Raw genomic sequence first — 288,358 nt, 5'->3', positions numbered from 1 at the left:
TCATATTATATAATGTGTCACATATAAACTACACTGTACTGATCGCGATACAACACACTATATTACAAAACAATTAGGCTATTACACAACAGTTACAGTTTTTGTAGGCCTATAATATAATTATTATACAATACTATCTGTAATGTTGGGATCCTAAAGTGGTTGTGAGTCCCTCAGGCTGTGGCAGGCAGATCCATATTTAGCTGCCAGTAGAGCTGCTGTCCCCTCTCCTAGGAGAACCTCCAGCTTATTTTCTGGTGTTAACTTTGGGAAGGGTTATTTTTTTGGGGCTATTTTTCCAAGGTGTAAATCTCTTAGTGAAGATAGTTTTTCCCAGTGGAGGAAGGAAGGTCATCTCTGTCTGACCCAGCTGGTGGTCACTGAGCCTGTCTCTCTCTCGCCGACCTGTCTGTCTGACCCAGTTGGTGGTCACTGAGCCCGTCTCTCTGACCTGTCTGTCTGACCCTGTTGGTGGTCACTGAGCCTGTATTTAGTCAGGATCCGTCTCTTCTTCGTGTCTCTGACAGCGTGCAGATACTCTGTCAAATAACAATTTAGTCTACTTTGTTTGCTTTCTCCAATGTTCCAAATATTGGTCTTTTGAATGATTCATAATTAGTTTTGTTCTGTTGTGTGGTTATGAACCAGTGCTGATGGGAGCCTGGTTAGTTAGCTTCACCATCGGCTGACTGAGGGGACTGTTTTGTGGGGAAAAGTAAGCTTGAGGCAGCAGCAAGTATGGCCATCCCCACCTTCTATGAAGGTGCCTCTGCCATGCTTTCTGTTATGGAGAAGTTGTGGCTTCAGAGCACAGTTGTGACGGTCGATTCGATGAGAGAAACTAAGATGCTCAGGATCTCGAAAGCTGAGGCCTTCACAACTGCCAGTGTAAAACATAGGCGCAAGAGTCTGAGCACAGCTAAAATACATATGGTGCTGGAATGGACAATTAGACTTTAGAACACTGTGACATCTACTGTTGGTCTTGTTCTATGTCCATACAACTGTCTAGTCGGCAACTTTGTACATGATACGCCAATGTTAATTTGTTAATTTGTTGCCAATGTTGAGTTACTGCAGTTGTAGGCCTTATATCCCTGCCATGTTATTAAATAATCAGTTTTAATGAGCTTGATATATTCTACATTATTATTACTAAAGGCCTGAGCATTTATTCTGTTTTTGAGCAATTTTCTTTTCCAATAGAAATGTATTAAATTCCCCTATTTAAATCTTGTAATGCCGTTTTCTCAAAATGAGTTTTTTTGTCATTCTCCAGTATAAACATCTCAGCCTATGTAGCACCTATGTACACCAAACTTTCCAGTTATACACTTAGCAGTATTCTGAAGATATCTTCAGAGGGATTTGTTAATAAATCATTCCTGGCCTGATTTATGTGACATTTTAATCAAAAAATATCCTAGGTAATGAAAGCAGATATCCTGAAATCCCTCTGAAATTTTGTTTTCATCTTGTGTGTAAACAAAATGAAAAAATAATTTTGCACCTGGCTTTATCATATGTTCAGATCTATCTGCCAAAAATATATGCAAAATTGCGCATATTTAAGGACATAATACCTCATTTGCATAATCAAACATTTCAAAAACTTGTAATACATTTTTTTATATATTTGTGTAAGTAATCAACTGAGGAAGTTTCATGGTTATATCTATTATTTTAAAATGTTACCCTATTCACCTGTAGTGTCTCGCTAGCCTGGTTGACACTAGTGATGCACCGAAATGAAAATTCTTGGCCGAAACCGAAAACCGAAAAAAGAGGAAACCAAGACCGGAAACCGAAACCCCGAAAGAAATTAAGCCAATTATTAGTACCATTGCATTTATGGCTATGACTGTGTACTAACTTTACTAAAATCAAGGCATTGCAATTGTATAAATTAATATTAAAGTTTAATAAAAAAAAATATCTAGCAGAAATATGGCTACAATCTGATAGTCACATACAGTATATAGTAGCCTAAGAACAGAATAGATTACTTATTGTTATTATTATTATTATTATTTGAGGCACTTTCTTGCAGGATTTCCCTGAACATATCAGACAGCGAGGGTGCATGCCCCTCATCTGGTGCAGAGAGACAAGTCTTTTTTTCTGCGCTCTGATCTCCTCCTGCGCTGGGCGCTGCTCCGTCTCCACGCGGGTTCTCCGCATCCATCGCGGCCTGGATCATTTCTCGTGCGCCCTGCTTTATTTCCGCATCCACGTAATGGTCTTTATAACGCGGATCAAGTACAGTCGCGATGAAGTGCAGAGGATCTGAATAGATCTCAGTGAAATGTGTGCTGACAGACTCTAAGAGCACTTTTCATTGTTTTCACTCCGTGGTCCGTCTCAACCTCTTTGCTTAGGAGACGCTTTGCAGGTGGAACGGATCGGGTACTGACACACGTGCAGGTCGCGGTTTCTGTTTGCGTCATCACAACATTTTCGGCCGTATTGTTTCGGTGATAAAAGTTTTTCGGCCGAAAACCGAAAATGCCCTTTTGGGCCATTTTCGGCCGAAAATTGTCGGTGGCCGAATATTCGGTGCATCCCTAGTTGACACCAGACCCTTCTCAGTTGTAACTGAGAGTGGGTCTGGGCAAGCTTCATCCACAGCCCATTTCCAAAGGGGCGTCACCAACGGACGCCGCTCAAATGCCTCTGGGGCGCAATTGGATAGTCCTTCAACCAATCAGACCAACGATCCGGGTGACGTAGCAGCGACAGCAGCAGTCATGTTGAATGTAAACAAAAAGCTGCTCGCCGTCGCTGCGCTATCGTCGTCGTGTAAAGCCCGCCTCAACGGCTGGGAGTGGTGAATGGGCTCTTGGCCAGACTGACTTGCAGAGCAAATCTCAAATTTGCCGGAAGTCTGTCAGGGTTTTCCCAGACTAGTGTCTCGCCTTAAATCAAGTCACAGGTTCATGTTTCTCTTTTCTATACATTGTTCATACGTTTCTGAAGGATGACTTCTTATTCATATTTAATTTACAGGGCCGTCCACACCAAAAGTGTTTGCTGGTGGTAACAGTGTTGTTACCAACAGAAAAGTCATAGGTGCAACAGGAAACCACCTCAACATGGGGATTGAAATAGAGAGACATCCAGGAAGCGGTCCTACTGGTAAGCATGAGTATTCCATGCAGTGGGAAGTCATCAAATGAAAAGGTTGTGAAATAGGCTACATGACTATAACTCCAATTATGTTTGGGCCTTTGTAAAATATGTTTTATTACAAGAGGCAACATTTAAATTGATCTTTTCTTCTTTCAGGAAATGCTGTTGGAGAAGTTCCCCGAGGAGATTACATCGCAACTAATGGAAGTGTGATTTGTAATGATGTAATATCTCATGCCAATATTAACGGTGATCTCAATTTCAATTTGACCATAAAACAATCACAAGTACCTGCAGGTAATTTGACAACCTTCTGTTCCATATTTATTCTGCATTACAGTATATATATTCAGCAAATCCTAACACGGCTTTCCTCTCTCAGGGAGAATAGACAAGACACCGCCATCCTCTCAGGTACACACACACACACACACACACACACACACACACACACACACACACACACACACACACACACACACACACACACACACACACACACACACACTAAAAGAATACTTTAACACGTTGCTTCTGGCCAAGAAGCAGCTATTTTTCATTTTTACACTAAAAATGTTCTAACATCTTAGTAAATTTAATAGATGATTTTAGGTGGACTTTGTTACCTTTAGACAGAGCCAGACCAGCTGTTTACTCCTGTTTCCAGATGTTATGCTAAGCTAAACTAACCTCAGCAAACTGCCTTAGGGCTCTAGTTTCATAATCAACAGACCAATATTGAAAAGTTTATGGTCAAAATCTGGTTCAAAGATGAGCTGCTGAGCTTTGAGTTAGAACATCTGACGAGAACTCCAATGCTTTGTTTAACTGCTTTTGAAAAAGAAAAAAAAGCTGCTACTGATCCAGTAAACATCTGCTAAGTGAGCGGAGCTGGACCAAACCTACGATTCTTCCATCAGATCTGCTGTTCAGGGAAGTTTAGGCCAGCATGCAAGGGCAGAAAGGGGAGTACATACTGGACAGGTCACCAGCAATAGGGCAAAGAAAAACACATTCACACTCTTAAGGCACACATTGACTAATCAAAATAACAGGCAATCCCCACATGCACGCCTACAAACCACATGCTGAAACAGAAAAATGGCAGCTAACTTTATCCCACAGTTGAAAAAAGTATAGTTTCCCAAAAGCAAATGACCCATTTCATAAAACCTCATTCATTCACGATTAATAAGCAACACCTCCTGTCTTTTGCAGGGCCCTGCTGTGGAAATAATCATTCATCACAAGGTGGAACTTGTTGAGTGCCTGATGGCAGATCGCTCCTTCATTCTGCAGCATGTTCACGCCAAACGTATTGTCACAGACAGACAATATCAGAGATTGAAGCATATCTCACAGCCAGAAGAACGTGTTACTGAGCTGATGGATCAAGTGATCGATGGAGGTCAAGAATCCTGCTCTCGTTTTCTTAAAGTTCTCAAAGAGCCCGACATTCTCCAGACCTATCCACAGCTCAAAAACATGGTGCTAGTTTGAAAGAAATAAGAACTCAGGTCTGTGGGAGGGCTGGGAGGGGGTTGAATAGACTGATGGGAACGGGTTATAGTTAGAATCATACAGGATTTAAATGGCGGTTGGAAAATAATAATGAACTGCGATCAAAATATTAGTTGAAAGTTTTGGCCCGGGCATAGCACACCAATCAGGCTGTTCTAATCAACCATTTTTACAGATAGCTACGTAAAGTAAAGCACTGTAATTTGTATGTATTCCTTGCTGTATGCACCACATCGACTGCTGGTGCATAAGAGCGCAGGGCTTTTAACCTGAGGGCAGAGTTTGTCTCCTGGGAATAACACAAGACTTTCACCGATGGAAACACATGTTTGTGTCCTGGGAGTGTTAACCCAAACCAGGATCTTTTTATTAATCTTAACTAGTCGGCACCGCAGGACAATAACCTTTTGTCGGCTAAACTCAACTGCCACGGCCCCTGAGAGGACAGACAGCTCCAGGTGCTCTGTACCCGGCTGACCGTAACCTTTTACGGCTGAATGTAACTGTAAAGTGTTGTGGTTTTGGACTTTCTGTTGCCTGTTATTGTTATTTTTTGCAGGTTTCCTGTTTTTATTGTATCCTGTGGCCTGTGTATATTTTGTTGTGTATTGTCTGTATATATTCTGTTGTGTATTTTTCTGTTCCCTGTGGTGCATTCCCCCGTTTACGTTCTGGTTCCCGTTTTATTTTGATTCTTTGAGTCTGCGTTTCTGTCTTGTCCAGTTTTACTTCCTGTGTTTTCCCGCCTTTGTTGATTACCCTGTCTCTCCTAATGTGTTTCACCTGCTGTATCACCTGTCCCTCGTTTGTTCATTACCTCATGTATTTAACCTCTGTGTTCCCTTTGTCTCTTGTCAGATCGTTTTGGGTCCTGTCCCTGTTAGCCTGCGTCAGTTGTTTCCTTGCCAGCTCAGTTTGTTTTTCCTCGTGCCTGTCTTCAGTTCGTGCCCCCCTGGATTCCCTGTTCTGGTTTTTTCCCTACCTTGGACGTTTGTTGCCTGCTGCATCAGGACTCCTTTTGTTGCTATGGTTTTTGTACCCTATTATAATAATAATAATAATAATAATAAACCCTACTCAATCTTCCCCTGCCTGCCTGCCTGATCTCTGCATTTGGGTCCACTCTTTCCTGAACACATGACCGTAAAGACTGCTAACCTTAACCCTTGTGTTGTCTTCGCGTCAACCTTGAAAAAAACGACACCTTTTTTTCACAGTTTTTTTTTTTGCTTTTTCCAACATTTTAAATTGTTAAATTTTTCTTCTATACATTTTCAGCGCTTATTCTTACGTCTCATATTTTCTGATATAAAACAAAAATTGAAAACGGGCCAATGTGACCCAAAGTCAACACAAGGGTTAAGGCCTTTTTATGCTTCTGCGTAGAATCGCCGGCATACCCCCGCAGACCCCTCTGCGTCTACGCCGGACCCTACGCCGTAGCCTGACGTGCATCTCTCAAAAAATTAAACTACACGTCGCAGCGACACACGTCGCTCGGCCGTGGCTTGGTAGCGTTGCATTCCCCCCCTCCCGACTCATTTCCTGGTTCTCCTTCTCCATAAACATGAAATCAAGGAGAGGGTTAACTTCTACTGCTCCAGATTTCCCACCGTGGTCAGAAAACACAGGGGAGACACAAGGGGTCTGGGTGTCCTGCGCCAAAATAATGTTTCTATTTGAATCCCATTTCCTTCCATTTCTACATAATTTTAGGGACTAAGATGATACAAAATCCAGGAAATAATTAAGTTGATCATAATGATAAATTCTTCCAGAAAGAATAGTACTAATCCATGTAAAAGAACAAGATGTCTTACTGTGTTTATTGTTTAAAATAGGGGCAGATCACTGAGATAAATAAAATAATTTCAAACTATTTTGAAAGTTGGGGGGTGGGACACAAACTGGATTTTAAAAAGTGGAGAGGACATGTCCCCCCCGTCTCCAGTGGAAATTACGCCCTAGTGTGTATGTATGTCAATACAATATTTCCGTTAGTTGATTTTCATATGTAATGTCTCCTCCATAATGAATGCACAGGAGTAGAAAAGTAAACCCATAAAAATTTGGTCTCAAAAAATGGTGCTAAGTTTTAAGCACTAAGCCATTAATGGTAATGCATTTCAAATGGCGCGGCTGTGGCTCAGAGCGGGTCATCCTTTAACCACAGGGTTGGCGGTTCGATCCCCGGCTCCTCCTGTCCTGTCGAAGTTTCCTTGAGCAAGACGCTGAACCAAGAATTGTAGCAAATTGTAAAGCTATTTGTCTGGTGAAGTAGAAAGGTGATTTATAAATGCAGTCCTGTTGAATGAGAGTATGTGAAAATCCAAAAAAACAATCAAAAACTATACTCCTGCTTGTTGAAATATATTTGCTTTTTGAAATGTATTTGTATTAATTCAAAAAACAGCCAAACCTACACTTCTGCTTTTGACATGTTCTAGCTCAAGAACAGTTGAGACTGTATTTCTGCTTGTGACATGAGTTTAACCCAAAAACAGCTAAATATATATTTCTGCTTGTGAAACTATAATACTGCTTTTGATTTTGGTTTGTGAGTGTTAATGTGCCTTTAAATTATATGATTGCTTATGTTGGGGACCAAGAAGCTGGTTAAACAGTGATTTGGCTCAGAGTGAGTTGACTGCACAGACAAAGGATCTTGGCCTACATGTGAATCCCAAAGCCAGTTTCACCAAACTCCTACAGGCTGCTACTTGGAAGCAGAGTCCCTAAGATGGAGATTCTACATTCAACACGTGGAGGGCACGGCAGACTGGTGGTGAGACAAAGAACTGCTTCACACCTGTGAGATGGTTGCGCTTTCCCATTGGCTGTCGGACCTTTGAATGCACCACCCCGCCACTAGGAGGTGGAGATAGGATAAAAGCCGTCGGGGCGTGTGTTTCTTCGCTTTTCATGGTGACCCCGGGTTACTGACAGGAAGCACTAGTCCGGACTAGCTAGCCAGCATCACCTCGCTGGTCGAGTTGAGCTGGGACAAATTTATATCGGTCTGATATACAAAGGGGATCCGAGGAAATACTGGCCGGGTATTCCCTCATCTGCAACGGGTTTAATCAGCCTAGATTCAAGAAAAGGACAGCGTTCTGTTTCTTGCTTGTCGACCTGGATCACGTATCGTCCCCTGTTTTGGACGAAACAGATCGTTAAACTCTGGCAGGAGATTAACTGACAAACAACGCACAGTAAGGCTTTACACAGTTCTGGGCAGATATTAGAACTAGTGCGTTTTGGTTTGTTATTAATGAGCAAAGGGTTCGCTACCGCTTGTGCCATTAATGTGATCTGATTGTAATCATGTATTGGCCATATCTGGTTATTAATCTGTTGCTGTGAATGTATAATGATCATTATACCGTTTGATTCTGTTGTGCTAAGTAGCTGGGTTAAAACCGTAAACGCTACCTGCTAAACCACTCCTTTGAAGGAGTTTAGTTACTGTCCGCGAGATAATCGCGGTGAATCAGCTGTTAGCCACTAGAGTGGTTATAGTGGCCGTTTCCCTCGGTAAATCAAAAGTCTCAGTCTGTCCTAACTACACGTGGGGTCCAGACCTGGGTGGCTGAGGGAGCTGGCCATTATCGATAACTAAGATCAGAGTGTTTCTTTTCTTTTCCTCCTTTATTCTGTTCCTTTTACTAACCCACACACGGACATATAAGCTAACCACGTAGCTCCCGAGCTAACGCTGCTAACTTAACCACGTGGGGTTTGTATAGAGCTAATAGGTGATTTAGCATATGGTATAAACGTGCGCGTTGCCTAGCAACCCCCACCTCGGCTTCTTCAGCCCTCTCCGGGCAGCGATAATACGAATCCCACTATGGCCACGCCAAGACCCGCCCTTCAATAGCATTCACACACTACTATTGGCCAGGCGTCCATGCTAACACGTACAGGTCCTATCCCCTGACCAATCCCCTAACCCTAACCTTAACCACTCGAGGTGAAATGCCTAACCCTAACCAATCAAGCTGCTTCGTAGGGCAGCACCACTACCGCCCTCTTGAGGCTGAATAGTTATGTGCAGCTCACAGGAGTAGCCATTTTTGGAGTTGTTTTTGTATTAGAACTACATCTCGACACCGCCCCTCCTCTTTAACTCACTCACTCTCACACGCACGCACGCACGCACGCACACACACACACACACACACACACACACACACACACACACACACACACACACACACAGACACAGACGTGTCCACAAGACATGCTGCTTTTGTTTTTGCTTTGTTTGGTTGTGATATTGTAAAATGTATATATTTTTTTTATTATTGAAGGATTATTGATTGGCTACTGATAATTGTGACGTTAATAAATTCGATTATACTTAATTAGCAGTTGCTGGTGATTATTGGTGTATTTGTTGTGATAACTGCTGGTCGAACGGGTCGCGCTCGAAATCACCCCTTCCTTTAATTCCTTTTAAAGGATTTTTACAGAAATTAGACTGTTCCACAGTTTGATTATTGGTCCCTGACAAGCAGGTTGGTGCCCCGTTTTGATTGTTTGTCGATTTGATAAAGTTATTAATAACCATATTCATAACTTTATTAATATTGATAAAATATCTTTGATAATTTGCCAATGATCAAATCTGTACCCTACGTGAATCCTACACTTAAAAATATAATCATGCTAAGCGTTGTTACTGATATTGATATACATATGCTTAGAGACATTTTAGTGTGAATTACTGTGTAAAGCTGCCTGTGTGACCCCGCAGTTGTGTAGAGGAAGTGTTTGCCAGAGGCCTCAGACGCATGAATTGCTTTGCGTAACTGTCTGTCTAAACCTGCACAGCTGGAAAGAGGAAGTGCTGTTGGGCCTTGTATACATGCACTTGGGGGTTAGGCTCTGGATGCACAAAGGGGAGAAAGAGGTTACTGCATTGACCTACATTTGTTAAATCAAAGGTAAACAAAAGATGCGCTATACTTAACAATCTAATTGGAATTAAAACGACTGCAACGATAGAACAAAATAGGAAAATTAGTTCTTTCAAAATTAACTCTGTCTTCTAAAGCATTATTGGTAAACGAGTTGATATCAGATAATAACATTGATTTATTTTGTCTTACTGAAACCTGGCTGGGCCATGAAGACTATGTTAGTCTAAATGAAGCCACTCCTCCCAGTCATATTAATACTCAAATTCCTAGAGGCTCAGGCCGAGGAGGGGGAGTTGCAGCAATCTTTGATGAAAGCCTGTTAATTACTCCTAAACCTAAATTAAATTATAACTCCTTTTGAAAGTCTTGTTCTTAATCTTCAACATCCAAAATGGAAAACATTACAGCCAATTATATTCGCTGTTATTTACAGGGCTCCAGGTCGGTATTCTGAATTTTTATCTGAATTCTCAGAGTTTTTATCATGTTTAGTCCTTAAATCAGACAAAGTACTTATTGTAGGTGATTTTAATATCCATGTGGACGTTGACAATGATAGCCTTAGTACAGCTTTCAACTCATTACTGGATTAAATCGGTTTCAGTCAGTGTGCACAAGGCGTCGCACTGTTTTAACCACACCCTCGACCTTGTGCTGGTATATGGTATTGAAATTGAGGATTTAATAATATTTCCGCAGAATTCGGTATTATCAGATCATTCTTTAATCACTTTCGAATTCTTACTACCTGACTATATTAAATTAGATAAAAGCTTCTACAACAGATGCCTATCTGAAAGTGCTATAGCTAAATTTAAAGACAATATTCCAACAGCATTCGACTCTATGTCATGCCTTAACATAACAGAGGACCTGTGTGTTAACCTCAGTCCCTCTCAAATTGATGCATTTGTAGACGGTGTTACGACATGCCTACGGACGACCTTAGACTCCGTTGCTCCCCTGAAAAAGAAGATGATGAAGCAAAGGAAATTAGCACCTTGGTATAACTCCCAAACTCGCAAATTAAAACAAATCTCGCAAAACCTTGAATGTAGGTGGCGTTCCACAAAAGTGGAAGAATCTCGTTTGGATTGGAAAGAAAGTCTCAAAACCTATAGAAGGCCCTAAGAAAGGCCAGATCAGACTATTACTCATCACTAATAGAAGACAATAAGAACAACCCAAGGTTTCTTTTCAGCATTGTAGCCAGGCTGACAGATAGCCACAGCTCTACTGAAGGCCCGTTCACATTGTACGCGCAAACGGCAGCGCTGCGCTATGAAACCCATTATTGCTTGCGTGCGCAAAAACTGGTCTGCCGCTGCGCTGAGCAAAGCGCAGCGCAAGCGGCATCTTGCGGCTGTCCACTCTTGCGCGTGCCGCGGTCAAAGTTCAACATGGTTCAACTTTGACCGCGGCACGCAAAGCGGCCGCAATGCGCGCTGTGACGCGATGCATTCAGGTGTCGAAAAACAGAAAAAAGCACGAATACACGCTGGATCCACAAACGGAACATGGACGAGAGGTTGATTTGGGCCGTCAGCGATCTCCCAGAGCTGTTACACACGGTTCGAGTCGTGCATAGACCTCGGGCGCACGAAATACTGTGTGTGCATATTTCCACAATAAAAGGCATGCCAGATGAGTAGCTTATTGTAGCCTCCTAATTTAAATCATTCAGGTTTGTTTTAGCTATGTGAAATCAACATGGACATGTCTTCACTAAAAACAGTGAGTGCATTTCTTAAAACAATTGGTGTTAATGGCACCGCATAGTGACTGACCTGCAAAAGCGTGTATTTAGATTGAAATCTTTTGTGTCCAAAGCAAGTATTTATACCCATGACCCAATCAAACTGACCAGTCCTTACGCCATCGTTTATACCAATATAGTGAAACTGCTTTGTGTTGTTGTCCATATTTAACAGTTCACTCTGTAAGAATAGTGTAATGAACAATGCACATGAAAGGGAGCACTATTCCCTATGTGACACATTATTGTCATCTCCGATCTGAGAAATGTGCCAAAGCAACTGAGAAGAAGTGTACTGTTTTGAGCTGCGAAAACCAAATACCAAGTTGATATACAGCTCCAAACAGGTATTTGTAGGATATATTTGTATTTGTATGTTTATATGAAGTAAAATATGTTTGGACTGATTGACACAAGTCATGTTCGTTTTCATTGTAGTTCACATATAGGTATTTAGGTATATGGCCGTTACACAGAATAACTACCCATTTACAAGTGTGTAAGCTCCAGTTTTGGAGGAATTAATTGCACATATGCATTAAAGTGTTTTCCAGAGTATGAATGAATGATGATGAATGTATGAATTCAGGCTCATGGCTTAGCTTTATTATACCCAACTGCAATAACTGCAGACATCTCGTATGTAAACATGCAATGACACACAGTGTTGACATGCAACATTTTATTTAGAAATGAAAACCCATTCATAACCCATCCGCGAAATCGTAGGCCCGACTCTCGTCAGCAGACTGTCTGCTCCCTGTTGAGCCAAAACTACCCCTGGAACCGGTCACAGCGAAAGCGGAGCTCCTGCAGTCGGAATTCCCCCAAGTGCTCTCTGGACCTGAGGGTCAGGTCCACAGTGTTGACATGCAACATTTTATTTAGAAATTAAAACCCATTCATAACCCATCCGCGAAATCGTAGGCCCGACTCTCGTCAGCAGACTGTCTGCTCCCTGTTGAGCCAAAACTACCCCTGGAACCGGTCACAGCGAAAGCGGAGCTCCTGCAGTCGGAATTCCCCCAAGTGCTCTCTGGACCTGAGGGTCTCGTGCCCCCACACCTTTCTTGCTGCTGCTGCTGCTGCTGCTGCTGCTGCGGGTGCCTTCCTCTGTCTTCTCCTCACACCCAGGGCAAGTGCCAAGGCTTTCTTTTGGTTCAAAGACACAAATCTCTACTGTGTATCCTACATAATGTTGCGTACTGCTCGTCTGATGTAAACACCGGACGCAGATGTGACGTGCATTCAAATATTGGCGCATGTATGACGTAAATTTGCGCTGCGCCCGGCGGCAAGCACAATAAATATATTTGGGAATAGGACAACCTAGCGGCGAGCGCAGCGCATGCCGCGTACAATGTGAACGGGCCCTGAGCCATCTATTCCTCTAGCTCTGACTAGTGATGACTTCATGAGCTTCTTTAATGATAAAATTACAACAATTCGAGATAAAATCCGTCACCTTTTGCCGTCAACTTCTAACGGTTCACCTTTAAGCGCAGAGTCGCTAGAAATAACGACTAGTCTCGACATATACTTAGACTGCTTTTATCCTATAGACCTTCAACAATTAATGTTAAAGATATCCTCAGCTAAGCCATCTACCTGTCTCTTAGACCCCATCCCAACGAGATTACTCAAAGAAGCGTTACCCGTGGTAAACACTTCATTACTAGATATGATCAATATGTCCTTATTAACAGGTTATGTACCGCAGTCATTTAAAATAGCTGTGATAAAACCTCTTCTGAAAAAACCCACCCTTGATCCTGAGGTCTTAGCAAACTATAGACCTATATCAAACCTTCCCTTTCTATATCCAAGTGCCTTGAGAAGGTGGTTGCTAATCAGTTATGTGATTTTCTACATAGCAATAGTTTATTTGAGGATTTTCAATCAGGATTTAGAAAGCATCATAGCACAGAGACGGCACTGGTGAAAATTACTAACGACCTTTTAACTGCTGCAGACAAAGGACTTGTCTCCATTCTTGTTTTACTAGATCTTAGTGCTGCATTTGACACTATTGACCATTCAATCCTGTTACAGAGATTGGAACACTTAGTTGGCATTAAAGGAGTTGCTCTGAGCTGGTTTAAGTCCTATTTCTCTGATCGATCTCAATTTGTTAATGTTAATGATAAATCCTCCAAGTACGCTAAAGTTAGCCATGGCGTTCCTCAAGGCTCAGTGCTTGGACCAATTCTATTCTCCTTATATATGCTTCCTCTAGGCAATATTATTAGGAAACACTCAATTAACTTTCACTGTTATGCGGATGACACCCAATTATACTTGTCAATCAAACCAGACGAAACTAGTCAGCTAGCTAAATTTCAAGCGTGCATTAAAGATATAAAATCCTGGATGATCTATAATTTTCTGATGTTAAACCCTAACAAAACTGAAGTTATTGTACTGGGACCTAAACACCTCAGAACCTCTATCTAAAGACATAGCTACTCTGGATGGTATTGCCCTGGCCTCCAGCACTCAGAAAATTTAGGAGTTATTTTTGATCAGGATATATCCTTTAATGCCAATCTAAAACAAACCTCAAGAACAGCCTTTTTTCATCTTCGTAACATTGCCAAAAGGAATATCCTGTCTCAAAACGACGCTGAAAAACTAGTCCATGCATTTGTTACGTCCAGGCTGGACTATTGTAATTCCCTACTGTCAGCTTGCTCAAATAAGTCCCTTAAGACTCTCCAGCTGATCCAGAACGCTGCAGCGCGTGTTCTCACAAGAACTAAGAGAAGAGAACATATTTCACCTGTATTAGCTTCTCTGCACTGGCTTCCTGTTGAATCCAGGATTGAGTTTAAAATCCTTCTCTTGACCTACAAAGCTCTAAATGGTCTAGCACCATCATATCTAGAAGAGCTCCTAATACCTTATTGTCCCACTAGAGCACTGCGCTCCCAGAATGCAGAGTTACTGGTGGTACCTAGAGTCTCTAAAAGTAGAATGGGAGCCAGAGCCTTCAGTTATCAGGCTCCTCTCCTATGGAACCAGCTCCTGATCTGGGTTCGGGGGGCAGAAACTGTAATCGCTTTCAAGAATGAACTTAAAACTCTTCTATTGATAAAGCTTATAGGTAGGGAGTGAGGAGTTGCAGTGCTCACCTAGCTGGCCCACCTGCTTCTCTTCAAAATTGTTAGATTAATAATACATAACAAAGTAGAGGGAGGCAGGCCAGCCAAGCCCGATCCGGCAGGGGGAGAGTTCTAAGCCCGAAAAAGCTACCACTCCTTATAACCTGTCTCTCTTAGTTACGCTGTTATAGTTACGCTGTTATAGTTCTAGACTGCCGGGGGACTTCCTTCCTTTGACACACTGAGCTGCTCTCTCCTCTCCCTTTCTATTACTATTTCTATTACTATTTGTGTTTATCCCGTCCCAGAAATGCTTGTTACTAATCCTAGCTTCTGGGGAGTTTACTCCCCAGAGTCCTTATGTTTTTTCCCCCAGCGTATTTCCTTGGAGAACGTTGGCACCAAGATCCTGGTTCCAGCTGTCGCCGTGGTCCTGCAGCACTCCCTGCTGAGCTCAGCGGTGCCCTGCAATGTCATGCTGCGTCCTGCTGAACCCTGCTGCTTCCGGCGGAACCCTGCAGCTTCCCGCTACATCCTGTAACGCCCTGCAGTGCCCTGATATGACATGAACTACCACGACTACCATCTGAAGTCACTGTTCCATTATTAATGTGACTATTATCGCCACTGTTCATCACACCCCCAACCGGCTCGTCAGACACTGCCTACCAAGAGCCTGGGTCTGTCCAAGGTTTCTTCCCAAAACAGAGTTTTTCCTCGCCACTGTCGCACTGCTTGCTCTTGAGGGACTTATTGTAATTGTTGGGGCTTTGTAAATTATAGAGTGTGGTCTAGACCTACTCTATCTGTAAAGTGTCTCGAGATAACCTATGTTATGATTTGATACTATAAATAAAATTGAATTGAATTAATGTACCGATCCGTTAGATTGTATGTTAGATAGCAAAATGCATATGCATATAGGAAATATCGTCATATGAGATGTTTTACGTTTATCCAACCTGATGCTTGCTTTAAGACTGTATTACCATGTAAGGTGAAAACAAAGGTGGAAAAACACACCTCGCTGTGATGGGGGGTTGAACCCCAAGAAATGTACATATAAAAATGGGTGCTTTGCCAAAAAGCAGCTCCCTTGGGCTCGTTTTCTGCTCTCTTGACAGATACCCTTGCTGTAGGGACCTCCTGTGTCTTAGAGCATTTTTTCAGTGATTGAACTCTGTTCATTTTTTCATTTATTTTGTTTGCTTGTTAACTTTTTTCTTTAAAAAAAAATAAATAATAAAACCACCTGTGTTCGTCTTGAGCAAGGTGACCCAAAAAACCTTGAGTCTTTTTTTTGCTCTTTTAGAAGACTTTTTCCCCCCTTTTTTCCTTTTTCTTCTTTTTTGCCGCTTACCCGTGTGAGCGGGGACACCCCGAAAGGGGAAGTGGTGGCCTCCTCTTTAACCGTGCGGTTTGCAGCAACCCTGGGGACTGACCTGAAAAGCAGACCTTTGATCCTCCAGCTGATCGGAAGCTTCTGTGACCAAGGCAGAAGTGGCTGTCTGAGTGTGAGTAATCAATTGTAATTGTTTGGTTGTAAAGATCTTCTGTGTGCTGTGTATTTCACATACGGGGGACATCTAGGTTGTCAATCAAAAGCCTCTTCCCTCGTCATCGGGTTTCCACTGTAGCGAGAACCCGCGAATGCGGGGGTGTGTTTGTCTCTCTAAAAATAATCTAAACCATAGGGAAGTATTTCAATTAATTCCTTTGAACCTATTAATAGTTATAATACAATATTTATAGTAGTTGAACTTATGTTTCAATACCTACAGTATTAACAATAGGGAAGTATCTGAAACAACTCCTTTAATATAGGCTTAACCATCCGCCCCGCTGACAGTATCTGTAAAGGCTGTACGGCTGAAAAGGGCTTAGAGGGCGAGGGTTATCAGGGGGAAGAAAGGGGGTTGGCTTTAAAAGAAAAAGGCGATACTATGCCCTTATAACTATCACATCATTCCACAGTCCATATGAAAAAGACATCTGTGGGCTAAATTTGGAAAACTTTGCTGTGAACATCTGGTGAATAAAATAAGTGAGTTAAATGTTATTATCTTTTCTGTGTACTATTTTTGTACTTTGGTCATATTATCTTATGAGAACAATGAATCTGATTTGAGCAGCTCAGTTAAATTCTAGATTCTGTACTTTATATTGTGTGCGAGCGCATGTCTCTCTCTGTCTGTGTGTGTGTGTGGTTTTGGGCATTCATTTTTATATGTTGAAAAATGTGTAAAACAAACAATGATTTTTTACTTAACATGCTTTTGAATTCTAAGTCTAATGGGGGACAGACAATCTTTCTCCAGCAGTGAAGTATCCAATGTCACTTAGCAAATAAATGATCTTAACCTTAAATTGATCCCAGACTGGGGTGTGTAGGTTTTATCCAACCAGAGCATCCAGACCTACTCAGTTCATTTTAATCCGTATGAGAGGACATTTGTTGCTGGGTCACATCCAACTGCTACTGCTCTATAAATACTGACAGGTGAAGATGAATATTGAGTTAATAACTTAGTTGACACCCCTGCCTCTCTGTCCTGGATAGAGGCCCTGGGTATCTGGCTTTGGACCAAGGAGCTCTGGGTATGTGGAGTAAGAGATAAGACCAAGGAGCTCTGGGTATGTGGATTAAGAGATAAGAGGAAGATAAAGTACCTGGAGGAAAACAGTGTTTTTTCCCGGATTGCGTTATTTACGTAACCTACACTACCCCTGGCACACAGTGAAGGCAAAGGAAGCAGTAAGCTTTTGGTTTCGGATAGCCGAAAACCATTTTCCTTTTTCACATAAGTCCCACCAAACAAAGGTAGGTTATATGCGCTATTTAATGTGTCATAAAGATGTTGGTCTAGTTTTGGTAAAGTAGCCTACAGTAGTTCTCTAGTAGTACCTTACTTGCATATCCATGAAGAAACATTTTGGTTCTATAAAAGGCACTGTTCAACATTTAGTCACTTAAAGATTAGTATAGATAAGTATTTTCTATTTGGACTATTACATGGAGAAAACACGCAGAAAACACTGTACAAAGTATTTTAAAGTAGCAAGAAAGACTGCAGTATTATCTGATGTTATATGAAAGGGTTCCCGACAGCACAGTTTTCATGGTTTAAGGCGCAGAGGAAAGAGTTAACAGAACTGTCATATTGGCACGCAGATTACATAAGGGCGTAACCTGTAGACAAGAAGAGGAAGGAAGCAGTGAGCTGTGGTCTCTCGGTTAGTAACAGACACCTTTTTAATCTACAGCAGGCTTAAGATAAGTCACACCAAATACAGGTAGGTTTTGTGCGTTATTTGTTGTTGGAGAACTTTGGAGAGCCTGAATTAGGAGATTTGAAGAAGTTTCAGGAGAGTTTGATGACTTAGGTTGAATCTCGTTTGAGGAGAGTTAAGATGAAGTAGTTCTTGTCTTCCTTAAGGTGTATTTAAACTCATGCTGGCCATACCATAGAAATGAAGCAGCTGTGTGTGTGTGTGTGTGTGTGTGTGTGTGTGTGTGTGTGTGTGTGTGTGTGTGTGTGTGTGTGTGTGTGTGTGTGTGTGTGTGTGAGTGAGAGAGTGTCTTGAGCTGTCTCATCATACAGCGGTTAGGTCTCCCATCATGTATGGAGACTACAGGCAGTGTTGGAGTGTAACTAAGTCCATTTACTCAAGTATTGTACTTAAGTACACATTTGAGGTACTTTTCCTTTACTTTTTCATGCCACTTTCTAGCCTACTTCTACTCCGCTACATTTTTGAGAAAGAAATATTGTGCTTTTTAGGTCCGTGTACTTGGCGGCCAAGGGATTTTCGTTTTGAAAGGAAAAAAACAAACGAAAAACGGCCAGTTTCCCAATTACCATTAGTAAATAGGAAAACAAAAAACAGAAAACAACCCATTATTCGTTTTTTGTTTTGATATTAAAAAACGGAAAACAAAAAACTATCTCGTTATCCGATTGTCTTTGATGTGTTTGTAGATGGAACTCGGAAATTAAAATGTGTGTATAAATCTTATGCTGCGTTCATGCCACCTCGGAATAACAGGCACCGCCCCCCTGGTTACGTTGTTTTTCCGACAGGCAGCGTTCAAATGGTCGGGATGCGTGTTCTTCTTCTTCTGTTATGTTGGAGTTTGGCATAACAACTTGTTGCAGGACTGCCACCAACGGTTGGCCATAGCCTAGAGCATCAGGTGTGTGAAAACATGGAGGCCACAATAACAAAAGATTTGCTGCGGTTTTCTTATGCAGGCATCCAAATAGCACATCGCCAGGTGTTTGTTGTTTAAAATATCTTGGTTGTGTTATGTTTCTTGGCAGAGGCATTTGTCCACAATAAACAGGTTATTGTCATTGAAATATGTTCAGTGAACCAAAGTCGCCTACATCAAACGTCAAACACGTCACCAACTGGGAAACTCGATTATCAAAATCCAGCCCCAGTGTCCCACCTCCGATTCCCACAGGACGTTACGTGAATGGTGACGTTTTCACTCGGAAAAACGTTTTTCCGATGTCCATGAACGCACGGTTATTCCTCATAAATTTTTTTCGTTACCGGGAAGCGATCGTAAGTAGTAAGCGGATGCATACCCGGAAGTCATTTGGACATCAATGAGACCATAGACAGAATGATAGATATATCATGCCCCATGTTCTTTTGTTCGTTTATGTATACATCTTCTAAGATATGCTCAGTAAGTTTGTAGTAAGATTTTATACTGTACCTGCTTGGGTTGTTACGGTGGCCGGGAAGTGCAATGCAACATACAAAAAAAACTAAGAAACAAAATAAATTAACAACATAAAATAACAAAAAACAAATTTAATTTACAAAAAAACAAACAAAAAACATAAACAAAAAAACAAAATAACAAAACAAATTTACATTTAAACAAATTAAGGAAACAAAAAACATTTAAAACAAATTTACAAACAAATTAACAAATGCAAACACTTACCATCCAACAAATTTAAAAACAATTCTCACGGAAAATTACCACAACAATATGTATACATTCCCTATACGCAGTTATGACGAACTCAATAGCCGCCATCTTGGAACGGGAGGCACTGCCTTATATACTCTATGGGTCCTTAATGCATGCTCAATGTAGGAAGTCTAGAAATAAAATCACTATAATCGTCAAAATCTCATGCGATGTTCTAGTTTTTTAAACAAAAACAAAGAGACTAAAATGTTAATACAAAAATATATATAATCAGTTCACAAAAGTACAACGAAACTTCACCCTTCTGAACTAAGGGTTCTGCTTCAAAGTGAAGTTTAAACAGACTGAAATGTCAGGCTCACTCCCCACTAATGATTCATTTATTTCTGCATGTATTTATTTATTACGAGACTTTAAGTGTTTGTGTCCACAGTCGAGTCCGCCAGACTCCCTTTAGGAAAACCTGTGATTTAAACTTCAAGCTGTGACAGTGCTCTTCAGTCCTGATCTATTCTCCGGCTCCTCCCTCAGGGCAGCAACCTGGGCTCCAGCTGCGTGGTGTTTTGGCTCCCAGAATGCAGTGCTCAGTCCTGAGCTGCGCTCCGCCCTGCTTAGCGCGCGCTGGGTCCCTGTTTCCTCAGTCCGTTAAAAACTCCAAACACCACCACAGTAAGTCACCATAAACTCATCCTTACTCCTCACAACAACACATTCCGGCTCACCAACAACACCTCACACTTCCGGTATTGGTACATTCCCCTCAAACGTTTTTACTAAGCATTTCTAAATTTTTTTTTTTTTCAAATTATCTATTATTCAAATTCTATTTCAATGTATCTAAAATTAAAATGTTATTTCAATAAATTTTCAAATTTCAAAATTTTTCAAAATTTTTCCAAATTAAGTAAAATTAACAAAATGTAAAAGATTGTAATTGCATCACTCCGGCACCGTAGGTTGTACTTGTTCTGTTAATTAAAATAAATTAAAAAAACAGAATGATACGGATGTAAAAATGTTTTTAGACGAATATGCTAGTTTTATATTAGAAAACCGAAAGAATGGGATGTCTTGTGGGGATATAGCAGCTATATAATTATCAAATTAGGATTTTGCAAACAAAACTACAAAATACAGTGTTTGATTTAAATTAAGTAGGCTACAATATAAACAGCCTACAAGTCCAGCTGAAATGACTTGACCATTAAATACAACTGTTAGGATCCTTTACACTTTCTAAAATGGGAGGGTTATCCTTCTTTGAGTACTTTTACTTTTATTACTTTAAGTACGTTTTCCTGATGATACTTACATACTTTTACTTAGTGTAAGATTTCCAATGCAGGACATGTAATTGTAAGAGTATTTTTTACAGTGTGGTATTTGTCATTTCACTTAAAGCTCCATTGTGTAATTTTTTGAGTTGAATCTTAACATAAACCTCTTTGTTCTTTCACAAATGTGCTCATTCACATGCAATTACTTCCATCAACTAATCAAAGTATTCTCATACGCATAGAATCTGCCATTTCAGAATCATAAAAAAAACCAAAAAAATTTTTTTAAAATCACACTGCATTATTAGTTTTAAATAAATGACTTTTGAAAAATCTATTTATGGTAGGCCTAACATAATTATATTCAGAAGATGATCCTCATATCAATCACTGTGGTTACAGCTTGTAGCCATCCTAACCTTTGTAGCCTTTACTGAGAGACTACCTTTTCAAAATTAAGAAGGGACTAGTTTTAGGAAACATTTTCAGGAAATTAAAAAGATAATCAGATCGTTGCCGAGGTTTTTGTTCACAGAGTAAGATGTATATAGCTTTGTATGGGTATGTGTACATATACAACATGTGTTTTGGCATTTTTGACACTTCTACCTCAGCCTATATACTGCACACAGACAAAACTCACATCTCATTCAACCATTTCACGAGCTGAGGAGTTGGTCGTGACATGGGTCAGAGGGTATCAGAGGTCATAAATGATGAACCAATCCATCGGCTCTGATCCTAGTAGGCACCTTGGTGTTCATATGGACAACATTTGAACTTGGCTGGAATGCCCGTGTTCAAAGTGTGTGTTATCATTTAGAGCAGACACTCACGGTGAAACAGATGGTTTATGTTATACAAGGCCGCATTACAGAGCATATTAATATGACTGTCATGAAGGTTGTGGAGAGGAATAGAAACCAGTCTCTCCAGGCAAGCACAGAGAATATGGTCTGATCTATCTTTATTCTCCATGCCAAGTATGAGCTCTTATCCTATTTGGCGAAGGGAGAAGCGACCAAGAAGCTTTTTGTTTACATTCAACATAGCGGCCACCAAAGCGCAGCAACCCGTTGATGCTGCCGTCGCTGCTACGTCACCCGGATCGTTGGTCTGATTGGTTGAAGTTGGTCTGATTGGTTGAAGGACTATCCAATTGCGTACAGAGTCATTTGAACTATGCCCGTTGATCATGTCTCTTGTGCAGTAGAAAATACAGAGCAGACTCCCCAGACTAATGTTCAGTCTTAAAAGATTGAGCTTGGTCTGGTGATAGCCAGACTAATTAACTAACATACTGCTCAGAGAAATATATCAAAAACACAAACCTCCATTGCTTCTCTCCTACGCTGTAAACATTTAGCCTCGTGAGACTGTCCTGATCTCGCGAGCTCCAGTTTTCCACTCGCAGATCAGTCTGGCATCTTGAGATAGAGAAATTTGGAGCCGTTCGCCAAACGGCCGACCAATCAGCGTTGGTTTTGAGGCTGGTTTACGTGTGACGCAACAAGAAACGACTTTTAGTCTAAACAACATGGCAGCTTCCACGGATGAGATGAGCGTAGCTAACGCGCAAGTTTTATCCGAATTATAAAGTATTCCTTCATTGAAAGAAGAGCAAAAAATGGCGCTGGAGGCTTTTCTCGGCAGAAAATATGTTTTTGCTCTTCTCCCGAGCAAAGAGTTTGAGCTGATTGGTTGATTTGGCCCGTCTATCACCAACATAGGTGGTGATAGACAGATGGTTTATCCAATCAGCTAACCAGTATTTTCGCCCCTTCCCAAAAGTTCTCCAACGGAAAGTTCCCAGATGGATATGCCGAGCAAATGCGAAGGAGTCAGGTTAGTAAACATTGCCTTACACTATTAACCTCATACAATATACAGAATAACAATAGCACTGATACTTTATTAACATTAGCTTGCATATGTTTGGCAACCTGATAGCTGATGTTAGTAAAGAAATGGTACCAAAATAACGTAAAACTATTATTACACTGGAAGGAACACTCACGGTCAAAGTCATACTTCTTGGAATAATAGGGTCACCATAGGAGTTATAACGCGCTCGGAATGGGAGGGGCTTGAAGGTAATATTCAGTTAGTTGTCATATACAATTTCAACGCTAGATGGGAGAAATTCTTACACAATGGAGCTTTAAGTAAAGGATCTGAATACTATTTCCACCACTGCTGACCTGAAAGAGACCTGGTTACCACTGTATCAACTTACACAGCATGAGTTTGTACTAGAGATGTTCCGATATCGACCAGTATCGGCTCCGATACTGCCCAAAACGCTGGTATCGGGAAGTACTGGAGTTTATGCACCAATCTGATACCATGTAATAAAGCCCTAAAGAAAATCTATGTTAAAGTAGTTTTATTTTTAGTTCTTTTTCCGTTATAACTGACTGTCAAACTGGATAATAAAAGAAAGTTCTGTGGCATTCACTGTTTGTGTTTGTTCATGTTTCACAAAGAGTTTAACCTGAGCCAGACCGACAACAAAGATAGAAATAATATCACATCCATACAAGGATAGTAGTATACAGTTATTAAAACATAATAAAATATATGACACACTGGTATCGGATCGGTACTCGGTATCGGATGATACGCAAATTCAGGTATCGGAATCGGTATCGGGAAGCAAAAAATGATATCGGGCCATCTCTAGTTTGTACTGTAAGCAGGAAATTCTACCGCAGTTGTGAGACTCTCCAGACATATTTAGTCACGTAAAGATACATTTCAGTGAAGGTTTTTATGCCAGCAGTAGCCTGGGAAAACCCTGACGAACTTCCGGCAAATTTGAGATTTGCTCTGTAAGTCAGTCTGGCCAAGAGCCCATTCAAGCCCATTTCCAATTTTTCCAAATCGAGGCACCAATCACAACCGCTGAGGCGTGCTTTACACGATAACGGCAAGCAGCTTCTCGTCTACATTCAACATGACGGCCACCGAAGCGCAGCAACCCGTTGATGCCGCTGTCGCTGCTACGTCACCCGGGTCTTTGGTCTGATTGGTTGAAGGAGTATCCAATTGCGCCCAGAGGCATTTGAGCGGCGTCCGTTGGTGACGCCCCTTTGGAAATGGGCTGTGGATGAAGCTTGCTCAGACCCACTCTCAGTTACAACTGAGAAGGGTCTGGTTTCAACCAGGCTATGCAAGCAGTGGATAATCAGAGAAATGTGTTGATTGTTTTCCTATATATACTAATACTAATACTTGGAGAAACCACACAGAAAACACTCTACAGAGTATTTTATAGTGGCAAGGAAACTGCAGTCTGATGTTCTATGACATGTTTTCAGACAGCACAGGGGTCAGTTCTTCTAGCTTTGGGTGCAGAGGGTTTACAGAATCTTAACCAGTTAACAGGATGTGTTCAGGTGATTGTGGTCGTCTTTATTTGACTTGGTCTACCTTTTTGTGTTTTCCTGTCCTCTAACTTGACAGAATTTCCCTAAGTGGCACACAAGTTTTGTATTTTATTGTGTAATTATATAAAACATTTTCACTTTGGATTCTTGGTGAATGATTTGAAGTTAATTATTTTACAGGAGGGAGCCAACAAATACGCTTTAAGCATGTGTCAAACTGCTTTTATATTAAGTACCTGGTGCAATATTTTCTGTTTTATTGCAGATCATGGGAATGGTGTGGTCAGTGTTGGACTGGATGTGGCCAGTCGTGGAGAGACTCATGGATTTATATTCAGGTGACCCCAGTAGCAGAGTGGCAATCAGGAGAGTTGGGACTTTTCCCGGTGGGCCGGTAGTGTTTCGAGGCCGCGAGGGCCGGTCTGATAATAGTTATACATTGCAAGTTCTTAGCAACTATAAAGATACATTTCTCTGTTTGTTCATCTCACTTCAATTTAATGCTGCAAAATGGAATTGTCAGGCAGACAAACTGACCAACACATATATAATAATAGATCGATACTTGGCATCTGTGTATCGATACAGTATTTCCACGGAAAATATCGCGATACGATGCTGTATTGATTCCCCCCCCCACCCCTAATGTCTAGGATTTTCAGAAATATAGGGGGATCAGTGAGCAGACCCTCCCCAAATGGCATAGCCCCGGTCGGCCTATGACGTAAAGCCATCGAACACCTCTTTTTTTTCCTCGTCACGTTTGGAAGTCTATCGGTAATGTTAACAGACAGTGTGTGAGTCTAATGATGGAAAGCTGAAAAAGAAAAGGGAAAGGTGTCGCTGAGAAGGTCAGACTCAAAAGGAAAAAAAATGATGGAGGAGGAGGCAGCGAAATGTTCCGGGCATCAACGAGTAAAGATACTACAGATGAAATAAGCTAACTTTGCAAAGCACCTAATGTCACAGCTAGGCACAGATGGGAATTCCCACCAGCTACCAGCCAGCCAAAAAGGTTTTCTGTGACGTTAGTATATTTTTTATATACGTGGCTAAGATGCTGCCTAGCAGGTAAAACACGTTATTAAAATATAATGTATAGGTAGCTAGAAATGATACCACATGTCTACCACTGTGAAACTGCTGTTTTCGTACTCTATTCAAAATTGTAGAAGTGGAAGCAGGACTTAGGTTGTTTGTTTTGGTCAAATCTGTAGCTGTGTGGTGCCTACTGTCTTGAGCAACCAAAGCTAGTAGTATACAGCTGCTGTCTGCACCGTAGATACTGGAAGTGGACCTCAACATGCATCTGCTTTAAATCAAGCCACAGGTTCAAGTTTCTCTTTTCTATACATTGTTCATACGTTTCTGAAGGATGACTGTTATTCATATTTACAGGCCCACGGACACGATCAGTCGCCGATAGCAACAGTGTTGTTACCGACAGAAATATCAAAAATGTAAAAGGAAAAAACCTCAAAATGGCGGTTGAAACAGTGAGTGATGCAGGAAGCGGCCCGAGTGGTAAGCAGTAATATTCCTCAACACGTTTCAATACAAGAAGGCAATATTTGAATTGAGCTCATATTTTCTTTAATTCTTCTTTTAGGAAAAGCTGGTGGAGAAGTAGTGCAGGCAGATTGCTCTGCACGTGGCGGCAGTGTGATTTGTACTGATCATATATCTGATGTTCATGTTGATGGGGATATCGATTTCTCAGTGAAAGTGAAACCAAAGGTACGTTCGGGTAACATTTGGCCAACTTCTGTTCCATATTGACCGGTATTCTGCATATATATTCCGTCTGGACATTTCAGCAAATCCTAACACTGCTTTCCTCTCTCAGGCACAGTAGACGAGACACTGCCGGACTCTCAGGTACACACACACACACACACACACACACACACACACACACACACACACACACACACACACACACACACACACACACACACACACCAGAAAACAAAATACTCATTGATAGTGTGTTTTGTGGGGAGTTTTACTGATTATCCAGAGTGGAACAAATTCAAGGATGTCTTTTTGTACACCTCTATAGTTTAGAACAGAGAGCCAGATAGTGGAAAGAGAAATTAACCTCCTCCAAATCAGATGAATACTTTGCTCTTGTTAGCCTCTCTTCACTGAACAGGCCAAGAAACATGGTGGCCACCCCATTCACCTCCAGTCTCCATTACATCCAGGGCCCAGGGTTCCTCCAACTCTACTCATCACAAGACCCGCTCCACATTCCATCATCATCCATTACCAGATCTTCAGCCAGCTCTCTTCCCCATCACTAGTGTCTACTCAGGCTGTTTGCTTGCTCATATTAAGAGGAAGACACTCAATAGCGGGTCCCTATAAGCACCGTCATCCATGTAGGCCGGCTGGGGTTAGGGACACCCAATTGAGTGTCTTCCTTTTTAAAATACAGTATTTTTTGCATGTACTGTTTTTTTTTCTGGGGATGTTAAGTGTTGCTTCACGCTATTAAATCTGTTACTAAACTATGTTTACCATGTATGTGTTTGTGTATACAGTGGTGCTCATAAGTTTATGAACCCATGCTAAAGTTGAATAAAAAGAGGAATAAAAATGTTTCCGACCTTTAAGGACACCAATTTTCTTTGTGAATGAATAATGTATCGTAAATAAATAAATGTTCTTCTTAAAATACAGGGGGCATAAGTAAGTACACCCCTATGTTAAATTACCATAGAGGCAGGCCCTTCACCATACCTAGAGATTGGCATGGGGTACTTTCCATAACATCATCTCTCAATGCAAATCAAACCAGCTATTAGGTTAACAAATAAAACCATGCCAATCTCTAGGTATGGTGAAGAGTATGTGATGATGTGGGGGGGGGGGGTTATTTTAATTCCAACGGCCAAGGGAACTGTATCAGGATGCATAGTATCCTGGATCCATGAAATAACTGGCCTTTAAAAATAAACATCTGCCTGCCTCTATGGGAATTTAACATAAGGGTGTGTATACTTATGCCCCCTGTATTTTAAAGAACATTTATTTATTTAAGATACATTATTCATTAACAAAAGAAAATTGGTGTTTTTAAAGGTTGGATTTTTCCTAATTGTTTTTAATTAAGGCATTAAGATCAATTTCCAAAAGATGATTTTTTTTAAATCCTCTTTTTAGTCAACTTTAACATAGTTTCATAAACTTATAAGCACCACTATATGTTCATATATTTATTTGTGTGTGTTATTTACAGGTTTGCTTGCTTATATTGGTCTTTTTTTCTCCATGCAATATTTTTTATTTTTATTTTTTTATGACTCCTGTGATCTCATCATCAAATATTGCAATAAAAGGAACAATAATTAATCATGGGGGCCTCATCTATTAATTCAATAAGCTTTATTGGGATGAAAAAAAACATGTTGCCAAAGCAGTTTACAGTCATTGGCAGATATTTGTACATGTTGATACATTTTGTCTGAATTCGACATTGCATCAACATTATGTAGTTACATGCAGACTGCTGCACGTCATCTACCAAGCCACTAGAGGTCACCAGTGTAAAGGGTTTGTTTTTGAATATTTAGGATTCCCATGTCAATCAATTTGGCAATCAATTTAACACAGTATAATTTGATTTTATGATTGTATACAATATACAATGGGATGACAATTTCAATAAACTTAACATTCATTTTTCAAGATATTGTACTTAAGACTTTAATTCTCAGTCCATCTATGGGGACAGAAACATATGCATAATACATACACTAAGTATCTAAGCAACTGTGTTTCTCACACACACACACACACACACACACACACACACACACACACACACACACACACACAATTAATGTATGCTGTTACACAAGTGAGTCGATTAGTTTGATATGATCCTGCCATCAGCTCTTAAATCTACGCACCATTTGTGTCTTTCTCCAGCGGTAACATATCAAATATGAGGAGAAATGGGCATATTTGATTTGGTTCTATTTGATAATTCATTGGGAAATAAGTTGGTTCAGCCTTTAATTGATACCTGATCGGAGTGTGTAGAGTTTATCTAATCAGAGCATCCAGATTTCCTGCATTGAGTACGTTGACTTGTAGTAACTTGTAACTTTCTTACTAGTTACTTTACAAATCAAGATTTCTGCTCACAAAACATGTAGTTTATAAAATACAATGTTTTATAATAAATCAAACTACCCAACAATATATAGGCATAGCTTCCAAAATGTGAGGAATTTCCTGCATTGAGTACTTTTACTTAGTTAAATTTTTCTGATTACATAGGCCTACTTTTACTTAAGTAACATTTCCAATGCAGGACTTTTACTTGCAACGGAGAATTGCAAGACTTAAATAAAAAGTCTCTGTAAGTCAAGTTCAGATCACAGAGTTCACTCAGAGTTCAGACAGAAAGATGGGACATTTAACAGCGCTCTGAGCTACAATGGAGATCTCACAGACAGCTACAGTAAGGAGAAGTTCCAATGGGCTGCTGTAGCGCAACCAAAGACTGTGAACGCAACACGTAGACATGTAGATGTACATTTACACTATAAACCTGTGAGTGTGCTGTGCTTCAGAGCAGACCACCATGTTAAACTGGTGTGTATGCTGCCTGTGTATGCCCTACCCCCAGCTGGCTGTATGTTCACACACACTGTGGGAGAGAATAAAGGAAATACAGTAAACTATCTCTGCTGCCCGGCGCGTAACCCTGGCACAGCGAAGACGCAGGAAGCAACAAACCTTTGGTTTCCGACGTCTATATAAGCAGAGAACTTTTTCATATTTCCTCCTTTACAGTCATTTTCTACCTGCAGGTTTTGTTGGACTTTATCTACACCCCAACAAACCACTTCCAACAAAGGTAGGCTATGAGCGCTTTGTTGGTGTCATAAAGAGACAGTCCAGATGTGGATCTAGTTTGGGTAAAGTAAATATAGCCTCTGTCCTCTGAGTCTTTATGGTGATTGAACTTTTCTCCATACTCATTTTATTCTACATACATTACTGTGTATTTACTGCACTTACAGATAGTTTTACAGTCGGATAAGTACAGAGTTACATTCTGTGTGCAAACAGTGGATATAGTCCCGCAGGCTACGTGGAGAAAACACACAACCAATAGAATTAAAAAGGTGTATAACTTGTTGCCTCTTTCTGTCCTCTAACTTTACAGAATAATGCCTACGACTCTTGCATTGTATTGCGTAATTATATAGGCTAAAACATTTTCACTTTAGATTCTGGGTGAATTATTGAAATTAAGGTCATTATTTTAAAGCAATTTGAAAGCAATGGAAACACCACATTCATTTGTATTTAGAGATGATGCAGACATCCAATGTGATGAAGAAAACTTGCCGCATGATGCTGGTGAGAGGCAGGATTAGTCACACTATTCTTTGGTACTGTTATGCACCTTTAGTTTTTTGCAGTAATTCCATAAATTACTAGAGACAAAATACTATATTGAAGCAAACTGCTGATTTTCATTCCTTCTTGCTTACCTTACGTAAAAATTGTTATATTACATATAATCTGTATCTTTTCTTTAAAGAAACTATTGAGTAGTGTGAAGCCACTCAAAATGTTCAAACTGGAAAGATGAAAAAGTTTGTAATTTGTGTATTGGTGTTTGACGCTAGTGTTTTTGCTCTGTGTGTTCTGAGTGACGGTGTGTGCTGTCTCAGTGTGTTCTGAGTGACGGTGTGTGTTGTCTCAGTGTGTTCTGAGTGACGGTGTGTGTTGTCTCAGTGTGTTCTGAGTGTGTTATCTCAGTGTGTTCTGAGTGACGGTGTGTGTTGTCTCAGTGAGGACTGTTCATAGTGTTTGGCTGCACTGAGCCTGTTTTGAGATGTGTGTGAAGAGTTGTGTTACTTGGAATGAGTTTTGCTGGTGATGTTAACTGTTTAGCTCAGGTGACTGTTGGTAGTGCAGACTGTAGTTTCAGTTTTGCACGTTACTCCAGTTGTGCCCCCTGTTGTCTAGCAATCGAAAAAAAAACTAATCTACAGCAGGCTTAAGATAAATCACATCAAATACAGGTAGGTTTTGTGCGCTATTTGTTGTTGGAGAACTTTGGAGAGCCTGAATTAGGAGATTTGAAGAAGTTTCAGTTGAGTTTGATGACTTAGGTAGACATTTATTGAATCTCGTTTGAGGAGAATTAAGATTAAGTAGTTCCGGTCTTCCTTAAGGTGTATTTAAACTCATGCTGGACATACAAGATTAGAAATGACCAAATAAGGTTTTATAAGCCCTTCCTCATTCATCTCTGGATGTGTGGGGATGCTACTGCGTCATTTACTTTTACAACAACTTTTATTTCCTACGATCCTACAGTCACGTTGTAGGGACCCCAGAGCACAAGCAGCTGTGTGTGTGTGTGTGTGTGTGTGTGTGTGTGTGTCTTGAGCTGTCTCATCATACAGCTGTTACGTCCAGAGGTGGAAAGTAACGAAATACATTTACTCACGTTACTGTATTGAGTAGTTTTGTTGTGTATTTTGTATTTTTCAAGTAGTTTTTAAAATCGGTATTTTAAAATGTACTTGATTACATTTTGAGTGAAGGATTGTATTTCGCTACATTACAAATCCCGTCCGTTACTGAGTAAAAAAAGAAAACCGAAAGAAAGAAAAAAAATTGCGCCCGGAATGACTACACCAGACCATAGACTGTGCACCCTGCTGTGCACCCTGAATGCACCAGCATTCTTTATTTTGCGCGAACGTATGCAGCTTCTTCTTCTCTGGCTGCAAGTCGCAATTAAAAAGAAGTAGAAGAAGAACTGCAATGTGTCGCACCGTCGGACCTTTTATATATGTCAATGCGTCGGACCCATAGCTAGATATATATTTATATCTGTATCTATCATGGTAACTATGTGTCGGACCCATGGATGTATTAGTCTGGTTGGTGTGTAACTGCTTAAGAGAACGGTCGGACCTGGATGTGTCGGCGAGCGCCGAACTGAGTGGGAGACTGTTATCCCTCAAAACTGACTTGACTGATGCAGAGTGCGCACCGACATCTGATGCTTTGTTGCTTTGGTATCATTTCGGGCATTATTAGTGGGGTAACTTACAAGATACAAACGTGGGTCCATTAGCCCCTGCGCTAAGCTATTCAGCTGATAACGCTACTCTAGCTAACTCTCCCAATGTTCGACCCAGGTGAAAAAAGCTTCTGGGGGTGTGTTTGGCTCGAGGTCATGGTGCAAAGGACCCTAGGGTGAATTACTCCGAACCATCACTTTAATTCTCAGAATTCTAAGTTTAAAGTCAGAATTCTGAACTCAAATACATTTTTCACCAGTGGCCCTAATCCTCTTCCGTAGAAATCAGATGTATTACCTATCACCATTTAGTTGTTTTGTGTTATTTAAGATATTTATAAAATATCTGGTCATGCCAGACGTAAATATTCTACTCATTTTTTAAACAATACAATTACCCGTTTCAGCCACCAGGGGGGCAGTGCTCCCCCTGCCCCCAGCAAACTCATGGGTCAGACCCATCTGGTAGCGAAGGAGGCCCGAGACTGAGAGCTACATGGAAAAATATGCACCAAACAAGCCACTTTGAAATTTTGCTGTTTTATGAATACAAAAGTTGGGTGACCCGACTAAATTTTTTTGGATGACCCTCCCCTCAACTAAGAATAAAAAGACATGACCCTCCCCTATTTTCCTCCGGTGGTCGATTCCATAAATACCGAACGGTCCCTAACTTTAAAGAATTTCCACAGGTGGCACGCAAGTTTTGTATTTTAGTCTGTAATAACACATTTTTACTTTGGATTCTTGGTGAATGATTTGAAGTTAATCATTTTACAGGAGGGAACCAACAAATACACTTTAAGCATGTGTCAAACTGCTTTTATATTAAGTACTTTGTGCAATATTTTCTGTCTTATTGCAGATCATGGGAGTGGTGTCGTCAGCGTTTGACTGCATGAGGTCAGCGTTTGACTGCATGAGGCCAGTCACGGAGAGAGTTGTGGCTTCATGCTCAAGTGACCGTGATTCCATCCATAGTAAGTGTGGGGATATTTTATCTATGAATGAGTTTCTCGATGTACAAAAGCTAAGCAGTGCATTAAACAAGACCAGAGTGCTTTAAAAAAATAATAATCCAAAAGGGAGGAGATAGCTGTCAGTGCGTCTTTGACATTCTGAGGCAGCTTCCAGAACATTAGCAGCAACAGCTTCTCAAACCTAAAGGCGCTGACACACCAACCCGATTATCGGACATTGGACGTCGTCGGACATTCTGGCGAGGTCGGTGACTCCAGTCTGTTCGGTGTGTTCTGTGCCGTCAGTCGGAAGAGCCGTCGGCATTCATTTTGGCTGAGCCATCGTATTTTCTTCCGTTCAGCGAGTAATGACAACAACGATCCTTCTTCACTACTATCAACACTCTCTGATGAATACAATGACTGACGACAGCCATAGGCGTCGATTTCGGTGGGGATGGTTGGTACGCGTACCTAAGATTTCGTCATTTTGTACCGAGCTCAATTTAGTTAAACATTTTTAATTTTTTTTTTAACTACAATTGCAAGCAGTTATGACGAGGTCCAAGCCACCGATGCCAGACGCCCCAGACACCCCGGGGAGCGCGAAAGCGGAACCCAAAGCCTGGCGTTGGGGGGGGGCAAACATCAGTAAATAGAGAGGTGTGAGCCGCGAGGTCTGCGGTACATTGCTGTTGCAAATGTAGTGGTTATCAGTTCATCTCCATGTATATACTGACTATCTTTAACAATTCTATACAATAAAACTCCTTAAACCCCCTGACCACAGGGGACAGCAGAAAGAAATGAGGGAGTGACTGAGAGGGTGGAGGTGGGGGGAGGCAGGTTTGGTGATTGAACAAGCAGGGGAGGTGGTCAGGTTGTTTTAAATGGTGTCATAGGCGCCAACTGATGTTTTCCTCCATGGGTGCTCACAAGCGCACAACCTTTAAAAAAGAAAACTAGTTAAAAATAGTTCACATTTCAGAACCTTAGGAAATGGACAGCGGCCGACACGAACACACATGCCTGTTAACTCGATAATAAAGCCGTAAAGTAGACTTTCAACTCAGGACAGCGCCACTTCTCACAAATACAGATAGGACTGGAGATTAAAAGTTTAACTGACACGTAACCGCGATCAGCTTAGTGGGAAATTAAGACTCAATGCCACCGACATAACCAATCACACTATGACAGACGCTCCACTTAGCACCAACTGCAGTGTTTAATTTAAGATTAATGTAGTCTACTGGCACACTGTAACCGACGTCAAAAAATTTATAGTTATACAAAAGAAAACACTTTGTCAAGTACATTTCTTCTATCAAAAAAACATTGTATAAAAAAATAAAAAACAGTACAATTAAATAACAACTAATATAAACCTGTTATTTCTATTGTTAAAATAGGATATTTAAAATAAACTTAATATATAGCACATGTTAAAATACAATAAAACTCAAAGTGCTTTCAAATAATAAAACATCATAATAAATAAATTGCAATAGCAAATGTCTGAAATGCATTAACATAGTGGAGGACAAAATGTTATTTTATTTATTTTTGCTTATCAGTTTAATGTAGCCTATATATTCTATTTTATTTAAGGCTGCAGGGATAATTTTGTATGGCGAGTTAATCTCTGATTCAACCTCGCGAAGCAGAAGGTGGCTAATTTGCACACTACACTGATTCCTTACCCTCTTTGGAAAAACACAGAAGAAAAAAGTTTAACAACGCAAAGAGGGAAGCAGCAGACAGTAGGGTTGCAAAACTACCTACGCAGCACAATCAGGCTCACTGGACTTACTGTAAGTTTTGAATGTTAATATTCATTCGCTTTTACTACTTTTATACATTTTGTATGTGTTTGTCTCAGAAGCGTAACCTTCTCAAGCCCCGCCCTCACTGGCTTATCGGGAGTCTTGTAGGATTGGCAACTTGTCAGATATAGGTTAGCTGCTAAAGAGCTAGCTAGCCATTCTTAGCGACCAATAACGTTACCAGAGACTATTTAGAAGGACTTTGACGTTACGCACTCCAGCAGCACAACTAGCGACCTAGCTACCACTAACCGACTCCCTGAAGATTTGGCGGATAATCTAGTAATCCCGCTCATTCCCCGCTAAAGTGTGTAGAAAATTAGTTGTAGTAGAAGCACTAACAGACACCTGGTATGTAGTAGAAGACTAACAGACACCTCATATGCGATAGTTAGTTTTTGTTGCTGGAAACTTCAATAGTGCACAAAAGAGCATAAACGCCTCAAACTGAGTTCCTACACTGCAAGTCCCGCTCTCTGTGTAGCTTCTAGGGACGCTAGTTTTAAATTCTGTGGAGCAGACTGTCTGAGACACGGAGATTGCTGTTAACAGAGCGAGTCAACTGCCCGTGCCTGCCTGCTTGTGTTGCCTCGGTTTTAAAACAAACGACCCTGCTGGAGGCAAGCTGCTTTCATGACAAAGATGAATAAAGTAAAACCCTTAACAGTAAAGCTTTGGTTTGTAGAAATGGTATTATTGTTGATTAACCATGCACTAAGGTTCAAGTGTGGCTGCTTTTCTTTACAGTAATGTTAATTTTGCTTGATGGCTTTAGTAACTTGACACTTATGGGGATTAAATGAAAAGATCATTAACAAGGGAACATTTATAAATGGAAGTATTTATAATTTGACACTCTTTGAATCTTTTAATTGTTCAGTTTCAGATCAGTTTATGCCTTTGCATCTTGCTGTTCCAGTTTCAAGAAGTTAAGGAAGATAACTGGAGATGTGATAACGATACCAGGTAATCAATGAATGTGAATTCTTCTATCACCCCCTCCCCCCTCTAAATACCAATAACTTGAATTGTTGTTTTTTCTCAGACAAGGTTTTAGTGTGGTAACCCCAAATTATACGCACTCCCACATACACACATCATTGTTTTTCTACTTGCCTGTTTGATCAAAATAAAGTGTTTTGCTGTATTTAAGTCAACAAATAATGAATGTGTTCTGTTCACGAATACTACTAATCATATTTTACTTAACTTTGTATTTGCTTGCAAAAATTTGAAAAGACGAGAAGAAACTGACCCTCATTAGAAAGATGATGGAGACCACATTTCCCCGAACATAGTGATGTCCTGCCACCAGTGAAACGACCTCATGGACCTCTGGCCTGCTCTTAAAATGGAGTCTGAGGTAATATGGATCCTCTCTTAAATATATTTGTATTTCAAATTTATGTTATATATTACAAACAACGAACCTATTACCTATCCCACACAAAAAACATAAAACCATACAAATGATACACACTTCATAAGAAATGTATTGTTTAAACCTAACAGTATAATCACGAAAAAACAGACATACACACCAAGCACTACTTTCTCCCTGTGTACTGCGTGACGCTCTGGATTTAAGAACCTGCAAGTGAGTCTCCTAAGCACTAACAGATTCTGCTGTGTATTATCTAACCCTAAATCTAACATTTTATTCAATGTTCAGTAAAACATTTTCTTGTAAATGTCCTTTTCAGTCAGCACTTAGATTCTCTGGTATTTTGGCTGATTCATGTGTGCAGAACATGGATCTTATGTTTTTCAACTCTTACAATGAACCCAGGTCTCTTTTGTAAAAGTGGATTCAATGACTGGTTAAGGAAAACAAATTATGTATCTGTTCTGTCATGTGTTAGTTTGTGATTAGTATCTTTTCACATCAATGAGTCTGATAGCCAGAGCTTGATGGTGTTGCAGTGGCCTCATTACTTCATCGGTGACCATCGAAGCAGTTCACTACCACCCTGTGAGAATCACTGCGTCATGAAAGTGATGCCGTGGCAGCCTTCCCAGACTGGCGATGCCTTCCTGGAACTGTGGAGTGATCTATGCACTACACCTCAGCTATCCAAAGCACTGACATACTTGAATTCACTCTAAAGATTTAACTTGGTCTAGAAAGTGGTAAACTATCCCCAGGTTGCAGACCCTCAAGAATGAATTAATGATGTAGAAACCATCTGAAAAAAGGCTGCAGGGTAAAGCATTATAAAAGGCTAGTTCAAAGTTATCTCCTTTTGTCTAAATAATGCCTCAAAAGTTACTGCACTACTGCAGGTGTTCACCAATAGGCCCAAACTACTCAATATGCCTTTGTTCTTATTAATATAATGCAAAAGTAACGCTAATGTTTTGTATGTTTTAATGTTTTTCTTAACCATTGTGGGCTAAGATGACTCACATTTCCCTGTGCATTTGTATGGTTTGTACCATTTACATTTAGAGTTTTAAGTGAAAATGTTCTTAAACTCTATAGAATATTTGAAATTTCATCCAAATTGCTGCCCTGTGCTTACTCAGGAATTAGCAAGGAAGCCAAAGCAGTGTTTTTCTTTATAGCTGTAACGACGATAACTTCATTTTGGTATTATTTTTTGATTACTCCGATTATTTTCTGACTGTCTGATTAGTTTCTGGTCAATATCAGAAATGTGTGATAAATATTTATTTCCTAGGGCCTTAAAAAACAGTACCTATTTTCGGACTATAAGTCGCTCCGGATATAAGTCCATCAGTCAAAAATGCGTCATGAAGAGAAAAACATATAAAATCGCACGGACTATAAGTGCATTTATTTAGAAATGTATTTCACAAAATCCAAAACTCACAATAGCACCCAGAACAACAGGCTGAATACGGTAGGTGTCCGGTATGTTAACGTAACACATTAACAGTTATTAAACTATACAATAGCACACAGAACAACTACCAGGGTGGCGGCGTAGCGAGCTAACTGCACGTTGACAAGCCTCTCCCAGCAGCACGTTGTCAAGCACCCATGTGTGACTCGTTCCTCCAGCTCTGGCCATCTTGCTTTCAGCCCGATTAGCCGATTAGCTTTCTTTGTTTTCTTCATTGCATAAGAGTCACCTTTTACGTCCCTCACAAGTTTCTCCCTTGTTTCAAACTTTCTTGCTGCTTCGATTACGTTTTGGCTGCATATTTTACTACCTGCAGTTTATCTCTTTTCTCTTTCTCAGTTGTCTTTAGGAGCAGCATTCTAGTTGTCACAAGCATGAGCCCTCTTGCGCTGTAGATGGTAATGTGTTCAGTATGAATTAACATTTAAAACATGTTAAATTATATATATTTTGATATACAAGTTGCACAAGTCACAGGACCAGCCAAAGTAGAAAAAAGCACTTATAGTCCGAAAATACGTACTATTATTTATTCACAGTCCCGAGTTGATAAGTCCATACATCGCTTCTCATCTCTGTTGGTATCTCTGTCTGACCCACCCATCTGCTAGCACAGATCCTGGAGGTATCTGGCTCCATCTATGCTCTAATAAGTGACAAAATAACGCCAACATTTTCCATTTACATGTTGTGATTTGTACAACATGTGCTAAGCTAGGCTAGCAGTGGGTCCCAGACAGAGTTACAACACACACTGAGATGAGAAGGGTATTTATGGACTTCTCTAACTCTGGAATAAGTGAATAAGACAAAGTCCCATTAAATCGTGTTCGTTTAAGTACCAGGAACACATTTGGAAGGATAGGATCAGAGAATTTTGAGTTTTTCTTCTTAAAATCTCTCAAATTTATTATTTATTTAATATATATATATATAAGTATATTTTAAAATTATTTTTATTTTAATTTATAAATGTTTTTCTATTTCATTTTAACATGTAACTGTTCAAAAGCAGACGTTCACACTTAAGATATATAAGTAGTTAAACTTAATGTAAGTGAGTACGGTTGCCTAAAATTTAAGTTTTGAATCACATTTTAAGAAACAAACTCAACATATTTGACTAATGTACTTAACAATGACAAAACAAACTAATAAACATTGAGTTTTATTAACATAAAAATTGTGTGGTTGTGTACTTTTTAGTTCTGTAACTTATTCCTGTGGTTTGAAACTCAAACTGTAAGCATAATAACTGAAAATATGAGTTCCTTAACAAAAACTAAGTCATATTAACTGCAAATATTTGAGTTGAGCTAAATGAGCACTTTTAATTTAACTGTTATCAAAGGTACAAGTAGCAATTCAACCAACCTTTTAAGTTCGGAAAATTTTGACTTTTAAGTTAATCAACTTAAAAAAAGTGAGGCAACTGATTGCCTCACTTTTTTTGAGTTCTGGTAACTTATTCGGGTTTACAGTGCAGTCTGGCACACGTGGGTGCTCAGTATTTTCTGTATTTCTGTGCTCGAGCACCCACGGTATCGACACCTATGAAACGTGTTGATTTTGGATTGAAAAAGTGAGAGTAAATATCAGTAAATATTGAGAAGTGTGAGCTGCAAGGTCTGTGGTACATTCCCATTGCAAATATGCGATTAACATTGATTGAGTAAAAGGGCCAAAACTTGTCTACGTTGATTATAGCGTCCCCTAATGGCCGATCTTTGCCAAATTTGGTACAGCGCCTCAGAGCGGCATGCCGTACTAGCATCACAAGTTTCGTGTCGATAGCCTTTACTGTGGCAGAGATATTGCAATTGCAAATTTCCCATTAAAATGCATTGAGTTATTGGCCAAAACAAATTGATTATAGCGCCCCCTTATGGCCGATCTTTGCCAAATTTGCTAGCTAGGAAAATTTGTTTGGTCGTCAAATGCGCATACTTTAACGTAGCAAAATTCTTTGAGTAACTTTTGGTCGGGTCCATCTGGAGATGATACCTACCAGGTTTTGTGCTGATCCGTTGCACGACCTAGGACGAGTTCGAAAAAGTTGGTTTTGCGCATTGCGCAATATTGCAAAAAAGATTTTAAGCAGAAATGGGCGTGGCCTATATCATGTGATTCAGCTTGATTCACGGAACACGTGGATGTAAGGTTTTCTAATGTGCGATGTGTAATGTGGGAGTTAAACCTAAAACGAAATCCAACGATTATAGAAGTCATCTGACATTATAGTTTCTTCTTCATTAGTGCCTATGGCGGACAAAGCTTAACGTGGTTTAGGTACCTAAAAAAATTATCAATGATTACCAAATTCCTCTCTCATATTGCTCCTCATAACCACTGAAAACTGTCAAAAAAATATTAATGCCCATCACTAGTTCATATCGTTTAGGTAGCTAGAAGTGCTAAAGTTAGCTTTACAAGAGTTTTGTTTAGTAAGAGATAGTTTGAACTTCGTGGAGATTGAGGAGTGCCGGGCAGGAACGTTACCACCACCCCTCCCCCGCTCAGTGTGTGAACTGCGTGGGAAGACGCAATTTCAAGTTTGTAGCTGTGGGCCATCCTGCATGCAGAGGGAAACGGCGGCTTTTCCTCCGCTGGTGCGACTAGTTCCTTAGGAAGTTTACCCTGCCAGCCCTCAGACTACCTTCAAGTGCGATCCCTGCTGTTTGTGGGTAATCTGCACCACACTTCGCTATAAACACTGACAACACAAGATACTGTTCGCCGTCAGAGCCGAACTGTGAACTGGACTAACTGACGCTGCGCTTATGCACTCACACATACACCACACCAGCGCCTAGTGAACTGAACAGCGGCGCATATACACAACATATACACACGCCCTCATATTGCTGAAGACTGAGGAAAAAAAGACAGAAACTGTCAACTCATTCATACTGACAACACCCACACTGGAAAGTTTTTTTTTGTGTTTAACCACTGTTGAATTTAACAATGACAATGGTTTCATGTTATATGCCTGTCATGAGGTAATCATATTTTTGAGGAGAGTTTTGGCCTGTGTAAAAGGTTAACTTTGTGGTCTTAAGTTGTCTGAACATAGTCACTGAACGCTATAGCATGCTTGTTTCGTATAATGTATATTATCTTTGAAAAGGGTTGTGTTCATTAATGATTGTTAACCATGAACCCATACAGTAAACAAAGGTGTTTATTTCTAAGGGCATACAAGGTATTTTATTTCATGTTTCATCACCCTATATTCATATATATTACTTACCTGGGGGTAGGGTGCCCCGCCTGTTTAGCTAGGTTTACGTAAAGCAGGGGCAGTGTCGGGCTAACTCAGCTTTTCCTATATACACTGCATACACTTCAGAGGGCCACCATATGATCTGAAGCCTGCTATACTTTTCCTAAGAAGCTGATGCTAGTCCAGGCTGCTAAACGGTGGACAACCTGCTCATTTATTTGGACACTGAGGCCATAAGTATTGAGTGTGGGGGACCTAGATTCTGTCCCGCTCAGTCCTCCCCAGACTAAGTACTGTGTTAAGGCGACGGCAATCACTCCGAGCGTTACAATGAAAACCCTGAACAAGCAGCGTTGTTCTGCTCCGTCTGTCTGCTGTGCCCCATTCATGTAGTGTCACGTTTTACACTATGTAGGTTAAACTCTGCAATTAATACGCGGTGCTCATGTATGTATGTATGAAATGTGGTGGTCCTTTACACTGTAGGCTATATTCGACATCACTGATAATTTCTGATCAATAGAATGTAGAAAACATTACACTTCACAACGTTTTGTATCCATAACATGATTGTGTTATTGTACAATTTAGCAGTAAAAGCAGTAGCCTATGTAAGTCAATCCTACATTTTTCAACTTGGGAGCAAAACGTGCTCCTTGGGGGGAAAAAAAGTTACCATTAAGCCCCGTGCATGCTATTTTAAAGCAATTTTTAAGCATTGTCGTATCCGGCCCATGTCCCAGATGCGAAAGCCCCGTTACTGGACTACTGAATATAATAATATTCAATTATATTTTGTATTTTGAATTGTTACCTGTCACCAGAATTGTGATTTCCTTGCCATAAATATAGACTTTTTACCATAAATTGGTGCCTAAAAATGTATCAGAATGCAGGAATTTAAGTCTTTTATGCTCAAAACATTATGTGTTCCCCCAAAGGCCAATTCTGAGCAAGGAAAAACCATGAAGTATAATCACAGCTATAAAAACATTTAAATTGCAGAATTAGAGTTAAAACATATGAAAAGATGGAGAACCAGACAGAACATATGTTCAGTGTCAACAGAGAGAAACACGGACAATCGAAGGGACAGTGACAACAAAGAACATACTGTAGAGAATGACAGTATACAAACAGCATAAACAGGCAGTAGGCCTATGTGTAAATTTGTTATAAACGTATGCTCTTTAAAAAGTAGTAAGCATTGTCTGCCAGTTACTTACATTAAATGTTTAAAAATATGTTACTTAAGGTACTGCTTACTGCGTTTTACCATCTGTACACAAATGTAATTAGTAAATGCATGGGGTGGCCTCTAGCTCACCCAGTAAGAGCATTCGCCCCATGTTGGCTGAGTCCTGCAGCGGCGCAGGTTTCAAATCCAACCTGCTGCCCTTTGCTGTGTGTCATCCCCCATCTCTCTCCCCCTCTCATATCTATCCACTTTAAAATTAAATGAAAAAGAATAAATAATTATAATTAGTGAATGCACGTGTCCGTGGGTGGTGCTGCATGGGCGTGGTGATGTGGGCTGGTGTGGCTACAGTGCCAGGGCTGAATTTTTGTCCCAGTCCGCCCCTGTCTGTGTTTACTAGGTCTAGAGAGATGTTATGGAGACGTATTACGTCTCGCGCATGCGCAGAGAGTACGCTCAAGTCAAGTCACACTTCGGTGTGTTCTGAGGCACTTTTTTGACCAACTCGGGGAGAGGGGAGCCGACTGATCAGTCCGACTGCCTTTATTTCGGGTTGGTGTGTCAGAGCCTTTAGACTGAAACTAAACTTCAGCCTGTAAAATAGTAGTATACAGCTGCTATCTGCACCGTAGATACTAGAAGTGGACCTCAACATGAATCCGGTTTAAATCAAGTCACAGGTTCAAGTTTCTCTTTTCTATACATTGTTCATACGTTTCTGAAGGATGACTGTTATTCATATTTACAGGCCCACGGACACAAATAGTCGCCAATAGTAACAGTGTTGTTACTGACAGAAATATCAATAATTTAAAAGGAAAAAACCTCAACATGGCGGTTGAAACAGTGAGTTATCCAGGAAGCGGTCCGAGTGGTAAGCGGTAATATTCCTCAACACGTTTCAATACAAGAAGGCAATATTTGAATTGAGCTAATTTTTTCTTTTATTCTTCTTTTAGGAAAAGCTGGTGGAGAAGATGCACAGGCAGATTGCTCTGCACATCGCAGCAATGTGATGTGTACTGATAAAATATCTAATGTTGAGATTGATGGTGATATAGATTTCTCAGTGACTGTGAAACCAGCAAAGGTACGTTCGGGTAACATTTGACCAACTTCTGTTCCATATTGACCGTTATTCTGCATATATATTCTGTCTGGACATTTCAGCAAATCCTAACACTGCTTTCCACTCTCAGGCAGAGTAGACAAGACACTGCTCTACTCTCAGGTACACATACACGGCAGAAAACAAAATACTCATTGATTTATTTTGTGGAGAGTTTTACTAATTATCCAGAGTGGAACAAATTCAAGGATGTCTTTTTGTACACCTCTATAGTTTAGAACAGAGAGCCAGATAGTGGAAAGAGAAATTAACCTCGTCCAAATCAGATGAATACTTTACTCTTGTTAGCCTCTCTTCACTGAACAGGCCAAGAAACATGGTGGCCAGTCTCCATTACATCCAGGGCCCAGGGTTCCTCCAACTCTACTCATCACAAGCCCTGCTCCACATTCCATCATCATCCATTACCATATCTTCAGCAAGCTCTCTTCCCCCACCACCTGTGTCTCCAATATTTTTTGCATTTACTGTTTTTTTCTGGGGATGTTAATTAAGTGTTGCTTCATGCCATTACATCTGGTAGTTTAGAAGAACTATGCTTACTAAGTATGTGTTATTTGCATGTGTTACATACACGTTTGCTTGCTTATATGTCTTTCTCCATGCAATTTTTTTCTTTTTCAGTTTTTTTTATGACTCCTGTGATATCATCATCAAATATTGCAATAAAGGAACAATAATCATAGGGGCCTCATCTATTAATTCTACATTATGTTGTTACCGTGCATTCATGGGCATCGGAAAAACATTTTTCCCCAGTGAAAACATCATCATTCACGTCAATTCATGTGGGAATCAGAGGTGGGAAACTGGGGCTAGATTTTTGCTGCGTTCATGCCACCTGGGAATAACAGGGATCGTCCCCATGATTACGTTGTTTTTCCGACTGCCAGCGTTCACATGGTCGGGATGCATGTTCTTCTTCTGTTATATTGGCGTTTGGCATAACAACTTGTATGACTGCCACCAACGGTTGGCCGTAGCCTAGAGCATCAGGTGTGTGAAAACATGGAGGGCACAATAACAAAAGATTTGCTGCTGTTTTCTTATATGAGCATAGAAACAGCACATGGACAGGTGTGTGTTTGTGTTATCTGCAGGACAACGAACGGGAAAGGACACGGGTGTTGTTTTTTTATACATGGGCCTATTTATGAATAATTTGAAACATGTTATGTCTGTGTATGTTTCTTGGCAGAGGCGTTTGTCCACAATAAACAGTTTGTCATTGAAATATGTACAGTGAACCAAAGTCGCTTACATCAAACGTCAGTGGTCAACAACGCGTCACCAACTGGTAAACTCAGTTAGCAAAATCTAGCCCGTTTCCCACAGGAAGTGACGTGAATGATGACATTTTCACTTGGAAAAATGTTTTTCCGATGAACACAGCATTACACACACAGCCGGAAAAACAACGTTATCACTGGGGTGGTCCCATGGATGTATTAAGAGAGCGGTCCCTGATATTCCCAGGTGTCATGAACTGGCCATTAAATGCAGACTGCTGCGATTCCTCTACCAAGCCACTAGAGGTCACGAGTGTAAAGGGTTTGTTTTTGAATATTTGGGTTTCCCATGTCAATATATTTTGCCATACATTTAACACAGTATAATTAGAATTTATGATTGTATACAATGGGATGACAATTTAAATAAACCTTGACCTTTCAAGATATTGTACTTATTGGCTTTAGAATTCTAAGTCCATCTATGGGGAGAGAAACGTGAATAATACAATACACTAAGTATCTAAGCAAGTTTCTCACACACACACACACACACACACACACACACACACACACACACACACACACACACACACACACACACACACAAATGTATGCTGTTACACAAGTGAGTCGATTAGTTTGATATGATCCTGCCATCAGCTCTTAAATCTACGCACCATTTGTGTCTTTCTCCAGCGGTAATGGATCAAATATGAGGAGAAATGGGCATATTTGATTTGGTTCTATTTGATGATTCATTGGGAAATAAGTTGGCTCAACCTTTAATTGATACCAGATCGGAGTGTGTAGAGTTTATCCAATCAGAGCATCCAGACCCTACTCAGTTAATTTTATTCAATGAAAGGACGTACGTTTTTGGGTCACATTCAACTGCTCGCCTGTCAGTTGTCCTATCCAATTATTATTTATCCGATTATGATATTTGGACTTAGTTGACACCCCTGCCTTTACGTCTTGGATAGGCCTTGGGTAGCTGGCTTTGGCCCAAGGAGCTTGGGATGTGTGGTATGTGTAGTTCAGAGGAAAGGTAGCTGGAGGATCCGTTTGGAATGGAAACAGTTTGACGCACTTGGTGGATCATAAAACGGCAGCAGGATTAGCACTGGCCTATGGGGGAAAGTGAATGACAAACACTCTTACACCTCATGTGAACTGTGTGCTTGCCTCACTGCTGATAAAAAAGTACTACCCTAAATACATACAGTGGGGAGAACAAGTATTTGATACATTGCCGATTTTGCAGGTTTTCCTACTTACAAAGCATGTAAAGGTCTGTAATTTTTATCATAGGTACACTTCAATTGTGAGAGACAGAATCTAAAACAAAAATCTAGAAAATCACATTGTATCATTTTAAAGAAATTAATTTGCATTTTATTGCACGACATAAGTATTTGATCACCTACCAACCAGTAAGAATTCCGGCTCTCACAGACCTGTTAGTTTTTCTTTAAGAAGCCCTCCTGTTCTCCACTCATTAACTGTATTAACGCCACCTGTTTGAACTGGTTACCTGTATAAAAGACACCTGTCCACACACTCAAACAGACTCCAATCTCTCCACAATGGCCAAGACCAGAGAGCTGTGCAAGGACATCAGGTATAAAATTGTAGACCTGCACAAGGCTGGGATGGGCTACAGGACAATAGGCAAGCACCTTGGTGAGAAGGCAACAACTGTTGGCGCAATTATTAGAAAATGGAAGAAGTTCAAGATGACGGTCAATCTCCCTCGGTCCGGTGCACCATGCAAGATCTCACCTCGTGGGGCATCAGTGATCATGAGGAAGGAGAGGGATCAGCCCAGAACTACACGGCGGGACCTGGTCAATGACCTGAAGAGAGCTTGGACCACAGTCTCAAAGAAAACCATTAGTAACACACTACGCCGTCACGGATTAAAATCCTGCAGCACACGCAAGGTCCCCCTGCTCAAGCCAGCACATGTCCAGGCCCGTCCGAAGTTTGCCAATGACCATCTGGATGATCCAGAGGAGGAATGGGAGAAGGTCATGTGGTCTGATGAGACAAAAATAGAGCTTTTTGGTCCAAACCGTGTTTGGAGGAAGAAGAAGGATGAGTACAACCCCAAGAACACCATCCCAACCGTAAAGCATGGAGGTGGAAACATCAGTCTTTAGGGATGCTTTTCTGCAAAGGGGACAAGACGACTGCACCGTATTGAGGGGAGGATGGATGGGGCCATGTATCGCGAGATCTTGGCCAACAACCTCCTTCCCTCAGTAAGAGCATTGAAGATGGGTCGTGGCTGGGTCTTCCAGCATGACAACGACCCGAAACACACAGCCAGGGCAACTAAGGAGTGGCTCCGTAAGAAGCATCTCAAGGTCCTGGAGTGGCCTAGCCAGTCTGCAGACCTGAACCCAATAGAAAATCTTTGGAGGGAGCTGAAAGTCCGTATTGCCCAGCGACAGCCCCAAAACCTGAAGGATCTGGAGGTCTGTGGGCCAAAATCCCTGCTGCAGTGTGTGCAAACCTGGTCAAGAACTACAGGAAACGTATGATCTCTGTAATTGCAAACAAAGGTTTCTGTACCAAATATTAAGTTCTGCTTTTCTGATGTATCAAATACTTATTTCATGCAACAAAAAGCAAATTACTTAAAAATCATACAATGTGATTTTCTGGATTTTTGTTTTAGATTCTGTCACTCACAGTTGAAGAGTACCTATGATAAAAATTACAGACTTCTACATGCTTTGTAAGTGGGAAAACCTGCAAAAATGGCAGTGTATCAAATACTTGTTCTCCCAACTGTATCTGGACAGTACCAAAATCCTCCTCAAGTGATCCATTAAGGCAATTTTTCCGACTAAGTGCACTTCCCTCTGCAGATACAAAAGGTTTTACACACTTTTGTTCACACTTGCAATAGTAATCCCCAACACCTGTAAACTGACTTTGATGTGTAGGATCAGTGGAGCCTCCCTTTAATTATAGGTAAAGTTGTGAGAATTGAGATAACAAATACCTTACTGCATTTAGAACTTGATCAGAAAATCCTTGTCAAATAAGTTCAGTCAATCAGTTAAAATAAAAGTTATAGAAACCCATCATTCTACCCATTAATAAAATTATTCTGTCACACACTGATTTGTGGCAGCAAACATCAGAATACATTAGCGTGCCCTATTGTTCTACTTTTCTCCTGCGTCCCTACATGGGGGACATTTTTCACATGCCACTGCACTGCCAAGCTTTCGAAACGTGAACCCCCGGCAGACAGACAGCGAATGCATCCCAGCGGTAAAAAAGGGGTATCTGTTACCCAGGCAAGAGGCCAGCTCAACAGTATTTGTTTTAACAGCAGGCTATTAACATGCATGCTTGTCTTGTGTATTTACAAGGGCTTCCAATCATGTCAAAAATCTCCTCTGTAGTAAAGATAAGGGGTTGGATTTAAATTTATTTCAGGCTGTACAGTATCAAGACTGAGGCTGGATATCACATTGCTGGGAATTGAGAATTGCACTAAAGACGTTGAGACCTTTTGGTCAATGTACAACCTTCTGTTTGTGATCCGTTTAAAGACCATTGTAACTAAAAAACACTGATACAAATTATAATATTCACTAGTATACACTAAATATATAATACTAAATGCTTGTGTAATTAGTTGAGGGAGAGGTCATTGGGACTATTCATAGACCGTGTTCATACAAGAACCCAGCAATCTTTGAGACGTTGAATGACCATTCTCCAACCAAGACGTTGCGTCATGGTTCATGAATATTTCCAAAATGTCAATTGTGCCGATGACCGTGAAGTCTTAAAACAGTAAAATTAACTTTAGATTTTTTTTTTGGGACAGGGGAGACACAAACAGTAAAAAATAATGGACGAAGTTCCTCTGAAGGGTCTGAAAAGTGAAGCCATTGCGGAAGTGCTTCAAACCTGCATTGTATCTAATTTCCAGCAAGGGGTGACTTCACCGGTTGTAAAACTAACTTCGTTTATATAGCAGTCTATGGGAAAATAACCCTACTCCTCAATTGATTTAAACATTTTCAGAATGAGTTTATGATATTCATCACTAGTTTTAACTCTTGTTCAATACAGCATGATGTTTATTTTGTAAATTATGGTCCCATTTATATATGTATATACATAACATTGACAATGTTTTCCGTAACACACACCCCTTTCCTTTGCACACGTACACAAAGCACACCAGTCCCTCAGTTGCCCTTAAATAGCACCACTTGGCGTAAATGGGTTCAGAAATAGCCTGGAGTTAAAAAGGTGCAGACATGGATACCCTGAGAGATTGTTGGGTCTCAAGTGTCATCTCACTTCCTTCACGCTGTTTGTGTCACATACAGTATGGAATCGCTGGGCATATAGGTTCTCATTCTCAACAGCTACAGAATAATTGTGGTTTACACTTTTAGGTTCAAGCAGGACAAGGTGATAAAGGCCATAAATGCTGTTCTTCTGCAAACAACTAAGATGTATGCAAAAATGTGTTGTCTTTGTTGTGTGTATTTCTAGAGGGGGACCACCCACAATTGTTTTTTGTACTGAATCAAAGCTGTTCCAGCTCATTCCTCCCTGAGAGACCAACAGAAGTGATGGGTTAGAAACCAATGTATGTGCATGTGTACAAAACATGCACAGGACACCCTATAGGTTAGTTGCTGCAGTCACTAATCAGGCCTTCAGTTTCCTTGTGTCTCTACCTGTCCTCACCTCTGTCATCAGCATTATCTTGTTATTGAAACAGAAGCCTTTTTTAACATTAAATGTGGAGTGGTGCATTAAATTTACAGCAAATTCTCACAACAATAAATGAAAAAGGTTATGAAGAAACCAAATTGCATGCAGTAAAGTTAGTTAAGGAACTTTTGTATGTGATTCATTAAATACTTAAGGGTACAGTTGGCACAGTTCAACATGTGTGTTTGGGGTCAAGATGCTGGAATTTGAGGTCACCGTCTTTAAAATAGCCTGTTGGTCTGCAACATATTTAGGGAATCTGAAACTTCTATTGGCCTAACACAAATGTAGGAAGCAACTTGATACAGAAAAACCTTACCAGCAACATGAAAAGTACACTTGCTAAAAAGCAAGCTTAACAGTTTCAACAAGAAAGACACTCTTTGTCAAAAGCTTAAGTATTATAAAAGCTACCTTTCACCCAGATGTGTCCCCTTGCAGCAAAATGATGTGTTTTCTATACTGTAATGCAAGAAGACACTGGTCTCCACATTAAATGAGGTCATCTTGGAGTCAGCACCGTGCAAAATGAGCTTCACATAACAGAGATGATAAAAGAAGACTGTTAGACCTCCTCAACTAGTCGTTTTCATTTGTAGGTCATAATAAAAGAATTAGCAGTGCGGTTTCGCAGGTAACGTTTACCATGTTCATATCTTAGCATGATGGCAGCATCAAACACAAAGTACAGCTGAGGCAAAAGTGTAACTATAATATAAATACTACATGTATTTCATCAAAAAAGTATAGTGTGTCCTGATGATGGCATTGGGGCTGGGTATCGTCAATGATTTCCCGAGTTGATTCAATTCCGATTACATCTCCAATTCGATTCAATATCAATTATGTTAGGGACATTCCAGTTAAATTACTACTTTGCTTGGATAACGGGGGTTAACGGGGATAAAGCCTTTACGCATCCACTTGAAAAGCAGACCCCCCAGGAAGTGTACCGGGCGCCTTTGAAGCAAATTGAACATAGTGGCCAAATAGTGGAATTGCAACTCCCAGCCCGTCAGGTGAAGCCCTTATACATCCATGGTGAAAAGGCATATATTAAAAGATCAATTTCAGGATTTTATCAATCAATATCAGATCACTCAAATAAAAATCGATTTTTTTTATTGGAGAATATATTATTTTAATCCAGCCCTAGATAGCATGAGAGGAAGGGATCATCAAAGTGGTTACATTTCAACTTCTGTGAACCCTTGATAACATCTGTACCAAATTGAATGGCATTCATCCAATAGTTGTTGAGAGACTTCACACAAAACATTTTTAACCTCATGATGGCGCTGAAGGAAAGTCAAGGATTCACAAAGTCATCAGGATTCATCCTCTGGGGACCATGAATCACTCGAAAAAATTTATGACAAACTATCGTTGAGGTATCTCAGTCTGGACCAAAGTGGTGGACTAAGTGACCAAGCAATATTGCCACCAAAGACACTGACTGCTAGCGTAAAAACTTGTAAAACATGACACAACATCTATTATAATTAATGATGTATGTACATGCAAAACCCCAGCTTCCATTAGTGCTGCTTTCACATCTTAAATTTCAAAAGATAAAAGCTTTCTGATCTGCTACGAACAATAGAAAATGAGACATGTGCTCTGCAGAAAGGGCGGATCAAAGATGGCAGTTAATAGATTTAAAGCCTCGAGAAAAAAAAATGCCAAATTGATTTATGATGTCGGACTTGGAGTTTTAGCCTTTTACAGCTGACTGAAAAATATACAAACATTCGTCTGTGCGCCCATGGAACTGCACTGTTGCTTATAAAGTTAAGCTGGAACACATTTCAATATTTATTTGGCTTGGGGTGCAAATGCAGAGCAGCTGTTTCTCATGCTGTTCTCGGTCCAATGTATGTCACAAGAACTGCTCGGTAAAGGAACTGGGTTTCTCTCCGTCTGTGGTCTGCTGTGGTTAAATGCTTAACAGACTTTGTTATGTGAGATTAGCTTTGATGATGGGGAGGTTTCTTTACATTGATGGGTTTTCCATGTCTGCCTTCATTTCAGTCACACATTTGACAGATGGTTGCGTTTGTGTGTCTTTTGTGTTTGTACTTGATAGTCTTTGAAAGTAGATTCATAGAGTCAGATTCTACATTTTATTCGAAATACTCTAAAATTCATTATTCTCCAATCTACAACCAAGTGTGAGTGTCATTTGCTGGGGAGGTAAAGGAGAAGTTGAATTTTAAAGGAATATTTCACCGCTGGAAAGCTGAATATATCTTTAAATTGGGTCACTTATGTAGTAGAAATGTGAAAAAAAAAATTTAAATTGGTGCCTTCTAGGCCGAGAAAAGCCAGAAAATGTGTTTTGGTCTTATATGGATGAAAAACACCAAATCCCAGAATGCACCTGCTTCGTTGCTTTGAGTCCACTCCCAAGCCACGCCTACCGCTTCACAGACAGACCGAGGCATTCAACTCAACTCAAGCGTGTTTTATTTCAACCATATACATGAAACAACGTTTCATCGTGACTCAACGACATTATATAAAAACGAGCATACGAAACAGGCTACATTTAGTACACACACCGCACAGCTACGTGAAGTTCAGCTAACACATACTAGCAATTAGCGCTTGGTGGGCTGTAAACCCGAAAGCATAAACACAGCCGTGAATTAGCGTGCAATGTAGAATGGTCGGCATTTAACATATCACAAACTCCACCAGCCAGTTAGCAGTTAAATGGATACAAATCACCACATTTCTGCGCCCTCGGTGTTAACACAGCCCACCTCTTTTACCTGGCGACAGAGCATCTCTAGCTTCGGAGGGCTAGCAGGCCTGGTAGCTGGACAGTCCGGTACACTATTCAGGCATGTTTCCACAACAACAAAAACACAGCAGTCTCTCAACTCACGTTGGGAGTTTCGTTGAAGTTGGATGTAGTCCAGTTTGTGGTCTAAATGGGCGGACACTTGCAAGCAGGATCCGTAAAGTTCAGCTATACGCGCCTAGCATTGGTGTACTACACACGAGTATAAACACAGGCATGAATTAGCGTGGAATGTCGAATGGTCGGCATTTAACAGTCACAAGCTCCACCAGCAGTTAGCAGTAGCTAGTTGGATTTTATTTCTACACCAGTCCGTTTAACACACCCCACCTCCACGGGCGAGAGCAGCCTGGTAGCTGGATAGTCCCGGTTCGGTACACTGTTGTTCAGGCATGTTTCCACAACAACAAAACACAGCAGTCACTGAAATCACGTTGGGAGTTTTGTTGAAGGAGGATGTAGTCCAGCTTGTTGTTTAATGAGCAGACACTTGCAAGCAGGATGGATGGGACAGGTGGACCACGCGTTAACGCTTTCCACCTAGCCGATGAGGATGTCCCCCTAGCCGGCTAGCGGCATTGAGTGACCCCGCGCGGTCTCCGTATGCGAAGATCGGCGTGGTGCGGTATTGCGTCTGTAATAACGTTTCCTGCATATTCTCCGATCTGTACCGATGTATCCCGGTGGTAATTACGTCCGATGCGTATGAATGAATGCAGATAATTGTTGTAAATGTTTTCTGCTAAAACCGAAGAGCCTGTTTAGCGAAGATTCAAGATGGCTGACAGTCGTTTTCATTGCGAATACCCCGGCCAGACTTCGGCAGTCCAACACCTGTGGGCGTGTTGAAAACATACGGAAGTAGATCCTACTACTGGCTGTAGTCCTTGCCTCTGGCCCAAAAATCTTCCGATGACGCAAAAATCGTCATTTTACATCCTCTGAAGATTTTTTCCAGGCCCCAAATGCAGAGATCTCTCGTCTCAGGGGGACATGAGGGAGGGAGGCACGGTCATTCAGAAATACTATCGGGTTTCTACTGATACAAAGCTGAATGCTAAATCGGTGAAGTATCCCTTTAACTTCTTTGAATAACTTTTTGCCATTATAGCGGCTATGATCCTTATATTAACAATTGATCACTGCTTGTGTGTGAAAGCTGTTGCTCAGAGTTACAAACCTACAGAAAATGATCACCAGTTCCTCTCAGCTCTACAGAGGGTTTAAGCATCATTTCTGCCTACGGTTTCGGTTTCCGAGGCACAGTTTGACGGTTTTGTATCATTCACTCTGCTCTCAGAGTCGTTTTCAGACACAACAGGAAGCTATTTTCAGCAAAAACATTCTGTTATACTACCTGCTCAGCACCAAGTAGTGGAAGGTCTCGGTTTTTGCCCGACCAGACTACAATGCAACCCTGTTTTTTTTGTTTTGTTTTTTTAACTTCAATGGGGTCAGCAGTGTTAACCAATGTGTCCGTTTTAGGGGCTCGGAAATGCTGGAGTAGTGTGCATGCCAGGCAAAAACGTATGAGTTTTTAAACAAAAACCTATTAGTGTGGATGTAGCATTAGATCAGGCTCTCCAGGTATAACCACTAGGGGTGCCCGATTCAGAAAATGTCACGATTCAATATCGATTTTTAGGCTCAAGATTCGATTCAAAAACGATTCTCGATTTAAAAAAAAAAAAAAAAGATTCATAGTATGTAAATGTGGTTACTTTTCCCATGTGATTGCATTACAATTTAAAAAAAATAAATAATAATTGGATTTTCTATTCTATGAATCGCGATTCGAATATGAATCGATTTTTTTGCACACCCCTAATAATAACGTCTTTCCTTTTTTGCCTTTTGTTTGCCCATATGCTTGATTTACAGGAACGTATTCCTTGCTTGGTTGAAAAAATTTAAATGTAATTACTGTGAAAAGAGGTGAGTTTCGAGTGGGAAATGTTCCTGTACGTGTGGCCGTTATAAGCTGAGTCTGAAAATCAAACAGCCCAAAGCACTCTGTAAAATGTATGACAGCAGCGAATGAGCATACCGGGTCAAACCAAGGACACACGTGTTTGTTTTACTCGACTTTCTCATGGTCGTCTGTCCCTCATCTGCGCCGTAATGCAAGCGCATCAATGCCTTTCAACCGAGGCAGCCGGGTGCTTCAGCTGTACAAATAAAGGGAAGCGGGCTCCATGCTGCGATAATGTGTTTTAGTTGCCATGTTTGTGGTCTGACACCTGTATGGAGTGAGATAAGGGTCAGAAAAGGAGAACTCAGGGTTTGATCATATGCACTGTGCTTGATTCCTGGAACTCTTGATTACATCTGCTTTGCGACTTTTTTTTTTTTTTTTTTTTTTAACGATAAAAAGAAATGATACAGCGCCGGTGATGAAAGCTTAAATAAAATTGCTTGAACATTAAACAGGCTTTTGAGGGCAAGCCAGCTGTGGTTTATCTGCAAAACAATAAGCAGCCTGGCAGCATTTGCCTTTGAAACTAATAAAAATAAATCATTCCTCCTAGCTACAGAGATGGAGCTACATTGCAAATTGGTGGCTGCACACAGATGATTGTGCGTACGTGCAGCCATGGCTCAAAATGGGATGATACGAGACTGAGGCAAAGTTTCAAATGTCAGTTTAATTGAGCCAAATAATGTAGTTAGTGGTTGGACTGAGAGTTTATGTGGAAGATATGATAAGAGCAAATCCTTTAGGAGCATCACTTTGACCTTTTGGTGTACTGTACAGTATGAGGCCACAAGGCATACATGTTATTGCTTTAGTACAATCTGTGGAACACGTGCATGGTCTTTGTCTGCTTGTTCTCATTTAAACCCTTTTCCCACCCAAATAAGCACACGTGTGTGCGAAAAACCCGCTTAAAATAGGCAATGTACTCCTTTCCCATTGATTATGCCTTTCTTTTATTCTTCTGGTGTAATGTTCAATGTCACAAACGCGACTTGAAAACACGGTAGAAAGCAGCTGGGAGGATAGTGACAATGTTACAGGGAGTCAACAAATACCAGGGACTACTGCAGAGTCATGTTTCCCGGGAGTGAATGCCAATTGTAACCTTTCCAAGCCAAATGTTAGGTTTTTTTTTCAGTGGGAAAGGGGCTTTAGGTTGCACTCTGATGCATCATGGAGCATGTAACTTCCTTGGTGAATCATCATCATCATCATGGAGGAGCTCAGGCACAGTAAACTGTTTAATGATCCCTGCTTGTGCACATCATGATTATTTATATTCTATTTTTAATTTCCTGAACTGACACAGGGTAATCCTTGCAAATCAATCAATCATTTCGAGGCATTTTTCCTTTGAGGATGTGATACATGTGAATGTGTTAGGCTCACATCATATGATTAAATAAGTTTTTTTTTTTTTTTTAAAGTTAAATGACAGTTTTTTTTTCCTCCTTAACTTGGGAACTTGATATGTGCTACCTTTTCTTCACTTTTTGGTACATGCCTATTGGATTTTGGGAATCCGAGAATCCGAGAATCTCCGTTGTTGAAGCGCTACCTCCTTTTTCAACTCAAGGTTTTCTCATCATCAGCTAAATTTGAAAAGTTTGTCTGCTGCCCTCCTGTGGCACTTCTCTTTTTTGATCTTTTGTAAAGCCATATTGTTTGATTTCTTTGAAAGTCTGTCTGACAAACATTACTCAATATTGATAGCACACAACTCTGCGTACACTGTGCATACAGTATGTACATGTGATAATTACCAATTATTTTGTGCATTATGGTAGTTCTTATGCACAGATGTAGAACTCTTTATATACAAGTGTTAAGAAATGAGGAGAATGTAAAATCGTTAGCACATTGCCACGTGTTAGGAGAACCGCATGTGGGCAGTAACATATTTATGTATTTCATCCAAATTGAGATTGCTTGAAAATGACGTGGCAGATTAAAGTAGAAGCCAAGGTCTAATCTTGAAACAAGAGCGTGCACACGGAAGTCCATTTAAGTTACAAGGAATTAGACATTAACGGACTTGACATGATCCATGTATAGGAGCTGAATGTGGTGGAGCAAAGTAAAGACAAAAAAAGTGTTTACTTGTATTTGTAAAACTCCCCTCCCAAACATCTAGTTCCCTAAAGACAAGAGGTGATGTGAGTTATTGGCCTGGCCACACTGCTCATTTCACAATCTGACTCCCCTCTCCTGTCTGGTATCTTCACTGAAACACTTGGTGTAGAAACGGTTGTTCTTATGTAACTCCAATGTGAGCCAATGGCCCATGGTCATAAAGCATGTCAGCCTCCCAATGATCTCATTCGGTCTCACCAGCCTTTCCCTTAATGCAGCTTTAACGCAGTAAAGCAGAAGAGCAACTCGGGGTGAAATTACAGCCACTTTCGTGTGGGAAATATACAGGTGAGCCAGTATAATACAATATCTATAAAGAATAGCAACTGATATGCTGACTGTACTGTAGGATATTTTGCAACCATGGAATTTTTCTCTTGCCTCTGTCTCTCTCACATCCCCTCTCCCCATGACATTGCCATCACCCAGACACTGTTATCTCTAGACAGCAGGGGGTTGCTTGGCAGGGAAGGGAGATACAGTATGAGTATAAGCAAACCTAGGCCAAATTTTACTGCCCTTTGGCTCTTTTTGTTTCCCTGCCAAAGCCAATTTTCTTTTGGAAAAACCACAACTGTCTCATAGGAGCCCCTGTGGATTTCGGACATTATGCAGCAATGAAAAGATATTTAGCTTAGTCACAAAAGGCCTTCTAAATTTAGCAAAGGGGAAAAGAGATAGAATACCAGAGCTGAAGCCGTTTGCATATTCCAAATGTACATCTCTGTCAAATGCTGTTCATCTGCCATTCACAACTGCCATTTGCGGATGCTACGATAGAAGGCCATCTCGTTTGCAGCACACAGCGTCTTGACCCGTTAGTTTAACAAAATATTTCAAACATGATGTCATACTGACAAGCTGGCTAATTGCGTAGCGGATGAAAAGCCCACGTTGGGAATCACTGTACGATGTTGGAGGAGCTAGTTCCCAGAAGCTGGTCTAATGTTACAGGATGTTGGGAATGTCACATAATGCCTTTTTGTATTAAATATTGCCTCACAGAATACAGTAGTGAGTGTTAAAAACCAGTATAAAACAAATTAAAGTTATGGTAAAAAAAAAGAGAAGGAAAATAGGGTGTGATCTTATGTGCTCCTGTCAGTGATGGAGTACTCGAGTCCTGGACTCGGACTTGAGTCGTTATTCTCCGGATTCTTGACTCGACTTGGACTCGTGCCCTAATGACTTTGACTTGAGTATTTGTGAATTCGGACTTGAGCGTTTATGAAATACAAGGACTCGGAAGTGGGATGAAGTTTCTGACTACTTTTATGTGTAATAGGCACTGATGGAGTTAGTACAAGTCCTGGACTTGAGTGCTGGACTTGAGTTTGAGTAGAGTCGCTATTCTCTGGACTCGTGAGTCGACTCAGACTTTTCTTTGGTGACTCAGACTTGGACTCGAACACAGGGGACTCGAGACTTGACTCTGACTCGCCAGTTGGTGACTCTACTACAACACTGGCTCCTTTATGGGGAAAATAGTAAGTGTGGGTGCCTGGGTCTGCTGTCCCCTCCTTCCCCCCCATAAAACCTTCTATGGGGAATCCATGTCTGAGAGGGCATTGATGTACAGTTGATTAGACCTTAAACTGGTAATCTATGAAGTCTATGCTAACTCTGACAAGCTGTAGTGCAGTTAAGATTAACTGTAGCTGTCTCCAGCTAAGCTCCTATAACTAGGGATGCACCGAATTCAGATTTTTGGGGTTCGGCCAAATACTGAATCCACTGATTAAGATTCTGCCGAATCCAAATACCGAATCCTACTCCCATCCTCAGTCCATTAACACAGTAAACACATTAACAAAGTAAACAACATCCACAGCTGCTGTCCCCTCCTGCCCCCCATACAACCTTATATGGGGCATCAATGTCTGAGAGGGCATTGATGTACAGCTGATTAGACCTAAAACCGAAGGCTATTATGTTTATTGATCTGTTGTGACCCTGTTTAATCCTAGAGGATTGATCCGGCAGCTGCACTTGATAAGGTAGTTATCCTGCATGTTTAATGATGCCAATGATCCATAGATCTAAAGATGCTAATGTTAGCACAAGGTCTCACCTTACCCTGCAAGATCTTTGTTTTTAATGACATCAGCAGACATCGCATATATCCTTTCTCACACATCATTACTACCCTAAGGAACTTTCAGTTTAATTCATCAGTCACTGAAATCTGTATATGCTATCTCACAGAATGTGTTATATCCAAATTATTATTAACATGTACAAACAAACCTGTGATTTTATTTGAACTGTATTCTATTGTATATAGCGATGTATTCAACACCTTGAGGTCTAAGACTACTTTTCAAAGGTCTCGGATGAAGAGGACTCAGGATTTTATTTCAAAACCGGTCAAGACCACAACTACAGGGATATCACTAAATTACCTGTGTATCGTCTGATTTATGTGTTAACATAACTGTGATTGAATGTTAAACATCCTGTTTCAAATGCAACCAATAACTTGACTCATTTCTAGGTAGAAATGTGTTACTGTTAACCCTCGTTCACCGCCCCCCTTGACAGGCACTCCCAAAGTGAATGTAGGAGACAGGAAAAGAAGCTCTGGATGTCTGGGAGATGTCAGCCAAATTGTCGGTAATAATTCATTTACTGCATTTTATTTTATAAGATTTTAGTTGCAAAACATCTAAAAGAAAACACACAGTATGTAGATTCTGCAATGTAATGCTAACCGACAGAGCTGGGACCACCTACATTTTGCACTAAGGAAGCATAAAGAACGGTAAGTTAAGTGTAAGTGATGGTAGCGAAGCTAGCTAGCTAAAAGTTAGCAATCTGCCTCTGTACCAAAACTCTTCAGAAATCTCTTCACCCAAAGGGATTTAGCTAATATTAGTTATACATATTGGCTAGTTGTGTATATACTGTATGTTTCAGTTGTTAGGTCTGGTCTTGGTCTTGACTCGGTCTCGCCCTGCCTTGGTCTTAGTCTCGTCTCGGTCTCGATACACTCTGGTCTTGGTAATAACTTGGTCTCGGTTTAGGTGATCTTGACGACAACACTGGTGTCTACAATTACAGTATGCATGCAAACTTTTAATTGTCAGCCATGCTGATAAAAAATACAAAATTACACCATCTTAATCCTTTCTTCACTTCTTTTTACTAATTCTTATTTTTCTAACCAATATTTTAGCACAGCCTTTGGGAGCATTCCACTTTTTTTGACTAAACATATTGCTTGGGTTTATGACAAATAAACTTTTGAATCGTAAAACACTGGAGCTTGTGAGCGTCTTTATGAACCATCATGGAACACTGTCATGATACGTTGTGTAGCTGATATGTTTAGCCTGCACTGCATATCTCCTCACAATTCAATCAAAAGATCTATGATCTCCCTGCATTGAATTATTTTTTATTTTGTTACAAAATAGGTTTTCACTTCCACAATGTACATTTGTCAGCACTGAAAGACTAAACTTCCATTGGACACTACAGTGGATTTGCAGCATTACTACTTAGCAACTGACCAATAAATCATCAATTCAGTGAATGTGACAATCTGTTATGAATAGTTGATTTTGTGGTTTGACTTACATCTGAGTTTCTGTGCAAGACCTTTTTGTTCCAAATACTGTGCAGGCGACTCAGAGAGTGTGTAATACTGTATGTTCCCTCCCCAACCCAAAGGCCTCACAGGAAGAAACATGACAAAGGTTCAACCAACACATGCGAGCAGGTCATCAGCTGCCCTGGTAACTTTGCTCTGAGGCAGAGCCCGCTCGCTGTGCTTTTGGCCATCAAGGTTTCAGGTGCTGACATTTACTTTCATTCTGTGTATTCGCTCTCTATTTTTAGAAAACGTGTCTAAAATCTGACATACTCAGCACTCGCAATACTAATTGGTAGGATGTTGTGCAACTGGTGTTCTGCAACAACAGGGCATGATACTCACTACACTTAAATGAGCTGATGAAAGGCTGCAATATATTTCTCTTAAAAAAAAGGGAAAAGAAAAATGTGTTCTTTTCATGACACTGGTTTGTCGTCATGTTTCAACCATAAGGATATCCACGATTTAGGATATGGCTAGTTCTTCCCCATTTGATGCATACTTTTTATTTTTTTCTTCTGTGAGAATTTTCTGGCCTAACATCTGGATGTCATTTCACGGAGCTTGGTTTTGAAGTACCTGCTGCCCCTTTCAGATGAAGACACAGGGCAAATTCTCTGGTGAAAGATAAAATCCCTGAAAGATGGGACCCATTGTTTGCAATAAAGTGGTTTGGGATTAAGCCATGCATAACTATATGTATGACATTCACAGACATTCACATTTTAACCTTCTTAAATGAAAACCACACAAAAATATCTTAAAATATCTAGTCAAACATTTATTCGTGCAGTTTCAGGTGTTTGTGCAGAGTTTAAAAGGCATAGTTTGACACTTTGAGAAATATATTTACTAGCTTAGCACAAATACTGGAAATGGGGTTAACAGCTAGCCTGGATCTGTCCAAAGGTAAAATCCCCTGAGCTCAAGGCTTTACTAACACATTATGTTATATGCTAAAAATGTGTAAATACTACACACTGGATTTGTAGAAGTTTATGTGTCAGGCAAGGCCATAATCCTCAGTCAGACGCTGAGGCAGGCTGGGTACTGTATCCCGGCCAAGATATAGTCCCTGTTAAATAGTGAGCTCTTTTGTTCGGGCTCAAGAAAGTTCTTGAACCATTTTGATTTGTACTGTAGGAAAGTTACGTTATTTTACAGATTCCTTCTTTTATTTAATGGCAATAAGATGCTCAGGGGCTCCTTTAAGGAAAAACAGCAAGTAGAAAATGTAAGGAACATATTCAGATATAATAAAAATAAGTATATAGCAATATAATAAAAGTAAATAAATCTAAGAAGCTATAAAGGAAAACATAAAAAAATATATATAAGCAGCAAGGCCACTTTTTACAAAACAGTTACTAGGTGTGAATTATATTCAAAATAGTGGGTATGCAGGTTGGATTCCACTTAATTTCACACAATAATGTGTTCAAGTTAGAAAATATGATTCATAAAACTACTACATCTAGAAGTTTAATTTCACTTAATGTTTTTTAGAAATTGTATAAGATTTTAAACTTAAGTTGGAGTGATGACTAGCGGGATACTGTATGTTGTCAAGTGGGATTAGGCCTATTTGAGTATTTAATATAATAAACTAAAGAAATCCTGGAAGCCAGAGTATCACTAACAGAGGACTGTATCTCTGTCCTTGCCAGCCAGTCAGCAGACAGTTGGCACCATGACCACTTCCTTCCACTATTGACTTTCTCTTGTCCACTGACTGTTGGCTGCAGCCTACATTAACAATGCCATTTTGTTAAGCCATCTTCAAAGTGGAAAAAATTGCTGAAGCCCAGTCTGGTGAGCTGACACTGTCTTGCTAGCATCCCCACAAAAATGTATGGCCATTTCCTTTCTTTACTTTATTCCCAGAAGGACAGAGTGTGGGTCTCCAACCCCCCCAACCCCATTTCCCACTTTAAAAAACAGACACACCCAGAGTCTCTCTCTAACACACTATCACTCAAGGAGGGGACAGCAGAAGAACAGGAAGACTTTCTATTTCTATTGTTCGGTCTTGTTTTTCATTTTGGCTAGTTGGGGACAAGCCTGGTCATTTATAATACAAACAGCACTCTAAGCACTCACACTGCCTTCTCCTGCCCAGTCTTGAGAAGGAGCACACCCAGCAGGGTCTCTTAATGTTTATGGGTTAGCAAGAGTTAGGAATGACTGTTGTTGCAATTGATGCCATGAATACCTGGAGACATTTTAATTGAAAAGCATTTGGAGCCTTGATACTTAAGTTGTACTGTAGGATTTAAATATTTTACCAGTACCATCAACTTGCTTAAATTTTGTTTTGCTTCATTAATTCAACATCATTGGGGCAGTGGTGGCCTAAGGTTAGAGAAGCGAGCTTGTGACCGGGAGGTCGTCTGTTCAATCCCCAGACCAACAAGATAAAAATCTGGGTGGGGAAAGTTTGGGGCGGAATCAATTCATTACAGTAGGAATTATCTCATTTCGTTTGATGACTGGGCCGAGACCTTTTGCGGGTCCATCGACTGTTGGCTACCAGACAGGTTTATCTTACAGGATTGTCTGTTGGGTATTTTACAAGCCATAGTTATCAGTAAGTCATAAATAGGCCTGGAATTCAATTGTGTAGTTATCTCTGTTAGCAGATTTTTTCATAATATGAGCACTTTAACACTTTTGTGAACTGTTTCCTTCTTGCTTTTTCATGGAGGACAGCAGTTGTAGTCATAGCGTGCATTCTAATGGAGACACATTGCAGTTTCAGAGCAGAAAGAGCATAAAAAATAATGCAACTCTTCAAACCCTCTTGCAGCATGATAACCACTGCCCTGCTGTCCATCAGTATGATAGTAATACATAATTCTGTCTGTTTGGACCTGAAATATCTCAACAACTAGCAGATGTATTTGTCTGACATGTTGTACAGGCAATTATGTTTGCCAGAGGATGAGTCCTACTGACTTTGGTAATCCCCTGAATTTTCATCAGACGCCACCAGCAGGTCAAAGTTTTCCCTTTCAGTGAAATAAAACCAGCTACAATATTTTTCCAACTCTCCTGGCCTGTAGTCTTTTCATCATACCCTATTTCGTAAAGACGTGTGGATGAACTTAGCAGTTTCACTTTCTGGTGTGGCTTAACTTTTAAGAGTACAACCAAAAAGACAGAAATGAGGATTTTGGCAGGAGCAGGCCTGTGATGCAGACTAACTCCGGTCCCACAGGAGATCCATTTTCTCTGCCGTCTAAATTTGTGAAATTAATTTGAGAAATGTATTCAGAATGTGATTTTGCTTTGAGGTTCCAGCATGCACAGCAGAGCAGTGAAAACATATTTCCATAATTAAACCAGTCAACCATGGCCACAGTATGACAGAAAGTGTCTTTTGTTTCCCTTTAGGACTAACAAGTTATATTTTAGGACTTCCGTTTTCGGTTCCAAAATGTTCCCATTAACATCTGTGTTTTGAGTGAGAGTGGATGCACCTGTTGGTGTCCAGCTTGTGTCTGAGGAAGTTGGTTTTGTAAAGGATTGCAGATTATTAACAACAGAGCAGCGATACTTTTATAATGCGAGAGACAGCGATTTCTATGGGATTAGTTTTGTGACTTTAATTCCAAGCAAAACTTCTCAAGTATCAAACAAAAAACACTAACTCAAGCAAAAAAATTGTCACCTCAAAGGTAAAACTTAAAACTTGCAAACAAAACATTTGTCTAGTTGTAAACTATTGGTCTTTTATTTGTTTGATATTATGTCCTTTTGTTTACAGTTCCCTCTGCTTCTTTCTCAATGATCAGTCTTTTGCTCTCTCCATCACGTTTGCAGTCATGCTCCCAGCTTTCTCGTTTGCACTCCCTGAGTTTTTGCTTGCGATTCTGACACAAATATCTCGCGTGGGCGGGTCTTACAGGGGTGCGTCCCCATTGGCTAATGAGTGTTAAGGGAACGTTCAGGGAAAGTTTGAGTGACAGCTCAGCCTCAGTGCAGGTAAACACGTTAGAGACTCAGAGTCTGGTCTGGAGGACACACAAGCCACTCCACAGGGGATTACTACAAGATTAATAAAGTGTAAGTATTGATCATATATATATATTTTATCTGTGATCTACGTTGCAAGCATGGTTACTAAACATTTGTTGTTTCGTTGTGTTAAGTGACTAGCTAGCTAGCTAGTAAAGCTTTTTTAAGTTAGTTAGCATTTAACGTTAGCTATACTGCTAACGTTATCTAAAACTTGTAGCCACCGGCTACCTTACTGAGCTAATTTACCATGGGAATCATGTATTCTTCGTGAGGCCTTACTCAATGGAGCTGTATTAATTATCGTCTTCTCTCTGTAGAGACCTTCAGGACCCGAGCAGAGCTACGATGTGGGAGAACATCGTAGCTCTATAATATAGCTACGTTACTAACCTAAGCTTAGGTTAGTAACGTAGCTATATTATGGTCTATTAGGAAAAACTATTATCCAGCTAACTACTAATTGTTGTGGTTGCTATTGGCCTGATAATACACAATGCTAGGGTATTGGTTAAGTTGTACAATGTAGAAGCTGTGAATGTAATATATATAGGGTTCGACACATACATTAGATAATGTTCCATCTGTACAAACTGCTTCTTCTTTCTTTGCACTACCTTAAGATGGCAGATAACGGACGTATTTTTTAGCACTGTAAATGTCAACAATATTTAGAATTAATGCATAGTGTTACTACTGTCCAAACTATGTACTTTAACTAACACACCAGGCCCTTGACAAATACTTTGCTTAGTGATCCTTATGGTTTGATGTGATGTGCATGTGTCCTGGTGGCTGGCCATATCTTACTTTACACATGTAGTCAACGTGGAGGTAGGAATCTAGAAAGTGTGATCAATAATATTCCAGAAATAAGTGTTCCAGTAGTGTTCAGGAAAGCTAGAAAATTTTTACTAGAGTGCAGGCTTTATTAAAATTATTTATTATTAAGCTAATTTCAAACACTTTATCATCCAATAAGGTACTTCAAGCTTTACAATAAGAAGTCAAGGAAGTGAAGGACTACAGCCACATCCCAGCCCTTCAGAGAACTGTCCTGCAGAAAAGGCTGTCGTCCAGACTGGAGCGGTGGGCCATCAGTGAGCTCAGGAGACCAGATGATCCCAGGCGTCCAGGAGTTGTGTGAGATATTCCTGCACCACCCTCTGAAGTGTTGTTGCAGACACAAGTCAGCAGAGAAATACAGCTTGCCTTAAGTGAAACTGAATATGTGAAATATATACATAACCCAATTACTCAGTATGTTTGTGTATTGTTGGTGATGAAAAACTGACCCTGACCTGTGATGTACTGCAAATAATGACTGACACTGAGTTCCAGCCTCTTCTACCACCGGAGCACCAGCTAAATATGTTCAAATATCCATTATGTGTGTGAAGTTTTATATTGGACTAAAAATAAAGCATTATAATAGTCTCAACCTTATTTCCTTTTATATAATGAACCAAACGGACAAGGGTGAATGTAAAAAAATGTTTTAATATATTATGTGCATTTTAAAATATAATTACAGTAAGACAATGTAAACACAAATTAGATTACAGGACAGTATACTGTAGTAGGATATATTGACATACAATGGACTAAGAAACTACAAGTACACCAATGAAAACTTAAGAAAAAGGTTATTGTAAGTGTTAACTGAGTATCTGAGCAAAATATGATCAATACATACACTATTGGTCTATACCCTGGCTGTTTGAAGCCTTCACACACAGTGTTTCCTCCACAGAGAGACCGAAGGCTCCTCTCCCTCTGCTGCTCCACGTCCTCCTGGTTGGTCTGCCTGCTGCCTGATGTGAGCTGTAATAGAAAATTATAACAAAGTTTCTTACACAAATCAAATGGTAACAAAGTTCTTACTGATAACTGAGGCTTCCAAGGTTGTGTGATTTACAATTAAAATAACTTGCTTTTCAGTAGCCATTAGCAAATGTGTAGGCTTTAAAAACACTATGAACATTTTCCTTATGCTGACCTGCTTGCAAATGCAACAGAAGACATGTAATTAGAGTTAGGATAGCCAGTCTGTCATAACTAGGAAAGTACAGATGAGCACAAAACTATAAAGATGAACCAGTTAAGAAGTGCAAACGCTGCATTTGTACTGTACAGTATGTGTCGACCTCTAGATATAATACATTATATTCACAGCTTCCACATTGTACAACTTAACCAATACCCTAGCATTGTGTATTATCAGGCCAATAGCAACCACAACAATTAGTAGTTAGATGGATAATAATTTTTCCTAATAGACCATAATATAGCTACGTTACTAACCTAAGCTTAGGTTAGTAACGTAGCTATATTATAGAGCTAGGATGTTCTCCCAGGTAACCTGGGAGAGCATCGTAGCTCTGCAGGTCTCTACAGAGAGAAGACGATAATTAATACAGCTCCATTGAGTAAGGCCTCACGAAGAATACATGATTCCCATGGTAAATTAGCTCAGTAAGGTAGCCGGTGGCTACAAGTTTTAGATAACGTTAGCAGTATAGCTAACGTTAAATGCTAACTTAAAAAAGCTTTACTAGCTAGCTAGCTAGTAACTTAACACAACGAAACAACAAATGTCTAGTAACCATGCTTGCAACGTAGATCACAGATAATATATATATGATCAGTACTTACACTTTATTAATCTTGTAGTAATCCCCTGTGGAGTGGCTTGTGTGTCCTCCAGACCAGACTCTGAGTCTCTAACGTGTGTTTACCTGCACTGAGGCTGAGCTGTCACTCAAACTTCCCCTTAACTTTCCCTTAACACTCATTAGCCAATAGGGACGCCGCCTGTACCCGAGACCACGCCCGAATATTTGTGTCAGAATCGTCAAGCAAAAACTCAGGGAGCGCAAACGAGAAAGCTGGGAGCATGACTGCAAACGTGATGGAGAGAGCAAAAGACTGATCATTGAGAAAGAAGCAGAGGGAACTGTAAACAAAAGGACATAATATCAAACAAATAAAAGACCAATAGTTTACAACTAGACAAATGTTTTGTTTGCAAGTTTAAAGTTTTACCTTTGAGGTGACAATTTTTTTGCTTGAGTTAGTGTTTTTTGTTTGATACTTGAGAAGTTTTGCTTGGAATTAAAGTCACAAAACTAATCCCATACGATTTCCTCCAAGGTATTTCCTAAAGCTTTGGAAAAATCTTCCTCTGGGAAGATTTGCTCTCTATTTTTGACAACTTTTGTCATCCAAACAATGATAGAGATAGCCTGGGAAAACCCTGATGAACTTCCGGCAAATTTGAGATTTGCTCTGCAAGTCAGTCTGGCCAAGAGCCCATTCAAGCCCATTGCCAATTTTTCCAAATCGAGGCCCCAATTACAACAGTTGAGGCGGGCTAGACACGAGGCGACGGCGAGCAGCTTTTTGTTTACATTCAACATGATGGCCACCGAACCAGTTGATGCCGCCGTCGCTGCTAGGTCACCCGGATCGTTTGTCTGATTAGTTGAAGGACTATCCACTTGCGCCCAGAGGCATTTGAGCGGCGTCCTTTGGTGATGCCCCTTTGGAAATGAACTGTCAATGAACACTCCCCAGACCCACTCTCAGTTACAACTAAGAAGGGTCTGGTGTCAACCAGGCTATGATAGAGATGGCAGAAGGAGAGAAGTGTGAGTTTGGCTTTGTGAGTAAATTGCGTATCATTTAATTTAAACCTATAAATCCTGAACACAGCTGTTTTGCTAGAAAAAAAAAATCTGATAGTAGTATTCCAATTGCTGTTAGTATCTACCCACTCATGTCAGTTCCTTTTCAGCATGCAAAGAACCTATGCTTTAAGGGGAACTATACGCCCATTTTTAAAATTCTGTCTTGTCTCTGTCCCAGATAAAGAGGACTCAGGAATTGATTTCAAGACCGGTCAAGACCACAACTGCCTTTTAATTATTTTATCAGGGCATTTCTGATGATACAGTTATGACAATAAAAGAGGAAAATGAAGAATAATCTTAATTAATTTTATGTGGGTGTTGCTGGTCTTGTCTCGGTCTGGATACACTCCGGTCTTGGTGATAACTTGGGTCTCTGTTTAGGTGGTCTTTACTACAACACTGTATCATGTTATTCCTTTGGTCTAAGACTGTCCAAAAATATCAATAAACCACAACTTTCTCCCAACAACTAGAGTGCTAAAACTCAAATTTGTGATGTCATCGGAAATAAATGTCACTTAAACTCACTGGCCAGTAGTGAATGGCAGCAAGGATTACTGTAGCATGTTCAAATCTTATAGTTCAGTAAAAGCCAAGAAGTGTTTGAACGAGCTGTAAAAATACAGCATGCAGCACAACCAGTGTCAAACTGGTTATTCAAAACCCAGGAGACATACACACATTTGTAGCTTATAATAAGGCATCAGTTTTCATTCAGACACCTAACGAGCATTGTTGGCAAGGTCACAGTAACAACTGAGGTAAATCCAAAGACTAATTACTCCCCTGATAGTGGATATAATTATCCATATCTGTTGCCAACAACACTAAAAATGACAACTGCAATCCATTAGGTGAGCAATGTGATGAGAGATGAACAACATTATTAACGGACAAGTCATTTTTCATGGCCTTAAGAGTAAAGAAAGAAGTATAGTGTTGGTCAGTGAGCACAGACAAACACAATTCTCAGCTTAGAGCAGCTCAGGTCTGGTCTGGAAACACCGGTGGCAGGTTGTGCAATGCTTTTCTCACAGGAAGTCGCTTCACGTCTTGTAAAGTAGGAGTTCCTGCACAATGGCCATAACAATTTGCACGCCATCACTCTGTCAGGATGGTTTACCACATCTTCTCTTGTTCTCACGTGAACCGATTGTACCGTGCACATCACAGCTGTGGCACAAATTAATTCCCCACATCTGTGCACTGTCACTCATATCCACCTCCTAACTGGATTAAAACTGACCCACTTTCCCTCAAATATAACGTTTTTTTTAACCACATTCTGAGCAGCCAATGCTTCCTACCATTTTCATACTCATCAACGCAACACTCGTGAAAATGTACTCTTCAAACTTCAGAAAATAATGTGAGGTATAAAAAAAAGGGAGAGAGGTCGCGACAGAGAGAGATCTGTCAGTCTGTACATTAAACTACGAGCTTGGTTTGTCTTAGTTCAAGTCCTGGATGTCTTTCCAATTAAGTAGCACTCTATCAAAAGTGGGAAAAAACACTTTGATTGCCATTGAGGGTGTTGCAGGCCACTGCTAACCTTTCTTCTGAACAAAGGAAGTTCATACCATTCTCTAACATCTACATTATAGCATACAGAGCTATGCTTTCATCCTTTTTAATTACATTTTTGGCAAGCCACAGTGTGTGCATAAGAGTGGTATCAGTTTGCTATAATCTCATTCATCTGTTAAATAAATCAGTGGCAGTATAAATATTTAAACTGCATGCAGTTTAGTCAGTCATTCATGGTTAAATAGTGCATTTCCCTTCTTTTAGGATAAGTTACAGGATCTCATAGCCATTAAGGACTGCAGTTAAAGGAACAATTTGGCGGTGTGAAAAAAAGCTTGCATTTTCTTTCCAATGTTCTATGTGTCTCTGGGGCTCAGTTGGCCACATCTGAAAAATCTGCTCTACTACTACTACTACTACTACTACTACTACTACTACTAAGTTTTTTCTTCCTACAGTGACATCACTGGAGGACGCAATAACTACAAGATACTTAAGCTTTGGTAGCTGGGGACAAAACACTGTTCACAAAAGTCCTTGCTCTCTTTCCGTGGATTGCAAAATAGCTACCATATTTTCCGGACTATAAGTAGCACTTTTTTTCCTTCTTTGGCTGGTCCTGTGACTTATAGTCAGGTGCGACTTATATATCAATATATATATAATTGAACATGTTTTTAAATGTTAATTCATACTGAAAACATTAGAGTCTACAGCCGCGAGAGGGCGCTCTAGGCTTGTGACAACTAGAATGCTGCTGCTAAAGACAACTGAGAAAGAAAAGAGATTACAAACTGCAGGTAGTAAAATATGCAGCCCGAAAACGGTAATCGAGCAGCAGAAAGAAAGTTTGAAATGAGGGAGAAACTTGTGAGGGACTGGCGAAAAGGTGACTCTTACTGCAATGAAGAAAACAAAGAAAGCTAATCGGCTAATCGCGGGCTGAGAGCAAGACGGCCAGAGCTGGACGAACGAGTCGGGAGGGGCTTGTCAACGGTGCAGTTACGTCTCCACGCCTTTTAATCCATCCATGCTCCACGCCGTGGTAGCTAGTTGTTCTGTGTGCTATTATATAGTTCAATAACTGTTAATGTGTTACGTTAACATACCAGACACCTACTGTATTCAGCCTGTTGTTCTGTGTGCTATTGTGTAGTTGACAGATGGATTTATTTATTCTAAATAAATGCGACCTATAGTCCGGTGCGACTTATATGTTTTTTCCTCTTCATGACGCATTTGACTGATGCGACTTATACTCCGGAGCGACTTATAGTCCGGAAAATACAGGTTTCCATCAGCAAGAGGATGTTATGGATGAAAATGTTTTACGGATTACATTTTATAGGTTTTTTACTGAGCCAGAGAGAGGCCGAGGGAGGCTACGGCTTTAGTAGTGGCGAACTGCCGAGAGCAAACACAGAGTTACTGGTGGTGCCTTTGCTGAAATTGCTCTCTGACACTAACAAACATTCTGCTGCAGTGAATGTCAGTGTTTTCACTGGATACTGTCGCTGATGACAGCTCTTACGGGGCTGTATGAGAGTTATTGCATGTTTACTTGGACAGAGTTGCGCTTGAGACTTTCTTTGGGATCCTGAAGATTAACTTATACAACCAAGGCCAATGGGGCAATTTATTCCAAAAAAGGTAAGAGCCGCTATTTAAAGGCCAGTTGCTCAGAGACCACAGGGGAAATACAGTGTGTGTAGGGCAGCCTATATGGCACTGCATCATGTTTTCTCCATTTTAAAAGGCCACCAGGCACTGCACCGCACTGAAAGGGGCATCCCAGAAGGACTTCATCACATTTTCCCCAATGGAAGGCCACGCCGGAGGGCACTTCATTGCATTGTTTTCCACTGAAAGTGCACGCTAGAGGGCACTGCAGCATTTCTCCATTTAAGGACACCTATTAGTGCACTGCATCTGGTTTTATCCACTGGAAGGCACCCCTGGAGGGCACTTCATCACGTTTTCTCATCTGGAAGGGCAACCTAGAAAGCACTTCATCATGTCTTCTCCACAGGAAGTGCAACCTAGAGGGCTCTTCATAACGTTTTCTCAAGTGGAAGAGCACCCTAGTGGGCACTTTATCATATATTTTATTATAAGGGCAACTAAAAAGGGCACTTTTGCTGCATTTTGCCCCCATCTCTCATGAGTCAGGAGAATACAGGCGGTATCATTGCCCTAAAGAGGCAGTCCAGTATCTCATTTGTTTTCTGGCAGAAAACATTGAGTATAATCTCTTTTTTTGCATGATCGTGCAAAATGGACATTCTTGTCATGGGTCTGTGAGAGCAAAACAAAAATAGAGCATTTTACAGGCATGTTTCTTCGATGTTATGGAATCTGGACTTTTTACAGACATGGTCACCTGCTAGTCGTTGGCGTTAAACAAAGCAGGCTTCCAAAACAGACGTTAGGGGGAAGCCACTGTTCCTCTGAAAAGGAGAAAGCAGGGGGTCCAGTATGTTCCAGGTCCAAATCAAGGGCAGGGAAACTTTTTCAACCCATGCAGGGAGTTTTCACAGGCCATCCCCAGTGCAGGCACACCACTTAGGCTGTTAATTCTATTTAATACCACCACCAACTCCCATTTCCTTGCTGTGAGTTTGTTTAAGAGGTTGGGTTGGCTCGCTGTCTCTTGTTTCGTGTGACACTTCACTACCACTTGATGAGCACTTTGGGATGCAGTTAATCTCTGAGGTAGATGTTGCGCAAAGTCCTAGAGAGCGACTGAATGGAAGAGATCAGAACATTTTGTTTCAATGTTGAATGTGAGAGGGGATTTGGGTGTACCAGAAAATTGCACTAGCACACATTTTTTGGACAAGCAATGAGTGCTTTAAAGTCATACGAGGACTTTGACAGTATTTTACATCCCTTTCTGTTACGGATACGTTGTTACAGTCTGAGCAACACAACACACTGTAGGATGCATCAAGCTCGTTTAAAAAGGATTTTGGTTCAAGCGCAGATTTGACCTAGGTATGACATGCACTTCTTTCTGCGTTAGTGTTTCTTGGTTTGTCTTAGCTCCACCTTATCCTTCCTGCCCATCTGACCAAGTGCCTTGAGGACACAAAGCGCTGTCATCTTCACTCACCACACCTACGTTTCACAGCCAAAGTTTATTCATCTTTCAAGAGCCTCTGTGCTGCAGCATTGTTCATACTTTCCATTTAAGGCTCACCCATATCATGGTTTTGAAGTCGTCCAGTTCATTTTTGACTTCCTCCAGGTTTTTGCCCTTGAAAGGACACTAGTGGAAAGGCTACGATTTAGGGTTTATTTTTAAGAAACTGAAAATCATCTAATAGTAAGACAGAATTAGTTTTTTTAAAACATTTGGTTTACCTTGGGGTACTTTTAGCCGAGGGGAGTCATAATATTTTATTATTGGTGCAATATAACATTACAAGAAGACATAGGACAATACATAAAGACATTAGGACATTACGACAAGTAATGTACAATGAGTTTATTGATCTGGGAGGTTGAGTTTGGCTAGTGTTGTGGCATGACATGTAAGGCGACGTTTGTGGGTAACAAGGATGGCTAATGAGTAACTACTAAGGGTGGGCTTGTAAATTGACCATTTAAGGTCCCTGGCCAGCTTGCAGAGGAGAGGGGGCAGGGGTGGACTATAGGGCAGGCTCGGGTACGTCTAATGTACCCAGGGGGTACTTGTGCTGCTGCCAGGGTGTACTTGGAAAGATTGTGGAGCAGCTCAACAAATTTGAAAAAGAAAATAGAAATTATGATTTTATTAAAATAACATCAGCTGTTAATACCTAAAAATCAGGCAGCTAAAAGTCATGAATAAATGGTAGAAATTAATAGCTGAAAGTATTGCAGCACAAGAGGCTGAAATGGTTAGCTAATGCCTACCATACACTAGAAGATACTGAAAAGACTTTGAAAAGACTAAAGTCTGACACCATCTCACATCTAAAGACAATATGTCATAATGCCAACTCAATTAGTTTTTAGTCACAGAATAAAAGATTTTCCTACCAAACATAAAACTTATGATAATATCAAACACGTTTGATTTTGTCTGAACGTCCAGACGGGAAAAAGATTTTTATAACCACTTTACACCAAACAACTGAGACGACGGGAGCACGCCCCAATTTAGCAAGACTGATGATTTCATTCTGACCTGCGACAGGTCAAATTTCCAATATCAGAATGAAAACATGAGTCTTGCTAGATTGGTGCGTGCTCCCGTTGGCATAAAAGTATACTGACTAAACTTTTCAATGTAGTTCACTCAAGTGGTAGTAGTATGATTGCAAACCCAACCAAGCTAAATATTGACAGTTAAGTTGCATAAAGACACATGTAGAACACACTGGGAATTGGTGCAGGGGTAGGTGGGTTTCTCTGACAGGGCTGTGGGGGTACCGCAGACCAAAAAGGTTGGGATCAACGTCTATACAGTGTAGAGGTGTCAAGTAACGAAGTACAAATACTTTAGGTTACCTTACTTAAGTAGAAATTTTGGGTATTTATACTTAACTCCAGTAATTTTGGAGTAACCAAAAACAGAATTTAAAGGAGACTGAATATTGGACTTACATGCGTCAGGTTGTCTGAAACACGACCCCAAATGAATAATGTTGCTTCATGTATGCTGTGTGTTGCTAACACATTCACAATATCAAATCAAAAGATAATGATATTCGATGTGTTGTGTTTACAGTTTTTTTTCCACTGCCCCAACTAGCCAAAAAAAATGCAGCTTTAAGGTTTGGCTGAGGTGAGGGAAAGACCTGGAATAATACAACGTTCAGGGAAAGTTTGCCTTTACTAAATTTCCTTGATTGTTGTCAGGAGATGGGACACAAACTGCTGTTGTTAAAGTCACGTGCCATGCTATTGGTTTGATTGCCTATTATTAGGAAACCACAATAGCCTAAAAAATGCCCCATTGGCCCAAAAGCCAATTATTCCCAGGTCTGAGATTTGACAGTGCAGAGTTTACATGACCTAACATATATGTTATTTTGGGCAAAAAACTCCAGGGAGTGAGAGTATTTTCAGAGCAATGGACCTTTGGAGCAGTGGGCTTTTCCCCCGGAGATAACGGGCCATCAGTCCAATGGACAGTCACTAAAGTCACATGTTTCGCTTTTTATAATTGAGACGACAGACATGATTTGCACAATCGCAAGAGGACACTTTTCAGGAAGATGTAATCAAACGGGTTATCGTTACTAATATATACTCCCTGATATTGGTGTAGTGCCCCAAATACCCAGATTTTGGTGTAGCATGCCCACAATGTGTTATTTGTTATAATCCTATATTTTCTTAGATGATTGGTGTGCTGAAACATGATGCTAAAATGTGTTACAGCACCCAAAAATGCCCCCAAATTAACATGAGCTTGACAACTATTGGATGGAATGGTGAAAAGCAGATGCTCAATTCGCCATGCCCTGTGGCAGCTCACAATAAAAAGCTCTTCCTTTTAAAGTGAAACAGCAGTGTAACCTGATGAGGCAGCTGGTTAAACTCCAGATGAGCCTGACTGTAGCCTCAGGTCCTCCAGCAGTTTTTATTTGCTGTTTGCTGGCTGTAGATTAAAGACAAATGATCTGGTCTTTGCCGTGAGGCCTTGTCAATGTTAAAACAACTTGCATGAGGAGCTCAGTCAGGCTAAATCTGTTTTTTTTTGTTTTTGTTTTATAGACTTTAAAAAGTTTTAACAATTTACTTATCCTAATGTTTCTGAAGCACAAAAACAACAATGACTAAGATAATTATGAATTGTGAGTATATGCAACAGTGGTGGAAGAAGTATTCAGATCCTAAGTAAAAGTACTAATACCACCCTGTAAAAAATACTCCAATTCAAAGTCCTGCATTGAAAATGTTACTTAAGTAAAAGTATGCAAGTATCATCAGGAAAATGTACGTAACATGCTAAAAGTAAAAGTACTCAATGCAGAAAAATCCTCACATTTTAGAAAGGATCAATAAAGTTCAGTCAATCAACTTTTTAATTGTCTAATCATTTCAGCTCTAAGTGTAGGCCTATATATTTTTGTATATATGTAATTTATAATACAACATTTTATAAAACTACATGTGTTGTGAGCAAAACTCTTAATTTGTAAAGTAACTAAAACTGTCAGATGAATGTAGTGGAGTAAAAAGTACAATATTTCATCTAAAATGTAGTGGAGTAGAAGTACAAAGTGGCATGAAAATACTCAATAAAAGTACCTCTGATTTGTACTTAACTACAGTACTTGAGCTTTGTTACATTCCACCACTGTATAAATATTACAATTCATAGAACACTACATAAGTAAGTTATTGGTGAGCCAATATTTCAGCAGGGAGGGGAGGTCTAAACAGTTGATCTGTTCCATGATAATGGCATACCAATTATTATTCCTCCCGTTGAGGTATTATGGAGCTACTGTATGTCATTTCAGGATCCCCGTGACCAGAATACCAATAGGCTACTTGATGTTTTCCTAAACAGAGCATGAAGCAATCTTTGAAATGCATTTTTATGGATTCAAGCAACATACGCCTCACTTCAATGCACATCCACTGGATACCAAACACAAAAATTAATTAAGGACATGATTTCATATTTTGTGCATGAGCATCGAGTGGGGGAGGCTGGACTATTCCTGAAACCCATCAAAACCTGCGTGTCGAGTACCTGAAATCGTGGGCCATGTTGCCTTTTTTTTTTCATAATGCAAACAGTGTTAGAGCAAATTCTATTTTCCGTGAGTTGACTGTCACTGTGAGTGGGCTCAACAGGTCATGTTAGTCATTGTTATGATGAGTCATTCATGCTGCAGTGCTGGAACTTACTCTGCGTCAGATACAGAGTTTATTTTCTATGAGAACTACAGTAGATAACTATTTTAGACATCATCTATATCTACAAGTCTAACATTCAAGGTCCTGAAATATAAAGCCACCAGTTAGTACAATTGTTTCGTTTTCACGACAACTGTGACAATCCTTGACTTAAAAAATATTCTAAGTCCACATAATAGCTTTTTGGCTGGAGCGTTTGATAACTTTACATGATCTATATCAGTAGATGGACTATAATCAGTTGTTGTGGATATTTATATATTTATACCATAACACTGTCTGGACTTCTGTAGAGGATGAAATTATTGTATCAAGATCTGTTAGATCTCCAGGAAACTCCATCCACTTACAATGATATGTTTGAAAGCTCCAGGAAAGCTAGTACGTTTTGTCCCACTACCACTTCCAGTACTAAGAGTGAACTTTCATCTTATTTTGGAATTCAAAATAAGATTTTGGAATTCAAATTTTAACATTAATGAAAAGAAAGTCGAACCCACTTATTATGCAGGAGGTTTCACACTTGCTTTATTCATAATTTCATTTTTAGAATGGAATAAACTCTTCCACTTCATAACCAATAATGTCTGCATTTCTTTCTTTCTATCATAGACCTGAACTTTTAAACTCCAAACTCATACATTGCAGAATGTGTTATATAATCAAGTGTCTTCCTGATGTAAAAGGTATGTTTTAAAGTGGTGTCCCTAAAAAGGATAACCACTTAGGATGAAAGCTTCTTTGGCAGTAAGTAGTAACATAGTTAAAAAGCTCCATAAAGTACTTGAGAAATCAAAGAAGGGATAAGGTTGCTAACAAATAGGTTCTGTTTTCTGTTAAGTTTCACCATTTCCTTAAAAAGGCACAGTTTGAATAAGTTTTGAATAAGGGCTGTGCCCATTTCTCTGTGGGTTGATCGTTTTGATACTTTCACAGTTTATAAATAGCACATAGACCTGCTTTATGATCAAGAAAGACAAAACATCATATATATATGACATTTTGTCATATTTTGAGATTTTTTTAAAGAAAGGCCCCTTTTTCAGGACACTGTAGTTTAAAAGATACTTTTGTAAAAATCTAAATAACTTTAGAGCTCTTAATTGTAAAGGGTTTAAACAATGTTTTCCATGCTTGTTCAATGAACTATAAACAATTCATGAACATGCACCTGTTGAACGGTCGAAAAGGACAGCTTGCAGGCGGTAGGCAATTAAGGTCACAGTTCTAAGAAAATTAGGAAGTAAAGAGACCTTTCTCCTGACTCTGAAAAACACCAAAAGAAAGACGCCCAGGGTCTCTGCTAATCTGCGTGAACGTGCCTTAGGCATGGTGCAAGGAGGCATGAGGACAGCAGATGTGGCCAGGGCGATACATTGCAATGTCCCTACTGTGAGACGCCTAAGACAGCTCTACAGAGAGACAGGAAGTACAGCTTATCGTCCTCACAGCAGCAGACCACGTGTAACAACACCTGCATAGGATCGGTAGATCCAAATATCACACCTGCGGGACAGGTACAGGACGGCAAAAACAGCCGCAAGAACTGGCCAGTCTGGTGCAGTACATGAGGAGGAGATGCACTGCAGTACTTAATATAAATATATATATATATATATATATATATATATATATATATATGTGTGTGTGTGTGTGTGTGTGTGTGTATGTATGTATGTATGTGTGTTATATAAGTGCCACATTAGTCATTCCCCGGGTTCAATGATGGTGCAGAGACGCCGAGAGTTCAAATGCGGAAGACCTGGAAACGCTGACCAATCAGAGCAGACTGGGATTTTAGGGGAGGAGGGCTTAAAGAGACATGCGCTAAAATGGAGTTTTAAAATTGTGAGTTTATGCTTGTATGCATTTCAAATCAAGCCAAAAGTACTCCTCGTATAAGGTTGAAAAGCAATGATACTTGTAACTGCTACAACTGAACTTGTAACTGCTTTTTCAGTCTTTCTTCAGATGCAAAAAGCCCGGACGCACTCCCACAATAAAGTCAACATTAATTCAATACCATTTCCTTAATTGCATTCAATTATGAGCAAAGGGAACAAAAAACAGAGCCAAGATTTTGTAAACAACAAATCCTCTGTTTACAGAAATTTTTTATCTGGGGATGTGCAGGACATTAACCACGAGAAACATTTGTTTTGTTTGGGACTCAAGGAAAAAGCATTGGGACTCTAAACCAGTGGATATGATTATCAATGTTTATATTGTATTATCCATTATGTATTATAATCATTTCATCCCAAAAATGTATATTTAGCTTAAAGACAAACATACATTTGGGATTTACAGCTGTTGCTCACATTATGACAGTGGTTCCCAAGCCGAGGTTCAGGGGCTTGCGAGAAAAATCTGACCGGGGTCACGAAATGATTGAGATAGAAAAGAAGAAGACTAAATATCATCGCTATGCATCATTTGTTTATTTTCTTTGGCTTTTCTGGGTTTTGTTTTTTTAATAGTGAAATAGTGGAGACTTGTACTTGATCAGGGATGTAAAACCTAAAAAAAAAGCTTTGTGATCCTGTGCATGATGAGAGAGATCTCTCTCTCTCTCTCTCTCTCTCTCTCTCTCTCTCTCTCTCTATGTTGCACTACACAGCACATTCGAAGAAATGACAACAAACAAATATTTTTAGTTCAATGGTTTCTTTTTCATGGATGCTATAATTTAATTTAGGGACAATATGGTAACACCAACTATGTGGTTAGCTGCTTAGTGCAGCTGAAGCTTGCAGCAAATTGTCACATATGTATACTGTATGCATTGCAGTATAAAGAAAAACAAATACATTATTTAGTCAGTAAGAGCACCTCTGTATGAGCAGGGTGGTTTTTTTGCATTCATGTGTAATACATTTTTCAAGGTGCAATGCTCATTCAGCTGATTGCTGCACACACCCATCACAGTTCATTATCAGGATAAGACAGTGCATTTACATTACTGGTTCACTGGTTCTTGCAGAAAACCTGCAGCACACAGCCTGCTGCTTGGTAAGGGGATCTTGAACGCCACTGCCACTCAACTTATTCTGGTATGCTGCTTGTTTCTACTGGCAGTGGGCCGCTGCCACCGACTGCTCTCTTGTGCTCAGATGTCTTGCTTGGAGCCAGATGAAGAATCTCCGAAGACACTGCCATTTCTTTCTAAATCCACATTCAAAACCCAATCATAACGTTTTAGTCTTTGGTTATTTTGGTGTATGCGCAATGTTGAATGGAAATCTGTTCCATTAAGCAACTGATTATGTGACTGACAAATAACATCGACAGGGAACAGCCGGTCATAGGAAAGAACACGTTAGTTTGTCATTATAATTTCCATAAGTCTCATACGAAATTCAACTGGGCACTGATATCTCAGCAGAAAAGTACACGTCACAGACGTTACCATTACTTTTGGTAGTGGAATGTAACCAAGCACATTTATTCAAGTACCCTCTTTAGAGCTCCAAAAAATTTACTAAAGAAACTTAGATTCCTACGTAAGTTTTGCTTTCCTTAATGTATTTGCTTCCTTCCCATTACCACAGACACAGTATGACAAAAATGTGTTTTTGGAACATTAGAGCAAGTAAACATGTTTAAAGTAGAAACTAACCTGAAAATGAGCATACATGTCTTCTTTAAGTTATTAAGAAGACTTACACTGTTATCAAAGTGTTTATCTTTTTTTTTTCGTGCACAGTAGTACAGCATACTACGCTGTAAAGACAAGCATCTGATGTATGTAGGCCACTCCTGTGTTTATCTCTGTTACTCCTTGCCAGATTGTGAGTTTATGCTTGTATGCATTGCAAATCAAGCCAAAAGTATTCCTCGTCTAAGGTTGAAAAGCAATGATACTTGTAACTGCTACAACTGAACTTATAACTGCTTTTTCAGTCTTTCTTCAGATGCAAAAAGCCCGGACGCACTCCCATAATAAAGTCAACATTAATTCAATACCATTTCCTTAATTGCATTCAATTACGAGCAAAGGGAACAAAAAACAGAGCCAAGATTTTGTAAACAACAAATCCTCTGTTTACAGAAATTTCTTATCTGGGGATGTGCAGGACATTAACCACGAGAAACATTTGGTTTGTTTGGGACTCAAGGAAAAAGCATTGGGACTCTAAACCAGTGGATATGATCATAAATATGACTTTCTAACCATGGGTTTTAAAACAGTTAAAACAGTTCTGCAGAAGGACATGTTTTGTTTCAACATTTTTTAGTCAATGTTTATATTGTATTATCCATGTTTTCTATTATTATCATATCCTTTTAGTCTTTGGTTATTTTGGTGTATGTGCAATATTGGATGGAAATCTGTTCCATGAAGCAACTGATTATGTGACTGTTACACAAATAGCATCGACAGGGAAAAGCCTATCATAGGGAAAGAACACGTTAGTTTGTCATAATTTCCATAAGTCTCAACTGGGCACTGATATCAATATTCAAGCGACTGAGTTCGTGAAAAGCGCTATATAAATTAAATTTAATATTATATCTCAGCAGAAAAGCACACTGACAGATGTTACCATTACTTTTCAGTGGTGGAATGTAACTACGGATTTATTCAAATACCCTCTTTAGATCTCCAAAACATGTACTATAGAAACTTGGATTCCTACGTACGTTTTGCTTTCCTTAATGTATTCGTTTCCTTCCCATTACCACTCGACTACCACTGGTATGGGTTACATGTGGGTGGGGAAACATATCTATCTAACTATCTTTACGACAACAAGCAAAGACGGTATACCCACTTCAAGGCAGTGGTTTCTCACAATGGCAGGAAGACTCTTTAGTGCTTGTGTCCCTCTCAGTAAGGATCAACCTGGGCAGACATTTCCTCGTGTGATAGAAGAGCTACACTCTGCAGTTGGTTTTGTTAGCAGACGTCCTGAATAGTCGGCTCCATAAACAAGCCACTTATTCCCCTTTTCTCTACTTAACAGAGGATTTGGGCATGTTGAACATTCCAGCAGGTCTTGCTGAATGACAGCTTTCCTTTAGGAGAACCTTGTTTTGTCTTCATGAAGCAAGAGGAACAAATTGTTTAACAACCAACCAAGCTAGGTTAACACATTTGGTGTGTTGTGCCTCAAAGACAACATCCATACAGTTTAGTGCAGGGGTCACCAACACGGTGCCCGTGGGCACCAGGTAGCCCCCAAAGACCACATGAGTAGCCCTCAGGCCTGTTCTAAAAATTGTTAAGTCATTGTTGATAATTATTGTGAGAAATCATTAACATGATCAGTGTCTTCACATAGATGAGCATCATTAATCATTAATAATCATATATAACTATTAATAATCATATATAACTATCATTAATCATTAATAATCATATATAACTAAAGGCAAACTGAGCACATTTGTTATTTCAGAAGAGTGTATCAAACTGGTAGCCCTTCGTATGACTCAGTACCCATGAAGTAGCTCTCAGTTTAGAAAAGGTTGGTGACCCCTGTTTTAGTGTATATAAAAAAAAATGAAATAAACAATACATATGGGATACAATTCCTTGGTCCCATTGAAGTTCATTGTGAAGCGCTTTGCAACAGAGTGATCATATCCACAATTCTAACCCTACTGCAGAATATGATCTAGGCTGCACAATGCTTGTTTGTTTTCTATTCATCCTTTTATTTCCACATAAAAATGTAAATGTTTAAATTATGAGCTAAATGGGTTTTTACTGCAGGTTTGACAAGCCCACATTCACACCCCTAACCCACCCTGACATCAAACCACCATCTGCACCCCCACACCACACACCACACACACACGATCTCTGAAGAGGGTGTGTGTGTCAGGTCTTTCAGCAGCAGAAGATCAGGAAGGCACCTGGCCACATTTACACAGATCTTCAACAGATCACTGGAGCTGTGTGAAGTCCCTCCCTGTTTTCACCGTTACAGAATTAAATGACTACAGAACAGTCTCATAAATGACTACAGACCGGTCTCATGAAATTCTTTGAGAGGCTGTTCTTGGCCCAACTGAAGGACAGCACAGGGCCCCTGCAGTTTGCCTAGCAGCCAAACAACTCAGTGGCTGATGCAGTCAACATGGGACTGTACTACATCCTGCAACACCTCGACTCCCCAGGGACATACGCAAGGATCCTGCTTGTGCATTTCAGCTCGGCCTTCAACACCATCATCCCAGAAATCCTCCGCTCCAAAGTCACCCAGCTCACTGTCTCAGCCCCCACCTGTCTGGGGAACACACTTCCTGACAGACAGGAGGTGAGGTTAGGGAAAAAAATCTCATCAAGCACCTAGACCAGGGGTCAACGTTTTTTAGGCCAAGGATCCCTTAGCTAAAAGAGAGACAGAGCAGTACTACTTATGTTGTAAAATTGAGTTCAAAATAAAAGCCATCCTACAATAATGTGTAGGTTGGCCTAAGGCCTTTTACAATAGCTTTTTAATGGTGCATACATACTAAGCAATTTTTTTTTTTACATAATATATTTATGTTTTAATGTTAAACATACATGTGGCACAGTCAATCCTTTACTGTATTTGTTTGATTACTTTAGTGGCTAGCATACCTATAGACCAGTAAGCCTATCAACGTGTTTTTTTTGTTTTTTGTTTTTTTACACAAATAGGCTGGTTTATTGTTGCTAATAAAATGTTCATTATTATATATGTATATTTCTTCATCAACTTTGGTGTCCCCCCCCCCTGCAGTAACTCTGAGGACCCCCCTACAGGTTCCTGACCCCATGTTACAGATATTTGACCGAGACCATCAGTACTGGCATCCCCCAGGGATGTGTGCTCTCCCCACTGCTCTTCTATACCAACAACTGCACCTCAGAAGACTCATCTGTTAAACTCCTGAAATTTGCAGACAACACAACAGTCATTGGCCTCATTCAGGACGGTGACGAGTCTGCTGGCCCTCTGGTGTGATCAGAACAACCTGCAGCTGAACGTTCTCTCAAAACTGTGTAGATGACTGTGGACTTCAAGGTGAGCCCCCCCATCACCATACTCAAAACTGTCTGCTGTAGAATCCTTCAGGTTTCTGTTATCCCCCCATCCCTCAGGAACCGAAATGGACTTCTAACATGGACACAATCAGGAAAAAGGTCCAGCGGAGGATGTACTTCCTGCGCCAGCTCAGGAAGTTCAACCTGCCTCAGGAGCTGCTGATACAATTTTACTCTGTCCTATCCCTGAACGATAACCCGGTGTAGCCAGATCATACTCCAGGGATGACAGCGCTGTGGAGGCTTTTTGTGAATGACTTTTGACACAGGATAATACAACTAATTAATAATACCAACTAAAATGGCTCGTGATTAGGCACCAACAAAGCTGCTTTAGAGTAGATCCCGCTCCTATCAGAATTGGAACCAGAGCTGCCGCTGTTGGTGTTAGTTGAACTGCTGATCTCTTCCAGGTTCCATGCGACAGATTTAGCAAGGAGTTAAACCCCTAAACCTCGGTGTCAAATCCAAGGGCACAGGAAGTATGGCGTTACATCACACGGTGAGTGTATGTCCGTTGCCATGGACACAAATGCACAACGTGCACCGATTGCAAAATTCCACAATATGTAATGTTTTAGGACTAAATGGCAGAATCACTTTTTGGTAAGAATGAAGATATAACAGGAATTTGCACTGCACACGCATGCAACATACACACTATCCACACACATTCAAAGAAAGAAACCTTCACACACATATAGAAAGACAGCCTCACAGCTCTCCTTACACACACACACACACACACACACACACACACACACACACACACACACACACACACACACACACACACACACACACACACACACACACACACACACACACACACACACACACCTCTGTCAATGCTCAGTCTTCTATTCTCACTTTCTTCAGCGTCCGTACCACTGTTACGATACACCTGTCATCACGATGTCAGCTGCCAAACAACTATCTGGCTGATGTACAGCTACTTCCTGGAAGCTCTTCAAGCTGATGTAGACCCACAGACACGGCACAGTTTCACAGAATTAAGCAATAAAGCTGCCAGCTTATGACAGAACATTTTCTTAAAAAGTATTACTGAGCACGGTGGAAATGTCGAGTTGTGCCTATTTATCTATAGATATTTAAGACAAAGACCTCTTCATCTGTGCAACAAGGGTTCTTTGCATGCATGGGGGGCAAGGGAATCATCAGAAAACGTTTCTACTGTTGAATGCTCAGCAGTAGAGGGAATAGACCGACACATGAGCATGCATACAATTTTTTTTTTTTAAATGACTTTGTTTGCACTCCTGGCAGATTGCATTGAAATCCATGTGTTTTTTTTTTTTAAAAGCTTTTTTTGGGGCATATTTTTGACAGGACAGCTCAAGACAGGGTAGAGGAGAGAGAGGAGGAAATGACATGCAGCAAAGAGCCGCAGGTCGGAGTCGAACCCTGGCACGCTGTGTCGAGGATTAAACCTCTATATATGGGCGCCCGCTCTATGGGCACCCGCAATCAGTGAGTTTAACAGCAGCTTGATTAGTGTGTAATCAACAACACCAGCATCCCAACCCAAACTCTTCCTACTGTTAAATCTTTAGCCCTGCTTTCTTTTCTTTTTTATGCATTTGGATAAACGGCACTGACAAACGAGTTTCAAGTTTCTGTGAATATAAAAAAAGAATAGGTTTGTCAAATGCCCATGTTTTATCTGGTTTTACTTGTGGTTTGTACTGGGAAATGGTCATTTTACAGCTAAACCCAAAACAGGTTGAGATGCACAAGTCGGACAGATAATGCAACAGTACCCACTATGTCACATCCTCCAAAATCATCAAAAAAGATGTCTGCTGCCTGTTTGATTGCATACTCTCCATCTCTGTCAACCAATCCTTCTCTGACAAAAGCATTCAGTTCAAATTACTTCTCGCCAAAGACACACCTCTCAGTAACACGTCCTCTTCTTCCCTTACTGGTCACATTAGTTGGCTCCAACCTCCTGCCGACACCCGACACTGGAGCAGGGCTTTTTCCACTCCACCTGCATCTCTGTGGAACGCATGAGAGACTTTTTAATTGGATCAATCATATGAACATTATCCCCCTCTTGTTTTGAATTTTTTTTTTCCTTTGTCTTATTTTCAGACCATTCCATGTCCCTTTATAACCATACTACACAGACCTATGCAGCTCTTGCTGTTGCCATGCAACTATAAGCCCTTAGGAGTCAGGGTTCTGACTTGCTAAAAGTATAGCTGCACTGATTAACCAACTAATTGATCAGTCTATTTTGATAACCGATTAATCTTTAAAGTAAAGAAAATGTTGAGATATTGAGATTTTCTGCTCTGTTTCGTTTTATATCATATTAAACTGGGTATCTTTAGGTTTTTAACTGACAAAATAAGACATTTAAAACATCACCTTGGAGAAACTGGGATGGACATTTTTCACTATTTTCTGACATATTATAGAACAATTAATCAAGAATCTGCTGATTAATCGATAATGAAAATAGTTAGTTGTAAACCTCATCGGCTTAATTAAATACCCTTCAACATGAAACACCCTCAAAAACACTGCCTCACCATTTTACATCCTGTAAGCCAAGGCTCCCCCCTGGGTGTTTCCCAAGTAATGGGAAGGCTCGGTGAACCCCTCACCCCACACACGGTCAGAGGGAAAGAAGCAACAGCAAGACTCTCGCATATCTGCACCTGTCCATGCTGTGATCCCAAGGAGGCCCCTGCTGGGACGCTCTGGGGTATGAAGACAAGTTTGTGAGGGTTCAGAAAGAAATGAGGGATAGACAGGAAGACGAGAAAGGAGTAGCAGTGCAGGTCAGATAGAGTCACGCTCAATTTCCTTGTAGATTATGCTGTACTTATAGCCTCTTATTTTAACCCATCTAACTGTTGCATACCCCACCCACTCTGGATTAACCCCCTTAATTAAATACAGCGGGATAAACATTTGATATTTCCCAACAGAAAGAATCAACATGAAAATCAACGCAAGCACAGACTCTGAGCAAATGTTGCCATAGCTTTACAATCATATTTTACCAGAGGTAATCAAGCAGCAGAGTGCTGGTGTTTGGACATAAGGCCATACAAGTTACTCATTGTATTGATCCACAGATATCACAGAAGGGTCAGAAACACGTAAACACGGATGGATCTAGAAAACTTTGCTCAAGAAAAAGTAACATTCCTTTAAAGGAATATGTAAAAGAGTAAAAACAGCAAAAACTGAAATGTAGGTCAGTTAAAATGTATTCTGAGTAAACGTTAGTGCTACAGTTTAGATGTTAAGAACACATGTTGTAAAACCCAGCATGTGGGCAACAACAAAAAACGTGAAAGGACACAGACTACCAAATAATACATTATTTATTATTAAAAAAAAAAAAGACTCTAAATTAAGGACATATATAAGTACAAGGTGTGCTAGTCATGTGGGTTTGTGTAGATAGTGTTGTGAAGTAAAAGATAAGTAACAAATAATTTACCAAGCAAAAGGGTTGCAAGTGCTGGCAGAAAGAGAGCAATAGTGACTGGAAGAGGGGCCTTTCTAGCCTGTGGAACAATGGGACCAGGTGCTTCCAATCTGGCTGCCGGACTGCAGTCAAGGAGAAGCCATTAAAGGCCCCGGACACCCACACAGGTGTTTTCAGTTATTCTGGCTGATTAGAGCTCTTCCCAGGACTGTGTGGGTGTGTTTAGAATGATTGACTGACATCTTTCTGAGCTTTCTGTTCGCTTCGTTGTACCTTTGAGGGCAGGGCAAAGGACAGCCAAAACATTGTTATTGGTAGATGAAATTTGTGACGTAATAAGTTCCCATCAAAGCTCCGGCCCTCCTTCAAACCTGAGCAGAGGTCTAATCAGCCAGAATAACTGAAAATACCTGTGTGGGTGTTCAGAGGTTTTGAAGCAACACTAGCCGTGTGTTCATGGGCATCAGAAAAACATTTTTCCGAGTGAAAACGTCACCATTCACGTCACTTCCTGTGGGAATCAGAGGTGGGAAACTGGGGCTAGATTTTGCTAACAGAGCTTCCCAGTTGGTGACGACTGACGTTTGATGTAGGCGACTTTGGTTCACTGAAAATATTTCAATGACAATAAACTGTTTATTGTGAACAAACGCCTCTGCCAAGAAACATACAGACTTAACATGTTTCAAATTATTCATAAATAGGCCTATGTATGAAAAAAGCAACACCTTATCCGTGTCCTTTCCCATTGGTTGTCCTGCAGATAACACAAACAAACACCTGGCCATGTGCTGTTTGTATGCTTGCATAAGAAAACAGCAGAAATCTTTTGTTATTGTGGCCTCCAACCAATGACTGCGGCCAACCGTTGGTGGCAGTCATGCAACAAGTTGTTATGCCAAACGCCAATATAACAGAAGAAGAAGAACACGCATCCCAACCATGTGAACGCTGGCAGTCGGAAGAACAACGTAATCATGGGGGCGGTCCCTGATATTCCCAGGTGGCATGAACGCACCATAGGTAACTTTTCCCGCTTTGGTCCCCCTACAGGTTGTAAGCGGAATTGTCCATTACATTACATTGTCCAGTTCATTCAAACTACAGATCCGCTACCCGATCTGGCAATCGTGCATAATGTAATGTAATGGACAATTCCGCTTCCAACCTATAGGGGGACCGGAGCGGGAAAAGTTACCTAGTGTTGCTTTAAGTGCTGCAGCACATACACACAGGGGCCATCACAATGTAATTCCTATCAAATTAAAGGAGACATTTAGGCTACCAATACAGTGCATTAACATTTCAACATGTCCAAACCAACAATTTATTCTTTTCTATAGCCGCCACATTGCAGCCTGTGCTCAGAACTATCAATTATACAACCACCATTCTCAGTGTAACCTTAATGGACCTTTTTCACAGCACACGTTGACTTGTCATAGTAGGAAAAGCACAGCTGAAATTGATGGCTCAATTCCATCAAGTGTCCCAGTAAGCTATTTCAGTGAGTCAGCATGCACAATACCAGGGCCTCTCCTAAGTGGAATACAGCCATCAGTAATGGTTTTGAATACACCTGTGCTTTTCCTATTATGACATGTCAACATGTCTGCTTTGAAAAAGGTCTATAGAACCAAAAAAGAGATAACGTTTTTCAAACATGTTGGGCTGACTGAGGCTCTCAAGTCACTCTGACAATTGCCCTGCAACACTACAACTACTATTTTCAGTCATAGTTCCATTATCTTTATTGTGACTATTATTGCCACTGTTCATCACACCCCCAACCAGCACAGTCAGACACCGCCTACCAAGAGCCTGGGTCCGTCTGAGGTTTCTCTCTTAAAGTTTTCCTCACCACTCGAGGTTTCTGCACAAAAATAAGTTCTTCCCTCACCACCGTTGCACTAAATGCTTGCTCTTGGGGGGAAATTGGAGTCTTTGTAAATTATAGAGTGGTCTAGACCTACTCTTATCTGTAAAATGTCTTTAGATATAATTTGGTACTTTAAATAAAATGTAATTGAATTGAATCTTGGTTGTATGTAATTTGGTTTGGCCAAGCTAGTGTGTGTATATATACAGTGCCTTGCGAAAGTATTCGGCCCCCTTGAACGTTTCGACCTTTTGCCACATTTCAGGCCTCAAACATAAAGATATAAAACTGTAATTTTTTGTGAAGAATCAACAACAAGTGGGTCCCAATTATGAAGTGGAACGAAATTCATTGGCTATTTGAAACTTTTTTAACAAATAAAAAACTGAAAAAGTGGGCGTGCAAAATTATTCAGCCCCTTTACTTTCAGTGCAGCAAACTCTCTCCAGAAGTTCAGTGAGGATCTCTGAATGATCCAATGTTGACCTAAATGACTAATGATGATAAATAGAATCCAGCTGTGTGTAATCAAGTCTCCGTATAAATGCACCTGCTCTGTGATAGTCTCAGAGGTCCGTGTAAAGCGCAGAGAGCATCATGAAGAACAAGGAACACACCAGGCAGGTCCGAGATACTGTTGTGGAGAAGTTTAAAGCCGGATTTGGATACAAAAAGATTTCCCAAGCTTTAAACATCCCAAGGAGCACTGTGCAAGCGATAATATTGAAATGGAAGGAGTATCAGACCACTACAAATCTACGAAGACCCGGCCGTCCCTCTAAACTTTCAGCTCATACAATGAGAAGACTGATCAGAGATGCAGCCAAGAGGCCCATGATCACTCTGGATGAACTGCAGAGACCTACAGCTGAGGTGGGAGACTCTGTCCATAGGACAACAATCAGTCGTATACTGCACAAATCTGGCCTTTATGGAAGAGTGGCAAGAAGAAAGCCATTTCTTAAAGATATCCATAAAAAGTGTCGTTTAAAGTTTGCCAAAAGCCACCTAGGAGACACACCAAACATGTGGACGAAGGTGCTGTGGTCAGATGAAACCAAAATCAAACTTTTTGCCAACAATGCAAAACGTTATGTTTGGCGTAAAAGCAACACAGCTCATCACCCTGAACACACCATCCCCACTGTCAAACATGGTGGTGGCAGCATCATGGTTTGGGTCTGTTTTTCTTCAGCAGGGACAGGGAAGATGGTTAAAATTGATGGGAAGATGGATGGAGCCAAATACAGGACCATTCTGGAAGAAAACCTGATGGAGTCTGCAAAAGACCTGAGACTGGGACGGAGATTTGTCTTCCAACAAGACAATGATCCAAAACATAAAGCAAAATCTACAATGGAATGGTTCACAAATAAACATATCCAGGTGTTAGAATGACCAAGTCAAAGTCCAGACCTGAATCCAATTGAGAATCTGTGGAAAGAACTGAAAACTGCTGTTCACAAACGCTCTCCATCCAACCTCACTGAGCTCGAGCTGTTTTGCAAGGAGGAATGGGCAAAAATGTCAGTCTGTCGATGTGCAAAACTGATAGAGGCATACCCCAAGCGACTTACAGCTGTAATCACAGCAAAAGGTGGCGCTACAAAGTATTAACTTAAGGGGGCTGAATAATTTTGCACGCCCAATATTTCAGTTTTTTATTTGTTTAAAAGGTTTGAAGTATCCAATAAATTTCGTTCCACTTCATGATTGTGTCCCACTTGTTGTTGATTCTTCACAAAAAATTACAGTTTTATATCTTTATGTTTGAGGCCTGAAATGTGGCAAAAGGTCGAAAAGTTCAAGGGGGCCGAATACTTTCGCAAGGCACTGTATATATCTCCATCCTTTTATCTCATTCAGGGAGGTCTGTTTGTTGATTTCATATCCTGTTCTGTGGTTGCCATTTTTGAGTAAAGTTATATTTTGTTGACCTCTTTATAGGCCTAGATGTTAAGTTCTTGGTTTTTGAAATCATTTTGTATATTTTGGGTGAATGCAAACCCTCTTTTTCAACAAAACTTCCTGTTTAGAGATGGTGAGATTAAGCCTTAAACAAAGTGGCAAAAAGATACAGAAATAAACATGAAACATGACCTCATGAGCAGGAGCTAGACATGACGTGAATACAAGTTTTTGTTAGGTTTGAATGATGAGCTGAAACCATAATGCAGACATAACGCAGAGCCAGAGTGTGAATTAACAGGTTTATTCAAAGTACTTAAGTATCAAAAGCAAGTCCAGGTTTCCAGGGTGGAGAACAGGTCCGGTGGTTTCCGGGCAGGAGTGGGTCCGTCAGAGTAATACAGTAGGCCGGCTAATAGGGGGGTCCAGTGGTGGTTCTCTGGTCCGGTGGATGGCAGGAGTGAAGCAGTAGCAGGAGTCAGGTTCCAATGGTAGCAGAGGAACAAGAGAAAGGATCAGGACAGGCACAAAAACAACTGACTAACCAGATAGCGCGGTTTATCAGGCACAAGACTAACTGTGATCATCTTGGCTATGATCTGACGCAGAGTGGAGGAATGACCGGCTATATGAACCAGAGGTTGATTGTGGTAGATGAGAGGCAGCTGGAACCCTGACTCCCGCATACCAGACTCCACTCCTGCAATTAGGACAGACAAAGGGAGGGAGAGAGGAGAGACAAAGAAGCTACCTAGGAGCAGCAGGCCTAACAGTTTTTAATTTGTGCATACACACAAGCTAAAATCAAATATAAATATACAAACGTTTCACAAATGAGGACCGTGTTATCTCAATATGAAATGAGTACTCCTTAAAATAAGAACTGTATGTCCTTTATGTAAATGTTTAGGTGTGTCTGTGCGGACATGGCACATTTATTTATGTATATATTTAGTTTTTTATTGTTACTTTTATCCCTTTGCTTATTTCATTCTCTTTTGATTTAAATTTTCCTTTAGTTAGTTACCTTGCTTGCATTGGTTTTTTTTACATTGTTATTTTTATTTTTATTATTATTGTTAATAGTAGTATTATTGTTAGTATTATCATCATCATCACTGGCTGGATTGCATAGATATGTATAGCCTATATATATATGAATTGAACATTGCAATGAATTGTACTGTAATGAATGTAAGGTAAATTAAGTGAATGAGTTGCAATAAAAGTATCAAATATAAAATAAAATAAGAACTGTTGAATCCCCTCTGAATACCCACCAAAACATTTATAAGACAAGATGATCTTGGGAAAAAAAAGTCCATCTAACAGTGAGTCTTGGTTTCCTGACAACAGTCTTTAAAAACCTACTAGTCTGACCTGTTGACAGTAATTTCCGAGATTCCCCAAAGGTAAACAATCTTGCTCCGCATCGTTCCAGAGAAGTTGGCCTTTCTCCTACGTACTCCTATATACACAACAGCAGCTATATCAGTACAAGACAGGGTAAATATTTTCATTAAGCAAAAGGCCTCCCTTCGTCCCCATTTCCTCTGCTGTCAATTAGGGTTACATGATGAGGGTGATCAGATAGAGATAAGCACACACATTGGCGCCTTCTCATCCTGTGGAGCTTTTTTTTCGGTCTTTTTCAGTGTGTTAGTGAAGGCTTGAGACTACATTGTTGTGTTGACATGAGTCAAACCTTTACCTTTGTACTCCTAAGTAAGGTAGGAACTTGTTTTCCTCATTGGGAAGCTCATGCGCGTATACTACCAAACAGTGAGGAATGCAACATCGTTTGGGGCTGCAGTGTGTTAAGTGGTCTAATGAGGTTCTGCTAAAGTTATCATTTCCCTTGTCTGGAATGGAATTCCCACCCATTTTCCTAAGCCAGTTACTGGATTTGTTTCTTTTATTAGGACAATTCACATTAATCAACAGTTCTGTAAATGCACCAGTGTTAGCCAGACGGCTAATTTTCAACTGTGGTCCAAGTCGCCTAGCATGCACGTCCTTATGGTGGGACAAAACCAGAGCACGCGGAACTCCATGCAAACACAGTGAGAACATGCAAACTCCAAACAGAAAGGCCTTGTCCGGACCTGGGATTGAATTCTGCAGTTCTGACTTGCTGTGAGGCAGAAGTGAGAACCACTGAGCCATCTGCTTGACTGATGATATCAGTCAGTTTAGGCCAATAAGCATCCATTACCAAAGAGAAAATGTCCACGACTGTGATGCTCATGTAGGCTACTGTATATTTTATATTTATCATATTTTATCTTTGCTCCCTGCGGCAGCAAAGAGAATGGGTCCAGGAAATCGGTTTGCTAGATTTCCCCTGATTCATTGATGGAGGATCAAATAAAAGACGTTACAAGGTTTAATGTAACAAGAAAGCCCCATGGCACAGTGACAGTGATGTATTTAAGAACCAGTGATCAGTCTTCATGCGCTCTGAGACAGAAAATCGGTGCAAGAATATGTTGGGTCCAAACATTGGGGATCCAATTCTGGATTAGACATAAAGGATGGTTTTGTATTGGATCTATTTCAAGATATGATACTGCGTTCCAGCTTAAAGGCGTTCTAAAGGATGAGTAAAGGCAGGGCCGGTTCTAGCCCTTTGGTTGCCCTAGGCAAGATTGAGTTTTGCGTCCCCAGTCTCGCCTGCCAGATCTCCACGCTGCGCGTGTCAGCGATAGAGTAGCAATGTATGTTCATTTTAGTTTCTAGCTTCCATGTAAGTTGGCACTAACATTTGGTATAGTCATAACTGGTCTGGCAAACCAAAGGCCAGTGTTTTGTTTCCAGATTTGTGTGCATGGTGACTTATGATGGGGGGGGGGTGTGGGGGTCCACCCCCTGAAAATTTTGAGCATTAAATACTTAATTTCCTGCATTCTAGTGAATTTTTATGCACTTTTTTCTTTTTCTTTTTTTTTTTTACCTTTTTCTGAATCAATTATTCTGGAAATATCTTTATCTAAAGGGAAACATAGATTACAATGCAAATATAAAACCATCATGGAATATTTTGCAGTAAGGCTCTCAGGCATTCTGTATTGCTTTCATCTATTTATTCTCCTTTGGATCGATGTTTCTAATTATATCTGAGTCAGCACACATGTAGCCTAGGCATCATTTACTCTTCCCACTTTTGCTTCTTTTGTTGAGGAAGTAACCACCTTAAATGTGCATATTAAAATTATTCACCTGAATGATACATTAATTCATTTTAATGAATTAATAAACCACTGGACTGTAATATTTCAGATGTGTCTGAGCAAGATTTCTGCTCATTTTCAAAACTTTGTGCACATTCAAAATACAGTATATCTCATCTGTGTTCTCTGAGGTTTGGAGGAGTCGTGATATTGTGAGAAAAATAAAGTGATAATACAGTAGGCTACTACAAGAATAAAGTCACTATATTTCAGAAAATAATCCATCTGCACCATAGTCTACTGTGCATTACGTGATTGCTCTGTTGATACGGTAGATGTCAGACCTTCTGACAGACACAGAGCCCCGTTTGGGACGCTGGTCTCTGAATGAGACAGTTTAGGGAAGTGGCTGTAGGCTATGCTGCTCTACATCGGAGGTGGAAACACAAAACTACGCAGAAATAGGGACACATCTGCCGCAGCATACCCACAGCAGAGCACGTCCATTATAAACCTGAAGCAGCTCCGTGTCTGTGCCGCTGCTCGTCTCTATTTCTACAGCGAGAGTGGACACTAAGCGACGCACAGGTCTGCTTCAGAGCTCCGTGTGTTTAAGTCTGACCCATAGACTGGAAACGTCGCATAATGAAAGGTTGACAAGTAAACGTGTGACTGAGGGGGCGCCCTAGGATGATCATGTTTAATGAACAGGTTTTATTTCGCTTGTCGTTCTAATTCTATTATTAATGAAAAGTAGACCTAAGGACGACACGGCGCCCCCAGCACTTTTGACGCCCTAGGCAATCGCCTAGTTCGCCTATAGCAAGATAGACACAAAGGGAATTTTAGATGTGTCATTATGGAAAGACAAAAAGGGTGTGAAAAGACAAATTATCTACACATGGTTGATGCAAACTTTGCTGGCTAGCTACAGCTAATATGTGGCCTACAGTCAGACCATTGGCTGTTTGTGGCGAATCAACACAGACTGCACAAACTTTGAGTCAAATTAGAAAAGTAGCTTTGTGTTGTGTCTGAACAGATAACTGAAATGCCACTGTAGTGTCTTATAATGTTGAGTTCTGGTGTTTCTGTTCGACACCCCGAACAAAATGTAATCACGTGTGCTAATTGCATGATGGGAATTCCACAGATCACATTTCACTACTGTTTAAACGTGCAGAGATAACTGATTTTTTTGGTCAGTTGAGGACATTGCAAATAAGTTATGATCAAAACATTGGAATATTTTTCAACTTGTAAGTTATGATATACACATCCAGCAGTTATGTAGCAACATTATCATTCATTTGTCCGCTGTTAGGTGCTAAGCAGATAGTGTACACTGAAAACGCGTGCCTGCTAGAAATAGAACCAACGTCTATTTTCCCACGACACGCAAGTGTGTTCAAAGCATTTCCAGGCAAAATAGAATAGGAAAAGATGTTTATATGTCGTTTAGACACAAATACATATTAATAAATGACATGTTAATGTTTGAAAGTGTCTAGGTTTTGATATAAATGCAGATATATAAATGTAATAAAAAAAATTAGATTTTCTAATATTGCACCTGTCAATACCCAATAAAATATTCTGTAGCCTCTTTTGCCATCAATACTGCAGACGTTGTCAAATCAGTATATATTTATGTTTAACATGGTATTTCATTTTATCAATGGGAAACATACATGTGTCCAGACAAGGCTAGCAGCAGCAGCACCGCATCAGACACGTTTCTGGTGTGTAAAGACAGAAAAATCCATGCAGCCGCCACGCAGCTAACACGCAACAGAAACGCCACACAGGCAGTGTGTAACTGGCCTAAAGTTGAGGGCTGGATTGTTAAACAGTGAGCTGAAACTCAGCTTTAAAGCTCTGTAAGGCTCTGATTCAGGTAAACATTCTCTGTAGGTTCATCATTATATGCGACCCGCGTTGTTTTCACATTGTGATTTGATACATTGTTACTATAAACTGATTTTAAATGGATTATATAAAGCACATTATATATTGGCCAAAGCCTTTGACAGTAGTATGTAATGGACAGCAGTGATAAGAGTGCACATTCTTAATTACCTTGCACAGCAGCTGAATTTTCAATATCACAAGATCACGCGGGAATATTGGCATGACAAATCACATGGAAATCCATCTTGTCAGGCATCAAGTAATATAGTTGGTCTATAAACAGCAGCGGACTGGACCAATTAGCGTCCTGTGTGAAGCTACTGGCAGCTCCGGGTGTGGTTTAGGTGGGTGGCGGCCCAGACTGTTCATCAAAACAATCATGGCGGACGTGATGGACAAATGGCTCATCCAATCACCTGCTAGATATGTTTTTGAAAGTGTCTGCACTTTTCCAAACCAGTTTCCAATGTTGGCTTCTCAGATGGTTCTGTGTAACAAACCATCTGGCAAACAGAAGTAGCACATGTGGAAATATTTTATGGCATTCATTTCTGGTTCTCTAATCCTCATATAGAATATATTTTATCCGTGCGTGAAAGAAAATACTCTCTCACACAAGTCAAAAAGTATAAATAAGAAAACAATGTAATAGCTCCCGTGTTGTGCCGTGTACAAATGTATCACTGCTTTTGAGGCTAAGTGCAGGCGACAGCGCCCTACAGCAGCCTCCCCTCACTAGTTACCAGCCAGTGGTGTGCAGCCTTACTTATTTAGGTCACAGAAAAGGCAAGCCACCAGCAGCAGAGTGAAAGACATGAATTGTTTGTTTACTTACTTAAACATTTTTTACACTATTTTTCCTACTAATACCACACTGTAAAAATACTGTCTTACAAGTAAAAGTCCTACATTGAAAATGCCTCTTAAAGTAAAAGTAAAAGTATATATTTATAATCAGGATATCATTCTAGAAACTGGAAACGATCCAAACAGTTCTGTCAATCAACTGAGAGTTTAATCTGCTAATCATTTCAACTGGACTTGTAGGTCGTTATATTGTCGGGTAGTTTCATTTTTCACATTTTATAAACTACTACATGTGTTTTGTGTGCAAAACTATTAATGTGTAAAGTAACTAGTAACTAAAGCTGTCAGATTAATTCAGTGGAGGAAAAAGTACAATATTTCTCTCTGAAATTTAGTAGAAAGTGGCATGAAAAAAAAGAAAGACTCAAGTAAAGTACAAGAACCTCAAATCTGTCCATAAGTACAGTACAGGAGTAAATGTACTTAGTTACATTCCACCGCTGCACATACTGAATAGCAAGCTAAGGGTCATAAGAAATTCCGTATGTGAGCTCAGGCTGGTTGTGAAGGCAGTGGAGCGGTAGTTAATGAGTGGTACAGGGAGTTATAATTGGACAAAATGGGATAGAGAGGGGGCTAGTGGTGGAAAAGACTCTTTAGCCTTGTTTTGTTCCACAGACTACAGTTGGAGAGTTGTGAATGAACTTTTGAACTCATCTGAGACGGCTTGTGAAATGAGAGTATGAACACATTCTTGTGCAGAGACGACTCCACTTTAAATAGGAGCTGTCCACTGTGCTTTGTTTTAAAGCAGACACTGAACACAACAAATCATTCTAGGATCTATTTGTGAATGTGCACAGTTTCTTGAGCGTGGGGGATGGAGTGTTTTCGTAATATGTGCAGTGAAAAAATATGCTACTAGTGCATAATGTAGCAGTCCTGCATCAATGTGTCTCATCATTTCATAAATAATATTACACCACTAAATATTCCATGAGGACCGCACTCAAAGACAAAATTGTGAATATATTCACATACTGTATTTCATCATAGATGTGTTGCAGTATTTTGCAAAGTATTCAGAAATTGCAGACCTGAGAGAGTTTTAATAGAAAGTGAATCTAATGCTGTGACAGGATATTAATCTATTCTAATTTGCATTTATTCATTTAAACCACGACATTGCCATATGAGATCTTTGTCATGATACACATACGCAGACACAATAAATGATAATATTGAATTATCACCCACCAATAGTTTGGCCAATACTTTTTTTAACCTCCTTAAAAGGTTTAACATGAGAAGAGTTTGTCAAATAGGACAATAAAAGAGCATCAGAGACACAGCACCACTAACTATAATATCACACCTTATTCAACTAATAACAAATACTCAACACAGTGCTCGAATTACGTGGGAGCCAGAGGGAGCCGAGCTCCCATAGAGTGAGGACTGACTCCCATGAAATCAACAAAGTCAAAAATCTGAGGGGTTCTCTCATATTTGAAGATGTCTGCCATATGTGGCATTGGAATTTTATCTTAAACAACGCTCATTATCTATCCCTGTGCGGTCTCTTACCATTAAAGACGTTAAATTAAAATATAAAATATAGGCTACTACGGGACGTAGACTTGAGCCTACCCTACGCTCCTAAACGCAGCATGACTGCACTTCACCACCACACCACTAGGCTATGTGAGCCAACCGCAAACGATCCATTTGACAGCGCTCGCAAGTCCGAAGAAGTTACCTTGCTTTTAGCTTAATGTGCTTTTGAGGTAAATACCACCAATACATCTTAAAAATAAATACATCTGTAGCTATCCTCTTCCATTCAGAGCTCCGGGAAAAGTTCCCAGATATTTTGAAACACCTGTCAGCAATACAATGCAATCTCTGATGGCGGAATATTCAGTAAATGGGCTACCTGACAACATCTCAGTGCAAATTACCTGAACAGGAAACTACCTGCACAGCTAATGACATTTTGACAAGTAGTGAAATTATAAGGAGAGTTATTCAGTTTCTGGCACATAAGTGTTGCACCAAAATAAAAGCAGCTGCGAACCTTAAACATTTATCGCAAATGCAGTTCATATTGTCATGAAAACACATTTTAAAGATGGACCACGAGGAATTCAACACACTGGGGCTGGACCATCCGTCACCAGACGTGCTCACAAGTCTCTGAGCTAGAGTCCAAGTCAGGTCTCAAGTCTCTGAGCTAGAGTCCAAGTGAAATTTCTGAGCTAGATCCCAAGTCAAGTCTCAAGTCTCTGAGCTAGAGTCCAAGTCAAATCTCTGAGCTAGATTCCAAGTCAAGTCTCAAGTCTCTGAGCTAGAGTCCAAGTCAAGTCTCAAGTCTCTGAGCTAGAGTCCAAGTCAAGTCTCAAGTCTCTGAGCTAGAGTCCAAGTCAAATCTCAAGTCTCTGAGTCCACATATTTAGCATTTAGTGCTTATATTGTTTGGCCCTTGTGTGAAGTTTTTAGCCTGGAAATCCAGACCCAAATCCGAAAGATTAAGGGTCTGGCATTGAGTAATGAAAATGGCCCAACTCGAGGGGCGGCACCAAGCATGCATTTGAAAAATCTCACTGCACGCAATTGGATAACACTACGACCAATCACAACAATACACGGGGTGACGTAGCCAGAGCCCCATACGCTTAGCTACCAGTAGAGCTAACTGGTAGATTAAACTGTCGTCATCTGTTTAGCTCGCCTCTGGCCCGCCTATATCAGATACACCGATGTGATTGGTGCAGCTCGGCTACCAGGGCGTAGTTAATGAGCATCATTACTCAATGCCAGAGTGACTCGCTGAGCAAATTCAAATTGTGATCTCGTGAGAACTCTGGATTTCCAGGGTATGCAGTGTTTGAAGCCAAAGCTTGTGATGAATGACCCAGCAGCTGCCGGTGCTTCTTGTTGTCTTCTCTCATGTACGCAGCAGATACGTTAATATTGCGTGTTTCTGAGGTAGGTTTTAGGTTATAGGTTACGCAGGGAGGGGAATAACATTCAGCTTCACCAGATGTTCCCTAAAATTAAATGTTGTTCACGAGACCCGCATCTCGTGTGTGTCCGAGTCGAGTCTGAAGTCTTTTGAGGACGAGTCTCAAGTCAAGTCTGAAGTCACTGTGTGTGCGACTTATATGCAATTTGAGTCCCCATCTCGGACATGTGTGAGTGTATGTGCACCATTATAGTAAACAAAATACCAGAGTTGACAACTGGTGCTGTGCTATACTGTATTAGTAAGCAGATACACACAAGATAGCAACATTGTCTTATTCAGTAAAATAATAAAAGATACATATATGTTTTTTTCACAGAGAATAAAACCAACCAGTTACATTCAAACAGCAGTGTGGAGTCAATGTGTCAAGACTACCAAAGGTAAATATAGTACAGTATGAACAAAAACTTTCGACGTTGCCCTCAATGCTTTTGTCATACTTCACAACATGTCACAAACGTGTCACTGGGAACTTCACAAACCCTTTGAAGAGTCCTATGAAAATATTTCACACATAAATACACAACTTAAATGGTACATAAAGTTACTACATTTGACAGACGTCTCTTGCTTTTCCACGGTTGTAATGAAATTACTGTAGCTTCATAAAAGATTATGATGCATCACAACACAGTAAATGCTTTGGTTTATGAAGACTTCATACTGCTGTCAATGTACATGAATCGCTTGCTGCAAATCACAACTGGGGCAGCCATGAATGTAAGCTGTATAGTTATTGAGTAAATGGAGAAACTGTCCTGCAGATCTGGCATAAAAAAAAGTACAAAGTGTACTGCATGTGTGATACTGATAGATGTTGCTTAGAATACAGTGAATACATGCCTGTGTCTGAAATATACCCTTCACCTCAAACATTGGCAACCAAGAACAACACTAATATGTCACTTTACCTGTTGTGTGCGGAATCAAATGCTGTAAGCCATCACTGATGAGAATATAGAGACATTCAGAAATCATTATAAAAAAATCATGTTAACATACGACGACACTGCATTCTCAACTACGTTTTGAGGGAAATGTATTTTGTCCCGGATTATGTTTGTCTTTGGCGTATCACAAACCGAAGGGAGGCCCTGTGTGGAACCAACAGTCAACGTTGACTTGCTTATGTTAGCCTACATCATGTATGTCACCTAACGTAACTTGCGTAGATATTTGAAGTTATGTAACAGACATGCTTCTATGAACCCAAACCTTGACATTTCTAAACCTAACCAAGTAGTTTTGTTTCAATTCACAACGTTAGCATGTTTAAAACAGCTGAAAAATACTTTCCCCTCATATAACGTGTCTGAGAATGCAGTGTTGTTGTATGAGAACGTCATTTTTTTTTTTTTTTAGTTTAAATAAGTTTAGACATATTTTTGTCTTCAATACTCTTCACTGAAATAGTAAAGAAAACATGCCCTCCGTAAGGTTGAACGTGAGGCTTCGCATTGCAGACTTGCGCCATTTCTTTCAGGAAACATATTTATGTCTGTTCTGCTAGTACGGCATGAACAACTTACACATAAGGCAGTGATGCTTTTCTTTCTTCACTTTCAAATACAGGAAAAATAGAAAGGGGACAGACTCTACCAAGGATGATGGAAAATAATATGGACAGACAGATACATGCTTGTATATTGCAAGCTCCTGTCCCATTTCCCACCCTCCCTTTTTAAAACACAGAACAAGTAGAACAAACAACTTCTCTAACAACGTCCCCACACACTGTCACATAAGACGGTTGCTTCATGGTTAAATGCATCTAAGTATAATGTACTCATAAATACTTTATATATAAATCATGCGGACACAATCGCATGTTCAACTTGCCCTCTTATCAGAAACGCTAGATTTACAAAACATATTTACATCAGCTGATAGTGACTTTCCAGCACTGTTCCCAGCATTATGGACGTTGTGATAAAATTGTTCTAAAATGAATGGGTTTGTGTGGATGAAAGCATACATGTAAAAGATTTCTGACCTGGTTTAGACACAGCCATCTTTAGCTAAATGCTTTACACAGAATGTTGTTGTTTTTTTTGCAGTATCATATTTGCACAGTTTCTTGTGAGATGTGATAATATCATCACTTTCGAATAAGGCTGTGTTCAGACTGACATTGGCACTTAAAAACGCTTTGTCGCTGCTCTGTCGCAGTGGGCTCCGGATTGAAAAATCGCAGGCTCGTCCTACAAAGAAGTCCAACCTGACTCGACTTTTGCTGCAATGCAATCCAGGCATTATATGGAAACGCACTGCATTGGCCAATCAAAAAGGTGCAGGTTCACATTCTTCTCTAACAATGTCTATGGTAAACCTCACAATCATCAGGGCATAACAAAAAAAAATATTTTCACCATGATAAAGTTCAGTTTTCTAGAATTTTCCTTCATATTGTTTTAACTCTTTGGTGTCTTAGTTTATATGCTAACACGATACTCACATGCCATAGGCTGTGTTTCTTGAAAGTGTTATTGGTTGCTGTAATTGTTTCTCTCGCCCAACTATAACGTATTAGCCTGGCTCCGCCCTCCTACGTACTTCCGCTCAATTTTCATTTTCCTTCAGTACTCCGTCTGGGTTTGCGGTATATTCTTGGGTTTTCTCCGGCCAAATCTTTACCAGTCCAGTCAGCGAACAGAGGGCGTGGCTGAGAACGATGACGTTGAGGTCGTGCGCTAGTTTGAGTTGTAGTTCCGTAATGGCGGCGGAGAAAGATGCGAGCGAAGCCATTCGGTCCATTGTGGCAACGCTGCCGAATATCCAGAAGTTAAAGCCCGAGCAAGAACAATCTTTGCTGAATTGTGTTGGGGGGCCATGATGTTGTGGCCCTCCCCCCCACGGCATTCGGGAAAAGTTTGATTTTCCAGCTCACTCCGTTAGTGGTGAAGGAGTTGGCTAAGGCTAACGCTAGTGATGCTAAGCCAACGTCATGACCAAACGTTAGCGATTGGTTATGGCAGATCCAGAGTTGCTCTGGGATGTTCCAATAGTTGTAAACTCATAATAAACCTACAACCGCAAGTAGGAAGCATAAAGATACTTACTAGATTTGGCTAACAAAATTACCTTTGGCTAAATTGTAGAATGCATTTTTTTGTACTGGACAGGATTTGTTCCCCTAATTCTTACTAATGAAGCACTAGTATGAAGGCATTGATTCACAGCTAGGACAAACCATTGACTGCATAAAAGAAGTGGATGTAGCCACCGTGACATCTCCCATAGGTTTGTGGACTACAGTTTTGAAGCCTTGGGTTTTTTGGGGCATTTTGGCTGTCGCCATCTTGTTTCTTTGGAGCCAGAATAACCGTATTTGGGCGATAGTGTGGAGCTGGGGAAGAGTGAAGGGTGGATCTGAGTAAGAACCAGAGGACACCATGGTAGCGACTTGTCAGTCACAAGTTAACCACGCTCCCCCGCTTCATCGTCTATTTTAAAATAAATGGGACCCTAATTTACTTAATGTACATGATGTTGTATTGAAGAAGACTAGAAGCTAGCAATTGAGACCATAAACTCATTAGGAAAATGTTTACTGAGGTAATAAATCAAGCAAGAAGAAGGCTAATTTTCTCATAGACTTCTATTAAATCAGACTTCTTTTTGATGCAAATGAGAAATGATGCAGGTATAAGGCACTTCCACATTGGCTTCACTTTTCAGGCCCGGAAGTTGCCGCTTGCAACGAACAGAAGGAAGTATTACAGCCACCAATAACTCTTTCGATGTATGAGCATTGTAATAAAATTGACATTGAAAAATCCAAAGCAATCCTTTAAAAGTCATAGATGTATAACTCAAACTGGCATTGCTGGATCATAATTCCTTCTTTCATTGTTAGCCCAAAACATTTTTAACACAGTGCTGTTTTCGGTCTGAACACCTGATAATGCTTATATAGTGGTTTTATTTAAGTAATCTCAGAGGAGTAAGGCTAAAGACAGCAGTGAATGGGAATGTGATACATAAATGTTCAGAGCCAGGTCTTCCAACTTCACCGTTACATTCGAGTGTATAATGAGTTGATATTGGAGTACATGTGATTGCAAGATGGCTTCTCGGTGATAAGATTGTGTTAACATGTTACATTACAGCCTAACATGTGGTTAACAGGATGCACAGGTCACTAAGGATCACTTAAACACGCTCAAACATTAGCATGATGAAATCTCAACAAAAGAAATGTGGCTTGTAAGTTAATATATGATTCTCTAAATCATCTCCGTTAACCGCACACACTGAAACAAACACTGAAACAATTAAGAAATATATTGAATGTTTACATGAAGCTGGCAACAATTTTGAAAAAAAATGTAGCATGTCAACTTTCAATAAATACTGTATGGTATTTATTTCATTTTCATTTAATAAACAAGAATACGTTCAGATAAATTAAGTTTAACATGTGAAGGAGATAACATAGCTTGAATATATTATCTTGCACCTGTTAGACATCCTATCTTCATTCCGATTCCGTATTGAAAATAAAAAAAATTACAAACTAGGCAGGCAAGGACTTCTTGGTTTGGCACTAACCATGTCAATAGAATTTACAGTGTAACCGAAGGCTTTTTGTGCCCCAAAAGGACAGTCAAAGCGGTTTATTAACCGTTAATATTCAGCCATGTCAAAACTATTTTTGTCAGGCAGAAAGGTCGCAACGCTATTGTGATTATCAGAATGCATCTTAGGTCAAGTGAAGCAGTTCAGTGTGAAATTGTAGAAAAAACACAGCGCAGGAATAGTTGAATCGAGCTCGCCGTTCAGTTACTGATAAAGGGCCTGTGTCGCTGGGACAATTTCCTTCAGTTGGGTGAGAGCCTGGGTACACTATCCTTTTCCACACTCGGTGCTTCCGACATTGTATCAAAAAGGAAAAGGCAAGTTCCCCTGGTTGACACGGTCGCTTTCAACATGCTGCAGTTTTAAAAAGGGGGGGGGGGATGGGGCGGGCAGGGCTTGGAAAGAGCGTTGTGGTCAGGCGAAGGGGCTGTCTGACTTTAGGATCGAGGCGTCGGCGTCGTGGCAGCCCTTGCCATTCATGTGTTCTGTGTGGCCGTCGATGCTGTAGCAACCCTGTACCTCTGTGATGGAGGACGCCGTGTAGGAGGCGGAGCGCAGCGCATCCGAGTGGTTTCCCACGCTGCTGCCAAACTGGATCTGATACTGGTTCCAGTGCCTCCTCAGAACCGCTTGGACCTAACCAGACAAACCACATTTCACATATTAAAAAGGGACTGCTAATGAATCATGATTTGAGACGCAATTAAGCTTTATTTAAAGTAAAAGTATACAGTAAATACGTTGAAGCTTTTGGACTCTTTTTGATCATATCTTCAATACGGTTTTCTTTTGCTTTAAACAGTGCGTGTAGACAGTGCGACAACTATATATTTGGATCAAAAATCTGAATACATACATGTTATGTGCCTACGCCCTTATGTGTAGACATAACAATGTCCCTGTGTCTCTGAGCATACTGTATACTGAGCCCAGGATGATTATACAAGGTTCTACACAAACTATGAGATAGCAGTAAAGCTCCACTATACGTTAACCCTAATTAACAGCTTAAAGAGGAGTTATTTAGTGGCCCTTGTAAGACATTCACTTCAGGCAAAAACAAGCCGTTGTATAAGCAGATCAACCTTAACCTTTATTATTGACAGCAATTAGTGTGCAATCGATGGTTGCTTGCCGACAGTAAACACTCTTTTGTCCCCAGCAAAGCCCTGGAGGACTGAGCCTGTCAAGACCCTCTACTAATTCCCCATCCTGCGCATAAGGGTCATGCAGAGGAAATTGCCTAGTCCCGGGGCCTCAACACGTTATAAATCATTCTGAATTAAGTATTGTGGTGCTGCAGAGATGTCCCGGCCTACAAATCCTATCCTACAGACTAAAGAAAAAATATCTTTGTTTAGGACAGATCCTCGCAAAAATCACACTATAAATCAGGGGATTTCAATGTTTTTTAAGCCAAGGACCCCTTAACTGAAAGAGATGGATCAGGGACCCCATACTACATACAGTACAGGCCAAAGGTTTGGACACACCTTCTCATTCAATGCGTTTCCTTTATTTTCATGACTATTTACATAGTAGATTCTCACTGAAGGCATCAAAACTATGAATGAACACATATGGAATTATGTACTTAACAAAAAAGTGTGAAATAACTGAAAACATGTCTTATATTTTAGATTCTTCAAAGTAGCCACCCTTTGCTTTTTTGATAGCGCTGCAAACCCTTGGTGTTCTCTCAATGAGCTTCATGAGGTAGTCACCTGAAATGGTTTTCACTTCACAGGTGTGCCTTGTCAGGGTTAATTAGTGGATTTTTTCCCTTATTAATAGGGTTGGGACCATCAGTTGTGTTGTGCAGAAGTCAGGTTGATACACAGCCGACAGCCCTATTGGACAACTGTTAGAATTCATATTATGACAAGAACCAATCAGCTAAGTAAAGAGAAACGAGTGGCCATCATTACTTTAACAAATGAAGGTCAGTCAGTCCGGAAAATTGCGAAAACTTTGAATGTGTCCCCAAGTGCAGTCGCAAAAACCATCAAGCGCTACAACGGAACTGGCTCACATGAGGACCGCCCCAGGAAAGGAAGACCAAGAGTCACCTCTGCTGCTGAGGATAAGTTTATCCGAGTCACCAGCCTCAGAAATCGCAAGTTAACAGCAGCTCAAATTAGAGACCAGATGAATGCCACACAGAGTTCTAGCAGCAGACACATCTCTAGAACAACTATTAAGAGGAGACTGCGCGAATCAGGCCTTCATGGTCAAGTAGCTGCTAGGAAACCACTGCTAAGGAGAGGCAACAAGCAGAAGAGATTTGTTTGGGCCAAGAAACACAATGAATGAAATCTGTGTTTTGGTCTGATGAGTCCAAATTTGAGATCTTTTGGTTCGCAGAAAAGGTGAATGGATGGATTCTACATGCCTGGTTCCCACCGTGAAGCATGGAGGAGGAGGTGTGATGGTGTGGGGGTGCTTTGCTGGTGACACTGTTGGGGATTTATTCAAAATCGAAGGCATACTGAACCAGCATGGCTACCACAGCATCCTGCAGCGACATGCCATCCCATCTGGTTTGTGTTTAGTTGGACCATCATTTATTTTTCAACAGGACAATGACCCCAAACACACCTCCAGGCTGTGTAAGGGCTATTTGACCAAGAAGGAGAGTGATGGACTGCTGCACCAGATGACCTGGCCTCCACAGTCACCGGACCTGAACCCAATCGAGATGGTTTGGGGTGAGCTGGATCGCAGAGTGAAGGCAAAATGGCCAACAAGTGCTAAGCATCTCTGGGAACTCCTTCAAGACTGTTGGAAAACCATTTCAGGTGACTACCTCTTGAAGCTTATCAAGAGAATGCCAAGAGTGTGCAAAGCAGTAATCAGAGCAAAGGGTGGCTACTTTGAAGAATCTAAAATATAAGACATGTTTTCAGTTATTTCACACATTTTTGTTAAGTACATAATTCCACATGTGTTCATTCATAGTTTTGATGCCTTCAGTGAGAATCTACAATGTAAATAGTCATGAAAATAAAGAAACACATTGAATGAGAAGGTGTGTTCAAACTGTTGGCCTGTATTATATATTGTATAAAATTAAGTTGCATTTATGAAACTAGGCCAACAATAATGTGTAGGGCAGCCTAAAGCCTTTATACATACCATTTTAGTGCATAGAATACAAAGCTGTTAAAATAATAATTGTTTTTATAAATCATGTTAAGTGAATCCTTAGCAATAACTGTATCTGTAGGTGGCTACCTTAGTGACTACCTTACCTACAGTACAGGCCAGTTAGCATATAATTAATGGCTTTTTTCACAAATAGGCTGATTTATATTTGCTTTTAACATGTTGGATTCATGTTAAGACATTTTCATTTTCGAAAAAACCCCTAGGGATCCCGGACCTCCTGTTGAAGACCTCTGGCCTAGTCTATCCTTGACCACAAAGTGGAAGTGTGGATGACTGTGTGCATGCAAGTCTATAACAAAAAAACATTGTGAAAGGGCATAACCCAATCTTACTTCTCCGTTGAAAAAGCAGAAGATGGTGGCCACCAGCAGACCCTGAAATTGAAGAAACACATGAAAAAGAGACGATAAACACCCAAATATCTGGTCTTAAGCGTCAACAGTTGGGAATATTTTAAAGTATAATGTGCTGCAAAGCTTTGAGGAAAATCAAAGTGAATACATTCTGGGAGCGGATTCAGCCTGTTGCTCAAGACGTTCTCCCTGCACTGCCCATGCTGGGACAGCTCCGGATGATCAGATAACACCTCGGCAACATCCAACTGATTTCAGCTCGGAGAATTTATGCCTTCCTGCCTGCTGTTTTTCCCTTGCGCTACATTAACGTCATGTCCAATGGGAATGCTCGGCTTTTCTCCGAAAGCTACGATGGGGTTTATGTCCTGGCAACTGTTTATTCAAGTAAAAAATAAAAAAAAAATTCTCTCGATTTGGAGGAGTGAGACACTAACATGTAAATAAATGATTTAAATAAATGATGTAAATAAATGACTAGTAGTATTATATATATATATATATATATATATATATATATATATATATATATACACATATATACACTCTGGGCATGCATGTTTTGCATTATGTATTTAGTAAATGCAAAATGTTCAAAGAAGATTGAGGACGATCACTTAGCCACAGTTTAGACACATCACACAGTCGAGATGGGGTTTTGGCTGAACTCAAACCTCTCCCACTGAGCATCGTCTAGTCTCGCATTGCCAGACCTTCCTCCACAGCGCTGCAGAGGAGGGTCTGCCTAGTCCACACAGCATTCCGGGATGGGAGAAAAACATGCTCTGGTTTATTGGCATTTCTTTAAACCAATCACGATCGTCTTGGGCGGTGCTAAGCGCCGAGCGGAGCCACGGTGCCTCTGCAAAATAGCCTCGGGAAGGAACTTGTTTTGGTGGAACGTGTGTACGTTCAAAAGCTGTTTAAGTCGTGCAACAGAAAACTCAGATTGGACAGATAGTCTAGCTAGCTGTCTGGATTTACCCTGCAGAGATCTGAGGAGCTGTTAAGCATAGTCCTCAGAAATCCACCAGAGTTTAAAATTCCAACACAAACTAAGAAGAAGGTAACGCACATCCCGCTGAAAATGAGGGACACCCGGGGGAATTTCTGCGTAAATGAAACGCTGTCAATATAGACTAACCGTTGTCTCACCTGGTAATGCATTAGAATGTGCATGATGTAGTCGTATATTTCCGAGGAGACCCGTCCCTCTGGCTTATAGGGAAGCAGGACGTACTGAATTCCCAGAAGAGGCACCAGGATGAGGGTGGCTCTCACGGCTTTCATGTAGAGACTGGACTCGGCTTGGTGGGTCACCTTCAGTTTGGTGATGAGCACTCGCACAATGTTTAGCAGAAAGAACAGATTGACCTGTGAGGGGGGTTTGGAGAATAGAGGACATCAATAAACCAGTCCATTAGCTGCTGTCAGCTGGTTAAAGACGGACCGAGGATACGCTGGAAATGGAAACAAATCCTAATCATGACCACGATTATTTTGGTCAATATTGAAATCACGTTTATTACTCATTGACTTTTGGAAATTTGGAAATTATCACACTTAAAAAACAACAACAGTGAAACAGTTCAACAAATCAACAGTGAAAACACCTTGAACTGTGACATTTCCCTGAATACTTTTCCTGTTGAACTTTTCTTTTCATTCAGAACACAAGGCATACTTGAGTAACAGAAAGAGTTTACATTCAAAATGTAATGTGCAAAACTCGATTACTTACACAATCGCAATCACGGTTAAAATTGCGATTGATCGCACAGCCCTGACTCTGAAAACCTTAAAAATAAGTGTGTACCAATACAAATAGTATACATACTGTACGCCTTGAGTAGACATTTAAAGACAAAGGTACAAAGATACAAACAGGATGGTATTTTATGATAGTTACAGGTTATACATGATATCTATGACAGTCCCTATAAATAATAGTTTATATAATTGAGATGTTGGTACACCTGAGGGACCCTGACCTTTACTGACTGACTCGCTTTTATATGCCACACCATTTCATTCCTTAACTGTCCAGTATGAGCAGGGGTTAAAGAGGGCCCGGAATGATCCGGAAGGGCGTTCTGTCACCCTTGATTAAAAAGTAAATTTCATATCATATCAGTGTTTCCCATTTGTTTGAAATAACGCCAAATATCCATTCCAGTGTTTCCCCTATTCACTCTCAGCAGTGCACCGCCGTGAGTCCATGCACAAGGCAACTATCTGTGGTGAGTTCATATGTCTGTTAAAATAGCAGGACAAGTCAGGTAAAGTCAGTTGAACAGGTGAAAATCACGTTGTTGGTAGCCTAGCGCTTACAAACAGGCTCGGTAGTGAACGACACGGTAACATGCTGCAGATACGGCGTTATTTAGCTAAAATAGACAAAGAATATTCGGTTTATTGATGAAAATTTCACTTTATGAGGTTTTTTAACATTAATATGAGTTCCCCCAGCCTGCCTATGGTCCCCCAGTGGCTAGAAATGGTGATAGGTGTAAACCGAGCCCTGGGTATCCTGCTCTGCCTTTGAGAAAATGAAAGCTCAGATGGGCCGATCTGGAATCTTCTCCTTATGACGTCATAAGGGGAAAGGTTACCTCCCCTTTCTCTGCTTTGCCTGCCCAGAGAATTCGGCCCACCCATGAGAAAGAGAGACATCATGGCTTGCAAACGAGTGAAGCATGGCAGTTAGTCAAGGCCACACCCCCACCCTCCACCTTGTCCCCCCTCTCTCCTCCTCAATAGCATTTAAAGCTACAGACACAGAAATGGCACATTAACACCTAAGGGAAGCTCATTGTGGGACTGGCTCTAGTGGCTGCAATTCTGCACCAAGGCTGAATTTCGGGAAAGAGACTTCAGATACAGTATTAGGGGACCACTAAGTCCTGCGATGGACCACGTTAAAAAAAAAAAATTCTTAAAAAAAAAATCTTAAATGCTTGTTAGCAACCGCTCATATGGTAACTAAGGAGGCAAATTGGCATTGTGTGCTCGGATTATTTTGGCACGCAGTTAACAAACCAGTCATCATTATGTTTTAATGAAAAATCAACTCCCACCCTATCGTATCTTAGGGTTCCCCCACCTGCCAGATCCCACTTTAACTCCTGAGTATGAGTCATGTTTATTTAAACAACAAAAAAATCCATCATGAGCAAAACAACACCAAGACCAAAAACCCTGAAACCTGACCAATTCATTGTTAAGATTTTAGCACTGAACATTTAGTCCTGCGAGAGTCCTAAGGGACCCGTTTTCTCTGAAGCATGCCCGGCTGTGCTGATTAGCTGAATTCCTTGAATGCAACATGGGAACTAGTGGGTGGCTCCTCAATGGGGGAGATACATTGATTTCGCAAGTTAAACACAATTATGCGTGTCCGTGTCCTGCTTTCAGGCCCCCCACACTGTCCAGTCAGAGGAAGGGAAAGGCAGACTCTTGTTTTTTTTGTTCATTGCGCAATAAAAACAGTAAACCAAGGGAAATATGGATCACATGGGGTTAGTATTGTGATTTGCTTTGCTGACATTGATTGGTGTGAGGGAAAAGACTGAAACTTCATACCAAAAGAGCAGCACAGATGGGGCCATGGATGATGTAGAGTAGCGATGTTTTGGAGCTAATCCAACAGCTACAGCAGGGAAGAGAGGACAGCAGAGAAACACAACAGTATCAGTTCATCAACCTGACAGCTGACCCATGATGCAGATCAATGGGATTGATGGGAAATGAATTTGCACCAACAGCTTAGTGGGGGGATTGATCAAAGACCCCATCAGCGAGGTTAAATGCTTTGTTGACCTTTGAAAGGTGCAGATAATTACACGGCAGAACATTTTAGACAACTGTGATCTTACATTGGCCAAGCTGCAGCTCACATTTTAAATGCATTTCAGGCACGATGTTAATCTTTTATTCATTCCATTTTTATTCATATAATACATCCCCCATTATTATGATTGCTGTTTGGCTGTCATTTAATATATTGCACTACTTATTATAAGCTGTAATAGATCGTGCACTCGAATACTTACTTGTCGTTGTAGTAGTAACTCCGAGCAGCGGCATGTATGGAGGCAGGAATGAGAGGGAAGCCTGCAAAAGGAAAACAAATGAAATTAAAGAAGTGTTTTCCTGCCAGAAAGAGGGTCTTTTCATAAAACATATGCAGTAGAACGGCACAAACATCGGTAACATTAGTGCTACAAGACCATAGAAAACACAGAAAACAAGCTGTTGTATTTCCCTTCGCTTAAAAAGGTAAAAATAAAAAAATAAACTTCAACTACCAGAATGCACTTTGACCCACCGGACCAATAAACGCTCCCACTGGTGGGTAACATAATGCCAGCTGGTCAAGCTCGTCCATATTGACTAGGGATAGACCGATTATCGGGGCCGATATTTGGCAGTTTGCAGATTATCTGCATCTGTGTTTAATTTTACCGATAACAGATAAAGTTAATTAATTCAAAAGTGCGCTGCTTTGGCTTCGCTACAGCTCTGTAAGCAGTCTGCAACATCTGCAAAGAAAATGTTCTTCAGGAAGCTATTTTTGACTGTGTATTATGTTTCAGTTTTATTACATAATTGCTCAAAGCATTTAAACAAACTTTTATGTTGGAGTTTGTAACATTCCAAAATGGTCCTCAGAGTAACTGCAGGGGGGTGCCTCCAAATTATTGTCCATTTTATTTAAAGTTTTTTTTCAAAAATGTAAATGCCTTAACATAATTCCAACATATTATTAGCAAATATAAATCCCCACTGATGATAGGCTCACTGGCCTATAGGTAAGGTAGTCACTAAGGTAAACATCCACAGTTACAGTTAATCCTAAGGATTCACTGTGCCACATATATGTTTAACATTAAACATGCCAACAACTATTATTTTAATAGCTTAGTATTCTATGCACTAAGAAGGTATGCATGAAGGCTTAAGGCTGCCCACAATATATATGTAGTAGGGGGTCCCTGAGCCATCTCTCTCATTTAAGGGGTTCCTGGCTTAAATCTTTTTGAAATCCCCTGATTTATAATGTGATATTTGCGAGGATCTGTCCCAGACAAAGATATTTTTTCTTTAGTCTGTAGGATAGGATTTGTAGGCCGGGACGTCTCTGCAGCACCACAATACTTCATTCAGAATGGTTTGACATATATTTTGCCTTTAACAAATATTGCGCCCCCACTGCGATTTGGATATTGCACTAGTCCATTTTGCGATTTCAATGAAATTGCGATTAATTGTGCAGCCCTAATACTAAAGCTGGTTGAATATCGGCTAAGTATCGTTTTAATTACACATGCAGCGTAAGCTATAAATTCTTGCAGTCACACGATCTTTGAAGCACAATTGTGATTTGAGACAACTGTTTTAGCCATAAGAAGGTATACTACCCCTGGCTTTCTCTGTTTACAAAAAACTAGAATTAAGAGACGGACTCCAACGTTGCGCGATTAAAAAAACGTGAACTTTTTTCACAGCAGAGACAGCGACTGCCATTGACACAGCACGCTATCCTGACTTACCCCAGCCTAAAAGATAGTACCACATCAGGTGCTGCTTCTCCGCAAACACAGCCACCACGATGAGAGTGTGCAGATATATTCCCTCACACAGCATCCAGAAGTAATTGCAGCCAAACAGGTACAGATGAATGAACTGGGACACTTTACAGCTCGTCTGAGGAGGAAAACCACACACATAAAGAATGAGAAATGCTTCTGTTATTTCCTGTGCAGTGAATTTTCAGAGTTATGTGAAATTAATTATCAATTATCTAGCTATAATATAAAATTAAATTAAAGAGTGTGGTTTTTACCCCTATTTATGTTTAAATACTGAAGCCAGGATCACAAAAGTAACTAGGGATAGACTGATTATCGGCCTGTTTTTTGGCAGTATGCAGATTATCTGTGTTGCCATTTTATTTGCCTGATAACCGACAAAGTTAATGAATTAACAAGTGTTCTACTTCTCGGCTACAGCTCTGTGTCTGTCCCTCTGCTCCGGTTTCACTCACCACTGAGTCTGACTTAATGTCCCGCCCACAACACTATCTGACTATCTGTTACTGGGTATTATGTTGAAAGTTTCTCATTTATTAAATAACTGCTTAATGCATTTTAACTAAGTTTTGTGTTGGAGTTTGTAACATTCCAAAATCTTAATTTTGACTTAAAGATTTTCATTTTCACTATAAGTGCATATTTGTTCCAAATATCGGTTTCATTAACTACTAATAATCGCTATCGGCCTTAAAAAAACAGCATCGGTCGATACCTAAAAAGAACCACTCAAACTCGATTGGTAGAAATCTATTAAAGGAGAATTCCGGTCGATTTCAACATAGCTCTGTTGTTTGTAAATTTGGAGTGCTGTCAGTAGCGAGAAAAACGAAAACAATCGGTGTTGCCTACACGGTGTTATCCTCCTGCTAGCGTAAGTACCCAGGAGACTGAAACTGGGCAAATTTTAAACGTGCGTTTAGCCTCATAACATGTTCGAAATGTCATTAAAAGTGCCTACCCGTGTGAAGTGATTCCTTCTGAGTGAACACTCTGAATCTGACTGCAGTAGATGTGAAAGAAATGCATGAAAGTCGTGCTAATTCAGCTCTGTTTAGTTCCGGTGTTGAGACGGCAGTAGAGAGTGCTTAGGGACCGTCTACAAACTACAACACCGAAAAGACATACAACAAACATATTTATTAATTTAATGATTAAATAAGGTAGTGTCTCCAAACTTACCTCAATTATAACGTGTCTCCTGCTAGTTGTACTACAGCACTTACTTTAAAAAAAAAATAAGCATATGCCTATTTTTGAAAATATTTTTGTATCTCTTAAACGGTGTTGTACTTTGTAGATGGTCCCTAAGCACTCATCTTGCCGTCTCAATACCAGAACTAAACAGCGCTGAATTAGCATAACTTTCATGCATTTCTTTCACATCTATTGCAGTCAGATTCGGTGTGTTCACTCAGAAGGAATCACTTCACGTGGGCAGGCACTTTTAATGACATTTCGAAAATGTTAAGAGGCTTAAACGCACGTTTAAAACTTGCCCAGTTTCAGTCTCCTAGGTGCTAACGCTAGCAGGAGGATAACACGGTGTAGGCAACACCGACTGTTTTCGCTACTGACAGCACTCCAAATTTACAAACACCAGAGCTACGTGTTGAAATCGACCGGAATTCTCCTTTAAATGAATGCAAAAATAGTTAATTTATTTATTATTAATAAAAAAGTATAAATAAATACATCAACTCACTGGATTCCTCTGCACCAGCTCCTGGTTGTTTGCCACTGCGGTCAACCAAATGATGGTGATCACAGAATTCAGAACAAAAGAGAAGAAGAGGTTTTTGTGAAGTGTGATCCTTTGGCAACTTAAACTCCTGCAAACAAGCGAGAGGGGAGACATTAGAGCACATCACGGTGCTATTAAGTCATGCATTCAATAGGGCATATCTGCTTAGGAAGCCTGTTCCGATGAGTCAACAAATCGACTCACTTGAAATGGAAGAATATCCCGAGTGAAACGAAGAGGGAGGTCAGTGACAGGCCATGTCCTATGAGAGCTAAATAGAAAAGATTCATTGCAGTCTGGAAGGAAAAGAGAAACACACAGATTATCTGGATCTCCTAATGACTACTAAGATAAATTGTATTGTAAACGGCCCCATATTGTCGCTGTCGGGAAAATAGAATATAATGCCTTTTATTGTCATTATACACATGTACAATGAGATTGAAGCAACTCCTTTTCAGAAACCTTGCATCTCCATATTTCATCATCTGAATTTTTTTTTTTTTTTTATAAAATCAATGCTATGAGTCTGTCTGGAGGTTTAAAAAATATTCAAACAATGACAATGAATGTTTTCAAATTAGCCTTTATCCATTTCCTGAAAAACAAGGGCTTTGGACATTAACGGTTTTCACCCTAGAGCGAACATAGTATACTCATTCAGGTTTATACTTGTATTTTGGGCTTCTACTAGAACAATTTCACATGCCTTAATTTTCAAAAAACACATTGTTTATGGGCCTTCCGCATCTGCGCTCTCGAGTCTCTGCACCGTCATTGCAGCCGGGGAATGACTATGACGGCACTGTAGTGGCATTTCCTACCTATATATAGTTCAGTTGTGACATCACAACCATCACAAAAAGTCCTGACGGCTCGTTTAAAGGCAGAGTTTCTGAATACAGGATGTGCGCCTATCTCTCTGGATTGAGCGGTTTGACAATCTCACAATATTTAAATAGCACCTCTATACCTCTACCACCTTTACAGTCAGAAAAGACATGGAAATCTCACTTTTTACAATATGGGTCCTTAAATGTCAAATAGTTACACACATTACACACAGGCCTGAAATACACACACATGCACAGGGCCTATACATGCACAAATGGAGAGATGTCAGATTGAGGGGGCTGCCAATGGACAGGTGCCCCGAGCAGTTGGGGGTTCAGTGCCTTGCTCAAGGGCAACTCAGCTGTGTCCAGGCGGTGAACTGGCACCTCTCCAGCTACCAGTCCACACTCTGTACTTGGTCCATACTGGGACTTGAACTGGCAACCCTCTGGTTCCCAAGCCAAGTCTCTACAGACTGAGCCACTGACACCACCGCTGACAGATTTTGTTTTGGATATTTATGGTCACCAGAGAAAGTTGCAATGATTCTGGTGACTCTTTAACCTTTTAATGGAGTGCCATCCCAATGACCAACATTTCCCACTGATCAACACTTTGGTCCATACCCAGGAACAATATATACTGCAATGGCCAGATTTCCATATGCTGTGGATGACTATTATCTCCATATGATGAATTATAATGTTTTAACCCCCCAGAGACCTTTTTCTGCTAGCAGAGCCTTTAGGCTAAAATTTCTACATAGACACTACATATGTTATAATAAGTAGATTGCCGTTAACATTGTTAATTGCATCAAGAGGCATCCCCTCTATTTTGATCTTGTTTCATTGCTTTAATGACCACATGTTGTCTTTTTCTCCCTCAGGACAAACTGCACATTGTTAGCCTCACTACAGAATCACTTCAGTACATTTCAGTCACCATTGGCATCACACTTATATAGATATACAGTATAAAATAACTGTCTGCTGCCACCACAACTGATGCATGTGACATAAGTGACCTTTCACTATCATCTCATCACCTACCCAGGGATGTATTAAAAGGTCAGTGCTAACCATGATTCACTTATCAATATTCTATATGCATTTGATGACATTTAAATGAAAAACCTACCACTCTGCTTTCGTTGGTGTGATTATTGCAGCGGGTGTAGTTGGTCCATGTCCGGTTGCTGTCCGGATGCATGAACCAATGGCCGCTATCGCTGCAAATTTTCGTCACCATCTCTGCAGGTAAAAATGAGACAAAGACAGCTTTGACATAGGGTTAGATTTATTTCAATGCTGTAGCCTGAATCTAAGAGGATATTTCTTGGTATCTATCATTGGCAGCGTGTGGAAAAACTAGGGGTTAAAGGACAATTCCGGCGCAAATTGAACCTAGGGGTTAATAACATGTGTGTACCGAGTCGAACATTCTCTGGGATCTGTTTTCATGCTAATCGAATGTATCTCTAGTTTGAAACAAGCTACTGCAAACCGGGGGGTTAGCTGCTAACGCTAGCTTTCGGGGCAAAGGGTAAATCACTATTTGATACCACTAACAAGGCTCGAAAGAGCACCACACTTAAACGGTAGCATAATGAGGGTATATGTAAGTGTACAGACAGTTTATTACAAAGATATTACATGCGGCTGCAATCTTGGATAACAGTCATGAGCAGTCGACTCATAACACTGTGTTTGAGCTAGGTTACTGGTTACACGGCGTTCGTCAAGACACATTCGATTAGCATGAAAACAGATCCCAGAGAATGTTCGACTCGGTACACACCCCTAGGCTCATTTTGCGCCGGAATTGTCCTTTAAGTCAAGAAGTTCCCCTTAGACACACAACCAGACATTAGTACACATGCAACTACTGAGGGGATGTGATTAGAAGGACTGAATTATATTATATACTAATTATACGCCTGCATATCCTGGTGAAGGATGTGCTGTACTGAAGTTTGGGCTCAAAATATTCTAGCAATTAAAACTAATTCACTTTTTTTTAACACATGCGTGCACTGCACACATGGAAACACAATTAATTAATCTCTATAAAAGCTTGCAGCATAAATAGACAGTGCTTTGCCGTTCTTCAAGGTATAATTACACATACAGTACAGTGGAAATGCTGTCTGTATGTACTTGTAGCCACAAAGCCTCATATTTCATGGGGATTTTTTGAAGCTGGTTTATATGTTTTGGTTCCTGAACAAACGGCACTGCAGTTTTCTTGGGAGAGGGACTGAATATGTATTCTTTCAATTTAATTTACAATTGTATTTAGTGTCAAATCACAACAAGTTATCTCAGGACACTTCAGAGAGAGTAGGTCTAGACCACACTCTATAATTTATAGAGACCCAACAATTCAGAGCATGCATTTGGTACGATGCCGCTGTCCGCCGCTTAGAAATTGTTGCCACTGCTGCTTCGGCGTTTTATGAAATGTCATGAAATCGTTATTACACGACTCTGCAAAGCCGTTTGCTTCACTGAACTCAAGCAAACAATCATACGCTCTCTCTCCCCTTTTATTTGAGAATGTGCAACTGTAACTGGTCATCACTCGAAAAGTCATGGCAACCAAATAAACAACAGCGCAAGTCTCCTCAGCCAGAGCTATGAACTGAGGTAGGGGCAGGCCTAGAGCACTTTAAACACACATTGTATGGCAACTGTGTACTTTGTTGACATTTTGAGGCCAGTTTAAAGCGCCCATATTATACTCATTTTCTAACACACTAAAAACACCATATTTTTAGCATTTTTAGCATTAGTGTTAGCATGCTAACGCTACGAGCTGACGGTTACGGTTAGCCAGCTCGTTTCGGATTGTGACATCACAAGCCGGGCTGATTTTGAACAGCTCACCCGGAGACTGAAGGCAGGACACATTCAGAAACCGTATCTCACTCAAAACAGCATGGATGGATTTTTTTCAAAGTTTGTATGTGTGTGGAAGCACCAGAGACACAAAAGAACACCCCAAATCCCAGAAAAAGTGTTTTTTTTCATAATATGGGCACTTTAAGTATTGCACTGTATCTCTGTTCTGTTTCCTATTATCAGAAAACTGTGTACAGCAAGATTTTCTTTGTTGAAGTGTATTGCACACTATTTGTATAAGGTTCCGTGAAAAAAATATCTTCCCAGCCTTTGACACATGACCAATTCATGTTTCCACATAGCCAAATTTTTGCCTTAAGAGCCCAATGAAAATGTGTATTGTATTTGGATATACAATTTGTTGAAAATAAAAACAAGTAAAATTAATAATGAATGTGATCGGTTTTATTTAGCCAAGTTTTGTTGACTATCCTATCCAATATTTCCTATATTTCTAAGCAGATTTTCTATGCTGTATTCTGATAAAATCCCCCAGGTCCCCACTGTGCCACCCCAACTAAAACAAAACTGGAATCGCCCCTGAACAGCGGCAAAAGCCTTGACGGCTAATTTACCATGAAAACCGGGCTAACCCTGGTCCTGTGAAATATCACAGCTATGGTAGCCTGAAAAATAACGACATGGGCATATATAACAAAAATGGCAGACGTGTTAGACAGATGGTTCATCCAATCACCTGCTAGGTATTTTTTTGAAAGTGCCTGCCCTTTTTCAAACAGTTTCCAATGATGGCTTCTCAGATGGTTCTGTGCTAATAAACCATCTGGCGCGTCAGGTTAGCTATCAAGGTGCATTATGGGAAATGTAGGATCCAGCCAAGCAGTCAGGATATGTCTGCCTCTGCTGCATTGGTTTCGACCGTTATTTCCGACATGGAACAGTCCTCCAACTTTACGGAAGTGCAATCCTAAATCGCTGAAGTACCACTTTAATGTAATGTAAAACCAATTACAGATTTGTACCTGAAGGATCAAAATCCTGGAAGTAGTCGGGGCAGTGCTGCTCGGAGTGAACACCTGCCTTGGTGTCGTCCCAACACAGCCAGCCATCCCAAGTGCGATTACACATGGGCTCTAAAACCGCAGAAAAAAATGTGTTAGGAGCTATAGCGTGCCAGCAAGAATTTTCAAATGTAGAATTAATAAGTGTAACTATACAGTACTTTTTTGTTCATTCATTATTTAACACAGGCGTTACAAATTACATCCATAGAATTTAGCGAGCAGTGTATTCCAATTACTCGGCCTAGACAGCTGTAAAGTTGAGAAACGTGAAAGATAACAAGCTACCTTGTCTGTCCTGGGTATCGTCCTTCATTATCTTTTGATAGCACTCAAACTGTGCTGTAACTATCTTGTTTCTGGTGAGTCCAATCTCATGGTAGACGTGGGTTGGATGCTGCTGCTGGGTCTCATTCACCTCCATGCTTGCCTTCACAAAAATCTGCAAGGAAGGAGAGACAGGGTGAATGCATCTTTTCAATTTTTTGCTTTAATCAAAGGGGATATGTCCATATTTTTTACAGAAGACACAGACATGCACACTACAGTGCAGTCTCGTTCAGCAGATGACATGTTTTACAAAGTCTATGGCTACTGAGCTTCACACCAGAAAAAGTATTTGCGTGCAAGCATATGTCTGGACCCAATTTTGGCTGTGTATTGTGACTCTGTGGGGATGTATGAAAGTAAGACCATTCTATCCTACTTGAAAGACCAGGAAATGGAGTCTAACATACACAAGCTTCCATTAGATCCATTTGCGCACCATGGAAAATATGACATCTATGCAGAAGAATTGCCAACCAGATATGTCCAGTTTATTTATAACATTGCAGATACCAACCTGAAGCAGGTTTTCCCAAACATAATCTGAAACTGACATGAACAAGTTTAGATACAGTAGGTCAAGTGAATTCACAGCTGAATAGTAAACTACAGTGCTGAAATGTAGATCCATGTGCATGTCTTTCACTACAAAGCCTTTTCTTTCACTGCATCATAAATCCAAATGCACTGACGAAAAAAACACCTCTACAGGCTGCAGTGTCATTTAGAATTATACAATATAAATGTGTCCGCCTCTGATTAAAAAGAAACCTGATTATCGACGATGTTTTTTTGTTTTTTTTCAGCGTCCGTGCATGTAAACCTGTTCTCAGAAATTAAGATTGTACGAAAGAAACTACCAAGCAGTGGTGGAAGAAATATTCAGATATTTTACTGCAGTAAAAGTTACTAATAATACACTGTGAACATTCTAAACTATAGGTCAAAGTCATGCATTCAAAAACGTATTTAAGTAAAAGTATGCAAGCATTATCAGATAAATGTACTTAAAAAGTAACCATTGTCATACGTTTGCGGATTAATTAACTGCTGCATTAATGTGTATCTTGCATTTTACTGCTGTAGATGTTTAAGGTTGTGCTAATTGTATGTACTTTATATACTTTTGAACAGCTGTGCAATTAATCAAAGTTTGATCCATTTTCAATTTCGGCTCCAAAGGATCACAAAAACAATGACTAAATGTCAGATAAAAGGGGAAACATGTCAATCAGTGTTTCCCAAAGCCCAAGGTGACGTCCTCAACTCAAAGATATTCAATTAACTGTCACAGAGGAGAGAAGAAACTAGAACAATATTCACATTTAAGAAACTGGAATCAGATAATCTTTACTTCTTTCCATAAAAAAAAAAAGATCACTCAAAATCGATTAATCAATTATCAAAATAGTTGGCAAAAATATTTCATAATTGACAACTAATCCATTTACTGTATCTTTGCAACTCTAGATGATTTATTCACACATGTAAATTTACTAAATAAAGCACTGTGTGTGTGCGTGTGTGTGTGTTACAGTATGGGATGGTCCTACCTTTGTTAGATTACACAGCAGTATGAGAGCCACCATCCCACTCCGCTCGATACAATCCATCTTCCTTTTGGCCATGTCCAAGCTGGTTGATGATTTAGCAGCTGCAGATCTGGAACGGAGAATAAGAAATGAAAAATGAAAGTCATTAAAGCAAAATAAAACTCCCTCATAAAGGCAACTTCACACAGCATTTCTGATCTTTCCTACTTTTGATAAATGTCACCCAGTGGCTTTAATTCACTGAAATGTATTTCCCATCACAGTCAATTAAAAGGAGAATTCTGGTCGATTTCAACACGTAGCTCTGTTGTTTGTTCAACACGTAGTGCTGTCAGTAGCGAGAAAAACGAAAATAAATCGGTGTTGCTGCCTTCACCGAGTTATGCTACTGCTAGCTTTCGCACCCAGGCGGCTGAAATGGGGCAAGTTTTAAACGTGCTTTTAGCCTCTTAACATGTTTGAGATGTCATTACAAGGGCCTTGCCATGTGAACTGATTCCAGTGAAAAGAAATGCATAAAAGTTGTGCTAATTCATACCTCGGTTTGTTGTGACAACAAACAACATAGCTACGTGTTGAAATCGACCGGAATTCTCCTTTAAGATGGAAACAGACACTGGGATTAGAATTAACAGCCCACACATAATGACTTATTTTACATTTCGTAGTCCTTTTTTGTCAAAAAACTGTGATGTCAATGTTCTTGATTCTAGTTGTAAAAGTCAAAATATAAGATGTTTTTTCCCCCTTTGCCAGAGTTGAACCAGCGAGTTTAAAGCCAGCCTCGGCTGGTGCAGACCAATGATGTGGCGTAATGGACCGTGTTTGCGGTGGAGGACAAATTTAAAAGGGTATTCATAAGATGTCAACTTTAACTTATAATATTAGTTTAATTAAAATTAATTGACATGTTAAAAACAACTGACTTCCTTGCTGTTTTCAATGTGTATTATTATTTTGAAATTTTTTGAATTTTCTTCATTAAAGTAAGATTTGGTCTTTTTTCCAAAAGATGAGTCTTGAAAAGGGGTCAATCATATTATCAGGGTTGTGTTATATTCCGGTCAATGCGGTGTTATCTTAAAGGGAACGACAAGCAGCAACTGGATTAACAAATTAACTATTAAAGTCCTCAAACACAACACACTGTATGCTTTTAACTCCCGACAGAGTAACGACAACAAGAATCTAACTTGAGCGGTCGTAATCCCAACTCAACAATTGTAATACATGCATATCCGTCCATTTACAAGCCACATTTAATCGTATTTCTGTATACCTGCATATCTGTATCAGAGTCTCTGTGTCCTAACCGGCAGCGGGAGATGGCCGCCCAGTAACAGCCTGGTTCTCCCCAAGGTTTCTGCCTGTGTAAAGGACTTTTTTTCCTTGCCACTGTCGCACCAAATGCTTGCTCTTGGGGGGAATTGTTGGGTCTTTGTAAATTATAGAGTGTGGTCTAGACCTACTCTATCTGTAAAGTATCCTGAGATAACTTCGGTTATGATTTCACATTATGAATAAAATTGTATTGAAAATAGCATGCTATCACTGACTGTTCACGTTAAGTCAGTTGTAGAGTTAAATGTGCCCAAAATGGTAGTTTTTTTGGCTTGGTGATTAAAAGAACACAGCTAACATAACAGCCAGTTGGAATCAGTCCAACAAAACCCAGTCGATCTCAGAAAGTTCCCGTTCCCGGACAAAAGCCATGGAAGCACAGCTGAGACTTGAAACCCCATGCTCTCACTGCCGCTGTGTGTTTTGTGAGCCATATCTCATTCGCAACCAATCATAAATTCTCAAATGTGACAGCAGTTTTAAATTGGTTAGTGGTTGCAATAGGCATTTCATTTTTTTTTAAAAGGTGATGCTGTTGTCTCATCAACCCAGAATCCAAGACAGTTGTTTGTGGCAAAGCTGCAGGCCACTGGGATTTCATGTCATGGCTGCTGCATAGCAGATGAGACAAAATTAAAATGGAAACATATCCCCCAGGTTGTACAGATCTGCTTTGCAAAACATGTGCGGGTGGCTTTAGATGGTTTAAGCTTACCTGCTACAGCTAATATTTAACTATCTAAGGAGTTACAGCTCTGCAAATGCTCTAGTTCTTTTTGTTCAGACTCTGGAGGCTCTGTGTGCCACTTTTAGTGAAGCATGTTTTCCTCTTTGTGTTTGAAGGTGGCTTTCTGTCTGGGTCCTCTGTAACATGTCTTAAATTCCTCATATTATGCTCATTTTCAGGTTCATAATTGTATTTAAAAAGGTTGTACCAGAATAGGTTTACATGGTTTAATTTTTTTTAAACATATTTTCGTTGTACTGCACATTGCTGCAGCTCCTCTTTTCACCCTGTGTGTTGAGCTCTCAGTTTTAGCTACCGAGTGAGGCATCACACTTCTGTTCCATCTTTGTTGGGAGTCGCACATGCTCAGTACCTAGGCAAGGACTACTAGCCAGTCAGAAGCAGAGTAGGGCTCAGCTGTACAATTATCTTCACTCGAGTGAAGATAATTACCTCTTCTGTTTTGTTTCCCTCCCTGTTCTCCTTGGCTAGTAGCAACAATAGACAGTATATAATGGACGCTGAGCGTTACTGCGCAGCCTCCAACTGAGCTTGAAGACGTAAATGTGACGTGAGCAACGTGTCTGAAAGTTGGAAGTCTTCTGGTAGCTGTGCCAAGAGAAATCTCAATCAGTCACAATCTTGCAGAGACGGACAGCGTAGGTATATGTAAGGAGATAATATGGGCACAGGCTAATTATTGATCACTAAAATGCTAGTTAACATTAGTGATTAAACTTAAACAGCTAATGTGAGTCGAAACTGCCTGCGAGATTCTCCTGTACTATACCGTAATTCCTCTACTATGCGACAGTAAGTCGCGTGGTTATGACACAATCGTTAGCCTATTTTTACAAAAACGTCTGCTACGGAGCCATAACGTGAAATACAAGGTAATGGAGACTTTTATACGTTGTCGTGTTTCTTTAGAAATAAACAATGGACAAATAAGAGTCTTTAAACGCTTCAGATGTAAAGTTATTCCCTGTAAAAGTGACGTCAAAATGAATGGCAGTCAGTGGGATGCTAATGGCGGGTGAGTGCTTGTTAGCATCAAAATGGCGCCATAGAGTTGTTGACAGATGCTTACCCCAATGCTATCAACTGTGTGGAGGAGGGGTGAGGGGGGTTGCGCGATCATGGAAGGCTTGTATCATGTGGACGCACCGACAGTTTTGTTGTCATTACTTAGAATTCCTCATGGGGGCGACAGAAGCTACGCACTATAGCTTTAGCAAATTAGTCTTTCATATGTAAAGATATATAACACAATAAAGGAAAGCGGAAAAGCCAAAAAGCACAAAATGAGCACTTTAAAATGTATTTACGGCTTTTTTATTTGTTATTTTTGCCATAAATGTAATACCGCACAATCCCAAGAGTTCCATACTGGCAGCCAAGGTAATCAAAAACAGGTTGTTAGCATTCACAGATTCTACTGGAAGCATTGCTTTCAGTGTGAAACTATGTAACAAGCAGTTTCTTTTCAAAAAACATCAAGAGCCAGGAGGGATGGGAGAGCCAGAGAGAGACCCTGAACCCACGTTGACATTCCCGTAGGTACATGGCCTTAGGGAGTGGATTACATCTCATTCAGAAGCAAAATGTAATAACATCTTTCATTCCCTGAAGGAACTACTAGCTTGTCACTTGTATTTGCAACACTTCAAGTCTAATTAAATTTGGTGGAATGGAACAGCTATACAAACTCTGCAACAGGGAATTAGTAAAATGAAATTCAGAGGCGAGCATTTACAAGAAGCAGGGCATTTAACTTTAATCACACAAATATTTGTTTTCTGTCATTGAAGATAAACTAACACGTTTCATAAACTGCATGAATCCAAAATACGAAGTTGGAAAATGTCCAATATCGCAAGAACAAAACTCCCCTTCAGCTCGGAGTGCAGAACTGGCTCTGTGCACTTTTTCAACGGAAAACAATCATCATATTCATTCAAAACTGTAATGACACAGTTTGTAAGGACTGAAGTTTTGCCTCCATAAACTGCATTCATCTAATAAGTATCAGCACTTAAATGACTTGACATCTGGGAACAAACTGACCAAATCAATAGATGGTTCTCATAACATCTGGCCAAAGGACTATAGTTGAAAATTAGCCGGCTGGCTAACACTGGCACATTTACAGAAATGTTAATGAATGTGCGCTGTCCTTAATAAATAAATTAATGAATGAAATATAGGATAACAACATCTAGCACATGTCAAGTGCCAGGCATATTTTCTATGATATTAGTTGTATACATGCTAACTTACTAATATCCAGAATAATAAGAAGAGCCAACTTCATTTTTTCAGCTGCTTTACACCTATGTGACACAAAATGTAGTGAAGCCTCTCGAAAGGTATGACAAGAAGAGAAAGGCCTCTGAAGAAAGAAACAAGACCGGAGTGTTTTGGGGAGAATGTTTCACATGCTGGCGTGCGCTAAAAGCACAGGTTGGGCTCTCCACTGATGCCTCAGTTGCGAAGTTTCTACTCGACAGGTAAAGTTTGGCATGCTATTTGGAGAAATCCATTTAAAATCACTGCTAGTGAAAGTTGATGTAAGCTATGATTAGCGATGCTAGCCCTGGCACAAGTCACGCGCCGGGCAGACACGGTAAACCTCTCCATTTGTGAAAAAGTGCAAATCTTCTTTTGGAAAGTAGGCTTGTATGAACCATGCCGACAGCAACTTGTAAACAGTGCACTCTCGTGCACACGTTTAATAGGCGTTACGTCTCGGGAGCAGGTAGAGTGTTGCGCATGTGCATTTTTTCAAAAAGTGGAGAGGGCGGATCTTTTCTAAAATTCGGGAAAATCCTCCACTATACCTTTAACTATACCGGTGATGAGCAAGGCTCTCTGGCGAAAGCCAGGTTGCCCCGTTGAGTGAGCTAACCGTGGAGCTAACTGATGCTCTGTTTGCACTGTTGCTAATAGCGCTGTTAGCCATCCCCACCGCCTGTGACTGCAGGGTACAAGTTCTGCTGCAAATGTTTAGATAAAGCAACAAGAGAGGCATTATCAGCGTGCTGGACGGTTTAAGAAATAATAATGCATCATATTTTCTTCATGATATTTTGTGAGTAGAATCTGAATCTGAAATATTCTCTGTCAGGTAAATGCAGTAGTACAATGTTTTCCTCTGAATTACAATTACACAGTAAGGCAGTAGTATACAGTCATTTGCATATTAAGTGCTTTAGGGTCCCTCTGTAAGTTATTTCGGAGTACAATGGTTCTGGAGAAAGCTACAAGCAGCAATAAAGGAGGCCAAGCAATCATCAGCCCATTCCTACTGCAGTAGTGTAATAAAATGTATATCTCTCTCTCTCTCTCTCTCTCTGTCTATATATATATATATATTCGTTTAATGCTGCACGTTATTCAAATGGTGCAGTTTTATGCAGCTTTAACTTTGCTAAAAGCTTACATATTCATTGTTTGGTTGCCAACACAGACACATTTAGTACAGTCTTACAACAGAGTGACGAAGGAGGCCAAGCAGGGGGCTGCCAGACAGAACATCAATGAGAGATTTGACCCAGTAGATTCTTACAAGTCTCCCTGCAGCTCTGTCACCAGAGGGACTGGCCCAGCGCCTCCTCAAGTCTGCTTAGAGTTAAAGCTGCATTACCCCGGGGAGAGGAGGGCCTTACTGAAAGTGGGATTGTAAAACATTATGGTGATGTGCAAATTAGAAACAGCCAGGAAAAGATCAGCTGCTCTGTCACACATGGATGCAAACGCACAAAAATGCACATGCACTCACACAGACGGAAACACACACAGCGCTCTACTTTGCCAAGTTCCCCAGCTGTTTCTTGGCGAAGGCTGTTTTTCATACATTAGCAGACCGATACAGAGGATATATCTTGTCACATGGCAACACAGAACAGACGTTGCAGAAAGCTTTTCCAATAGCTGTTTGAATGTTGCTTATGGCCATTTGGGGTTTCTCATGCTATTTTCTTTGGCTAATTTTTATTGTTATTGGTCATATAGTACCATTTAACTAATCCTAAAGGTGGTAGTGAAGACAAAAACCCAACCCCTCCCATCTACATGGAATCCATTTGTCATGATGGAAATTTCCAGCATGCCATTTTGTTTACTTCTGCCATAAAAGTGTTAATGATGGAAACCAAAATATGTTTTGAACAAGTTACTGAGTAGCCAATATAAAAGAGCATGATCAACTCCAGGCGGGTAAATTAATGATGAAACCTTGGGTAAAGAATGGAAAGTCTTAAATTCCTTCTGCCCAAACAAAGACACATCTTTCCTAAATAGTCTTGAGTTTATTGAAGAAACTACGTTTCACATAGCTATTCCTTATTTAAACCAAATGATATGAGAAATGGGTATTACCCAGAGAATATGGTTTTAATAACTATTTACATTCACTGGCAACATTTAGTTCCAGTACAGGAAGCCCAACAGTAATCATACTGTACAGTACCAGATAATGTCTAATAACTTCCACTCTCGGGGAAACTTCCGGCTTCTGAACTGGTTGCAGTTCCACTCTGGTTCCATAAAAGGGCGCTCACGGGCAAGTGCAGAATGAATGGAGGTCTATGGAGCTATACCCCTCAAAATCCACTTTTCTCAGGATATCATTTTTTGTCTAGTAATTTGAATGTTGCATTCGAAAGGGGAGGCTAAGAAAATACACACTGCTCGGTGTTAGATTTTTTTAAAGTCACTTTTTTATTCTAAAAGCCCTTTAAAATGTCAATGACGTCATGCACATCATACGGCCAGAGATAATACTGCTTTACGTAAAGCTCTGAGTCACTTCCTTATTTCTCTCGAGGCATCGACAACACAGCTCAGAGGTTAGGCTTTCACAGTACATACAAAACGATAGGCAAATAAAAGTGCCAGCAACCAAAAGAAAACTTGCTGCGGACAAAAAAAGGACTTCCTTAACATTCTCAGAAAATTCCCCTAGACAGGCTCTGACTCTCTGGTTCCGCTTCGGATGCCATCAAGCGGGATCTCTGGTCGTAATCAGTCCTTCACTGACCAATCAGCATTCATTAGCAGAATGCTAGCGTGTTATGGGCAACAACGACTCAACCTTTAAGAAATCAAAAGGACATAAGTACTCGTTCATTCAACTTTCGACCTGTAATCCATGTTGAACTTGCAAAAACTACAATCAAATCTGAGATTTCTCAATGACAATCATGCAAAAGAGACAAATTTAGCCGTCTAGCTCCATAGAGTCCCATTGATTTTGCACTCACCTGCGATCACCCCCAGTGGAACTGCAACCAAATTGGTACAATGGGGCTTACCAGGGAGTGAACAGGCTCTCCATAGATGGACTCAGACAGTACTTACACAGTCTAACAAGTGTTTCCCTCACCTTTAAACTGCATTAAAATATTTCTGGACATTATAGGGCAGCAGTACTCCAAAACCAGCTGACAGACATATGATCTTGTTTAAAAATTGCTGTCATGTGTTAATAAACAGTTGGCTATAGCAACATTGTCATCGGAGCTCTATTCCTGGCTAACAGACAAATAAACAAAGTTTATGGAAAATATTTTCCAGTGACATAGTTAGCATATGCTAAAATACATGCAATGTTAACAAAGTAAAAATAAATTGGTCTATCCGCCCCGTGATTTGGATCCGGTCCGAAATGTAATGGGTTCTTCCTTGGCCTATGCTACACCCTCCCAACAAGGTTCATTAAAATCAGGCCAGTAGTTTTCCGTAGTTCCGTAGTTTTCCTGCTGATAGACAGACAAACAAACCAACCAACCCAACCAAAAACACGACGCGCTTGGCAGAGTTAAGAAGTTTCAGATTAATTTGAAAGTCTTTGGGAACGAGTCTCAACTTCCATTCTATGATTGACAAATGTTTTTTCTACAGTAAGCTGAAGTCAAAGAATATTTGAATATCTCAGGTTGTATATACTGTCAACGCTATCAGCAGCAAAGAAAAGAATGAACGGATAAATGAATCATGGTCAACAAAACCACCCAAAAAACAACCTGAAAATAACTCCTAAAAGAAATCCCATACTTCATGAAAACTTTGCTAATTTCGGCTCAAAGCTAAGAGAGCACCCTCTACAGAGGCACAACACTCGATTATTCATCTGTTTGGGTCAACTTCATCCAACCACACACACCGGTGCAAACTGTGGGTGGTCCACTAATATCTGTAGTACCTTAGAGTGTTTTGCAGAAGTGGTTAGTCATGTACACTTTGCACAAGCGCTGACATCACCTATTACATCCGCAAGCATGCACAAAGATACACGAACAAACAGTCTATGCATAACAGCTGTTGTCTTCTCGCCCAGCACCAGAGCTTAGCCTGTACTTATCAACTCCCACCATCCCCGCAGAGATGTGATGTACTGTGCCGTACACATCCTTCTGCCCTCACAGGATGTTTGGCGCCCCATACTCCACTCAGTGGCATTCGGATGTTCATTAGGCTGGTGAGAGTCTGTAACATCATTACTGCCCTATTCTATAGCAGGATACCGGCTTAACTAGAGAGGGGAATAGCCTTGAGAACTGATTAAGTCCTTGCATGCAGAGGCAACAACAATCAATATGAGAACCGTGTGCTGGTTTTGCCTCGTATCTCTGTTATTATTGTTCGTGTTGACAGTTTTACTTCTCACCAATGGCACCAAGACACAGCCTATTCATGTACATTTTCTGTATATGGCACATAAAGTGACCCTAATTCTTGAAGGAGTTTGACAAGTAAACAGATTCTTATTCTTCTTTGACAGTGGTAGTACACAGAGGTGTAACGATACATCGATCTGGATCGATTTATAGATTCAATCCTCAACAATCCAATAGATAGATAGATTTTTATTGATCCCAAAAATGGGAAATTACAGTGTTACAGCAGCAAAATATCAGACCCACAGTACACACACACAATATACTATATAATATGAAATAATAAACAAGATAGAATAGGTAATAGTAAATCATTTAATAACATTTTGAAAACAATGTTATCCATACAAAGTGAAAATATCAATACATATTTTCGTCTTTAAGATGCACCTTTATTTTGAAATTCCCACTGTATGTTTATTCTTTTTTAATAAAAAGAGTAGTTTGTTTTTTAATCATATTTAGTTGCTTTTTGTAAATATATATATAAAAATGTAACTGATTGTATTAAATGGGCCTATGTATCGTCTCGTATTGTTTCCAGGCCCCTGAATTGAATCGAATCAAAATCATATCGTGGCAGACTTTGGGATATAAGTAAATATTGTATTGTTGTCTTAAGAATTGATTTAATATTGTGTCGTGATTTACACCCCTAATTAAACATGAGTAAAGGTCTATAATCCTGTGATAATTGTTTGGGTTCTAGCAATTGAACAAAAAAGAAGCATTTTGAAGACATATTTTTTTGAGTAACAATACTAAGCAAAAATATTCCTTTCTACCAAAAGCTGAGGCAACCTCCACTGATCCTGCTCCCTGATGAATTAAGCAGCATCTGCTGAAATGGAAAAAATAAACACTTTACTGTTGCACTGCAATGTTTACACAAAACTGGATACTGAGTTGAGTGTCCTGAGTTTACTGTAAACAAGGAAATACACAGCACAACCTTTGGTTCAGGGCCATGTTCCCAGCACAGTTTATACAGATTTATATAAGAATATAAATATATCATAATGACACTCGTATTTCCAGAGCAGGCTGCACCTCCAAAAGAACTCATAGCTAGTTCCTTTGCTAAGATCTAAGAAAGATTTTTTTTTGTAACTGAGTGGGGCAAAAATTGGTTACCAACAAGTTTGAATTAACATAATTATGTTGGGTTTATTTGGACACAGCCCAATCCTAAACTATGTTGTAGGGATGTAACGGTATGAAAATTTAACCTCACCGTTATAGTGACAAAAATGATCACGGTTTTCGGTATTATCGCGGTATTTTTAAAAATGTGTTCAAGGTGTTCAGAAAGGACTGATAGGCATAGGAATGATAAATAAAAAGTCCGTTTACAGCTGTTCTGTCCCATTCTTCTGTCTGAGCGCGAGTGATTGGCAGGAGATCAAATGCGATGACTCTTATCACTGATTGGTCAATCATCTCAGGAGAGAGAGTAAGTGTTACTATGGCCTTTTTTTACAAGGCTGATAAATGTCCCGAGCGCTGTCATCTCCTCCTTCCGCCATGATTCCGACTTCAAGAAACGCACCGTAGGCTATGCAGAGCGCCCGCGCGGCAACTTCAGGAGACTCGGATGAAGCTGGGAACACAACGTGGTAATCCACCCTGATAATAATGCTATGTTAAATGAAATCATCAACATTTTTACCGTGGTTTACCGTTACACGTTAATCGTTACATCCCTACTACGTTGTGGAATTGATAGTTTTACTTTCATTCTCAATTTAGCGTTAGCAAAGAGAGCAACATTAGCGTAGTTTACAGAGAGGGCCCTGTTACCACCCCCCTACAGCAGAACACAGCCTTTTGCACCAGAACACTGACAAACTTACATTTCAACAGGGTATCCAATATTACATTTTTCCCCACGTTCTAATTTGCGATTAAAAATACTAGAGCTGGACAAGTAAATGGGGAATATTAGCTTATTGCTGATATGGCGATAAGTAACAATACAATGCAGAACAGAAATGCCTAACAAAGTTTGAGGTATTTTGCGAAAAACGTCACAATCACATTGTCCACCAGAGAGCACTGACATGTTAATTTTTCAACCCGTAAAAAGTTCTGCTCACGTATCATGGTTATAATAAAAATAAATAAATCCAAGATATTTTAATCAAGTTTCTGTATTATTATGTTTTCATGTTAAAACTGACTAAAAACCCCCAACTATCAATATCAGCATCCGCCTCAAAAATCCAGTATCGGTTAGGCAGTTAAATACTAGTGACAGGCCTCACACTTGAGTTGTTCAGTAGCTGGGAAACTGTCCAGCACCAGAGGTCTACAGCTGGTGAAAGAATGGAAGGGGAATAATATCTTGGCAAGTTCAGCTGGAGCATGGGTTAATGATGGAAGTCAACTTCTAACCAAGGCCAAGCATGACTACAACATATATCTTTAAAACATGAAGCTGCTGAAAGATGTGGCGTAATGAGTTTGTACAAATGGAAAAGCAAATAAGGATCAACTGGTTAAAAATGTGCGGATATGAGAATGTACACCAACCCTTACAATATGAGATATTTCAATGAATGTCCTACTGTTAGTTTTGCTCAATTTCATTGTCAACTTACGGTTGGGAAAGAGAAAGTGCACGATCGGGACGTGTGTTCCCCAGTTTCGCTTTGCACGCATGCAGCACGTGCAACAGGTGTCCCAGCCAGGTCTGTGTCTTTATCAGCTAGGCTTAAGTTACCGTAACATCAAACATGTTTGTTGGGAAACAGCTTGAAGCGTGCAGGTGTTAGTGCAGTGCATTGCCTCAAACTAATGAGCAAGACGATACCCTGCATCCAGCTGCAATGTCTGCGCATACATGTGTTTGCTTTTAAAATCAGATGCAGAGAATAGAAAACTATTCCTAACCTCGCTCTGATTTTGTCAATGTTTTTTTGGACAATTGTTAATGTATTTCCTTGCATGCATATTAACATATTCTCTGTTAAAAACTTCTATCTGTATATAATCTCTTTATTTGACCAAAAAAAAAAAGAATAGCGAGTGATCCTGATAAGGAAGTCTTGCCTTGGACAGGGAGGAAGGAATGGTTCAGTTTCCAGCCAGCTTGGTCTCCCACTGTTTTCTGCCATTTTGTGAACACAATGAGAGCTGATGATTGAATAGAACGGACAGAAGAGGGGCTATGAAAACAGGAAATTGTAAAGAAAAACGCCATAGCTGTCTTCAATAGATGCTGGGCATGTGAATTACAAGAAACAGGAGGAGAAGCTTTTAAGAGCGCCGTGGAAACGCGGCCCCTTTTCTGTCTAGGCGCTTCCTCTCTCAATCAACAAGACCAATATAGCTACAGGACATTTCCCACGGGATCAAGCTGTACATTTAGATAATCTCTCCCATGTGTCGGAATTGGAGTTCACCACCTCAGCCATCGATCTTACCAAGCCTAGGACAGGAGAGCGAACCGCCATGTTGCCGAGGGTACCACCAGATTTCAGGGAAAACAATAACAATCCCACACAGATGCGAGGGAGGAGACCTCTCTGTTTTCATAAACAGGACCTATACTCAACTCCCGATCCACCCGCCCTGACTGATGCACGCATTAAAACTTTTTAAACACTTCATCCCTGAGTGTTAGGTAAGACTCATATAAATCGCAATACTGCACTAAGTGCAACTGGCACAAATATAGAATACCTATATTTGTACTTACAAATTAAACAATACTTACATCTTTATAAATACTATTTAAGTCGTTGTACATTTTTATTCCCAAAGTCCTCCTTCCATTTAGCGTGGACGTTTTATTCTTTTTAGTCAGTGTTTGTGTTGGCTTACTATTTTCTTTCCCTAGTCCCCCTGTAACGTATAAGTTATTATTACGTTGGTTGCTACAACAATCTCTTAATGCTATGGCTCGTGACATAGTGACAGTGATACCCGGTTTAGCTCCCGATATATCCAAAGTAGGCTAAGTTACCGTATGCACGGTAAAATGCAACGACGCGTCTGTAACGTATCCTCTTATTGTAAATGAATGATTTTCTGTCCGAGCAAAATATTCATCGCGACTATATTACCTCCCGGTAACGCTAACTCAGTAATATACGGTGGGCAATACAGCACCGTAAAGAAAAGACCTTTACGACAGAATGTGTGGTAAAAACACTGCCGCTTTTGTCCAAAGCGGCCGCTACAATCAACACAAACTGAAAGTTACATATAGCCACTTTAAGTCAAAGGGCCCTATCTTGCACTCAGCGCAATTGCCTTTGTACACCGACGCATGTATCATTCCTATTTTGCACCCGACGCACAGCGGACTTTTCCCTCCACAGACGCACGTCGGTAAATTAGGGAATGTATTTGCGCTCCAGGGGGCGGTTCAGCGAAAAGAGGAGGCGTGTTCCGGCGCAAACGTTATGTGGTCCTATTTTGCAGTTTCAGAAAACAATTCCGCCACAGACCAGGAAAAACCTGGTCTAAAGTCAGTAGTGCGTTATTCAGATGCTATTTTAGAGACGAATGCTTGGCCATAATGTAGCATGTGCATACACCTTGGTTCTCTCATCTACAGCAGTTCCCATTTTTGCAAACCATACATAATTACAAAGAAAAATATTACTGAAAATGCGCTTCATGGATGTGTTGATGACATAAATGAGGAAATATTAGAGGACTTAAGGAGACGTGATGTTGAACTACGGTGGGATTGGACACTCCGGCGGAATCTGGTCCGGGAGTAATGCGCGATGCGCTCCTGATGGAGTGGGTGGACGGAGATGGAGTGGGGGGAGGAGGAAGGGGCACAACAGGAGCAGGTGGTGCGTTTAGAGGCCCACGCTCCATGGCTGCAGCAATCCTCTCCAGACTTGAGGAGATACGCCCGAGAGGCCACAGCAACATCGCCACCCGGCCAAGCATTTGTTACTTTGCCGCATCCCGGACAGCTCCCGCTGGCGTGCGCCAGGCAAATCCGCCGTTATAATAGCAATCCGCCATGGAACAAGCGCGCCTGTTCTTAAAGGGAATGAGAGATGACTCTCTGATTGGTTATTTTCACGTTACGCCAAAACCACACCTAGCTACTTTAGACCAACCCATTTAAGATTTGCGTCGGGCGCAAGACTCATTTATCCCGCCGGTATAATAGCAACAGCGCCCGAGATCCGCCCACAAAGCTACTTGCTTTTGGCGTTTCATACTTGCGTTTCGGATCGTTAAAATAGGGCCCAATGTATGTAAGTATCATCAGGAAAATGTACTTAAAGGTCCCATGGCATGAAAATTTCACTTTATGAGGTTTTTTAACATTAATATGCGTTCCCCCAGCCTGCCTATGGTCCCCCAGTGGCTAGAAATGGTGATAGGTGTAAACCGAGCCCTGGGTATCCTGCTCTGCCTTTGAGAAAATGAAAGCTCAGATGGGCCGATCTGGAATCTTTCATTTTTTCATTGTCAAAGGGTTACCTCCCCTTTCTCTGCTTTGCTTCCCAGAGAATTTGGCCCACCCATGAGAGAGAGAAAGGCTTTTTAACGGACGCAAAGTGGCATTTGGTCAAGGCACACCCCCACCCTCCACCTTGCCCTCCCTCTCCTCCTCAATAGCTACAGACACAGAAATGGCACATCCTAAGGAAAACTCATTGTGGGACTGGCTCTAGTGGCTGGAATTCTGCACCAAGGCTGAATTTCGGGAAAGAGACTTCAGATACAGTATTAGGGGACCACTAAGGTCTATATAAAAGAGACTTCAGATACAGTATTAGGGGACCACTAAGGTCTATATAAAAGAGACTTCAGATACAGTATTAGGGGACCACTAAGGTCTATATAAAAGAGACTTTAGATACAGTATTAGGGGACCACTAAGGTCTATATAAAAGAGACTTCAGATACAGTATTAGGGGACCACTAAGGTCTATATAAAAGAGACTTCAGATACAGTATTAGGGGACCACTAAGGTCTATATAAAAGAGACTTCAGATACAGTATTAGGGGACCACTAAGGTCTATATAAAAGAGACTTTAGATACAGTATTAGGGGACCACTAAGGTATATATAAAAGAGACTTCAGATACAGTATTAGGGGACCACTAAGGTCTATATAAAAGAGACTTCAGATACAGTATTAGGGGACCACTAAGGTCTATATAAAAGAGAATTCAGATACAGTATTAGGGGACCACTAAGGTATATATAAAAGCATCCAACAACAACAACCCAGATGCCGAAGTTCTCGTGTCATTGCCAGCATGTATGCCAACGTTCTCGGAGCGAGCACATGGATCTACTTACAACTACGGTGCTGAAAAGTGGAAAAGACTGCATTCTAATATGTAGCTCATGGAGAAACAAGAAAAGGAGAGGATCATACTTGTGCAAAATATTGCTTGAGGATGTTAGATGTTAGATAACTATGCAACCATTCGAGGTGTTCATTCAAGCCCTTGAAGCTTTATGGTTAAAGGACAGATGATGCAGCACAGTATCCCAAGGAATTATGAATATTGAAAGATTCCGTCGCACACAATCTTCTTCTTCTTCCAAGGCCAACGTTCAGCGCCAGATCAGAACACAGCGTGCTCTTTTTATAGCACGGCTCTAGTAAATGTGTGGAGAGAGTGGGTTGGTTGAGTTCTCGTCCCTTTATAAACCAATCACAAACATAATCAACATAATCAGCGGTTTTGCAGAGATATCAAATATCAATGTTTTGTCTGGAAAAAAGGTCAGACCGTGAGAACTACAGCAAGTTCTATGCTTGGACATTCATCTAAAAATACAGTGACAGTTACTCAGGATAATGATCCAGTGTGGCTGCCTTTGGCTCGAAACTCAAAAGCTACGTTCATTTGTTTTTTGGCCATTTTGGTGTGAATAAGGAAAAATGTTGCCACGTTCCCCATCCAGCTAACACAGAGCAACATTAGCATTTATTTAGAGTGATATTTGTTGATATTTTATGAATCCAATATTAGGGCTGCAACTACCAATTATTTTCATTGTCAATTAATCCATCGGTTATTTTCTTGATTCATTGAGTAGTCTAAAACAGGGGTCTCCAACCTTTCTTCATCTAAGGGCTACTTTAAAAATAATAAAATGAAAGTGGTCAAGAGCTACTTGCATCACATCGCTTACATTTATTTACATAACTTACATAAGCTGAATGAAGCTACTGTTTCTACACTTAGAAAATTGCAATACCGAAAAGCTTATGAAAAATCTTCACTTCACATCAAGGTACATGACTATTTTACACTTCTTTAAGCCTACATAGTTAGCTACATACACTGACAATATTCCCATCAGGGTCCAAGAAAACATCACCACTTTACACTTCTATGGCACACAAAGTTAGCTACCTCACTTTTAATATCGTGGTCATTTTGTGTCTCAGTTTGTCAATCTTTTGGCGAGCTACTGGAAACCTGCTCGCGAGCTACCGGTAGTTCGTGAGTTGTTGGAGACATAAAATGTAAGAAATATGGTGATAAAGAGTCAATCAGTGTTTCCCAAAGCCCAAGATAACACTCACATGTCTTGTTTTGTCCACAACTCAAAGATATTTAGTTTACTGTCACAGATGAGTAAAGAAACTAGAAAATATTCACATTTAAGAAGCTGGAATCAGAGAATCTTTAAATTTTTTTTAATTAAAAAAAATTACTTAAACCGATAATGCCATGATCATTATTAGTATGCCGATTTAATACTTAATAATTTAACAGTTGACAACTAATCAATTGATCTTTGCAGCTCTATCCAATATTCACTTTCCTTCTGATTCTGTTTTTGTCTCGGACTAACTCCTCATTAAAAAATTAAAAACGATAGCAATATCGTTTGTCCAGGAGATCATCAACACTTCGATACCGACAAGTCTAGAACCAGAACCCGTTTAGTAGCGGTTCTCGATACCCATCCCTACATACAGTATGTACAAGATGAGCAAAAATATCCCAAAGCTGCACTTTCAAGCATCCATGGAAAAAAAAGGCAGTGACAGGTGAGTGTACTGTGAACATACTGCACTGGATGTCAAGTATGTGTCAGCTTTAATAATAAAAAAAAAAGGTCTGCCAGTTTAATGCGAGTTTTGAAAACATCACGAAGCAGCTAACAAAGGTCCCCACGATGCCAAGTATTCAGTGTCAGAACGCTACAATAGGTACGTGAGTCACAAGAACTCCAGAGCTGTTTCAGGCAGCGAGGGGAACAGTGTGAAAAACACAGCCGCGCCATCAAAGAGCAAACAGCTCACTGACGGACATCGATGCACTGTTGTTGTATCAGGATGACCGATTAACATCACAAAACTATGTTCTCAAAACTGAACACAGAATTAAATCAACACCTGCTGCGAGTATTGTTGCCTCAGGATTGGTCCAGCATCCAAAATGCTCATCAAAAAGCCAAATTATGGACTCACTGCCTCGGTTTTTCAACCCAATAATTAAAAATAAGTTATCTTAAAAAGGAATAGTTTGAACTTTTGGGAAACGCAATCACCTCGATTTTCCACTGGGCGCGTTATTCGGGCTGCGCCACGGTTTTGTTCCGTCCTCCGCCACGCGCCGTACCACAATCACGTTTATTAAGCTAGTATCTACCTTCCACTCCGAGCACTCCTGCAGTTAAACTCCATGCAATCTCTTTTCTGGCATTGTCCTTAAAAAGATGAAGTATTAAGTTTTTCCACCACCATGATGAATCTCTCGTTGTCCGTGGTGTTGTAAAGGAGACATAAACCATATCGGAGAGGGGTGTCTTTTGGTAAATGGATGCTCTCGCTCTCTTAAGTGGAGCGGAGAGACGCTTCACGCACGCTTCTGGGACGCGCCGTGGCGCTGCTGGTGGAATAGCAAGCATTGACTCGAATGGCCACGAGTTTGCTCGCGGGGCCCGCAGCGCCTCCGGAACGCAGCGCAGACACGCCTGGTGGAAAATAGCGGTCACTGTATTCTCTTTCTTAATGAGAGTTAAATGAGAGGATTGATACAACTCTCACTCTATAATAAAACATAACTAGAGCCAACAGCTGGTTGGTTGGAACAAATGTGTGAGCTAGACATTTTATATAGTTTTGAGGATACATCTTCTCATATCTCCCACTGTTATTTTAATGAAACCATCAAGTAGTTTATTTCATAAAAAAAGCAAAAGAGTACTATAAAAAAGTCTGAAAAATTTGTGAAAATATGGATTAGAATTAGTTTTTTCTCTTTAAGCCCCACAGATATATTTTGTGATCCTATGAAGTGGGCCTGACCAAATGTAACACAATCCGCCTACCAGCACCTCTAAAGCTCATTAATTAACCCATTTTATCTTGTCGTTTAATCCGTACAAAAAGTGCAAAAACAACATTCATGTCTTGCTGTAACTCTCCGTGAAGCCACAGCTTGGCGTTTTTCCACCTTGGGTTTTGTACGGATTATTAAACAAAGAGATAACAGATGTTAATTGGTGATTTTTTTATGCCGTGAGGCAGATTATGCTACTGTACCTTTGAACGGAGCCAGACTAGCTGTGTTTCCACTCCTTCGAGCATTAATGCTGCACTGTAAAAACGAGAACTTGAAATTGCTCATCTTACTTTGATTTTCAATTAAACAGAACAAAAAACACATAATTGCATTATAAACTTTGTTAAAGTAGTTACTTCAACTCACTGTATTACGTTTATTGTGATAAGTTGGTCTCACTTCAAAATGTATGGTGGCGCCACTTTGAAATTGTAGTTAGACTCAAATTGAGGCCAGGTCAATTACTCTTTTCATGCTCCACGCTAAAACAGGGTTTCCTGGGCAGTTCTGCAGGGGTTTTCAGTTGCCTACCTTTTCGGCATGCTCTATGCCTTGAACTCTGATTTGCGTACTGCAGTCAGGTGGTTCATTGGCTGGTCAATTCCCATGATGCAAGGCAGTAAATGGTTGTGTCAAACTTTGCTGAAAAGTTTGCAGTTTGTTCGAAATACAAATGTAACTTTATGAATTCCGTTTATTAAACGTGTCTGCTTAGAATGTAATGTTTTGTTGCCTGGTAATTGTCATTGTTGTGCTGGTTTACATTTGTAACCATGAGGTAAGTGACTGTTACGTTTGATAAGAAGAGCTGGAGTTTTGCAGTGTTAGACTTTGAGCAGTAATAGGCTTCCTTCAGCCAGTATTCTGCGGCGCGTCACTTCACTAGTGGCCCTTTTATGTCAAGTGATGCGAGATCAGCAGCTTTAGATGGGCCCCTATTTTGCACGGGGGCTTTTTTAGAAGTCGAAACTTAGTTTTTACACACAAAAGTTAATTATCTGAACAAAAGATAATTAGTTGACATGACTGTTTTTTGAATTATTTAGTATGTGAAACTTAAGATTTTAAGTTTTTACATCTATGAAAGATAAATTATTTAAACAAAACATTATTAGTTGGCACAGCATATGAAAGTTAATTATTTGAACAAAACATTATTAGTTGGCTGAACTATTTTCAAAACGTAGGAGTTTGAGTTGGCCTCAAAACTCAAAAATCTAGTGCAGTAAGTTGCCTTGAAATTTTGAGTTTTCACAACATTTTCGTTTTTACAGTGTGCTTACTCTAACTCTCACCAGGCTGGAGGTTCGTATTTACCATACAGACATGAGAGTGGTATTAGTCTTTTCATTGTGCTCCCGGCAAGAAAGTACTTTTCCAAAAATGTCAAACTATTTCTTAAAGAGGAAACCAAACACTTATGAACACGCTGATGGGTGTCAACAGTAGGGTTGGGTTGGGTACCGAAACCCGCTGCTAATATGGCACCGGTGTCTAAACAGCCGGTATAGCATCGGCCGAGTAGCAACGCTAATTTCAGTGCTTCGCTACACGTGACACTAGTTAACACTACACTCGGCAGCAGGTAACGTTAGCCTACCGTTAGCTAGCAACTGAATTAAACAGGGTTAAAATGCTGACAGCTAACGTTAAACGGTGTTAAGGGTGACTGTATTTCACTGTAGAGGATTTCAACACTGGGACGCAACAGTCTGCAGCTGCCGTCGTCGGAAAAACAACACAGACAGTGTTCACTGAAACTGGCAGCCCAAGCCTCGTGGTGCATTCAAAGTTATTGTAAAATACCCTTTTCTCATCTGGTGGTTGTTTTTGTTGTTTAACAGCGAATTACTGGTGAAATAAATTATTATTACTACATTATTAATAAAAAAAAAAAAATGATACCCAACCCTAGTCAACAGGCATGCCACTAGTTGCTGGAAAGATAACTTTACATTTCCCCTCTGAATCTAAAATCGCATTTGTTTCAATACCATGCCATCATGGACATAACAGATACCACGGTCTTCTTCATCTTCTTTTTAAAAGGAGGTTAAGAGTACTAGAGGTCTTACCACAGAAAAAAGGGATCCTATTCCAGAGGCCTTTAGTCTACGCAAAGGAAAAAAAATTGAAGAAATACCTAGATGAAAATACACGGGTTCAAAATAAACGAGGCTCCGTCGTGCATTGCACCTGCATAGCTGCGTGTAATTCTCCTTGGTGTTAATGCAAATCTTTTATTGCAGCTATAGTGCTCTTAGACTGTGCTTAAAATAGCCTAACTTGCTGAGCACGTGCTCACTCTTTCAGCTGAGAAATACAGTACAGTGGGAAAGTGTGGTTAATTCCACCAATTCTTTCCACTACGTGGAGCCCCATTTTCACAGGTCACTGGATTTCCTTTGTCGAGTGCTATAAGTGCACTGACAGGCTGACAGCTTTACACAACAGTTTAAGCTTTCTGGTTTTTTGTTCCTTCCTGTGGGCTATATGTGTATCCCAACTGGCTAATGCTTTTGACAGATTTTAGTTTCTTTGCTGCGATTGTTGTAGCGATTAGTAGTCAATTAACGGGCATTAAGCCACAAAGGGGATTTTCAGTCCCAAAAACTGCCCCGAGAGTTTAAATGGGGTGTTTGCATGATCTATGAGAGTTTATTTGGGGATAGGGTAATGGTTCTTCACATCAGTGAGTTTCATCAACGATGCTTCAGCACACTTATCAGCCTTTTTTTCTTTTTTTTTTCTTCTGGACATGGAAACATAAACCGGGAAAAATGCCCTTTGGGATCATGCTTCAAGCTAGACAAGCACCACTCATTCTATACATCCGAACATTCCCAAAGCTACACATCGCACTCACATACGGTGTTAGTGAAATGAATTCCCAAGGTAAGATATGTGACATACTTAACAACACACAGACAAAAACACAAACATGGAAGAGCAGTAAGAAATCCGAGAGCTACAAAAGATGTTTCATTACACAAACATTTTAGTTTTTTGAGATTTGAAATGTTTTGTCTCACAGTCTGGTTACATCTCTAAGCATGTATTAGTCTGACTAATAAACAGTGAGCACAGGGTCTTCCAGGGCTCTGTGAGTGGTTCCCTTCTGGTATTGCCACGACAGGAATAACCCTGGAGCGCGGTCAAATTCACTGCTGTTTTAAGACGACCCCGAGGAACATCCTGCATGTGCTTGCTGTGGGCCCTAGACTTGACCTCAAGAGGAGCTACTCGCGTCATTACTAACAGGCTCAGGTTGCTCTGTGTGCCTCGGGTTTGTGTTACAAAAACATGTAACTGCTTACATGAGTGAGATACTTAATACATACATTAATGCATAATATCGGTTTCTTTGTTTTACCGCAATTAATTGCTAACATTAGCTAAGGTCTTAAGTGTGCCAAATTAGACCTGGGCAATATATCGATATTATATCGATATCGTGATATGAGACTAGATATCGTCTTAGATTTTGCATATCGTAATATGGCATAATTGTTGTCTTTTCCTGGTATTAAAGGCTGCATTATAGTAAAGTAATGTCATTTTCTGAACTTACCAGACTGTCGTATTAGTCATTATATCCACATTACTGATGATTATTTATCAAAAATCTCATTGTGTAAATATTTTGTGAAAGCACCAATAGTCAACACTACAATATCGTTGCGGTATCGATATCGAGGTATTTGGTCAAAAATATCGTGATATTTGATTTCCTCCATATCGCCCAGCCCTATGCCAAATTGTAATTATATAAGTGATAATTGGTTGGACTGTTGAGCTAAAGCAATGCTAGATGTTGGCAAAAAAAATGACAAGGGGGTAAGAGGGGTTCAGTTACAGATACAGTTAAAAAAAATAAAAATAATTGTTGGGTAGTTTAATTTATAATAAAACACTGTATTTTATAAACTACATGTGTTTTGTGTGCAACCATCTTAATTTGTAAAGTAACTAAAGCTGTCAGAATAATGTAGTGGAGTAAAAAGTAGAATATTTCTACAACATTTGTACTTAAGTACAGTACTTGAGTTAATGTACTTGGTTACATTCCACCACTGCCGCCAAGGCATGCCCTAGCTCACAATGTCAATGCAGTGTGAATTTGCACAGTCTGGATTTCTGATTATTCCAACACTACATGAATGCAGCACAAACACCCTATCTTGCAATGTTAACAAAAGTGAGAAAAAATAAATAAATCCAGATTTTGTCCTGTGATTCAAATCTGCTCCAAAATGTAAGGAGTTCTTTCTTGGCCCATGCTACACTTTCACACCAAGTTTCATCAAAATCGGGCCAGTAGTTTTTTTCATAATCCTGCTGATGGACAAGTAAACAGACAACCAACAAACATACAAACCGAACCAAAAACATAACCTCTTTGGCAGAGGTGCTAAAACCATTCTACAGGACATTTGATTTATAGAGCAAACGAGTGCTGTAGCAGAAATAAAACATGCAATTTCAGTTAAAAAAAGTTATTATGGGCCCCTTTCTCCCTTGTCAGATGTTGCATTGCAAAAAGTTCAATGGCAATGCATTCAAAGACAATCGAAACAAGATATTATGCAACAAGCTTATGAATTTGCAGAAATAACCTGCAGTGAAAACCAAAGGTTTTTGGTTTCACTGAAACAACAAGAGAGACCCTCCAGGCAGTCAAATTTGAGTATTTATCCAGGTCACGCTATGAGTTGTGATAAGGACCAGTATAAGGAGTATGGGCAATAATACACTGTGGTTTTTAAAAGGGGAACAAAGTAATTTGGGACTTTTATTAACCTTGGAAACCAATTAACTGCATGCAAGGGTTTTGGCACAGCTTACAGCAGCCTGACTTCGACAATAATAATAGTCACATTTTCACAGTAGAGTAAGTTAGATAATTGGGGATCAGAACAGAAATGCCTCCTTCAGACATTTGCTCACAGCAGCAGAAAAAATACAGAGTGGAAGAGAGGTCCAAGGCAGTGTATACTGGCTGGAAACAAAAAGTGATCGTGTTACAAGAATTAAAAAGAGGGGCTTTGGTAGTGTGTGAATACTCCTCTGTATCCTTCTGCTAGAAAGAATTAAAACAGCAACATAATATGACCACTACCCAGTACTGCAGGTGCAAGTTCAGGTTCAGGTTTGGAAGACAAAACGGACAAACACACAGAGCTTCCCGGTGACCATTTCCTCTATTTCATATGCCAGAAGCCCCCTGCCGTGCAGTAAATTTAGGAAGCCTGTGTCACTGATGGTTTCTTAAGCTCACACAAAAAACAAAAGACACTTAAGCAAAGAAACAAAGAAGTTATGAAATTAACGTTGCATGTAATGGGGCCGGTGATATCATGTCCAATGATTTGCATTAATCATACCAACTGTTACATAAAAATTGCATGTTTTATGCATCTAACTCTGATGGATGCTGCTGTCTAAATGTTAGGCTGCGTTCACACTGTGTGCATCGGCCGTCTAACAAAAACGCAGGTCTTTCCATTCATTGTGAATGGGGGGTAGTGGGTTTATGCTGTGGCGGGGATTGCCACAGAGGGGGGGGGACACTCAAATAAACGCAGCGGGCCTGTGGCGAAAAGTTGACACTGACTCAACTTTTGGAGAAACCCAATCCCACGTCACTCTGCGGTGGCCAATCATGTAACCGGCGATCAGACCTGTCGGAGTGTTTTCAGCTGTGGTTTGAGGCAGTGTGAGAATCCCGTACAGGAAACAGGAAACAACACTGCCTCTATCGCTGCCACAAGAAAGTTTTAAAACACTATGAGGGTAAACAAAGGAAACACAAGCACTGAACTGCCCGGGAGATTGTGTAATAGTTGTCTATATCCATGATGTTCCACTTCCGGGATTGCTCCGTTGTCGCCGGAAATTCTGCCGGATTTCACTCATTGCACGTCCGTCACCTTCCGCTTTCTTTGAGTTGGAATTTTAAACTCTGGTCGATTTATGAGGACTATGGTTACACATGTTCCACCAAAACAAGTTCCTTCCCGAGGCTATTTTGCAGCGGCACCGTTGCTCTGCCCGGTCGCTGCCCATGACAATTGTGATTGGTTTAAAGCACATGTGTCAAACTCAAGGCCCGCGGGCCAAATCCGGCCCCTCGCTCATTCTGATCCGGCCCTCATATCAATCTAGGTTCACAATACATTTTGGCCCACCTAGTTGTGCCCCAAACCAAAAACATGGGAAACTGTTCTTCAACTTGCAATTACGTGACACTCAAAGCAGAATTTGGCAAATTTGCCGACTTTGAGACTCAGAAATTCCCCCAGTAGCGGAGAGTTTGCATATTCAGGCTGCGAAAGAGCTTGTTGTGGGTCAGCTGTGTGGTAGCACACTTACGGTACAGATCCACTTTTGCGACACGACTGACGCGTGGTGTCGCGACGTCATACAGCCATGGTTGATGCTTCACGCCCCTGACCAGCAGCTGATTGTACGAATGCGTGAGGTGGGTGTGGCTACTCGAGAATTTCAACAGAGTGTCATGGCGGCTCGTTGAGAATACGATCTCGTAATTTACAAAAATAGTTCACCGAAATGTGTTTCTGAAAACATTTTAAGTGAGAAATAGGCCATGCAGTTGCTGAATCTGTCTTCGTTTCAGATCGACAAAGGTTAGTTTGAAAGATTTTCGTCTATTTCTACTGGATAGTCGCGTCGCGTTCAACGGATTCATTTGCATAAAGATGGGCATCAGCCAGCTTTTTGACGCGCAGCATTCCAATGTAGCGCCGCCTTCCCGGAATGCTTTGCAGGAGCGTTGAAGTCGCTTGACGTCACCCATAGGAATAGAGTGGAGCACGGCGCGACAGAAGCGTCGCACGGACAAGTGGATCTGTACCGTTAGAAAATGTAATCATTGTTTTGCTTGATTTGTTAAATTCTACGATGGCTTTGGAACTTTTTTGCTCACTTTTTCAGAGCTTTATGTGGACCAAACTGTAAGTGAGAAGACTATATGAGACATGCAATAATTGAGTCAAAGATATTTAACTTTTTCGATGAAATAAAAGCATGTCAGATAAACTATATACATGTCTGGCCCTTGGTGTGATTCTCTTTTTCCAGTAGTGGCCCTTCGTGAAATTGAGTTTGACACCCCTGGTTTAAAGGAATGCCAATAAACCAGGGCACCCGTCCCGGAATGCTGTGTGGACTAGCCAGACCCTCCTCGGCAGCGCTGAGGAGGAAGGTCTGGCAAAGCGAGACTAGCCGAATGTTTCCTGCATTAACGAAGCACTCGCTATGTCTCGCTCGTCTCTTTTCTTTCTCTCTCTCCTGTGAAATTAAGCTGCCTTCAAGTGCGGTCGGAAAAGTCGAAATCTATAAACGATTTGACGGAAAACAGTAATTGTGAAATATAAAGTCTACCTGTGCTTTGTTGGGGGGGGGGGGTGTTAAGAACACAACAGGACGTCATACAAATGAGCAGTTTCAGTGACACCTCCCCCACCACACCACACTACGGCAAATCACAGATCACTTTTCTTGGTGTGAATGCCCACTTACAAACACAGTCCTGCAGTACAAATACATTTTGATAGATATTCTGTGCTTTAAAAAGTACTGCAGAATAAAATAAAAAAAACATGATGTCTGTGGTTGTGTTTGGATTTTGATGTTGAAATGTTATGTTTAAAATTATGAAATCATGTTACAAGCCAAACCAGTTCAGTATGTGTTTATGTCAAAGTTAACTTTGTTTATGATTGTGATGTTCTAATATATACTGTACAATGAGGAATTTAAGTAGGCTACGAAACACTAGTACAGCTGGAATGGAGTATGCAACAGAAGCTGTCCACTGAATAAGACGTGTAAACCCCCCCCCCACCCCTCCCCCCCACCCATTTCAAACACGCGAGGTAATTAGGTTGGCACCCTGGTCGTATCTGGATTGTCATTACCAGGGATCAACCCGTGAGGAGTGGAGGGTTGAACACAGGTCAGATAACCCTGGTCCAACCCGTTGGTGTGAAAGAGGTAGATAGCCACCCAGCCTCCACTTTCCTCAAACCACTGCAGCTCACACTGCCAGCCACTGCACACCGACAAAGCTCCCCAGATGCTGCTTCTCAAGACATTAGCCCACGACAGTTCTCATCAGGCGCCTTGTGTGCTAAAATTAAACTGGAGAGGTGGAAAAAAAATGACCCTCCATAATGTATGAGAGGAAAAATAATCTCAAAAGGTTTCGCATCCCCGAAACTGAATCCAGAACGCTTTGAGGCCGGCGGTGTATATGTGCATCATTGTGCTTTCGTGTAATACGATAACTTCGGCCCGGGGGTTAGCAGACAGGAAAAACATATGATGTGTAATTGGGTTGCCAATTTCATCCGAGCTGAAGCACAATGAGGGATCAACTTGAATGAGTTTGAAGGGCAGTAAAAAGGTGCTGTAAGGATATGAAATTGGCCGTTCATATTCCCTTAATGGATATTTGTGAGAGCTCTTACAAAGTCCACAACGGGACAGGGAACATAGGAGGTAAATCAATAAGACGCAGGGGCTGCAGACGTCCAGTGTGCCTTGATGATTTATGAGGGGTTACATTTCACAGGAACCGTCATTACTCTTGCGACTGGGCCTTTGCACTCATCGGAGTTGGCTGCCAGCAGTGGATGTAGCAATTTGGACCCCACATAGTAGCATCAGTTAAACACACACATCACATGCAATCCCTGCAAAATTGCCATACAGTGTCAACATAACATTTTAATATCACAACAATGGCTCCTATATGGAAGGTAGGGCTGCACAATTAATTGCAACTTTATCGAAATCTCAATATGGACTATGCAACATCGAATTTGTTAATGGCAAAATATGTGTCAAACCATTCTGAACCCGGCCAACAAATTGTATCCTACAGACTAAAGAAAAGATCTTCGTTTGGTACAGATCGTTGCAAAAATCACACTATAATAATTTTAATTTCTTTTCATTTTAATAATTTTCAATGAAAATGATACAAAAATGATCATTCCCCCCAATAGCTTGAATCATATCGCAATTGCAGTCAAAATAATCACAATTAGATATTTTCCTTATGCCGTGCAGCCCTAATGGAAGGTAGAAAGATTATCACCACTTTGTTGCTTGACTGAAAAGAAGCGATCCTCCATTCAACCCCAGTGCAGCACACAGTGACTGTATGACAGTATCAGCTACAGCGTGAATGAGATTCCACTGGCACAATCTCCTAAATGCCATTGCTTTCGGAGGAGATCCACCATACCATGGAGACCGCAAAGGGCTCTGGAAGCTATGCAGCCAGACCTTTGTCTCGCCCACATTTAATAGCTGTTTTCTGGACTCAGGCAGTAAACACACAGCGTGATAGTTTTGGGCATTGAATCTGTTGAGTTGCATTCCCACTGCACAATCAGCTCGTGTATTTAGTGTAGGCCCAGGCCATTGGAACATGTCAGAGCAAAAAGGCCTCACAGACTTCATCTGAAGGCGCTGCCAAATGGCAGCTTTGGCCCGGTCACTGTCCAAAGTGTCCTGATGGCTGACAAGCATGGACAGTGAAGTAAGTATGGCCTGAAAATAAAATCAGATTTTTTTTCAACCCACACTCGATTTACGATTTTAAATCGCCTTTGCTATTCTTATAAAAAAAAAAAAAGACAAAAACCAAAGGAAGTATTCACATTATTTTTTGACCAATAACAATTATTAACAGAAGCAAACAAACAAATAACGAATCGGACTGACCGCGCTGTTATATGCGTGTGATAAGATCGGATTTGTGTGTCGTTATCTCTATGGTCCTCTATGGGTTGCTGTGGTAACGACGTAGGGGTCAGTAACTGCAGGCTTTCCAAAGTGGAGGAATAAGCCAGCTAACTAACTAGCCAGCTGCTAAATGAGTACAATGTAAAGACTTAATGTTTCAGCCACACACTTCTGTCACAGCGCAAGAAAAGCACATTGCCAGATGAGTGACAACTTTTCTGTAACGTTAAGGAATGTGAAGGATGAAAGCAAAGAATTAAGGTGAATCCTGTTAAAAAGAAAATATATATATATATATTGCATTTTTTTGGTAGCGAAAGGCTGGGACATATCGCGAAAAAGACACATTTTGTGTTAGTTGAAAGAAAATATCGGTAGAAAACGGCACTCCAAAATGTCTGTTGTTTTTTTAGTGGTGCCTTTTATATTCAATTTAATGTTTCATTTGTTCAAAAGAATGTTGGACATGATTTCCTTTCATTTGTTTTCAATTCAAAATGCAATTGGTTGTATTTAGCAGAATACCGAAAGCAGCCAAAAGGAGTACACTTCAATATAGAGCTGGGCAATATATCGATATTATATCGATATCGTGATATGAGACTAGATATCGTCTTAGATTTTGGATATCGTACTATGACAACTATCATAATATGACATAAATGTTGTCTTTTCCTGGTATTAAAGGCGGCGTTACAGTAAAGTGATGTCATTTTCTGAACTTACCAGACTGTTGTAACTATTATTTGCCTTTACCCACTTAGTCATTATATCCACATTACTGTTTATTTATCAAAAATCTCATTGTGTAAATATTTAGTGAAAGCACAAATAGTCAACACTACAATATCGTTGCGGTATCGATATCGACGTATTTGGTCAAAAATATCATGATAATTGATTTTCTCCATATCGCCCAGCCCTACTTCAATATCTGTTTATTTATCGCAGGTAATATCGTTATCCCGACATTCAACATAGTTATCGCATATTGCATATTATTATCCTCATATCGTGCAGCCCTATAGCCTGCAGTCCAGCTTGCAGCAGACAGTATCGACAGAAAAAAAAAAAAGTTGACTCGTGTCCCCAAACTTGGCTGTGAATACGAAGCAACCCGCTTTGGCTCCGGTGTTGCTTCTGCTCTGCCACCTCACTTCTAGTGCCTCCAGTGCATCTTTCCTCAGCACAGTGTAGGCTACTCTGCCAATGGTTACCACCATCATCACATCTTCCTCCTACACATCACTATCACCATCATCATCACCGGCCTTTTTCCTTTTGGCTGTCCTGCCCACAAACTTCCAGCATGTCCAAATCTGCTTCTGCTGCTGCTTATGTAACCATGCAGATGATTTAGCAACCAGAGACCACCGCTTCCATCAAAGCCTCCGCTGCTGATTCTGAATGGAACACGTTGCTTTCCACTTCAATCAGAAAAGCCTGCGTGCATTATTTCTCTTCATTTACTTTCACACTGATTATTTAATCTATTGAATGAATGTCAAGGCAAGGCAAAGGCAGATTGTATAGTCCGCAATCCGTGGCTGCATACATTAAGTCAACCACAGCTGAGTCAGTCATGCAGGCAAGCCAATATATTAAAATGAACCCTTGAAGTTGATGTACCAACAGCGTTAATTGAATCTGTGCGTTTAGAAATGCTACTTTAATCCCATTTAAAAAGGGCTTTTACGCGTTCCCATAAAGCATGATTACAGAGCTGAGTGAACCCTCAGTGCATGATTCCACGCGATTACACACCGTGAATAAAAGCTCCGTTAAGCGGATAAAAGTGTATATCTTATGAGCACTATGCATTAGATAGGATATGCACGATCATGCACGAAGCGCCCGGATGGCCAAATGGGTGTCCAACAGAAGGTTTTTCCCCCCACTATATTCTTCTATCACATCCATATTATCTTTGACCACATGCTCATGACAGAAGCACAATGCAGTTTAACTGGACCCAGTTATGGATGGATGACTGGTGTCCCGACGTTTTCTAATGGATCCCAGCAGTATACTGTTAACGCACATGCCTCGACTCTGTAATCCAACGCACGCAGCAGTTGAAAATGCCCTCGATAAACACACAGCGGCGAACCCCCCCCCCCTCCCCAAAAAAATGCATTGTCAACTCTGCGTTCAAATTCTTTCCTCGACGTTACCGCCGCTCAAATTGGCCAAGAAGACATGGAAGTAACAGCGCGTTAGCACACAATTCACAGTCTGTGTCAGCGCGTCCTACCAGAGAGAATGTTAGAGTCCGACAGCAGCGCAGGAGGACCGGGAGGGGGGGGGGTGTTGGGTTCCGAACTGCAATCAAACTCTCAAGGCAATCCCGGGGAAAGTGTCTTCTCTCTTTGCGGCGCCGAGCACCAAACACAGCGGGTCTCTCTCTCTCTCTCTCTCTCTCTCTCTCCGGCGCTCAATGAGCGCAGCTGAGGCGGCTGTCAGGTTGACGTTGGAAGGCAACCCACTACTTCCGGTTACATCACACTGGAGCCTATAACAGCTGAGGGACCTGGGAGCTGTGTGGCTTTTACAATTGTGGACTCTCTCTCTGACTAAATGTAAATTTATGTTTTCATGTTCCTCTTTCTTTTTCCTTTTTTTTCCCTCTATGTAATACTCTGTTATTTCTTCGTTTTTATTGCTTCGTATGTTTTTATTTTTATTTTTATTTTCATAAGTTTGTACACTTGATGTTCACGTGCTATATTATTGTTTATCTGATTGTCACATTTTAGAAACTGGAAACGATCCAAACAGTTGTGTGTTTAATGGTCTAATTATTTCAGCTGGACTTGTAGGGCTTGTTATATTGTTGGGTAGTTTTATTAATAAAACATCGGATTTAATAAACTACATGTGTTAAGTGTGCAAAAATCTTAATGTGTAAAGTAACAGTAACTGAAGCTGTCAGATTAATGCAGTGGAGTAAAAAGTACAATATTTCTCTCTGAAATGTAGTGGAGTAGTAGCCTCAAGTAAAGTACAAGTACAGTACTTGAGTAAATGTACCTAGTTATAATCCACCAGTGCAGCAAGTTGAAGTGTTTTTATGTTTTTTTTGTTTGTTGAAAATGTTATTTGCCAACATAAAGATCTGAAAGCTCACGAGACTCATGATTCGATACCATTCATGATTTTAACTTTACGATGCGTTTTTTGTACCAGAATGAGCTGCAGACAAATGGCTGAAAAAGATTCCTTTATTTATATAAACTGTGCAAAACAACTATGTGTCCTCTTATCAAAAGTGCAACCGGAATTCTACTTTATCCTAAATAACAATTCAATAAAACATGAATAGGCTACTGTAAAAATAATCCCACATCAAAATAACTAAATCAGTGGAACTTGTCTAATACATGAACTAAGAACACATGTCTGATGTCCAACAAGTGAAATCAAAAGTACATTACGCCCTGGTCCATTTTCTTTTTTTTATCTTAACTGGTTGTAATCTTACACACTTCTATCTTTATTACCACTTCACGGTCGTTACTTCCCTACTGAACGCTGTTGCAAAGCTTTCTCCACACTGCCAGGAATTAAAAGGTGGGGGAACACTGAATCATTTATTCCATCTTCTTAAGGGACTCATTGCATGGGTAGAATCTGGAATCAAAAACAATCCAAGGCACACTGTAGGGCTTGTCTTTTTTCTTTTTTGCTGTGAAAAACGGTGTACTTGTTACACACAAAATAGTCTATATCCACGATGTTCCCGTTGCTCTGGTGCCGCTGGAAATTCCGCCGGATGTCACTCTTTTCGGCCGGATGTCCGTTTCTTTGAGTTGGAATTTTAAACTCTGGTGGATTTCTGAGGACTATGGTTAACTGCTCCTCAGATCTCTGCAGGGTAAATCCAGACAGCTAGCTAGACTATCTGTCCTATCTTCATTTTCTGTTTTGCACGACTAAAACAACCTTTGAACTTACACGCTTCCACCAAAACAAGTTCCTTCCCGAGGCTATTCTGCAGAGGCACCATTGCTCCGTCCGGCGCTTAGCACCGTCCAGGACGATTGTGATCGGTTTAAAGAAAAGTCAATAAACCAGAGCGGGTTTTTCTCCAATCCTGGAATGCTGTGTGGACTAGACCACACCCTCTTCCGCAGCGCTGTGGAGGAAGGTCTGGCAATGCGAGACTAGACACGAAAAGACTGATGAGGAATAAAACAAAATCTGAGGAAAGAAAAGACGTCTGCTGAAGTTAATTGTCTCAAGTGCAAGTCTCCTTCAAAAACAATCCAAGGCATGCTGTAGGGTTTGTGCCAGAACACCTGGAGTATCCAACGAGCACCTGCATGTGACCCAGCAGCGCTTCTACTCCATTGCCTTCACTGAATTATTTACTTTTTACATTTAGCTATATTTATTGGACAAAGTTCATTCAAATTTCACACTCAGGCCAAAAAAATTATTCTGGAATCAGCCTATAAAATATAGAACAAGTGTTGATTGTAGAACGTGGTTAACCCCTAAATTGTCCAGAAAAAAAGACACAGGATATGTAACTCCAGCCCTGGAGCTTCAAGGTCGGCTTTCATTTAGTGACTTTAAAATTACTTTTAAGGTATTGTTTTGTTTTTGTTTTTTTTAAAAAAGGATACAAATGTATTGCAGGATCTTTATTTTTAAATCACGTTATCAACAAAAAAAAAACATTACATTACATAGTTTTCCTCAGAATTTGAATTGTTCAGTTATTGAAGCCATACGTCGTTTTCATACATTGTTTTTCTCATATATGATATTAAAATAAAAAGGCTTTCTAAGGCCTATGGAAAACAAGAGATCTCTGTTATTTACTTATTTATGTCTGCTTCTTTTTTTTCTTTTTTTTACTGTGAAACATTGTGTGCTTGTTCGGCGTACATACGAAAAGACTGATGAGGAATACAACATGAAATCTGAGGAAAGAGAAGACTGTTTGTTGAAGTTAAGTATATAAACTCTTCCAGTCTAATTCATTAAAGCCATGATTCTAAAAGGAGACAGTAAAGGGAACACTGTGCAGCCAACTGCAACCACCAAAACTTACTTTACACAACACTGCCCCCTTCTGTCTTTCATCACCAACAACACCTGCAGGATTGCAACAATGATTTACGAAACTGCATAATATTGATTAAAAAGTTGAATCCGACAAAAAATAGAGCATCCATTGCCTTGTTTACATTGATTTGATTTATAGCTGTGAGGACATGGTCATCTTGATTAATGTGTTTGCTTGACAGCATTCCATATATTGGTGTGGTTGATCCTAGAATAAGGATTGTCCCCCAGTTTAATCTGCTAATGCACTTCTTCACATTGATTAACAACAGTGGAGCTAGACCAGAACCTTTGTGGAAAAGCTACAGTGTAGACTAGGACTGGGTTAAAGTCATCGATTCTCCAATTAAAAATAATATTGTTGTTTGAGTGACCTGATATGGGTTAATAAAATCCAGAAATCCATCTTTTAATACACGCCTTTTTCACCATGGATGTATAACCCGCCGCAAACATTTTGGGGCTCAATTCTTAACTTGGTGCATTATAAAACATATTTGAGGGTTGCTTCTTCCTCGTACAGTTTACAACAGACGTTCTCTCAGAATCTGTTTCATATCCCAGCTAAATTGGCACTGTAACTGAAATTTCCTTAACCTAACTGATAATGTCCAATCGGAATCAAATTGAGAAATGATTGGCGATACCCAGCCCTGGTTTGGACACAGTAAATATACAGGGAAAGCAGTGGCAAATATGGCTGCAACTTTGGTGTTTCCTATAAACTATAACTATAAACAATGACATGTTTATATCAGTATGATGACAACAGAGCCCTGAAACTGTAAAAATGAAAAAGACACAATATATTGTTTATACAAAAGCATATATATGATATGCAGAGCATCAGTGTGGAGAGCGGCTGTAGTAGACATTTTTTGTCAATGAGATAATTGAAATAATTTGAATAATGATGATGATTGCATTCAGTCACTACAAAGCTAATTCAGGTACACTGCAAAACAATAGATATGAGTTAGCTAAACATAACATATGAACATAAATACAGATGGCTCCACAGTAGTGCAGGATGTAAAGCAGAGCAAGGTGTTCACGCTGAGCGATTAACAATGTTGTTAAGGTTTTTCCTCCTTATTCGGATCATCCCATTACTAGGACCTGCAACAGCAACAGAATGACATAATATTAATTGCATGATTCTCCATTGAAGATTTCTATCTCCCAATGAGGAACCTACAGTTAAAACGTGACAGCCGTTACATGTGCTTCCTACAATCAGGACCTGAAAGTAACACCTGACCACGCGCCAAATGCAGGTGAATTTGTCCATTGGCGGGTGATACTGCAGCCAAGGAAAATTGAGTCCTTAGTTGTTTATTGCTACTTTTGTTCTTTTACATTTCAACCCAAGTCCGCCATCTCCTTGGATTTCAGCTCAAAAATTTGGCAGCACATGTATAGGCCAGCTGAAAGAAGTAACCAGCGGTGGAAGAAGAATCCAGAATCCTTTGCTTAAGTAAAAGTACTAATACCAAACTGTAAAAATACTTGGTTACAAGTAAAAGTCCTGCATTGAAAATGTCACTTAAGTAAATGTATGTAAGTATCATGATTATAATGTACTTAAAAGTCCCATGGCATGAAAATTTCACTTTATGAGTTGTTTTTTTTAACATTAATATGAGTTCCCCCAGCCTGCCTATGGTCCCCCAGTGGCTAGAAATGACGATGGGTGTAAACCGAGCCCTGGGTATCCTGCTCTGCATTTGAGAAAATGAAAGCTCAGATGGGCCGATCTGGAATCTTCTCCTTATGAGGTCATAAGGAGCAAGGTTACCTCCCCTTTCTCTGCTTTGCCCACCCAGAGAATTAACCCCACCTATGAAAGAGAGACATCATGGCTTTCAAATGAGCAAAGTGGCAGTTGGTCAAGGCCACACTCCCACCCTCCACCTTGCCCCCCTCTCTCCTCCTCAATAGCTACAGACACAGAAATGGCACATCCTAAGGAAAGCTCATTGTGGGACTGGCTCTAGTGGCTGTAATTCTGCACCAAGGCTGAATTTTGGGAAAGAGACTTCAGATACAGTATTAGGGGACCACTAAGGCCTATATAAAAGAGACTTCAGATACAGTATTAGGGGACCACTGAGGCCTATATAAAAGAGACTTCAGATACAGTTTTAGGGGACCACTAAGGTCTATATAAAAGAGACTTCAGATACAGTATTAGGGGACCACTAAGGTCTATATAAAAGAGACTTCAGATACAGTATTAGGGGACCACTAAGGTCTATATAAAAGAGACTTCAGATACAGTATTAGGGGACCACTAAGGTCTATATAAAAGATACTTCAGATACAGTATTAGGGGCAGTGCACGAAGGTCTATATTAAAGAGACTTCAGATTCAGTATTAGGGGACCACTAAGGTCTATATTAAAGAGACTTCAGATACAGTATTAGGGGACCACTAAGGTCTATATAAAAGAGACTTCAGATACAGTATTAGGGGACCACTAAGGTCTATATAAAATAGACTTCAGATACAGTATTAGGGGACCACTAAGGTCTATATAAAAGAGACTTCAGATACAGTATTAGGGGACCACTAAGGTCTATATTAAAGAGACTTCAGATACAGTATTAGGGGACCACTAAGGTCTATATAAAAGAGACTTCAGATACAGTATTAGGGGACCACTAAGGTCTATATAAAAGAGACTTCAGATACAATATTAGGGGACCACTGAGGCCTACATAAAAGCATCCAAAAAGCAGCATGTCATAGGACCTTTAAGTAAATGTATCATCAGGAAAATGTACTTCAAGTATTAAAAGTAAATTTACTATGTGTTAGTAAAAAGTGTTTAATGGGCTAATCATTTCAGCTGGACTTGTAGGCCGTTATACTGTTGGGTAGTTTAATTTATAATATAACATTGTATCTTATAAAGCACATGTGTTTTTCTGCAAAAATCTTTTAACTATTTTCTGCAAACTGTCAAATGAATGCAGTGGAGCAAAAAGTACAATATTTCTCTCTGAAATGTCACAGAGTAGAAGTAGAAAGTGGCATGAAAAAAGTACTCCAAATTTGTACTTAAAGTGATGGTTCGGAGTAATTCACCCTAGGGTCCTTTGCACCATGACCTCGAGCCAAACACCCCCCCAGAAGCTTTTTTCACCTGGGTCGAACATTGGGAGAGTTAGCTAGAGTAGCGTTATCAGCTGAATAGCTTAGCGCAGGGGCTAACGGACCTTATCGTAACGTTTAGTTACCATCTAATTCCGACACGTTCTAACGATACCAGTCCGCTACAGTAGTAACAAATATGTTATGTACTCATAAAACGATGGATTGGAAAGTTTGTTGTACACCAGAAGTTTATGAACACTTGCCTGCTCTCTTCAGCTCTCTGTTGCTGCTGCTGCTGGCTGCAGTTAGCTTTTAGTGCCGTCTACAAATTACTACACCGAAAAGAGTTACAACAAAAATATTTATTAATTCAATGATTAAATAAGGTAATGTCTCCAAACTTACCTCAATTATTACTTGTCTCCTGCTAGTTATACTACATCACTTACTTTAAAAAAAAAATTAAAATTAAAAAATATTTTTGTTGCATCTCTTTTCGGTGTTGTAATTTGTAGACGGCCCTAAGCACTCGTCTCACAGCAGCAACAACAACAGCAGAGAGCAGAAGCCAGCAGGCAAGTGTTATTTACATAAACTTCTGGTGTACTTACAAACTTTCCAATCCATCTTTTTATGAGAGCATAACCTATTTGTACTACTTGTAGACGTTTGGTATCATTTCGGGCATTATTAGTGGGGTAACTATACAAACGTGGGTCCATTAGCCCCTGCGCTAAGCTATTCAGCTGATAACGCTACTCTAGCTAACTCTCCCAATGTTAGACCCAGGTGAAAAAAGTTTCTGGGGGGGTGTTTGGCTCGAGGTCATGGTGCAAAGGACCGTAGGGTGAATTACTCCGAACCATCACTTTAAGTACAGTACTTGAGTACATGTACTTAGTTACATTTCATCACTGCAAAAAAAAAAAAAAAGATGGAGATGATTCAAAGAAAAGTAGATGTTTTTAAAGGAGGTTGACAGTTTTTAAATGCAAGGTTTGTGAGTGGCTGATTCAGGACAGCAGTACACAACAAATAGACTGCAGTGACTGTCTCATAGAAGATGATAGAGGGGTGGGGGGGAAGAGGAAGTGTGTCAGTATATATAATAACTGTCTGTGACGGTGGAAATAATAAATATACATTCTAAGAGTAATTTATTATATTGATGTTGTTAATAACTTGACAGCACTTAAATGTATTCTTAACAAGTTCAAGAACATCGCTGATACATTTCCTGTATTTCAACTTTATGAGGCCAAAATAAAGTGGCTGGTAAAAAGCCTGTGTGGCCAATGGATTTTAAAACCCACCTGCCACAGTGGCTGGTGGCCAAAAAAGTTAGCATTCCAAATTATTATGTATTTATTTTTATTTTTTTTAACATGCATTTTGAAAATGATGAATAAAATAATCCTACCCCTTCTGTCTCGAATGCACTTGTGATAACAGTCTTTCCTTAATGTGAAGTTGTTGTCGTTGCCGCCGCAGCCGCTGTACTCAAACAGCGTGCATCTCTTGCGCTCGGGGTTGTATGCAAACCTCTTCTCTGTCCCATGACATGTTCCCCTCTCCACGGGACTGAAGCACCGCTCTGAAGGCTTGAAGACTGTCAATCAGAAGCAAGAGGCAGAAAATATCAGTTTTAAATCGGTGCTCAGCACTCTAATTGATATGTATCAGGGCAGCAACTAACGATTACTTCGATTGTCAATTATTTTTCTCGATTAAAGGTACTCTAAGCGATGTCACGCGTTTTTTTAGGCTACAACATTTCTTGTCACATACAGCAAAAACACACTAAACACACTGTAAAAAATGGTCTTGCGGTCTCTGTAGACAGCCTAGGGTCCACAAACGCCAACAAAAACAAAGGCATTGGACCATGCAAACATACACAAACTGTGTTCCAGTGTTCAGCCAATAACGGACAAGAAGGATTTGGGGGGGGGGGGGTTAGTGCGCAGAAGGGAGGGAACGGGATGAGGAGGGAGGACCGAGCTAGTCTTCGTTTTTCAACAAGAAGTAACGTCACCCAACATCACTTAGAGCACCTTTAATGGATGGAGTTGTTTGGTCTATAAAATGTCAGAAAAAGGTGAAAAATGTCGATCAGTGTTTCCTGAAGGCCGACACGACGTCCTCAAATGTCTCGTTTTGTCCTCAACTCAAAGATATTCAGTTTACTGTCACAGAGGAGTGCAGACACTAGAAAATATTCACATTTAAGAAGCGAGAGAATCTCGATCGTCAAAATATTTGACGATTAATTTAAGAATAGACAACTATTCGATGAATGGATTAATTGTTGCAGCTCTAATATATATCTCCATGTATATCATCCTTTTAAATGTATCAGTATATAGTTGGATCACTTGGATCCGTTCCAGCTTGATTCAAGGATATAGGAGGATGTAATGGTTCTGAAGCAGCTGAAGACGAATGATGCCTGTTTGCTTTTCTTTAACGCCATGTTAGCTTTTAACTCCACATGGGTTCATATCCTCACACATTAAGCTTCAGTCAGACTTTGGAATAGATTGTGTCCAGTGTCTGCAGGCGCTCAGACTTTACCGGACACATTTGAAAAAGTGAGAGCTTCCCTCAGGGCCATGTAAGCTATGCTCTTTGATTTATTCTCCAGCGTTCTTCATGGTGAGACACGCAGGAGCGCTTGTTAGCAACTACGAGGGCTCTTTCCCACTGAAGGACGTTCAGATTTGCATAGGCAAACACTTCAACTTCAAAGGCCCACTATTTAATCAGTATTACTTCATCTGTTGTGGTCGACTGGGGTCAATTAGAGCAATTAGAGAATTTGAGGACGGAATTAATTGTGCCTGACTTGTCCATACATATTGAATGCAGCTCTAATTGTGTTGATATCATCAACAGTAGCAAAGCATAAGATATTATGACCTTACAGATGTGATATCACAAGGAACCCCGTGAAACGACTCTGCTTTTCAGTTTAAGAATTATTAAATGAGACAAAAACCACCACCATGCTATGTCAAGGAGAAACTGAACAGTTTCTTAGAATATGTCATCCTCAAACATTTAGTGTCACGTCTCAAACATCCAGTGGCGCCGGCAGGATTCTATTTCATAGCACGCACAACAACCACCCGCCCGCTGAAGCGGTTTACTGCGCCAGAAAGCAGCTGTTCTTATAATATTTTATGTGTATGAGAGTGTGCCCCTAGTGTACTTTTATCATATCATAATGACCAGACCATGAAAATATTTCACTGAAGCATTTTGTGAGAGAGAGAGAGAGAGAGAGAGAGCGAGAGAGAGAGAGAGAGAGAGAGAGAGAGAGAGAGAGAGAGAGAGAGAGAGGTGGATGCGCTCAGAGCAGACAGCAGACAGCTGTCAGCGTGCCTGTATGGAGATGTGAAAAACATGGTTTGTCTGTTTGTAATGTAACCGGAATATTCATGTCTATGTTAACACACATGATTCAAACATCGTGCTATAGCTCCCTCTGTGGGTTTAGAACATTCTTTAACATTCATTAATAGTGGATAGGTTGTTGGTGAAATAGCGTATACTTAATGAGAAAATGATTACGGTTATTGTAACAGAGCAGAGAAGAGAACAGGGCATTTACGCATTGTTATCATTAGATAAAAAAAAATGTACGCACAGTGCATACAGGATGACGGCTGCCGGGGCCACTGCAAACAACTAACTGTTTGTACTCCTAATTAGCCACTACTTCAGAGTTACTCCGATATTAGGAATTTTCCAAACTATCGGTACGAAAAATGGACCAAACCCCCTTCGACCATGTTCTGAGTGTTGGCGTTGCATAGTTTGTCCACCAGAGGGCGCTCTACAACGTCCCTGTTGGCAACACTCTTTGATTTTTGTTGTTAATTTTCATATCTTAAGTTTGTATTTTTATACATTTTATTTATCAGAACTTTAATATATTTTGATGTTCCTCTGTTCTGTTGTGACAATAAAACAAACAAGTTGATTTTTAAACTGCATTATCACATTAATTTAGTGAGGACTCATAAATAACTACAAATAACTAATGTTAAGGAAATCTGTTTATGTTTTCTTACGCATTTCTGGATTTACTTTTTAAATATATATCGGCTGATGTATCGGAATATTGGATTTTTAATCACCAAATATTTGTATCGATATCGGCCTTAAAAATCCTTTTCCGGTTGTGCTCTGATCCTAATTTAACTCCCGCTGACCATCCTGTCCACTGGCTCCTTTAATCTCTTTTTAAACCGCCATTGTATTATGTTTATTCCTTTGAGATGGTCTTTCAAATAATCGACCCAGGTTTTTTAGGAGGTTTTTTAAGTGTCCTACTAACTTATGGTCCCCTTGTGCCCGTGCCCCTTGTACTGCTGACCTTAACCCCGTAACCCTGACGTAACCCTAGCCTAACACTAAACCAAGCGTTGCATTTTAACCCAATTCTAACTAGAACCCTAATTAACTAGCAGGGAAATACACACACACACACACACACACACACCGATGAACACAAAAGATGGCCCTTATTAGTTGGTCGACATAGAACTGGGCCTGTGCAATGATTCAAAATTTTGATCGTGATTTCTATTTCGGCTCCTAACGATCACAAAAACTATGTATTTGAGAAAAATGATTATTTTGCACATTATGTTTTTGCAAGTAAACTCTTATTTTGTCTTGTGTTCGGAAGGGGAATTTAAAAGGTTCCAAGGGAAAAAGGAAGTTTCCCACTTCAAGGTGTTTTCACTTTTGATTTATTTCACTGTTTCCCTGTTTTCCAAGTTCAATAAATGCAGCATCTTTCCAAAAGGCAATGCGTATTAAATAATTCTAATCTCAAAAGACGATAGTTTTCTCCATTCTTGCCATATTATTTGCAGGGCTTTTAGTCTGTATGGGATTTAATCTTTTTTATGTATACCAACAAACTGCATTTGTGCTGCATTTAGTCAAACTGCACAAATCCCCAAAATGCTTAAATCCAAAGTTTGTGATTTTCATTTCATTGCAAACCATTTAGAATTCAGCAAATACAGAACTTCCCAATGGAGAAAGCCTCAAAAGCAAACACATTCTCTATTAGTGCTGGATGTAAAGGAATAGCTGTAACAGTAGTAGCAGTATCATGTACGGTATTTTTGGCCTACTTCCTGCAAAGCTAATTCCGAGCAGCTTAGTTTGGGATTAGTTTATTTCCTCTTTGGACACAGGGGTCGACATTACAGCTTCTCCCACTGACACTACAAGTGTACATCATCGTATAACCACAAGATGTCAGTCTTTGGTTTCAACATAGCGATAAATGCTTGGTAGAATGACACCCATACTCAAGATGGGTGCCTTCTATACTCCTCTCCCAGCTTTCGTGACTTTGAAATTCAAATGCCCCTATTTAAATTCAGTAGAGAAAAACAAAAGTCACCTGCTATTTATAACTGACATGAACCATTACCATTTATGATCCTCTATAATCTATTTAATGCAGGATCTGAATAATGCACTGCTACTTGAAAGAGTGTTACTTTGATGCCAGCATTGTTTCTGAGAGATATCTTTGTGCTTGCATGCTGGAGATTGCATCGCAAAAAAAAAAAATTAAAAAAAAGAGATTGAAAAGGAGAAGGTGCTTTTGAGGCTAACTCATCCTGACTCTTTCCCTCTCAATATTTTCTGACAAGAGTGAAATTGGATTCTTGAAATTATAACTCTTTGAAGGAGTTGAGGGAAGCAGGCCAGGGCGTCCCTGTGCTCTCCTGCGCACAACAGAGCCTGAGAACACGACAGAAAATTAGTAAGCACATGTGACAAAGACACCGAGTATGTTTACATGCACACTAATATTGCACTATTATTCAGAATATGACAATATTCTGACTTTGATACAGGTCATGTAAACAGCATATTCCGCTTGGATATTTTGAATACGGCCTTTTTCTGAATTTAGCATTTTCTTGATTAAGTGGGTTGTGCCAGATTCGGGTTTTAGAGGCATTCTTTGTACACGTATACAGCGCATTTGCATCTTATGCTACGTTTACACGTGGCCGGCTATTTTCATAAACGGACATTTCAACCTCTCTGTTTTCAGAAAAGTGTTCGTTTATATGTACCCGTGTATATATGCCGTCAATGCAGTCAAGAGCACGCCAGACCTGTAGGTGGTGGTGTAACGAGAAGCTCAAGCCCACGTTAGCCAATCAGAATCCCAACAATAGCAACAACAGCAACCAATCACGTCCTCTTTCTCTCTCTCGGCTGCCTAAACCTCCGTTTGTCTCAGTTTACATGCAAACGTGCAAACGAGGTTTTCCAAAATCTCCACTTTGGCCGGAGTTTTTACAAATAATCGTTTTCTGTGATAAAAACGGGGTTTTCGTGTAAATGATAGGCCAAACCGCAGGAAAATATCTGCGTCTTCCCTTCGTGTAAACAGGGCTTTAATCAGGTAAGGTGGGTTGGGCATCTGGTAAGGATTCCCCCTGGGGGCCTCCCTAGGTAGGTTTTTCAGGTACATCCAGCTGGGAGGAGGCCTCGGGGAAGACCCAGGACTAACTAATATCTAATATCTCCACCCTGGCCTGAGGGATCCCCCAGTCAGAGCTGGGAGCTTGGGAAAGGGAAGTTTGGGTTCCCCTGCTGGAGCTCCTGCCGCCGCGACCCGGCAGTAAATGGCAGCTGTCAGCTCTGTGCGTTGCTATGGTTGTTGTAAACAAACCAACCAGCCAACAGTTTGCAAGGCTGCGTAGTAGAGATGCATGCCTAAAAAAAAAGCCCACAATTCTGTCTGGAAGGAGAAACACAGCTACTTCTAAACATCAACAGGTTTTTGGATATGCGCAAACATCGCATCGCCGACCTCTTCAAGAAGCTGGTTGAAGGAATGAAAGAGGGACGCTGTGTTCACACGGTCCAACAAGACCTCCTGGGGTGGAAAAATTAAACGCATCACTGCATCTTGACTTTTAATTTTATCACAGTAAAGTGATTGGCCATCAGCATGCACTGGTTTAATAAATGAACTGTTTAAGCATAACTCAGAAGTCAGCCGTGGACCGGTTACTACTATGAAGACAGGGCGATTGATTTAATTATGCCTTACAACAGTTAATCTATCCCAAATGTCTGCTCCGAGATTTCTGTAATGAATGAACACTGCATGTACTCCTTCTGGCTTTATGCCTTGGTGTCTGCATTCATATGATGAGACAAAATCAGTTTTTCTCATCTTGAAAGGAAAACCATTTTTTTTTCTTTTCTGGTCAAGGTTACTGGATCAAAAACTGTAATCAGCAACAAAGAAGGCTAATCTCTGATGTTGTTATTCAGACTGAAAAAAATTACTTCTTAAGGTGTGTTGTAGTCTGGTAGTACATTTCCAGGATAAAGCCTGACGACCTGCGCTCTTTTGGCGCTTACCCACTGCTAGTACCAGCTCTGCTCGGCTCGGCTCGACCGCGGTGCCCCGTCCTCCTTTTTCCATTGCAGATTTAGTACCGCCTCATGCGTGAGGCGAGCGTGGCTGGTCGTCATAGCGACGCTGCAGGAAACTGCCGTGACCTAACAACACACACACACACACACACACACACACACACACACACACACACACACACACAGAACGTCGAAGGTGTGTTGTTTTTGATTCTCGCCATGTGGCTGTTGCCACAGCCAGAAGACAAATTTTGTTTCAAAAGAAGCTGGAGGCATCAAAAAACCACAGCTGGCTAAACTATTTAAAAATGGCAGGTTTGTTCTGGACACCACGTGTTTGCATTTGTTGTGCAGCAGCTGTGATCTGGCCGTCCATGAACCCAGAAGTATGTACAGATCACATCTTGCATACGGCTTTGAAGTTAAGGCAGGAGAAGTCATTATTTCCATTTGTCCAAATTTAAAAAGGGAACATATCTCGGTTCATGTACAGCTGACTTGTTAGTCTGAGGTGTAGATGTGTTGATTGCTTGTCTTTACATTTACATTTTATTTTCATTCCACACATTCTTTTCATTTCATATTGCTTTTCTTTTACAGTTTTTCTTTTCATTTCACATAACTTTTCTTTACTCTTTTAGTGAGTTATTGTACAAATTTGTTGCAGACTTTGCATTCTTTAAGACTGTTGTGGAAGGAGTGTATTAGTGGGCTGGGCCAGAGTAGTTCATGTTACATGAGAGTAGAGCGCAGACAGTTCTGTTGTCTAACGTCCTCCTATTCTCTGTAACAATCTTTCGTACCATGCTAAACACCCTTTCTCAACGTGCATTGCTGTGGGGAATGCAGAGTAAAGCCTTCAGAAGTTTTGACAGTGCACCGTCTCTGTCATAGCGTCCATCATCCATCTCTGTTTTTTTTCTTTTTTTTCCCGCATTGTCACTCATCATCTGACCTCACACACTAACCTCACGACAACTGCCACCTACAGTACCTGTAGTAGGCTACTGCAGGTGGCAGTTATCGCGAGGCTAGTGACAGAGCTCAGATTGGGAATGTTTTTGTTTTTTTACTCCGCTCGGGGTATTATAACGCAGGTTAAAATACGGGAGATTTACGGGAAAATACTAATACGGGAGGACGGTGGGAAAGAAGGGTAAAATACGTGAGTTCAGGCTGACCTACCTGGGCTCTGACATTTGGCCTGGCACGCCGCCATGCTCCTGAAATTGTTGGCATTGCCAAAGCAGCTGCCGTAGAAGAAATGCTTGCACTGCTGACTGTCCCTGTCAAAGAAGTAGCGCGTCAACAGCCCTCATGCGTGAGGCGAGCCTGGCTGGTCGCCATATCTACGCCGTAGGAAACTGCCGTGACCTAACGCGACACACTAACAGAACGTCAATGGTGTGTTGTTTTTGATTCTCGGCATGCGGCTGTTGCTTCTTTCAAAAGAAGCTGGAGGCAGCAAAAAAAACACCGCTGGCTAAACTATTTAAAAATAGCGGGTTTGTTCAGAACACCCCCATCTGTCGCTAGCAATGATGACGCAGTGATTAGTGACGATTCTCTCCGACCAATCAGTAGTCTGCAGGTTTTCGCGTCACCTTTTGGTATCGCTCAGCTCGCTTGGAACCTCCTCGGAGGTGATACTAAAAATAGCAGGCTTCCAGGGACTTTTTTTTCATTATGGAAAACCAAAAAAGGCGAGTAGAGTCAAGGCGAGTCGAGCAGGTACCATGTAATGGAAAAACACCGTTTGTTTTGCCGTTCTCAGTCTCAGCTGCTTTGGGAAAGAACAAACTTGGAGCTAGCAAGCTAAACTCTGAAATTTCCTTAAAAGTTTTGAAGAAAATTTCAGCGTGCAGCAAGGCAGGCCCGCTTGATTCTTTCGGGGAATGATTGTAAAGATTTCCAAAGAATATGTTTACAGCATTTGCTCTCTAACTGGAATGTTTTGGGACCGATTGGTGGGTACACACAGTGATACACTGGTAAGAGCAAATTACGTTTAACCATGCATCCAGCTAATTAAAATTGCTCACATTACTGTATTGTGTGAACAGTTAACTTAAATGAATATTGTTCGTGGTGTTTTCTTTTGAGTGCAAATGTTCCACCAAAACAAGTTCTTTTCCGAGACTATTTTGCAGATCCACCGCCGCTGCTTGCGGAGCATCTTGCCTCGCGTTATGACGCAGAACCATTTCTGCCCCAAACAGCCAATGTAGCAACTGTGCAGACGTCAGCTGTAAGCTAGCTAGCTACGCATGCACCAACCGTGTGTGGTTCCATTGACATTATATTAACGTCCATACTTTCTTACCTTTTCGCGCTCCATTAGCGACACTTGCTTGCACCTGAGGTTCTTTTACAGTCAACTCCCCTGAGAAACAAACACATATGTCAAGGGATCAGTCATTTTAGGGAATAGTTCAACTTTTTTTTCAACACGCTTAATTGCTTTCTTTTCCCAGAGTGCGATGAGAAGAAAGATATGACTCTCATGTCTAATAGTGGTGCAAAACTTCTCATCTCACTCCAAAAAACAAAAAAAATTTACAAAAATTGTATGTCCCAAAATGTTGAACCATTCCTTCAAAAAGTAATTGGACTGCACATTCTACGTGTAAGCAAAAAAAAAAAAACCAAACCTGAGTTAGACATGATTGCAAAACTGAAGACATATTTTACTGTGTGTTTGAGGGATTAACTTGAGCACACATACATTTATCTCACTGAAAGGGGTTGATTTGAGTTATTAGAATGATGTCTTAGCAGTTACTTTTTGTTTTTAGACAAGAACAACAAACTTTAACATGTTATACTTGAAGTGGAGTGTGGCGTACAACTTACCAGTTAACGTGGTTGGCTGCACAACACCGGATTTTCTAGCAGACTGTGTGTTGACTTCTGGTGCCTCAGTGGGTTTTGCTATATTGACAAAAAAAAAACACACATCTGAGACTGGTGTGTCTCCACTGCTATCCACAGAACATAAATCCAAGGAATGCATATGTCCATATTTAGAACAGATCTCATTAACAACGATCAATCATAATTAAAGTAAGTTTAATTTCTTTAGTATCAGACTAGAAGGGGTGTTGGTCTGCAAACTATATAGTCTCCTAATGAAACCAGACAGAGTCATCTATCTGAAATTAAAAAAATAAGCTTTTCCAATTGATTTTCAGTACAACATGGGCTGCCTGCAGAATTGGTCACAGTCGAGGGACTTCCTCGTTATTTTCTTTGACAATTTCAATATCTAAATGACTTGTAAGTCGTGCCTAAGTCTGCCATAATTGAGTGTGCTTCGGTCACTTTGAAACGAATTAAATGCAAAATCAAGGTGGAATGTGATTTCATGGTCAGCTAAAATTCATCAAAAAGTTAATTTTCTGAGGTGGAACTGCTTTGATTATGTCACCACTCTGAAACGTGTTTGCATTTGTTGTGCAGCAGCTGTGATCTGGCCGTCCATGAACCCAGAAGTATGTACAGATCACATCTTGCATAAGGCTTTCAAGCGAAGGCAGGAGAAGTCATTATTTCCATTTGTCCAAATTTAAAAAGCGAACATATCGGTTCATGTACAGCTGAATTGTTAGTCTGAAGTGTAGATGTGTTTTCTCTCACAGTATAAGGCCTTCAAATAATGGGTTTCTTTTTTTAAATACAGTCCATTTTCCACCAAATGACGACATCTTTGGCGCCTTCATAGCTGCTGAACACAAAACCCATTCAGACGTTATTAGTGGTCTTGAATAGAATTTGCGGCTGTCTGGATTGCGTGGGTGTTAGCCAGTCTTCACTGTAAAAGGACAAAAGTTCAACCTGACCTACCTGGGTTCTGACATTTGGCCTGGCACGCCGCCATGCTCCTGAAATTGTTGGCATTGCCAAAGCAGCCGCCGTAGAAGAAATGCTTGCACTGCTGACTGTCGCTGTTAAAGAAGTAGCGCGTCAACAGTCCTCGGCAGGGGCCAGGAGCCTCGCCTAAGTGACACGGGTTCTTGTCATCTAGGGAAGAGAAAGGGAGAGAACAACTGTTGGAAAACGTTTTCACATTAACCTATTAGTCAGCATTGTTTGCACCCGGTGGTGGTTCTAGACCGTGTCAAATGGAGGGGCCAGACTGGAGCCACATGTGATTTTAGGGGTGCCAAATATATTAAGCACAACCCTCCATTTTGGTTCTATTTAGGTTTGGTTCTACATAACGATACACATCTAACAATACACACAAGAATTCTCATTCAGTGTTAACCTACATGTTATTTATCACTGCAAATGAATAATATCCCCTCTTTGAGGATAAAGGTGGTGTTAAAAAAATATGAAAATGTTTGCCAAAGTTAGGGGGACCAGAGGGGTTGAGGCTAAATATTACCCCCCCCAATTGGAATCAGACCCCCTTGGTAGGTGGTCTAAGTACGGTTTGCTTGAAGTCTGCGTTGAGGTTCTTTTCACCTGCGCAGTGTGAACACAACAGGCTTCAGGTTGGTTTTGCCTTTTGCCAATCTATCATAGCCCTGAGTCTCCATCAGAGCTGAACTGGACCAAAGAGAGAACTGAGTCCTCTTTCAAGTGAACTGATAATGCAAACATAATTGAGTCCATTTTCTTTGTTGGTCCACTTTAAGATGACTAAGTTTGGTTCATTTAAAAAGGAATATACTGCATTTGAAAACACCCTAGGGAAAGACTCCATTAAAGGTTCAGTATATAAGTTCTTGTCATATTTGCTAAAATTGTCCCTATATCCTGATTGAGACGGATAATCTGTGAAAAAAAATCATGTTTTTCTGCCTCCTCATAGTGAACCTAATGGCATTTGCAAGATTCCACCCCTAGGAGAAAAAACTAAAACAATCAGAGCCGAGGAGTCTCAAACGCAATGTCAATCACTGCGAACAAACTGTCAAACCGTAGGCACCTCTGATCAAATATGAATCAAGATTCTGTTACTGCATTGCCTATTTCTAGCCGGCTGTCGGGTCACAGATTTCTGTTTCTTAATAAATAAATAGTAAGTGTGTGTGAAATTTCTTTGTTTCTCTTTTCTCCCAGTGCACAGTTTTTCTACACATTGCGACTGAGTTATTGAACATACAAATTTAAGACAGAAGTGCCCTTCAACATCCCACATTGCACATCTGTGAGTCATCTTCACTAGCTTGCATTGATCAACGTTATATATGTCGTTTTTGTTCTGAACATAAGCTCCAATGTCTCTGAAATCGACTTTGTTTAGACAGTAAAATAGGAACGAGGATTACTACACACACTGCATCGATTGAGTTTTCAGGGTCAGCCATTGACAAGCTTTTTGCTTATATATGTATGAGGCAAGGCCTTGAGCAGTGAATGATACATTCAAAAGCAAGAAAATACCTAAATAAGCACATAGTGAGGGAAGATATAGCTACTCAAAGCGTGTGTACAGGAAATAGGTCCAATAAATGAACCGCAGGCCATGACACACTTTGCAATCACTGGCCACTCGGTCACAGCTCGCCCCGTACCTATCTCCCCCCCGGGTTCCAGTGACATTTCCATTCCAGTCAGGTTTCAGATTCACTCCCAACCTTCCTCCGAAAGCTGAAAAGTCAACACTTCCAGCAAGAACTTCCTTATGTTCCCCAGTGAACCACATCACCACCTCTGTCAAGTCTTCCTTCTCTGCTTTTTTTTTATGTCATATCTCTTTACCTCAGCTCTCACTCCCCATGTTTCACTTCTTAGCACTCAGCATATACTGTATCAGCAATTCCCAGCCAGGGGGACTTCTGCAGTTGCAAGAAGGGGACGTGCAAACAATTGTACAGAAGCTTAATTTAGCCTAATTAAATAAATATCAAAACAATCAACTAATGCCTGAACACGACATGTTGCAGTTATGTAAGAGCGTGTGAAAACTAGCCAACAAGCGAGAACAGAAGTTAAGCTAAATGTAATGAAGTATAACTATAAATAACTAGTTAAGAAAAATGACTAAACAGTTCAAATGATTAGCTAAAAGTAGGTTGGTGGTTGGTTAAATGGTTAAAATAGTTAGCTAATAGTAATGAATCAATGGTAGAATAATTGTAATTTGTTACAAATCACCTTCTAATAAAGGCTAATAAGATCAAACAGATTATGGTACTGTTCTGGTCTAATATGTCGCTAATTACCCATAAATAAGGATGTAACTGGGAAATAAAGATGCAATGTGCCGGCAGCTTTCATGTTACTGTGGTCGGATAGTGACATGCATTAAATGTTCTAAAGGGTAACTACTGTTTTTTTTTTCAACCTGGACCCTATTTTCCCATGTTTTTGTGTCTAAGTGACTGATGGGAACAACAATCTTTAAAATTGGTCCAGTATTAAACGAGATCGCTGCAGTCAGCACTGGAGAAACAAGCTACAATGTAAGTTAATAGGACAATTGCCCAGCTTGTATTTACCTTCACAAAAGCGCTCGTTTTGCCACTGACAGGCTCAGATTAATATTCTAAGTGTCTGACAACACCCTTTACCGTTACCCTTCAAGAGCATCGATGAAGCATGTATTAAGTATATATAGTATCCTATTAATAAGGCTATTCACCACCTACAAACACCACTGGACTCTGCAGAGCACCCAGGCTATGAGGGACTTTGTGAAGGAACGACCAGAGGTGACTCGACATGGTTTGACATTAGTGTAATGGTAGTTTTCTATACAGTATATACATAAATAAGCAACAAATGACAATAAAAGGCTATGCCTGATATTTGGCTACTAATTAGAGTGTAATTTGGTGTAACAGTGACTAAGTATGGTATATTTTGGGTTTAATATGGCAATATATACAGTTTCTAATTACAGCTTAATTTAGCTGTATGGTGTCTAACGTTATTAGCCTCCATGTAATCAGGGTATAACTGTGTTCTTTTTCTGTCTAAAGATCAAATTTTTCTAGTTTTGTGTTAATTTGATACAAAGTCAAGCTTAATATATCCTATAATTAACTAAATACAGCATCATTTAGGTGTATGGTGTCTAATAAGGTTATAACTGCTCATTTACTGTCTAGTTAAGGCTACATTCTTTCTAGTGTGGTCTAATTTGATACAAAGTATATGTCTTATTGGAGTATTGGCATCAGGGCAGCTCTGATCTCAATTCTGCATCTTTCATTGTTTAAGGTTGATGTACAGTGTGTTGTTGTAGTACAATACTACATTCTCGTTTCCTGTTTGTCTGTGTTTACTTGATAGCATTTGCTATCATATGACACGCCAAGCTGTAGGCACATTTGGAAGGGAAATGTAAAAGTGAGAGATTATTTGTACTTCAAATCTGTCATACAAACTGGATTCAGACTCTCTTTAATCTGAAATCTGTAACTTCAAATGCCCTCGCCTTCTGCAGCGTGGAGAACTCGACAGCAGGGTTGTCGTGCAGGGTTGTCAGGAACCCTGCTGTGTATCTGAAAGCCGTCACCAAACCTAAAAACAATATACAAGCTAGTGACAGGCTCATGCTTGATTTGAGTCTGTGACACAATCACAACCATGGTGTGAAATGCATCACTTTCAGTGGACTGGCTCACTTTCAAACACCCTTTATTGGCATTGTCAACCCAGACAGGTGCAACCTGACAAGCCGTGACAGCAGAGTAGAGTGTGTGTATCCCACCATGGAAAGTGTACTGTAATGGGTTGTATGTTACACACCTAGTCTATATCCACGATGTTCCACTTCCGGGATTGCTCCGGTGCCCCCGGAAATTCCGCCGGATGTCACTCTTTTCAGCCAGATGTCCCACACCTTCCTCTTTCTTTGTGTTGGCATTTTAAACTCCGGTGGATTTGTGAGGACTATGGTTAACTGCTCCTCAGATCTCTGCAGGGTAAATCCAGACAGCTAGCTAGACTGCCTGTCCAATCTGAGTTTTCTGTTGCACGACTAAAACAACTTTTTAAGGTTCACATGTTCCACCAAAACAAGTTCCTTCCCAAGGCTATTTTGCAGCGGCACTGTGGCTCCTTCCTGCGCTTAGCACCGCCCAAGATGATTGTGATTGGTTCGTTTTCAATTAAATTAAATTAAATTTGATTTATAGTATCACATAATAAAAAGAGTTATCTCAAGACATTTCACAGATAGAGTAGGTCTAGACCACTCTATAATTTACAAAGACCCAACAATTCCAGTAATTCCCCCAAGAGCAAGCATGTGGCGAGGAAAAACTCCCTTTTAGGGAGAAATCTTGAGTGGTGACAGTCCCGGTTGGGGTTATGATGAACAGTGGCAATTATAGTCACAATAAAGAAAATGGAACTATTACTAGAAATAGTAGTTGTAGTAGGTCATGGCGTAGCAGGGCACTGCAGGGCGTAGCAGGTTGTAGCAGGCCACTGCAGGGCATAGCAGGGCGTAGCAGGGCACTGCAGGGCATAGCAGGGCGTAGCAGGGCACTGCAGGGCATAGCAGGGTGTAGCAGGCCACTGCAGGGCGTAGCATGGCACTGCAGGGCATAGCAGTGTAGGCAAAGTAGTACAGTAGTTTAAAGAAATGCCAATAAACCAGAGCACGTTTTTCTCCCATCCCGGAATGCTGTGTGGACTAGCCAGACCCTCCTCCGAAGCACTGTAGAGGAAGGTCTGGCAATGCGAGACTATGTTTACAGTAATTAGTGCAGCACCCGTTGAAAACGTGCCTGTTGGGAACTGGCCGAATGCTTGGCAGTATTGCTGCTTGCAGCTTTCTGGAGAACCGCTCATCTAAACAACTTCACACTCAACACTGCACGTTCTTGGGTCCTGAATAGGGCTGTGCAATTAATTGGACTTTGAATTGCGTTCCTAACGATCACAAAAGCAATGGAATCGATAAAAACAATTATTTTGCCATGCGAGACTACACCACACCAAACGCACACGCCAGACCTTCCTCTGCAGCGCTGTGACGATAGGTCTGGCAAGGTTGTACTCCACAGAGAAGCATATTTACAAAGATGTCAAACATTAGCATTAAGCTGTAACTTGTTATCCACCAGCTTCTATAAGATATGCAGCCATCATGGTTTAGAAAGAGTGAAGATAAAAAAAAAATTTGCTGATTGTAATTTACTGGTTAACAAGCTAACAAAAAGTATTAGCCTTGTTAGAGGCTAAATTAGAACTCCGCTGAGACCTCTGACTAAACACAACGTGTCCCAACAGCTGCCAGAGGACGCCTTACACCAGCTACACACTCACTATCTGGTTCATCTGTTTTCTGGTATTTGAATAACCACACTCTACTGAAGGGTGACCATGATTGGAAGGCCATCATTGTGACATCTAAATACATTTTAGGAGGTGACTTTGACTTAAATGCATGGCCAACGAGATGTGTCAAAGGGTACTCTAGCACTTTCTCTAGAGCAATGCGGTAATGAATAATTCAGAAACACAATTCCCTATCAACGCTGTTCTGTGAAGGTGGAAGAGGTGATTTTTGTTTTGAGGAGAATTATCGGTCAGCTCTTCTTTCTTTTATGCGCTGGGTGTGAATCACACGGCCCATCGTTGCAGAGAGTTTTGGCTGCTCTCCAGGGAGAACCTCAATATTTCAGCCAAACAGTTTTCAACATTTAAGAGGCTCAGATGACTGTGAGGGGGAGAGCCTGGTTTGTGTATGAAACAATGCATGTTTTCACAGTTGCTTTCATATTTGTGTCAAACCTAGAAAGATAAGATTTTAGGACAATGTACAGTGAATATATTGCACACTGAACATGTCTAGACTATACTTTGTCTCAGCCCATGCCTCCCTTATCTCTCACTGGCTCAATCTTTCCCCCTGCCTATTTTCTTCCTTCAGTTTTCTTCAATACATCTCAACATATTTTGAAAGGTTTTTTTATTGTTTCTGCCTCTAAAAATGCTGACACCTTTTTGGCCAGGCCTCATGCAGGAAAAAAACAAAACATGACTGATCACTAATGGAATAGAAATTTTAATAAATGAACTCAGGCGTGAAAAATAACAGCTGCCACTGGGTGGAGACAGACATAATGCAATCCCATAGAACAGAGATCTTCAATAGGGGGTCCGGGACCCTTAGGGGGTCCTCAGAGTTACTGCAAGGGGCCCCAAAGTTAATGTTTAAAAAGTTAATATGTATGAAAATATACATAAACATGAGTCCAACATATTATGAGGAAAGATAAATCGGCCTATTTCTGATTTTTGTGCGCATTGATGACAGGCTTACTGTGTGTGTGTGTGTGTGTGTGTGTGTGTGTGTGTGTGTGTGAAAATGTTCTGTGTGAACAGACAATAAAGTGTTATCTTATATAATCTTATCTTACTGGCCTGTAGGTAAGTTAGCCATCCACACATACTAAGCTTAAGGATTCACTGTGCTACATGTATGTTTAACTTTAAAACATGATGTATATATCAATCATTATTATTTTAATAGCTTAGTATTGTATGCACCATTAAAAGGTATGTATAAAGGCTTTAGGCCATCCTACACATTATTGTAGGCCCAGTTTTATGTGCAACTTCATTTTGTTACAATATATGTAATATGGGGTCCCTGATCCATCTATCTTTTAGCTAAGGGGTCCTTGGCTTAAAAAAGACCCCTGGCATAGAAAGACACTGATCTCAGCAGCAACGTCAGCCTATCCATATCTCCATATAAAGAACTATTCCATGTCTAAATGCTTTGTTATGGTGTTGTTGTTTGCAAATTGGAAAGTGATACAGTACATACATACATCTGGTGGGATTAGAGCACAAATGTGACAGAGGGTTAAAGATCCATGTTTACAGGCTGAGCTCCGAGGAGAGAAATATGAGTTTTTTATCTCATGAAAAAAGCTTCTTTTGTTTACAGTGTACTAGTGCAGGGCCTGTTGAAAACGTGCCTGTTGGGAACGGGCCGAATGCTTGGCAGCATTTCTGCTAGCAGCTTTACTTGTAAATGTATGCCATGGACCTTTTTCACAGCAGCCATTTTGACTTGTCATAGTAGGAAAAGCACAGCTGAAATTGATAACCTTAACGATGGCTCAGTTCCATCAAGTGTCCCAGTAAGATATTTCAGTGAGTCAGCATGCACAATACCAGGACCTCTCCTAAGTGGAATGCAGCCATCAGTAATGGTTTTGAATACACTTGTGCTTTTCCTACTATGACATGTCAACATGTCTGCTGTGAAAAAGGTCTATTACAATAAAAATCAATCTATGTTTCTGTCTGTCTATGTTTTCTCTGGCCTACCAAAAGCATCAATAAAAAATCTCCAATTTGTCCACAACACAGCTACCAGAGTCCTCACAAGATCCAAGAAGTTTGATCATATAACATTGGTATTTATGTCTCTGCATTGGCTACCGGTTCACACAAGAGCTGATTTCAAAATCCCCCTTCTTATAAGGCTGTAAATGGTCTGACTCCCTCATATATCTCCAGCTTTATTTCCACATGTACTCCATCACGCCTTTTACGTTCCCTTGATGCCAGTTACTTAAATTTCCTAGTTTCAATAAGAACTCTTTTGGCGGTCGAGCCTTTGCCCATCCGAGCTCCCCTTCTCTGGAATTATCTCCCACTGCACATCCAGGAGGCAAGCTCTGTTGATACTTTCAAATTCAGGCTGAAAACACATCTCTTTTTTTTCTCGTCACCATGATCTCTCCTAATTCCAATCGCTGACTGTTACCCCAAGTAGGCTCAACACATTCTCACTCCCATCGCGTCAACAAGGAGCTTGGTCAGGTGCCTTTGGCGTATGTTACCGATACAAAAAGTCTCCTTTAGCGTCCAGCCATTTACCGTCATATTTAGACACGATTGGTTGAGACTCTCACTGTTTGGCGGTCTGGGTCGGGACGTACGTTTAAACTGACATGCGGCACAAGAACGTGACGTGGGTGGGGTTACAAAATGGGTTACATTTCAGTGACACACGGGACACAAACCCCTGTCTCCTGGGTGAAAGTCAGTCTTTCATACTACTCGCTACCATTGTCTCTCTTAATACTACGTCATCTATGCTATGCCCGGGGCGTTCCGTATTTTTTGGGCTTTTTGCGCCTTTATTTGATAGGACAGCTAGGTGAGAAAGGAGACAGAGAGGGAGACGACATGCAGGAAATCGTCACAGGTCGGAGTCGAACCCTGGACCTCTGCGTCGAGGCATCAACCTATAAGTATACGTGCGCCTGCTCTACCCACCGATCCAACCCAGCCACGTTTTCTATTGTTTTTTTACTCACTTGTACAGAGACTGTCTCGGTGATGTCATTTTAAATAAACCTAAGTTGAAGTTGAAGTTACAAACTAGGCTCACATTTTCCCAATCCAGCCACAATCTGCAAAGTTCTGCCACCTAAAGCAACATTGTGTTGTTTGTGCTGTCCTTTCCCTTTGCTTACTTTTTTTTTTTTTTTTAACAATGTCTGCGCTCACAGACTGAGCATAAGCCCTGAGCTAAGGACCCAAAAAAGTGCAACTGTCACAGAGAAACACAGTGTTTGTGTCTCTGACCTCTTCAAGCAGAACTATAAAAGGGACAGCAGACCAAAGAGAGACTTTGGCACACAATGTTTGAGACTCGTTGGGTTTTCAGTAAAAAAAACACATCAGGGCTGGAGAGCAAAAGTTTCCCAGACAGAATGTTCCTCACATTGGTTTGTGACCTTTACGAGAACAGTCTTGTTAAGCGTTCCGTGGCTGTGGAATGACGTGTGAGAAATACTGGAACGGTTTAACGAATCATTCAAATAAGATTGTGTCAACTAGCACTTCTTGTAATGTGTGCTGTTTGTGGAGTTAAAAGGTCCCTGATTGGATGACAACATTGGCCCTTGCAATCTGCTTCCTGTGAGCGTGATGACATTTTCAAATGTCGGCAGGTCTTAAATAAAGTCCTTCTAAGAAGAAAGTCCTTCTTCTTCTTGTTAGTGAATCACAGAGGTAATAACCCAATGCATGCATTTACTGCGTATAAAGAAACACTCAACATCATAAAATCTGTCACAATCAGTGGAAATTAAAAGACTGTTGTAGATTAGGTTTTATCTTAAATTAATTGTCAAAGACATTAGACTTAATAAGCCAGAGAAGATCAGTGTGACATTCATTTGACTGCAGTGGAGCTCAAGGCTAACTAATTTTCTCACTAACAGCTTCATTTGTTTGCAGCGATCTCAGTCATGTCTGTTATTTATTAAAAAAAAATATAGCTGTGTCCATAAACTGCATACTGATTGTGTGTATTAACATACTAATCTTTGTAGTGTACTGTTTTTGTAGTAAGTATCCAATAAACTATGACACTTTGCGCTAACAGGCAATGATAATATGCGACTTTGGAGAGACATCATTTAAACTTAACAGCAAGAAAGAAAAATGTCTTTCTCAAGATTTAACAGTTAAGTTTCTTTTTTATTTTGTTTTCCGAGATCTTCCTGTAGCTGTACCACACCATGGATGTATTAAGGAGAAGTGGATATACTGCGCATAGAGAGGGCACCCTATTCATTCCCATGAAAGTTTCTCACCGGGCGCATACGATTATTAAAAAAAACGCCCCACGCTTCTGCATTTTGCCCCAGCACCATTCCCGGGAGCATGTTCTCACCACCATCTACAAGCTGTTTGAATTTCCCTGTGCATTGCATTGTGGGACAATAATGTCAATTGAGTGCAAATTCCGAAATCAAGCAATTTTTAGTATGCATATACTGGCTGTTTCAAGAGTACTTAAAGGTGCCTGGTGTAGTTTTCTTGTAAACAAGCGAAACTTATATGTTATTAACTGTATGTTTACATTCAGTGCTTCTTACCAAAACATATTGTGTGTCTCCTTGAGGTATTCATTTCGATATCCTTAAACATATATAGAACAGAATATCAAAACAACAGGTTTTTTCGTACAACACAAGGCTTTGTTTAACCCTTGTGTTGTCTTCCCGTCAACCTTTTTTTCACAGTTTGTTTTTGCTTTTTCCATCGTTTTAAATTGTTAAATTTTTGGCCAATGAAATATGCGGGCTCTAAATTGATCACAACACACAGCCACCAGCGCATCTCTTTACAAGATAAACGGAATGTTGCCTACTTTTCGGGACATTGTTTACAGTAATATTGCACAACGTGATATTGCAAAAATGATATTGAGTCAATATATCGTGCACTCCTAATAACATTTATCGGTGTTTTAAGCCCCCAGCGGCACTAGGATTAGGCAATGGTTATTGTTATGGTTAGGGTTAAGGTTAGGGTTACATTCAATTCAATTCAATTCAATTTTATTTATAGTATCAAATCATAACATAAGTTATCTCGAGACACTTTACAGATAGAGTAGGTCTAGACCACACTCTATAATTTACAAAGCCCCAACAATTCCAACAATTCCAGTAATTCCCTCAAGAGCAAGCAGTGCGACAGTGGCGAGGAAAAACTCCCTCTTGGGAAGAAACCTCGGACAGACCCAGGCTCTTGGTAGGCGGTGTCTGACGAGCCGGTTGGGGTTACATGCCTTGAAGTCAACGGTTGCAGCGCTGCCTTGAAGTTGATTAGGCAATGGTTAGGGTTAGGGTTAACCCTTGTGTTGTCTTCCCGTCGACCGTGCAAATTTTTATTTTTCTGGGTCTAAATTTACGTCACTTTCGACCTTTTCCCCAAAGTTTTTTGTCACTTCTTACCAATGTTTTTGTCACATTTTTCCTGCGCTTTTTTTGACGTTATTTTGTTGTTTTTCCCCCACGTTTTTGAAGCTATTGCCGACCTTTTTTGTCACTCTTTTCAATATTCTTTTATCATTTTTTTTCCTCCAAATGCTATAAAATTGAATAAAACACCCAAATTCAATGAAAGTACTGAGCTGATCTTTTATTTTACTTGTGAAGAGTAATGGTTGTATGGAACTATCCAAGTTATTTTTTGACAATTTGGTTGAAAGAAACCCAAATTTCTGATATAGAAACATTTTGAAAATGGGTCAAATTTGGGGTTAGGTGTTATGAAGTCAACAGTTGCAGCGTTGCCTGGAAGGAGACATTGGGGGCTTAAAACATCATCGAGTCCCTAATTACTAATTATTTAATTATAAATTTTAATTTAATTACTAATCGTTGGGAACAGGAATGTGTGAAGCTTATCCCATGTCACAATCAAGGACAGACTCGTCAAAAAACACTTTTTCATTGTGAACTCACTACAGCGCAACAGTAGCCAAAACCTGCCTAGAATTATCACGTTGTAAGGAATTTAGACAGTTTATTTCTTTCCACTCTTGTGTTGACTTTGGCCAGTGAGCTAAAGTCACCACCGAGCACAGTAAAAATGGATACACACATGGAAGTGTGTTCAGTTTAGATAAAGCCAAACACTGCTAGGTGTTATGCCGTGCTGCAAACGTTACCTGCTTTTTTTGTTCAACCGAGAACTAATAAAAACTGCTGTAAAAACTGCCCTTTAAATGCCATGGAACAAATACTTTTAAAAAAGTTTTATAGCTCTGTTTAATGCAGTGTCGTTTTCTTTATGATCAAAAAGCAGCAGGTTTCTTACTCTTGAGTAAGACTGTACACTCAGACCAGATTTAAGATCCGACAGTCACCTTCATATTTCTGTCCAAGCTATTTTATTTGATGTCACCTTTGGATCAGCTGGAGCCTAAAATTCCACACCTCCAGGTTTTGTCTTTACAGTGCAGAGTTGTTTGTGTGGAGACTGTCGACGGGACATAGAATGGAGGCACCTACTGCATACGGCGATGCCTGCAGGATCCAAATTCATGCCTGATCCTCTTGTCTGACTGCATTATGCATCCCGTGGCATGCAATAAGAAGGTGAAGGTTATTCCATACCAGTGGGAGAAAGCACTTAGTCACAACACAGAATAACACGCCATCTAAATACTTTGATCGATGAGTCATTGCTTTCATGCGAGGGCATATTTCACGTTGAACAGACAAGCTTATTTATTAAAGGTGTGTCGTTTTCTTGCTATATGACAGATACAACGCATTCCTGTTAACGGGTTCGTATAATATCGTATGAAAACGTACAAAAACGTATGCACACCAAACCATTATGATATCCTACGAAATTAGGCAACCGCTGGGGGGGGCGGGGGCGGTCACGTGACAACCGGTCAACTTTAGCGGTCTTTACAGTTAAAGTTAGCCGAGAAAATGTTACTATCAGGTCACCGTGAGGTGCCGGTTGTTTCAGAGGCCATTGCAGTTGAGTTTGGCCGACAAAAAGTAAGCATCATATGGTGACGACAGTTGAGTTTAGGTGCCAAAACGACTAGTTGAGATTAGAAAAAAGATCGTGGTTTGGGTTAAGGCCCCCTTAAAGTGATGGTTCGGAGTAATTTACCCTAGGGTCCTTTGCACCACGACCTCGAGCCAAACACCCCCCCAGAAGCTTTTTTCACCTGGGTCTAACATTGGGCGAGTTAGCTAGAGTAGCGTTAGCCGCTGAATAGCTTAGCGCGGAGACTATATAAACCAGAAGTTTATGAACACTTGCCTGCTCTCTTCTGCTCTCTGCTGCTGCTGCTGCTACCTGCAGTCAGACTCACAGCAGCAACAACAGCAGCAGAGAGCAGAAGCCAGCAGGCAAGTGTTATTTACATAAACTTCTGGTGTACTTACAAACTTTCCAATCCATCGTTTTATGAGTACATAACCTATATGTACTAGTGTAGACCTTTGGTATCATTTCGGGCATTATTAGTCATTTAAGAGATACAAAAGTGGGTCCATTAGCCCCGCGCTAAGCTATTCAGCAGCTAACGCTACTCTACGCTAACTCGCCCAATGTTAGACCCAGGTGAAAAAATCTTCTGGGGGGGTGTTTGGCTCGAGGTCGTGGTGCAAAGGACCCTAGGGTAAATTACTCTGAACCATCACTTTAAGTATTACTCCCGGGTCACGAACACCGGTTTCCTGGGTGAAAGGCTTGTGTTTTCGCCGGGACACATGGACTAGAGCAGTCTTATACAGTAGCAGTCAATGTGGTGCACATGGCAATAAATACGTGGAATAATTACGAATTACAGTGCATTACTTTTCGGTCACAGCGGTTATCTAAGAAAGAAAGTTGTTCTTCTGCCTTTTTGTGTCATCACACACATATTTCAATCGTTTGCAGACTTCGTTTGCAGATATGCAAAGATATTTATTGGACAACTGTTTGATATTGAATGTACAATATCTTTTGGAGATTGGACTCCATCGAATTAATAATCTTCTTAAAGGGGTAGGGAATAGGAACATAACCCCCCGATGGAGTTCAGATACTGGTGGCGGCGGCGAAGAGACCAGAGACCGGACCGAAGAGGCAACGGGTCAGCCGGGCACACCGAAACCCGGGCAGGCGGCGGGAGGAGGAGGGTCGAGCGCTTTTGCCTGAAACGACAGCTGACAGCACAAGTAGAGAAAAGATTTAAAGCAGAGTTGTAAGGCTGTGATTGGCCCTTGAATCTCGTGGCCAAGTCTGATTGGTTTAACTGACAGCGTCACTTCTTGAACAGCTGATTTGATTTAAGAATGAGTAGGGATTGGGTTAATGACGTCTTCCTGAAAGAATTTGCGCTGAGCTTCATAACAGCACCGTTCCACTCAACCTGAAGTGCTTTTGAACCAAACCAGCACAGAACAACTCATCTTGCTGTTGATAGATTCAACTCCCATGGGTGAAAGATCTAATTGTTGCTGCTTGGATTGCTTTTCAAGAGCAGCAGTGCTATAATATATTACCAACATCTCACAAAAGCTAAGTGCAGCACGATGAGTGACACAATGTATCCCCGATTGCGAAGACTGCACTTAGCAGGTATCACCATGCTTTTACCAACATTTGATTAGCTACGATGCAGCAAAGGGCTCAAACAACATGTGTACCCTCTACTGTCGGTCATCCTCAGTTGACCAGGACCTCTCTTTTCTGTGTGTGTATCCATTAACCTGAGCCATGCACACAAGGAGAAAACTTGCCAGCGGCCACATAACATGCTTGAACTTAATTGAGGCATTCAGTTGTGTTCTGCATGAAGGTGAAGAGTAGCGCTACAGCAATGATGATGTTCGGGTTACGTTTTCCATTTGACAAAAAAGGAACATGTCTTGTGTTTGTATGTTCATATATATATATATATATATATGCCTCCTTTACAATCAATTGATCTTTCACTCAATCAATTGGTCCAAAATAGCTGCTGCTGAAAAGGCAGTTGTCTGAGTAACACATCAGCGTTTTATGACAATGTTTGATGTAACAAATGAAGACACTACACACATATCACCACCTTAAAGCATCACTACGTAACTTTTCCCGCTCCGGTCCCCCTATAGGTTAGAAGCGGAATTGTCCATTACATTACATTATGCTTGCCAGATATAATAAGTTTATATATAAGTTTGCCAGATCGGGTAGCGGATCTGTAGTTCGAATGAACTGGACAATGTAATGTAATGGGCAATTCCGCTTCGAACCTGTAGGGGGACTGGAGCGGGAAAAGTTACGTAGTGATGCTTTAATTGTAACTGATTGATGCAACTCAATCCTATTCCTCAAATAAAAACCGGGGCCTTTATTTACCTGAACTGCAGAAGGTACCAGGCTTTTATTTGAAGCAGGCTTTTGTTAGAGGCAGGCCTTCATTTCTAATTCCATCTGTTTGATAAGTATACTTGTTTTAAATAAACTGTTTTAAATGAAAAGCCATAGCATTGCAGTGGACAGAGATCATTATTTTTTAAGAAACATTAGCAAAAATATCACCATATACAACAACAGCCAGACAAAGCAATTTGGGTCGGAATGAATCAGACACCACCATTGTGTCAGTTTGAACCCTGTAAATGTACCAGGTATTTATTTCAAATACAGGTACTACGGGATTGCTGGTAGATTACAATAAGAGCATACAGTAGTTGCTGGTTTGCAGCACACCAGTATCTCATTAACGTTACAGATGGTAGCTCTATTTGTTTCTAGCTCCAGGCTAACTTGTTTCCTCCCACCTCCACCTTTCACCCGAGTTTTCCTCCGCAACTTTAAAACTCTTTTCATTTTGTTGTTTAAAAGTCCGTCACTAGCACCCGAGCCCGTCATTCTGCTACATTGGATGTACTGCCATCTATTGGCACCTGTATGTTACTACAAACTACACTTGGCTGACTGTAACACATACAGCCGCATTGACTAACTCCGGATTTCCACTGGATGCAGAACGGCTACGGACCGGCTACGGACCGGCTCCGCTGCGTGTCTGCTGCGGCCATGACTGACAGCTGTAGTCACGAGGACCCCACGAGATCTCGCAAATTCACGTAGAATAGAACCACAAACCCAACAACAGTTAGTTTCCATCCAGAGGAGTAGAGGGGAAACAGCTCTGTGCTGTGTTTTCCAGGTGTAGTGCAGGGAAATATGATCCGCCGTGAGCACGGTGTATTTTATTTAAAAAATTAACCGGATGTTCTATTTTGCTTCTGTGCTCGACTTCCTGTCCCGCACTATCTGCCTGTATTGAAAAATAAACATGAATATATTGTTGAATCTGTTAAATTAAACTGGTAGAAAGGTATATTACAATGAAGTTGAATTTTATTTTTATTTAATATTATATGAAAGGCACTTAGGAGATTATCCACACAAATTTTTCCCTGGCCTTAATTTAAGGCCGGCCTTTATCTGTCCATGTTGACCACGCCCGGCTTTTTATTAACTAATTAACTTTTATTTGAGGAATTACGGCATATCTGGCAGGCAGATCACCCGTGATGTTTTAGGGGGGTGTGAGAGGATGTACATATACAATATTATGAACTCAACACCTGGGAACGCTGCCATAGCTCCTCCCCTCATCCATCCAGAATTTAGAGGGGGGAAAAACTTTTAGCTACTTTTATCTTTAAACTAACTGAACTATAAAAACAAAGCCAAAAATCAGGATATTTTACAACAATTCTTAATCGAATGCACACCCTTTCCTGCATACAGGCAGCACAAACAGACTCAGATACTGACAAACATGCACACACTACTGTTGTGGAACATATGCAACCCTCCATGTTCCCTGAGGTACGGTACACGTTTTGCCTTGTTTATGGTTGATGATTATTTTCCAATAAACTTCTATCTAATCTAACTGCATAATAAAATATTATATTGGCAGTAATAAAGGGATTACCACTTGTTTGCGTAAAGTGGCTGCATGTTGATGTGGACACTGCAGATTCCTGTCACCTTAGGTTTTAGACGTCAGAACATCGGTTTCTACAGTGCTTTTACATTTTGGAAATTAAGCTGTTTTTTGTTCAAAGCAATTGAACCTTCTCTAATTCCGGGAGCTGCAGCATTTATTTGTGCTCCAACGGCAGACTCTAGCTACTGTACAATCACTTGATATGTTCGCCGCTAAACGTTAACTCCCCTCTGCTCCGATTGCTCTCTCTCGTATGCCCACACTGTATCTTCCTTCACTTACTCTGTCTTTTCAGCAGCGTCCCCGTTAGCTTATTAGTCACGTCCCCGGTGTGTAACGGCCTTAACCCTGGCCGAGCCGCCTAATTCCGGTTTGGCACTGAGCATTGAATGGGGATGAAATGATTTAATTGTGCGGCTCTTGCAGACTTTCCAAATGTTATCAGACCAAATTAATCAAATTCTGATAGTGAAACGAGTCATTTCGTGGGGGCTGTGATGCAAAATAAATAAATAAATGTATCCACTGATTTAAGGACCTGTTTTTGGCCATGTAAGTCTATGTAAAAAAAGTCTTTTTGGGCCAGAGGGCATCACGTGACTGGCAGGGAGTTGTAATTCACCTCTTTGGCCACTTTGTTCCATTTGCTTCAACGCCTGTTGTAAACTGCATATGTGCCAAACTAGAATTCAAAGCTTGACATGCATAGCAACAGTAACTAAGCTGGGTGAGGCTTAGCAAATAGCTAATCCACAGTGAGTGAGTAAACATATTATTGTCAAATTCTACTGGGCAAAATAATGGCTGTTGATGGACACAAAGTGGCAGTGGTTGGCATCATTATAGAAATGTTACAAACTTTAACAAAAGCCAGACTTTTTCATACCTTCCATGAGAAAACATACAAACATTTTGTGTTCTTATGGCCAATAGAGTCATCCATTTGAAGCTAACCCTCTATATTCTTTGAAAGTAGAATGATATACTTGAAACCTACATTCAAAGAAAAATACAAAACAGAAAGAGAAACACACAATCGTACTCAGAGAGTGTAGTCTCATTTGTTCTGAGTTCAGCTGTAAAGTCTTGGGACGGGCTGTTACTCACCCTTAGCCCTTTGACCACTGGCCTCAGGGCACGGCTCTGATAAACACTGACAGCAGCTCTCTACTCTGGCACAGTTGATGAACCCTTGGTTGGTTTCTTCACCCAAGCACACACATACAGTACTGCTCTGACCAAGTGTTGCAATCCGACATCACTTTCAATTAACCACGAGGTCATTCTCTTTGTCCGTACGACCGAATTGCCCAATTTCCTCAAGGCCGCACACATCCAGCATCTGTTATAAGGTGTTTTGTTACATTAGGAGCTTGGGATTTTACATTATGATAAAATAAAAAAATCCATTTTCAGATTGAGACATGAGAATTGGGGAATCCAATAGTTTGAAGACTCTTTTAGTTCTAATCAATTAATTAAACTTCAATCTATCATTAATTTAGTATCTGTAACCTATAAATAATACAATACTGGCTGCCTCTCTTAAATATGCCCATATTTTTCATTAACCAGATGCCTCTAGGAAAACTCTTCAAAATTAATGTGCTGGCAAGGCTCCATTTTATCCACATACCAACAAAATGACTTTGTAATAGGATTTTATGCCCAAGGTGGCAATAAAGTCTAATGAGGAACAACAGCCCTTGAAAACAAAAGTGATCATTTGCTAACAACAACATAACAATGCAAAGCTATAATACATCATTGTCCTGGGTGCTGTGATTATGAAAAATATTCCTTTTGTATTCCTTTGTATGAATGATGTTGGGGTCCGTGTTCACTGTTACCGTTAACTTCAAGTTACAATTTGTTCACCAAATATCAAGGTGGGTCACTGGATGGCAATGCACTTTGTTTTGTTTATTTTATTTATTTAGTTGTGTTTAATATCTTCTGCATGCAATATGTGTTTAAATAGGTAATATGTATTTATATAATAATAATACATTTCACAAGATTCTTAATAAGATTCTGGGGTGGCCTCTAGCTCACCCAGTAAGAGCATTCGCCCCATGTTGGCTGAGCCCTGCAGCGGCGCAGGGTTCAAATCCGACCTGCTGCGTGTCATCCCCCATCTCTCTCCCCCTTTCAAGTCTATCCACTGTCACTTCATAATAAAGGGAAAAAGCCCCAAAAAATAATCTTAAAAAAACAAAACATTGAGAAGATTCTGAGGGACCCAAGTGTCAGCCAAAGGGCCGGACTCACCTGAGACGACACACGTTTCCTCACATGCGTCCAAGGTCTCGAAATTATTGGCGTTACCCCCGCAGCCTCCGTATTCAAACAGCTCACATTTTCCCGTGTCAACGTTGAAGAAGTATCGGTCCTTAATGGCCTTGCAAGGCCCTGGCTCATCCTTCAGGGCGCACAGCTCATTGAAGATGAATAGCTCGGGTTGGGCTCCATCTGTTGAGGTGGCATAGGAAGACAACTTTTAGGATTTGTGTTTTGTGTGTGTGTGTGTGTGTGTATGTGTGTGTGTGTGTGGTGTGGGGGGGGTCACAACATCAAACTCTAATCTCTCGCTTTGAGATAAGGTAAAGTTGCATGACAGTATAATTTCCAAAAGAAACAGTAAGCTCTGTTTTGAGAGATACTCTGTGTGAAGGATTTGTAAACGGCAAAGCACTGAGTTGTGACCTGACTAAACATTCAAACCGAATAATTAACAATATTAGGGCTACACAATATATCGTTTTTGTATCGTTTCATCAGGGTTCCTTTTTGCATTAGTTGAAAGAAAATATAGAGTAGAAAACTGCATTTTTTAATGTACAGTTACAGTCACTTTTTTTAGTGCTGCCTTTTATATTCAATTCAACGTTTAAGTAGTTTGATAAAAGAGTGTCGGGAATGTTTTCGTCTCATTTGCAAGTGTCACGCCAGGTCGTGAAATAGTCACGTTATTTTGATTCATTAATTTGTGTACAAGTCACGATTTTAACGTTTATTTCGTGTACACGCCACGAATTTTGAACGTGTGCAGGTCAGGATTTTCAAACCTGCTCTGGGGGACGTAACAACGGGGCAATGAGGCGCCACACGCCGGCCACAACAACGGGACGGACCGCCATGTCCTCCCTGCGGACTTTCGCCTTATCAATACTACTCGCTACCGTCATCGTTCTGTGATCACGAAATATGCTTGCCATTGAAATACATTGCTTTAAAATTCTGAATCGCCACACGAAAAAAACGACATTATCGTGTCCTGTCCACGACTTAATAGAATCAATAACGTGACCATATCACGAACTGCCATGAGACCGGGCTGTGTATTTTAGCAGAATACTGAAGCAGCATAAAGGCAGAACTGAGTGCACTTTAACATTCTTTAATAGTCTTTATTTATCGCAGGCAATATCATTATTGCCATATTCAACAATGTTATACCATATTTTCCTCGTATCGTGCAGCCCTAAACAATATGCAATGTTGTGAAGTCACTCACAGTCACAGTTTTTTTGTACTTGTACTGAGAATAAGGAACCATCAGGGATCATCTAAATCCCTCTAATACATTAAAGCAAATCCAGGCAGGTGGCAGCCGGCAGAAGAACAGTTAAGTGAAAGCAGAGGGAATTTCAGCACACAGCAACAGTTTGCACTACAGCAGATCAAGCAGTATATTGCACAGCTTGACAGGCTGGATAATCACAGTGTGTTTTAAATAACATGCCCTGTTGTGGGGACCATGTTTGATCAGTGGATGTAAAGCATTGGTTCCCATACTGGGCTACGTGTACCCCAAGGGGTATGTGAAAAACCCAAAAGACCATATAAGATAGTGGGGGGAATCACAAGAGGCCCCACGTCATTATCACGATACTTACGTCAACAATAAGATTATTTTTGAATTTTAAAACAGATTGAAATAGTCTGCGCCATATTGCAATTTGTTACTTTTTTCCCAACCTTTAAATTATTTCCCCAAAGGCAAACCTTGTCAAAATCGGCTTCATCTAAAAAACTCAACTGCACCATCTAGTGGAACGAAAATTCTATTTTATTATTCTAGTACCAAAAAGTTAAATTCCTGTGTGTAATTTATATAATAAAAGAGCAATACTTGGCATCCATGTATCAATACAGTATTGCCATGGAAAGTATACATTTTTTTTCCCACCCCTAATACAAGAGTGCGGGGGTATGTATGTAGCTGAAGGGGTACGAGACTGTGAACATTTGGGGATACAACGATTTAGAGGACTATTCTGCTGGACAAAGTCAGAGGTCCCATTTTAATTGTCACTGTGACTGTGTCGACACACTTCTCTTCTGTCATTATCATTCATAAAAGCTGGCCTATTCACATCCTGAAAAGTGGTAGCATGAGGCCCAGTGAGCTCTGCCAACCTCTGTTGCGAATGTTAAATCACTATCTCCGTGTGCTGTTGGGAAATTGCTTTCTCAGGTCTCATCCCTGCTGTTTTGGGGTCAGGTTTCTGTTATGGCTGCCTCTAGGGCTGCAGTTACTTCAAACCCCTTTGAGAAGAGAGGGATCTCTGTCCAAAAAGATTTGTAGAAGGGCAAGGGCTGAGTGACTGTTTAAAAATGTCTTTCTGCATTGTGCATGTTAATATTCAATAACCTTGTTACGTGATCTTACATTGAATGTTTTGTCTTTCACTGACTTCTTCACAATCAAATTCGTTTTCACACCTATAGTTTGCCTTGTCCTAATTAGTTTATGAGTTTGTAAACTTGGAGAGATTTCCCCTTGGTTCGGTTTGGTTTCACACCTGGAAAAATCCAAGCGTACCAAAATTCGTCAATACATTTCACGCAAGAACGTTCACCACCTCTTATTGGTCGGATGTGTCTGGTGCGGGAGCAAGAAAGTAAATACAGGAAGAAAGTAAATACATGAAGAAGGTCCTGTTTGGACTCGTACATATTTCTTGTATCTCCATGGTCAAACCAGCTCATTTCATTCAAATGATCAGACATTGTTTGGCGAGGGATGTTACCACGTCTGCTCTGGTCACCGAGACTTCTCTCTGCTCTGCCGTCTGTCTCCAACTTTAGCGGCGGCTGGTTTGACCACGGAAATGCGAGTGACAGACGGCTGGCTTGACTGCTGTCTATTTCGGTGAGAGAAACATTGAAGCTGCTACAGTTTGCATGTTCTGCTGCATCGCAGATTGCTAAGCACACCTGACTACAGGAGCCATTAGCTCAGACTTGCGAAGTATAATAGTTGATGTGGTTCGAGGTCGGATCATGTTCTCACCACAAACGACAGTTCGATAGAAACCAAACAGGCCTACCGAGACCTCCTTGATGAGGCAGTCTCTGTAAGCTTGTTTGGTCCGCTTTTGGTGCAGACCCGAGTGTGATTTTGGGCATACATTCATGGTCTTTTCCCTTCCTACCGTTAGCTGCTAGCTAACGGTAGGCTAACGTTACCTGCTGTCAGGTGTAGTGTTTACTAGCGTCCTGTGCGGCGATGTTTCAGTTCCCTCTGACGTCCGTTTTCGGAGCATCAGAGAGAAGCGCAGTAATTTAGGTGGCACCTAAATAAGGCAGCGAAATCCGCGTTGCTATTCGGTCTGGTAGATAACGGTCGTTAAGGCAACGGTGCCGTATTAGCACAGAGTCTGTGCAGGTGTGATGGATTGTGTACAAACCAATAGGGTGTCGGAATGGTAGCTATGTTTATACTTCTCATCCAACCACAATCAAATTCACTCTCTCCAGATGGCACGATTTATCTGGATAGGTTTTTTTTTGTGTGTGTTTTTTTAAACGATTACAAGCCGGAATGATATAGGAGTAATGAGGCTATTTTTAAAATGTAAGGAGTAGAAAGTACAGATAATTGCGTGAAAATGTAAGGAGTAGAAGTAAAAAGTCTGCTGTAAAATAATTACTCCAGTAAAGTATAGATACCCAAGATTATAGATTTCTACTTAAGTAAGGTAACGAAGTGTTTGTACTTCGTTACTTGACACCTCTGATTGTGGCTAGGATTCACACTGAGCGGGTTTTTTTACAGTTAGAACTTGTCAGTCCTCTCTGGTGGATACAGTGCCTTGCGAAAGTATTCGGCCCCCTTGAACGTTTCGACCTTTTGCCACATTTCAGGCCTCAAACATAAAGATATAAAACTGTAATTTTTTGTGAAGAATCAACAACAAGTGGGACACAATCATGAAGTGGAACGAAATTATATGATATTTCAAACCTTTTAAACAAATAAAAAACTGAAATATTGGGCGTGCAAAATTATTCAGCCCCCTTAAGTTAATACTTTGTAGCGCCACCTTTTGCTGCGATTACAGCTGTAAGTCGCTTGGGGTATGTCTCTATCAGTTTTGCACATCGAGAGACTGACATTTTTGCCCATTCCTCCTTGCAAAACAGCTCGAGCTCAGTGAGATTGGATGGAGAGCGTTTGTAAACAGCAGTTTTCAGTTCTTTCCACAGATTCTCGATTAGATTCAGGTCTGGACTTTGACTTGGCCATTCTAACACCTGGATATGTTTATTTGTGAACCATTCCATTGTAGATTTTGCTTTATGTTTTGGATCATTGTCTTGTTGGAAGACAAATCTCCGTCCCAGTCTCAGGTCTTTTGCAGACTCCATCAGGTTTTCTTCCAGAATGGTCCTGTATTTGGCTCCATCCATCTTCCCATCAATTTTAACCATCTTCCCTGTCCCTGCTGAAGAAAAGCAGGCCCAAACCATGATGCTGCCACCACCATGTTTGACAGTGGGGATGGTGTGTTCAGGGTGATGAGCTGTGTTGCTTTTTACCCAAACATAACGTTTTGCATTGTTGCCAGAAAGTTCGATTTTGGTTTCATCTGACCAGAGCACCTTCTTCCACATGTTTGGTGTGTCTCCCAGGTGGCTTTTGGCAAACTTTAAACGACACTTTTTATGGATATCTTTAAGAAATGGCTTTCTTCTTGCCACTCTTCCATAAAGGCCAGATTTGTGCAGTATACGACTGATTGTTGTCCTATGGACAGAGTCTCCCACCTCAGCTGTAGATCTCTGCAGTTCATCCAGAGTGATCATGGGCCTCTTGGCTGCATCTCTGATCAGTCTTCTCATTGTATGAGCTGAAAGTTTAGAGGGACGGGCCGGTCGTCTTCAGATTTGTAGTGGTCTGATACCCCTTCCATTTCAATATTATCGCTTGCACAGTGCTCCTTGGGATGTTTAAAGCTTGGGAAATCTTTTTGTATCCAATCCGGCTTTAAACTTCTCCACAACAGTATCTCGGACCTGCCTGGTGTGTTCCTTGTTCTTCATGATGCTCTCTGCGCTTTACACGGACCTCTGAGACTATCACAGAGCAGGTGCATTTATAGCGGACTTGATTACACACAGCTGGATTCTCTTTATCATCATTAGTCATTTAGGTCAACAGTGGTTACATACAGAGATCCTCACTGAACTTCTGGAGAGAGTTTGCTGCACTGAAAGTAAAGGGGCTGAATAATTTTGCACGCCCACTTTTTCAGTTTTTTATTTGTTAAAAAAGTTTTAAATAGCCAATGAATTTCGTTCCACTTCATAATTGGGACCCACTTGTTGTTGATTCTTCACAAAAAATTACAGTTTTATATCTTTATGTTTGAGGCCTGAAATGTGGCAAAAGGTCGAAAAGTTCAAGGGGGCCGAATACTTTCGCAAGGCACTGTATGTACTGTAATGATCACACTGTTTTGAAATTAGCTCAAAAGCAGTTTGTCATTTCTGAAGTACAGTTCCTTGTTGCTTCTCGGCCGATAATAAACTAATATTGGCTAGCATGCTAACACGCTAGGTGGACACTAAGATGGTAAACACGGTAAAAACAATACCTGCTAAACACTGTCATTGTTAGCATGTTAGCTATACAGGGTTTTTCCTGCATTGAGGAAATTTTGTTTTAAAGAGGTTTTAGCAAGCCCTAAAGGAAAATCACCAGCACCAAAATGACAAGAATTGAGAATAAAAATAGCAATTCAAATCCTCTCTAAATGTGTTCAAGAGCAATTTACCAAACAATCGTTGAACAAGCAGAACATAAACTTAAATATGAGAGCTAATCTCAGTTTTATCTCGGGCTGTACCGGACTCTCCTGGTAATTTATTTAAATATTAATATTATTTTATTTAACCAGTTTTGTAAATTGGGGTTTAATTTACTTAAAACATAATATACATTTTTGTTTAGCATAATATACATTTTTATTTATCAAATTGTCTGAACTAACAGACAAGTAAGGCCCCGCCAAAGGCCCATTCTGAGCCAGGAAAAACCCTGATATACTGTCGTTAGCATTTAGCTCAAAGCACCACTAGTACTGTTCCCCAAGTACAGCTTCACACAGCTGATAGCATGGCTGTAGACTCTTGGTGTGTTTCGATTGAGGTTTTGTGCTTTTGATAAACACTAAACTAGGGCTGTGCAATTAATCAAATTATGATCACAATTTCAATTTTGGCTCTTTAACGATAACAAAAAAAATGTACCTGAGTAATTTCCCAAGTTCCCCGTGCATTTGCTGGATTTTGGACCTTATCCTTCAGTTTGTATTGGAAATTTCACTGTTCAAGGTGGTTACACTGTTGAATCGTTTCTATTAACTGTTTCACTGTTTAAGTTAAATAAATGCAACATCTTTCCAAAAGTCAATGAGTAATCGGGTTAAATAATCGTGATTTCAAGATTGACCAAAATAATTGGAATAAGAATTTGTTCCATAATCCAGCAGCCCAACACTGACTTGTGTTTGGTTTGGTTTTATGGCTAGTTTAATCATCATCCATTTTAATTTCTTTCTCTGGTTTGACTGGAAAGTTGGAAAACAAACATTACATTCTCTTTCCAGGAAGGTTCAAAGTTCTATCCAAACACATCATCTAATGGAAACCACCCTGCACTGTCCTATCGGCACAGCAGTCAACAAACAGTCCCCCTGCCAAGCGAGGTAATGAGGCAGCAGCTCACCACTACAACCTGCCTTAACCCGTCCAATTCTGATTTGTAACCAGGGATTGGGGGCACCAATCAAATACTCCCACTCTCCTTCCCTCCACCTGACCTATGGTATTTCTATTGCATTAGGGAGTTGGGATAAGGCGAGACTTCTGGTGTTTTTTATTGACATACTTCTTGTCGTTTCTGATCCGCAGCAAAAGATCTTAGCAATCTGGGTCTTCGTCTGGTACCCAACCCCATTTGGTATGTAAACACACCACATTGCTAAACCTCAGTGAACAAACTTTACAGAGGAATAATAACAAATTGAGATAGTTGCTGGATGCCTCTAGCTACCAGAATCGTCCCTTTTGGGTAAAAAAAAAATAAAGAAAAAAAAAGATAGATGAGATAAGATACAGATGTGGTGCAGACTGGTCTTTTGTAAATCATGTTTAAGAATGTTCAATAAGCCACCCAAGAAAACAGGTAACTCCTATTGATTTCTGCTGTTCTTGTCTGAGATGGACTGAAGTACAATAAGCAGTGTGTTCTTCAGTCACTTGTCCAACAGACAGAGGCATTGTTAGGCAGTCCAAAAGACAAACAGCCAAACACAATGTTAAGAGCCAGACTAAAACATTTCCTCTTCAAGGAAAATAGAAATGGAGAAGAACACGCACAGACACGCAAACCTGCCCACCCACATAGACACTGCATACTCGCAAAGTAAATCTTTTAAACTGCAAATTAGGATAGAGGGACATACAGTATAATGGGCCCAAAACACTTTATTCCCAGTGAAGTTAACATTCAAATTGAGCTATCGCACAAACCCCAGTACAAGACATTGGGTGTTCCCAATCTAAAAAGCTCTGTCAATCATAATGTTAATGTTACCAACTGGATCAGAGTGTTCTGCTTTGAAATCATCAATATCAAAGCTGATTGAAATCCTTTAGCGTGAAAGGAACAGCGATGGATCATTGAGCAAACTATGCTTATGCAACACTTTTGCAGCCAAACTGCAAAATATATAAGCCGTGCTGATTATGTCTTCTCAGCCATCACTTCATCCACAGACTTTTCTCTCTTTTTATGTTTTTCGGGACCAAACAGTGCACACAAGTGCAACCAGCTTCTTCTTTTTTTCTGAATTCACATTTGATCACACAAGTTTCTTTGAAGGCTGCTGTATGGCAATGAATTGGTTGTTTTGACATATAAAGATATCAACCTAATATTACCATAACTTCTCAAATAGTAGCTACATTTACAATGGTTTATTTGGGACTGACTGACTGTATATAAGACACAGGCGTTCATTTCTATTCTCACTTGCTCCCCAGGTAATGCAAAGTCAAAACTGCCTCTATTGTTACCCTTTGACTTTGATCAATTCATAATAACTTCCATTTCCACTAATTCCATCAGCTCGATTAATGGCAGCGGCTCTACTTGCCTTTCCCCCAAGTGATGTTAAGCCACCGTGAATGAAACTCAACACTTCTTTCAGAATTTTCACAATAAAAGTCTTGCAGCCTTGCGTTTATAGGTAGGCTTTTAAAGTTTTTTAACAGTATCTTAATATTGACGACTATGACAGTTGTGCTGATGGAAATAGTGCTGTGGAAGTGTACATTATACTCAATTTACCATTTGAGCTGCCGTGGTAGGCTACAGATTATTTCTATATTTTTTTCCCCCCGGCCTTTATTAGTGACAACCTTGTTTGGTCACATCCCAGTTATTATTTGAGCCAATATTATTTGATGAATTTATTTAATTATAAACACTAAACATGTGTTAGCTGATGTGGCAGCCTTTGTGCTTTTTCTGCTTTATAACACAGCTGTACTTCCAGTCCAAGTTGCATGACGTCATTTCATACTAACACAGTTACTGTAGAAGTGCTAAAGTCTACATGGTGATTGAACATTAAAACAAGGGTACAAACTTTTTTTGTTGGTGTGATGCACTTATGGAATAACAGTTATTTTTTGGAATAAATAACTGTATATATGTTTTGTTCGTATGAGCTTTATGATGCATTATAAACTGTATAGACAAGACATTAATATTGAAAGTAAACTGGGTTAAAAAAACAACAAACAGAAAGAGATTTACACAGGCCTTGGAAAGGCTATGAATGCAAACAACCTTTCTGAGCAATCCACAAATCCATCCAAAGCTCCAAATCTGTCATCAGGAATCCTCCATGTCATTGAACAGAAGGTAAATAAATGTTGTCCTACTCACACAATGCATTCGCAAAACCCTTGGAAGCCAACCAACTAATCAGCCAGCTCCTTGAAATATAGGCCATGCTGAATAGGCAAACTGATTTTAGATGCATCAAATTTCCATTGGCAGCCATAGTCTCCTGAGTACTGCTGACACACATTTGTATAAAGATCTAAGTTGCTCAACAGGCGCACTGTGCCAAGCACCTCAGTAATTCCCGAGATGGGCAGGTTGAGTTGGATTGAGGCCCAGTCCCAGCTTGTTTAACATACCAGAAGATTATCCTGGATCGCAATTTTATTTTTAAGGTATGTTAGCAAAGAGTAAAGTACAAACTGTACAGTAGCCACGGAGCGGCAAACAACAAAACACAGCCCGTTATTGATGACTCAATATTACAGAGCGTGTATCAGGATGACAGTAAGGTATGATGTACTAAGAAAACAGCTGGAGAAACCGAGACAGATGGAGGCAGAGAAAGAGCAGAGCAATGCCACAGTGTTGACAGCTCCCAGTAGTTCTGTCAGCGGCAGACCTACTGTAACTATATCACTTCACACTCCATGTGAGGAAATTGTTTCTATGCTTTCTTATCGTATCCTTCCCAACATTGTTCCCATGCTGTGTAATTGAAAAGGAAAAGGCATGCATAAAAATGTGCTCACTAAGTTGTATAAGTTTAAACAATAGCCATGTCAAGAGACCTTAGAAGCAATAGAAGCAATGAAAAGACAATAATGACAAGAGAAGTGAAGTAGTAAACAGTGCAAGTGACTTGCAAGAATACTACTACATTCTAATGTGTACTCATTAAAGATGAGTTATGATCTTTATGATCTAATTTGGTTATTCACAAAAGCCTCCCTGCACTGCTGAGGTATTCAGTGTGTCTGATTAGGTGCTAACATATAGCACAATAATTACAGCAATTACAATAATGATTACAATTTAAATCCTGTTTAAATACCTAAGATTTTATTTTCCATTTTTCCTCAAATAAAGATTGAAAAAAGTGTCATTTCTAAATCACACATTTGTGACATTTTACATCTGCATGATGTTGATTTTGTTTGTACAATGATGATTGTAAATGCCAAATGAATGTATCTGTCTGTACATGTTAAGGAATGTAATATTGTCTACTATCAAATATCATATATATATATATATATATATAATGTTTCATGATTGTGGGTTTCAGTTATGTTCTGTTTCCTGTTTTATTTTGAAATCTGGTTTTCTGTCTTGTCTTGTTTGTTTTACTTCCTGTTTTCACTCAATTGTGATTGCTCTGATTTGTTTCACCTGTCCCTTGTTAGTCCTCGTTACCTCTTGTATTTAGTCTCTGTGTCTCCCTTGTCTTTTGTCGGATTATTGTATTCTGTTGCTGTATGTTCTGTGAGTGAGTGAGTGAGTGAGTGAGTGAGTGAGTGAGTGAGTGAGTGAGTGAGTGAGTGAGTGAGTGAGTGAGTGAGGAGTGAGTGAGTGAGTGAGTGAGTGAGTGAGTGAGTCTGGAGTCTACCGTTTATCTCTGAGTTCCAGTTTTGTATTCCTGTTCTGCTTTTCTGGAATTAGTTTTTGACTGTTGCTTTCTGGATTTCTTTTGGTATGTACTTCATTTTTGTTAATAAATCATCTTAAACTGCATTTGGGTCCAAGCCTTCCTGTCAAACCGTGACATAATGACATGTATCTAGCAACTAGGCTACTTATGGAAAAACAAATTAATACATTTTCTTATGCACCAAGTTGGTGGTGATTGGATGGTATTTGTTGGGAAACTGTGAAAATAAATGCTGCAATTATTGTGGAGCTGTATGATTTATTTTTTTTGTATCTCGTTTCTATGTTTCAAGCAGACTTGGTCTGAGTTCAGCTGAGTGCATCACAATTATTTCCAAACAGTAAAATAATAAAATAAAACAATCTGGATAGAATCAGAAGTGGCATAATCATGTGCCGACGTCACTGAAAAAGAGTATTTTGGGAGCAATGTTTACTTTAATTGTTTTTCACTACGGTGAGCTCATCCCTGTGTAAAATGCATATCAAAGTCTAGTTAGTTAGTCACCACCTTCAGTGACTCACTTCGCTAAATGCTTCATGAATCAAAGGGTAGAAATTCTATTTAATAAAAGGGATGTCGGATTGCAACACTTGGTCAGAGCAGTATGTGTGTGCTTGGGTGAAGAAACCAACCAAGGGTTCATCAACACTGTGCCTGAGTAGAGATCTGCTGTCAGTGTTTATCAGAGCCGTGCCCTGAGGCCAGTGGTCAAAGGGCTGAGGGTGAGTAACAGCCCATCCCAAGACTTTACAGCTGAAATCAGAACAAATGAGACTACACTCTGTGGGTATGATTGTGTGTTTCTCTTGCTCTTTATGTATTTTTCTTTGTAGCTATGATTCAAGATTGTGGGCTCCAAATGGATTACTGTATTGGCCATAAAAACACATTTTTGTTGTTTCCCATGGAAAGAGGGGCTTTTATGAAATTGAAGGACCAGACATTTATGTTTAAAACACCAGAAGTTTTCTCAGGGGCGTAGCACAACATCCTGGGCCCTGTAGAAAGGTATTCTATATGGGCCCTTGTGCTATAGAGTGAGCCTATCAATTTAAAAGCAGACTGCATTATAGGTTGTTTATAGTCTCAATGTTGCTAGCTAGTTTCTATCTGTTTATCTTCTACTGGGTGTCTGCTACAATTCAGTCTCGCATTGCCAGACCTTCCTTCACAGCACTGCGGAGGAGGGTCTGGCTAGTCCACACAGCATTCCGGGATGGGAGAAAAAAAACGGGCTCTGGTTTATTGGCATTTCTTTAAACCAATCGCAATAGTCTAATCTCTAAGCGCCGGAGAGAGCAACAGCGCCTCGGGAAGGAACTTGTTTTGGTGGAACATGTGTACGTTCAAAAGTAGTTTTAGTCGTGCAACAGAAAACTTAGATTGGACAGATAGTCTAGCTAGCTGTCTGGATTTACCCTGCAGAGATCTGAGGAGCAGTTAACCATAGTCCTCATAAATCCACTGGAGTTTAAAATGCCAACACAAAGAAAGAGGAAGGTGTGGGACATCCAGCCTAAAAAAAAAAAGGCACATCCAGCAGAATTTCCGGCGGCACCTGAACAATCCCGTAAGTGAAAAGTCGTCGATACAGTCTAGCTACAATTAGTCAGTACCAAAAGTGAGAGTCCAGTTTTCTGCTGGTTCGTGTCACAGCGGATGAAGTAACCTCCTAACACCTAACATATTTAACGCATACCCGACACAGTCACCCGTCAAGTGCCCAAGTCATCCGGTGTCACGGTGTGTCATGTTAGAAGATAGCGAGCCCACAAAGGCAGACTGAGAAATGTTAACTGTCAGAGAAAATCTATCCTTGCTCCCATGACTGTTTCTAAGAGTGTGACAGGAGAACGTGTTGAGCATGTGACTGAAACACCTGAAGAATGCAGCGATGCCTCACGTCACTTGATGAAGATAGATAGAGCTACACCAAGGTGAGATTTATCGTTGCGCTATTTTTTTAACATGAGAAAAAAGATTCAAGGACGGGTAAATCTCCAGTCCCCGAACACCCGGCCATGGTAAGTGGCCGTGTGTTCAATTGCTGCAGCTTACACGATTTGTATTCCGGTACTTGACATTACTCGAGCACAATCATGAAATCTAAAAGTGGTTTTAATTTTCTGTTAAGAGCTACGTAGTTGGCCAGTAACCTGCTGTTAAGTCACAGCTGATATCAGACTGATGACACCTATACTGTAATGTTACACCTGACAGCCGTAATCTGCTGGTTGCTTTAGCTGATGTTGGACAGGACAAACTGTCTGAATCCTTCACCGCAGTTCAGATATTCAGTGGGATAAGCTTAAAACAATGATTAGTTTACATTAATATTCAGAATATGACAATATTTCGAAATTAATACGGGTCATGTAATATTCCAAATAAGGCCTTTTTCCGAATATAGCATTTTCCGATTAAGACATGTGGGTTATGCCGGTATTATTCTGGTTTTAGAAGCATTCTTTCAAAGTGGGCTTCACTCACCTTCCAATGCACTCACTGAAACAAAGACACGTTCATGGCCTCCAGGAGACAATGCCATTTCTATGAACCATAGAAGCTGTAAGAGCTCACATTGTGTGGTAGGGAAACAGACTGGGGGCTAGCCTGAAGGCGGAGTGAGTAGTGAACTTATTGTGTTTGGGCAGCAACAGGCCTGGTCCTGTATAGCACAAACAGGACTCTGCCAGGATTGGTGGTTTAAATGTTGATGGAGACGCCCAAATGGAGAAAAGAATCGCGCTCACATGAAAGATCATTGAAAATCTTATAGTCCAAAGATCTCTGTGCAAGCTATTACTGTATATATTTAATGTTATGTTGCTAAAATATTGCCACCATGCTTTTACGACTGTCCTAACTAGCACTGCAGGGAAACCATCTTAATTATGTAAAAGGCTTGCGAGACCCATGCATTTTTAATCAGAGCCTGGGTGTTTGTATGGCAGGTGTTGTGGGAGGAGGGATGCAAAGAGCGAGTTAATTGTCGCTCCAAAACTCGAGAACTCGACAACCCATGTCTTCTTTGGACATGTATACAGCGCATTCATCCTCTTGCCTGTTTCCGTCTTACTGTCAGCTCTGTGCGTTGCTATGGTTGCTGTAAACAAACAAACCAGCCAACAGTTTGCACAGCTGTAGTAGAGATGCATGCCCATAAGAAAAGAAGGAGAAACACAACTACTTTTAAACATTATCGAAGACTTGGATATCAACAGGTTTTTAGATATGCACAAACATCGCAATGCCGACCTTTTCAAGGAGCTGGTTGAAGGAATGAAAGAGGGACGCTGTGTTCACACGGTCCAACAAGTCCACCATCGCTGGTAAACTTTGAGAGAATCATATTTTGCACAGCTACATGTAAACGGGAATATTAGTGGAATATTCACTTTCATTAGCCATGTAAACAGCTTAGTTGGAATATCGTCTTTTTTGGAATAACGGCAAAAACCGGAATATTATGTGGATGTAAATGTAATCAATGATTACTAGGTGATTGGAACAACTGTTTTCACCTTCACTCCACAACTGCTGTGCTATACCTGTCTGAGATCACCATTGTTTATGTATAAAATGAGGACATTGAAATGATAAAGTGATGTTTCTTCTTCAAGATCATCTTTGACCAAGCTGTACAGCACACCGGCACACACAGAGCAGATAAACCAGGCACCAGCCAGTTATTTATTGTGTGTTGTTTTACATCTCCCATAATTAATGCTAATGAGCTACAGCTGAGTAAATTTGCTGGCGACAGTTGTGATTAAAACAAGTGAAATCAACAGTTGTTTAAACTCTTGTTTCTTACAGCTTGTTAAGACTCTGTCAATTATATTCATGAGTTATAATCAAAAATGTGGCTTTTTAAAATTTTGAAAACTGCACTCTTTCAATGTGAACTGTTCAGCACTACTATTGCTGATTTTCTTTGAGTTGGTAACATGAAAAACTGTAGTATTATTATTACAGTTACTGTACGATACTGTAAGTTTTTATTGACTTACTGCACTTATTATGGATAAAACATTTATACAATATTAAAATTGGAAAATCTGCCCACCTGGTTTCATTTCTTAACTTTGTTGTGTGCCTGTATTGGTTTTTATGTTATTACTTGTTTTTTTACTTTTTAAAATTGTATTTGTTTATTTTTTTTGTAAATAAATATGTCTCTCTTGAAAGTCACATTAACTCCATCTGATTGTCAGGCATCCCATGTGGAGTAAGAAAGACCTGCTGAACAGATGATCACAGTTTGTGATCAGATGCACATACGGAAACATACATCAAAATCATTTATTCACATCGACTTCCAATGATGTCATACTAATAAACTGGTTATTTTATTTAAAAAAATATATATTTATTTATTTATTTGACAGGGACAGTGCACAAAGCTCCTTAGCAGTACCAGAGTTAGTTATAAGCGAATTTTCATCTGTAGTCCCTGGGCAGGAAACAGAGAATAACATCTCTGTCAGAAGGGAAACTTAACACTGGAGTATAAAAACGTTAACACAGCTCACTTAATTAAAGACATGGCTTCTTTATCAATAACCATTCAAACAGCACAACTAAATTAAGTTAACCGGTGATACTGGGACTAATGTGTGGAATAAAAGTGGTAAATATGGGGTTCAGTGTTGCACAATGGTTTCTACTTTAAAAAAGTGTCAACATCTTTCTACTTTTAAAAAGTGTCCACAAATTGTAAAACATTTCACTTCTGATACTGTCAAATTGAATGAAATACAAGAAGAGCAGAGCTCCTTTCAAAACACTTAAATCAAGCGTTGAGATAGATATTTAACACGCAGGCCTCTGATGCTGCTAACAGCCAATCAAAAGGGGTGGATCAGCTCAACAGGAGTGGACCTGAAAACGAGGTTGTACAGGAAACTAGAAAGAAACAATAGCAATGATCCTGCAGATTATTTCAAATGCAGCTCATTAGAGCAATAGACTTTGGCCTTTAAGCAGCTATAAAGAGATGACCTCATTCCTGCAGCGATCTCGCAAACAGGGAGAGCACTTCCTATGGTGCTTCATGTTGGGAGATCAAAGTGGGCTTCACGCACCTTCCAAAGCACTTTTTCCATCAAATCAAAGGAATCCCACTGAAACACAGATGCGTTCAGGCCTCCAGGAGAAAATGCCATTTCTATGAACCACAGAAGTTGTAAGAGCTCACATTGTGTGGTAGAGGAAACAGACTGGGGGCTAGCCTGAAGGCGGAGTGAGTAGTGAACTTGGGCAGCAACAGGCCTGGTCCTGTATAGCACAGTACATAGAGCATAACCCAAACTCTGCCAGCATTGGTGGTTTAAATGTTGACGGAGACGCCAAAATTTGCACTCACATGAAAGATCATTCAAAATCTTTTAGTCTAAAGATCTCTGTGCAAGCTATTACTTTACATATTTAATGTTATGTTGCTAAAATATTGCCACCATGCTTTTACGACTGTCCTAACTAGCAATGCAGGGAAACCATCTTAATTATGTAAAAGGCTTGCGAGACCCATGCATTTTTAATCAGAGCCTGGGTGTTTGTATGGCAGGTGTTGTGGGAGGAGGGACGCAAAGAGCGAGTTAATTGTCGCTCCAAAACTCGATTGCTTTTGTCGACCCATTTGTCTCTGCCACGCCAGGTTTAACATTCATCTCAGCTTGCCTTTTTTGTTGTTTTGTCTTGCTCTTTCAAACAGGAGACTCTGGACGAATGAACTTTCTGTCGGCTTTTTCATGGCTTTACCGCTCTTCCCCATGTCTAGCAGCTGTTTTTATCAACTATTGACTTCCCCCCCCGATCTCAGCTCAGTGATGGAAATCTCTACGCTCTCTATTTGCAATGGCATCATTATCTTTCTCTGGCAATATCTAAGTTGAGCCCCTACCTGTTTCCCACTTGGTCTCGATAACAAAACAATGGTGGGAACCAGAAATCCCTTCTCGCTTCAGTGATTCTGCCAAAGCCATGCTCTGACATTTGCAAAGTCTGAGCGCTGCCGAACCGAACAATCCCACTCAATGCCAATAAGAGTCTGTCTCAGCTGGTTCTCTGCCAATCAATTGCACAAAGTGTGTTTCCTGGGCAGCGCTCTGATGGGCGGTGTATATGATTAGCTGAAATGCAGGTTGGGGACACATACCCTCAAACTGGTCAAGCCTTTGCCAGAAGCGTGCATCTGTTGGAGCAAAATGGTGTCTGGCCACTTCTCAGTCCAGAAGGAGCATATGGCAAACAATGATGTGGGCACAAGTTTGCCATACGTTGCACAAGCCTGTAGGGGAGAAAGTACCAAGGCACCATCTGCCAAATTGGGCAAGTCCCAATTACGAAAATTATTCATCACAACACTTGCAATAACAACCACAAGATTCACAAGAATGGAGGTGCTCAAACCAGTGATAGAAAATGTTGAAAGGTGGAAAAATGAAAAGCTTTCAATACAATGCACATTATATTGTGATTAGTTTAACATTTCTGTAACTGCCCAAAGTGAAACAGAGGCTCTTATCAACTATGACTTTAACTAAGAGATTCCTGAAGTATCATAAACTGTAACTAAATAATTTTAATCTCACACAATGGGAAGGAAGCAATGTGTGAGCAGCTGCTCTTTTGTAAGTTAAAGGCTATAAAGCTAATACATTTCCTTAATGTAATATCATGATTTAAGTTGAACTTCAACACCAGAAATGTGTTCTGCCAGCATAGCATCATTTTTAAATAACAGGTGTACATCTTTGCAATGTAGGCCAGTAGAATGAATTATCATAATGCTGGTCCCACAAAAGCCAGACCTATTTTAAATGACACAACAGAGAGCAACGAGGAACATGAGAAATAGTAGAGAGAAAAGCCACAACGGGATCCAGTCCCTGAAAGGGGGAGAGAATTTTAACAACTTCTTTAAACACACATGCAGTAAAATCTATGACAGTTTCTAAAGTGTTTTCACTTGGGTTTTCTCACTAGGTCTATGAAGCTTCCCAGTGATATCTGCTTGTGAATATATCGGCATATTTAAATATACTGTATAGTTGCAGCAGCTCAGGTTTCTTTGCTCTGCCCACGTACCAGATGATTGACTTGTTTCAGATTTTTTAACATTTAAATATCTGAGTTTAGATCAGCTAAACCAGAGATGCAAAGAAAGTCTCACTTGCCGATTTCCTGCATGTAATTACAGCATAAAGTTGAGGAATATATGAATTGCTGCTGTGGACGGGGCCCCACAGCAAAATTTATTTTATCAATCTAATAAAAGGACCACCAAAAAAAAGAATCTATATCTGTTTAAGTGTACGCTACATTAAGAATATTTTCACCACTTTACCTTGCTGTCAGACAGCCCTTTCTAACAAGGACCTGAATCCGTAATATAGGCTATCTTCAAAGCCACCAGAGTCCTTTGACAAAAACAGTAATTTAATCTCATAGAACACGGGAGTTGCTAGTCTACCGCTGCCTCCGTCGGTTAGTTTGTTTGTTAGTTTTGTTCACAACCCTTTTAATAACACTTTTTTTTTTAAAACACCAAAGTCACCCAATGACACAAACAAACTAACTGATGGAGGCAGCGTTATACCAGCGACTCCTGTGGTCTGTGAGGTAAAATTACTGGTGGTCTGGTGGCTCTAAAGAGAGCAAATATGCATCCAACAGCTTCAGTTCCATGTCGGAAAGGTTTTAAGGTGGCTAAAATAAGTTTTTAGCTGTGTGGCCCCATCCACAGCAGTACATCGCTTTGCTTCCGTGTTGGGATTCCTGCCTTATTCTCCAAACTGGGGGCGTGCCAACCGTCCTCTACTGTAGGTATTAATACACTGACCATGAATAAGTACCTCATACAACTGTCACGGTTGTGGTTTTCTGTTACAGTTTTTCCTGTTTTATTGTGTTCATTTATTCCCCGTTTCCTTGTTGTTTACTGTCTCTTGTGTTCTCTGTTGCATTTTACGTTGTTCTTCATCCGTGTTTGTTTTATGCTTCAGTTTCCTGTTCTAGTCTGTTTCTCCCATGTCATGTCTTGTTTTACTTCCTGCCTTGTGTGTTTTCCCGCCATTTGTGATTGTCTGCCCCGCCCTGATGTGTTCCACCTGTTCATCAGCCCTCGTGTCACCTGTCCCTTGTTTCACCCTTGTTACCTTGTGTATTTAGTCTCTGTGTTGTGTGTGTGTGTGTGTGTGTGTGTGTTGGGGTTGGCTTGTTTTACTATATTCGTGGGGTCCAAAAACCGGGGAATACAGTATACTAGTGGGGTCTGCACAGCCGTGTGGGCCCAAAATGCTGGACCCCACAAGGTTAAAGGGCTGTTTGAGGGTTAAGACTTGGTTTTAGGATTAGGGTTAGAATTAGGTTATGGTTAGGGTTAGGGTAAGGGTAAGGGTTAAGGTTAGGCATTCAGTTGTGATGGTTAAAGTTAGGGTAAGGGGCTAGGGAATGCATTATGTCAATGAATGTCCCCACAAAGATAGGGAGTGTGTGTGTGTGTGTGTGTGTGTGTGTGTGTGTGTGTGTGTGTGTGTGTGTGTGTGTGTGTGTGTGTGTGTGTGTGTCCTTTGTCTCTATGTTCCTGTTTATTTTGATGCCTGGTCTTTTGGTTCAATGGCTTTTGGTACGATTTTTGCCTCCTTTCTTCAGGACTTTTTGTTGTATCCCTATCTGGGTCTGCCATTTCTTCATTGCTACCTTTATTTTCCTTTCCGCTGCTGCAGGAGCCTGTTAGACAGTGAAGCCTGCGTGAAACAGAAAATAATTGTCTTTAAAGCTTTAGTGCGTAACTTTTTGATATTAATGAACGTCCATTACATTCAGTCACATCGTGACGTTTGGCGACTTTCTCGAGTGAAGATAATGACCTCTTCTGAAGAGTCCATCATGTTTTTTAAATCCTCCGTGTCCTCCTTGGCTACTAGCAACTGTTTGGAGGAGGGGTGGGGGCACGTGCGCGATCACGGTAGGCTTGGGCCATGTGGACGCGTCAACAGTATTGTTGTCATTACTTAGAATTCCTCATGGGGGAGACAGAAACTACGCACTATAGCTTTGAAGGCAAAATTGTTACCGCAGTACACACAAAGTAAAAGTGTGCTCCATCGTTCTTATTATTTATTGTCCCCTTGCGGAAAACCTGTATTGGGCCTCATGTAACTGTAGATGAGGTCTAATTAGAAGCCATGTAAGTAAATATACAACGATAACAAATCACAAACACAAATGAGTATATGAGCCTATGAAGACAGCACAATCCACAATCCACTCATCCCGAACACAAGTACAAGTGGCATTAAAGACATTATTGCACAGACCCTGAGGCCAAAAGCAGATGTTCTTTTGGTTTAATGTAGCTTGACTAGCATAGGTATATATGAATGTTTATAGCGCCTTAGCTCAAACTCAGGAACCGTTAATGTTTTACCAGAAGGTAAAAGTTAACAGCTCATACAGTCTTCACACTCTCCTACACAATGCAATCATTCATATTGGCTGTAGTAGGTTTGACCCACAAGAGGAATAATGTGCATAGGAAGGTGCAATGCTACTGTCATTGGCCTTTGAATGAAACAGATGTGCCAGAAAATCTCAATGTTTTCTTCAAGATTTTATTTTATTATCAACATTCTTTGAAAACATGAATTTCCAAACAGCCATAATGCAGTCTTTGCAATACTGTGATATTGTGTTATCTCTCATCATTAAGCATATTCCCTATCTATACTATTTCACATTGTGAGTTGAGGGAGCAGTGTTTTCAGAGCGTGCTGTTTGCCATGAGGCAATGTTATCTGCTGTCAGAACATTTTGTAAAAGAAAAGACTTTAGCAAGTCAATAGTTCCTAAAGCATTAGACCACACCGCAGGTTTCTGAACAACAGAAAATAATAACCCGTTGTATTGCATATCACAGGTTGGCAATTTGCTATTTTGTGCAGCTGCAGAGTTGCCAAGCTAAAACTCATTTTACTAAATGCATCTTCAATACCACACATGCAATGAAGCTGTAATTTGTCAAACATTGAATGGACCTTCATCGACTCTGCAGGCTGCAGCCATGAATGTTTGTGTCTTAGCCTCCTCTCCTTTGATGTGGATGTGATTACGCAGCCGAATCAATAATGGGACGGACAGAAAGGGAGAGCAAGTGGCTCATTCCCCGTCTGTGCAAATGTCATCCTCGACTGATTGTACTGTAGATGCACTCTTGATTAGATGAGAAGGTTCGATACAGCAGCCCTTTTCTGCAATGCAGGTTATCGTTCAAACATTACAAATGAGACAAAAGGGATTTCTTCCTCTACTGGCAAATGGTAAGCTTTAGTGAAACTGAAAAGTTTAGTTTGAAAGTATGCTTTGCTGAGAGGGATTAACCCTGTTGCTGCTGGGATCACACCTAAGAAGCAAAGTATTACACATAAAATCTACTTAAATTCAGTTTAAGATTTTTCCTCACTTTTGTCCGCAGCAACTTTTTTTTTTAATCCTGTCTGACGTGGTCACTGTGTCCCTGTCATTGCTGTAGATGTCTCAACAGAAAAGAACAGAGGAAATCACAGTAGCATGTAATAATAAGATGTACTTTATTGACCCAGAAAGGAAATTTGTTTTGGACTCTGTCCGTTCCGCAGCTTTACAAGGACAACACAACATACAGAAAATAAGCATCTTTCAACACATAGGGCCCTATCTTGCACTCAGCGCAATTGCCTTTGTACACCGACGCATGTATCATTCCTATTTTGCACCCGACGCACAGCGGACTTTTCCCTCCACAGACGCACGTCGGTAAATTAGGGAATGTATTTGCGCTCCAGGGGGCGGTTCAGCGAAAAGAGGAGGCGTGTTCCGGCGCAAACGTTCCCTGGTGCTATTTTGCAGTTTCAGAAAACAATTCCGCCACAGACCAGGAAAAAACTGGTCTAAAGTCAGTGGCGCTAGTCTAAAGTCAATGGCGCGTTATTCAGATGCTATTTTAGGGGCGCATGCTTGGCCATAATGTAGCGTGTGCACAACGCGCATACAACTTGGTTCTCTGATCTACACGGACGCAGCAGTTCCCATTTTTGCAAACCATACATAATTACAAGGAAAAATATTAATGAAAATGCCCTTCATGTGTTTGGATAGATCAGGAGGCATTTTACAGTAAAGTCCTCAAAAAGTCGCAGCATTCTTTGTGGCTTGTTGTGTTTTACACATTTCCATGAATCATGGATGTGTTGATGACATAAATGAGGAAATATTAGAGGACTTAAGGAGACGTGATGTTGAACTACGGTGGGATTGGACACTCCGGTGGGATCTGGTCCGGGAGTGGTAATGCGCGATGCGCTCCTGATGGAGCGGGTGGACGGAGATGGAGTGGGGGGAGGTGGAAGGGGCACAACAGGAGCAGGTGGTGCGTTTAGAGGCCCACGCTCCATGGCTGCAGCAATCCTCTCCAGACTTGAGGAGATGCGCCCGAGAGGCCGCAGCAACATCGCCACCCGGCCAAGACAGGCATTTATTACTTTGCCGCATCCCAGACAGCTCCCGCTGGCGTGCACCAGGCAAATCCGCCGTCATAATAGCAATCCGCCATGGAACAAGCGCGCCTGCTGGGAATGTGAAATGACGGTCTGATTGGTTTATTGCACATTACGCCCAAACCACACCTAGCTACTTCAGACCAACCCATTTTAGATTTGCGTCGGGCGCAAGAGTCATTTATCCCGCCGGTATAATAGCAACAGCGCCCGAGATCCGCCCACAAAGCTACTTGCGTTTCGCGTTTGATACTTGCGATTCAGATCGTTAAAATAGGGCCCACACTCTCATACAGCACAAAACATGCTTCCATATACATTAGACAGGTACCTATCGTAATCACATTAACTCCTCCTTTCATTGGCAGTTTCTAATTGAACAACCCTGTACGTATTGCACAAAGTAACACAGTGCACTGACATAATGCACAACCCCAATAGCCTACGTATTGCACAAATGACATAAAGCACAACCCAAATAGCCTACATATTGCACAAAATGACATAATCCACAACTCAAATAGCCAACATATTGTACAAATAACACATTTCCACACCTATGCAGTACACAATGACATATTGAACAAACCAACAGCCCATGTATTGCACCACTGACATATTTCATAACCCCAATAACCTACTTATTGCACGCTGACAGTGCACAACCTAGCCAGCCTACATGTTGGTGTTGATGAACTTAATGGACATAGGCAAAATGAGTGTTTATATCGGTTTATCCTACATTTAGGAACCCTAAAGCTTCTACCAGAGGGTAGAAGCTGAAATTCTGGGTGAAGTATGTGGGTTGGATCGGAAACTATTTTTGTCTGCAAATTCCTCTCAAAGGTCACCAGTTTGACAAAGAAGAAACTTGTATTCTCTGTTCAAATCCACCTCTTTTGCTTGATTTTCATCTATTTCCCTTTCCCACAGGGAAAAGCTTATAACAGAAGAACTGCAAGGCTAAAATGCATGTCTGCAAATGCAAATATTCTAGTTTCTGAGAATGTGCTTGATTAGCATGTGATTAAAACACTAAATACACTACATCAGTTCAAAAAAAAATAGTTATTTTGGTCCAGTCTAAAAAAAAAAAAAAACAACTACAAGTTGTAGTTATGTTTTTGTAAATATGTTGTAGTCTACAAAATACTTTTAAGCCAGGAATGGATGGGGATTGAGTGTTTAGGACAGCCTACACATAGGGAAGCATCATCAGTTTGTCCTTTTTTTTTTTCTTCTTCTTTTTTTATTCCAATAGCATGAGCACTAAGATTATGAATAATGCTTTGGTGCTTATGATTTCAGTAAAATGAACTGAATGATTGAATTGCAGAGATTTGTACCAATCAAACGATGTACAGCATGTCCATATCGACATAAGTTTTGAACTTTTGTGTTTAAATACTTATTATGTAACATGTCAGAACTCACGTAAGTTACGTGGATGTTTACAGAGTGCAAACTATGCTGCTATTATAACCCTAGAACTGGTAATAATTTCTTGATTTATATATACTGTGTGTTCAGGCAGAACACAAAGCCATTTTTTCAAATGGAGTGATTGCATACCATGTCAATGGAAAGCCACGATTAGACATTTTCGCCTGGGGCAGCGCAAATTGACAAGAAGATTCGTCAGCGCAATTTGTCAACGTTGCAACTTATCTTGTGAATCTGCTTCGTAAAGTAGGCTACAGGGACGAGAGGAAAAAAGATATAAGAACTGGAGTGTCTGGTGAGTTCTGAGTTCAGTAAAATTTTATCAGAATACAGCATAGAAAATCTTCTTAGAAATATAGGAAATATTGGAAAGGATAGAACAACAGAATGTAATTCTGCTAAATGAAACACCAAATCAAATATAATATCAAATAAAATATCACATTCATTATTAATTTAACTTTTTTCATTTTAAACAAATTGTATATCTGACAAGGGCTGGGAAAATTGGCAGAACGGGCAGCCTAGTGACAGCACTTTGACTCAATGGAAATCACAATTGTCAGATTGACAGCACTCTAGGGGTGGGGGGAGAGGTGTCACTGGGGGCTAACATATTACAGGGGGGTCGGTGCCACCCCGTGCCTCCCTTCAAGCCCCGCCCCTGGGGAACATGAATAGGCTCATTTGAGATGAGCCAGGTCTGCGCAGAATCGAATCGGCGCCCAATGCATGCCGGTTAGATTTGTGTCCGACTTGATCCCGACTTGCTCTGACGTCATGCACACGTGGACAACGATAACCTCACGAGATCAAGGCGGCCGCAGGTTTGAGACGCAGGCAGCGCAGTTGCTTTTCACCGACTGCAAAACCCAGGCGGACCCAGGGCATGCTGGGAAACGCCGGCCTCTCAGCTGATCTAACAGCTGATTGGTTCAGAATTGACTCAACATGATGAAGTTTTATATCTACTTTTTTGAATTGGAGGGATTTTAACGGCTATTTGTCTGATTTAAAGGCTTATTCTGTACAAACAAACAAAAGATTTGCACTTTTTCACAAATGGAGATGTTTACCGTGTCTGCGCGGTGCGTGACTTGTGCCAGGGCTAACATCGCTAATCATAGCTTACATCAACTTTTACTAGCAGTGATTTTAAATGGATTTCTCCAAATAGCATGCCAAACTTTACCTGTTGAGTAGAAACTTTGCGACTGAGGCATCAGTGGGAAGCCCAACCTGTGCTTTTAGCGCACGCCAGCGTGTGAAATATTCTCCCAAAAACACTCCGGTCTTGTTTCTTTCTTCAGAGGCCTTTCTCTTCTTGTCATACAATTCCTAGACACTTTTTCTCTTGCGACCCTCAGACATTTTGAAAAAACACGGTGAGAACGGCGAGCTTCAGTGAATGGCTGAAACCGTAGCTCACTACCTATGCTCACTACCTATGCTCACCACACATATACACCTCAAAGTGCGCATGCGCGGAAAGCGAAAACTACCTAGGGACGAGAACATACGACGGCCTTACAGTGCCCGCGGGAAAGTATTCGGCCCCTTGAAGCGTTTCGACCTTTGCGCACATTTCAGGCCTCAAACATAAAGATATAAAACTGTAATTTTTTGTGAAGAATCAACAACAAGTGGGTCCCAATTATGAAGTGGAACGAAATTCATTGGCTATTTCAAACTTTTTAACAAATAAAAACTGAAAAAGTGGGTGCAAAATTATTCAGCCCCTTTACTTTCAGTGCAGCAAACTCTCTCCAGAAGTCAGTGAGGATCTCTGAATGATCCAATGTTGACCTAAATGACTAATGATGATAAATAGAATCCAGCTGTGTGTAATCAAGTCTCCCGTAAAATGCACCTGCTCTGTGATAGTCTCAGAGGTCCGTGTAAAGCGCAGAGAGCATCATGAAGAACAAGGAACACACCAGGCAGGTCCGAGATACTGTTGGGGAGAAGTTTAAAGCCGGATTTGGATACAAAAAGATTTCCCAAGCTTTAAACATCCCAAGGAGCACTGTGCAAGCGATAATATTGAAATGGAAGGAGTATCAGACCACTACAAATCTAACGACACCCGGCCGTCCCTCTAAACTTTCAGCTCATACAATGAGAAGACTGATCAGAGATGCAGCCAAAAGGCCCATGATCACTCTGGATGAACTGCAGAGATCTACAGCTGAGGTGGGAGACTCTGTCCATAGGACAACAATCAGTCGTATACTGCACAAATCTGGCCTTTATGGAAGAGTGGCAAGAAGAAAGCCATTTCTTAAAGATATCCATAAAAAGTGTTGTTTAAAGTTTGCCAAAAGCCACCTGGGAGACACACCAAACATGTGGAAGAAGGTGCTGTGGTCAGATGAAACCAAAATCGAACTTTTTGGCAACAATGCAAAACGTTATGTTTGGCGAAAAGCACACACAGCTCATCACCCTGAACACACCATCCCCACTGTCAAACATGGTGGTGGCAGCATCATGGTTTGGGCCTGCTTTTCTTCAGCAGGGACAGGGAAGATGGTTAAAATTGATGGGAAGATGGATGGAGCCAAATACAGGACCATTCTGGAAGAAAACCTGATGGAGTCTGCAAAAGACCTGAGACTGGGACGGAGATTTGTCTTCCAACAAGACAATGATCCAAAACATAAAGCAAAATCTACAATGGAATGGTTCACAAATAAACATATCCAGGTGTTAGAATGGCCAAGTCAAAGTCCAGACCTGAATCCAATCGAGAATCTGTGGAAAGAACTGAAAACTGCTGTTCAAACGCTTTCCATCCAACCTCACTGAGCTCGAGCTGTTTTGCAAGGAGGAATGGGCAAAAATGTCAGTCTCTCGATGTGCAAAACTGATAGAGACATAGCCAAAGCGACTCAGCTGTAATTGCAGCAAAAGGTGGCGCTACAAAGTATTAACTTAAAAGGGGCTGAATAATTTTGCACACCCAATATTTCAGTTTTTATTTGTTTAAAAGGTTTGAAATATCCAATAAATTTCGTTCCACTTCATGATTGTGTCCCACTTGTTGTTGATTCTTCACAAAAAAATACAGTTTTATATATTTATGTTTGAGGCCTGAAATGTGGCAAAAGGTCAAAAAGTTCAAGGGGCGAATACTTTCGCGCAAGGCACTGTAACGTAAACATATCACCAGAATGATTGACAACTAGGAGGACCAATAGTCTTGATGATCCACCCGGAAAAAGAAAATCCTCCATAATACCTTTAATTAAAATCAGCAACAGATCGCATGTAGAGCATTTTGAGAGCTACTCTGTCATAATTAAAACAACTGGAGACTTGTGTACAAGCTGATATATAGGTCTGATGACATTGTATTAAATCAGAATCGGACCACAGTGTTTCTGTGACTTCCTGTTCGGTCTGAAGGCTGCTGGAATCGGCTGGAAACTATCGGACTGGACAGTGGATTTTTGTCACCGCCCCCGGCTGCTGCCGCCTGCTCTCGTCCACTTTACAGGCAGTTCATCTCGAACGAGTCTATTGTCTAAACCAAACTTAATGGCATTCCATCCAATAGCTGTGGAGACATTTTACTCCAAGCCACACATGTCTACCTCCTAGTGAGTCAGGGGATCACCAAAGTTATTAGGATACATCCTCTGGGAACCGTTAATGGCTATACATGGGTAAAAGGTACATAAACAACAGACCAGTGTGTGGAATATGCTTGTTGTCTCACGTTGTTTAAAAAGACATAAAAAAACACAGCAGGCATAATAGCACAGTAGGAGATCAAAGACACAGTGTGATACAGATACAAATGTACGTTCTATTATTTCGGATAGTTGAATATTTCACTTGCTTTGAAACCCAGATATGCCCACATCCTGCTGTTATCATATTTGCGCATCTCATATTTGCACTGAACCTGACACAGCTCTGCACCTGAGCTTTCTCAAGAGAAAAAATTGTAGGGCTGAAGGTAAACAAAGGCAGATCCAAGCACACACACACAGCCCTGGCAGCAGATAGCTCCATCTTCACTTTAAAAGATTATATTAATTCAGCCTCAAGTACACTTATTCTCAGCAGCTCTGGAGTGCAAAAGTGGAGCAATCTCAACTTCAGTAACGATCAACAGTGAGCAGTTGAAAACAAGATGCCCATGATCCACTCCCACGTTGTCTGAACTGGCACAGAGTGAAGTCAAAGGGATCACTCTTTCATTGTGTCTTTTATTGTAGTGCTACCTCAACAAGTTCAGACTTAGTTCACCTCTTTCTTTTATTCCTTTAACCTTTTGTACACTCCACTTACAATAGTTGCTATGGTAGAGTGCAAAGCTTACAATTAGTCTGCACACCTTCTCATCATGAGAGGTAGGCTTTCTTTGCTCGTCTCAGCTTGAAAGCATCCAGTCTAAAGTTACCACCTAGTCCAGGGAGCGGCCCCGACACATGGTAAAGTTATCATTTAACGTAAAATCAATATGATTGGTAGTTGAGATGGAATCTCAACCGCCAAGTCCGGCTGGGGGTCCCCAGGTTTCATGTTACCCCGTGGGTAGAGATGTTAACAGTAAACCGTTTAACCGAGTACATTTTGATCGATTAATACTATCAGTTAAACAGATAGAAACCATTTCATTATTAAAACAAATATTTAAAAAACATTGCACGGAACACTGTGGCAGGAAGGCCGGTATAAGTCAACACTGTCTACGGAATTCGGAAAGTATGTCTGGGCCTCCCAGAAAGGTGAACTGGGACTTTTTTGACTGCTTGTCTGTTAACGGTTAATTTTCAGTTTACGATGGTCGGTCAGAGAAAAAAAAAAGAGCTGGTTAGCTGATTGGGTTAGTTTACTTTAAGAGACCTGACATATTTTCTCTTTTGTATGTTTAATCAATCAATCAATGTCATGTGGAATCATAAAATACAATTCCAGTGAAATTTCATCCTGTCAGTTCATTAAATTTCAATTTGTGCATTTTAAACAGTGTAATAAATGTTATATATGCGTATGATAGGGGGTTGCAGTCCTAGGCAGTGTCCTCATTTAGGATCCTAATGGCCTGAGGGTAGAAGCTCCTCCTGAACCTCTCAGTGCTGGCCCGCTGTATCCGGTACCATCTTCCCGACCTCAACAGGGAGAAAAGGCTGGTACCTGGGTGGTTTGGATCTTAAAGGATTCTCCTAGCCTTTTTCTCGTAGCACCTGGTGTATATATTCTTTATGCAGGGTAGGGCACCGCCTATTGTTCAGCCGAGCAAACCAGTATTTGCAAAAGCATGTCTTATGCGATTACTCGATTAATCAATGGAATAAATGGTAGAATACTCAACTGCTAAAATAATCGATAGCTGCAGCCCTACACAATAACACTAGGACAATAATCGAACACCATTAAATATCTCAAGCTATATTTCCATTTCCATTTTTTGTCATCTGTACATTGCTCATTTCCGAGTGACTTACAATAACTTGGTATCTCCCACAAGTTCAGTTCCTGTAAGATGCATCACTTCCTGAAACCCTCTCCCTTAAACAAAACTTACAATTATCGTCAGTACGACTCATACAGGAAACCCCAGCGTAGCCTTATCCATCTGCAGATGGCCATTTGCAAAAACTTTCCAAAGAGTGCGAGTCATGAGGGCATGAATAGGACAGGACTACATTCCTAATTAGTATCCTTGTTGGTGTCATTCACCCCCAGTTTATCCTATTATGTGTCAACATTCAAGAGATTAAAGTGACAGGCAGACACTAATGATGTATCACCAGCTGCAGACTCCTCTGTCCAAACACTGCCCTCACACATACAGCACACTGTGCACACAGACAAATGAAGGGACATTTGAACAAAAGACTTACTGATTTCCCCCTCCTTGAGTACTAAGCAACACGTCTAAGTTACACATGCACCACATGAGCCAGTTTTTACCCAACCACCACAACCACAGTGGTTGACATTTCTCAAAAGGAAGACCAGTGGAATAGTCTTCCTTTACAGAAATCTGTATTCAATTACAGCGTCCGCATCGGGTCAGTCATTGTCATTTAAAACATTCAACATCTTCCATGAAAGTTTTGTTGGAATTAGACCAGTACGTCTGAAAGATCAAATCTGAGAATCTGATCTTTAATTAAAGTGCTTTCATCAGTCCAATCTGTGTGAACACTGGATTGTTATTTACCTTGCCCGGCAGCTGGACTCTCGTGATGTCACGAGATGACATGAGAATCACATGAAAATCCAAATGAAAATCCATCTAGTCAGGCATCAAGTAATGAGTTTGTGTACTGTTCATTCAAAAGAAGAGAGTATTTCTTCATTTAAAGAAGAGCAAGGAACGGCCCTGACTCTTCTCCCCCCACGGGCTTCTGCAAGTGTTTTATAGACAGATGGTTCATCTTATCACCTGCCAAGTAAATGGATTCTCAAACAAACCCTCTGGTGCGTCAGGTTAGATTATTATACAAAAGGGCATCGTCCTTCCAACTCAAACACAAACAAAAGAGAAGCAGAGTCCTAAGTAAAAAGACAGAAATTGATTATGATTATGTTTCTTCAACCTATGTTTGTCTTCTACAAGTGCTGAACATGGCCAGTGTAGTGTTTGGGCAGTATTTCAGAAATGATTGTAGAAAATGCATTTAAATGTCTGAATTTTGTGCGTCTGGATGGTGGTCTTCAAATGTCTTGTTTCGACAAACCAACAATCAAAAACCCAAAAGATAGTCAAATGACAATGATCTAAAACAGAGACAAGTAAATCCTCGCATCGGAGAAGCTGGGACCAGAGAGTCTGTAGCACTTCTACTTGATAGATGACTTAAATGAATAATCGATTATCAAAATTGTTGCTAATTAAATTCATGCTGATAGACTAATTGATTAGTCCACTCATTGTTTCAGACCTAATGACATGAGCTGTACTGTATGTCACATTATGTGCACGTCATGTTATGTTCCTTGGCACCTTTAGTGATGATGATTCGTAGTTGGCCAACATTTCTATTTACTGCTCACTTTAGAGCAACCTAACATACTTGGTAAGGGAATATTAAATGTGTGAGCAGGAGACATTGCATGGGTCTGTTTAAAAACCTTCCGTGTGTAACTTTCCATTTTAAGATGTAAATTACACCTCAGCTCACTAAAACAACCACATTTTAATACAGAGTACATGACGTGTAATTTTGAGCTTCTAATGGAAGCTAGTAATGGAAATGCTGAACCCTTCTATCTGACAGCTCCCATGCAGATGAATAACAACCATTGGTTGTTGCGCAGCCATATGATTCCAACACTAACATTACATCATAAAACTAATTTTTTATCCGTTTGGTCTATTAGGCCTTTATCACAATCAGCCTGTTGCCCCGGAGCTGTCCTATCTTCTCCTGCCAGGAAGCAAATAAGATAGCAGAGAGATTACTCGCTTGTCGGTTTTGGGAATGAGTCTGCTCTCAAACTGCCCTCAGTTCTGAGGCTGCCCCGCTGTAGCTGCGAAAGAAAAAACTTAACCATCTTGTCAAGTTAGTGGAGAAATGACCAAGGTGACAGTATCTTCTCTCTAAATATAGAGCCGAGGAAGTATCCTTTGCCATTTTCTAGAGGCGACAGTGCACAGGAAACACAGATTAACCTGTGGCTCATGCTCCTCCGAGTGCATTTGTCATCTCTGCTGTTGTGTCAGCTTCGAGAGGACAGGCATTTTCTCACACAGGACTGCATAGCTTCCCCATATTGCGATGTAGTCAGCCTTTTATCTCGAAATAGGATACTAGCGATTCAAAGGTTGGACACTCGAAAAAAAATGTCCCTGGAGCAAAGTCTTTTGGTTGAGCATCTGCTGTGCGTTGTGTTACAGTCTATTGTTTATTGTTCCGAAAATTGCTTTGAGTTCATTAACTCAGCATTTGTATTCTTGTCTTTGTTTCATTACACCCACTCGCGGCCAGAAAACACAGTCAATTAGCACTCTGAACTAGTATTCCTGCTGTCATGTTATACAACAAGGTGCCAGTTATTTCATATTCTGCAGCAAATGATTCAGCAAGGAACTTTTGAACTCCACAGTCTGTGTCACTCTATTTGTTTTCGAACAAAATCATGTAAATTCCCAGTCAATCAGATTACATAATGTGAATGTCACAATGAGTTCATGACTCCAACTCAGCTGTGGGCCATCCTTATTCTGGTGTGTATTCATGAGACCTTTAAAGATTGATCGATTAGTTGTCAACTATTACGTTAAGTGCCAACTATTTTGATAATTGATTAATCAGTTTGAGTAATAAAAAAAAATAAGAACAATTAAAATTCTCTGATTCCACTTTCTTAAATACAGTGATGTTGCTAGGTACGCGTTCCCGGTCTCTGACGCATTCAAATCCGAAAGTACGCAGTAAACTCACTAGCCATGCGCCCAGAGGATGCACACTATTTTACCTCCTGATAATTCTACGTGGTGTCTGTGTTTAAAATCATAGAAATACACAAAAGAAATGTTGATGTCAAAAAACAAATCCATCCACATGTCAACATTTTATACCCGTCTGCTGTAACGGTGCTCCGGTGTTGTGTCGAAGTCCGTTCCCCCATCATATGGCTTTTTCCTCTCATTCAACACCGGGATAGCCAATTGACAACAGAACGGAGATCTCGAAACGTGGCATTGGTAAATAAACTCATGTGGCCACTGATCTATACTGTATTCACTCATGTTCAATATGACACCAAATGATGCTTTTCCGTCCGTGTTGAAAAACTATTTTAACCAGCGGGAGCCATTTTCTTACGTCTGTGCTATTTTGCGCAAGACAAAATCCCGTTTTCTTTATAGTCTTGTGACTGAAAGTCATATTAAAAATTTGAATATTTCCTGGTTTCTTTATTCATCCATTACTGAATATTATTGAGCTGTGGACAAAACAAGACATCATTTTTATAGACCAAAAAACTAATCTATTAATCAAGTAAGACATCGACAGATTAATCAACAATAAAAAATAATCGTGTATACAGTATCAGTGCACATTTTATATATCAACTAGGACTGCACAATATGAGGAAAATATGCGATATACGGATGACGTTGAATATTGCGATAACGATATTACTTGTGATTAATAAAGATATTATAGTGAACTCAGTTCTGCTGGTTTCAGTATTCTGCCAAAATGCAACAAGTTGCTTGTTGAATTTAAAACTAACTAGCGCAGTGCCCGTTTGGAACGGCCGATTGCTTGGCCTGTGGTATTGCTGCTTGTAGAATTCATCAAAACCAAATTGTACCCCAAAATGACTTACAGAAGGACCCAAACCACTTAATATGCAACTCCACTGTATAGCCTACTACTGAGTTACAGTGTAGGCTACGTCTACATCAGAGGAAGACGTTGTACTACTGTATTTAGCTGACAGAGAACGCTGCAGATTCAGAATGTAATCACAAAATATCACACAGTAATCAGACATTAGCGTCATGGACTCGTGGCAGTGTGCTACCCACCCTGCCCGTTATGAGCGCTAATCAGCACATATCTGCGTTCATCAACCACCAGAACAGGACCGTGAGAGAGAGACGGTGGTGTCTTGTGTCGGATCGTTAACGAATTTAACATTTCTGCAGAGGTGTTCATTTTCATACAGGCTTGATGGTTAACGGGGAAGTAGGGGATTTGATTCGAGTTATTTTGGTGACTTAATTAACAGAGGTGTATAGTCCAGGTGCCAGAAAGTAGAAATCCTGTCCAGCAGCTGTCCCAACCATCACTAAACCAGCTCCTCTACCAGGTAGATGAGCTCGTTAGTAAAAACACCTGTTCTAGATGTAGAGGCAGATCCAAAAACATGGCAGGATTTTTACTTTCTGGCACCTGGACTATACACCTCTGTTAATTAACCCGACCCAGGGTGAGTCTGATGAAAACTGATGTATCTGCCTGGTTCAACTCTGAGATTTTTTCGCATTGCACCACTATGTGAAGTAATAATCTCCAAGATTAGGCTACGTTATGTTCTGTCAGCTCACAGCAATTTAATACAATAGCAGGAAAAGAGTCCCCCTGCTGTTCTAAAGCATTCTGCATGTGGTGTCTGCTGATGTGCAGGTTACCTTCCCTCCAAACACGGACACACATATATACAGATACGTCTCGCTTTATAAGATAAATAGCCTGCCTATAAGTGGGATCACGCTCTGTCTGCACTTGTTGTGTGGTTGTACCTTGCGTGTTTCTTCTTCCAACCATGGGTCTCGCCCTGGGTGTAATTCGATGTAGAACCGCCATTGTTAAGAAGGCAGGTCCAAGTCATGCCTAAAATCTTTAGAGGCGATAATCTAAGTAATGTATCAAGTATTTAGAGAGCAAGTCCAAGTCATGTCTCAGGTCTTGAAAGAGCAAGACCAAGTTTTGTCTCAAGTCTTTAGAGAGCAAGTCCAAGTCATATCCTTGGTCTTTTAAAAGCAAGTCCACGTCAATTCAAAAGTCTTTAGAAGGCAGGTCCATGTCATGCCTCAAGTCTTATCGCGATAATCTGAATCATGTCTCTAGTTTTTAGAGAGCAAGTCCAAGTCATGTCTCAGGTCTATAGAGGGCAAGTCCAAGTCATGTCTTAGGTCTTTAAATACCAAGTCCAGTCATGTCTTTAGAGAGCAAGTCCAAGTAATGACTCAAGGCTTTAGAGGGCAAGTGCAATTAAAAGCAGACTGGTCCCTCCTATTTTTATGTTAAAACAACTTTGTATTTACAGTGTTATTCTTTGATAGTAATATTTTTGGAGTGTCTATTTGCACCCCCGATACGAATAGCCTCGGCCACAAAGCTGAGCTATTCACACCCTGTGACGTAACAACAAAAACACATTGCTCGCGTGCACCGAAATCATGGCGGACGTTCATCTTCCATGACCGCAGAAACTGGCAAAGTTTTGTCTCTAAAGTTTATAACAATGAATTTCTAGCAGAAAATGGATACTACAGTTGCGCTTTCTGTCGTCAGTGAAAGCATACAACCGTTAGTTTGTTAGTTAGTACCAAAGGTTAGTACCTATTTTTTGTATACAGTATGGTTACCTAGCAACCGCGGCTTGAAGACACCAAGTGGTAAACAGTTATACAACATTCTGTAAGAACTGCTAGGTGAGTGGTTAGAACACTAAGCTTTGATCTGGGAGTCTGGAGTTTGAGTCCTCAGTGGGGTGATCTTGTTTTTTTCATTTTGGATTAGATCATTTGCATGCAATTGCGCAAGTCAGGGCCCACAAATTAGTTTTTGGTTTGGTTTGAGCTAACCTTTAGAAAACCAAAAACTAACCTAAACATTCTGTGTTAGTTTTTTTTGCAGGGGAAGACTTATGAATATGCCTGCTCTGGTTGGGTTGGTTAGGTTTAGGCAAGAGGAGTGGGATTGGGAATGTCAGGGCGATAATATTCCAAAAAGGTGTAATACATGAGTAGTATGGATAACTGTGTGTAACTATATGCCAAGGTACTGCAAATGCACAGGGGTGCAAATAGCATACATTGATATTTGTACCAGACGGGGTATAAATAGAACACATTGCTGTGTGCACCGGCGGGGTACGAATAGCATTCATTTCTAATTGCACCAGGGTACAAATAGCATACACTGCTAATTGTACCAGGGGTGCAAATAGCCTCACCCTAATATTTTACAGTGCACTGTAGATTGCTGTCCATTCTCTAATCTGAATTTGGAGTGTGCAACCTGCTAGATGCATCCCCTGTTATTAATTCTTCATGACAGTTTGGCAGAACTCCAAAAGGTATTCATTAGAGCTGATTTCAATATATATGGGTCACCAAGTCAAGTCTCAGCTTATTGCCTTCAAGTCTCAAATCAAGTCGAGACTGCACCCAAATAGAAGGTGGGAGTGTCAAAATTGTGCGAGTACAAACAGAGAACAGAATTGCATCAGTCAGAGAAGATTTTATACAGTTTGAATCATTAATAGTCTGTCTCATATTGCTGTTGTTGCCACCCGGACAGAGCTGCTGCTTTCGCTGCGGTAAAAAAGCTTCAAGGTGAGATTCTTGTTGAGACAAAACAGACGTTCTTTTATTAAAAAAAACTAAAGGCCTGCATACTGGTAAGTTAAGCAAACATTAGGCAACACCTCATTGGCAAGGCAGAGAAGTGTCAACACTGTTCAGTTATAGGTGTATTCATCTAATGGACCCAAAATAGTTTTTGTAGGCTAGCATTTCTCTGAAGTCTACTGCTTATCGCAAACGCTAATTAAGATGGCACATGTTACACCGTTTCCTCAGTCTATGGCCTGAGGCTCCCTAATAAAAGGACCATGCACTTCAAACAGAAAGTTGTGCATCTAATTAAATTTCTGCACAAATTAATGAGACACAATGTTTACTCCTCCGTGAGACGATTAGTGAAGCTCCTTAGAGCGTGCACCAATGATACTGATTAGTTTAGTTACAAAAGGGGCTCAGTGAGTCCCTTATTGTCTCACCTCTCAAGAGCACATACATGATACGCAAATAGTGACAGCTAATGTTTATCTATGAACCAAACCTTGTTGAAGGCCACTGTAATGTAAGTAACTCAGATTGCCTCTCTGTATTTACCTATGACTTGTATTCTCATATCGCTGATGAATGCAAAGTATAATTGCCGAAATGGTAATGTGTTTTTTTTATGTAATACTGCCTGGAGGTTCAATTTGTGTTTTGGAATATTTAAACACTCAGAATATTTGTCCTTATGTGCTTTAAGGTTAAACCACTAAATGTGTGTTTGCCAATGTTAACCATCAATAAATGTCAGCTGATGGCTTGTGGGAAACTGGAAGCCTCTTAAATGCAAAATATGTTACATTAAATGCTTGTTTAAGGAAAGGCCACAATATATGAGAATATTCAATTCTGTAATAAATAAAGCACAACTACATTGAAATTAAAATATATTCCAATAAGATACACTATATTATGCAAAACATGGGATACTTGATTGTGTCTAATTGAAAGAACATTCAATAAGAACAATCAAGGCGTTGCTAATCTTGTCATGATGCGATTTTGAGGAAGTTGACCAATGGGCATACGTATCCAAAAAGATACAGTAGATCTAACCAATTTGATTAGTTGTAACTAATGAGCTAGACTATAAATCAGCCAGACATGTAGGCCTATATACAGCCAATTAGTTACAAGAACATTGTAGAAAATCATAGTAGTTGGAGAAAATATTATATATATATATATATATATATATATATATATATATACACACACATACATATATATATATATACATACACTTTTATTAAGTAACAGAGAAAATGATGCATGTTTTTATATCCTCCCACCCCAATTATTGCAATGCCTTGTTTACTTGTCGAAGGAGTCAAGCGATGGAGCAGGTCCACATTTTTTAAAAACAGCAGCCAAACTACTGACCAGAACAAAGTGTTTCTAACACATCACACTAAATTTGCATTCACTACACTGGGTTCCAACCTTTTTTTTTTCAAATATCCCTTTAAAGTACTATTTATCACATATAAGCCTTTGCATGGATTGGCGTCGGGAGTATATCACTGTTATTCATGCATATCATGATTATTTTGTGATATTTTGATTAATAGTATAGTATTGCATGAGTAGTGGTTGGTTTCTGGGACTCGACAAAATATTACAAAGCTGTCATGCGTTATCTGCAGTGTGCCTGAAGGGTACTTTAACACAACAGGATACATATAAAATGCAAAGATAAAAGAATGAACCAGGAGGATTAAAAGGGGCCCACAATTCAATGGTGCCCCAACGCCCCTAGAGAGTTAATCCGGCCCTGGCCAACATGACCACAATGTAACTAAGCACAAAGGGCTATTGTTATGTTCTTAACAAACCTTTAAAAACAAAAATGTTAATGGTAGATTATTCATGCTATCATCTAAAAAGAACTGTAGATAGTCGGGGGGGGTTACATAAAAATAGCAAAAAGGCTTTGCCGTTAGGGACCGAGTGTGAGTATTTTACGAAAAAGAATTGTATTTGTAAAATATTTCTAAAGACAACAACATTTCTCTCCATAAGATCCTTAGCCTTCATGCTTTGCTGCAAATACTGCTCATAGACTGTAAATGTTCCTTCTATACAGGGAAATGATGCATACAACCGGCCGTATGTCACTGAAAGATAAGATAAGGCAGACAGTGGAATTAAAGGCATGCAGTGACGTTCAGCACCAAAACTCCCAACTGCCTCTAGCTGACCTATCACACTTGGAATGACCTTTCTGGAATAAAAGTGCTATGTTAAGTAAATATATTTCTTTAAATGTTTATTAATTAATGCCAACATTTATGTTGCCTTGTATACAAATACACTAATGGTATACAAGTACACTAATGTAGTGATGTTTGTTTGAAAAAGACCTTCTGCCACTTGGATCTCTTAGGACTTGTACATGTTGAAATTAAGACATTCACATACAGTCTTGAGTAATAAAGACGATTTTGTGTTTCAATGTGTGTACGGTTCACCCCTTTCTTCCCACAAAATGCCTGTACTACAACTGCATATCTTTCAGTAGTGAAGCCAGCTCAGTTACTTGCTCCTAGGGATGGAAGGGTACCAGGTAAGGAGTGTTACAGTTTCTCTTCCACTTTGGAGCAGACCTGCCTCCACTCAGACCTTTCTCAGCTTGTTGAGTATCTGACATTTAATCCCACCAGCCTCATTACCGCCTGCAAGGCTGCTGTTGCGACATGACAGTACAGGCCAGGAGGAAAGTTGCCAGGCGGTTCAGGTGCGGGTCGCGGCCGCTATGAGAACTGCTGTCGGTGTGGACTTTGGCCCTGTCTGACGCCACATCTCTCCACTCCCTATGAAGGACTTTAAAACTCCTCCAACACAACAAAACAATCTGAGTAGTGCATCAACTGTATTGTTGATACGGAGTAGGGGTTCAAAGATATATCGACTCAATATTGTTATCGCAATATCACGTTGCACAACATTATATTGAAAGTGTCGCAATGAGTATGCAATATTTTGTTTATTTTCCCGTCCATTGGCTGTGTGGCTTAGTTGTGTTTTATTTAGAGCCCTCTTGAAACGCTGTAATGAGCATCATTTCATTGGCCAGTTACCGTGCCGCTTGCACGTTAGTGCACGTCCCTGCATGGGTCCACTACATGACAAACCCTACGGAGCGTACCATGTGATGTGTGTGCATATTTCGACAGAGTGACAGTGTAAGTGAAGAAATAGATAGAGACAACAAAACGGAACGAATCAGAGCAGCGAAAGAAAAGGTGTGTCCTGTTTTCTTTATATATTTTATTCTGTCCAACCAGTAAAACATGTCCTTCTCTCTTTATATATTTTATTCTGTCCAACCAGTAAAACATGTCCTTCTCTCTTTATATATTTTATTCTGTCCAACCAGTAAAACATGTCCTTCTCTCTTTATATATTTTATTCTGTCCAACCAGTAAAACATGTCCTTCTCTCTTTATATATTTTATTCTGTCCAACCAGTAAAACATGTCCTGTTCTCTTTATATATTTTATTCTGTCCAACCAGTAAAACATGTCCTGTTCTCTTTATATATTTTATTCTGTCCAACCAGTAAAACATGTCCTGTTCTCTTTATATATTTTATTCTGTCCAACCAGTAAAACATGTCCTGTTCTCTTTATATATTTTATTCTGTCCAACCAGTATAACATGTCTTGTTCTCTTTATATATTTTATTCTGTCCAACCAGTAAAACATGTCCTGTTTTCTTTATATATTTTATTCTGTCCAACCAGTAAAACATGTCCTGTTTTCTTTATATATTTTATTCTGTCCAACCAGTAAAACATGTCCTGTTTTCTTTATATATTTTATTCTGTCCAACCAGTAAAACATGTCCTGTTCTGTAGACATGGTCCTTATTTATTTATTCATGTTGGACCAGTCCAATATGACCGTCAGTTGAAATAAACCTTGTGTTGTAAGAAAACTTGTTTGTTAGGAATCTATTTTGATGCGTTTTCCCATAACTTTTGTAATTTTACATGTGTTTAAAAATATCGACATTAATATTGATATCACAATATTCATAATCGATATCGCAGTATCACATTTTGTCAATATCATGCAACCCTAATACGGAGCAGAATTTCAGTCTAAGCACTGGTTTCATGTTGTGGGTTACCTGTGGTGAAAGTAAAAGTACTAATACCACACTGTAAACATACTCTGTTACAAGTTAAAGTTCTGCAGTGAAAATGTTACTTAAGTAAAAGTATGTAAGTATCATCAGGAAAATGTACTTAAAGTAATACGAGTAAAAGTACTCAATGCAGGAAATTCCTCACATTTTACAAACTGAAAAACAATGCAAACAGTTCTGTCGATCAACTAAGTGATTAATCAGCTAATCATTTCTGCCTGTATTTTGTTTTGGTAGTTTAATTTATAATAAATCCTTGTCTTTTATAAACTACATGTTTATTTGTGTTCAAAAATCTTAATTTGTAAAGTAACTAGTAACTAAATCTGTCAGATGAATGTAGTGGAGTAAAAAGTAGAATATTTCTCTCTGAAATGTAGCGGAGTAGAAGTAGAAAGTGGCATGAAAAGAAAAGACTCAAGTGAAGTACCTCAACATTTGGTACAGTACTTGAGTAAATGTACTTAGTTACATTCCACCACTGTTGGTTACGCTATGGATTGTGTGTTATAGTGTGTGGGGTATTACACATCACTCCTTAAGCAAAGCTAACACACAACCCATTTGTTATTTTACAAGTGGTACCGTTTACCGAGTCATTTTAAGGCGCACGTATTCCGTTTGAAAATAACTTTGCGCTTTCATTTTGAAAGTCAAACGCCACGGCAAAATATTAAATGATTACTACAGCGGCAATAACACGTACTTGAAGGCAACATACAATATGCAAGTCCAAACAAGAATAAAGTGAAGCCAAGACACACAATAGTGTGAATAACTTAACACTCAACTCCACTTTACGCACCACTTTCGTGACGAAAACTTTCTAGCGCTGTCGTACAAAAGTTCAGACGAGCTGCGGACACGCTGAACACAGTTCAAATAGCAATATGCACATACATACTTTGTTCTTCCAATCCTCTTACCTTCTCTATGTCTTCTGCAGGACCCAAGACGGGCGAGACAAGAGAGAGAAACAGCGCACAAAATCCACCACTTGTTGGACAGAGTCATGCTGCTGAACAGGGGGCTGGTCCGCACTGAATATAAAGTTAGGAGGAAAACTTCATCAAGTTGTAGGGCTGAAGGTGTGTGTGTGTGTGTGTGTGTGTGTGTGTGTGTGTGTGTGTGTGTGTGTGTGTGTGTGTGTGTGTGTGTGTGTGTGTGTGTGTGTGCGCGTTGTGTGTGTGTGTGTGTGTGTGGGTGCGTACTTCCGTTTGATAACATAATGCCAGTCTGCAGGCACTGTGAAATTGAAATTCTCTGTAATTTCCTGGAGGGACACTTGAGGAAATAAAACAATCCCATTGACTGATAAAGTTTACCAAGAAATTAAATTAAAAAAAAAACAATGACGATTTTTTTCTTGGGACCATGTTATCATATTACCCGGTGTCATTTCTTATCATTTTTCACCATAACTCAAACCACAACTAAAACTTGATCCTGCTGTTTAGCACGCACACAATCTCTCTCTCTCTCTCTCTCTCTCTTTTTTTTTTTTTTTTTTTTTTTTTTTTTTTTTTTTTTTTTTTTTTTTTTTTTTTTCTCTTTTCTCCTTTAAAATCATTTAAGGAAATTAGACACTGTAGTTTGGGTGTTTTCTGTAGGTCATTCCAAGTAGAAGGTGCAGCAAACATTAAAGCCTTTTTAAACAACTCTGTCCGAGCTTGAGGTACATTCAATGAGCTGGGACCGTAAAGTACTCTGTGTAAAAGATAGAAATTCAGATAACATGGGAGCCTGCCTAAAATGCCTTTGTATATGAACATATACAAGGTGAGTAAGCTGGCGATTTGACAGAGAGGGCAAATTCACTGTGGGAGTAAAGTGTACAGTGATGAGTGAGGGGTCTGCAACTTGAAATGAACCTTAAAGCTCCATGATACACAGCATCCAACATCTGAAGACACTTTGATGGGGCATTCATGCACAACAGATCACCATAATCAATAATAGAGAGAAATGTGGCATCAACTAGCCTTTTTCTGGCAGAAAAAGTAAAACAAGATTTGTTCCTTAAGAAAAAAACCTAGCTTCAATTTTGACTTTACCAGTTTCTGTATATGAAGCTTAAAAGTAAGGTGATCATCAATTAAAAATCCTAAATATTTATAAGATGAAACTGTTTTACCCTGATCAGTAACAATATTCAGGTCTAACTCTTTTTTTTTCCTCGAGTTTGAAAAGACCATTACTTTGGTCTTCTCAGCATTAAGCACAAGCTTTAATTGATAAAGCTGTGCTTGCACTCTATCGAAAGCAGTTTGCAAGCATTCATATGCCTTCTTAATGGATGACCGTCATGTGGCGGTAACAGTTAAGATTAGGCCCCAAAACCATTAGATAACATTGGAAAAGAAAGTGTGTGGTTTGGGTTAAAACACCAGACCCCTTAAGTAGTACTCCTGGGAAACCAACATCCGTTTCCTGGGTGAAAGTCTTGTGTTTTCCCCTTAACTTCCTTGGGACACAAACTCTATTCCCCCAATTAAAATCCTTGTATTTTATGGAAGAGTCAAACAATACCTTAAAGAATACAATGATATTTTGGACAATATGGGCTACCAAGTTTTATAGCAACAGTTTGGGGAAGGCCCTTTCTACTGAGCCCCCCCTGGGGTCAGCTGAGAAAAATAAACTAAACCGTTTCGCAAAACTGTTCGCCCGGATTCATAATCCGTACCATCGGTGAGAACGTGTGAAAGATATTCACAGATTCCAACGTGAGAAAGTTAGAAAGATATTCACAGATTCCAACTTCCATGATCAATTACTCTATATCGAAATGTTATTAAATCACAAATGACGCATCTTTCCTAACGTAGTATGGTTAACAACGAGCTACAAACTCATTTTCATCAAAACGAGCCGTCCTCCGACCTGGAGAAATAACGTCGGTCTCTACGAACAGCCGGCGGTGAGACGGCAGTAAGATGAGTGCTTAGGGACCGTCACAAACTAGGCTACAACACCCAATAGAGATACAACAAAAATATGTATTAATTCAATTATTAAATAAGGTAGTGTCTCCAAACTTACCTCAATTGTAACTTGTCTCCTGCTGGTTCTACTACAGCACTTACCTTTAAAAAATAAGCATAATATAATTTTTATTCTGTGCGCACGGTTTAGTTTTTTTTCTCAGCTGACCCCAGGGGGGCTCCGTACCTTTCCCATTTCAACAGTAGTAAGTTCAGCCTTCTGCTGGTTCAAACTTTGTTTGTTCAGTTCAGTAAAAAAAACTAGGCAGATTTAAGTACTGTTAATAATTTTTAAAGCTCAGAAATCATTCACTTTTCTGTGGCTTTTGCAGGGTTTCATGAAGCTTAAGATCTAGACAAGAACATACTGTATAGGGAAGGGGAGCTCCAAAGCCCAAAGCCACTGATTCGATCAGTAAAAATAATGATGCAGTAGCGAGTTAAAGATTCAGTGCTAATAATTCATTTGTACATAAAATGAACACCTACTACTTTGAATATTGTTAAATACAATGTCCATAACTTCAGGTACTCATAGTCTTGATTAAGGGGTTTGGCTTTTAGATAAATCTGAATCAAATTTACGTAGGGATTTTAATGTATTGTTTTCTTTATAAACTCCAGCTGCCGTCAAAGAAAGTGAAAGATATCCAAAGAAAGTGAAAGATCAAAGATAGTGAAATATATTCAAAGAAAGTGAGATATCCAAAGAAAGTGAAAGATACCCAAAGAAAGTGAAAGATATCCAAAGAAAGTGAAAGATTTCCAAAAGAAAGTGAAAGATCAAAGAAAGTGAAAGATATTCAAAGAAAGTAAAAGATATTCAAAGAAAGTAAAAGATATTCAAAGAAAGTTAAAGATATTCAAAGAAAATGAAAGATATTCACAGAACGTGAAAGATATTCAAAGAAAGAGAAAGATATTCAAAGAAAGTAAAAGATATTTCAAACGGACATTGTTCCAAAACTGATGCCCACACTCAAACTTGTTGTGCCATCCACAGACGGTGTCCCATTTGCCAAGACAAGCTGGACAAGACTGAGACATGGGGTCCTGGCCCGATTCCCCAGAACAGCTGGGAAAATCTGTGCTGGGAAAGTTAACATTTGTTTCCTCTCCCTGAAGGGACGCTGAGGTACCATCAAGCCTGCCTCCTAAACCCAACTGCTCCCATGGAGCTCACAAACAGCCAACAGCAGAAGAGGTGCTCATACCAGTCAGCTCCCAGGAGTGACTGTGTCGTAGTAGTGTGATGCAGAGGAGGCAAAAGAGCAAAGATGACCAATCCGCCTTCCTTTGGCAAATAAAGGTTTGGAAATACAATAATAAAAAGATAAAAATGCTATATCCTTTATGTCATTAAGATAACTGACTGTGGCTGTGGCTTTGGAGATGTTATTAACTGTGAGTCAGTTAAATCACATCAACCCACCCTGAGTAAATTATGACTATTTCATTTTGCATGGGCCTAACTGAGAAATGCTTTTCTTGACAAATAGTGTGTCATCGTTAACAGAGGTGTCATATTCTGAGGCGCAGCCTGCTGTATAATAGAAACAGAGTAAGGATTTCTGGCATAACTTCACCTACTTTCAAACTTTTTATTCTTAATCATAACATACACACAGTACAATGTAGTGCAATTATATTACTGCATTTAACCCATCCTAAGTATTAGGAGCAGTGGACAGCTATATATACAGCATCTGGGGAGCAACTTGGGGTTCAGGGTCTTGCTCAGGGACACTTTGACATGTGGCCGGATGACCTGGGATTGATCCGCCAACCTTGTTGTTGTGTCAAGGGACACGGAGAATGGAAATGGGAGAGGGGAAACTCCAGCAACACTTATACGCTTGGGCAGTGCCTCTCAGAGTCAGATACAACGCAAAATGCACCCTTTAGCGTTTGTACGGCAGGATTTTGATTGTAGGTGGGCCTCCAGAAAACTGGATGGGCCAGTTAAAATCAGCCCAAAAAAAACGTGTTCCCCCTGCATACAGACAGTCAGACACTAACGTTAACGTTAGCCTAACTGTTAGCTTACTTGCCTTTGCTGGTGTGAGGGGGTGGCTACGGGAGGACTTGATGGGGAGAATGCGGCCGAGCAGGATGGTAACTCGTCACTTGTAACCGTGTTACTTAAAATGGCAGGAGTTTCCTCCTCCTGCTCCTTGGAGTGTTTCTTGCTGAATTTTAATGAAAACAAGCTGCTTTGCTTTGCTTTGCTTTGCTTTGCTTTGCGTTTCATATTAGCTAATAGCTACCGTCTGTGTCCGTCTCATTGAGCTTGCTTGAAAAGCTTGCGCGCAAACGTCATTCATTTCATTGGATCACTTGCTGGTGACGATGCAGCCTGTGGGCAGGCTTAATAGTCCACACGTGGGGTAGAAGCCGCTGTTTGGCCGAGAAGCTTTCACTCAAAGCTTTCCTTGGGCTGCTTATTGGATGAACTGCTAAAATGAAAATCACTCACTACTCACTATAGGCCTGGGTCAAAATGGGCGGGCCCGGACCTAAAATGCCCCCCAATGGCTTTATGATGATGTAGAATTAGGAGCGACAATGGTGGCGAGTAGTGTGAAAGCCCGAAATTCCGCTTAGGGAGGTTGGTTGGGGTGGTAGATGGGTCAAACAACACATGATTTTAACTCCGGAGACTGGAGACCTGTTCTTGTCCCGCTTGGCATTGAAACGTTAATTTTATAACCAGTGGCAACAGTTGTTTTATGGTTACAAAAAAAGTTCAAAAAAAACCCCATTGTGCAATATTGGTTCTGCACCAAATGGCATCCAGACATAGTTAGCGACTACTTTAGAGGCAGATATTTGCCTCAGGAGTTGGTGGAGACCAATACAGAGCTAAAAAGAGAGTGAATATTGGACTTACATTTGTCACTGCTCAGAAATGGCTCAATGTTGGTCAATGTCTGTCAGATGTGTAAATTGGCGACAACTTTATAAATTGATATTTCAGTGTTGTGTTGACAGCTTGTCATGCTGCCCCCAAGTGGCCAGAAATTGAATTAATGCAGGTTAAGTAAGGGTTAATGCCCGACGAGGTTACCATTAATGGGCGACGGTGAGGCGTGAACCATCCGACGTACAGCGGAGGACGGTTGCCTCCGCAGAAGTCCATTAATACCTGACAGTGGACACCGCGAAGGGCATTAACCCGCTTATACCATGGTCACTTGCCAAATAACATTTTTAAAACATTAGTTTATATTTTAATTAGTTTTACAATCGAAATGTTGTTTTACAAACAATAACTCTGTTTTCCTGGTTACGCCTGACGGTTTGACTAATACCTGGAACAATCATTCCCAAGCTATAAGGTTCTTATGCAATGCAAACGTTGTTTACTCCTCCAGGAAATAGGAAGGACCTTAGATACGACTTGCTTCCCTTAGCAAAGGGAGATATTTATAGTACGCTCAGCTACAAGCCAGAAAGCTAACGCTATGCTAGCAAGATCCGAAGTCATTCTCATTGTGTACAGTTGGCAATCAGTACAAATAACCTGACAAGTATGTTGAACAACAAGACAAGCTAGCTATCCAGCCATGTCATTATCCCCATTAACGACTTTTCTGAACAATTTTATCTGCGATGTGTAACGTTACTGTCGGCCGCAGAGATAACGTTATTCGCTGTGAAACAAAGTCAGTTAAGAGGGGCAGTATAACTTACTTCTTACAGCTTGTTTGTTAGCGCCATCCTGTGGTGTTCAGAGGACGAGGCACTGAAGCAGCACACAGTGTTAAAAATAATAGATTCACATTTCCTTTTTGTTTTAATGGAGCGCATTAATTTAGAACAGTCAGTTTCACCAGAACTCCTTTAGTAGGTGTCCTACATCAAATTTTTATGGACACCCTGCAGCCAATCAGAATCGAGTATTCACCCAGACCATGGTATAAATGTATGTAACTACCGTATAATGCCATCAACATACTGTTTCCCTAAGCTTAACCAAGTGGTCTTAGTTGCCTAGATAAGGTCTAAGCCATTTTTTCCAGTCTTTGATTCGCCTGGTCTCAAGACAGAAAAAAAGACTAAACAGAAATGGAATCTTACAGATATGTATTGAAATCGCACGGAGAACAATAAAAATAAAATAAACTCTGTAAATAACAAAAATATGAAACTATTTTGATTTTTACCCATTAAAGTCCATACGCTTTTATCCAAAAAGTTAGTTGTGTCATCTTTAATGCATTTTCTGTCTGTTATTAGACATCAGTAGGCCAAATCAAACTCATTTCAACCTCCAGGCTTCATTCTTTATCTATCTGCCAGGCCTCTGCCAGGAACTTCCAATACACACACACACACACACACACACACACACACACACACACACACACACACACACACACACACACACACACACACACACAGTAAATAAGGCCTTCCTGTATGGGCTCTCCATTCACTGAGCAAACTGAATCCTCAAATGACTTCATGTAATTGGTCGATACAGCTGTCAGTCAAGGCGTCACAATCGAAGACGGCACCGCCTATCGGTTGTTGAGACAAAAAATAACTAAATACAGTAAACAGCTGTTCAGTCGTGGATTTATCGCTCTGGAATTACTTGTGCAAAGTCTCCGAAAAGTCACTGTTGTCACAGTTTCAAGCCGGATTACAAAGCTTCTGGAAGGGCTACAAAGGCACTGAATACATTGTTGTACAGTAAAGCACCAGCTGTTAGCTATAAAGCTAAAAACACTACGAGGGCCTGGGTTGAAAGGTCGCAAAGCAAAGGAGAGGTTACGTGAGTTGATTTTTGGATTCATAATTATTTATTTATTTTACAAAGAGACTGTAATTCCACGATGGATTAAAAAGCTTCTGGGTGGCCTGCAATTGTTAGAGGACCTCGTTGAAACGGCGCATTTCACTGCTTCTAAAGAAAAAAAAGGAAGCCTCTACACTGTATTTATCTGGAGATATTAAATATGAGATTAAAACACATAGTTTTTCCTCGCGATTCCGGCGCCTGGTAAGTGTCTGGTAAGTGTCCATATGCATATACAAATAGTATCTATCTCAACCCATTGACAGATTTGTGCTTGTTGTGTGAGCCTTGAAGGTGGAAAATGTCACTGAATCATAACACCAGTCCACAGCATTGGCACTGCAGCTCAGTGTGTGCATGCTTGGTTGTACATCTGTGGACGTTTGTGGGAAGTCAGTGGACAAGAATGTGCCTGTGTCTGTGAGACTAATCGGGCAGTGCTATTACTCACTGTTCAGAGAAAACGTTCCTCTGTGGTCCCCCACCTTCTGCATGGAAAGTCTTAGAGTGAGAGAAAGTAAAAGTCACATGGTCAAATCTGCAGAAAAGCTCTGCTGGAATTTCCTGTGTGCTCATTTTCCCACGATATCATGGCCTCCATATTTCTCACTTGAAACAGTGTGTTGGAGGGGACGACTCCGGACATTTTGGCTTCTAACAGATGTAGCATGATGTCATTGTCTGGCTTTCGTTCTCAAGCACTGTCCTGGTACCTTCAGAGATGAATGCCGCTCTTGATTTTATCTGTCTACAGGGGGAAATAATATGCCCCCAAACACCTTGCATAAAAAAGCAGCTGTGGGGAAAACACTGCTGTAACATCCATTGCCATCCATTGGTGGTTCAACTATTAAAATTGCAGCAGCTACTGTAATACTCACATGTCTCTTAAGACAATGGTTTCCCAACGTGGGGGTTGGGACAAACCCTCAAGATAAATCGTAGGGGTCCCAAGATGATTAATAATATAGGAAAGGAGAACATACAATTTTTCTGACTTTTCTTAAATCGTTGCTTTTTCTTGTGGAATGCTGGAGGATTTCTACGTCCACCATGCCCTTTAAAGGACTATCTGACAAAACTATCTAAAAAGGAAACATCAATCTTTGGATTCTACTGCGCGCAACTCAAAGATATAAGCAACCTCTTAGGAGGTAGACATTGCTTGGCTATAAAAGTCTAACAGGTTGAGAAGCAGTGCTTAAGGGGGTGACATCAACATGTCTACATCTGGAAGTCTAGTCTGCCGCTGCCATTACTTTCCTTTCCAACGGGTGGTGCAGGTTAGCATGAAAACTGGGCTGACAATGACCAAACAGCTCCACCTTGTGGAGAATCAGCAGGCTGCTAAACTTTTAGTTTGGGTTTGTGAGTTGGTGAAAGAGTGACAAACCAGATTAGCTAGTATTTTTCATCATTCCATACATACTTGCATGTCAGTCCACTAAGAAAAGTACACCCAGTTGCTTGTAGCTTTTGCTGGGTTGAAGTCTCAGTCTTCAAAGCCATCATTTTCAGTCCTGTTGCAGCACTCCCCAAAAGACTTGGATTAAGCCCAGCGCAAAATAACTTCATCCTGTCATACCCTGTTTGGCTTAGATAACACTTTCAGTGCTTTAGCTCCATCTACTCCTCTGCTTCAGCCATACATGTCTCAAGCTATAATGAAAAGAAGTTTTAAAAATAGTCAAAGTGACGTTGGTTGGACAACTCAGTATGGGTGATTTAGCAAGGCGAGTAATGAAGCTTAATGTTTTGAGGCCAAGGGTTCCAGTGAGCTTTATTGTATTAATGCTTTTCGAATAACACATCCCTTTTATAAAAGATCAACTTCAAAATAAAATGGTGCTCCTTTATACAAAAAGCAGCCAATAATTTACATATGCACTTCACAGTGAGTTAACCTTCAGTTCTAAATTAATGGAATGATTCAGTAGAAGTGGCCGTTTTGACAAAGGCTGATCCTGTAGGTGGTGGATGAGAGAGCAGATACTTGAATACGGGCTTGCAGTGTGGGTTGAAATATGTGGACACTTGATTAATCAAGGTGCGGAGCACGATTCACAGCTACAACACCTGGTAGCTTAAATGTGAAACTCCCCTGCTGGATTCTGTAACAACCTAGTGCACCTCATTGTCTTTCACAATATAATCTTTGTAACTTTTCAGGGCTCAAGGGGCCGCTGAATAAGCAGCTCTCTTTGATTTAAATGATGCCATGGTTACGGTCCAAACAATACCACCTACCACAGTGTTACAAAATGTTCATTCTTTCACTGCCGCAGTCCAAATTATTGATATGTTTCAAACTAGGAATTGGTTATCAACACTGACATAGGGGGTAACAGTATTTTCCCTTGGTTTGTGGAACACTTATGTGCAGGTATTTTGGGGGGGTTAGGGGTCTTGCCTCAAGAAAATGTTAAATTTTTTCAATAAAAAAAAAGCAACTTCCCCGTACATTTTGTGTCTCTTTGTTGGATTTTGTTCCCTTGTGGATTTTTGTGTCTCTTTGTTTGTATTGTGTCTCACTGTGGTAGTTGTGTGTTTTTAGCATTCCCAAAGCTAGGGCAGATAATAACTAAACAATTCTCAAAAAGATAAAGACAAAACTGCTGCCCAAACCGGCTTGGTAATGGTTCGCGTGTGAGTTATATGTAAATACAAGCTGCTGTTGCTTAGATGTAAAGAGGAAATGACACAACACCATGCCGTACATCATTGCACATGTTCATAGTCTAGCACAGCTGTTCCCTGGGCATCATCTGAACCCAGGTTGCATTAACCAAGTATCCTTTGAGACGCTTTAATTGCATCTCCACGAGATGATGTGTCATTTTGCATCAGGAGAAAGACAACATTATATTTTACACTCCTTAATATATAATATGCCGCTAATGCTTGCTTGCTGAGCTACATGCCACAAGTCAATGCAGTAACAGATTCAATTGCATTTAATTGGGTTTTCTTTCCTATGTTAAATTAAAATTGATGTTATGCAAGTGAAAACAAGAACAATCTAATACAATTAGGTTGACATCCCCACTGCCATCAAGTATCACAGTCATATAATGCGGCCACCATGTTGTGAAAGGGCATTATTGAAAAGTAGTTTGCGAAGTAGGCTTATTGGACAAGTAATTCAAACCCAGACACAAAAGATAATCTGTCAGTTAAAGTCTACAAATCTGTCCTGGAAAACAAAGAGCTGCTTCCCTCTCTAAATCAGTGGGCCCCAAACTTTTTCACCCACATCCCTATCAGATGAACTCAAGTGCCCCTTTAATCAACAGTCAAAATTAGTTAATTTGAAGTGTATTTAAGAAAATCCTACAAACGTGGATATTATATATATATATATATATATATATATATATATATATATATATAATATATATATAAATCATATACTTGAATTGTCAATGTTTAAGTTGGTTTGGTTAAGTTTGTAGTCAGGATTCTACTGGAGTGGCAGAAGCTCAACTTTTATCTATCTATCTATCTATCTATCTATCTATCTATCTATCTATCTATCGTTTTCTCTTTCAACTGTTTATGGATTGGGTAGCTATGCCTATGTTTGTAATGTGTAGCTAGTCATGTTTATCCATTCCTTTTTAGCTAGTTAACGTTTGTCCATTACTTTTAGTGGTTATACCCAGGATGCGATTTTCAGCAGAGGCAGGGATATAGGCCTACTGTATAGACCAGAAAGGGGGAAATCCCATGCATCCCCCCCGGCAAATCACACCCTGGTTATTGGTATATCCATTACTTTTATCCTACGTTTAGTAATTCCAATTGTTCTTGCTTTAGCTATTTTAACCATGTATAAGCCTAATTTGAGCTATTTTCCCTGTTTAGCTAACTATATGGCCTGTCTCTCCATTAGCCTACTTTTAGTTAACTATATTAACCATTTATCTATTGCATTTAGCTTACTATTTAAACCATGTATCTATTACTAGCTAACTATTTCATCCATCTATTTCTTTTAGCTAACAACTTCTCCTGTTTATCCATTCATTTCAGCTATTTTTTTCAACTGTTTGTCCGTTACTTTTGGCTAGTTATTTAAAAGTTATATTCTCGCTTAGTTTACTATTCAAAACATTTCATGTCAGTACTTTTAGCTAACTATTTAGACAGCGTTTCAAAGTACTGAGGTTGGTGGAAGCAGGCCCGGAGCCAGGGTAAAATGACTAAGGGGGCAGGTAAAAATTGCGAGGGGGCGATATTTTAGGCCTGTAGGCTAAAATTAACTAATTTACCCAGGCAAATATGGCATTTCATGAAGCAGTTAAGTCGTCCATTTTTTATCTTTAAAAAAAATAAATAAGTAAGACTTGACAAAGTAACCATTTAAAAGTCAGTTTATGAGCTTTAGGCTTTCAATACAGACGCACCCGGCACCATGTACACATATTTAGTTAAAAGAAGGAATTTCTCTTGTTGGACAAAGCATATCTCTCTCAGCGTGAATAGATCACATTGCATGCACACATTAAAGGAAAAGTCGACTGGAACTTGATTAAAATGGATTTACGTACTAGGCTAATGTCAAACAAAGGAGCCTAAGGGGGATTTCCAGCTCACACAATTACTTCATACAGAAATAATACAAAGGCTTTGCTCTGCAATTAAGGTCCTTGTTCTATCCCAAGTTATGAGTATCTGATTGTGGTTACAAGGCAAAACTAAAAGTAGGAGATTGGAAATCAGACATAATAAAGACACTCACAGAGTCAGTACATTTTACGCTTATTCTGAGTTTTAAGATGACACTGCAGTCGCACTTTGAACAAATTGTCAAAGTCAATTAGAAGTTTTCGAGTTGGATCACACACACACACACACACACACACACACACACACACACACACACACACACACACAGTGCTTGTGCTTGCAGGCATCTGCTGGATGATTCCTTTTTGCTATTGTTTTTATCGTGAGAACCAATTTTCATTAGATCAAACATCAGGCTACATTTCAGGAACATGACATTTATTGAAATTGAGTTAGCCTTTCCTCACACTCTGTGGACTACAAAGAACATTCATTTTCTTTTGAGTCCGTTAAAGGAATACTTCACCGATTAGCATTAAGCTTTGTATCTGCAGAAACACGGTAGTATTTTTGAATGACCGTGCTTCCCTCCCTCATATCCCCCTGAGACGAGACTTCTCTGTATTGTGGGTCTGGAAAAAAGCCTCTGATGACGCAAACATAGTTGTTTTCTGTCATCGGAGGCATTTTTGCCCAGAGGCAATGGACTACAGCCAGTAGTAGGAGCAACTTTGCATGTTTTCAACCAGCCCATAGGGGGTTGGACTTTTGTCTTTCTCCGAACATCGCCGAAGCAAAACGAGCGTCAGCCATCTTGATTCCTCGCTTACTGGCTTCTCAGCAGAAAACTTTTAGATAGATAGATTTATTCATCCCGAAGGACATTTTTGTACAACAATTATGTGCATTCAAACTACCGCACACGTGTACCACCAGGATACATTGGTACAGATCAGGAGAATATGCAGGAAACTTTATTACAGATGGAATACTCAACACACTACGCGAGTTTCACCCGCCGGCTATGAGACCAGCGGTGTTGCTCGATGCATCTGGCCGGTAAAGGGACATCATCAGCGGGGAACGTTGAACGAGTGTGCCGGTGGAAAGCTAACGCTAGCCGGTCACCTGTTCCACCAATCCTGCTTGCAAGTGTCCGCTCATTAGACAACAAACTGGACTACATCCAACTTCAACGAAACTCCCAACGCAAGTTCAGAGACTGCTGTGTTTTGGCTGAACAACCGTACAGTGTACCGGACTGTCCAGCTACCAGGCTGGCTGCTCTGTCGCCAGGTAAGACTAGCTAGTTGAGGTGTGCTGTGTTAACACAGACTGCCTGATGCAGAAATGCGGTACTTGTATCCAACTAACTGCTAACTGCTGGTGGAGTTTGTGACTGTTAGATGCCGACCATTCTACATTCCACGCAAATTCACGGCTGTGTTTATACTCAGTGTTTACAGCCCACCAAGCGCTAATGCTAGTAGCTATGTGTTAGCTGAACTTTACGGAGCCTATAATGTGTGTGCACTAAATGTATCCTGTTTCGTATGTCGTTTTTATATAATGTCGTTTTTATATATTTTAAATGTGTGACACCACTTGAGCCATGGTGAAACGTTGTTTCGTGTATATTGTTGAAATGACAATAAAACACACTTGAGTTGATTTGAATGCCTCAATGTCTGTAAACGGTAGGCGTGGCTTGGGAGTAGACGCTAATGCAGCGAAGCAAGTGCATTCTGGGATTTGGTGTCTTTCATCCACATGAGCCAAAAACATATTTTCTCGGCCTAGAAGCCACCAATTTCTAAAAAAAATTCACATTTCTACTACATAAGTGACCCAATTTAAAGATATATTCATCTTTCCAACAGGGGTGGCTGTGGCTAAGTGGTATAGAGGTTACCTGCCAATTGGAAGGTTGGTGGTTCGATCCCTGGCCCTGCAGTTCCATGCCGAAGTGTCCTTGGGCAAGACACTGAACCCAGAGTTACCCCCGATGCTGCGCCATCAGAGTGTAAATGTGTGTGAGTATTTATCTGATGAGCAGGTGGCACCTTGTACGGCAGCCTCGGCCACAGTGTATGAATGTGTGTGAATGGTTCCTGTACTATGTTAAAGCCCTCTGAGTAGTCGTTAAGACTAGAAAAGCGCTATATAAAAACAGTCCATTTAGATTTACTTTAAGTGGCCAACAAATCATTATGGGCCTGCAGCATGAAGTACACAGAAACAAACAAATCCTTCAGCAAACATGGATAACATAATCCTCTAAAGTTTTCATTACTCGTAAAGAATTTTCTTTTGTTTACCCATTAGGGAAATAACAAAAAAAAACGTGGTTCTGCGTACACCTGTTTCAGCCTCAGAGTTTTTTTTTTGGCAATTTTCTGCAAACACAAAAGATACAATATGTGGTGAATTACAAAAAAAAGCCTGGTTCAAAACATGTGCTCATCACATACCTTGGTTTAGCTTGATAGAGGGTCAGACTAACAGCCACAGCTTTCCCACTCTGAGCTGCCCAGGGATTAGCAACACCGACCGTCTGAGGAGTGGTCCACAGGTTCTGAGCAGAACATAGAAAGATACAAACTGTGTTATGTGAGCTGTGAGCTGTGAATTGTTTTCATGTCAATATAGTGATTTTTGTAGTGCAAATGACACATACACTAGAGTACAATAGACTGCAACACAATGCAACTTATTTCAAGAAAAACTCGCCAGTTCAAATCAGCCCTAGTTAGTGTCTTTTTCAAGGTTATTGGGATAATTCTGATTAACAGAAAGCAAATGATAAACATTTTGTCTTTAAAAGCAAGTAGGGCTCAAATATATAAAAGTAGGAGTACATAAACAGACGAAAGACGAAATTATGGCTTATTTCAACCTGGCATGTCATTCATAAATGTGGCTATTGTGGGTCTATAGATCATGCTAACTTATGAATCATTTAAAATGCTTGTCTCTGAGTCTGACCGATGGAGAGGAAACGCAGAGAGAGGCTGCCGGATGGCCAGTGCAAAGTTAGAACGACCTATTAAGGGATGGGAAATGGAAAATGGGAAATACGTTCGGCTGAAATAAACCTGAATTATCCTTTAAATCAGAAAGCTGAATAAATGAGTGGAGACACATAATGAATGCAAATGCGTGCATAATCACTGAAGTGTTTAATGAGGATGAAAATGATGTGCATGTTACACCACTTTTTCTTTTTTCTTCTATTAGGTCTGCAGACAACAAGAATAAGGCTGGAAATGATTTGTTTTGCAATCATTTGTAATACATCACCACTGTCAAAGTTGTTCCACAGTATTCCATATAATGATTTCTCTGATGCACCAGCAACATAATTGATTCAATGTACTGGTTTGGTTTTCTCTTGTTTTTTATTTCAGAAAATTGTCATTGAATTTCCTATCCATTTATATATTATAATCTTTCTTAGAATATTAGACTGCTGTTGATTGTACATGTTAATTCCCATTGGAGATACATAGGATTTCACACAAATACAATAAACCTTCTTTGCTTTTACAGAAAAAACATATAACTAAGTAAAATGTAAGTTAAAAAATTAAATAATGGAGCAGATGTACATTAAATCATTACACATCAATCACAATCACATTTGTCTCTGAACAAGAAGCTTAACCCTTTTAAACACATATGGGACATTTTGGAGTGATGTGCTGAGGCTGTTCCGGCAGCTCATGGTAAACCATCACCTTTCTGAGACACTTTCATTTGTCGCCTGTCCGTATCCACTCTAACTTCTTGTTTATTAGCATGCCTGTCAGACCGTTCAAGCCATATAGAGCATTTTGTGTCAATAGCTGTGTTAAGCAAGGTGGTAGGCCTATGTTATCTCTCTAACTTGTTGTACTTGTTAAATGTCTGTAAAACAGGTTGTGACCATCCATCACTCCACACTTCGACCTAAACCTCCAGGACCTGATCTTATAGAGCCCTACTTCTTAAAAATAGCTGCTGATTGTGTAGCACAGCCTTTAACGTACCTTTTTAATCTTACTTTAGAGAGCAATACTATTCCCAAAATATGGAAATCTGCATTTGTTTGTCCCTTATTGAAAGGGGGTGACCCGTCAAATTTAAATAATTACCGGCTAATTTCTAATTTGTTTGTTTTGGCCAAAACGCTTGAATCCCTGGTGAGTGATCAGATGAAAAACTTCTTGCATGTTCAGGACATTTTATCCCCAGTTCAGTCAGGTTTTAGAAAAAAAACATAGTACCATCACAGCTGCAATGAAGGTGATAAATGACATCTCTGTTGCTCGTGACAAGAAGCAGCACTGTGCATCACTTTTTATTGATTTGTCAAAAGCTTTTGACACGGTTGATCATGATGTTTTAAAGATTAGGCTTCTTAATTCGGGGTTTTCAGAGAATACTGTCTCTTGGTTCTCAAACTTAGTGACAGAACCCAGTGCATTAAGTATGATGGTGTTCAGTCTGGTATTTTACCAATCCTTAAAGGGGTTCCACAAGGTTCTGTGTTAGGCCCTTTTTTATTTACTATTTATATAAATAACCTTAATCGGCATGTGTCTGATGCAAACTTTCATTTTTATGCAGATGACAGTTATTTACTGCTGTGCACCCTCTCTTAAACAAGCCATTGCACATTTACAGAATGCCTTCACTGTGGTCCAAAACACGTTGCTACAGCTGAAACTTGTGCTCAATGCAGAAAAAAACAAATGTATGCTCTTCACGGGCACTCGGAATAGACCACTGAATGTTCCCTCAGTGACTACTCTTGACGGACGTGAAATACAGACTGTTACAACTTATAAGTATCTTGGTATTGTAATTGATGATTGCCTATCATTTAAGCCTCATGTTCACTGTCTAGTGAGAAAGTTGAGGCTAAAATTGGGTTTTTACTTTCGAAATAAGCTGTGTTTTTCTTTTAATGTTAAAAAACAGTTAGTGGCATCCACTTTTTTATCTGTGCTGGACTATGGTGATATATTATATATGCATTCATCTGTTCAATGCCTTCATATGATTGACGCAGCCTATCATGCATCGCTGAGATTTATTACTAATTGTAAAGCTCGCACCCAACACTGTGAGCAGTACTCTCGTGTAGGGTGGTCTGCTCTGGCCACACGGAGGCTTTGTCATTGGTACACATTTATATATAAGGCTATTCTTGGTGTGCTTCCATCCTATTTATGTTCACTTCTTATGAAAAAAAGTGCTGGTCATTATTTTCTCCGTTCTCAGGCTGTTGTCTTGCTTTCTGTCCCACATGTCAGTACTGAGCTGGGTAAAAGGCCTTTGTTTATTCTGCTCCCTTTACATGGAATTTGCTGCAGAACAACTTAAAACTTAGTAAATTGATTCCTTTGAGTGTTTTTAAGTTAAGAATGAGGTGTTTTGAGTTGAACTCCCTCACATGTCAATGTTTTTAATTGCGATTTCCTTGTAAGTGCATAATTGGCTTTCAAACAGTTTCTATTAATTTATTTGTCTTTATTTTTATGTTTTTTTTTGTGTCTTTGTACGTATGTAATGATGTGATGTAATTCAGCTGCCTATCTTGGCCAGGTCTCCCTTGTAAAAGAGATTTTTAATCTCAATGGGCTTCTCCTGGTTAAATAAAGGATAAATAAAAAAATAAAAATATAAAATAAAAAAAATATTCTCCCTACCCACCCCTTTACTCCTACCCCCAGGGTTTTTAGTCAGTATATATTTATTCTCTGGTATGATTATTGACTATGTATTGTTGTATGTTGTGTCTGAATGTGCCTGACCACAAATAAAGTTCCCTCACCGGAAAAAGACAGTTCTTTTGATTTGATTTTTAAATTTGGGTTTTAAGTAATCTCATAGCTTTTTTTATTTCATGTTTGCAGGTGATTTGGTGATATTGTTACATAGCTGTTGGCTCAGTGTTGCCAGTAATCTGGTGTTTAGTGGCAATTCACTGATCACAGCCCATAAAATAATGTATTGTAAAAATGCATTCACCTGTGTTTCTTCCCTCAAAATGGATGTTAAATGAAAACCTGGACAAAGTATAATGCCTGAACGTTGTTTCCCTGCTAGCAGCTCCTAAGTCATTCTGTCCCTATGTCACAGATTTAGAAATGACAAACTTGATGAATGCAGCTAGTTTGCATGAGAATGCCTGAGGGAACATTAACCAGACTGCCGTTCAGTCACGGAGGACATGCCGCAGAGGCTGTGCTGAAATAATTACATTACGAGCTGAGATTAGAGGCCATCGTCTCAACACATTTTGCCAAATGGCAGTGATTTCCCTTTGCAAAGCTATTCTCCTCTGCTGCACAAACAATAGGCTTCCTCTGAGATGATGCAATCGCATCATGCACTGCAAAGCCAACTCTCTAAACCCATTTTAATCATCTCCTCTTTGACCGTCTAAGCTTTTGTCTGCATGGATCCAAAGCTAGGAGATGAAATGGGCTGTGACCCATCCTCTGGGTAGATTCACACCATAAATAATAAATTCAATATCTGTTTCATTTGGCAGCAGTCTTTTAGACGAGGCACTTTACAGTGACAGCATAGATTTGAACTACTGACTGTGCTCAGTGAGAGCTGCACCTCCATCTGTGGCAAACTATGTATCACACAACCTGTAGGCCACAAAAAGTATTGTCATTATAGACTCAGAGCTCTCCAAACTCAGACATGTCTTGAAATGTCAGTAACGGGGGTATTCTGTGTAGATGAAACTCCTCACTTTCTGTATGGGTTGCAAAGTAATTGAGAAAGCCAGAAATCTCTGAAACAGCTTAAGAAACCATTGTGCTCAACCAAAAACTAATCCTGAGGTGGGATGCACTTTGTCTGACTGCAGCTGTTTTCGGAACATTGCAGTGTCCATTTGTAACAAAAAAAGGATTCATCATGTGTCAGCACAGATACCTTTTCCTTAACCTTGAATATACTATATCAGGCTGTTCTCATGAACCATTCATACATATATGTAGCTACGAAAAGTAATGCACTGTAATTTGCATGTATTCCTCTTTTTACTTGCTGTATGCACAGTAAACACAGAGCTTTCAAGCGTGGGAGCGGAGTTCGTGTCCATATCGACGACATTTCATTTCCAGGATTGTTCAGGTGCTGCCGAAAATGTTGCCGGATGTCCCTAATTTTTGGCAGGATGTCCGGCATTCTAAACTCTGGTGGATTTCTGAGGACTATGGTTAACTGCTCCTCAGATCTCTGCAGGGTAAATCCAGACAGCTAGCTGGACTATCTGTCCAATCTGAGTTTTCTGTTGCACGACTAAAACTACTTTTGAACGTACACATGTTCCACCAAAATAAGTCCCTTCCCGAGGCTATTTTGCAGAGGCACCTTTGCTCTGTCCGGCGTTTAGCGCTGCCCAAGATGATTGTGATTAGTTTAAAGAAATGCCAATTAACTAGAGCACGTTTTTCTCCCATCCCGGAATGTTGTGTGTACTAGCCAGACCCTCCTCCGCAGCGCTGTGGAGGAAAGTCTGGTAGTGCGAGACAGTGCTAACTAGTCATTTTGGTGACGATCACCTTTTGTCGGCTAAACCCAACTGTAACGGCCTCTCAAACGACCAGGGCATCCCTTTGACCGGTACCCGGCTGACAGTAACCTTTTTTCTCGGCTAAATGTAACTGTAAGCTACACTTAACTGTCATGTGACGCAGCTGTCAGTCACCTAATTACGATATCATACAAATGCGTTGATGAGAAAGCGTTGATCATATTTATGTCTATACTTAAAATTTCAGTGAGGCAGACCTGTCAAAACAAGGGTTATACAAATACACCTGTGTTTTTTACTCTTTTGCATATTTTATTCATTCAATAAATTGTTCAATAGTGTTCTTTGTAAATTAATCAATGTTAAATGCAATGTAGTTCCTTTATAGTGTTATAGTGCTTTTCTAAGTGTTATTGAGGAATTTCCACTGAGTCAACATTACTGTAATTATGGGAGCAATTCAAGAGAACGCTTTAAAGCTGAATTAATTGATTTTCTAGTCCCCTGTGGGCAGCAGAACAAGCTGAAAAGACAACATTGGCACATTTTCAGCTATGTAAAGTTGCTAATGTTATTGTGTGCCGTTTGGTACAGTGGCTCTATCAGGGCTTTTCCAATGAAAACAGCTGTCTGCTGCTCCTGGAAACACGGCTGATGAGAGAGGAGTTTGCCTGGAAACCACGACCGTGAGATAAAATATGCTAAATGATTCAGAGCTGAGGGGAACTGCAGAGATGGGTGATAAGTCTCTGTTGGTTTGAAACTATGAGTGATCCCTTTGTCACTACACATTAGTCCTTTATGGGCTGTTTTATTTAGTTTTTATATAAAGAACTCGGAGATTTGTACATTGACATTTGTACGATACGGTGCAACGTATGATATCGTACAAAAACGCATGCACAACAATGCAATGCAATTATCCTACGCAATTACAGCGAGAGCCGGCAGGTCTTTACAGTTAAATTTAGCCATGAAAAAGTTACTGTGAGCCGGCTCAAGAGCACCGTATGGCCCCAGTCGTTTAAGCGGCCGTTGCAGTTCAGTTTAGCCGATAAAAAAGTGACTGTGAGCCGGGTAGAGCGCGCCATGAGGTCCTGATCGTTTCTGCATTTTATGACCCAGATATCCACCTCCCTACACTGACATGTCTCGTACAGCAGCAGTCAACATGGTGCAAACAGCAATATGTGGAATAAATACCAATTAGTGTATTACTTTTCGTAGCTGTACACGTATGTACGAATGGTTCATGAGAACAGCCTGCATGGTGCTATATACACATATTTGAATTTCATTTTTATTTTATTTAATCCAACACTACCAGATCCTTGAGAAATAACATATGTTGACTTTTAATCATTTCTAAATAACCAGGCTCCCCAGTTGCTCAGCAACTTTGTGAAACCTCAAGGTTTCTGGTTCAATAACATGGAGTGCTCTGGGGAACTGTAAAGTGCCCTTTTGGAAATCCTAATTTGGACAGACAGCTTTGATATGCGGAACTCCTTACTCATATTTTGGATCAATTTAAACTCAAGTTGAAACGTTTTTTAAGGAGGATCAGTCAGGAACGGTGCTCGTCATTGAGTGTTGCGGCTTTAGTGCACAGGTTTGTGTTTCGTGTGGTTTTGCATGCATTTTCTTGTTGAGTTCTGTGTAATTTAACAGCACATTGTCAGGGTTGGCGAGCAGGTAGCAGGGTGAAGGACCCAAATGCCGACGAGGACAGGCAGACTGGTGCAGTTCAAGGATTTTTTTTTACGGGCAGAGAGTCAGGTAACAGGCAAGGAGGTAGCACAGCAAGAAAAAACAAAATCCAAAGATCAAGTCAAATGATGAACCGACAAGGGGGACAAAGGAAGTGGACCAGTATATGTGGAGTGGCTGACGAGGGGATGACATGCAGGTGAGGAGGTGGAAGGCCAGGCAGAGCTGATTAGTCAAGTGGGAACAGGTGTGTGGATGGCGGTGGCAGTCAGGTGACGTGGAAAGGATGGAAAGTCTGAGGGCATCAAGGGCACGTTCAATCTCAAAACGGTGTGCCCTGTTTTGCTACGGTTTCCGCGTTGAACGACGTTTCATTGGACAATGTGAGATTTGTTGTCTCTCATTTGGTGGCCGTTTCTCTCGTTTATTGGCTGTGTCACAGGTGATGCCCAATCAGCAGAGACGTGTCTGTAAACCTGTGGTAATAAAAAGGCAGAGCGCTCGCGTACACAACAGGATGTTCGACGCAAACCCATTTAAATTATTTATTTTTTTAAACGTGTTGCTACGTTTTGTCGGGGTTGAGCGTGACCCTGGTGGATGGAGGGAGAATGTCACAGATGTGTTTTGAGGAATAAGGCACGTGGCTGGAGATGAGGGACAGAGAGCCAGGCCCAATCCCAATCTCCAATCAAGGCCTTAATGGTTCGGGTCCACTGTGGCATTTTTTGATGGCAGGGATCGCCCCGCTTCCCAACATTGCACGCTAGTTATCAGTTTCTCTTCCCCGACCACTGACAAGCCAAGAAAACATGCTCCACCCTCCTACAACAGCCATGGCTGCACCTGATTGGATGAACGCTTCAAGTGGGGCTGTCTGCTCCTGGATTTTAAAACAGACCATAATGGCGGCTCGTTTGGAAAGCTATCTCCTGTTTTACGAAAATAGTTCACCGAAAATGTGTTTCTGACAACATGTTGTTCGAGAAATAGACTATGAAGTTGCGGAATCTGTGTTCATTTTATAGCCGTTACACACCAACCAGACGGCCGACCGGCGGCAGAAAAGCCAGTCGGACTGATCAGTCTCCCGGAGTTGGTCCAAAAAGTGCCACAGAACACACCAAAGAGACAAGACGTAATATGTCTCCATAACAGCAGGCGGCGCTAATCTGTATTGTTGCCCATAAAATGAAAACCGGCAGCTGATTGGACGAACGCGTCACATGGGTTTGTTTTCTCTGGAAATTCAAAGCCAGACTGTCATGGCGGCTCGTTCAGAATACGATCTCATATTGTACTAAAATAGTTCACTGAAACGTGTTTCTGAAAACATTTTTTCAGGTGCCGTGCAGGTGCTGAATCTGTCTTCATTTCAGCTCAACAAAGGTCAGTTTAAAAGATTTTCGTCAGATTTTGAGAGACTGTGGTCACCTCATTACGCTCGCCATTTCCGGGTGAGTCCCGACTGCCCTGCCGCCGACTGAACATGTCAGGTCGGCCAAAATGAACGCCGACGGCCCCCCAGACGGATGACGGCACGGAACACACCGAACAGACTCAAGTCACCAACCTCGCCAGACTGTCCCACGGCCGATTATCGGGTTAGTGTGTCAGCACCTTTAGATCGACGGTCAAGATTTTAGTGAGTTTTTGAGAGGTGGCGAGTCCAGCTGCCCGCTGCTCATTTGGATAAAGTTGCCTGGATTCAACTTTATGAAAATGAGGAGCAGGCGACTCGACTCCCCACTTTTCCAAAGTCCCCGCTACCAGAATGCATTGCACGGATGCTCAAATAGCCAATTAATGGGAAGCAGGGAAATTACTGTACGCTTCATGGTGGACACGTACCATAAACCCTGAAGCCACATTCTTTATGGCCAAGGAAGATTTAAACGTCTTCCAGGCTCTTTACAGAGTGGAGGATTCAAATAATAAATGTTCTCATTTTTGTCAAAACTGCAGCATTAAGCATAATTAAAAGAAATAGTTGATGAATAAACCAGCTGTGTTTGCATTCCTCGGATTTCATGTGTTTTTATGTGCCACATAAAAACCTTGATGTTAAGGTAATGTTTCTATGTGAATTTAATATGCCAACATGAACACCCATGTGCCACTCCACCTTGTTTACTGTTTTTTTTTTATGCTTTCAGGCTTCCTCTGGTAACTAAGCAGAAATGCGGGCTTAAGGAAAGTGTTCAAGAAAGGGCTCAAAATGCCTGTGAGAGAGCCCTCATGCACTTTACGATTTGACAGTGGGACAGCCCTAAGCCCTCACAGACTTAGTGGGAAAGCGTTTCAAAGCCTGTGAGTATGGAGTTTGGGATTCGGCCACAGACTGTAACACCCATCTAGGGACAGGCAACTACCTTTAGGTATAAATGCTGTGGGATGTGGCATTATGCTTATTATGCTCCATCCTGGTCTATACACCTGCCCATTGCACATACTATATGTTTTTTTTGCACATTCTGCCCTTAAACCATTCACCCTCCTTTTTCTTATGTTAAAAAGCTAATTTGTATATATTTGTATCTGTATATATAATTTATTTCATATTAATGTTTAATATGTTTGTGTGTTTACGTATGCACCAACCACCAAGGCAAAGTCCTTGTAAGTGTAACTGTCTTACTTTGGCAATAAACCTGATTCTGATACTTTTCACTATACAAATAAACATACACACACACACACACATATACATATATATATATATATAAAATAATTATACACATTGATTAGTGCAGTTGCAAACCCATTTAAAGCCCTAAATTAAAACCTTCACGAAACAATGTTTTATTGATGGTAAAGAGGTATTGATAAGTTTTCCGTTGTTACAATGATTATGTTTTAACATGAATACATTCTGTAGATTTCAAAACATTGAGTGATGAACTTGAGTTAATGTTGTCATGGTTGTGGTTTTCTGTTTTCCTGTTTTATTGTGTTCATTTATTCCCCGTTTCCTTGTTGTTTACTGTCTCTTGTGTTCTCTGTTGCGTTTTACCCTGTTTTTCATCCTTGTGTATGTTTTATGCTTCAGTTTCCTGTTTTATTTTGTAGTCTGTTTCTCCCATGTCATGTCTTGTTTTACTTCCTGCTTTGTGTTTTGCACCTGTTCATCAGCCCTCGTGTCACCTGTCCCTTGTTTCACCCTCGTTACCTTGTGTATTTAGTCTCTGTGTTGTTTTTGTGCGTGCGCGCATGCGTGCCCTTTTCTCGGTGTTCCTGTTTGTTTTGATGCCTGGTCTTTTGGTTCCTCAACGGTTTTTGGTACGATTTTTGCCTGCTTTCTTCAGGACTCTTTTTGTTGTATGCCTTTTTATTGATAAAATCCTCAATCTCACCACTTCCCTGGGCACCTGGGTAGCTCACCTGGTAGAGCGGGGTCCCATATATAGAGGTTTACTCCTCAACGCAGTGGCCCCGGCTTCGACTCCGACGTGCGGCCCTTTGCTGCATGTCATTCCCCCTATCTCTCCCCTTTCAAGTCTAAGCTGTCCTATACAAATAAATGCCGAAAAAATAATATTTAAAAAAAAAAAGCTCACCACTGCCCTGTTGTCTCTGCATTTTTGGGTCTGCAATTTCCCTAAACCTAACAAATGTGTTTTTTCAAAATAGACAAATATAATGTTTAGGAAAGAGAGCTGATGTTTCAATGCATCTGAAACCTGTCAGCTTGCCCTGTCTGATCAATACTTTCCTCTCATGTTACTGTTTGACAAAGGTACTGCGGACAAAGCCAATCAATCAAACACACTTCCATTTCCAGCCTCGTAGGTGACCTTACTGATACATCTAAGATTGCATGGAGAGCACTCATATGCAGGGCTTGTTGTATATCAATGATGGCTTTCTCAAGAGGGTGCCAGTAGGAAGAAGTCAGGAAGAAACATTACATGGTTCAGTAGTGTGGACTTTGCCTGTGAGGGCTATTTTTTATTAAATCAAACAAGACATCTAATAGCTAGGTCTGATGCAGCTACACAGTGTAATCCCTTGGTATAAGCTACAAATAATAAGTGGTGCTCCCTGCTGCCTGAACCAGGGTACAGATCACCCCAGTGAGAGGCAGAAAACAAATTAGGAGGAAACATTTTCCAGAGATTAGACGGTTCGAGGAAATTACAAAAAAAAGACATGATACAAGATGTAAACCGAGGCAAGACGACAAAAGTCTTTAGTAGATCATTTATCAGTGCAACATTTTTGATTTGTCATTTACTTTTTATTTAACATACGGGTAGAGATTACAGTATATCTTCACTGTCAGGCGAAAACCTTGTATGTGCAAAACTGTTGCATTACAGTAAATGAAAAAAAAGGCAATTTAAAAACATATTTAGCTATTTACCGTCGACAAAGTCAGATGAAATTGCCTGCTTACTGTTTAAATATCTGTATAACCCACAGACAGACGTAAAGGGTGACCAATAGCATTGATTTATGAAAAGAAATTAAAATGACTAAATATGAAGACACAGTACAAGGTATTTTTCAGATAAAAAATTGCCTTTTGGTTTATTCAGGCATTTTTAACCCATGTATAATAATGCATTTTATTAATTTGCACTCTCAAATAAACTGAATTGAAGGTCTCTGCCCAACAGCCAGAATATGGTATTTCATGCTTAAGTAATCACTATTAATCATGTACTGTATATCTGGGGCTGTATCCTCTTTTCTGTTTTGTCATGTTTCTTGTATTTTTACTCCTGATGAATACTGGTGTGAGTTTATGTATGCATGCTGTCAATACTCTGCTCGATCCCTCATCCGCAACCTGTCACATGCTTCAACAACATGACTAATGAAGGGAGAAAATAAATTTCTCCTCTTTTAAACTGCTTGTGTACCACCACCCCCCCTGCCCCGACCTACAACTGGATGAAAAGCTGCTCAGCTTCTGTGAGATCTATTTTGAGAGACTTTCTTAATGCATCTGCCAAGCCTCATCAAGAAGCATTAGCAAGGCATAGCAGCACTAAAGAGGAGGAAAGAAACATTCTCTGATAATCGATGCAGTGTATGCAATGTACCTTACTTGCAGGAGAAACTGTGTTCGAGCATGAACATGACTGCTATAACAAACCTAATCCAGACATAATCGGCCATGGGGGTGGAAGCGTTCATATCGTAGACATATTGATTCATTCAAAGCCTTGATGATGGAAATCTTTGATCGTTTTCATGCAACAATAATCAGCTAGTCAGATATTGGATCTGATGCACATTCTATTAATGGTATGGACTTAATACTACTAAAACGCTGCATACTGTTTGGTATGTATGTACAGATACTGATGAACAGTAGATAACATGACCTTGGAGTGTTTAAAGAAAGAAATTACGTTCTCATACAACTAAACTGCATTCTCAGTTCTCTCCCTGACAAACGGCTCACGCAGGGTATTGGACTCGCAAATGCACTACTCGTTCTTAGGTGTCAAAGTCCAAACAGTTTATTCACAAACTACCAAGTACCAAAACTCAAGAGTCAGGGATCCAAAACCAGAAGACAAAGCAGGGTTGAAAACCTCACAAGAAGCACACGGGGAAAACAGCCTGGAACGCTGACACAAACAGTACAAGACGAACTGGCACAGGACTGAGGAAAGGGGCAGGTATATATACACACAGACACAGGGGAGACAATTGGCAAATACACATTGTTTTTGTAAGTGTTAAAGAGATAACGTGTTAAATAGTGAGCTTTAGATGTGTTGGTTAGACAGACTTTATTACATTTACATAGATCTAGGCTAGCTATTTCCCCCATTTCCAGTCTTTATGCTAAGCTAAGCAAACCAGCTAATGACTTTAGCGTCGTATTTAACCGACAGAGTAGTATCGATTTTCTCTTCTAACTCTCTGCCAGAAAGCAAATAAGGATACTTCCCAAAATGTCAAAATGTTGCTCTAATATCAAGACACAATGTCTCTGCCAGAAAAGCTCTTGACTTGTTTTGTTTTTCTCTTCATATAAAGTAAAATAATTAAGACTGGCTCCACCATGACCAGCTATGCTAACGCTGAGCATTAATGCATCAGCAATGGTAATCTAATAATATAATCTAATAGGTTTTCTGCAGAAACAGTGCTTCTACTTTGATAGTCAAATGCCCTTTTTTTCTCGTAATACTTCCGTACTTTCCCACGAGGGATTTTGAATTAAGCCTTTACTTTTGCATTTTTACATTGTTGTATTGGTACTTTTACTTATGTAAAATATCTGAAAACTTCCAACACTGATAACTGATGTTTTGAATATGTTTTAAATATCCTTAACGTTGCTAACAGTGCAGATCCACTTTGGCAACACGACTGAAGCATGGCGTCGCGACGTAATACATCCATGGTTGATGCTCCAAGGCCTTGACCGGCAGCTGATTGGACGAACGTGTCACGTGGGTCTGGCTACTCCTGAATTTCAAAACGACCCATCATGGCGGCTCGTTCGGAATCCGATCTCGTATTTTATGAAAATAGTTCAGCGAAACTTGTTTCTGAAAACATTTTAAGCGAGAAATAGGCCATGCAGTTGCTGAATCTGTCTTCATTTCAGATCGACAAAGGTCAGTTTGAAAGATTTCCGTCTACTTCTATTGGATAGGCGCGTTCAACGGATTCACTTGCATAAAGACGGGCATCGGCCAGCTTTTTTGACGCGCAGCATTTTTTCAAATGCAGCGCCACCTTCCCGGGATGCTTTGCGGGCGCGTTAAAGTCGCTTGACGTCACTCATAGGAATAAAGTGGAGTGCGGCGCTACAGAAGCGTTGCACGGCCAGGTGGTAATGTACAGATTATCACAGACAATGTCTACCTATTCACTTTATATCAAAGTAAGGGCTGTATTTAACAAAACATTGTGATGGCACAAAAACACCCTGACAGATGATTTTGATATAAACTTTTTAAAAAAATTACTCAAATTTAAAGACATTATCCCCGGATATGATGTCAAAACTTTTCATTTATAATTGACAACGCAGCCAGTTAGACCCCAAATCACATAGATGCCGATTCGCCGGGACTAATATTATCACAGGACCTCCGTTTTCGGCGAAATATGGTAGGTCATTTGCGGGGGAATTATTACTTTACAAATTACAGACATGACCGATTCGCACGGGATTAAGATCACAGACAACCTCTGCGATTATTACAAATGACTGGAGGTCACCAGGTAATACTTATCCCGTGCGAATAGGGCTTTAGACTTTCATCAGAAAATAATAAAAAAAACAGAGCGACAGACATACATGAGTTGCATCACTTCATTTTCTGTATCTTCCCCCAACACAGCACAGGCAGACTCCAGTAAAAAGCACACACATTTAAAAATAAATGCATTATTATGTATTATTAATTGGTATTATATTTGGCATTTAAGATCGTGGACCCCAAAGCTATTCAGGTGACATTCAAAAATAAATGCACCATAAAATCCTTTATTTGTTTAAGTGGCTAACAAGGACAGGCAAGTCTAATTATGAATAGAATATCAAACTAATTACATGTATTCATAAAATAAAAAAAAACAATGCAAGAAGGTGCATTGCAAAATGATGCGGCCTGTTTTTTTGTATTTCTTTTCATTTCCTTGTTGTGTTGTTGTGTTTGGTCTAAATACTTGTTGTAGAGATCAATTGATATATATTAGGATCATTATTTATCAAAGAATGGACAAAATTACTGGAGTTCTCTTAAAAGTTTGTTTGCTTGCAGCAAGTAGAGTCAGTTTACAGCACTCCAGCATAAGTACAGAAAGTGACTAATGATAGTCTTTAAAGGTGCTGTAGGTAGGATTGTGAAGATCCAGGACTTAGCCAAAGAATTTGATCATCGACAACTTCTCAGTCCCTCCCCCCTTTCTGCTAAAACCCAAAACGGTCTCCTAAGCCCCTCCCCCCACAAGGGAGAATGAATGCGTGTGCATGAGCAGTGATTGAAACACAGTTAGACACCCTCCCCATGGCCCTGATTGGTGCATCTGAACAGGGAGCGGTGGATTTTTGCAAATCGCACTACAGGCTGTAGGTGGTGCCAGAGGAGCTGGATTTTTTAAATGACCTGCTTCATGTAGTTCTACTGGAACATAGGGTCAGTTTCAGCAAATATGACAGAAAGTTAGTTTTATAAGTCTTACCTACTGCATATTTAACAGCTGCTTTTTATAGAGGAAAGGGGAGTAATATTACAAAGAGATACTGTCTTCTTATCTCTGGTCAGGCTCGGCGTCTCTTCCACATGTGCTCTGCCCTCAGGGGCATTCTGAGCTTTTCACAAGGTCAGTGGCTCTCATGATTATCTTATGAGAAAGAGAAATAGTTGCAAACAGTCTTCATGCAAATAGTTTAACACTAAAATGAAACAAAGACTATAGCAAACATAACTTTTCTAACAATTTTTGAAAATCAGTGCAGGAATTAGAGGTCAGGCTACATAGATATACACAGGGCTTTCCAGCAGGGGAGCGGAGTTTGTGTCCCTGAAGACTTTCACCCAGCAAACGGGTGTTTGTGTCCCGGGAGTACTACTTAAGGGGTTTTAACCCAAACTACAATCTTTTTTCTAATCTTAAAGTGTTCATATTATGCTTTTGGGCTTTTCCCATTTCCTTTATTGTGTTATTTATCTTTTTTGTGCACGTTATAGGTTTACAAAGTGAAAAAGCCCAAAGTCCCCCCCAAAGGGACTTACCATCTCCAACAGAAAACACTGTTCACAAACTGCTCCAAACAGCTCTGTTGTAGTCCAGCCTTTACTTCAGAGACAGACGGGCGTCACTTTGTAACACACGTTATAATGCTCGCCTAGCTGCTAGCATGGCACGCCCTCATACTGTGCTTCTGACTGGCTAGTAGTCCTTACCTAGCTACTGAGCATGTGCGACTCCCAACAAAGATGGAAGAGAAGTGAGGGGTCTCACTCTGTAGCTAAAACAGAGAGCTCAACACACAGGGTGAAAAGAGGAGCTGCAGCAATGTGCAGATTTTTTTTTTATTAAACCATGTAAACCTATTCCGATATAACCTCAAATAATACAATTATGAACCTGAAAATGAGCATAATATGAGCACTTTAAGTAAACATTTTGGTGCCTAAACTTATCTGTCGCCGCCGCAGGACACTCAACTTCTGTCGGCTAAACTCAACTGTAACGACCGTAACCTCACGGTGCTGTGTACGTTTTCTAGGTGAAATTTAACTGTAAAGATTGCTAAAAATTACCTTTCATGTGACCGGTCGTCCCGTGACCGGCCAGTGGTCACTGTAATTTCCTAGGATATCGTACAAATTGTTGTGCATAACTTTTCGTACAATATCATACGAACCCATTCATCACTCGTCCGACCACAATTTGGGAAAAAATATTTTCCTTATATGGGGTTGACTCTCTTTTTGCACTCCTGTGCCACTAGCATAATGTATGTACCATAAGAAAAAAACAATATTGCTCTTTTGCACTATGCAAATATTGTTTAATTGCAGCAATTTATTATACCAGTTTATCATTTCTCATGTTGCTACACTGCAGTCTCCAAAGTCCTCTTAAACTATTCAATCACTAAAAAAGGAGAAAAGCAAACTGTGAAATCAGTTGGATATGGTTTAGGGACAGAGTAAGGAGAATAAAACATACACTTTAAATGTTCACTATTTGACTTTTGGTTTCACATTCTATGCACTTGGGATGGGACTGATCCCTTTGTTTGTATTTACATACATATTCAGACTGCATTCCAAATGAAATGCACAATTTCATTTCAGATAGGTTTGTTCTTTTAAGGAGTATGACGTGAGAAGCACAGCAGGCCCTTCAAGTATTAACATCAAAGAGCCGTTGAAAATGTGAAGTTGATTGAATTGTGGCTTTTGCCAAAGCTGTTTTTGTTCCTGCTAATTAGCTGCCTGGGTTTCCCTACATTATCACATGCATTCACATGTCTTAGCAACTGGAGAATAGGATGCAGCACACCATTTTAATCTTTTAACTTAAACATTTTCTCCATCAGTCAGCTTCTGAAAACACACTTACCGCAAAAGAAACTGCCCATTTGAGTGGTGGAGTGTAACTAGAGTACACTTACTCAAGTACTGTACTTAAGTACACATTTACGGTACTTGTACTTTACTTGAGTCTTTTCTTTTCATGCCACTTTCTACTTCTACTCCGCTACATTTCAGAAAGAAATATTGTACTTTTTGCTCCACTGCATTCATCTGACAGCTTTAGTTACTTTACAGATTAAGATTTTTGCACATAAAACACATCTGTTTTATTATAAATTAAAGTACCCAACAATATAACGGCCTACAAGTCCAGCTGAAATGATTATCTGATTAGTTGATTGACAGAACAGTCTGGATCGTTTCCCGTTTCTATGATGTGAGGGTTTTTTCTGCTTTGAGTACTTTTACTTTTAATACTTAAAGTAAATTTTCCTGATGATACTTACATACTTTTACCTAAGTAACATTTTCAATGCAATGCTTTCACTTGTTCCAGAGTATTTTTACAGATCTGAATACTTCTTCCACCACCGCTTTTCATCTTTTTTAAAAACAGCGAAGGGCAGCACACGTGATACGTCAGACCGTTCCTTCCCTCAATCTGTTTATCCCCAATTTTACTCACACCCACCAACACAGGCGGGATCAGTGCCTGAGGTCGGCCGCTGTGCGTGCTGGAGCTGAGAGTTTAAAATGCGGCTCATGGGGCCAGTGGTTGGCATCCTGTATGAGATGCAGCAGGCCTGCAGTTTATTGGCTCCGGAACCACTTCCCTCTGACTCTCCCAGTGGCACTGAGGATTAACCCGAGCCCTTCTGCTCGCCAATCACTTCTCCCCAGCCACGCTGCTCTCAGGCAGGCAGGCAAACACAAGCAGGTTGACACCAGGCTGAGGACACAAAAAAAAAGAGCTTACGAATTTCATTCAAATAGGTTTTCATTTTCCAGGCTTTGTGTGAAGATAATTTTACTTCCTGTTTAAAATGTTAAGAATAATTGTTGATGTGGCATAGCATTTAACTTTTCTTGACTGTGAAGCACTTTGTGACTTTTACTTTGTGGAGTTGAGTTTAGAATTAAATATCTCTATTGTTGTTGAAGTACTGTGTGTTCTGGAACAGCCTGACATGTACGGCCTGTCCTGACCTGCTGTTTTAACATCTGTCCTGAGAAGCTCTAAGCATGTGTGTGTGTTTTGACCTGGCATCGGTGGTGGAAGAAGTATTCATATCCTTTACTTCAGTAAAAGTACTAATAACCAGTGTTCGAACTATACCGTGGCCTTCGGGGGAGCCCACTTTTTTTCCACGGGGGTGGGAGTCGTGCGCTGTTTTACATATATGTGTGTGTGTGTGTGTGTGTGTGTGTTTATAAATGCCAGTTGTTACACTCACATAAATCATACATTAGAAACGTGTCATGACTAACGTTAATGAAAAAGAGCTGTCTGTGTGTCTACTGACGGGCGCTGGGACCAATGCAGGAGAGAAAGAGGATTTTAAAAGTGTGTTCAGCTCTCAGTACGTTTGTAGCTTTTAACTGAATCTTCGTGGTTTGAGGTTTAGTTTCTTGCCTTGCCTTGCCTAGTTTCTATATTATAACTGCTTTATTTTAGGTTTCATGTACGATTAGAGGAGTCGTGTAACGTTACTGCTATCTCGCATTGCCACACCTTCCTCCACAGCGCCACGGAGGAGGATCTGGCTAGTCCACACAGCATTCTGGGATGGGAAAAAAAAAACATGCTCTGGTTTATTGACATTTCTTTAAACCAATCACAATCGTCTTGTGTGGTGCTAAGCGCCGGACGGAGCCACGGTGCCTCTGCAAAATATCGTCTGGAAGGAACTTGTTTTGGTGGAACATGTGTACGTTCAAAAGTAGTTTTAGTCATGCAACCGAAAACTCAGATTGGACAGATAGTCTAGCTAGCTGTCTGGATTTACCCTGCAGAGATCTGAGGAGCAGTTAACCATAGTCCTCAGAAATCCCTCAGAGTTTAAAATTCCAACACAAAGAAAACGGAAGGTGACGAACATCCAGCCTAAAATTAGGGACATCCGGTGGAATTTTCGGCGGCAATGGAACGTTGTGGGCATAGACTTTATTTCTGCTTATGAAGACTGTGACTTTAGTGTTTGTTTTTCAGACAGTTTTGAGACTAAAGAGCAGCAACATGATAAATGATAAACTGGATTATTATTATTATTTATTTATTTTTTATTATTTTTTTATGATCCATCAAATCATTGAAATCTTATAACATTTTCCAAGTGTTCAAAGGGAATGGAATTTGTCAAGGTATATTTGCATATATGCAAGGAGCAATTGCCTTCCCACACTAATTACCACAAATATCTCTTTAATCTTCTGTATTAAAATGAGAACCAATTAATACAGCGAGACAATCATCACCATCTAATGAAGTTGTGGAACTTCTATATCCACCACATTATTAACTATTCACTATTCACCATTCATTAATACAGCGAGACAATCATCACCATCTAATGAAGTTGTGGAACTTCTATATCCACCACAAGAGCTTTAAGCTTTTAACGTAATTGTTTTTTAAATATTCTACTGTGCTAAGTGTGTATTTTAACATCATTTTGGACCATCATGGTAGGGGAAACACTGAATTATGTAACTAGAACACCAACAATTCTGAGAAGACCTACTTTAATGCTGAGCCACAGGGGCATTACTACAAAGGTGAGGTGGTATTGCAAATGAAATTCGACTATGGAAAAGCAGACATTTCCAAAATTCAGCATCAATAACTTTTGAAAATTAGAGATTTATGCGATTTTGACTAATGGCTGACGAGCACTATTTTTTTTGAAAATGGCCCCGAATTCTTTTCTGAATGATCTAGGCATCTAGATTCTGGGTTTAGTTTCACGATGCTGTGATATTCCTAGAGCAGAACTCCTTAGCTCACAACAGATTAACACAGACTTTTTTTTTTTGCAATTATTTTTTAGGGGTGCCGGGATTAAGTTTATGGGCTAAAAAGGGCTAAAATCACCCCTGCTATTCACCTTCCTGGCTGGCAGATCCCTCTCAGCACCTCATTTTATAAACGAAGGAAGTTTCAACTTCAGCGAGCACGCATGTATCAGCGACGCCCCGAGGCAGAATACTAATGCGCCGCCCTGCAACTCAATTAAAGCGAGATCGTCTCCAAACCTGGGCTGAGGAATCAATATCTAACTCAGTCCGGTTTGAAATCGGCCGCAATGGATTCTGCGGTGTCAGTGGGTGAGGCGTCGTTACTCACAACACCTGAGGGTAGTGACAGCGGGTGTAATGAGATTCTCAGTACCCTGTCTTTCATACACATCAGCAGCACTAAGTAGCATGAAGGGAGCTGCGGATTATGTTTATAAATGTTCTTCGCATGGCAGCCTGCAGAAGAGGAGTCCTTCCAATAGCGCTTTGTTCTCTCTCCTAATTTTCATTTTTTCCCCCCAATGTATGATTGCATCATAAAAACAAGCCCATGATTGATGTTTTGAAAGAGTTTCGCTAACAGGTTGAATAGAATAATGTATTCAGTGGGTGCTGCTATCCAGTGTGGCAAAAAGTAGCAAGAGGGCATACATTTATTGGCTTTGGGGCAAGATGTCCTGCTGGATGGCAGCATGATGGAAAAGGAGTTGCTAGACTCAGTTTAACCTTCACTACAGAGGGCTCAAATAGTTTTGTCCATAAACATACTTCTTTTAATTGCAACAATGAATTGTGGAGGTAAGAGAAATAAGAGTTTGCTATTTCATTTATTTAACCCTACTGTTGTCCTCGGGTCAAATTGTACGCGTTTTCAAAGTTACTATATCAGAAATATGGATTTCTTTCAACCAAATTGCCCATAAATAACAGATGGTTCCATGCAATGTTCTTCGGAGGTAAAATTAATGATTTCTTTCATTGAATTTTGGGTGTTTCTTTCAATTTTATATAGCAAACATTTTCTTTAATGGTTTCAAAACGGTATCCTGACTAAACATTTACCAGTCGGTGATTATCCACTCCACATCCTCTGATCTTTTCAGCTTTTTTAAACTAAAAAATTAGATATAATTTCATATCAATGAGGTTTATTGACCATGACTTCCAAAAGTAAGTGTAAAACTAGTGGTAATAAGTTGGTCTTAGTGGTGTATATACTGGTCAGCGACAAAAACGTCGAAAGAAGCAAAACAAGCATCAAAAACATCAAAAAAGCAAAAATGTCAAAATTCATTTTCAATCTTGACCAGTTGCATAGCTGACGGTAAGACAACACGAGGGTTAAACAATTTTTGACAATAAGGAGAAATTATCTGAGCTAAATTAGGTCTTGGGTGATGTTGCAGTGGTTAGCACTGTCGCCTCACAGCAAGAGGCTTTGGCCCTTCTGTGTGGAGTTTGCATGCTCTCTGTGTATTAGTGTGGGTTTTCTCTTGGTTCTCCAGTTAATTGTTGACTGACAGCTACAATAATTTGTTTTCCATTTCTGATTCAACAACATCAGGACATCAGTCGATTCTGATCTATCGCGACACAGCGTCACGCGAATATCTTGCTCGAGCTGAAATGTTTCAAGCGGCATCAGAGTCGAATCAAATGTGAAGGATTTGATTTACCGCTCAGATAATTCAATTTCACTGGGAAATATGTCACAGTACAGAAGCTAAAGACACTCTTACTTCCGTTTCACTGGGACTCTAAGGTTGGGATCAAAGTTATGTCAAATCAGCTGTGTTTAAGGTATAGTTAAGGTTAAGGCAAGATTGAAAAAAAACAACATTTAATTTACTTTTAGAATGTGATGCTAACTGTGGGTTCCTGATTTAAAGTCAGTGGCACTAACCTCCACACCCTTACATCCCTCTAACATAACTTCCTGCATCGGTACTGACATAAATAGTGCACTGCAGAATCATCCAATGTGACCCAAACTTCCTTATTAAAAAGTTAAGTATTTTTCAAGATAGCCTGCTATCACACATACAAACCGACCAAACAAACTGCCTGTTTGGCACGGAAAACGACAGGTTGTCCAGAGGGCAGTGGTTATTGGATGCTGTAAAGCCAACAGTTGAACGATAAGGACTGAAGTAGAAAAAGCAGTCCCCTCAGGGCGAAATGAAAGAGTCATTTTCTGATGTGATTCAACACCTTGTGAGCTCACACTTTATTCCAAGATTTGTCCTTGAGCCGCTCGTCGATTCCATAATGTGAACAAACAGGAAAAACTTCTATGTAGTGGAAATCCATTTATCTCCCTGAATGGGTTGTCTCATCTGACATCTGAGCCTCTTGTTTAATGTCTTCCTCAGTGTTAGGGGCCATTTAAGATTCAGGCTGTTTTAAAAAAACAAGCCGCGGGGAGATACAGACCAGAAACACGGATAGACAAACAACAGTTAGAGAGATTGCATCGTCTGTCCAAAATTATTACAGACCCGACGCCTTCTTTCTTGTATCATTTCTTGTATCAAGTGTGAAAGAAACGTGGATAGAATTCCGGTGAGACATTTTTTTTCCCAAGAAACGTGTGTTAAGATAAATGTGCACTTAGCCTTGTTAGACAGTGGGGTGAGAAAAGATTTGGATGCACTGCAACCTGCACTTACTCTCCGGTGGGGTGTTAAAGGGGTGATAGAATGCAAAACCGATTTTACCTTGTCATAGTTGAATAACGACAGTTTGGTGGATAAATAGGACATACATAGTACCTCAAAATCCCATTGACACCTCTTTCCTCTGCAAATCTCCCAATTTGAAACTGCCTCTGAAAACGGGCAAATCTCAACTCTCAATTTTATCACTAATAATTTATCACTTCTGAGACTTTTTTATGCGATAAATCAACCATGTAGAGGTCAAATATGGGCCTTTTTACGAAAATTGGTGGCTAATTGCAATTTTTGTGTGTCGGAATTCAGTGGCCGGTGCTGCCTGGGTTAGTGCCTCGCCTCCCGGCCTGTCCTTCACAGACCTCGGCCCGCTGTGACCCAGATGGAGCTCTATCACGGCCGGCAGCCCGCGGTGCTCCATACCCACGCAAAGTCACCGTTTCTGGGTTACTGGACTACCAAAAGTGTTAGCTAAGCTTTGTAAGACCTTAGGGAACTGTTCAAAGTTCAAAGTGTAAATATACTCTAGTTATGCCGAAAGTGTAGTGGCGATCTTTTCCCATAGGATATAATGGGACACATAGCCTAGCTCGCAGCTCCTCCTAAGGAGATCCCTGGAATTCACAAAAATGTGTTAAATTGAAATCGCTGAAATAGCTTTGTTAAGACCTTAGGGTAGCTGTGATATACATGCCGTGACGAAATTCAAACTATAAATATACGATAGTTATGATGGCAGCTGAGCCCCGAGCCCCAGTAGTCCAGTAACCCAGAAATGGTGACTTCCCCCTGGGTATGGAGCCCAGCAGGCTCCCGTTTTCTCATCAGACTGTCTGGAGCTCCTGAAGTTAAACACGTCTTATCAAATTTGCAATTAGCAATCAATTTTCGTAAAACGGCCCATATTTGAGCATTATATAGTTGACAGGGTTCGTACGGGTGCTTGAAATCCTTGAAAATGCTTGAATTTTGATGTTGTGTTTTTAAGGTTTGAAAAGTGCTTGAATTTTGGATAAAATGCTTGAAATTGTAACTGTATTTCTTTCACAACAAATACCTAACTTACTGAATAGTTTGTTTATTAAATGGAGAAATAAAATGTTGGAGAGCCTAAAATTAAACCTGCTCGCTGTGTGACTGCGATCTGCCACCACGCCAAGACCCGCCCTAGGAAGCCGCTCGATTGGTTGGGGTAAGGCATTTCACCTCGAGTGGTTAAGGTTAGAATAGCCGATTGGTCACTAACTTGTGTAAGCATCATGGACACCTGGCCAATAAATGGTTTTGAAGGGCAGGTCTTGGCGTGGCCATAGTGGGATTCGTAATATTGCTGCCGGCAGGTTGTCGTTTCAATGAACGTTGGCTGGAAGATGAAAAATACAAATTATGGATTAAACGGGGACAAACCCTAGTTGCCTTTTGTAAAGTCTGCAAAAAAGACGTGCAGCTTTTTTACAATGGGCGAGTCTGCGCTCTTGAGTCACATGAAGTAAGTTTCAAGTAAGCCAACTGAAGTAGCCTGCTGTACACGTTTGTTTACGCTAGTAACTTGTAGCTAGGAATTCGCAGGCTAAGTGACTGAGTACTTGGTGTGATAATGTAATGTTAGTATTGCATGTCCGTTATGGCACGTTCATTTGTGGAATATTCAGTGAACATAGCCAAAGTTACATCACAGTAACTGTAATGTTAACTACCCACAAATTAAAACCTGCAAACGTTAGCCCGGTGCATAACAACAATTGTTGACTGCTGAACAGAAATTGTGTCAGATAGAGTGTCATACAAGTAGCCTACTGTAAGGTTGAGGATGGCCTTATGCACTATTTGTACTGCTCTATTCCAGTAGATAAATGTATATGTCTTGGCAATGTACATTTTCTTTCGTTTTTTTTATTAATATAGGCTATTTATCAGGCAGGTGCATGTGCACTGTCAGAGTCTTCTGGATTAAAATGAAAATACAGGTTGTTGTTGCACTCTCAGATTTTGTTCAAACCTTGTCTATATCAAGAATGTGTCCCAAAACCAAGGCCTGTAAAATATTTCTGTTCAAATCCTATGTCTTCATATTTTTAGCCCTTGAAATTACTAAAGTTTTACAGCCTGAAAATCACATTATGTGGGAAGCAATATTTGGACATTAATTCATAGGCAGCCCAAACTTTGTAGGTTGGAAGACAAATTACATCCGACCATTACAAGTTTGTACAGCATGCCCTAGATTTGGAAAAAAGTGTGAAAGGACATTCCTTTTCCTTGATTTTGACACACAATGCCTCAGCTGCATGTCATTTGGCTCAGATCCTCCCACTCAGTGCTCCTCTCCATAGCTGTCTTACTGTATGTTATGTTAGGAACCATGAAGAGATTAAATATTTTAAAGGTGATAATTCAGGGTTAGTGAAGTGAACCTGTCAAGTGATTTTGTTTGGGGTAATTTTTTTTACATTGACTCAGGCAGGTTAGATAGCAAGCAAAGTCTACTTAGACAGTGATACATTTTGAAAAATAAAACTTGTGTTTTGCTTAAATATCTGATGCTTCTGCTATTACGAAAGACGAAATTTGTTTATAGTATTATGTCTTTTAATGTGACAAAAACACTAAATAATAATGTTGACTATGTATTGGTATTTATTTTACGGTGGTATAAGGTGCTGGAAAAAGCTTTAAAATGGACCTTGAAAGTGCTTGAAAAGTGCTTGAATTTGACCTTCGAAAAGGTGTATGAACCCTGAGTTGATTTCTCGCATAAAAAAGTCTCAGAAGTGAATTTAATAACGAAATAGCACACAAACAATGTATAACGTTGCAGTGTCTGAAATATGAGACCTGCTGTCGAGTCTCCAATGTATGTGTATGTGGTTCCTCAACCAATCAGCACACAGCTCATCTAAATATTCATGAGCATACCATATTTGGAAGAAAAGCCGTGGTTCCAAATAGAGACATTCCACAGGAATGCATAAGGGCCCAAAGAATAGCAACTGGGACATTTTCAGCCCAACCAATATTACATACCCTATTAGAAGACCTTAAGGAACAGTGTGAAATACCCTATATAATCATTCTATCACCCCTTTAAAGAAATTGTTGGGTAGTTGACTTAAATTAGGTAACACAATGGCTTAATGTAAAAGGTGCTGACATTTAAAAAAAAATTCTGATTAAAGAAAAACTGGACGTCCACAGCAGAAAAAAAACAGGAGCAAAAAAATAAATAAATAAATAAAAGGTATTTTTCCATAAAATTTTCACTAGTAAAAAGTTTCTCAAGGTTTCTCATCACCTGTCTGGATTGTAGCCACCCTCAGACTAGTTTATACTGCTACGTTTCATTTATGGGATCGTTCAGGTGCAGCCGGAAATCCCCCCGGATGTACCTCATTTTCGTCTGGATGTCAGTTACTTTCCTCTTTCTTTGTATTGGAATTCTAAACTCCGGTGGATTTATGAGCACTATGGTTAACTTCTCCTCAGATCTGCAGGGTAAATCCAAACAGCTAGCTAGACTATCTGTCCAATCTGAGTTTTCTGTTGCACGACTAAAACAACTTTTGAACATAAACGTTCCACCAAAACTAGTTCCTTCCCGAGGCTATTTTGCAGCGGCACCGTGGCTCCGTCCGGCGCATAGCGCCGCCCAAGACGACTGTGATTGGTTTAAAGAAATGCCAATAAACCAGAGGACGTTTTTCTCCCATCCCGGAATGCTGTGTGGACTAGCCAGACCCTCCTCCGCAGTGCTGTGGAGGAAGGTCTGGCAATGCAAGACTACCCTTAGACTGAACAACAACCTCATGCTTTGGTGGCCAGAGGCTTATATCTGTGAAGCCCTTGCCACTAGACCAGCCGAGTGCTAATTACACCAAATTATCTCTTAATAAGGTTAAATTTTAGGCATAATGACTTGACTGCCAGTTTGTACCTTAAAACCTTTTGTGAAATGTTACTTAGCGTCTTTACCATGTGCTGTCTTTACCATGTGCCGTTCAAAAGAGATGGAGCCTTCGTCATATTGGGTTTTTATCTTCACACAAAAACTGTACACATAAAAGAACAAAATGGAAATGATACGAATCAAATGGATAAAGTCATTGCCTGAATTGGACCAAAAAAGGTTCAAGTTCAAGTTTATTGTCATATGCATATTAGTACGAAGTACCACAGCAATGAAATATAATGTGCCTTAGCACTCTCTCAGCACCAGTCAATAACAACAATTTTAAAAACATAATAACATTAAAACATTATAAAATATCCAACACAATATACATAAGTAACTAAGTTCAGACCACAGCCCTCCTTCCTATTGTGCTATCGTTCAATTTTTTTATTTTTATTTTTATTTAACTTTTATTTATTCAGGGGGAGTTCACTGAGAGGCAGCCTCTCTCTTTTGCAGGAACGCCCTGATCACATTCACACAGTTCCACATTCATACCTGGAAGCTGCCCAGTACAACCACAGTCTGATCTGCTGGCCACTGAGCAGCTCCACTGGAGCCATTGGGGGTTAAGGGCCTTGCTCAAGGGCACCTCAGTGGTGGTAATGAGGGAGGGACAAGCTGTTCTTTCACTTTCCCACCCAGATGTTATCCTGTCGGTATGGGGATTGAACCGAGCACCTCCCGGTCACAAGCTCGCTTCTCTAACCTTTAGGCCACCACTGCCCTACTGTACAAGCATACCGAATAACCTTATTACCTGGGGGTAAAAACTATCTCTAAAACGTGTTGTGCGTGTTTGGATGTTCTGCAAACGTCTCCCCGATGGAAGATGGGAGAAGAGATTATGTGCAGGATGACTAGAGTCCTTTATAATACCTTGTGCCTTTTTAGTGCTGCGTTTCCAGTAAATTTGTTGGAGCGATTCAAGGGGAACCCCGATGATTTTAGATGCAGTCCTGACCACTTTTGTCAGTAGATTAAGGTCATGTGAAGTAGCCCTGCCAAACCACGCTACAATATTAGCTGTCAGTATACTCTCAATTGTACAGCGGTAGAAATTCAGTAGAATGTTAAGAGACATACCATATTTCTTAAGACACCGCAAAAAGTAAAGCCTCTGATGTGCCTTCTTAATGGCACAGCTGATCTGGAAGGACCATGTGAGGGTGTCTGAAATGTGGATGCCTAAGAATCTAAAGGTGTTATCAATTTCAACTGGAGAGTTGTTAATAAAGACAGGTGTATGTGTGGGTTTGTTCTTCCTAAAATCTATCATGACCTCCTTAGTTTTCCCCACATTGAGAGACAAATTATTTCTTTGGCACCACAAAATCAATTTGCTCACCTCATCTCTGTAGGCAATTTCACTATTGCTGTTAATAAGTCCTATCACAGTAGTATTGTCTGCAAATTTCACGATACTATTAGTGGGTACAATCATAGGTATACAGACCGTATAATAGAGGACTGAGACAGCAGCCTTGACGGGCTCCAGTGTTTAGCACTATAGAGGCTGAGTATGTAGTGCCAACTCTAACTGTCTGGGAGCGGCCTGTTAGAAAGTCCTGTATCCAACTGCAAATAAATTTGCAGAGGCCCAGGTCTAGATATTAAAATAGAAGGTCTAATAGTATTAAAGGCACTTCTATAATCAACAAATAGCATCCTGACATACTTATCCCTGCCCTCTAGATGTTGGAGTGCAGTATGTAAAGTCAGGGATACAGCATCATCCACAGCTCTATTTGATCTGTATGCAAATTGTAATGGATCAGTTAAGGCAGGTATGCTATTGTTGATATATGTCTTCACAAGCTGTTCAAAACACTTCATAATCACAGAAGTCAAAAGTCTAAAGTCTAAAATCATTCATACAGGTGGCAGTCGTTTTTTTAGGCACAGGAATTATAATTGATTTTTTAAAACAATTTGGAACCACACAAAGAGAGAGTGACAAGTTAAAAATGTCAGTGAAAACAGAGGCAAGTTGACTATAACATGTCCTTAAGACTCGTGGAGTAATGCCATCAGGCCCAGCAGCCTTCCCTATTTTCACAGATTTAAAACCTTTACATTTGTCAATGACTGAGACCTGATGTGCCTGCCTGCTGAACAGATCCCCAGTTGGAGATGATGTGTCTATGTGTGAGTTCCCAATTGGAAGTGCTCTGATATGCGCATGCCCAGAAGGAGATGATCTCAGCGCAGGTGTCTCAGCAGCGCATTCAAAGCGAGCATAAAAAATGTTCAAGTCATCTGGGAAGGAAGCAGTAGTTGTTGTGACGCCACCAGGTTTGGCCTTGTAGCTAGTAACCGCTTGTAGGCCTTGCGAAACGCACCTAGAGTCCCCTTCAGAACATTATCGCTCTATCGTGTCCCGGTGTTGTTTTTTAGCGGACTTAATTGCATTCCTGAGCTCGTATCTCGCGGTCTTATAACGAGCATCATCCCCAGATTTAAAAGCCACTGTCCTCTCATGCAATTTCACGCGTACATCACTGTTTACCCACGGTTTTTCGTTTGGGTAAACACGAACGGTTCGCGTGGGAATACAGCTGTCCACACAGAATTTAACATAGTCAGTAACTGCCTCAGTGTACTCATGCAAGGTGGCAGAATCACTAAAAACAACAGATTCAAAACAACCTTGCAACATGAGCTCACCTTCAGCAGTCCAGCGCTGTACTGTCCTCACAATGAGTTTCTCCCTCTTTATCTCCTGCTTGTACACAGGGAGCAGCAATATGGAGGAATGATCTGATTTCCCAAAGTGAGGCCGGGGGACAGATTTATAAGCTCCCTTGATGGTTGAATAGCAGTGGTCAAGAGTTTTGTTTCCTCTGGTAGCACAGCTGACGTGTTGGTAGTATTTGGGTAACACTGACTTTAGATTGCAGTGATTGAAGTCACAAGGTGCCACTAACATGTTGCATACGATTATGAACATTGCATGTGTCTTGGATCTATTCATACGTATCTTGTAGGAGTGATCCCGGATAGTCGACTATTCGATCTAAGGAGCCTGATTCGCCTGCCAATCTCAAAGTTAAATCATCACAGTTTCTGAAAATGTGGTTATGATAGAAGGATAATTCCATTGTGGCTGTATGGGGGTGCTGAATGTTTGATTTTACATTGAATTGCTTGGTTATTCCCAATAAATCAGCTTATTTTATAAATATCAGCCTTATGATGTCTAGAGTCTATGATCTCAGCCTTTTAATATGATTAATAACACTCACACTACTCATGTACTTGTGGAAAAAAACAGAAGTGCTGGTACCAGCAGGTGTTATCTACTACCATACATCTATCATGCAATCAGGACCATTAAGCTCAGTTTGGGATGAGAGTTTCTGCTTAAATTTAAACTAAAAGTGAAACTACAAAGAAAAACACCGGCTGTTAATTGGAAAAACAAGATCCTATTTCCAAGGGAAATTATTCTTCTGGGAAACAGCAGATGTTAAGTCCCCAAAATAATTCTCCCTCTCTCTTTACAAGAGTTGCTTTATCGAGTACCAGCACACCTGTGCTAGAGCCCTGTGTAGGCTGCATAAGAAATGCAAGCTATAAAACACTTAATTTCCACATTTTCTTCCTCTTTCTCTTTTCCCAATGTCGACTGCTCACGTAAGAAATGTTTTTTTATTATTATTAAGACAATTTATTGTGAACTGTTGTGAAATGCAGATGGATATTAGGCATATAAATTATTACTTTTAAATGTCACAGTCTGAGAGAAAATGAAGAAAAACAACTTGTACGTGAGGATATTGCTAAAAGCCTGAAAGTCAGTCCAAACTAATCAACAGTGGGGAAAGGAAACATTTAATGTGACAATAGATAGGATCCAAATTTGAAAGGTCCTTTAGACATTTCTATTCCCAACTAACGTATTTCGGCTTTGAATTTTTCAGTAATCTTAACATTTCCTTCCTCCACATTCCCTCTTTTCATAAGGCTGTTTGTGTGTCTTCTATGACAGGCAAGTTGATTAAAGTACAAACTTAACCTTGTGTGCCATTGGCTGATCTTTAAATCTATTAAAGAATTTCGGAATGCTTTGGAACATAAAATGTTGAACTCTCCTGACCGACACAGCCTCAAACCAGAAGGACAAAACAAGGTAATTTGGCAGTGCAATCTAAAAAAAAAGCCAGCACTTAAACTGCCATGGGTAGGAAAAGTTCAACGTCACAGTGAAAAGAAAACATTGACCACTGGGAGACGGGACACAAAGCAGAGTTGAAGCAACACATTGTCACTCCCAATGCATCAAAGACAATGCTTTGGCATTTGTTACTGATGCAAAAAGTCTCCTTTAGCATCTAGCCCTTTGGCGTCGTTGGTCGGGACTCTTGGAGTCATTTTTCGATGCGCTTGGTCGGGACTCTGGCTTCACTTTTCGACGCTCTGGGTCGGGACGTATGTTTAACTGACATGCGGCACAAGATCAGGGGTCTCATTTATAAACGTGGCGTACGCACAAAACGGGGCTGAAAACGTGCGTACGCCACTTCCCACGCAAAGGTTGTAATTTATAAAAAACAAACTTGACGGGAGAATGTGCGGTCCTCCACGTAAACTCTGACCCATGCGTACGCACATTTTGGAGACAAAATAGGAATTAGCGACGCAGATGGTGATATGGTGAACTGAAGTCAGAATGCAGAAAGTACATGTGGGAATAAGGGTTATGTTTAAGTATTAATGCCTCACGCACATTTCTTCACACCATATGAAGATTAAATCCAGCAGTGTTATTTGCGCTTGTACTGAGTGATTAATTGTTCCATAAACACCTCAAACTCAAATCTTAAATAAAAACTCATTCTTAATATTTAATCAGCACTGTCTCGCCGTCACATTGGCCCTCATTTATCAACCTGACGTAGAAACCAGCGCAGATATGAGCGCAGAAATCGTCTTACGACAGGCTTCACGTGTGATTCATGAAACGTTCGTATCACACCAATCAGAGCGTAAGAATGGTCGTACATTGATAAATGCAGCGGCTGGAAACGATCGTCATTTAAATACCACGCCCCAATATATTCTCGGTTTTGAGGCCTCGCCCCTGCAATTTACGACATGGCGAGACGTAATCCGGTTGAGAAGCGGCACTTTTCAGAGGTGGAGATTGAAACCCTGATATCTCAGATTCATTTGCACTAACGTGTGTACTATTTGGCAGCCTGAAAACTGTTATTAAAGGCTGTAGAAAGAATGCGGAATGAAAAGAGATCACTGATGCGGTCAACAGTGTTGTGTTGCCGTAGTAAATCGGACTCCAGCTGAAGTTTATTTAATTTATATATGCTTGACATATGTATTTTAGTCCTAATTATAGGCTTCTATTGCAATCTCTTAGGCCTATGTAGGTATACTTGTATTTAAATAAACACACGGTAGCGGTCCGGAGTTTATGCAGTGTCTTTTATTTTACTCGTGTTTTTTTTTTCATGAGTCAGAACGAGGCAACAGCTGAGGGAGAGCGCGTGTCCTCCGCCCCCCCGTGCTGGACCACCACCTCGACCCTGTCTCCTGACAGCAGAGGGGCTGGAAAAACAAGCCGAAATAACTCGGTCAATGGCAGAAATAAATCGTTCACTTGAAAGAGAAACAAAAACCTGAAGAATAAATAAAAATGTTGTGCATCGTCATGTTTCCTGTATTGAATATCATTGCCAAACATAACTAGGCTACCTTTTAAAAGCGAGGAATAATATCCTGTCTCATTTGTATAGCCCCCAGTTGGGGTGGGCTGGACACTGCTCTCTGGGCATCGGCTCATCTGGCTCCATCACTACATTTATGGCACCGTGTCTTCCTGCGCGATGTTGTGTAGAACCCCACAGGCTGAAACAATGTTGCAGACCGGCGCATAGAGGTCTTCTAAAAGAGCCAGATCTGCCATTGCTGATAAGTGATCAACTGATGACTTCTCCTTCTCCTGTTAAACTGATTACATGCTGCACCGCAAGTCCACACTGACTCCAAAACTTGCGTACACGAGTTCAGACCAGACGTGAGATTTTTTCGCAGCCTACGCTCACGTTCAAATTGATAAATGCCGAGCTTTGCGTAGGAATCGGCGTACGCCCGTCCTACGCCTGTTTTAGGTCGTACGCACGTTTCATAAATGAGGGCCATTGTCCGCTACGGAGCGCAGGAGTAGGAGATGGCCCGACTGCATGGAATACAGGATAGCATCAAATACCCTACCATTAGATAACTGCACAACACAGTGTAAATAACTAAATATATGTCTTTAAAACAGTGCATATATCATCAAATGTCAAAGTCTGGAAATACAGAAGTTAAGCTCTCACGCAATCGTTACGCTCTATGTCCTTGTTATCAGTCCAAACTTTAATACTGTTTATAACAAACCCTGCATGAAGAAAAGTGGGTTTGCCTATTACATTTCGTCTTCAAATTGTATCTCGGGGTGGGGGATACCACTAGTTGATGCTGTGATTTTAGCAAGGTGTTAACAATCACAAATTGTTGTAGACTAAACATATAAATCCTGCGGTGAACCCGTGCGTAATGCTGCATGATGGCACTACTGGCCCTGCAGGAGGACAGCAATGGAAGAATCAGGAGAGAAACTTCAGGGACCATGACGATGACTGGCTCATATGCCGATTTAAATTCCCTAATGTAGCTGTACTAATAATATAGCTGCGCTCTTGGATCTCTGTACTGAATTGGGTCCAGTAGAGAGGGCAAGGCGCCGGAACCGTGCCATCCCGGTCCAAGTACAGGTCCTCGCCACTCTGGGGGAAACCGGCTGTTTCCAGAGGGAAATGGCTGACAACTAAGTGTTTTTTTAAATAAATATTATATATAATCTTCAACTTCATCACTAAGGCTTGTTTGGATATAATATATAGTCCTCATAAATCTTATTATATACGTCTGGTATATCGAAGCTGTCCCCGAGTGCCGTAATGCCTGCTGATTTGGAAGATTTTATTAATAAAGGTAGTCTATAGATCAGGTTTCCCTACACTGTGCGACAACAAGCCGAAATTATAATTCAATTGGCAGCAATTCCCGAGCGTCTGAGAGTTTTTTTTTGTTTGTTTGTTTTCTCCGCCAGTCGTCATGATTTGGCATGTTTCGGTGTAACGAAGAACAACTGCCAGGGTCATTAACATACTGATCAGCATTCACGAGGTGCTTTGCATTGACTATTTATGGTTAAAAATGGGCGTGTACAGGGCGGGATAAGAGGCTGATCCACGTACGCACACTTGTAGTCAATCTGTGATTTATAAAGGGAACATTGCTTACAGGTGTGCGTACACACGGTTTTATAAATCTGACTTTTTTCGGCGTACGCCAATTTGGGCTTTTGGGCGCACGTACACTTATAGTAAGAATCCTACGCACAGTTTTATAAATGAGACCCCAGGACAGTTAGGTTTAAGAACAGATCGTGGGTGGGGTTACAAAATGTACGTTTCAGTGGCATGCGGGACAACAATGGGATAGGAACCCCGTCCTCCTGGGTGAAAGTCTTGTGTTGTGTGACTCATCCACCACCCCAACCTGCCTCCCTACGTGGATTTTCGGTCGAGCTGCTGCTATGCCCGGTGCGTTCCATACACATGCTAAAGGGTGATTTTTGCGTTGGTATCTGACGCTGAGAGCCACTGACCAAGCGTCAGTATTTGACGTGTTGGGAATGACAACAGGTTGGTTGAAGTGATGTGCACTGGCCTAATGTAAGAGAAATACACTGTTTAAATACATTTGAACTGTGTTGTCTTTTTGTGAACCTCTCCAAAATATATATATTTTATCTGCCCTAACGTGAGCTGCGAGCGATAGCATGTCCGGCCAACAAGCTTTCAAGGCCAAGAGTTAGCATTTTGTGGGGGTTAAAAAGGTTTAAAGAAGAAAAGCCTGGATCACAAAAACCACACTGGTGAGGATGCAGACTTGGCACATCTGTAACTTTAGCCTTCGTCTTTTATCGCGATATCAACGGGGTGACGAAGCTCAACACATTCTCAAGAATGTTTTCGTATGGTATTGTACAAAAACTTACGCACACCGATTCGTAAGATATCCTACGAAATTACCAGCCAGCCAATCATGTGACGACCGGTCGTGTGACAGTTAAGTTTAGCGGTCTTCACAGTTAAATTTAGACGACAACAGGTTACTGGGAGCTGGGTACAGAGTACCTGGGTCTGCCAGTCGTTTCAGAGGCTGTTGCTAGTTGAGTTTAGCCGACAAAAGATTCAAATTGAGCCAGGTACAGAGCCACTTTCCACTTGTGTGTGACAGTACCCCACATCTTACAATGGGTTTGGGTGTTTTGGCATGTGTCATATGCAACAACTCATAAGGGCAACACACCGTCAGTGTGTTGCACTTATGAGTTGTTGCAGTGACATTGGAGCATTCGGCTACTCGATTTAGTGCGAGCAGACAGTCATAGAACACAAGAGGTTGCTTTATCATAGAAGATAAAATGAAGTCATCTTTAGTATTGGAACAAACGACAGATGCTGTCATTTATCTGGCGGGGAGAGCCTCCTTCAGCCATAAAAACCTATGAGATAATGAAACACATTCAACGGTTATTAAATCAGTGCATGAATAATTTAATGAATGCATAGCATCACATTGCCCATCCCTCTGATTGCACTGTATTGATGTGGTTCCTCAGTTCATGGCTATTCAGATAACCTGAAGTCCAGCCCGGAGTCATTTGCTCTGTGTGGCCTTTCCCTGTCTGACCTTTCAGTGATTAATGCAGGGCCATTGCCTCCGAGTTAACCGCCCAACACCTCTGGCACAAGCAGCTCTCAGCTGTTAGATTACCAGCCAGATGTGGAGGCTAAACGGACTGGGACATTTTGTGTGCTATGTGTAATTATTGTGTTTGACAGCACATTAAATCTAGACCACTTACAGCATCTAAAAGCTCTCTGAGGAATACACACACACACACGGTGTTCTGTGAGGCACAATGCTACGTCACTTGCAAAGCACTGTCACGCTGGTTTCAGCACACAATGTGTTCTGAACAGCTGTAACCTATTTTCAGCCATTTTATTTTGTGTGTGAGGCATTTGCTTTTGATGTTTACATTAATGTGTCGCCAGCCAATCTTAGCCAGAATGCAAAAAAGATTCAAAAATGAAATGGTCAATGTGTAACCTCATTCACCAGGAATGCACCCATTGTCATCGGCAAATTGAAAAAGCAGATGCTTGGAGACTGTCCTCCTAAAAATGCCCATAGAAGTTGTTTGTTCTAGCTGCAATGATGACAATTTTCGTTCAAAGTAACTGCGCCCTCTAGTGGCCGTAGTAGTTATGACGTGAGCAAAGCAGGAAGTGAGGTGACGACGTGCAAGAGCGCCAAATTTCCAAGGTATGTTGAGGTTAGGGCTTTGACTTTTGCCCCAAAATCATATTCGAAGTTCGTTTTTATATTAATATTAATATTCAAATATATTCGAATATTTATTAATAATATTTTGACCATTAAATGCCTTCAGTCTAAAAAAAAAAATTAAGTCCGACCCTGGATTAAACACAAACAGTGTGCTTTCGACAGGAAGTTCGGAGCTTTCACCGTAGCCTACGTAAGTGGTCTGATGTTTATAATGTGCGGGTGTGTGTGCGTCGAGCCTTGTGTGTGTGTGGGCGGTGTTGCCAACTTAAGGACTTTTTTCACAAAAGCGACTAGCGAAAAATCTGGCCGACTTTCTCTAGAAAAGACAGCGACTTTCTGTAAAATAAAGTTGCCAGTATTGTCCAGCGAGCACGCGCAATGTATTTCTCCTCCTGTCGCGGCGAAACAGTCACCTTTCTCTGCTGTTGAGTGACTGAGGAGCAGCCCCCCCTCTGTGCTCTCTCTCCTCGTGCAGCAGCACTGAGCAGGCAGGTAGGAAGGGGAGAAGGGACAGGGTGCGGCGCCCGGTGTAGGTAGGAGACGGGAAACGCCGACGGGGAAAAGACGCCGCTGAGCTGGCCTGGCCCTGGGCCAGCCTGCCTTCTTTGAGAATTTGGGAGGAATGCACCGCTCCGAGCCACGCCCGAGAGATGCCTCGCACGGCGGTAGTTACATTTTGAAATGCGTGAAAAAGCCTCGGAATCTGAACTGAAAACAACGTTTACAAGCAAACGGATTTACAAATAATAATGCCCATAACAGGTTCGAATATTAAGGGCTGGCTAATATTCGTTCGAATATCATTATTTTTTTAAAGATTCGAATTATATTCAAATAACGAAGTTCGGAGTCAAAGCCCTAGTTGAGGTGGTGGATGAGTCCAACAAACCCAGGAGACCGGGGTTTGAGTCCCATTTGAAAATAAAAGTCAACAGCGGGTGTGGGTTATCGGAAGTGAAGTAGCATCTGATTTGAACCCAAACCACAATCTTTTTCTAAACTTAACCAATTAGTGTCGGTGCCTAAACATAACCAAAATGTGATCTTTCACAACGTTAACCGCTAAGGGCGCTAATTTATGAAACGCGCCCGTGGGTTGTGTTAGTGGTGTGTCAATGAAGTGGCCCATTTGTGTGACGTCCTGTTGTGTTCTTAAACCCTCCAAGAAAGCACAAGTAGACTTTATATTTGTCAATTACTGTTTTCTGTCAGATCGTTTACAGATTGAAACGTTTACGACCGCACTTGAAGGCAGCTTTATTTCACAGGAGAGAAAGAAAGAAAAAGAGATGAGCGAGAAATATTGAATGCTTTGTTGTTGCAGGAAACATTCGGCTATTACACAATCTCCCGGGCAGTTCAGTGCTTGTGTTTCCTTTTTTTTACCCTCATAGTGTTTTAAAACTTTCTTGTGGCAGAGGTAGAGGCAGTGATGTTTCCTGTGCGGGATTCTCACACTGCCTCAAACCACAGCTGAAAACACACAGACAAGTCTGATCTCCGGTTAGATGATTGGCCACCGCAGCATGACGTGGGGTTGCGTTTCTCCAAAAGTTGAGTCAGAGTCAACTCTTCGCCTTAGAGGAACACGGCCTTAGAGGGTGGGAATAAACGACCAATATTGTTGTATTGTTTAGAGAACTTGTTGGATGCTTCTCTGAAACTTTAAAAGATGGCTTGAGATTAAATTGAATGACTTGTCAACAGTGGTACTGTATTTAGGATGTATTCTGTGTAGCTGTGTTGTGTTATTACTTTGAATTTGGGGAATTTGAAATAAAAGCACTTGTTTTCTGGATAAGAAGTCCGTTTTCTGACTGTATATTTAACGGGTAATTCCAGTTCAATTACACCTGTGTTAGTTTTGTAGGTATTGCTATCATTTCTATTGATAGTGATAACATTGTACAATCCGGGAACCCTGAGACATTGCTACAATGAAGACCAACAGGGCAAGAAACAAGCACACAAGACTATCAGACAAGCAGAAAACAAGCAGTCAATTATAGCCACATAACCATTTTTTTAATTATTGCAAAACCAAAGGTAAGTGCATCTATAACATTAGTAATAATGTTGTGTGCTGTGCGCAGACGACTGTCAAGCCAAATACCTTTATTGCACGTCGATCCTCGTTTTTCTATCCTTTCTCTCATTTCCTGTCAGCTCTTCACTGTCCACCATTAAAAATGCCCCTATTGATCTTGTATTGCCTTGTATTATTCGGTAACATATGCATTGAAAAGTGCTAAATAAATACAGTTTATTGTTATACATTCTCCAATTTACAGAGTTCAGCCCTTTCTCCACATCATTTTCATCATCTGATGGGAAACACACAGGTGTAACTAATTACATTGACGAGCGAGTGAGCCGGCACAGCAGAGCCCTGAACCTGGAGCACTTTATTTGGAGTGCACACGTTAAAGTTATTAGTTACACCTGTGTTTTGAGAAGTCCAAATCTCCATTTATGTACAAGTTCCAAAATGGCAAAGTTAAGCTGCTTAATATCTGTCCATAAAAACACTATTTATTACAACTACGGCTTCGAGCTGTCAATTATCTCCACGCGAGCGACACATTCTCTGTCAGGCTGAAGCTGCTGGTGTGGTCGCTGGGAGCTGAAAAAAGGAGTTTAAGCCTACCTGTGGTAACAGTTGCCACAGGTGAAACTCTGCAATCACTTACAACAGCCAATCACAGCACTGTCTGCAAGTCAATACACACACACACACACACACACACACATACACACACTCCAAGAAAGTGAGACAGAACAACAGCACTACCGGCAGTAATTTAAATATGCAAAATAAACAAAGATACCATACAGGGTAGGGAAATGAGATTTATAAGAAAGATATGAAATAAGATGTTTTATTTTTCACATTCAACTCCTATAGTTGCAATAAAAATGTATATTTATCCCAAAAAGAAGTGTTGGCTGCACGTTGTTCCTACTGGAGTCATACATATGGAACAGTATTTCCATGCATACAGATGGTGTTCTTCCCTCAGGGGACAGAATGAGTTCAGGGTACTGCTGTAGATATAGGAAATCGATACGAGTAAGACGTTGCGTCATGCTGATGCGTTAGAAAGGTCTCCATTTACATTCTGTATGGTCCTTGATGTGCACCTTACATCTCATGATTTCTTATTGTTTTCACCATAACTAAACATTTCTATCCATAAATGAATAGCACCAATTTTGTCTGTTTGAAAAAATATACATATATATATATATACTATTAAATATGTTTTGTTTTAGAAATCACAGACTAAATTGCACCCATTTTCCCTCTTGGAAGAAGGTCGACTGATTGCATATCTGTATTGTTCTTCATTTGCACAATGCTGTGATGCAGCCTTTCCTCGCAGACGATTTAAGAAACTTCAGATGTTAGTGCGGCTTTGCCTCTGCTTGAAAGGACAAATATGGCGTGAACCGGGAGATTTACATAATGAAGAGAAAGTCCTTTCAACAGTTGCCATCAACAATTATATGTGTGGCAGTAAGCGAGCGTGTACTTGTCATTCAAAGAAAGTACACTATTGGACACAGATGTAAAACAGTCCCGCATGTGCCTGCCATATCCAACACTAACAGCATGACACTAAAAGCAACAAAGGGGCCTAATTTTATTTACACACTGTCATGTGGTCTTGCAACATACGGTATTTCTGTGTAGAAGCAAGAAAAACATTAGCAATCAGTGCTCAGACCACATTCAGAGTTGGTCTGGGCAGCATATGGCCACATTCTTCCAGCAGTGTGTACGCTCCCATCGCGTCAAAGAGTGACGTTTGGTCAGGTGCCTTTGGCGTTTGATATTGACGCAAAAAAGTCTCTTTTCATAAGTCTCTCATATTTAGACGCGCTTGGTCGGGACTCTTGGTGTCACTATTTGACGCTCTCGGGACTGACGTCCAGTCCTTTGGCGTCATATTTAGACCGGGACTCACTTTTTGACACCCCTGGGTCGGGACGTACTTTTAAACTGATATGCGGCACAAGAACGGGACAGTTAGGTTTTTAGAAAAGATCGTGGGTGGGGTTACAAAGTGGTTTATGTTTCAGTGACGCGCGGGACACAAACCCTGGTCTCCTGGTTGAAAGTCCTGTGTTGTTTGACCACCCCAACTATTTACTTGGATTTAATACTACATCATCTGAAGCTCTGTGTGGGTGGCATAACCATATTTTTAGGTTCATAAAATGTAGCCAAAAATTCAAACATTTTACACACAGTTACACCCTTCGGCACACAGACAAAAACTGTAGGCAGGGCTTTTCCATTAGTCATCGCGATAGGCTAAATAATGTGTGATTCATGTTAGCGTAACAATTGAAATGTATGCACACACACAAGATAATATAACAAAAAAAACAACCGTTTTATAAAAATATGTATTTTTATATGAGATCCAATCACAAGTGGTCACTCAAGACACATGTGAAGCGTATTCTAATGCAAGGTGTGAACAGACATACTTAGAGCTGTTTATCTGTGATGCATCACCCAAGGCGCATGTTAATGCCAGGTCTCAACAGGGCCTTGGAGTCCATTAATGAAGATTTGAAAATAGGTGGTGGAGAAAAAAAACAGTAGGTGAAAGATTGAACATGTCAGCTAAAACTTCCAGAACAATCTGAGGATCCCAGTTGTCAGGTTTCTATCCAAACGTGGCACAACATTTTAACAGAATTTTGAGAAAATCAGCAAATTTCCACCCACTACTGTTATGTAAATATGTCAGGTGCCATTAAACCATTGCAGAAGAACAGGGTACAACAAGACGATGCAATACTTAAAAGAGCAGCAGCCAAAGATAATTAATAAATAAGAATGACGTAGAAAAACGTGATAGAAATATGACATTGTTTCTTTCATGTATTCATTTGAGAAAGGTTACATTCTGCACATATTTGATGTTTTCATCCGCCAGCATTTTTCGTCTCTCCAGTGGAGCGGAGGCTTCGGTGGACGTTTAAGTCACGTGCTTCGTGGATGACATACAGCGTGTTTTTATCGATACACCACCTGTTCCACCTCAGCCAAGTGTAAAAACTTTTTTGTACATTCAGACACTTTTAGTTTTTGTTTTTATATTTCAGATGTGTCTGCTGTGTTTTTCTTTTGTGCAAATTGAAAATGCTCATAAAAACAGGAGGGTTGGAAACACACTTGAAGAAATATGTGACACAAGTCCCATAATTCTCATCTAATTCGAGCTTTTGGCTCACCATCACTTCAGTCATTTGAAATCAGATAAATACAGATCCGGTCTTTCTGTTCATATGTAAATCACATGCATGATCTCAGATGCTGCTGATCAGACTTTGATAAAACCCATTACACACGTTAGAGACATTACTTTGGTCATTAGTCTGCTCATGGGCCATCTGCATTCAGTGTGACACCTCTGATGGAAAGGAACAAGATGCATGACCCATCTAATTGTGACAAAATGACATGACTGGTGATCACAGAGTGGCCACAGCCACGTGGGGAAGTTAGAGGAATTTGTTACTGACCTGCTATAATAAGGGGCGACTTTCATGGTCCACATGTCATGGACCCTGCTGCCTGTCATTCCAGGGTTAAACTTGGAAGCAGAAGCAATCTTATGTAAATATAGAGAGTGGTTATTTGGGTAACCTAATAGTACTATTGTGTTGTCTGTTTCTTCTACCAGTCCTCTAATTATGGAATCATGCAGCGTGAATCCTTTTCATTAGGGATCCCATTTGTATATTTTATGCCAATGTTTAAGTGGATGTATAAACCCACTAAATTTCACTAGCAACTTATCTTCATCCTCACCTACCCAACTGTGATTTATACTATTTGAAGATAATTCTGGTTTATAGGAGGCTGGGTTTTATTTTGTTGCTCTGGCCAGCATTTTTATCTCTATACAGCTCAGTATTCTTAGGTATTAAGTACTGAGGCACCAATGCTGAAAGTACTGTAGTTTGCCTTTTACGTATTGGCGAAACCACAATCTTTTCTAAACCTCCTACCCTTAACCATACCATTGACAAATGCCAATATTTTAGAAAGCGGGATTTTAAAAACGTAACTGAACATAAGCCAGGGTTTTGGAGAATTGCCCAATAGTCACGTATTTGTCTGTAGATAGAGTTGGACCAAATAGTCATAGTCAAGTTTTAGTCAGTTTACAGAGCATATGCTGGTTCAACTTTGACCTGACAGGAAACGAGGTGAGAGAAAGATGGCGATTGACCTACAACAAAAGGTCTTTGGCTTGACTCGAATTGGAGACCCCTGCAATCATAGGGTCAGTGCATGAACCCCAAGGTCACCAGGACGCCCATATAACACTTATTTCTCTCTGTTTTTTTGTTATAGTAGCAAAAGACTGAGACGCAGGCCATTTTGTTTGGTGTGTTTCTCTTTTTCTTGACGCAGAACACCCTGAAGCTAAATTCTAAGATGAAAAAAACAATGGATCTTTGAGCTGTCTTATGTCAAAATTCCCTGAGACACATATTTATTCATATTTATCAAATAGATGCAGTAGATAAGTTCATCTGAGTCTGGTATTGTTTGAGGCAGGTTTTTTTCTTTGGGAGTGGCAGAATATTTATTGTAGGCCAGGAATTAACACAAGCTTGTGTGGAATAAAATATAGACCAAAGTAGTCTGTATTTTAAGAAACATCACTGAAATATGCCTTCAAGGGGCGAAGGTTGCCTCTGTACTCTAGGATTAAGGGCACCGGCAACAGCGAGCAGTCAAAAACTGCTTTGTCTAGATTGATATCTGCAGTCTCCCTGAAATCCCATGTAAGTTGATGAGCACCTCGGAGCAGCCAAAGCCAGATTCCCTTCAGCACTCCAACAGTGACATCAACATTATCGCTGCTGACAGTGCCAAGCCCTGATGCTTTGATTTTTTTCCACCTCTGCCGTGCACTTCCATGAAAAATGAGTGAGTCAAATGTCAGCATGCTTCTTAAATAATAGAAGCTGCACCCCCATATTACTTTTCATTTGATTCCATTTCATTGTATAGAAACAATACACTAGACTTTATTTAATACATTCGGCAAAGGTTGAGATGCATTTGTTTATTTCCGCACTCATTAAAATATGTCATATTCTTTTTAATGACCTATTTGAAGAGAGAGCAAACATACTGTAAGACCAAAAACAGTGCTGGTGACCAGTCAAAAAGATGAAACGTGTTACTGCTTTAAGCACTTGATGCAATTCCTCTTCAATTCAGACACAGTGGACAAGTCCTATCAGAACTCAGCCATCCTATCATTGTTTGATGCAACTGTTTCATCCTAGTGTAAATATGGGGGAAATGAAAAGTGTTTTGGGCCGCTATGAATAATGAAGTCACAGCGGAGAGGAGGACCTGTTTTCCATTTTCCATCTGAGTTTCATTTTTGACAATTTACCAGAAATCACTCCACAGAGCAGTATTGTTTATATCCCAATTTATTATCTCTCATGTCTTAATGCTGTACATTTCCAGAGCGTGACATCCAATGTAAATATGTCATCTTAATAATTGAAGCCATGCTAAAAGTTTAAATAACGATTATATAATCTCTTGCACACACACGAGGATGCGCATGCACGCAGTGATGCAATGTACTATCCTGCAGATGGTATTGCACCATTTCACTACATGTGGTAGTAATGTGCCAAGATATGCAGCAATGCGCCAACAAAAACAAGGAAGAAGAAGACTGCAGAAGTACAACCTGCAAAGACCTTGCTGTGAGGCGACAGTGCTTACCACTGCACCACAGTGGGCCAAACCTGTGGCATGGCTCTAGGGATGGTAACGGAGTTTGGTCAGTTGGTCCACCACTTTGGTCCAGATAGAAATATCGCAACATGGATGGATTGTCGTCAAATTTTATAATTTTATGGTCCCCAGATGATGAATCCTACTTATGTTGATAATCATACACAATCACATACATTCCAGGATAGGAGAAAAAAATGCTTTGGACACAGCGACGGTGGCTCTGCAAAATAGTCTCACGATGGAACTTGTTTTGGTGGAACATTTGCACCCCGTTGTTGCATGATTGCCTTTTTCAGCGTGTAGCTTGCTAGCTCGAAGTTTGTTGTTGTTCCCAGTAGTGAAGGGATTTTGAGAAACGGCAACACACTGAGAGCGAAAGTGGCAAAGCTTTATATCACAAGCCGGATCTAAAAGATTTGGCACATTTTGCGCAGCCGTTCATGGTTTCCAGACCATAAATAAAAACAATATGAAACCTTTTCTGATTCTAATAAAACCTTTTTTGATGTATCCCACTGGCCCTCATTTATGAAACGTGCGTACAACCTAAAACAGGCGTAGGACGGCGACGCCGATTCCTACGCAAAGCTCGGCATTTATCAATTTGAATGTGAGCGTAGGCTGTGCTAAAATCTCACGTCTGGTCTGAACTCGTGTACGCAAGTTTTCGAGTCAGTGTGGACTTGCCGTGCAGCATATAATCACTTTAACAGCAGAAGGAGAAGTCATCAGTTGATCACTTATCAGCAATGGCAGATCTGGCTCTTTTAGAAGACCTCTATGCTCCGGTACACATAAGCGCACGGGCCACGGTGGAGCGCTCCATCGGATTGATTAAGGGCAGATGGCTTGCATCGGCGGACCCGGCAGAAAAAGTCTGCAACATTGTTTTAGCCTGTGGGGTTCTGCACAACATCGCGCAGGAAAACAGGGTGCCATAAATGACATATTTCGGCTTGTTCTTCCAGACCCTCTGCTGTCAGGAGACAGGGTCGAGGTGGTGGTCCAGCACGGGGGGGTGGAGGACACGCACTTTCCCTCAGCTGTTGCCTGGCTGACTCATGAAAAAACACGAGTAAAATAAAAGACACTGCATAAACTCTGCTACCGTGTGTTTATTTAAATATAAGTACACCTACATCTAGGCCTAAGAGATTGCAATATAAGCCTGTATATTACTATTAGCATACATATTTCAAGGATGTATAAATTAAATAAACTTCAGCTAAGTCTCGATTTACTACGGCAACAATGTTGACCGCATCAGTGATCTCTTTTCATTCCGCATTCTTTGTACAGCCTTTAATAACAGTTTTCAGGCTGCCAAATAGTACACACGTTAGTGCAAATGAACCTGAGATATCAGGGTTTCAATCTCCACCTCTGAAAAGTGCCGCTTCTTATTATGTCTCGCTATGTCGTAAATTGTAGGGGCGAGGCCTCAAAACCGATAATATACTGGGGCGTGATATTTAAATGACTGCATTTATCAATGTATGGCTATTCTTACGCTCTGATTGGTGTGATACGAACATTTCATGAATCACTCGTGAAGCCTGTCGTAAAAGGATTTCTGCGCTCATATCTGCGCTGGTTTCTACGTTAGGTTGATAAATGAGGGCCAATGACTTTTGGATGCATGCTAATCTAGCATCTAGCATGCTAACATAGTAACATAACATTTTGAACACCTGCTAGACATTAGCATGTTAGCACAGTTGTTGTGAACAAGTTAGCATGCTGACTTTAACCTTTAGAGAGTCATTCACAGAGCGACTAGTGTGGCTACAGATTCTTTAAACAATCAATGCATTTTTTAAATGATTTCTTTGGTATGGTATGCATAGGGAAATATGTGACAAATGAACAATGGTTAAGGTATGGTTAATGTTAGGCTTCACTATATAATGTACACACTACTTCCTGCATTGGCACTGAATGTTGGTACCGGACACAATTGTCTGCTGTGAACTGTCCACTAAAATAACAGTAAAACTGAGCTCCACCTTGCACAATGAGTACTCTAAAACATGGTTAAAGTAAAGTGAACATTTGGGACTGAGTTGAAGACTCAGGAACAATCGTGATCTATAGTATAGTACTGTCTCTGGAACTATCATTCATGAGTTTGAATCATGTGGCAACTTGATGACTCAGCTTCAAGAAAAATAAGTGCTTGTCAGATTTCATTTGAAAAAGCGGTTATTAGCTTTCTACGTTTTCCAAATACGTATACCTTCTACAAGACAAATTCTTCGTTATTGAGTTACCTGGTAATGGATGGGAACATAAATCCACAGTAGCCAATCTCCACAGAGCACACTCTTAATTTCCAGCCAGACCACTCAGCCTGAGCTGCTAGTTCACAGCTAGTTCAGTATGTCTGAGCTTTTTCCAATTATATACTCTATGCACTCTGCATGCTCCCATGCTCCATGAGCTTTACAAGGTCTACTGAGAGTTAAACCCCAGGTCAGTTCTTACTGTACGCCGTCGCTAACAATCTCTCATGGGACAGAAGCTGCTGTGCTGTCACACACCTGCTCACACACTGCCGCCTCGCTCATCTGCCCAAACTTGTGTTTCAGTTCCCATCGTGCTTCATTCTCCAGTACAGATGTAATGTGGAGCAATTTGGACTCTGTTTAAGTCTATAGTCTCTCAAACTCCTCAACACTTAACAATGAGAATGTATGCTGTCAAATGCTTTGACCTTAGGAAACATTCACTCTGCACCCGAAGAGATTTGAGTGATTCATTAAGACCAGTGGGACAGCTAAGCTGTAGCTCAACAGCAACAGCCTGACAGTGTTGATGCCTCAAGTGACACTCTAAATGTAGTCATTTTCTATTTCACTTTTATTGCAGCATACTCTGAATTTATTTCCCTTTTGCAACTGACTGAAACACCCAATTTAAGTTCAAGCCCAAATTCACACAAAAATATACTCAGAAACTACATTTTGGCCTTCTTTTAAACTTAAATATTTAGCTGTTAGTCTCATACAAACATACATAAATTCCTACCTACACTGATTTCCTTAAAGGTGCCCTGCCCACGTATTTCATTACTTTGTGGTGATGTCTGAAGTTCTACCATGGACTCTGTAACATTTTTTGTGGAAAAGAAATGCCTTGGTTACCTTGTTTCAAGCCATTCTAGTTTGGTATAGAAAGCCTGCAGGAAGACTCAGCTCGATTTCGGCCAGTTCTCATTAATATTCAACCAGCTAAGTTGTTTGAATCTGGTTGGCTAACAGCTAGCCAATGAGAACCTGGCTCTCAGCATCCTTTATCCAGCGCAACTGGACAAGCTCATGAATAATGAGCTCAGGCAACATGATGTCAGACTGACCAGCTTTTAATTGGTCTGATTTCTCTGCTTATTTCTTTTCAGTGGCTAGAGCTGACAGAGGAGGTAGCAGTTCATTTTCACATTCACCACATAACACAAACACATATGGACCTAACATATTTCAAATAATACAAGGAAAAACGGTTTTGTGTGGCAGGGCACCTTTAACTTTTCTTAACGCTGTGCGTTTCATGGCTTTAAAGAATTAAGCTGGTATTATTCCATTATGTTTTCTTATTGTTGACAAATCTCATCTGAATACCAAATCCAACCTGCCTCATTTTTGTCTCAATACTGTTCGACTTCCTTACCCTTACCCTACTGTGACACTCCCAGCCCACTGGTTCCTACATAGACATGCATCTTTAAAAATGAGTCACAAAAACAGTTTTAAAATTTTATAAACTCAATAATTTCCTAAAGCAGCTAGGCACTGTAGTTTTTATCAAACGTTATTCAAACAGGAGTAAATGGTGCATTGGTTGGGGACTACTTTGAGCAGGGAATTATGAGTATTCACAGCCGCAGAGCTGTTTATATGGAATTGATTCCAAATAAACTACTATAATAGGCTATGGATAAACATAGCTGACATACTGTAAATAAAAAAATATTTAAAAATCACCAGCTTAGGGGCGGCCTCTAGCTCAACCAGTATGAGTGTGCGCCCCATGTAGGCCGAGGACTTTGCAGCGACCCGGGTTCAAATCCGACCTGCGGCCCTTTGCTGCGTGTCA

At 40.4% G+C, this 288,358-nt stretch overlaps 3 protein-coding genes and 2 long non-coding RNA genes across 8 annotated transcripts in view; 1 reads left to right on the top strand and 4 right to left on the bottom strand.

Annotated features, from left to right (window-relative positions):
- Positions 1-4,653, top strand: part of LOC120569611 — a 6,888-nt gene extending 2,235 nt beyond the window's left edge. For all 4 annotated transcript variants that reach the window (XM_039817548.1, XM_039817550.1, XM_039817549.1 and 1 more), the window contains 4 exons: positions 3,007-3,135; positions 3,286-3,426; positions 3,512-3,543; positions 4,348-4,653. In XM_039817548.1, the coding sequence (XP_039673482.1) occupies positions 3,007-3,135; positions 3,286-3,426; positions 3,512-3,543; positions 4,348-4,629 (584 nt within the window). In that variant the 3' untranslated portion in view covers positions 4,630-4,653. The remainder of the gene's footprint in view (positions 1-3,006; positions 3,136-3,285; positions 3,427-3,511; positions 3,544-4,347) is intronic.
- A 7,345-nt stretch (positions 4,654-11,998) lies between these two features.
- Positions 11,999-12,411, bottom strand: LOC120569613. Its single transcript, XR_005640912.1, has 2 exons — positions 12,374-12,411; positions 11,999-12,175 (listed from the first exon to the last, which is right to left on the bottom strand). It is a non-coding gene; the product is annotated as an uncharacterized LOC120569613 (long non-coding RNA).
- A 77,079-nt stretch (positions 12,412-89,490) lies between these two features.
- LOC120569780 lies at positions 89,491-90,247 on the bottom strand. The gene is made up of 2 exons (XR_005640971.1): positions 89,781-90,247; positions 89,491-89,641 (listed from the first exon to the last, which is right to left on the bottom strand). It is a non-coding gene; the product is annotated as an uncharacterized LOC120569780 (long non-coding RNA).
- Positions 90,248-102,020: 11,773 nt separating this feature from the next.
- calcrla (calcitonin receptor-like a) lies at positions 102,021-150,469 on the bottom strand. The gene is made up of 13 exons (XM_039817849.1): positions 150,272-150,469; positions 120,192-120,300; positions 118,600-118,753; positions 118,273-118,383; positions 115,527-115,639; positions 113,757-113,848; positions 113,514-113,640; positions 111,770-111,923; positions 110,270-110,330; positions 109,800-109,866; positions 107,373-107,591; positions 106,197-106,238; positions 102,021-103,332 (listed from the first exon to the last, which is right to left on the bottom strand). The coding sequence occupies exons 2-13, from the start codon at positions 120,264-120,266 to the stop codon at positions 103,111-103,113; spliced, it is 1,437 nt and encodes a 478-aa protein (XP_039673783.1). The 5' UTR covers positions 120,267-120,300; positions 150,272-150,469; the 3' UTR covers positions 102,021-103,110.
- A 2,179-nt stretch (positions 150,470-152,648) lies between these two features.
- tfpia (tissue factor pathway inhibitor a) lies at positions 152,649-226,946 on the bottom strand. Its single transcript, XM_039817848.1, has 7 exons — positions 226,752-226,946; positions 186,108-186,308; positions 167,471-167,647; positions 166,481-166,558; positions 165,951-166,010; positions 157,611-157,799; positions 152,649-154,209 (listed from the first exon to the last, which is right to left on the bottom strand). The coding sequence occupies exons 1-7, from the start codon at positions 226,837-226,839 to the stop codon at positions 154,142-154,144; spliced, it is 861 nt and encodes a 286-aa protein (XP_039673782.1). The 5' UTR covers positions 226,840-226,946; the 3' UTR covers positions 152,649-154,141.
- Positions 226,947-288,358: the final 61,412 nt, after the last annotated feature.

The sequence above is a fragment of the Perca fluviatilis genome, chromosome 12 (genome assembly GCF_010015445.1).
Source record: "Perca fluviatilis chromosome 12, GENO_Pfluv_1.0, whole genome shotgun sequence".
NCBI lineage: Eukaryota > Metazoa > Chordata > Actinopteri > Perciformes > Percidae > Perca > Perca fluviatilis.
The sequence above is the reverse complement of the archived record's forward strand: the minus strand, read 5'-3'. Positions and strand labels throughout refer to the sequence as shown.

What these genes read in the sequence shown, in the direction of transcription:
- calcrla (XM_039817849.1), bottom strand. Translation starts at nt 120,266, where the DNA reads ATGGCCAAAAGGAAGATGGATTGTATCGAGCGGAGTGGGATGGTGGCT. An exon ending in CGATACCCAGGACAGACAAG is followed by an intron (nt 118,384 to 118,599) that starts GTAGCTTGTTAT and finishes CTGCGGTTTTAG; the next exon opens with AGCCCATGTGTAATCGCACT. An exon ending in AGTTACTACTACAACGACAA is followed by an intron (nt 109,867 to 110,269) that starts GTAAGTATTCGA and finishes TCCCTGCTGTAG; the next exon opens with CTGTTGGATTAGCTCCAAAA.
- tfpia (XM_039817848.1), bottom strand. Translation starts at nt 226,839, where the DNA reads ATGACTCTGTCCAACAAGTGGTGGATTTTGTGCGCTGTTTCTCTCTCT. An exon ending in GGCCAAATGTCAGAACCCAG is followed by an intron (nt 166,559 to 167,470) that starts GTAGGTCAGGTT and finishes TTGTCAATATAG; the next exon opens with CAAAACCCACTGAGGCACCA. An exon ending in CGCTAATGGAGCGCGAAAAG is followed by an intron (nt 157,800 to 165,950) that starts GTAAGAAAGTAT and finishes TCTGATTGACAG; the next exon opens with TCTTCAAGCCTTCAGAGCGG.